We start from the raw sequence: 288,358 nt of genomic DNA on the forward strand, positions 1-288,358 counted from the left end.
ACAAACTAACTAACAAAAAAGTTGGCTATTAACAGGTTATTAACAGACAACACTTAGACAAAACCTACCCGGTGATTCGACCAAATAAGTGTAGATGTCTGGATAAGACATTTCTGGCCACTTTGTGGGGTCATTGATCACTGTGGGAGGCTAAATGAGCATACCGGCAGATTCATTAATTGTAATTTTTCAAGATAGCGTGAACGGTGGGTTTCAAAGAGGGTGTCAAAATAATTATGAGACATAGTGCTACAAAAGAAACAAAAAATAAAACATTCAGATTAATTGTTAGTTAGTCTACGCTCCATCAAAACGCAAAAAGCCACTGAGTGCAATGTAAAAATGCCGGTAGCTGCCCCTAAATTACCCAGAATGCATCGGTCATTCTCATTTGCATAAAAAAGCTGCTCTGGTCTATATTATATATTACGTTTTATTTCATTACTATTAATTAAAGTTGTCTTGTCTTGTTATGGACTTTTATGTTCAACAGTGACCTCAATAAAATAAAAAATAAAAAATCCTGTTCATTACCTTTGACCTCTACCTATCACGTGATCTGCAAAACACAACACATGATGACCTCTCTTGCTAGCTAGCAGTGGCTAACCAGGGGGAACTTATGCTAACATTTTCACATTGTGCATAGTCTTCAACGCAATGGATCAGACTAAACAAGAGGAGGATTATGGATACGACTTGTATCCGGAGAGGAACAGGGGGAAGTACAAGAAGGGATCAATTGCGGAAAGCCTTTTCACATTTAACCACAAGTGCCAGGTCATGTTGCAGTTTGCAATGGAAACGAGTGAGTAGCCCCGGAATAACCCCTTTAAATGTAATGACAGCAAAGCGTAGTAGGCTATAATGCAGTAGCTCATCCCGATTATGGCTGTGATTACAACATGGGACGACCATACCGTTTAAACGGTTGTCTGGCATCTGGTGCTGGGCTAGCAGCTAACGTTGTGTCTGTCTCCTTCAGGTCCGTACGCTAAGCTTCTCCTCAGTGCCATGAAAAGTTCAGGGTGGTGAGTAGCCTATGTGTGTGTTTCGTTTAACCCCCCCAAACACACACACACACACACACACACACACACACACACACACACACACTATAGGCTACACTGCAAAAACTCAAAATCCTACCAAGAATATTTGTCTTATATCTTGTCAAAATGTCTCATTTCTAGTCAAAACTAAACTCTTTCCACTTAAGATAAGATTAAAATGAACTTGTTTTTAGATCATTTTCATTTGTTTCAAACAAATTTTCACTTGAAAGTAGACAAATCTGCAGTGAAAGCAACTTTTTTGTGTTTGTAATAAGAGCTTGCTCCACTATCAGATTTTTCTACTTGAAATAAGTAAAAAGTGTCTAACATTTTGATTAGATTTGATCAACTTTATTAATCCCAGAGGGCAATTCTGTTAAGCAGTCCACCAAGAACAATACAAACTCATCCACATTCGTATACATACGCACAGGTGCCTGTTTGTGTTTACAATGTGAGTGGAAGCAAAATTATGTCCACCTTTGTCTCCCATATTTGGCCTTCCAGTGTGTGTAAAAAAAAATATATATTTTTTTTTTATTAATTTTTTAATGTGATGAGTCTTATTTAAGTATAATGAGGTTTGTTTTGACCAGAAATTACATTTTGACTAGAAATAAGACAAATATTCTTGGTAAGATTTTGAGTTTTTGCAGTGTACAACTACACTATAATTATGGTTATCAACATAATTATAGTTTTCATGATCATGATGAGACCAAAATCACTGCCCATGTAGTATGTTTTCTTGATGATTTAAGCCTTCACCTTGCCCTTTCAATACAGCCAAGTTTTTAAAGACCGACACTTTTCCTGTGAAGACTGTGATGGGACCGTCAGCGGTGGCTTCGATGCAGCTTCCTCTCAGGTAAGGCCGGGGCATTAAAGCAGATATCAGTGGAATGTTTTTGTTAATATAAGTCCTAAATAGTCCTATTTTCCGTCAGCAATCACTTGCATGAAGTATTTCAGCCTAAACACGAGTCTCTCCGTCACTCTGCTCTGCTGTAACCCGAGGAGAAAATTTTCCTTGTGGGATACAAGTGTTATCCAATGAGGAGAGAGAACGGCATGAAGGGCTGTGTGTGCAGCCAAGGGATGCGCGTGAATGTGGTGACGTAGCACGAGGACCAATTGATGCCTGACAAGGGCGGGGGCTGCTAACTCATGGTGCGTTCAAAGAAACTCGTACTTTGTGTTTTTCCTTCCTGTGAAGTCATACCAGTTCGATCTGGTACGAGTTCACGGGTCGGAAGTTACGAGTGGCCGTTATAGGGAACTTTCACAGACAACAGGATGGTAAAAACACGAGCTACGGGTTACCTGGAACGCTACCAAGTCGTAGTTGTGACTTGAAGCTGTAACTTACGGTTTCAAAAGCCTGCCTTGAACGCAGCATTAGCCGAAACGGCCGTGAAGCTGATATCTGCTTTAAAGCAGTAAAACTAAGATACAACAAACTAAAACTGAGCTGATAATGATTGTGACATTTCCCTTTGGTTTGTAGATTGTTTTGTGTCAGAACAACATCCACCAGCAGTCCCACATGAACAGGGTGGTCACACATGAGCTCATCCATGCCTTTGATCACTGCCGGGCTCATGTAGACTGGTTCAACAACTTCAGACACCTTGCCTGTTCTGAGGTATGTGTGCGTTCACTACTGGATTCATTTGTTTGTTTGTTAATCTTTATTGTCATAGAAGGGCAATTCAAATCCAGCCTAAAATACCCAGAGACATTAGACAAAAACAAACAATAAAAGACAAATAGTGGGCAACACCAGCCCAAAGACAGAATGGATCAATGTGTGCAAAAGTGGCAGAATATGCACAATTTTTAAGTTTCAGTGAAAAAAAAAAAAAAAAGTAGGCAAGGCAAATTTTTTTATATAGCCCATTTTTTTTTTACAAACAGTTTGTCTCAAAGGGCTTTACATGACATCATAACAACATCCTCCGCATGCTTTAAATGTATCACTGGAGCTATAAAGTAATGAGAATCAAAGTCTCAGAAGAATAAAATCCTCTCTTGCAAACCTAAAAATGTCTTTGTTTCAGGTTCGAGCAGCTAACCTCAGTGGAGACTGCTCCTTTAACAACGAAGCGTCCAGGTTCAACTTTGGCTTGAAGCAGCATCATCAGGTATGTGCTGGGCCTGGGATCAGATGTGGACAAAGTCCAGAAGTTGGCTGTGATTGTTTTTTTTTTTTCTTGTCATGGAATTGGCATAATGCTTTTACATTTTTCAAAATAAAAGAAAGTTAAAGCAGAAGTAAGTGATATATTTGTGTTGATAAAAGTCTTAAATAGTTTTATCTTCCGACAGCAATCACTTACATAGAGTGTTTGGACCGAAACACGGGTCTGTCAGTCACTCTGCTCTGCTCTGAGCCCAGGAGAAAACATTTATCGTATCCTACAGTTTTTATCCAATGAGGAGAGAGAACGGCATGCAGGGCTGTGTGTGCAGCCAAGGGACGCCGTGAATGTGGTGACGTAGGGACGAGGACTGTTATGGTGCGTTCAAGGAAACTCGTATTTTTCCGACCGTGAAGTCGTACCAGTTCGATCTGGTACGAGTTCACGGGTCAGAAGTTACGAGTGGCCGTTATAGTGACTTTCACCGGTAAAACAGGTCGGAAAAACACGAGTGGGTTGCCTGGAACGCTACAAAGTCGTAAGTTGTGACTTGAAGCTGTAATTTACGATTTCAAAAGCCTGCCTGGAACGCAGCATTAGCGAAAACGACCGGACCACTTACTTCTGCTTTAATTTCACCATTACACTGCCTTTAAACGTAGTGGAGTAAAAGTTTCCCCAAAGAACAAATGTTTTTCAGTATCTGTGCTTTGCATTAGTACATTACTCAAGTAAATGTATTCAATTCTACCTCAGATGGATAGATACATATACAGTATGTACATATATACATACTTCATTCATTCTCAAGTGAAAATTCATTATAATTCAGTTTCAGCACTGTCTCTTTGTTTCAATGCTTATCTGACCTCTGTATCCTTGGACAGGAGTGTGTCCGAGGCCGAGCGCTCCGTTCCATCCTGGCAGTGAGGAAAATTAACCGAGAGGACGCAGAGAAAATCGTTGATGAGGTCTTTGACACATGTTTCAATGATCACGCACCCTTTGGACGAATCCCGCACAGCAAGAAGGACGCCAAATTTGCAAATAGAGATTATGAAAACAGAGATCGATATTATGCAAACCTCTAGTATTTTCACATAAAACTCCCAGGGCATAGAGGGCACATGTCATTTCTACTTGGTGGACCCTCACTCTGTAAAAAGGGATTGTAAGGACTGTAAAGTATTAGTTGATTTTTGTTATTTGATTTTAAAGGATCAATGGTGCTTTTAATTAAATATTTTCTGTTTGTTGTGAAAGTCCTTTGATGATATCAAGCATGTGTTTCATGTTGACCGTCAGTCATCTCTTGTAGCACACAGTGCTTAAACACAAATGTATTTGAATTAAAGTATGATTTTGTCTGAGTTACAGTAGCTGTTTCCTTCAACCTTTGTGAATAAGAATTTAAAGAAGTCATGTCCTCTAAATGAACAAATAAAATTAGAAAAGTTTTACTACCCAAACACAAAGTTTGTTCACATCTGCTAAAATGTCACTGCTGACATCTTTATTGGACATTAGTAGTTAAAGAATCTTTTTTTTCCCTTCATGGAGATTAATAAGGGAAAAAAGAAGAAGAAAATTAGCCACATAATCCTCCTCCTTCACTTCTGCCAATCTCAAAGACAACACCCTCTGCGTTATAATCACAGTCATTGGTGTGTCAGCCTTTAGAGTGTATTATCCCACTCATCTTTATACTCTTTACTTAGAAAATCCAACAGTGTGGACCAGCAAAACAAGGCGAGTGGGTGGGACAGAAGGGCAAAGAAGATTAGCTTGAAGCTGTGGGATTCATGTAAGACAGGAAAACAAACTACAGAAATTATATTTGGATTTGTGGAAGGCCACAACAAACATAGGAAACAACATAATTACTGCTGCAATTATTCTTATATCAAATGTTAGCTGCTAAATACTTCTGAGACTCTTAACACAAACATGGTATGTGAATGTGACTTATTTCATGATCTTATTCAACTGCAGCCAGGACTTAAGGAACCCCAGGAATTGAATCTTGAACAAAAGACCATGGGGGACAAAGTTCACAGCTCCATTAGGCCTACTACTTGTGAGACTGTATTGTCCTTGCCATATATTAGATATTTGACAGAGACATATACTGTAGATAGCCTGGCCATTTTTCTCTTCATAGCCAATATCCTCATGCCCTTCCAAAGCCCTAGAGCTGCTGTGCTGTCAGTACCATCTCTATCCACTAGATGGGAGTTTGGACCTACTAATCCTCATCATCAGGAACCAATTTGAGCAGAAGGTGCTAAGTATTCTATTGATAGGTGGCCTATAATTGAATTAATTTCATGGCGTTCTGTTCCAGGTAAGTGTTGCCTTTCATGATCAGATATGGATGAAAATCAAGTTGCTGCTGAGAGGAGTGACAACTTTCATTAGGACAACTCTTGAAGCAGATAGCCCCCACTGTGATCTAATTAGGATGCTCCAGCAGCACCGAAATCCCTCCACTAATCTGCTGTAAACAACACATTAACCCTGAGAGCACTAATGAACTCATCTCATTAATTTGAATAATTCCAGATTTAGATGTAGCATATTGAGGCAATGCGGAGTGAGGAAGCAGTGCCTTTAAGAAGTTTAAGTCTGCTCTTCGTGGGGGTTGAATTGATAATGAGAGACTGCTGAATTATTTAGCTGCTTTTGAAAATACTCAGATTAAGGAACTAATTGGCCTTGAAGATGACAATACATCTGTTCACACAAACCTTTGATGAGTTTTGGGGGACAAAGTATTTCAGATTTTTGGTTTTCAAGGTCTCAGATGACATTGAAATAAATAGGAAGGACTTAGAGAAGCAGAGACCTGGGGCAAAAGTTGGATCATTGGCGGTCTTTCTCTGTCCCCTCGTCAGCTCTCCGGGGAAACAAAGAATATATAGAGGCCAGTCTCTGTTCTTTAGCCTCTGGACAACATTCACATCCAGCTCCTTGTTTTAACAGCTGACATCTTAGCACAAATGTATTACAAAAAATCACTTCATTTTCCTAAACTGCTTATCTAGTACCTAATTCCTATATATGCACACACCCTACAGTGCGTGGTGTAGGCTACTATTCTGCAGTCACAGGTCAGCCAACTGAATCAAAAAGTCTTAAACTTTACTTTGTTCTGATGGGAAAATAAATGCCTTCAGAAAATATACGAAGCATACATTCAATGGATTTAAGATTAATTCTGTGCTCGTCTTTGAGTGGCTAAATTTTTTTTTTTCTGGGGCTCTATGTATAACAGAACACATCACTCTGTACTCCTGCTGAGAACTATGAGCAGGCACAATGATCCAGTTTGCAGGTAACACACCAATGCATGTCTACCTCACACAAATGTCAAATACCCCAAACTATCTGTTGTGGATTAACTGACGACACATATGCAGTTGAGTTTTGACAGTCCAGTTCTCACCTGAAAAACCAACCAAAAGGAAGAACGCTGTAATTCTGAGAGAATTACTGAGAATTATTGAGAGGAAAAAAAGAGTGTTTAAGTAGCTACATATGCTGCTCCTGCACTTGCCATGCAACTCAAACACTATGTTCCTCACTCCTATGACTGGCATTTAGTCCAGTGACAATGCCCCCCAAAAATTGAGATCAGAACAAACAGATAGAACAAAACCTAACAATGTTTTTCCTCATCTCCAAGGTCTCCCATATATGAAATGGATTCTTAGGTTAAAATATTTTACCGCAAACATTGTTAAATTGATACATATTGTCATACACCCCAAACTTAAAAAAGAACAAAAATACAGCCTGGCCGTAAGACATATAAACTCATGTAGATTAATAACACAAGCTCTGACAGCTTTGAAACTTGACATAATTGTGGCCAGGAAGTTCCTTTACCTATTAGAAAAAACTGGATGTGAATATCTTGTTGTGTGTAACATATAGAGACCTATAAACACTTGCCTTAAATAAGCGGACATACAAAAAAAGAATATCTATGCAGAATATTCTCATTTACTTTGTAGTTGCTCGGCCAGGGATTGTCATATAAACACATATGATGGCTTGTTTGAAAGATGGAGTTGTGCTGAATCCAGTGATACCAAATATGTGGATATAGCATGCATAGTCAGCATAATACATCACCAAATGTATGAGGTGTCCCAAATGAAAGAAAGTGAAACATTAACATAATCAAGTCTCCACAGCCCATTAACAGTGGTGACAAGAATGTTGACCAGTTCAATCTTACTGCAACCTAAGCAAGTAACTTTGGGTAAGTGCTACTCTTTTTTTTATAATACATTAAAGCAGAAGTAAGCAATATATTTGTGTTAATATAAGTCTTAAATAGTTATATCTTCCGACAGCAATCACTTTCATAGAGTGTTTGGACCGAAACACGGGTCTGTCAGTCACTCTGCTCTGCTCTGAGCCGAGGAGAAAACTTTTCTCGTATCCTACAGTTTTTATCCAATGAGGAGAGAGAACGGCATGCAGGGCTGTGTGTGCAGCCAAGGGATGCGCGTGAATGTGGTGACGTAGGGACGAGGACTGTTATGGTGCGTTCAAGGCAGCCCGTAACTCGTGTTTTTCCGACCTGTGAAGTCGTACCATTTCGATCTGGTACGAGTTCACGGGTCGGAAGTTACGAGTGGCCGTTATAGTGACTTTCACAGGTAAAACAGGTCGGAAAAACACGAGTGGGTTGCCTGGAACGCTACAAAGTCGTAAGTTGTGACTTGAAGCTGTAATTTACGGTTTCAAAAGCCTGCCTGGAACGCAGCATTAGCCAAAACGACCGGATCGCTTACTTCTGCTTTAAATAATAGCATATTTCATGATGACACCTTATATAGTTCATATGGAAACAAATATCCAGTAGAATCAGTTTAAATTGAAATAGAACACCTCAAAAATAGGCCCACTTGAATTTATTTTTAGTCAAGTCATTACTGCATAATGGAAAATAATTCTGATGTTGACCCTAAGTTTTGTAAGAGCCACCCATTGCCATTTGCCATGAAGTCAAGAGTGGATGCTGAATTAGATCGACTCGAGAAGGCTGGTACGGTGAGTGGGCTGCGCCAGTGGTGCCTGTAGTGAAAAGAGACAACATAATTTGGCTGTGCCGATTATAAATTAACAGTAAATCAGGCTGCTACCACAGAGACCTATCCCTTGCCCCGAATTGAGGAGCTGATGGCGGGACTGTGTTTTCAAAGATCGATCTTGCCTCACCATATAAGGTAAAGGTACTTTATTGGTCACATATACAGCTAGTACAGTGAAATTCTTTCTCTGCATTTAACCCATCCCTGAGGAGCAGTGGGCAGCCACAGTGCAGCGCCCGGGGACCAACTCCAGATTATGAGCCAGTGCCTTTGGTCAGGGGCGCTGACTGGAGGATTAACCTAGCCGACATGTTTTTAGTGTTGGGGGAAACCGGAGCACCCGGAGGAAACCCATGCAGACACGGGGAGAACATGCAAACTCCACACAGAAAGGACCTGGGCGGCCGGGGATTCGAACCCAGGACCTTCTTGCTGTGAGGCAACAGTGCTAACCACTGTGCCACCGTGCCGCCCAGTAGGTCCTTCTAGAGGATGAGACAAAGAAAGCACTGACCATCAATACACATAGAGGGTTATTTGTGTACAATAGACTGGCTTTTGGTGTTGGTTCATCACCTTCCATTTTCCAAAGGATTATGGAAAATCTAATGAAAGATCTGGATGTTGTTGTCTATTGGGATGATTTGTTAGTTACAGGAAAAACTGAACAAGATCATCTGAAAAAGCTGCAAAAGGTGCTACAGAGACTCCAAGAGAGAGGCTTGAGAGTCAAGAAAACCAAATACGAGTTTGGTCAATGCAGATTGAATACTTAGGACATGTTTTGAACAGCCAGAGCATTCATCCATCTTCAGACAAGATAAAAGCAATCAAGGACGCACCAGCACCATCCTGTGTGAAAGAACTGAGAGCATTTTTGGGGTTAGTGAATTAATATGACGATTTATGAATAACCAAAGCACTGTACTAGCTCCACTCCATAGGCTGTTAAAGTATGACGGGGCATGGGTGTGGAAGAAACCAGAGCAGGCTTTTGAGGAGTGCAAGACGTTGCTAACAAGTGACAAGATTTTCCTGCACTATGATTCTAACCTACCCCTCACTCTGGCTTGTGACTCCTCAGCTTATGGTATAGGAGCGGTCAATCAGCATGAGATGCCAACAGGAGAAGCCCGTCCCATTGCTTATGCGTCACGGACGCTATCCCCTGCTGAGAACAAATATTCTCAGATTGAAATAGAAGGACTGGCATTGATTTTTGGAGTCAAAAAGTTCCATCAATATTTATGGGGAAGGAAATTCAAGCTTGTCACAGATATGCTTCTGCTGACTCTTTTGAAAAGTTGTGTTAAAAGAGTTGCATTCTGGTCATCAAGGAGTTGTGAAAAGCTCTGGTACGCAAATATGTATGGTGGCCTAAGATTGACAGGGATGTAGAGCAGGTCTGCAAAGCCTGTGAATCTTGCCAGATGGAACAACGGATGCCCCGGCAGGTGCCTTTACATCCTTGGGAGTTTCCAGGCCAGAGCTGGAAAATATTACACATGGACTTTGCAGGCCCCTTCTTACTGTAGGTCACACCTTCATGATTGTTGTAGATGCCTACTCCAAGTGGCTAGAAGTATTCAGAATGCCCAGCACCTCATCACAAGACTAAGGAGACTATTCGCAGCATATGGTCATCCGGAGCATGTTGTAACTGACAACGGAACGCAGTTCACGTCTGCAGAGTTCAAGAACTTCATGCATCAGAATGGAATTCTGCACTCTACAAGCGCCCCAGGCCATCCTGCTTCTAATGGTCTCGCAGAGCGATATGTGCAGACATTTAAGAGTGGAATCAAGAAGCTTTCTCAGACTACACTCGACATTGAGGACAAGATCTCTGTGTTTCCGATGCAGTATTGCTGTACCCCAAACTGCACCACTGGTCAGTCGCCTGCAGACTTGTTCCTAAACAGACATATGCAAACTCGCCTAGACCTGATGCATTCTGACACTGCAGTCACAGTTCGCAGAAAGAAGTACGCAGAAGTTCTATCATGACCAGCGGGCAGTGAGCAGATCTTTCTCTTTGGCCGACCCTGCCTATTTGCAAAATATGGCAGGGGGGAGAGAGAAGTGGATTCCTGGAGTGAAGTGGAGTCATGGTGTAACAAAAGTGTACTTTCATTTAAAAAGGGGGGTGATGTGATGTATCAGATTTTGAGTTTTGTATTCTGTGACCGTTGTGCCGTTGTTATCAGTGTACCAAGGAATGCTGGGATATGTATGTGAAGTTCCGGTTTTGCACGAGCTGAGTAAAGGTGCCATGTGCAGTACGAGTCACTGCGTCCTGTGCGTTATTTAGGGAAATACACAACACTAACACTATTATTTTCCATTATGCAGTAATGACTTGACCAAAAATAAATTCAAGTGGGTGTATATATTTAAGGTGTTCTATTTCAATTTAAACTGATTCTACTGGATATTTGTTTTCATATGAACTATATAAGGTGTCATCATGAAATATGCTATTATTTAATGTATTATAAAAAAAAAAGAGTAGCACTTACCCAAAGTTACTTGCTTAGGTTGCAGTAAGATTGAACTGGTCAACATTCTTGTCACCACTGTTAATGGGCTGTGGAGACTTGATATGTTAATGTTTCACTTTCTTTCATTTGGGACACCTCATACATTTGGTGATGTATTATGCTGACTATGCATGCTATATTCACATATTAGGTATCACTGGATTCAGCACAACTCCACCTTTCAAACAAGCCATCATATGTGTTTCTATGACAATCCCTGGCCGAGCAACTACAAAGTAAATGAGAATATCCTGCATAGATATTCTTTTTTTGTATGTCCGCTTATTTAAGGCAAGTGTTTATAGGTCTCTATATGTTACACACATCAAGATATTCACATCCAGTTTTTTCTAATAGGTCAAGGAACTTCTTGGCCACAATTATGTCAAGTTTCAAAGCTGTCAGAGCTTGTGTTATTAATCTACATGAGTTTATATGTCTTAACTCCCATACGGCCAGCCTGTATTTTTGTTCTTTTTTAAGTTTGGGGTGTATGACAATATGTATCAATTTAACAATGTTTGCAGTAAAATATTTTAACATAAGAATCCATTTCATATATGGGAGACCTTGGAGATGAGGAAAAACATTGTTAGGTTTTGTTCTACCTCCGGTAGGGGTATCTCAAAAACTAAAGCCCTTTTTGACAGTTTGTCACTAGCCTAATTATCTTGTTCCTCTTCCTCTGCATCAACTCCATGACTGACACTGGCCTCGTCAGCTAATAACAATAACAGCAACAATGATAAACTTTATAGCACTTTTGCAAAGAATTCAGTGTTAGAACACAAATACAATATAAAAATCAACAACATAAGAAAGGTGCCACACACTAGAGGTCTGCATTGGGATTGGGTCCCGCCGGGTCCCGCGGGACCCAACCCAAATCTCGCGGGAGCGGGCGGTTTGAACTTTGCTGCGGGCGGGAACGGGCGGGTAAAACAAAACACTGCGGGAGCGACAGGGTGCACAGCACACCATGGATGTATTATATTATTATATTATAGATCCATGGTGTGCAGCCCCTCCCCCCACGCTTGCACACCTAAACCGGGCTCTACAAACACTTGTGCGCATATCATGCCACGTAATGGGACTCATGATTAATAATAGCCTAGTGCACAACTGAAAATATTGTAGCGACCCCGCAGTAATGTTATGATGTTTAAGTTCTGTGATTTCTGACTGACTGTGAATGTGTATGGTACGGGGGGCCGGGGTGAGTGTGAGGAAGACAGCTGTGTGTCTGTGTGTAGGTGAGTGAGTGAGGAGGAGCAGAGGAAGAAGAGCTGTCAGATAAGTTTGTGTTATGTTGTTGTAGTTACGTCGGGTCGGACGCTACAATATCAATAGAAACGTGTGCTTAACATAGACGTGAAATAGCCGCGGAACGGAGCCAGTTTCCTTTCGGCCCCGTTAACCGATTGTGCCAGATGCGCCAGAGCGCGCACCTCTGTGCCAGGCTCGCGCTCTGCAGCGATTTGTGTTCATTCACCTTAACAGAGCGCGCGAGAGATTAATACACACAATCACACAGGCTACGCATACATACGGGCTACACAGGATACACATACCCACAGACACACAGCTGAGGGGCCGAGGGTGCTCAACCTGGTCAGTGGGTGCTCGTGCCCCGGAGTGCGGGACAGGAGAAGACACAAAATCAATGCATCTCTATTATTGTGCGGGCATAAATTCTCAGAGTTTTGCAGGTGCGGGCGGGAGTGGACATGCACATTGCGGGAGCGGGCGGGAATGTAACACACACGTTGCGGGCGCGGGCGGTAATGGTCAGAAATTCAGCGGGAGCGGGCAGGAGCGGGATGAAGAAAACAGTCCCGCGCAGGTCTCTACCACACACTGTAAATTAATTACTCACTTTAATGTATTTTTCTTGAGATGGTAAAAATGTAGAACCCCAACAGGAAAACAGCATCAGAATCAGAACTGTTTTATTGCCGAGAGCAGTAAAGGTCAGTTTACAGCACGAGGAACTTGTCTTGGTGTCAGGTGCAAACATAAAAGTATCAAAAATAGAATAGAATAAGAATTTAGAGAATTAAGAATTTAAATAAAATAAAATAAAATAGAATGAATTAAAATATTCTAGTGCAAAAGATACACATATACTAAATGGAAATATGCATACCGTATACGATAAATACACATACACTATAAAGGATAGAAATACTACTAAGTAATAAGTTATTGTGCAAAATGTTGTAGTGCAGAGTGACTGTCCATGGTTTAGGGTTATTTAGGGGGCAATGGGGCATTGTTCAATAGGCTGACTGCAGAGGGGAAGAAACAGTTCTTCTGGCGTGAGGTCCTGGTCCGGATGGACCGGATGGAGCCTTTTGCCAGAGGGGAGGGACTGGAGAGGGGTCAGCAACAATGCTGGCTGCACGTCTCCGGGCCATGTATAGCCTATTCAAATATCTTTTTAAATTTGAACACAGAATGTCTCGTGAAATGTTTTCTTTTGTGAAAAGAAAAGAGGGTGAGTTAAGTGGGATTGCCTCACAAACTCGTGCAGCAACTCGTGGAAGGAGACGCGACAAACAGAACAAACGACCATTTCCGAACACCTTTAAAGCCTGGTACACACATAAAGATTGTATAAATCTCAACCGATTTTTTTTTTTTTTTATCTTTGAGAGACCCCACACATAAAGATAAAAAATCTGTGATTGAACAGTAAAAGTCGTATTGTGTGTGGTGTGCCAAATACAACCAGTGTTGGGTAATAACACATTGTTAGTAGCCTACTGGACCTGTCGAACTCGAAACAGTAACATCTATATGTTTCAGGTACAAACTGACCTCCAGTTTGCACACTGTAAAAAATTATAAGTCTTTAACTGTTTTTTTTTTTTTTTTACCTCAGTGTAAGTTTTAAAGTTGGGGGTGGGAATTAAGATTTGAGTTTTCCTGAAGACACCATCTCCCTCCGCAGCTTCTGTGATTCACAGCCTGGTATTCTCCTTCTCAGCCATTATAGCTGTGTCCTTTACAGGCGTGGGGGGTGTGAGTTACTGCAGGCAGCCTGATTGATTGAGCTCTTTAGTTTGCCTGGAATTATGAACAGTTTGTTCTGAGTTACAGATGTTGTTGGGAAAGAGATAGTTTGGAAGAAGCAGTCTTTCTCTATCTTTTTTATGAGTTTACTCAGACAGGCAGCAGGAATTCCTGCCTTTCTCTTTTTCCCCTTTTACTGGAAGGGTGGTGGGGGCTGCAGTTAGCCTATTGTGAACATTTGTCAGGCTGCCAATTGCAGAGGTAGAGCCAGGCGATTTATGGCAACATCTGCAGGCAGGGTTGGGAGGATTACTTTAAAAATGTAATCCAGTACAATTACAAGTTACCTGTTAAAAAATGTGAGTTACTCTAAGTATCACAAAATTAAAGTAAGTAGTTTTAGTTACTTTTAGATTACTAGAGTACCAAACATGCAAATTAAGAATATCATGCAGCCAGCATGCATCAACCCACATAGATTAGATCACTCCAGCAGGAAGTCAAACACATCCACTCATCCAGTAAATTTCAAAATATAACATATTGGACAAACTCCAGATTGTAAAATGATCACTTTGTCAAAACCAGGGCCCGAGTCACAGGCTCCTGAAGCTAACAGGACCTCATGTAGGAGGTCCTCCCATTAGCAACGCCAGCCCATAGCCCTGCCCAGAGATTTATGTTGTAAATCTCTGGGCAGGGCTATGGGCTGGTGTTGCTAACGGGAGGAGTGCAGAGAGTCTTCTACTGCAATTAAAGTACTTAGGGGCTATTTGTAGATCGTACAACCCCACTTTTAAAAAAAATGCTACTATCCCTTTAACATTCTTAATAAACTTAAATCAAAATAGATCTTCAACAAAAAGGACAGCCTCCCTGCTGACACCTCCAAGGTGGCCTCCTCCTTTTCCTATAAGAGGCCATCTTGAACGGTGCCGCCTCCTTTCCTGGGCTGGGGAGAGCTGCTAACAAAAAAACACACATGGTGAGTTAACTGAACTCAAAGAAAATGTTTAATTAACAGTCTGCTAACCAAAGTGCGTGCACTCAAATCAATCAACTAACTGTCAATAAACATGATATTTGAAAAGAAACTACTGTGTGTGTCATAATTTAAAACAAAAGAAAAATAAACTACTTATACGTAACTTAATGGTGGTCACTATGTGGGACCACCACACAGTCCCTTTCTCATTGCTATATTGCACAAGAGATTTTTTATGCCATGCTGGTGGCATGTGTAACAGTTGTTAATGTTCCTTTAAGAACGTAAGCGTGGCGGCGCTGGGACGTCACTGAGCGTCGCGCCCCGTTGTTTTGTTTTCAGTTGAGAAGAAGGCTACCCGATGAGTGGACGCCATTAGCTTACTGAGCTGCCGGTTTCTCCTTTTTCTTCTTCTTAACTCAGCTAACAGTGAGTAAAGTGAGACCGCTTCTTTGTCATGTATGATAGTATGAGGTGTTCGGCTCAATAAAAGGGCAGCAGTGAAGTCCCAAGTGAACTATTTTTGTGGACATTAACGTTACCTTTTTCCTGCTCACACCACCGACTCTCACTCACGAACTGTTACACATGGGAATTTCAAAATGTCCATTTGTTGGATAATTTCTCATTATATTATCATGTTTTGTTATCCCTTAACTGCCATGTAATCTGTTGATTTAAAGTGGCCTCCACAAAAAAACATTGTCACTTGTGCTTAATGTTTTTTTTTAAGTATATTTTTGGGGCTTTTATTGCCTTTATTGATAGTGCAGTTGAGAGAGATAGACAGGAAATGGGGAGGCAGAGAGTGGGGGAATGACACGCAGGAAAGGGCCATCCGACGCGGGACTCAAACCGGGGCCGCCTGCACTGAGGCCTGAGCCTCAACATGGGGCGGCAGCTCTACCCAGTGAGCTAAACGCCACCCCACTTGTGCTTAATGTTAAGAGCAGCATTAACACACTAACCTGAGACAGCAACATCTTACTAGCAAAACACCGACTGCATCTTCACTGTGAGCTAAGCTCTACCATTGTGAGTCAGTTTCATGTTCGTCTGCTCTGCCCCTCTGAGCCCAACAGCCCCACTCTCTTCAGCACCCTGTCCACACTGGGGATGAGTTTTTCATGGAAGTCCCACAGCCGTGTGTCGTTCTTGAGTTGCTCCCGGGTTAACCCTTCCTGCAGAGGCACCCGGAAGTGCATGTTCCGACAAACATTAGGAGAAACCTCGAACTGTTGTCCAAAATTCTTGAGTACCTCATGTACGGAGGTCTGCTCCACCATCCTGGGATGCACAGAGACATAAAAAGAGTAAAAAACAAATCTTCAGTTTAGGAGTTTTATTGTAGTTAACCATCCTTGCAACCTCCCTGTCTATTTGAAATCTGTGTGGACTCTGGTAAACAGCTACTATATTATTGTTGGTTCTGAGTGAGAGTAAATTCCAGTCTGAGTAAGTCACCATACCTTGGCTGAACTATCATCTTGTGCTGGTGATACTGGTTTCTGTCCGGCTCCTGCTTGTAGATGCGCTCCAAAATATTATTTCCTGGCACCCCATTCCACTGGGGCAGGTGAAACTTATTCCCACTTGGCTCAAAGTTTATATTGGGGAATATATGGTTTTCCATGAAGAACACCGCCACCTACAGAATGTGACACAGCATTGAAAGACAATATAAATACTGACATTATCTAAAATATGATCTTTAAGTCTGAATATTACTACTATTTGTTGTATCACAATAGCGCACATTTGGTTGCTGCTGTTGGAGCATGTTCATCAGAGACGTCAGGTTGTCGTGCTGGTATGGCATTATAATCTCATCAATGTCATTCAACAGGACGTAGCGTGACCGGTCCATGGATCTGTAAATGCACTCATTAAGAGTGGCTAACTGGCCAAAGTAGTGGATGTCCCCTCCGTCCTGTGAGAAGAGCCAGCCACGAGATGGATTCATATGCTTGTCGATGGGCCAGGGAACCATCTCCACGAAGCCCTCCTGGCTGTAGCTCTGCAGGAGGCGGTCGAGATCTTTGGCACAGCTGGTGTTATAGATCACCACTCTGTCCACACCCAGCAACCTGGAGTAATGTGAGGTAAAGGTTTTTAAGATCTCAAAGCAAAATAGTTTTGATTGTTGAGTTCCAGTGTAAAGGTTTGGTTTCATTTCAAAGCTATTTATATTCCTCCAGAGAAGATCAAGCGTTGGTGCTCACATGATTGCATTCACCACCTGGGAAGTCCAATACTCCCAAGTAAGACATGGCTAAACAGCGGTGTTTCGAAGTGGAGGTGTGTGGTCGGAATGGAGAGCCGTAACCCTTAGCTAGAGTCCACACAGCCATGCTAGCAGTCCTCTGAGACACAAGGTCCTTTCTGCAAAATGCCAACACCAATGATGATGTGAGCATGCTAATGATTAGTGTTAGCTGTGTCCACTGTTAGAATGAACCATTAACATGTCAAAATATTCGACAAGTTAAAATATTGAGCTCATATTGTAGAAATTCATTGTCCTCACTGTTTCGTTTGGACTTGAAGCTTTAAGGACTAGTTTCTAGATGTCTTAATAGTCTTGGGCCCTTTTATTTATCTGACTTACTTTTACCATATCAACCCTCGCGGACCCTGAGGTCCTCCGGTGCTGGCCTTTTAGCCATTCCAAAAGATAGATCCAAAACACACGGGGAGGCGGCATTCAGTTATTATGGCCCCTGATTGTGGGGCTCAAGACCCATCTTTTTAATCAGGCTTTTAATTGATTTCTTTTATTTCTTTACTCCTTTTAATCAGGCTTTGTATTACATTTTGATTTTATATATTCATTTCATTTTATTTTATTTCACTTATTTTATTTTCTATGATTTTTATACCTTTTATCTTATCTTTTAATTTTTTTTTTTTTTTAGTCTTTAGCTTTTACTGTCTTAATAGTCTTAAGGCCCCCACAGAGTCGGGCGTAATGTGCACGTACTGTGAGCCGCGCGCACTGTCCGCGGACGTTTGAGGTTTCATAGTCGAGCGTACGGTGTCACATTTAAACAGGTCGATGAGAAGATTTCCCGCCGAGCAGTCTGTTGTGTGACGCCAAGTACGCGTCCGCGGAGTCCGTGCGGTCGTAAAAATTGAGCTTTGCGCGGATGGGTCCGGCAGACGTCTGCTTTGGGTCCACATTGAGTCTGCCTCAAGTGCGCGCGGACGTCTGCGGGGTCAAGTATGCCCGAGTATGTGGGGGCCTTTAGTCCATTAGTTTTTATCTCCAGTGTTTCCTCCTGGGGGCCTGCCAGGCTGGGAGTTGCTTTTGGTCAAACAATGGGGGTGCTGTCCCATGGATGGCTCTGGCCCGGGTGGCCAGAGGGCTTCGTACCTTGGTGTGGGCCCTCCTGTCTGCCTGGGTCGGGGTTGCCTCTGTGGCAGCGCTCCCTAGTCGTGGGCCGGGAGGCGGAGCCCTCTCATTGTGGTCGGCCCCCTAAAGGTGGTTCTCCTCTCCCCTCAGGTGCTGGTGCCTGGCCATGTCTCTACAACGTCTCACTAATGACAGCTAGTGTGTGGGTGTGTGTGTGTGTGTGTGTGTGTGGATAGTGTTCTTTGATCTTTTGATCCCAGTCTCGAATGAGAGAAGAGCTTTGTTTTGGTACGTGATATGAGACACGACCAGCGCGATGACGTGTCGTCACGTAACGCTCAACGCCTTCGCTTAAATTAGCGGGTTGACCCGGGTCTGGCGTTCCCACTGCAAGCCGATCGGAGCCGAGCCAATTGAAGGCCACCAAAAGCTGATTGTTAGCAGGTTTAAACAGTTTTTTTGGCCAGTGGGAAAGGGGTATAAGACTGACCTGTACATTTCCAGGGTTTGTGCAAACTGTAGCACATTGTTGTAGTTTCCAAACAAGGTGGAGATGCAGACTGTAAAGTTATACTCCAACTTCTCCTCCTCCTTCTTTTTGTTTCTTATCGGGAGCCAGAGCTGGTCGGATTCAGCCGTTCTCTCTGGCTGAGTATGAAGGGTAACATGTGTGGCACTACAGTTTTGTGGAATCCGACACATGACGTCTGTAGCGACAATCGGAAAACCAAAGTATTCAGAGTGTTGTGAAACAGTTGCTGGAGTTGGTGTTCTCGATGTGTAGCCTGCACAGCAGAAAAAACAGTGCAGGGGCTGGATGGAGTCTGTCCTAAACATGCTAATGATGCGTATATCAAAACCATTCACTCTCTGGTCCATGTAGGCCGACACCAGGAAGTGCTTGGTGTTGTTGAGGGGGGTGATGGTCTCCTCAGAGACGTGAAAGGGGCAATTTTTTGGAGGCCCATGTGGGGTTGGGACTGACGTCTTGGGTGTCCACACAGTGATGTAGAAGATAGTAGAGATGGCAACAGAGCCTGCGCAGAGGAACACCCCTTTTAATCGTTTTGCCTTGTCCATCCAGCCACATTTGAGATTCACAACCTGTGGAAAAATTAGAAACCACAGTTAGAGAAATTCAGTATGAAACACAATGAAAGCTACAATTAGCCTGTATTCTTACTGCAACGTAAGCCAACTCATTTGGATGTTGGTAGCCAGGATAGGCTAGTCCATGTAGTTAATCGGCTGACATTAATGTCTGTATCAAATTTTGTGGTATTTGACTACATTGAAAAATATCAACCACAACAAGAAGTGATGGACCAACCAACAATGTTTGGCCACACCATGGCAAAAGTCACTTCAGTGACTTCAATAGTAAAGGCCATCTAAGATGTATCATGTAACTGAAAATCAAACAGTCTCAAACAAAGCACTGATGAATTCCTGGCGGCAATGAATGAAACTCAATCTACAGCAAACATTGATACACAAAGGCACAGCCCACCTCCTCAGGTATTTTCACTGTTGCTGACCAGCTTTGTCACTTCCTCACTTTCTGTTATCAAGCTACAGTAGCATCAAGTCTGACCTGTAGCAGGAGCTGGGCTTAAGAACTAGCCTCTATTTTGGAATTCTGCTCAAAAATGACATGCCCATAATGATTAGAGTATTTCTCTGCAATCACAAGGTCTATTTGAATAATCCTGGTATCATAAGGGAACACTTGTAAGATTTGTTCATATGTGTAAGTCTCATATGTTACTGGGTCAGAGTAAATGAGGTTGGTAGTGGTACAGAGCATAAATCACAGATTTAATTTCCACCTAAAGAAAAAATACAATTTTAGAATGAGTAGCCCCTTGGAATGATGCAGTTGCAGCTCAAAATATGTAGTAAACCCTCATAAAACATCTGAACATTTCCTGTTCTACAGTATATGCTAATAAAGTGAAGCAGAGCAAAATTACAGAGGTTTTAGTACAGAGTAGTCAGGTGGAATTTTCAAATGTGCCATTTTGGCACATTTTGGGCACATTTGGCACCATCTATAACATTTGAAATTTCTCAGGTACCAAACTATATATTTCACTTATATGTCACCATAGGTGTTCATGACATACCTTTTTCTAATCAAATAAAACCATACAAAGGAACTGAAGTTTGACTCCAAGTGGAACAGATTTATTTATAATAGGCTAAACATAATAATAAAATAGAAGAAGAACTGTAAGTGTAAACCACTGCAACACAGGTAAAAACATACATTACTGTCCTTGCTGTTTGTATTTTTTTTTTGCAAATGAGGCAAATGTTGGTGAGAACAGCCTGCTTGGGGAATTGAAGTTTGACTCAAAAAAATAAAAATAAATCATAATAATAAATACATACGGTAATAATAATAGTAAACCCATAAACCACAGGACACGCACGCACAGACACAGGTTCAAGAATGGAACAAGGTACAAACAAATGTTTTTTTCCCTAATTAAATAGAGAGTCTCCTCTTTCCTTTGAGCTATTTGGTGTTTTCAGAGTCATAGTACAAAATATTCTCTGGGGCTTGAAATATTACTCAAAATGCCCCCAAAACGCTGGCACATGGCACTGACCATTTTATAAAAGGGCTGGCACTCAATGAGTATATATATTGCTTTACTCCTGTGCCATTTTTACTGTAGGGCAGGCTAGGACACCGTTTGTTTACTATGGTCACTTCCGTCCCTCCCACCCACCGTATTTTGGTCTGTTGTTGAAATTTGAGTCCTGTGTGTTACTACCTTAGTAACTCTAAAGTAACTTTTTTGATTTTCCTGGTTTGACCGGTTTGAACAGCCGTAGACAGCACAGACCTTAGGCATTTTCCTATTCTTTCCCTGCCGGCAAAACACTTCCTGCCCTCCATCTGCAGTTGTGATGCTCCGCGTGACGTCACCTGCAAACCACCTATAGAAGAGAAACACACATTTCAGGACCTGACTTGTATCATCAGGCTGTAGTAGAGTCATAGAAGGCTGAAAAGTCTGTTCTGTTCTTATATTCATATCTGACAGTATAGGCTACATGAGAATAGGGAAGAAGTGGCCTACATCAAGATAGAGATGAGAATAGTGGTGGTTTCTTCTCAGAGTACACCAGAATGCAGAAGTAAGTGATATATTTGTGTTAATATAAGTCTTAAATAGTTGTATCTTCCGACAGCAATCACTTACATAGAGTGTTTGGACCGAAACACGGGTCTGTCAGTCACTCTGCTCTGCTCTGAGCCGAGGAGAAAACATTTATCGTATCCTACAGTTTTTATCCAATGAGGAGAGAGAACGGCATGCAGGGCTGTGTGTGCAGCCAAGGGACGCCGTGAATGTGGTGACGTAGGGACGAGGACTGTTATGGTGCGTTCAAGGAAACTCGTATTTTTCCGACCGTGAAGTGGTACCAGTTCGATCTGGTACGAGTTCACGGGTCGGAAGTTACGAGTGGCCGTTATAGTGACTTTCACCGGTAAGACAGGTCGGAAAAACACGAGTGGGTTTTTCAAAAGCCTGCCTGGAACGCAGCATTAGCCAAAACGACCGGATCGCTTACTTCTGCTTTAATTTACATGTTAAAATGACAATTTTTTTCTGGGGGAGGGGGGTTAATTTGTCACCTGTTCCACCTCTACTCAGTTTGCAGGTATGGTGTGTGTGTGTGTGTGTGTGTGTGTGTGTGTGTGTGTGTGTGTGTGTGTGTGTGTGTGTGTGTGTGTGTGTGTGTGACAGAGAGAAAAAACTACATTAAACATTATTATTATTATTATTATTATTATTATTGTTATTATTATTATTATTATGGACAGCTCTCCTCCTTCTCCTCCACCTGACTTACGTGACAGAAACGTGTGTAATATACCAAAACATAGTATACAGTGGTGCTTAAAGCGATTAAATTAGCAGAACACAAGATGGAGGATTGAGAGAGTCTAACACAGCACAACAACAGTACTAAAGGCACAGGCAGGAAATGACATAGCATGCTCGACTTAACACATTAAGTCTCGAGGGGCATCAAGGAGGAAGGAACAGTTATACACAAACACTTGCCTTGCCAAAGTAACCTGTTGTGTGCCAGTTACTATGCTTTGATTGTTAGACAACTGTTTTTTGTTTGGCGCCTTCAGACACCAATAGGCCTATATCAAACAGAAAATTCCCAGTATGTGTAGAATATAAAATGATCACATGGATTAAACATTTCTTTCTTGGTACTTTAACATTTTATACACCAGACAATATTTTATGCACATACACTCACAATTTTGCAACTGTCTTGCAGGCAAATGTTCAGTTCACATTGGTTATTAAGCTGGTCATTTAAGATGTAAGATCATAGTATAGCCCAAATAAAGCATCACTGAACAGTACAGTCAAGCCCCAGTGCAAGGAAACCAATTCTTTTAACCCTGGGGAAACTATATTCAGGCTCAAAGTATGAATATTTCCAATATATTTGATCAGATCCGGGTGAGATCAGCTTTTTGTAAGGTCCCTGTATCACGCTAGGTCTGTGTCTACATAGATAAAATATCAATTTAGTAGCTGTGGTAGGTGCTGCTCTTATCGTAGCTCTCAGTTGGCAACACACCCTCTAACACACGCGGCAAGTTCATACTAAACTGCAGCAACACACCCTCTAACGCACGCAGCAAGTTCATACTAAACTGCAGCAACACACCCTCTAACACACGCGGCAAGTTCATACTAAACTGCAGCAACACACCCTCTAAAATACACATTAAATTAAGAGTGATGATTTTGAAGCAGCTATTTTCATATTCATACACACACCCTCTAACACACACAGCAAGTTCATACTAAACTGCAGCAACACACCCTCTAAAATACACATTAAATTAAGAGTGTTGATTTTGAAGCAGCTATTTTCATATGCACACACACACCCTCTAACACACGCGGCGAGTTCATACTAAACTGCAGCAACACACCCTATAACACATGCAATACACATAAAATTTACAGTGAAGATTTTGAAGCAGCTATTTTCATATTCCAGTGAATACATGACGTTAAGTTTTATACAGACCATGATTGTTATCATTGAAAAGGTAATAATAAAGTATGTTACTGTGATTAAATTGTAGTATTTGTTTTACATATTTACCATAATCTCATGATCAATGTAATGCGACACTTTGGTGAATTATTGTTTTCAGTATCATATTGACAAGAAACTTCAGGAAAGCACAAGCTCTGATATTCATCTCTGGATGCTTTATTATCATTTCAAGGAGGGTAACATTCAACAGTATTTTTCTTGTGGGTAATTAAAGCAAACATAGATATAGTCCTGGAAGTTTTTCCTGGATTTATTGATTATTGTGTGGTGGTGTTCATGTTACTGTACAGATCTGGTCCATTAAAATCCAGCAAAGAAGATTTGCTTTGCTGGATTTTAATGGGAGTTTCTTGTCAACTAAGATGATACTGAAAACAATAAGTGTTGCATTACATTGATCATGAGATTATGGTAAATATGTAAAAGAAATACTACAATTTAATCACAGCAACATACTTTATTATTACCTTTTCAATGATAACAATCATGGTCTGTATAACACTTGACGTCATGTATTCACTGGAATGTGAAAATAGCTGCTTCAAAATCTTCACTGTAAATTTTATGTTCACCCTAAAAAGTGTGAGGTCAAATGTGAACATAGAAAAATAAACAAACAGTTGGTCTGTTCTTGTCACAGGGTGACATGATGTGTGTGTGTCTGCCTGCCTGCCTACCTGCGGCCGGAACGCGACGAAGGACCAAGTCCAACCCGATGGTCGTCACGGCCAAGGAAGAGTGATTCTACCCGAGAGCGCTGAGCACGGCGGTGGAGCAACAGGAACTCCTGCTGCACAGAGGAAGAGGACGCCGTTTTCACACCAGGCCGACGCAGAGGACGCACGATGCAAGAGGGGGAAGTTGTGGCAGGCAGTGGAAGGGTGGGGACACGTTCCACCCTTCCTTCAGCTAAGTAGGCTACCGTTTCTGTTTCTGTTTAAAGTCAAGGAATTGTTGTTGCTTGTTTGTAGTTGCTGTGGAATTAATTTATCCAACCGTTTGGCTGTTGTTTGTTGTGTTTAATTTTCATTATTAATTATCCTCCCCCACACCAAGACTATTTGTGTCTGGCAAACCTACTCAGTTGAAGACTGATAGTCACCTTGTGCTCTCCTTTTCCTTTTAAAGCTGAGGGCCAATTTAGGAACCTATCATTGGACTGTAATAATTTTAATGAGCAGGTTGCATACAGTTTACATTTATTAGTTGCATCGCATCCAGTAATGTAATAACAGTAAACACATTTTAATTAATAAATGGCAAGTAATAATCCCAAATAATGGCAAATTTGGGATATAACAGTCCTGTGTGCAGTCCATTTCAGAATACATAAAAACATCTTAAGAACGGTCAGTATTATCAGCATGGAGCTTATTCAGGCGCAATTCCAGCCACCAAAGCACCACAGGAAAACCTGCAGATACAGATAGACAGACACACACACGCAGAGGGAGGGGGAGAAAAAGAGAGAGGAAAAAAGATATCTTACCAAACAAGTAATCATCATTAATATCTATCATTGCCTATCATTTTGTTACTAGGTCAACATACCTTTTTTTTATTAGCATGGGATCTGTGGTGCTGCTTTCTGTTGGCCATGATTCCTCTGATGTCCGGCTCCATCTCCGTCGTTGCGACACGGCGGCACCTGTCTTTCTCCTGTTGTGGAAATTTCCTTTAACTTGTGAGAGAGAAAATCATAAGTCCAGCAAAGAAGGGTTTCATATTAAGTACTTTATTTGATCTTGCAACAGGTGGACTGTCATACACACAAAAGTCTGTACAGGGACATGCACATAGAGGGGCAGGGGCTCAACATCAGAAAAGGGCAGTATGTACAATTTTTTCGGGCCTTAATATCAAAATAAATAAATAAAAATAAATTACAGTTACTATTTAGTCGGTAGAGAAAGCCTGCACGCCTTCAGGACTGCAGTCAACACGCTCGACCAATTTCAGTCATGACTTCTGAACTGGTAGGCTAAGGCTAATTGGGTGCACATTAACATGGCTTGCAGAAAAAAAAAGTGCAAGTGCAAAATAGAAGTAGACTAAGCCTACAGGCTACACACACAAAACCAAGAAATGACTACTGTGACTGCTACTGTGCATATTTCAGAACAGCAGCAATATTTACAACAGCAAAGTCACAATTACCAGTAACTCAATATCTGGAAACAAATTCAAATAGTCAGTGAAATCAAGCTGAGTGAGTGATTCCTCCTGTTGCTGTTGTTGTTACACTACATTCAGGTGATGTTGGACAGAGGACGGGGTGGGGCTTAACTCTTAACAAGCAGTGAGCTAAACAAACACAAATGAGGCTTTTCTGAAATATGACTCATATTAAGCTCGTTGAATAAGTGGAAGGTGACTTGTCAGAACCGACAAGGAAGTGGGTGGATTTATAACTCACAAGATTCGACACAAGTCGCTCCACTGTCACGTCTCATCTACTGTATGTGCGGCACACACAGAGTTATCGATGAGGCAGCAGCTTCTACTTCTCTCTCTGTCTCTCTGGACGTGCATGTGAGGGAGTGCGCACCGCGGGGCAGCCCCCCCACCCCCCGCCCCTCAGTGAGGGACGGAGCGGAGCAGCAGCGAAAACACACACACTGACGTACATACACAATACCGTGTGTATTACAAGGAAATGCGTACGGTAGATAACCGTGGCATTTTTACAGCGCGGTTGTTTACATCCTCATGCACAACAGGAATGCAAAAAAAAAAGGGCACTTTTTAATACGAGGCAAAAAGGGCAGGAGCTCAAGCACCCTTTGGGCCCTATGTGTGCACGTGCCTGGGTCTGTACGAGTGCACACTGAGATTTGGTTAAATCAGGTTACATAGGCACAAGAGCGAGAAGGAGCCATGTGTTCCTCCTTGGAGGCGGCATCATACATTGTCCAATTACATTATTGCATGGACGAAATTTTGATTTTAGAAGTGGGGGGGACATATTTTTAATAAAACCCAAACTCTTTCAGTTTCTTACAGTTTTCTAGCAGTTCTTTTAGTTTTCTACTAGGGATGCACAGATACCATAAAACAATGACTGAACAATGACTATGGCTGTGACTATGAACACTAGAACCGCCAACTGCCGTTCATTGGACGACTTTGATTTTCATTTGTGCATAACTTTATTTAAAAAATACATTGAAGTCCACCAGTCTGTGACTTTTCCTAAAATGATGTTGGGCAGCACCCCGTTTTGTTAAATACAATCAATATTACTCACACAAAAAAATATCGATCATGTTTTCTCATTTTTACCTATAACCGCCACGTTCGTTCATTGGACGACCAGAGAATTCACCGATTTGCGCCGGCATTATTGGGCTTATGCGCTCTCTCTCCCCCTCTCTCTCTGTGTGTGTGTGTGTGTGTGTGTGTGTGTGTGTGTGTGTGTGTGTGTGTGTGTGTGTGTGTGTGTGTGTGTGTGTGTGTGTGTGTGTGTGTGTGTGTGATTGTGTGTGTGTGTGTGTGTGTGTGTGTGTGTGCGTGCGTGCGTGCGTGTTAATGTGTATCTCTGTGTGTAGGCCTACACGTGCGCAGGCTGCGCAGATGCACACTCACGTCCACACTTCACACACGCACGGTGCAGAAATTATTTTCCAGACTGGACAGACTGGTTGTAGAAGAGGTGTAGCCTACATTCAGGGGGGAAATATCAATATGATATCAAAATAAAACGAAATTCGTTTTATAAAGCCAGTATTTAGGAGCAAACTAGTGTAAAAACAGAGTCGCTGTGCTCTTCATGTAAAGCGCCGACGTGAGCGCACGCGGGGGGGGGGGGGGGGTATGATGGGCAGCTCCACCTGACATATCAAACAAAGATCACTAAGGACTATGGATGTTGCCGTAAAAGAGAGAGAGAGAAAAAAAAGGTCGTTTATACGGTGGAAACCTGGCTTTACAGGCGGGGGCGGGGTTCCTACGGTATGTCCCCCCCCCCCCCCCCCCCCCCCTGCCTCGCGGAGGCTGCGGGGTGCAGCCTACTTCATGGCCCAGAGTAGCTGTTAAAAGACTACGACAAATGTAACACCTATACAGCTCTAATTAACGCTTTATTACAGTTCGTCCAATGAACTACTCATGGCGGTTATAGGTATATAGTGTGCAATGGCGGTGCTAGTGTTAATACAGTGTAACATTGTTTGTGGACGGTAAAAACAGCGGGGGACAAAAACGGCGTTTTGAAAAAGTGGGGGGGACATGTCCCCTGCGTCCCCCCCTAAAATTACGTCCGTGCATTATTGCATTCTTGCAGAATAAGTTTGCATAGTTTGCACTAAGCGCTTTTGGCATATCTTGGGTTATTATATAAAATCAATATGTAAAGGCAGGAGGCTTGTGGTTGTCTGTAACCAAGGGTTTGTTCTGGTTTTTTCACACCTCAGCGAGTTCACATCTCTTTGACATCTCACTGTGGTTTTGAATATGGAGACAACTGCTCGCTTAAGCATAATCATCATAAAATAACAGGAACCCAGTCGGACACCTGTATACTGCCTCATGCACGGACAAGTGCAACTTGCACTTTCTTCAACGTTCACCTAAGGTTCATGAACATACATCTTCAAAGTTCAATCAAGGGTCATAGGCTAAACATAAAAATTTCCATTACACTCCCGACCATCGACGGTGCTTCAACTGTTGTGACAGTGACACCAACCATAGACTGCAGCTTCACGTTGCATCGAGACTACGACACACAGCATCACATGTCGACTCCCCTTGTTGTGTCTTCACACTCTCCAAGCTTAGCAGCTCCTCAGCTATTTCAAAGTTCTCCGTGACTGAAGATGAAAATAATCAGCAGTTGCTCTGTATTGGAAATGTCCGTGCTTTCATCCAGTGCCCTCCACACGTTGTCCCAGTTGCTCTTTGAGATCGTTGGCCAGATCTTCGATTCGGTCGTGTCACTGTATCATTCTACAAACTTATCTCACGGAGCTTTGTTTTTTGTTCCGGGCATACAGTGTGGATCAAAACTAACAACTGTAATTCATTGCCGGCCGCCAGAAATCTTTCTGCGGGCCGCCATTGGCCCACGGGCCGCACTTTGAGAATCTATGTTTTTAAGTTATCTACAACCAGTGGGATTGAGGCCTGTCGCCCAGGAGCTCCTACATCACTGATCCGGAAGCAAGATGGACTGTGGACTCTTTAAATGGACTCTTAGAAGTATCTTTTAATACCACTGACTTTGTAAAAAAAAATAATTGTTTTAAAAGAGTATTCCCCTCGGTCTCTGTTGTATGTGGTGGTCGCTCCCCTAATAGAAAAAGTTGTGGTCTTGCACCCTGTCCCAGTCACTCCACTCGGTGACATTCTCTCATCAGAGGAGGTTGAACAGGAGGTGGTTTTCCAGTTTCATCATCATCACAGCTCCATACATGATGTCCTTCTTCTGTTGGCACCGGCCACTCAGTTCTCACAGTGGCTCCTTTAACATGGTGGAGAGGTGCAGCATGACTGTCTGCTTCAGTTTAAGACATTTGTGAATTTACAGCACTAAATGACAAACCCCCTATTCTGCCAGCTCTATACAGCTAGACAGATAGTTAACAGCAATGAAGAGAAACTCTAGAAGTCTCATTGAGGGAAAGAAGGACAAAAGACCAAACATAAAACCTCAGTTTTATTTCTCACGTTTATTCTCCATAGGTTTTGTTTTTGACTGAAAGGATAAGGAGAAAATAAACATTACAAAGTGTAACGTCTGTTGTCTCTTTAAGACAATAAAATTTAAAGTTATACTCTCTAAACTGCAAATGAAACAAACATCTTAAGTGTCATCAAACTCACTGCTACACACATTCATATAAATCAACAGATGTAAACGAATCTACTGATCAGTCTGAGGCGTAGCACCAAGGCCCCCTGCTGGGCAGATTAAATACTACATCTCTGTCAGGGTTGGGGGATAACAGGACCCAGATGCAGGTAGCCAGGATACAAGTTTCAGTGGCACATAAAAAAGGGTTTATTCACTCACTTGTAGCATGGGGAAACACAGGAACACAGGTAGAAAACAAGGCAGGGGATAAAGTTTATATGTCAGTAAACATAGGAACTAGACGTAAAGAAACACTCTGGAAACTGAACTCCAGTATCTTAAATAAAGACACGGCAGAACACTTACGAAATAGAGGAATATTTAAAATTTTATGATAACAGAGAGGTGTCACCGACTGTGCTTTGGGACGCATGCAAGGTAGTAATGAGAGGCAAATTAATCGCTATGACATCCTTGCTTAAAGCCCCAGTACAGAGCTTTTAACTGGATATGCAAAAGTCTCTCTGGTTTCTGCTGATGTGTCTCTGTTACCTACAACAGCAAATGAGCCCATCAGTGTGAAGATACGTTATTTCTAAGTAGTCTAATTCTATACCTCTGGAAGGCATGGTCGGGTCGGATCACTGACGAAACGATACAAATAGATACATTACGCTGCAAAAAAAAAAAAAAAGCAAGTCCCGTCTTCTTTCGGACGTTTCCTAAACAAATCTACACAAACGTCTTCATGACAGTGGGAAATGCAGTCTTCATTCCGGCAAAACACCACCGCTTTCGTCCACAGGGGCCGCCAAAATCAACACTAAATGAAAAGTCTGTACAGGGGCTTTAAGAAACGCAGGAAGGAAAAACTAGATAAACTCCATAACGAACTAGAAATATTACAACAACGGCATAAAAATTCATTAAACTCAAATATAAAAATAGAGATGAAAATGAAAAAAAAAAGAAAGATCTGTCAAGAATAGCAGAAATCAATTATAAACCTCTTATTAAGGAAATCAAGGAAGATATTAGATGGAGCCTGATACCATGTCTAAGCCTCAGTTCCCGTATTGAATCCATCAAGATGAACATCCTGTACCTTTTTCAGTCATCACCCTGAAGCACCAGAAAAACAATTTCAAGAATGGGACAGATTAATTTCTAGATACATATGGGCTGGGAAAAAACCCAGGATACGATATAAGATACTCCAGGACGAGTGCAAGTTTGCTCCAGGACTAGCTCTTCCTATTCTAAAAGACTATTACTAGGCAGCACAACTTAGGCCTTTAATAGGCTGGTGTACTCCTAGCTACAAGGCCAGATGGAAAAATATTGAACAAACAATGGGAAAAGGATTTCCAGTCACTGCGTTGATTGGGGATCCATCACTACATAAACACCTTACTGATCAAGATAATCCATGGATCACTAATTCATTAAAGCTTTTGAGTGATGTATCAAAACAGTTCAATTTAAAAAAGACATTCGAAATCTTGAAATGGTTTGCTTATGACCCACAATTTACACCTAGTCAACACGACCATAGATTCAAGGAATGGACCTCCTTAGGGCTTACAACATAGCCTACTATTCACTAATAAGTAGGCTAAAGGCAGGGTGAGATCGAAATACAGTAGAGCAGTGCACACCTTATCTCTTGTTCACTTAGTTTCATACTGTGATGAAGGCTTAACGAATGCAGCCTGGTTTCTCTGACTTGTAATCGCGAGGTGTGTGTCTGTTAGAAGGCAGTCTATAAAGTTCCCCCAAGACTTTAATGAAGAAGGAAGCAGGAGACAGTCGATCCTTTTATGGTGCTTTAATCCAATGTATAAGCAGTGCACACAGATGTGGTGTGTATTGAAGGTGTGGTTGTGCGTGTGTTTGGTTGTTTCTCTGGACGCACACTGAACCACAAACGGCAGGTCAATAGATACAAAGTAGCAAACACAACTTCTGCCGGCCACACACACGTCTCACGCCCCTAGTGGCTGGATCTGGCTAAATCACCTGCTCTGTCATGCAGCCTTCAGAACACTATAAAGAGGTGCATCAGTGTCAGTGAATCGTCGCCGGCCAGATGTTTTGCTCTCGCAGGCCGGATGTGGCCAGCGGGCCGCCTATTGGGGATCCCTGCTGTAATTCATGTATTATATAAAACTGTAGCATTAACCAGTAGGCTACGACCAGTGTAATCAGCACCAGTGCATTAACAGTCCCTTTCTCATTGCTATATTGCACAAGAGATTTTTTATGCCATGCTGGTGGCATGGGAATTTCAAAATGTCCATTTGTTGGATATTCTCATTATTACTATTATTATCATGTTTTGTTATCCCTTAACTGCCATGTAATCTGTTGATTTAAAAAAAAAACATTGTCGCTTGTGCTTAATGTTAAGAACTAATTAGCAAATATCAGCATTAACACACTAACCTGAGACAGCAACATCTTACTAGCAAAACACCGACTGCATCTTCACTGTGAGCTAAGCTCTACCATTCTGAGTCAGTTTCATGTTCATCTGCTCTGCCCCTCTGAGCCCTGCAGTCCCGCTCTCTCCAGCACCCTGTCCACTCTGGGGATGAGTTTTTCATGGAAGTCCCACAGCCGTGTGTCCTTCTTGAGTTGCTCCCGGGTTAACCCTTCCTGCAGAGGCACGCGGAAGTGCATGTTCCGACAAACATCAGGAGGAACCATAAACCCTTGTCCAAAATTCTTGAGTAACTCATGTACGGAGATCTGCTCCACCAACCTGGGACGCACAGAGACATAAAAGAGTAAAAGACAAATATTCAGTTTAGGAGTTTTATTGTAGTTAACCATCCTTGCAACCTCACTGTCTATTTGAAATCTGTGTGGACTCTGGTAAACAGCTACTATATTGTTGTGGGTTCTGAGTGAGAGTAAATTCCAGTCTGAGTAAGTCACCATACCTTGGCTGAACTATCATCTTGCAGTTCTCATCCTTTTTGTCCGGCTCCTGCCTGTAGATGCGCTCCAAAATATTATTTCCTGGCACCCTGTTCCACTGGGGCAGGTGAAACTTATTCCCACTTTGCTCAAAGTTTTTATTTGGGAATATATGGTTTTGCATGAAGAACACCGCCGCCTACAGAATGTGACACAGCATTGAAAGACAATATAAATACTGACATTATCTAAAATATGATCTTTAAGTCTGAATATTACTACTATTTGTTGTATATCCACAATAGCGCACATTTGGTTGCTGCTGTTGGAGCATGTTCATCAGAGACATCAGGTTGTTGTGCTGGTATGGCATTATAATCTCATCAATGTCGTTCAACAGGACGTAGCGTGACCGGTCCATGGATCTGTAAATGCACTCATTAAGAGTGGCTAACTGGCCAAAGTAGTGGATGTCCCCTCCGTCCTTTGAGATGTTCCAGCCACGAGATGGATTCATATGCTTGTCGATGGGCCAGGGAACCATCTCCACGAAGCCCTCCTGGCTGTAGCTCTGCAGGAGGCGGTCGAGATCTTTGGCACAGCTGGTGTTATAGATCACCACTCTGTCCACACCCAGCAACCTGGAGTAATGTGAGGTAAAGGTTTTTAAGATCTCACAGCAAAATAGTTTGGATTGTTGAGAAGGTTTGGTTTCATTTCCAAGATATTTATATTTCTCCAGAGAAGATAAAGCGTTGGTGCTCACATTATTGCATTCACCACCTGGGAAGTCCAATACTCCCAAGTAAGACACATGGCTAAATGCCTCAGTACTACTTAAAATACCAGATGTTTGGAAAATAGCATGTAGGCTATTTGGTTTTAAGTTTTTTTCCCACTGAGAACTGAAGCATCTGGAAACTGAGCTGTGAAAGCTGTCAGAAGAACCATAACAACGAGCAGACAATCGAGATGAAGCTCCTAAGGGTTAAACCAACACTAAGGAACTTTTCAACCTTCATATAATATTTTCATAACTTTTGTGATGGTACATCGACTTACAACAGGTTGAATGACACCTCTGTCATGGCCTGAGGGGGTCTGTATCGCCTTTACTGACACTAAGCAGCTTTGAGGAGCATGGCAGGAACCCGGCTCTCGCTTAAGTTTCACTTTCACTTTTGCGAGTCACAACGAGGAGGGAGCAGGCAATGCGGAACCTTCCCGTCGGATTGTGTATGTGTGTTTATTGTGAAATGATCCGATGGTAACAGAAACTTAGTTTGGACGTCTTCTGTTAATTTCCATGCACCGGGAGATCAGGATGTTTACGGCACTACGCGCTAGTGCTCATGGGAAATGGAGTCTTCCTTCAGGCAAAACACTACCGCTTTGGGCAACTGGGGCCGCCAAACTCAACCAAAACTGAAAGTTCTTTAGTACTGCTTTAAAGGGATCCTACCTAATTATATGAATTGTCATCTGGAAGGCAGGATTAATGTGTGTATGACATTTTATTTTGATACAATTAGTGGTGCTAAATTTAAAGCCAGGAATTAAGGCAAAGATGTGGTTAATCCTCTGGGAGCCATGAATGAAGAAAATTGTAAAAATGGAAATCCATAATATTCAAACCTGAGCTTAACACATTGAACCAAGAAGTGAGTCTGTCAGTGAACTATAGGTTAATAATTAGTGAGGTTATTAGTGAGCACAGTTGGTGTGGGTAAATATAACTACTACGCTGACAAATAATGCAGTCACAGCTCACTGTTTCTCAGCATTGTATGTTGCATTCAAATTTATTGAAATTTATTTTTGAATTTGAGTTTGAGTGTGACTAAGACTGACCTGTACATTTCCAGGGTTTGTGCAAACTGTAGCACATTGTTGTAGTTTCCAAACAAGGTGGAGATGCAGACTGTAAAGTTATACTCCATCTTCTCCTCCTCCTTCTTTTTGTCCTTTTTGTTTCTTATTAGGAGCCAGAGTTGGTCGGATTCAGCCGTTCTCTCTGGCTGAGTATGAAGGGTAACATGTGTGGCACTACAGTTTTGTGGAATCCGACACATGACGTCTGTAGCGACAAACGGATAACCAAAGTTGTGCGAGTTTTGTGAAACAGTTGCTGGAGTTGGTGTTCTCGATGTGTAGCCTGCACAGCAGAAAAAACAGTGAAGGGGCTGGATGGAGTCTCTCCTAAACATGCTAATGATGCGTATATCAAAACCATTCACTCTCTGGTCCATGTAGGCTGACACCAGGAAGTGCTTGGTGTTGTTGAGGGGGGTGATGGTCTCCTCAGAGACGTGAAAGGGGCAATTTTTTGGAGGCCCATGTGGGGTTGGGACTGACGTCTTGAGCGTCCACACAGTGATGTAGAAGATAGTAGAGATGGCAACAGAGCCTGCGCAGAGGAACATCCATTTGAATCGTTTTGTCTTGTCCATCCAGCCACATTTGAGATTCACAACCTGTGGAAAAATTAGAAACCACAGTTAGAGAAATTCAGTATGAAACACAATGAAAGCTACAATTAGCCCGTATTCTTACTGCAACGTAAGCCAACTCATTTGGATGTTGGCACTAGATGAGCAGCCAGGATAGGCTAGTCCATGTAGTTAATCGGCTGACATTCATGTCTGTATCACATTTTGTGGCATTTGACTACATTGAAAAATATCAACCACAACAAGAAGTGATGGACCAACCAGGTAACCAATATTTGGCCACACCATGGCAAAAGTCACTTTAGACCATTTTATAAAAGGCCTGGCACTCAATGAGTTAATACATATTGCTTTACTCCTGTGCCATTTTTACTGTAGGGCAGGCTAGGACACCGTTTGTTTACTATGGTCACTTCTGTCCCTCCCACCCACCGTTTTTTGGTCAGTTGTTGAAATTTGAGTCCTGTGTGTTACTACCTTAGTAACTCTAAAGTAACTTTTTTGATTTTCCCGGTTTGATCGGTTTGAACAGCCGTAGACAGCACAGACCTTAGGCATTTTCCTATTCTTTCCCTGCCGGCAAAACACTTCCTGCTGAAAGTCTGTTCTGTTCTTATATTCATATCTGACAGTAGGCTACATGAGAATAGGGCAGAAGTGGCCTACATCAAGATAGAGATGAGAATAGTGGTGGAACAGTATGTGTGGCCTGAAAGAGACTCATGGTGAAGCAGAGGAAACAGGGCCTTGAAAGGCTGGTCCAGGCCAAAAGCCACAGCTCCACTAGACCAGTTTCATACACTCCAGCCATAGGCTACAATGATAGGAACCGCATATCTGCTTTTTTCCCCCTCTTATCTGAAGCAAATCTTGTTTTTTCCCTTTATTTTCTTCTCAGAGTACACCAGCATGCTTAATTTACATGTTAAAATCACAATTTTTTTCTGGGGGGGGGGGGGGGGTTAATTTGTCACCTATTCCACCTCTACTCAGTTTGCAGGTATGGTGTGTGTGTGTGACAGAGAGAAAAAACTACATTAAACATTATTATTATTATTATTATTATTATTATTATTATTATTATTATTATGGACAGCTCTCCTCCCTCTCCTCCACCTGACTTACGTGACAGAAACGTGTGTAATATACCAAAACGTAGTATAAGTGGTGCTTAAAGCGATTAAATTAGCAGAACACAAGATGGAGGATTGAGAGAGTCTAACACAGCACAACAACAGTACTACAGACACAGGCAGGAAATGACATGGCCTGCTTGACTTAAAGCAGAAGGAAGTGATATATTTGTGTTAATATAAGTCTTAAATAGTTATATCTTCCGACAGCAATCACTTACATAGAGTGTTTGGACCAAAACACGGGTCTCTCAGTCCCTCTGCTCTGCTCTGAGCCGAGGAGAAAACATTTCTCGTATCCTACAGTTTTTATCCAATGAGGAGAGAGAACGGCATGCAGGGCTGTGTGTGCAGCCAAGGGACGCCGTGAATGTGGTGACGTAGGGACGAGGACTGTTATGGTGCGTTCAAGGCAGCCCGTAACTCGTGTTTTTCCGACCTGTGAATTTCTACCAGTTCGATCTGGTACGAGTTTCACGGGTCGGAAGTTACGAGTGGCCGTTATAGTGACTTTCACCGGTAAAACAGGTCGGAAAAACACGAGTGGGTTGCCTGGAACGCTACAAAGTCGTAAGTTGTGACTTGAAGCTGTAATTTACGGTTTCAAAAGCCTGCCTGGAACGCAGCATTAGCCAAAACGACCGGATCGCTTACTTCTGCTTTAACACATTAAGGGCCGGATTTACTAAAGGTTTGCGTGTATTAAAACGTGTGCAAACGTGATTGCACGCGCAACCTGATCTACTAACCGGACGCACCGAGGATTGCGTCCCTCACACGGGCAAAATAGCACGTGCAATCCATTTAGCGTGTTTGAATATGTAAATATGGGCGTTTCAGCCAGAACGTGCAAAATACTGGGAGGAGTAGATGCAAATAGATTTATTTAGCGCGTGCAATGTGATTTACCAAACCAGGAAGAGATTGCGGTGGCTGTTTTTGCGTCTTTATTCACCACGTCTGAAAACCATGTACTAACTGATACAACTTTGCCAAAACGTATGCGTTTATTGATTTGATACCTGTCAGAGCCCCGTGATCTTACATCTCTGCATTTCCTCACGTCTGGGTAATTCTGTAACAGTTTTTCAGCCGTGTTAAAGGTCTTTTACGCACTGTTACGCACCGGGCACGTCTGTCCTGCAGTGCGCTCCTCTCTTTTCCTCTCCTCTCCTCTCCTCTCCTCTCACCTGGCTGCTCAGCTCCGTCTCTCAGTCCCGGTCCCGGACTGAGACACGTCACCGCTGCCTTCACCCGTCTTTGATCCCTCTGGTCAGTGGTCAGAGTGTTTAGATCCGTGTGTGCCACCTGAGCTCTCTATTAATCCACTCGATCATGGGCGGCACACACACACACACATATTACAGGTGTGTGATTGTTGCTGCAGCTGCTGCCTGTTGGTCACTATATGACGAGTTTGGCCATGTAGCGATTTGTGTTTATTTATCTAAACAGAGCGCGAGAGAGATAAACACACATGCTGTCATTGTATGCATCGGATCAAATGTCATTCTGTCCCTTCGTCCATCCAGCTCTCTGTCCACAATCTCCATGGCGGAAACGATTACACGGGCAAAACCCTCATTTACATATTGTGGTTTGCACGTGTTTTCATTTAGCGGGTTACTCTTAGTAGATCACCTGTTTTGCGTGCACTAACCAAACTCGCAATATTATAGCGGGTGCAAACAATATAGCGCCCGCTATCTGGGATCTTAGTAAATCCGGCCCTAAGTCTCGAGGGGCGTCAAGGAGGAAGGAACAGTTATACACAAACACTTGCCTTGCCAAAGTAACCTGTTGTGTGCCAGTTACTTTGCTTTGATTGTTAGACAACTGTTTTTTGTTTGGCGCCTTCAAACACCAATAGGCCTATATCAAACAGAAAATTCCCAGTATGTGTAGAATATAAAATGATCACATGGATTAAACATTTCTTTCTTGCCATCTTTAACATTTTATACACCAGACAATATTTTATGCACATACACTCACAATTTTGCAACTGTCTTGCAGGCAAATGTTCAGTTCACAACGGTTATTAAGCTGGTCATTTAAGATGTAAGATCATAGTATAGCCCAAATAAAGCATCACTGAACAGTAACAGTCAAGCCCCAGTGCAAGGAAACCAATTCTTTTAACCCTGGGGAAACTATATTCAGGCTCAAAGTATGAATATTTCCAATATATTTGATCAGATCCGGGTGAGATCAGCTTTTTTGTAAGGTCCCCGTATCACGCTAGGTCTGTGTCTACATAAATAAAATATAAATTTAGTAGCTGTGGTAGATGCTGCTCTTAGCGTAGCTCTCAGTTGGCAACACACCCTCTAACACACGCAGCAAGTTCATACTAAACTGCAGCAACACACCCTCTAACACACGCAATACACATTAAATTAAGAGTGATGATTTTGAAGCAGTTATTTTCATATTCGCACACACACCCTCTAACACAAGCGACAAGTTCATACTAAACTGCAAGCAACACACCCTATAACATATGCAATACACATAAAATTTACAGTGAAGATTTTGAAGCAGCTATTTTCATATTCCAGTGAATACATGACGTTAAGTTTTATACAGACCATGATTGTTATCATTGAAAAGGTAATAATAAAGTATGTTACTGTGATTAAATTTTAGTATTTGTTTTACATATTTACCATAATCTCATGATCAATGTAATGCAACAATTTGGTGAATTATTGTTTTCAGTATCATATTGACAAGAAACTTCAGGAAAGCACAAGCTCTGATATTCTGGATTCTATCAGGAAGGTAACATTCAACAGTATTTTTCTTGTGGGTAATTAAAGCAAACATAGATATAGTCCTGGAAGTTTTTCCTGAATTTATTGATTATTGTGTGGTGGTGTTCATGTTACTGTACAGATCTGGTCCATTAAAATCCAGCAAAGAAGATTTGCTTTGCTGGATTTTAATGGGAGTTTCTTGTCAACTAAGATGATACTGAAAACAATAATTGCATTACATTGATCATGAGATTATGGTAAATATGTAAAAGAAATACTACAATTTAATCACAGTAACATACTTTATTATTACCTTTTCAATGATAACAATCATGGTCTGTATAACACTTGACGTCATGTATTCACTGGAATGTGAAAATAGCTGCTTCAAAATCTTCACTGTAAATTTTATGTTCACCCTAAAAAGTGTGAGGTCAAATGTGAACATAGAAAAATAAACAAACAGTTGGTCTGTTCTTGTCACAGGGTGACATGATGTGTGTGTGTCTGCCTGCCTGCCTACCTGCGGCCGGAACGCGACGAAGGACCAAGTCCAACCCGATGGTCGTCACGGCCAAGGAAGAGTGAGTCTACCCGAGAGCACTGAGCACGGCGGTGGAGCGACAGGAACTGCTGCTGCACAGAGGAAGAGGACGCCGTTTTCACACCAGGCCGACGCAGAGGGCGCACGGTGCAAGAGGGGGAAGTTGTGGCAGGCAGTGGAAGGGTGGACACGTTCCACCCTTCCTTCAGCTAAGTAGGCTACCCTTTCTGTTTCTGTTTAAAGTCAAGGAATTGTTGTTGCTTGTTTGTAGTTGCTGTGGAATTAATGTATCCAACCGTTTGGCTGTTATTTATTTATTTTGACCCGCCCTGTGTTGGCTTTTGTTTGTTGTGTTTAATTTTCATTATTAAGTATCCTCCCCCACACCAAGACTATTTGTGTCTGGCAAACCTACTCAGTTGAAGACTGATAGTCACCTTGTGCTCTCCTTTTCCTCTTAAAGCAGGGGTTCTCAGTTTTGATAGCTGAGGGCCAATTTAGGAACCTATCATTGGACTGATTGAGGGCCGTAGAAGGAAAAAAAAAACAGGAAAAAAATCCCATTTGTAATAATTTTAATGAGCAGGTTGCATACAGTTTACATTTATTAGTTGCATCGCATCCAGTAATGTAATAACAATAAACACATTTTAATTAATAAATGGCAAGTAATAATCCCAAATAATGGCAAATTTGGGATATAACAGTCCTGTGTGCAGTCCATTTCAGAATACATAAAAACATCTTAAGAACGGTCAGTATTATCAGCATGGAGCTTATTCAGGTGCAATTCCAGCCACCAAAGCACCACAGGAAAACCTGCAGATACAGATAGACAGACACACACGCAGAGGGAGGGGGAGAAAAAGAGAGAGGAAAAAGATATCTTACCAAACAAGTCATCATCATTAATATCTATCATTGCCTATCATTTTGTTACTAGGTCAACATACCTTTTTTTTTTATTGGCATGGGATTTGTGGTGCTGCTTTCTGTTGGCCATGATTCCTCTGATGTCCGGCTCCATCTCCGTCGTTGCGACACGGCGGCACCTGTCTTTCTCCTGTTGTGGAAAATTCCTTTAACTTGTGAGAGAGAAAATCATAAGTCCAGCAAAGAAGGGTTTCATATTAAGTACTTTATTTGATCTTGCAACAGGTGGACTGTCATACACACAAAAGTCTGTACAGGGACATGCACATAGAGGGGCAGGGGCTCAACATCAGAAGAGGGCAGTATGTACAATTTTTTCGGGCCTTAATATCAAAATAAATAAATAAAAATAAATTACAGTTACTATTTAGTCGGTAGAGAAAGCCTGCACGCCTTCAGGACTGCAGTCAACACGCTGGACCAATTTCAGTCATGACTTCTGAACTGGTAGGCTAATACTAATACTAAGGCTAATATGGTATTGGGTGCACATTAACATGGCTTGCAGAAAAAAAAGTGCAAGTGCAAAATAGAAGTAGGCTAAGCCTACAGGCTACACACACAAAACCAAGAAATGACTACTGTGACTGCTACTGTGCATATTTCAGAACAGCAGCAATATTTACAACAGCAAAGTCACAATTACCAGTAACTCAATATCTGGAAACAAATTCAAATAGTCAGTGAAATCAAGCTGAGTGAGTGATTCCTCCTGTTGCTGTTGTTCACTACATTCAGGTGATTTTTAGACAGAGACGGGGTGGGGCTTAACTCTTAACAAGCAGTCAGCTAAACAAACACAAATGAGCGCTTTTCTGAAATATGACTCATATTAAGCTCGTTGAATAAGTGGACGGCGACTTGCGCGGTTGTTTACATCCTCATGCACAACAGGAATGCAAAAAAAAAAAAAAAACATTAAAAAAAAGGGCACTTTTTAATACGAGGCAAAAAGGGCAGGGGCTCAAGCACCCTTTGGGCCCTACAGTATGTGTGCACGTGCCTGGGTCTGTACGAGTGCACACTGAGATTTGGTTAAATCAGGTTACATAGGCACAAGAGCGAGAAGGAGCCATGTGCTCCTCCTTGGAGGCGGCATCATACATTGTCCAATTACATTATTGCATTCTTGCAGAATAAGTTTGCATAGTTTGCACTAAGCGCTTTTGGCATATCTTGGGTTATTATATAAAATCAATATGTAAAGGCAGGAGGCTTGTGGTTGTCTGTAACCAAGGGTTTGTTCTGGTTTTTTCACACCTCAGCGAGTTCACATCTCTTTGACATCTCACTGTGGTTTTGAATATGGAGACAACTGCTCGCTTAAGCGTAATCATCATAAAATAACAGGAACCCAGTCGGACACCTGTATACTGCCTCATGCACACGGACAAGTGCAACTTGCACTTTCTTCAACGTTCACCTAAGGTTCATGAACATACATCTTCAAAGTTCAATCAAGGGTCATAGGCTAAACATAAAAATTTCCATTACACTCCCGACCATCGACGGTGCTTCAACTGTTGTGACAGTGACACCAACCATAGACGGCAGCTTCACGTTGCATCGAGACTACGACACACAGCATCACATGTCGACTCCCCTTGTTGTGTCTTCACACTCTCCAAGCTTAGCAGCTCCTCAGCTATTTCAAAGTTCTCCGTGACTGAAGATGAAAATAATCAGCAGTTGCTCTGTATTGGAAATGTCCGTGCTTTCATCCAGTGCCCTCCACACGTTGTCCCAGTTGCTCTTTGAGATCGTTGGCCAGATCTTCGATTCGGTCGTGTCACTGTATCATTCTACAAACTTATGTCACGGAGCTTTGTTTTTTGTTCAGGGCATACAGTGTGGATCAAAACTAACAACTGTAATTCATTGCCGGCCGCCAGAAATCTTTCTGCGGGCCGCCATTGGCCCACGGGCCGCACTTTGAGAACCTATGTTTTTAAGTTATCTACAACCAGTGGGATTGAGGCCTGTCGCCCAGGAGCTCCTACATCACTGATCCGGAAGCAAGATGGACTGTGGACTCTTTAAATGGACTCTTAGAAGTATCTTTTAATACCACTGACTTTGTAAAAAAAAAAAATTGTTTTAAAAGAGTATTCCCCTCGGTCTCTGTTGTATGTGGTGGTCGCTCCCCTAATAGAAAAAGTTGTGGTCTTGCACCCTGTCCCAGTCACTCCACTCGGTGACATTCTCTCATCAGAGGAGGTTGAACAGGAGGTGGTTTTCCAGTTTCATCATCATCACAGCTCCATACATGATGTCCTTCTTCTGTTGGCACCGGCCACTCAGTTCTCACAGTGGCTCCTTTAACATGGTGGAGAGGTGCAGCATGACTGTCTGCTTCAGTTTAAGACATTTGTGAATTTACAGCACTAAATGACAAACCCCCTATTCTGCCAGCTCTATACAGCTAGACAGATAGTTAACAGCAATGAAGAGAAACTCTAGAAGTCTCATTGAGGGAAAGAAGGACAAAAGACCAAACATAAAACCTCAGTTTTATTTCTCACGTTTATTCTCCATAGGTTTTGTTTTTGACTGAAAGGATAAGGAGAAAATAAACATTACAAAGTGTAACGTCTGTTGTCTCTTTAAGACAATAAAATTTAAAGTTATACTCTCTAAACTGCAAATGAAACAAACATCTTAAGTGTCATCAAACTCACTGCTACACACATTCATATAAATCAACAGATGTAAACGAATCTACTGATCAGTCTGAGGCGTAGCACCAAGGCCCCCTGCTGGGCAGATTAAATACTATATCTCTGTCAGGGTTGGGGGATAACAGGACCCAGATGCAGGTAGCCAGGATACAAGTTTCAGTGGCACATAAAAAAGGGTTTATTCACTCACTTGTAGCATGGGGAAACACAGGAACACAGGTAGCAAACAAGGCAGGGGATAAAGTTTATATGTCAGTAAACATAGGAACTAGACGTAAAGAAACACTCTGGAAACTGAACTCCAGTATCTTAAATAAAGACACGGCAGAACACTTACGAAATAGAGGAATATTTAAAATTTTATGATAACAGAGAGGTGTCACCGACTGTGCTTTGGGACGCATGCAAGGTAGTAATGAGAGGCAAATTAATCGCTATGACATCCTTGCTTAAAGCCCCAGTACAGAGCTTTTAACTGGATATGCAAAAGTCTCTCTGGTTTCTGCTGATGTGTCTCTGTTACCTACAACAGCAAATGAGCCCATCAGTGTGAAGATATGTTATTTCTAAGTAGTCTAATTCTATACCTCTGGAAGGCATGGTCGGGTCGGATCACTGACGAAACGATACAAATAGATACATTACGCTGCAAAAAAAAAAAAAAAGCAAGTCCCGTCTTCTTTCGGACGTTTCCTAAACAAATCTACACAAACGTCTTCATGACAGTGGGAAATGCAGTCTTCATTCCGGCAAAACACCACCGCTTTCGTCCACAGGGGCCGCCAAAATCAACACTAAATGAAAAGTCTGTACAGGGGCTTTAAGAAACGCAGGAAGGAAAAACTAGATAAACTCCATAACGAACTAGAAATATTAGAACAACGGCATAAAAATTCATTAAACCCAAATATAAAAATAGAGATGAAAATGAAAAAAAAAAGAAAGATCTGTCAAGAATAGCAGAAATCAATTATAAACCTCTTATTAAGGAAATCAAGGAAGATATTAGATGGAGCCTGATACCATACCATACGATATAAGATACTCCAGGACGAGTGCAAGTTTGCTCCAGGACTAGCTCTTCCTATTCTAAAAGACTATTACAAGGCAGCACAACTTAGGCCTTTAATAGGCTGGTGTACTCCTAGCTACAAGGCCAGATGGAAAAATATTGAACAAACAATGGGAAAAGGATTTCCAGTCACTGCGTTGATTGGGGATCCATCACTACATAAACACCTTACTGATTAAGATAATCCATGGATCACTAATTCATTAAAGCTTTTGAGTGATGTATCAAAACAGTTCAATTTAAAAAATTCGAAAATCTTGAAATGGTTTGCTTATGACCCACAATTTACACCTAGTCAACACGACCATAGATTCAAGGAATGGACCTCCTTAGGGCTTACAACATACTATTCACTAATAAGTAGGCTAAAGGCAGGGTGAGATCGAAATACAGTAGAGCAGTGCGCACCTTATCTGTTGTTCACTTAGTTTCATACTGTGATGAAGGCTTAACGAATGCAGCCTGGTTTCTCTGACTTGTAATCGCGAGGTGTGCGTCTGTTAGAACGCAGTCTATAAAGTTCCCCCAAGACTTTAATGAAGAAGGAAGCAGGAGACAGTCGATCCTTTTATGGTGCTTTAATCCAATGTAAGCAGTGCACACAGATGTGGTGTGTAGCCTATTGAAGGTGTGGTTGTGCGCATGTTTGGTTGTTTCTCTGGATGCACACTGAACCACAAATGGCAGGTCAATAGATACAAACTTCTGCCGGCCACACACACGTCTCACGCCCCTAGTGGCTGGATCTGGCTAAATCACCTGCTCTGTCATGCAGCCTTCAGAACACATACTATAAAGAGGTGCATCCAGGGGCGGATTGGCCATAGGGACTACCGGGAGTTTTCCCGGTGGGCCGGTCACTAATGGGCCGATAAACGGCCGTTTTTTTTTTTCGCCATGCCTCGCCTTGCCTATTGTAACTCTCCTGGCCCAGGGAGAGAGACATGCATCGGCTCGGCCCACAGTGCTCAGCTGCAGACACAGCAGAGAGGTGACGATTGGCCTAGTGGCTTGTCTACCTGGCCCAATGGCCCTATGAGAGGCTACAGAGGCCCAGGAGTCCCACCCACGCATGTTCTAGACCCCCCCCTCGTCCAATCACTTTTAATGATGAGGAGTCATGATGAGAGAGAGAGCGAGAGAGAGAGAAAAACAAAAACACCAGCGCACGAAAACGGAAAAGAAAAGTAAAAAAAACGCAAAGGCAGCGCGGGAAAATGGAGGAAAGTAACAGAAAAAGAAAAGCTCTAGCAGCACTGCTAAAAGTACAACAATTACGCAGATGTTTGCTGCAGGGGCCGCCTGGCCTGGCCAGGGCTAGAAGCACCGATGCTGCAGCTTCAGCAGCAGGTCCTTCACGTGAGTCTGAAGGGAGTGAGGCTCCCATTACCAGTGCCCTTATGGTGCAGGAGGAGGCTGAAAAAATAAGTGTTGAGGAAGACTCTCCACCACGTGAAGGAGGTAGTGATTGTTAAGCAGGTAGGCTATGTGCTTTCCAGAATGGTGTGGATAAACATTCATTAAAATACTGTAAATGGTCCAGAACGGTTGCTATGAACTTTGCTTGACATAATAAATAGCTATAGCTAATAACTCTGATGGTGTGGCGTGTTACAGCTAAATCTAGTTATCTAAAGTATTGGAAAACAATAACTATATTCATAGACTATCCTGGTTAATTGGTTAGTTGCTTTTATTAAAGTGCCCTCACTCAAATTTGGTCATGAAGGACATTGAGCTAACAACTTAACAAATATGTATGCTTTCCATATTTTTTTCAGTCAGTGTTTATGGTTTGTTGTCCTTTCAACAGTTTAACATTATACAGTTAAAATTAATAAAACACGTATTAACTACTGTTACAGTAAAACATCATTCTGCATACATATTACTCATGATGCAGTACACAAATTACAAGTATTTCTTGTCATGCTTCATTGTCTATACATTATGTTGAGCTGTACTGTCTTTCTAAGATAAAATTAGTGTTTGTCCATTTTTCAGATCATTGTACTATTGTTTTCCATACTTTAGCCAACTAGCCAAAGTTCTGATTGCATGCAGACTCATTATGTGCGTGTAATTTTGTCCAAACTTAACTTATTCCACACTATTCCTCTACTTTGTTGTATGTTGTATATCGTTTAGTAGTGGTGTTATTAAGAGCTTGTGTGTTTGTATGTACATCAACAGTGCTAGTTGGCAAAATATCCGCGTGCAGATAGTGGGCCGGTCTGGACCAAAAAGTCCAGGGCCAAATTTTTGTCCCAGTCCACCCCTGGGTGCATCAGTGTCAGTGAATCGTCGCCGGCCAGATGTTTTGGTCTCGCAGGCTGGATGTGGCCAGCGGGCCGCCTATTGGGGATCCCTGCTGTAATCAATCAATCAATCAATCAATCAATCAATCAATCAATCAATCAATCAATCAATCAATCAATCAATCAATCAATCAATCAATCAATCAATCAATTTGTTTATTTCGGGCATGTCAATTTAAATCATCATCATCACACTTCATCTTGGTTCAAATAATACATACACATGGCCGAAAGGGAAAGCGGGAGAAGCAAAAGCTTATCTAGTCCCGCCCCCATTACACACAGAATAAAAAATATATTTATCATAATCTTTTCTTTCAGATTTTTTTCCCCTTATTTTTTTTTTTTTTTTTGCATTTTGATGTAACATTCTTTTACTTGTACATGTATTAAATATAAAACTGTAGCATTAACCAGTAGGCTACGACCAGTGTAATCAGCACCAGTGCATTAACACACCCTTTCTCATTGCTATATTGCACAAGAGATTTTTTATGCCATGTTGGTGGCATGGGAATTTCAAAATGTCCATTTGTTGGATATTCTCATTATTACTATTATTATCATGTTTTGTTATCCCTTAACTGTCATGTAATCTGTTGATTTAAAAAAAAAACATTGTTGCTTGTGCTTAATGTTAAGAGCTAATTAGCAAATATCAGCATTAACACACTAACCTGAGACAGCAACATCTTACTAGCAAAACACCGACTGCATCTTCACTGTGAGCTAAACTCTACCATTGTGAGTCAGTTTCATGTTCGTCTGCTCTGCCCCTCTGAGCCCAACAGCCCCACTCTCTCCAGCACCCTGTCCACACTGGGGATGAGTTTTTCAGGGAAGTCCCACAGCCGTGTGTCCTTCTTGAGTTGCTCCCGGGTTAACCCTTCCTGCAGAGGCACGCGGAAGTGCATGTTCCGACAAACATCAGGAGGAACCATGAACTGTTGTCCAAAACTCTTGAGTATCTCATGTACGGAGATCTGCTCCACCATCCTGGGACGCACAGAGACATAAAAGAGTAAAAAACAAATCTTCAGTTTAGGAGTTTTATTGTAGTTAACCATCCTTGCAACCTCCCTGTCTATTTGAAATCTGTGTGGACTCTGGTAAACAGCTACTATATTGTTGTGGGTTCTGAGTGAGAGTAAATTCCAGTCTGAGTAAGTCACCATACCTTGGCTGAACTATCATCTTGCAGTTCTCATCCTTTTTGTCCGGCTCCTGCCTGTAGATGCGCTCCAAAATATTATTTCCTGGCACCCCATTCCACTGGGGCAGGAACTTATTCCCACTTGGCTCAAAGTTTATATTGGGGAATATATGGTTTTCCATGAAGAACACCGCCACCTACAGAATGTGACACAGCATTGAAAGACAATATAAATACTGACATTATCTAAAATATGATCTTTAAGTCTGAATATTACTACTATTTGTTGTATATCCACAATAGCGCACATTTGGTTGCTGCTGTTGGAGCATGTTCATCAGAGACATCAGGTTGTTGTGCTGGTATGGCATTATAATCTCATCAATGTCGTTCAACAGGACGTAGCGTGACCGGTCCATGGATCTGTAAATGCACTCATTAAGAGTGGCTAACTGGCCAAAGTAGTGGATGTCCCCTCCGTCCTGTGAGAAGAGCCAGCCACGAGATGGATTCATATGCTTGTCGATGGGCCAGGGAACCATCTCCACGAAGCCCTCCTGGCTGTAGCTCTGCAGGAGGCGGTCGAGATCTTTGGCACAGCTGGTGTTATAGATCACCACTCTGTCCACACCCAGCAACCTGGAGTAATGTGAGGTAAAGGCTTTTAAAGGTGTACAGAAAAGAAAATTGAATTTGAGCCCACTTTGGGTCATAAAATTAATGTGATAACTAATCTTTCAGACGTTGTAGGCCAAACTTTGGGCAAAATTCTATTTTTGAGTAAATCCGGGATGAAAGTGTGTATTTTTTTTTCCGCATTGGATAATGCAGGCGCACGGATTATACGTCAGCCTGTACACGATTCATCAGCCACTGATATTGGATCCGTAATCCGTCATTCAAACGTCTGAGACACGCACACACACACGGAGCTCGGGCTCGCCCCAAGCTTTGAATATTCCGCCCGGCGCCCGCTCGATAACGACCAATCAAATTCGTTTTCCTCACTCGGGTAAACTCGTGTTGCAGCTCGTGACAACTCGGCGCGACAAACAGGACAAACGGCCATTTCTGTACACCTTTAAAGGGATAGTTCAACATTTTTGAAAATTGGCCCATCGCCATGATCCCCCTAGTAATAGCAGTAGGTTCGTTACCTTTAATTGTTGGTCCAAGCTGCTTTTAGATCGGGGGAGAAGAATACCGAGCGGCGCAACTACACTACGGAGGCTAATGGAATTTCTTGGTTTTGCTCATCAAACTCAGCAAATACACAACCAAAAAACTCAAAAACGCTGTGGTGGACAAGTTGTGACCTGCACATTTACCACGCTATGAGATAATAGCGGAAAGTTAAGAGAAGTGAAGCAAATACTCGGAACTACTTTCTTCAGTGAACCACTGGTCGGAGGGAGACAGTGTGCGCACCTCAGCCAGTGCCGTAGTATACGGACGTATCTGCAGTAAACAGGCGCTTTTGAAATCACTCCGCCGAGCAGCCGTCTAGAGTGTAAAGTCCGACTTTGCCTCTAAAACAACTCCATCTCGCAACTTTCCGCTATTATCTCATAGCGTGGTGAATGTGCAGGTCACAACTTGTCCACCACAGCGTTTTTGAGTTTTTTGGTTGTGTATTTGCTGAGTTTGATGAGCAAAACCAAGAAATTCCATTAGCCTCCGTAGTGTAACTGCGCCGCTCGGTATTCTTCTCCCCCGATCTAAAAGCAGCTTGGACCAACAATTAAAGGTAACGAACCTACTGCTATTACTAGGGGGATCATGGCGATGGGCCAATTTTCAAAAATGTTGAACTATCCCTTTAAGATCTCAAAGCAAAATAGTTTTGATTGTTGAGAAGATTTGTTTTCATTTCTAAGATATTTATATTTCTCCAGAGAAGATAAAGCGTTGGTGCTCATAGCATTGACATTATTGCATTCACCACCTGGGAAGTCCAATACTCCCAAGTAAGACATGGCTAAATGCCTCTGCCAGATGTTTGGAAAATAGCATGTAGGTTATTTGGTTTTAAGTTTTTTTTCCCACTGAGAACTGAAGCATCTGGAAACTGAGCTGTGAAAGCTGTCAGAAGAACCATAACAACGAGCAGACAATCGAGATGAAGCTCCTAAGGGTTAACTGCAGATGATAATCTCTGTAGGTTTATCAAAGCATTAGTTACAGCCACCTTAGCTAGAGTCCACACAGCCATGCTAGCAGTCCTCTGAGACACAACGTCCTTTCTGCAAAATGCCAACATTAGCATGCTAACCCTTAGCAAAAAGTAGTATACTTGAAGTTCATTTTATGAAGTATACTTGAGTATAAGTATAAGTATAGCAAGTATACTATGGACCATGTACTTTAAGTATGCTAGAAAGTATACTAATTTAATACTTATCTGGCTAAATTGGAACATTTTTAAGTTTATAAAAGTATACTTAAAGTATACTCATTAATATACTACTAATGCACTAGGTATATACTTCTAGTCCACATTTTAGTTTATTAAAGTATACTTTGAGGTCATTTTAAGTTTACAAAAGTACACTTTTAAGTACACAAGTATACTCATTTATATACTACTAGTGTACTAGGTATATACTTCTACTCCACATTTTTAGTTTACTTAAGTATACTTTGATTATACTTTTATGAACTTAGAATATCTTGCTAGTTTACTTGTTGTTAATTGTTATACTTTAAGTATACTTCTAAGTTTGCTTAGCATATTACTTGTAGCATACTATTTATATACTTGAAAAATACTTCTTTAAGTATTCTTAAAGTTAACTCATACTGTATGTACACTAGACTTTAATGTATTTACAAAATCACAAGACAGAATGTTGAGAGCAAGTTTGATATATTTATGTAACATTTCCAGAGACCACAGATCATCTTTTACTTCAAAACAAAGACGTGATGCTTCTTCACTTCCTGTTGCGTGGGTGTGGAGATTAGGTGATCAGATAGTCTCTCCAAGATCAAGTCCTTCTTTGTCAAAAATGGTAAAGGAAAAAGTGAACATTTCCTTGTAAAAACGTAAACAATATAGTGTCTCCAACTGAGAACTAAAGTCCTTCTTTGTGAAAAAAAAAAAAAAAAAAAAAAAAACGTATAAGAAAAATACACATCTTTGGAACAAACAAAATAACTTGATAAAAACAAAAACGGTTTTATGACTTCTTTTCAGTCACTTGCTTGGCATAGTTTATATTGTTGCATTCATTTCTTACGATTCATCTCACATCTTAAATGGTGGTGTCAGGGAACTTCGCCTGGGCATGGACTGAGTGAAAAAACACACATAGAAAACAAAACATTACTTCAGTGTTATTTTTATTCACTATCCACAATAACACACATGTCAAAGAGGCATTAAGGATGGTTTATCAGGTACATTTCTGAACAGTGAAAACTGCTGTAGAGGCATTGTACATACATCACACCCCAATCGGCTAGATTGAATATCACTGAGCAAAGGTTACACATAACCGGTTACATATGGATTTATTTTAGAATGAGTTTTGTCTTAAATTAAATGCACTCACCAATTATAGCACATTTGAATGTTACTCACCAAATAATGATTAAATAAATATGGTGTTCTTTGGAAATCTACTATCTATTCATCTGTGCAGTGAATATGCATAGGCTATAGACATATTATATATAGATAATATGAGAAATCTGGGGGTGTCATCATACCATTTTGTAATCCATCATTAATGGTGTAAGTCCAGCACAAAGTTGATCAATATGCTTTATTTCTAGCTTATGTGTACAATCAAAAGATGTAGAGGTATTTACCATATCAGGGTCAGACAAGGAGAGCCGGGTGCAGAAAATGGTGGGTCTACAGATGTGTGTATGTTGACCAGGTGGATGCAGGAGTTGAGCTCTGTACTGTGAAGTGCTGGAAGCTCTGTCATGGGAATGAAAACCAGGGGGAGGGGGGCAAAAGTTTTTGTGTCATTACTGTGTTTTGAGACCATTTTAAAACATTTCATAGTCATTTGTGTTATGAAGAGCATGGCTGGAGGTAGAGCTGATTAAGGAGGAGCAGGAGGTATGAGGACTGAATCATGATCTTTCAGTAACGTTAAGGCTGTCAATAGATTTAAAAAAAATAACTAATTAATCTCACAATATTCTGTAATTAATCTAGATTAATTGCGATTAATTTATCAACGAATAAACTGCATTTGTCCTCTTATGACTTGAGCTTATAATGAAAATGTATTCATGTATAATCATAAAATTAGTGTAGAATAAAGTAATAATAATTCTAACTGCGGATGAAAACAGGAGAGGCAATACCGTTTTAAACAAGTGCATTTCTATACAAGTTTTAGGCACACCAGAAATGATAAAGAAATTAAATTTCTGTTATGAATTACAACTGACTGTCACACAATGTTATTTTTGCAGGCAACTACCTTTTTTTGGTGGAACTTCATGATCCTCTTCATCTTTCCACTTGCTGTTCGGCTTAACGTTAACGTTACTCTTCCTCTTGGGTGCTTCTTTGATGAGAACAGGCAGAGACGTTCGGAACAGGACCGTTTGAGACCGTTAACTACGTACGCGGGCGCCAATTTTAAATTGAGCTCCTCCCATTGGCAGTCAGGTAGGGGGGCGGGACATCGACCGGAAGTGCAATGCGCAACTACACACACGCAGCAGAGCTGAAAAGGGCAGGGCCCTCTGCCTGAGTTAGCTCATCAGAGCTAACATGGCGAAACGTTGTGGACCCTATAAAAGATATTTGGAGGATTACATAGCAGAGATCCCAAGGACTTCCAAGCACAGATGGAAAGTAAAAGTAAGTAACAGATTATGAATTTCAGGTAGAGTCTGTCAAATACAGTCGTAGTAGCAGATGCTAACCGCTACCGCTACCTAGCAGTTAGTTAGCACCGAGCTAGCTCACCACAACAACCCTTGATACTTGTTATCACCCTCCCTCTCCTCCCTCCACGTATCTGGGTAACTTTTTGATTCAATTTTAATAATCTTCCCTGAACTGTGCTGTCAGCTCCCCAAGTAGGCATAATCATTAGCACATGTCATATGCCACATCACTGATTTATTTTTCTTCCATAAGACTAGTCAGTTGAGGTCTAAAGCACTTTTAAGTTGTCTAAAAATAAAAATAAAGTGTACACCTACTCTGTTTATGATTTGGTGATTGAAATTGACATAAAGGGAGTTAATTCATTCAATTGTTAATTGTCTTTGTCTTTCTCTTGTTAATCTGTAGAATGCCAATCATGATGATGACACCAACACAGATCAGTAACATCACTTGAGTAATGACCAATGGAGAGGAAGAAATCAACAATTGCAGCTGTGAAGATGAACTCAGTAATGAGAACTCTTCCACAACCAGCCAGTTGGATATGGACATTCAAGAGGTACACTTGTAAAATTGTTTTGAGGTGGGGGGGATACACTAGGCCAACTTTGTTAGCGTAAGCCCCTTTTAGACAGCCTGTTAAGCACGGGCTTAATGCGCTTCTGATTCGCCTCTCTCTAGGTTATGAACCAATTGTTGTGAATTTTGTTATAAGGGTAAAAATACTTTATGCTAGACTGATATTACTGCTTAAGTTTGCTGCTACTCATTCTCATATATACATGCTTTTTCTATCTCTTTTCCTATATCTACAGGGCAGTGAAGACCAAGCAGATGGTGACAAGCCCCTGTATCCCGGTGCACCTGTTTCAAAGGAAGAAAGTTTATTGATGCTGATGTCGTATCTGCTGCGGAACAATTTAACGGGCAAAGCACTTACTCATTTACTGGAACTGTTCGACCTGATGTTTCCAGGTCTGATTCCACCCTCACATTACCTTTTTCCAAAAATAATTCGTAAGTTCATCACAGTCTGAAGTTCACTTTTATTGTGAAAAATGTTTAGCATACCTTGGCATTAGGGCAGACTGTCCCTCTCGTTGTACCCTTTGCAACACAGTATTTGATGCCAACACTACTACTACTTTCTTGTAATTCCCCTTCATGCACAGATTAATAAACAACTTCTGCAGGAACATGATGTCAATCTTACTGAAAAAAGTAGATCCTTTGATGTTTTAACCGACATACAGTCTGGTGGAGAGTATCAAAAATTGTTTGACAGTGGAGTTCTTGTTGAAGCAGATGATGCTGTGTACACAATACCATTGCCAAACCCTTATGAAAGGGACTAGAACTTGTTCAATAAAGTCAAGTCAAATGTTTCTCTGTTTTTGTGTCTGTTTTTAAGGTACATAATGATGATGCAATTGAGCACACATACTATTTACTGTAAACTTTTAAACTCTCTAACTCAGTATATGATCTTGAACATGTAAGTTTATAACAGGGGTAATACCTCAATACCTTAGTGAAAAACATTTTTATTCTGCGGCCCGCCTTAAATTAAATGTAAGCACGAGTCAATGACTTGACCTTATTCTGTCATTGGATCAAGATATACTAAGTATTAGTACTTTGAGGCAGAAAGTAAGAAGTATACTAAAGTACAAGTATAAGCTTTAGTATTAAAGTATAAGTGTAAGTCTTAGTATTAATGTACTTAGTCTTAGACTATTCTTTATACTTTCCAGTATAAGCCAAGTATACTTCACTATACTTTTCTTAAATATATAGAATATAGTATATAAAAAGTAAACTTCAAGTATACTGCCTCAGTTTTAGTATAAAATAAGTATACTTGTAGTACACTTGAATAAACTACTTTTTGCTAAGGGAACACCAATGATTAGGCTATGTTAGCATGCTCATGTTTAGTGTTGGCTGTGTACACTGTTAGAATGAACCATTAAAGCAGAAGTAAGTGATATATTTGTGTTAATATAAGTCTTAAATAGTTATATCTTCCGACAGCAATCACTTACATAGAGTGTTTGGTCTGAAACACGGGTCTGTCAGTCACTCTGCTCTGCTCTGAGCCGAGGAGAAAACATTTATCGTATCCTACAGTTTTTATCCAATGAGGAGAGAGAACGGCATGCAGGGCTGTGTGTGCAGCCAAGGGACGCCGTGAATGTGGTGACGTAGACGAGGACTGTTATGGTGCGTTCAAGGAAACTCGTATTTTTCCGACCGTGAAGTCGTACCAGTTCGATCTGGTACGAGTTCACCGGTCGGAAGTTACGAGTGGCCGTTATAGTGACTTTCACCGGTAAAACAGGTCGGAAAAACACGAGTGGGTTGCCTGGAACGCTACAAAGTCGTAAGTTGTGACTTGAAGCTGTAATTTACCATTTCAAAAGCCTGCCTGGAACGCAGCATTAGCGAAAACGACCGGACCACTTACTTCTGCTTTAACATGTCAAAATATTCGACAAGTTAAAATATTGAGCTCATAATTGTAGAAATTCAATGTCCTCACTGATGTTTGGACTTGAAGCTTTAAGGCATAGGTTCTCAAAGTGTGGCCCGTGGGCCAATGGCAGCCCACAGAAAGATTTCTGGAGGCCTGCAATGAATTACAGTTGTTAGTTTTGATCCACACTGTATGCCCGTAACAAAAAACAAAGCTCCGTGACATAAGTTTGTAGAATGATACAGTGACACGACCGAATCGAAGATCTGGCCAACGATCTCAAAGAGCAACTGGGACAACGTGTGGAGGGCACTGGATGAAAGCACGGACATTTCCAATACAGAGCAACTGCTGATTATTTTCATCTTCAGTCACGGAGAACTTAGCTGAGGAGCTGCTAAGCTTGGAGAGTGTGAAGACACAACAAGGGGAGTCGACATGTGATGCTGTGTGTCGTAGTCTCGATGCAACGCGAAGCTGCCGTCTATGGTCGGTGTCACAACAGTTGAAGCACCGTCGATGGTCGGGAGAAAGACAGGTGCTGCCGTGTCGCAACGACGGAGATGGAGCCCGGACATCAGAGGAATCATGGTCAATAGAAAGCAGCACCACAAAATGATAGGCAATGATAGATATTAATGATGATGACTTGTTTGGTAAGATATCTTTTTTCCTCTCTCTTTTTCTCCCCCTCCCTCTGCGTGTGTGTCTGTCTATCTGTATCTGCAGGTTTTCCTGTGGTGCTTTGGTGGCTGGAATTGCGCCTGAATAAGCTCCATGCTGATAATACTGACCCTTAAGATGTTTTTATATGTATTCTGAAATGGACTGTACACAGGACTTTTATATCCCAAATTTGCACATTATTTGGGATTATTATTTGCCATTTATTAATTAAAATGTGTTTATTGTTATTACATCACTGGATGCGATGCGACTAATAAATGTAAACTGTATGCAACCTGCTCATTAAAATGATTACAAATGGGATTTTTTTTCTGTTTTTTTTTTCTTCCTTCTGCGGCCCTCAGTCCAATGATAGGTTCCTAAATTGGCCCTCAGCTATCAAAACTTTGAGAACCCCTGCTTTAAGGTCTAGTTTTTATTTGTCTTAATGGTCTTGGGCCCTTTTTTTAAAATCTGACTTACTTTTACCATATCTTTTACCCTGAGGTCCTCCGGTGCTGGCCTTTTAGCCATTCCAAAAGTTAGATCCAAAACACACGGGGAGGCGGCATTCAGTTATTATGGCCCATGATTGTGGAACAGAGACAGAGCAGAGACTGTTGGTGTTTTTAAAAAGAGGCTCAAGACCCATCTTTTTAATCAAGCTTTTAATTGATTTCTTTTATTTCTTTATTCCTTTTAATCAGGCTTTGTATTAAATTTAGATTTTACATATTCATTTTATTTTATTTCATTTCACTTATTTTATTTTCTATGATTTTTATACATTTTATCTTATCTTTTACTTTTTTTAGTCTTTAGCTTTTACTGTCTTAATAATCTTAAGGCCGCGGACGTTTGAGGTTTCATAGTCGAGCGTACGGTGTCACATTTAAACAGGTCGATGAGACGTCTGCTTTGGGTCCACATGGGTCGGGGTTGCCTCGATCTGTGGCAGTGCTTCCTAGTCGTGGGCCGGGAGGCGGAGCCCTCTCAGTGTGGTCGCCCCCCTAAAGGTGGTTCTCCTCTCCCCTCAGGTGTTGGTGCCTGGCCATGTCTCTACAACGTCTCACTAATGACAGCTAGTGTGTGGGTGTGCATGCATGCTTGTGAGTGTGTATGTGCGTTGGTATGCCTCTATGTGTCTGTATGTCTCTATGTCACTGTGTGTATTTGCGGAGGGGAGGGGGGGTTGGGGTTGTTTCTTTTTGTTTTGTTCTCTTTATTTTCCTTGTTGTTATAGCCTCTGTGAGGCACTTTGTGTTGCTTTTAGCATGAAAGGTGCCATGTAAATAAATAAAATTTGAATTTGGAAATTTTTCAGCTTCCCTATGCCTGAGGTGAGACGGGTCCATAGCATTGGTCCGACCTCCCATTAGTCCGACTTCCCATTGGTCCGACCATCGGAGTAATGAGAGTTCGAACTAATGGGAGGTCCTCATTAGTTCAAACTGGACTAGTTAGCATTAGTCCAACTCTCCATTCTTACCGTTCACTATGCATTTATGTAATTATTCATATAGGCTCCACCTGTCAATAAGACACACGTGGAAGAAGAGGTGCAGATTATTGTGTTTCACCAACGAGGTGCTGCCATTACGCATGACTTTTACGCACTGCTGCACGCTCATTAGTGTCCATAATTAAAGCAGAAGTAAGCGATCCGGTCGTTTTGGCTAATGCTGCGTTCCAGGCAGGCTTTTGAAAACCGTAAATTACAGCTTCAAGTCATAACTTACGACTTTGTAGCGTTCCAGGCAACCCACTCGTGTTTTTCAGACCTGTTTTACCTGTGAAAGTCACTATAACGGCCACTCGTAACTTCCAACCCGTGAACTCGCACCAGATCGAACTGGTACGACTTCACAGGTCGAGTTACAGGCTGCCTTGAACGCACCATAACAGTCCTCGTCCCTACGTCACCACATTCACGGCATCCCTTGGCTGCACACACAGCCCTGCATGCCGTTCTCTCTCCTCATTGGATAAAAATTGTAGGATACGAGAAAAGTTTTCTCCTCGGCTCAGAGCAGAGCAGAGTGACTGACAGACCCGTGTTTCGGTCCAAACACTCTATGTAAGTGATTGCTGTCGGAAGATATAACTATTTAAGACTTATATTAACACAAATATATCGCTTACTTCTGCTTTAAACCTTGACACTCACATCAAATCAAACTTACAAACACAATTAACTGCACATCTTCTTTCATGTGTGTCTCTTTGACAGGCAGAGCCTACAGACAGGTGGATTGGGATCTCTCTCTCTCTCTCGGACGCAATCAGAAAGGAAACGGAGGCTGCGCATTGATCCTTTTTTCCTTTCTGGGATCAAACGGATCATGTGCATAATTAACTGCAAAACAAGCACTTCATATGAATGGCATATAACAGAGAGAGAGAGAGAAAGAGAAAGCTGCATGCTCGTATCAATGGAAGAGATTGTCAGAAAGTAGCGATGACAGTTAAAACTAACGGGACCACCCATTGGTTTGACCTCCTATTGGTCCAACTTGTGGTTGATTTTGTCAGAGTAACGGGAGGTCGGACCAATGGGAGGTCGGACCAATGGGCAGTTCCCGGTGAGATTTGGATATTGCAGGAGCAGCTGATCCGCTTTAGACATATTCTGTGGTATGGTCACCACACAGTGTCATGGCCCAGCAGTGATCCGTAGTTTCCTTCAACGATGTAATGCTGCCTGAGTTGTGGTGGCTCTGCCATGAAGTGAGAGGGGAGTTTTTGCACCATAGGGATATTTTTTTTTTTTTCAAAGGAGGTTAAATCGAAAGCAACTGGACTTAGTTATTTGTCTAGGTTATTTGTCTAAGTCCAGTTGCTTTCGATTTAACCTCCTTTGAAATACTATGACCTGGACAAATGAGAATATGCACCGGCTTACCATAGGGATACATTATTTTGCTTGACTGCTCAAGTTTGAGTTTGGTTTTCATTTTCAATATGCTGAATTTTTCTATTATTTTTTATTTCCATCCAGGAGGTTAGCTGAGGCTCCTGAATTGACAAGAACATCAATGCTTTCACCAGCTATCATGACTGACCCCACTGGCGGTTCCCTGCCCTCTGCATCGACTGACCACCCTGATGAGGAAACATACCTCCACAATTCCTGAATTTCATCTTTGTCAGATTTTGCTGTTCCGCGTTCGCCGTTTGGGGCCCAGAGGTGGTCCATTTTTTGTTTCTTGTGTTAGGCATGGCTGCAATCTGTCCCATTTCATGTTTGTTTTCCATGCCAGAAGCCTGAAGTTCTGAGGTTTCAATAGCTCTGGCAAGATCCAAAAGTCCTTTAAGTGTCTGGGTCTCTCAGTGCCCTTCTCCTGAGAAGTGATTATGTGCAGCTAAGTATTATCTGAGACTTTTTTTCTTTGTCCACATTATTAAATTCACAATTCTGAGCTAACTGTCTCAGTCTGGTATGAAATGCATCGACAGTTTCATCTGGGTCTTGTTTTGATTGTCGAAATATGTAGATTTCGTATTCTACATTACAACTTGGACTGAAGTATTCGGTAAGTAACTGTACTGCCTTATCAAAATCATCTGGTTGTCCTTTTTCAGGAAAAGTCTCAAAGATATCCTTCACTTGTTCTCCAGCATAGTACAGAAACATAGCCCTTTTTCTTGTTCTATCGGTTATGGCAGCTGCAGTGAGAAATGTTTCAAATCTCTTAATCCACTTTTTCCATTTTAGGGAAAGGGATGCTGGTTCTGCATTTACATCAAAGAGGGGGGGTGAGGGTAATGGGCTGCCAACTTTTGGTCCCTGGCTGGAGTGAGATTCTGAAGCTGCCTTAGCGCTTCAATAATATTATAATGTTGTTTATTCTCTCTCTGTCTGTCTGTCTCTCTCTCTCTCTCTCTCTCTCTCTCTCTCTCTCTCTCTCTCTCTCTCTCTCTCTCTCTCTCTCTCTCTCTCACACACAAACACACACACACACGTGATGTGGCCTATGTGCATACATTATTACAACACACACACACACCTGTTGCTGTGCTGTATCTCCCTCCTCTCATCTGCCTAGCTGTTTGGTTTCCCAAGTGTGCATGGAGATAGATTTGAGTTTTCAACGGGCCGCGTCGGTCCGAGAGAATATGTAGGTCAAATTAGCCTACTCGTTTTTTTTTTTTTGTTTGTTTGTTTGTTTTTTTGGCCGGGTTTGGACCCAGTATTAATGCAAGTCGATCCGCATCGGGGCCGGGACGGCTCGGATTGTTTTTTAATTTTCAGCCTTGTTAGAACTCCAGCTTGATGCCAGGCGCAGCAGGACTTCAGAGCTTCATGTCAGTGCTGCGTTGACGCTACGCACGGTGCCGCTGTTGTGAACGTCACCTCCCGCCTCTACTGCGCTGTGATGACAAGGAAAGTTTTCTCCTCGGCTTACAGCAGAGCAGAGTGACAGACAGACCCGTGTTTCGGACCAAACACTCTATATGAGTGATTGCTGTCGAATTAAGACTTATATTAACGCAAACATTCTGCTTACTTCTGCTTTAACTTTAGAGTCATTAGCTATGATGCGGTTCAGCGGCAACCTGTCAGAATAGAGATGTCGTTCGGCTGCCTTTTTTTTCTTCTTTTTTTTGTATTTCGGCTCCCCAATGACCAGCACGATTGAATTTTGACGTCAGTCACGTGACGAGCGACCAAAGCAGCTAAAAATAGTTGCCATTTTGGGAGCTGTCTTGTCTGAAGCCTACCCTCGAGCGTTTTTGACGCTTTGGAAGCTTTTGGTGTGAACGCACAGTTAGTCTCTTAAAGGGATACTACTGGAAGGCAGGATTAATGTGTGTAAGACATTTATGGAAACCCATTATATTGATACAATTATTGGTGCTAAATTTAAAGTCAGCAATTAAGGCAAGGATGTGGTTAATCCTCTGGGAGCCATGAATGAAGAAAATTGTATTTAAATGGAAATCCATAATATTCAAACCTGAGCTTAACACATTGAACCAAGAAGTCAGTCCGTCAGTGAACTATAGGTTAATAATTAGGTGAGGTTATTAGTGAGCACAGTTGGTGTGGGTAAATATAACTACTACCCTGACAAATAATGCAGTCACAGCTCACTGTTTCTCAGCATTGTATGTTGCATTCAAATTTATTTAAATTTATTTTTTAATTTGAGTGACTAAGACTGACCTGTACATTTCCAGGGTTTGTGCAAACTGTAGCACATTGTTGTAGTTTCCAAACAAGGTGGAGATGCAGACTGTAAAGTTATACTCCATCTTCTCCTCCTCCTTCTTTTTGTCCTTTTTGTTTCTTATTGGGAGCCAGAGCTGGTCGGATTCAGCCGTTCTCTCTGGCTGAGTATGAAGGGTAACATGTGTGGCACTACAGTTTTGTGGAATCCGACACATGACGTCTGTAGCAACAAACGGATAACCAAAGTTGTGCAAATGTTGTGAAACAGTTGCTGGAGTTGGTGTTCTCGATGTGTAGCCTGCACAGCAGAAAAAACAGTGCAGGGGCTGGATGGAGTCTCTCCTAAACATGCTAATGATGCGTACCGTATTTTCCGGACTATAAGTCGCGGTTTTTTTTCTAGTTTGGCTGGCCATGCGACCTATATTCAGAAGCGACTTATATATTAAAAAAGAACCCTACGCTATGACCACAAGAGGGAAGCACGGCTTTTATTTCTAAATCCCTCCTCATTCAGTAGCTCATCTTCATCTTCCTCACGTGCTGTTCTCCTCGCTGCGCTGTCTGACCTGTCTCCGTTGCGCCGTAGCGCTTCACTCCGTCAATTCAGAGTATTTTCACAGCGTATTCTGCGGTCAGTCTTTGGTCTCTGCTCCGGTCCCGACTGGGCTCCGGACACGGAGCAGAGAGCCAGGTCCGACAGTGCAAGGCTGTCCCTCTCTGAAGCAGAGGAGAGGTCGGCTTCACTCCCGTCCGTCTTCACAGAGTCCACAAAGGGTTTCTGATCACAGGATTTCCAGCGCTGCCGCCTAAACTTACATGTTAAAAAAAAAAAAAGTAGCGATATTCGCCGCTGCCGCCGCCCCCCCCTTGGGACGATCGCCTTCATTCATCTCCGCATCCTCACACACACATAGGCTACACACCACAGAGAAACGCGCATGCATAACAGCAGCGCGCGCTATAGGTGCCGGCCTTTCGTGTAAACAAAGCCTGGCCATTATATGACACCTGGCTATTAATTAAATGTTTGAAAAATAAATGCGACTTATAAACCGGTGCGACTTATATATGTTTTTTTCCTCTTCATGACGTATTTTTAGGCAGATGCGACTAATACTCAGGTGCGACATATAGTCCGGAAAATACGGTATATCAAAACCATTCACTCTCTGGTCCATGTAGGCTGACACCAGGAAGTGCTTGGTGTTGTTGAGGGGGGTGATGGTCTCCTCAGAGACATGAAAGGGGCACTTTTTTGGAGGCCCATGTGGGGTTGGGACTGACGTCTTGAGCGTCCACACAGTGATGTAGAAGATAGTAGAGATGGCAACAGAGCCTGCGCAGAGGAACATCCATTTGAATAGTTTTGCCTTGTCCATCCAGCCACATTTGAGATTCACAACCTGTGGAAAAATTAGAAACCACTTAGAGAAATTCAGTATGAAACACAATGAAAGCTACAATTAGCCTGTATTCTTACTGCAACGTAAGCCAACTCATTTGGATGTTGGCACTAGATGAGCAGCCAGGATAGGCTAGTCCATGTAGTTAATCGGCTGAATCATTTATCATTAATGTCTGTATCAAATTTTGTGGCGTTTGACTACATTGAAAAATATCAACCACAACAAGAAGTGATGGACCAACCAACAATATTTGGCCACACCATGGCAAAAGTCACTTCAGTGACCAGGCCATTTAAGATGTATCATGTAACAAATCAAACAGTCTCTGTAGAGGTTTAAATAATGTTAGCTTGATATCTTGCAGTGGCTTACTCAACAGTCTATTGCTAGCAAGAAGTTGCTTTCCACAGGCAGTGTCTGTAGCTAGCCCAGCTGTGCAGGTCAACAAAATCCACTCTGGAAACGTTTTTTGTTGTGAAGAAAAAATATAAAAAATCTCCAGGTTTATTCCACAGGATTACAAAACAAAGTGGCTGGCTAACACACTTGTAGCAACTAATTACTAAAAAGCAGGTAAGAAAACCGTTTGCTTCTCCAGCTATCAAGCTCTGACTGCCTGCTCTCAGATCAACAGGAAAATCCCACACACCTATGCGTTCTTAAAGGGGAAGTATACCTTTTACCAACATATACCAAATCACATAAAAAACATGAATACCAATATGCTTTTAACATTACGGACTTTTTCTGAAACGATGATGTCATGCCCCCCGCCGCTCTACCTGTAACCTGAGACACACACACACACACACACACACCGCTGCAGCAGCTGCACACTGACAGTCTATGGATGTAACAACAACAACGGCCGACTAACTTTGCGTCGCTCAGACGCTGCAGCTGAATCGCGCCTGTTTAATCATCACTGATCGTCATATTTACTCTGACACGACTCCCTGTCAACATTTAATCCATGTTTGAGTTTGAATACAGCGGGGGACTTCTTCTTCTATTGAATTTCAGCGGGGACTTCCCGTCTTCTTCTCTGTCTTAAGTGTTTATGTGTGGCAGGCAGCGCTACAGCGCCACACACGCTCCACACACGCCTGCAGTATGTAGGTACTACAGCGTTTTGGGTCGTTTTCAGGTGATCTGTGTGGACGCAGATATTTCTGAAAACAATGCCGTGTTTACAGAGATTTTTTTCAAAACGATTAAGAAAAGGATCGGATTCGGTGAAGCCGCGTATTCGTCTGGACGGGGCCTAAAACAGGGATTCCCAAAGTGTGGTGCGCACACCCCCTGTGGTGCGCAAGCCGCCGCTAGGGGGTGCGCGACATGAAAAGGGTAAAAGTGGTATGGTGTTATATTTTACAAATATCTTTTCCCCTGCCTATTCAAGGCAAAGGCGGCCGCCTGGGTGATTTTGGCCACTGTCTTAATTGGTTAAAACGTGTATGATATGATCATAGAGGGACGTGCAGATGTATTGTTTTTTGTGCGCACAAACCCATTACTTTTATTACAGACATGCGTCATGTGCGATCACAATACAACGACGCCGTAGCGGTGCGCTTGTCATTTTCCTGCACTTGTGTGTCAGTGTTGTGTCAGACCCTGATTCTCCCTTGGTGTCTCCACTACTGTTCCCCAAATATCTGCCCCAGTGTGCGAAATATGGGGCGGATTAACCCCTGGAAGCCTCAAAAGCAAAATTTGAAAAAAAAAAAAAAAGGCGATTGCACAGGATATGACAGCAGCCCACAGATATGACGTATATGGGAATGTTTATGGGCAACAAAGTCACTGTTAACAAAATCAACATCTGTCTGTCCCTTCAAATTAAAGTTTGTGACGTGTGTGATTGGGGCAGCTGCTGACAGATGTGCAGCTGACAGTGACAGTTTAACTAAACCTGAGCCACGTCCGACCCCCCCTCGTTCACGTCCTGACGTCTCTTGGACATGTAAATGCATAAACCGCTGTATATTCTGTGTGTGACCGGTAGGAAGTTTGTCCCTAGCCAGACACCGTAGGGAGGTCAGCCCCTCCCACTTCCTCATTCCCAAATTGCTGTCAGTATATAAACACACCAGCAAGCAGGACAGACCTCTCCTCTGCTGCTGCGGCGTCCCCATTTCTCCCCCCTCCCGGTGTGATTGTTGGATGTCTTTCTGTGGTTCTGTTGTTGTTTGATGTAAACCTCGCTTCCACATAGAGCCGTACATCTCGAACCTGTATGCCATGAGACTGCCACTGCTGTTTTGTTTACATTGATTTGTTTGTATTTATTTGTTTGATGAGTACATTTTGTTAGCCTCTATTCCTTTTTTTTCTATTTTCCCCCAAGAAATAATAATGATAAGATTGTTGCAGCAGTACATGTAAGGTTTTAATCTGTTTTCTATCTTTGTGAGCGCTGCAGGACTGGCGACGGCGTGGAGGGACTGGTGGTTCAGAGTTCTCACCCGAGCTTCACACTTGTGTGTTTGGTAATTTTGCATGCCCCTCAGTTTATATATATTTTTGTAGGTTTGGGTATACTTTTGCTGTGTGTGCCTGTGCATGTGTTGAGCACGAAGTAGGGTGAGTGCTCTGGCCCTGTAGAATTTGTCCCTCCCTCGATGGTGGCTTCGCCTAGCCATCTTGTAAAACTCCTTCTACTGACTTATGTTATTTAGAGACCATTATATTAAAGTGCTTTTTTAAATATTCCTGCTGCTCTTATCAGAAACTGCTGAATTTTTATATAATAAAAGCTGTAATCTTGGGGGAATCATTTGTCTCTGTCCGTCCTTATCGTTGTCACTTGCATCATTACTTTTAAACTTACCTGACTCAGGTTACATGTGTTTTTCCTCTCTTCAACTGCCTTGTTGCAGTTTTTGCCGGTGTCCCCCGTCGGGGGGTCCGCCCGCTATTCAGACATCCCGCTATTCCGACATGTCTCTATTAAGACATCCCGCTATTACGACATCCCTCTATCTAGACATGCCGCTATTCCGACACTTTTTGGTATTGCTATTCTGACACGTGCGCACCTGTTTCTCTCTTGCATACTCACTCGCTCACTCTCGATCCGCATATGAAAAATAAGAACAAGTGAGGAAGAATCGGCCTACAGACGTGGTTGCTGTGGCCACAAGGAGTTATTACACAGCCTAATAACTCCTTGTGGCCACAGTTTGTTGCGCCTCACCTGTCAACGTCTGTATGAACAAACTGGGCTTCTTTTAATTATTTATTTATTTACGAGAATAACGCTGCATAAGAACTTTGAAGGGGGTGCACAGCACAAAAAGTTTGGGAACCCCTGCTCTAAAACATTGATAGACTTAATATTCACAAATAAACCAGAGAGAGTTGTTAAGACTTTCAACATGATCACTGGGTTATCTGACCATTATCTAACCCTTATTGTTAGGAAACTGCATGTCTAAAAAACGTTTTAGTCCTGGGGCAAAAAAATCTAGTCAATTTAGAATACCTAAGGGGGAACAAAATAATTTTGAAAATACAATTAAAGGGATAGAATGGAATAATATTCTGTCATATTATGATGCAAACTCTGACTGTCAGGCCCTTTTGTCCACCATCAAACATGTAATGAATACTTTCATGAGGAAAATACCACCCAGCCATAGACAAAAAAACACCCTTCCATGGATAGAAGGTGATTTACTTAAAATGATGAGGGAGCCTGATGCGACATTGAAGGCAGCTATAAATTCAAAACTGACTACTGATAAATTAAAGTTTGTGGGGCTACGAAATAAGGTTACAAGAGAAATAAGGAAAGCAAAGGCCACTTTTTTTGTTAATATTATTGACCAAGCAAAGGGCAATTCCAAATTAATCTGGGAGAATATGAATAAGTTGACTGGGAAACATAGTGGGGGGGAAAAGTGTCTCGAAATTCTTGTGAAAGGTAATATTACACAAGATGGGACTCAAATTGCAGAAAGCTAAGTTTAATTCCTATTTTGTGGAGTCAGTACAGACTCTGCAACAGAGCTTCCCTACCAATCTGAGTACGTTTCCAGTGGATCACAATCAGCCTGTTTTTGAGTTGTGTGATATCACTGAAACGAAGGTGACAACAATTATAAATTCCTTGAAGAACTCAAAAGCTAAGGATGTGTATGGCCTAGACACAATGTTTTTAAAAACTTTCAATGGGTGCTTGTCTGGACCAATACTATTATTAACAGATCCTATAGTGAAGATGTATTTCCAGAAGCATGGAAGGAAGCTATAATAACCCCTATATACAAGGCAGGTATTCTCTGAAGTATCAAATTATAGACCAATTAGTAGCCTACTTCCTGTCTTGTCGAAAATAGCAGAAAAACATATAGCAGAACAACTGATAAATCACCTTAACACCAGCCCCTTTGGATTGCACCCCATGCAGTTTGGTTTTAGATCAAACCATTCAACATAGACTGCAATATGCTCTCTCTTGGAGAATATTAGATCTAAGCTTGATAAGGGGGGAGTTGTTGCAGCCGCATTTTTAGATCAAAAGAAAGCCTTCGACACTGTGCATCACGGTGTCCTTCTCACTAAGCTTTCCCGGTACAACTTCTCCCCTAATACCATCAGATACATGAAGTCTTATCTTGAAGGTAGAACTCAGAGAGTTAGGGCAAATGGTGAATTATCCTCTGTCCTTGGTTGTAGTTTTGGTGTCCCCCAAGGTTCCATATTGGGACCACTGTTGTTTAGTCTTTACATAAATGATTTTCCATCTGTATGCAATGAGTCTGACATTCAGATGTATGCAGATGATACGGTCATTTATGTTCATGCAGCAACCAAGCAGCAAGCTGCAAATAAGTTAACGGCAGCGATGACCCCGGTTGTTGAATGGCTGAATAATTCATGTCTACATCTAAATACTAAGAAAACGGTATGCATGATTTTTACTAAAAGTAATTGTATTTTAATGCTATCATTATGTCACACCTGTCATACTGTTTGATCAGCTGGGCACAAGCCTCTTGTACAACATTAAAATCTGTACAAGTAGTTAACCATCAGGCTGTGAAAGTACTGGACAAGAAGTCAAATACTTATCATCATTATCACAGCATTTCAAATTACAATCTACTGAGCTGGGACAACTTCGTTAAATTCAAAGATGCCTGTCTCGCTTATAAGATCCTGCATGGCTTGGCTCCTCCCCCCTTGGTACTTTTATTACACAGAAAACATCCACTGACAGACATACTAGGTTTGTCAGCAGAGGGGACTGTGTAGTTCCAAAAAGAAGGACTGCTTTTGGTCAGGCAGCCTTCTCGGTGAGAGCTACTCACACCTGGAATACTCTTCCAGTGCAGCTCAGGGAGTATGACACTTATCTTTCTTTTAAAAGAAATTTAAAACTATGGTTGAGAGACGGTCAAGTATGTGACCATCTGTTCTGAAACTGTAATGATGGTATTTTATTGTATGCACTGTAATATATTGTATTGTATACTGTACTTTATAAGTAGGCATAGTACTGTTTTGTGTTTGTTTATTTTTTAATGCATTTTGAATTATTGTAGTGCTCAAGTCACCTGCCCCAGAGACTACGGTTGAAAATTAGCCAACTTGGCTAAACCGGCATGTTTACAGAAATGTTTATTAATGTGCATTGTCTCTGTATATTTAAACCAATAAATTCAAATTCAAATTCAAATAATTTGATATGACCAAGACACCTAAAAACAAAAACACGGCCGTTTTCATCAATTTACAAGCAAGTGGGCAACACACATACATTGGAGTGAATGGGTTTTCTGGGCGCTTTTGCAATACCCATATCCTGCCTCTCGGGGCGCAAAACCCTTACCACGGGAGTCAATGGTGGTGTCGTTACTCTCTTTTCCAGTGCTCTATTAGGAACGAAAAGTCCTCCGGAACTGACACTTTGAAAGCTAAAGCAAAGGAAATTCCTGCACTCTGCTGGGCTGTATGAGAGGATTTAGTTAATTAGTTCTGTTTATAACCTGTGGAGGGCAGCATTACGCTGGACAGCGTACAGCCTGCCGGAACACGAGGAGAAGAAGAAGAAGATTTCAAAGCATTGATCTATTATAAGACCCATGTTTCAAAGACAGACATACACATTGGACTAAAGGCAGCGTTTTTTGCCTCCAAACACAACTTTTCACCGCAAAACAGCAAAAGTAAGACATTGTTTATGGTTCTAGCGGTATAAAAGTGTTAGTTATTTTTGCTCATCTCTGGCTGCTGGTTTACGGTTTATGGAATCAGCTGAGTCTCAGCTTTCATATGACACCGTGTTTATGTGTGTAGCAAGTACCATACCGCTAGCGGAGAAAATTATTGAATGGATGGTGCAATGGAGATTTTGATATGTGGTCATTAATTGCTTGGTGTTGGCGCTGTGTTCGGTGTTGTATGAGCTTGTAGCGGAGTTTCCTCTGATTGATTTGATGTGTAGCATGAATATGTTTATGTAAGGGATAATGTAGGCTATAGTTCGGAGGTTGTTATGGAGAAATAAACCCTGACAGGAAGTATGGAGGGGTTTCATTCTTCCTGAAGGAACAGGGAAAAATCAGAGAAATCTCAGGGTGAGCAACACAGGAGGGATCCCTCACCCAGGACAGACAGACGTGCAATAGATGTTGTTACAGACAAGAAAGCAGTTTATAACAGAGAATGTGGGAAACATGGAAATGTTATCGACAGGTGAAGAAGGAAGCTTCTGGTAGGCAAGGGAGGCAGAGAGAGAAGGCCAGCTTAATGGGAAGACTGGATGGCAGACTGGTTCATGGGAAGGGAGGGCAGGCCGGTTTAGGGGAAAGGGGGGGTAGGGGGTGATGCAGGCGGCGGTTGATGCAGGCAGCACTGCTCTGTCCACACATGAAGCTTCACTTTTCATTCAAACAAACTAATGCTACTGCCACTATTGTTAGATTTCATCAATGAGACCAACATTTATCTCCTAAAAAGAATTTAACCAGCCGGTGTTAAACCTCTAAAAACATATGGGTAAGTTAATTAAGGATCCCCTTCTCCCCCGAGGTGAAAGACTAGGCTGGCTGGCCGAGCATGTCAGGAGACGGGGTTGCTGCCTCTGTGATGGCACACACAGGCGGAGCTTCGGAGCTTCACTCCTCCGAAAAACATCGTAGTAAACGTCTAAACAGCTGTCGTTTGGATAAACCGGCCGCACATTGGGGATCTAAACAGATACTTTCTCGCATGAAAACATATTAAAACGTAATAGTCTCCTCGTCGCTCCAGAATGCGCTCTTGTTGTCGCCGCCATTTTGTTACGTAACGTATCTATGGTAACGGTTACATCAGCTGGCTGAGCAGCTTTCAGATATCGGGGTACCGTGTTTACATGCTCCAGTATCCTGGTTTCTTTCGGAGTTCTCCAGGCAGCAAAATCGGGTTTCTCAAAATCGGGATATGAGCTTATCCCGATTTCTGGAATCGGGAAATGGTGTTTACATGCACGAACACAAAAACGGGGTACTTAAAAAACCCGATTAAAATCAGGGTACTGAAGTGCATTTAAACGCAGTCATTTAGGTCTTCTGAAAGTCATGGGAAGACCAAAATTAAATTCTGTAATTTATTTTTCCTGAAATTGAATGATATTGTAGCTATGTCAGGGTCGGTCACTCTTAAAACTCATTCCTGTTACCTAAATTATCTCTAGACAGTGTTTGTTGATATCAAAAGTAAAATATTCTGTTAAATCCTAAGAATGTGCTCTGTGTGCTCAGGCTATTAGTAGGTATAGATGCTATTTGGCTGGATTTCACACAATTGCTGATTTTATGCTAAAAACTCATTGCTGTTACCCTCATTGCTGTTACTCATTCTTCAAAAATGCAATGATAAAAGCAGCAATAAATTAAATAAAGTAGCCTGAGATTGACCAGTACTCATTTTGAATGAGTAAATGTGTATATTAAAAAATTCTATACTGAAATGGAATGAAAAATGAAGTTTAATTTTTAAGAGTTACAATGAGCAAATGGCACTCTTCCCAGCTCCCACAATTTTTGCTAGATTGACACCAAACTTAATAGAGAGCATCTTCAGACTGTCCTCCACAAACAATCCACACAGATTTTTGATGTATCGAAAATTGAGCCTACAGTGCATGAAAACGTTTGACTGTAAACAGTACTGTAAACATATGCCATCCAATTCTTGTTAAATACATTTTCAATCTTCCTGAAAAAAATTTACAATATTTTGGAGTCATGGTTGATGAAGTTCAAATTTAGTGTCAAATTTATCAGAATTTTATCTCAAAATCTTAATTTTTTGAAAACATTTTGAATTCTGCTCTCATGGGAACAACTGCAGTCAATGTAAAAGTGACATTTTTAAACATCAGATGTTCTTTTATGAAGAAAAACACTTATCATTAAAAACAAATCACCAACATTTCCATGCTGTCTAGATGCAATTTATGTTTTATCAGATTTTTGTTTAGATAATACAATTTGTGACATTTTGACAAAAATTGTCAAAAACAACTGCTACGACAGATGCTGCCCGGTCGGTGATTCACTTGAGAAGCCACACACCATGTCTCACTTCAAGACAATTAGCTCAGTGAGATAGTTGCTGGTTCTTGGTGTCAAAGGTTGTGGGTTCAAGTCCCAGTAAGGGTGACGCGTGAGGACACATTAAAATCCCAGATGGCCTCAATGGTAGTGTCACAGCATGCCTTTAAATTTAAAATGGAAAAAAAAACTTGCCCAGCGCCAACCATTGACCGTATTATTAGTGTGAATGCTGAATGTTGTTTGTGTCCGCCATTTTCTTCCAGCATTCACACTATTGTTGTTTGTGTCAGCCATTTTCTTTATTATTATTAGTGTGAATCAATGAATAGTCTCACATTCATAAAAGTCTCAATCTCTCAAGTATTGCTATAGTCCAGTGGTAAGGTAGCTGCTTCCCAACTGCAAGGTCATTGGTTCAAATCCCACCATGCCAACTTTGTTAGTGTACCAGCCTCTTTGAACTTAAACTACTACCACTTGGTCGGCCTCATTTTCTAGCATTTTGCTTGTCTTTCAGCCATCATTGAATAACATCAAATTGATCACAGTGCAAAATCCCTGTTAAATAAGTCTCACTGTAGCTCAGTGTGTATGGTGTCAGCTTGGCACCACAAAGGATGTGGGTTCGTATCTCGCTTCAATAACCTTGTTGGTGCATTTTCCAACTGATCTGTCTCTTTACCTCTTTTTCTTTCTCTCTTGGTTTATGTTAACATGTTTCTTGTAAAATGTTCACAAGACTTTCAGACTTTTCACAATAAGTGTTTCAATTTAAAGGAGCATTATCGCAAATACAGCAGTAATAGCATAAAATAAGCTGAAATATGCAAAAGATGGGTCGGGGGGAGCCATAACTAAATTTACAAAAAAAAATCGCCAACAGTGTACTGTCCGTGTGGCAAATTCAGAATTTGTCTTTGTTATGATCCAAGCCGGCCCGGCGCTTGCTGCGTTCAATTGCACTCGGAACTCGCAAATCCGACCTCCGAACCGGGAAAATGCAACAGTAAATTGTAATGTAGCAGTGTTAGGGTGCTTACAGTCACTGAATCGCTCGGTAGAACACTTTGTCTCCACGTCCCGTGTCTTTCTTCAGCTGTCCTCTCAGCGTTATTAAGGAGGAGGAAGTTGCAGTTGCTGTTGTTGTCGTTGTTGTGGTTGTGCGCGACGTAGAGCTGCCGCTTCCACTAGCAAGTTTTCTTTTTCCCGCGATTGCACGTTCATTCAGCCTGGTGAGGGAGGAGGAGGGAGGAGGGAGGAGGGAGAAGGAGGGGGGGCGGGGGGGGGGGACTAAACGAGGCTGCTCTCTCTCTCTGACAGCTGCCCACTTGTTTATATCTGATAAGCTCCGCCTGGCTCCATCTAGTGGCCGAATTAAGAATTTGGATTTGCGATAATGCTCCTTTAAAAACTTTACCAAACCAACCAGAGGCAGACGAGGTGTCTGGCTGACCTGGAGCACCAGGATCGTGGAGGACAGCGACTCTGCCGCGGCCGTGACGGATGTCCGCGGCACAGTGGTCAGTGTTCTTTGATCTTTTGATCCCAGTCTCGAATGAAAGCAGAGCGGAGCAGAGCTTTGTTTTGGTACGTGATATGAGACGCGACCGGCGCGATGACGTGGCGTCACGTAACGCTCAGCGTCATCATGTAAATTAGCGGGTTGACCCGGGTCTGGCGTTCCCACTGCATGCCGTTCGGAGCCGAGCTGATTAAAGGCGATTTTAACCCGCGTCGCTTGCCGAGTCGTTCGACCCGCGTCGACCCGCCTTTCCCACTGCCACCAAAAGCCGATTGTTAGCGGGTTTAAACAGGTTTTTTGACCAGTAGTGATGTTCGATACCACACATTTTCTTTCCGATCCGATACTGAGTAAAATTCAGGCTGGTATCGGCAATACCGATCCGATACCGATACTTTGTGCAAATACACCTAATGTGCCTGGTAAATCAAAAAAAAAAAAGTAGTGTATTTCAAGTCATAGCTTCCTAAGGATACAAGACATCAGAGTAACATATGTATCTATTTATTTTAAACTCTGAAGTATATTGAGGTAGTGGCCTCGTTTACAATATAGCCAAGCTAATACAACTGAAAAAACAGAGAACTCACACAATCGTACAAAATATGTGAAAATGGTGTTTCAAACACTAAAAAAAGAACGGTAACACTTTATTTTAAGGGGTCCTTGTTCCTGATGTGACCGGGTGAGTCATCTCCCTCCTGGTCACTGCATGGCGCTGTGTCAGCCTGGCGCAGGTTAATGGGGGGACGGCACTGTTAGGTGATTAAAACAGCTGTGTTGGTCGACATTTTCCCTCTCTGCTTCTGCTGTGCGGTGCGTCCGGTGAGCTGGCCGGCGTGCTTGTTTGTGTCCTCCCGTCGTATCATTAAGGTAGGAATTCTGCTTATTTGCTGGTTTGTGTTTGCTGTTATTGGGCCTGAGGCCTCATCCTTTCGCTCCGTTGCAGTGTTGGAGCAACGGCGAGCTGGTGGAGCGACGCTGTGTGTGTGTGATTGGGACAGGTGTGTTTGGTCGCTGTTCTCCCTCTCTGCCTCTGCTGTGCGGCGCGTTCGGTGAGCGGGCTGGCGTGCATGCCCGAGTCTCCCCGTCATATCACTAAGGTAAGCATGCCGTGTTAGTTATTGTTTGGTGTTTTACTTTTATTGGCCCTGGGGCTTCATCCTCCCGCTCCGTTGCAGTGCTCGGAGCGGCGGTGAGCCGGAGGGAGCGAGCGGTTCTGGTGGGCGCGTGTTGGGTGCAGTAGAGCTCAGAGGTAGGCTGCTCTAATTGTCTGCTGTTGCAGTTTTACATCATTGCACTAGTTGTGACACTGTCTCTCTCTTGCTTTACAGCGGGGCGCTGTAACCAGCGGCCCCCACTCTCCTAGTTCTGCACACTATCCTGCGTCCTGGTGTGTTCCGGTCATCGGCCACCACGATGTTTGCTGCTGTTTTGTTTGGCTCGATTACATGGTTTTGATTAAATGATTGTTGTTGCCGACGATAGTGACCTCGGAGACATTTAACAATTTATTTCTTTTCTTTCTTGTTTTCCTTTTTCTTTTGTGGGGGGGGCGGGTTTGATAATTGTTTAATTGTTCTCTAATTTGTATTTGAATATTTTAAGAAGACTTCATTATGTTGGTTTTGTATTATAAATAATATCTAATTGTTCTTGGTGTGTGTGAGGTCAGCTAGACTGCGGCCATCTTAATTTTTCCCTCTCTCCCTGTGGACAGGTGCTGTAGTCCAGCGCGGCGGCCCAATCCCTGGTGGTGGCTTCTTCACTTCTCCATTGCGTGTGTATGCAGTGTCACGGGTGATATTATTTTTCTTGGTTTGTTTCTCCTTCCCCTTGGTTTGGTTTAAGGTCGCCGTGGCTGGCCCAGCCCTGTCCATTCCCCTTTCTTTGGCCCAGTCTTTTGTGAATGTTAAATATTTTGGCAACTATTGAAGTTTTATAGAAACAATATTGTGACAATAAATTATTATTCTTTTTATACCTGAACTCTCCCCTGTGGTGATTCGAGCCTGCGTGACCTTTTTCATTTTTATAAAAAAACAGTAACTATTTCCTGGGGCGAAACTCCCCAGGTGGCGTTGTTGGCAACCACTCACCACTACTCACCACTCCACCTCGCCACATCTTGGCATTGTCGGCAGGATCACCACATTTAAAGGGGCAGGGACGTGTTTTTTTTGTTGTGTTTTTTTTTTTTTTTTTGTGTTTGTTTGTTGTTGTTTTTTTTTGCTATTGAGATTGATTTCTTTTTCTTTTTCATTGATATTATTGTTTCTAGTTACAGAGTCAAAACAGCAGCATCCATCCCAAGAACCAGACTTCGGTATCGTGAGTATTGGTGCTATTTCACAGCCATCATGGCGGATGAGGTACAGCGACTTAGGGATTTAGTGTCACAGCTAGAGGCAGACAATGAGCAGCTACAGCGGGAGCGCACTGCTTCCCGGGACGTGCCCGGTGGAGCTGTTGCAGGTCCCTCCGGTTCAGCTAGCTATGCCCCATCTAGTGCTGCTACTGTCACGGAGCGGTTGGTTGTGGTTCCCAGAGACCGTAAATGTCCTTTGTTTAATGGGAAGACAGGTGTAGGGATAGCTGAGTGGACGGAGGAGATCGAGGCATGCATGCGGGTTCGCCACCTTTCCGCCGCCGACAAAGCCCTGTTCATTTTTGATCATTTAGATGGGGAAGCCCGAGAGGAGATCCGGTTTAGGCCCAGCACAGAGCGAGGAGATCCAGCTAAGATTTTTGCTATTCTGAGGGAACTGTATGGCTGTGCACAATCTTATGTAACGTTGCAGCAGGCCTTCTTCTCTAGGAAACAACAGGAGGGGGAGACTCTGCAGGAGTATTCCTTGGGCCTGCTGGCTTTAATGGAGCAGGTTGAGCGGTGCGCACCCGACGGGATTCCTAATGCTGGGGATCTTTTGCGTGACCAATTTGTAGAGCATGTTCTTGACAGTTCTCTCCGTCGAACGCTTAAACAGTACGTCCGTAGCAAGCCGACCGCTTCCTTGTTGGACGTACGCGCTGAGGCTATCAGATGGGAAAGGGAGGGCCAATCAAGTGGGTTTAGGGGGCGAAGCCATTCGTTACCATCAGCTTACGGTCTCCAGTATGGGGTGCAAAGCGACTCCCACCCACGTCATCCCGTTGCCCATCCCAGGTCAGAGATGAGTGATTTAATGGAACTTTTGAAGCGTCAACAGGCCCAACTTGACCAGCTCACGCAGACTGTGGCTGCTCTGCAGGCCCCACGACCACCAGGGAATTTCTTTCGAAATGGTCCTTTAATTTGTCGAAGGTGTCAACAGCCAGGCCACATCGCACGGGAGTGCCGGGGCCCAACCGTACCCCCTCGGGCACGGGCCAACTCTTTTGGTGGTGCAAACCCTCAGGTTACCAGGGCGACCTCCTCGGCTCATCAGCCGGAAAACTGACACCCTCTGAGTCGGCGGGCCTCCGCTCAGATGGGGAAGTCAAGGGCTCACAGGAAGAGTTAGTTGCTGGTTTGATGTCGTCATGTCCAAAAATTGATGTTGTGTTTAGTGGTGTTCATGTCCCTTGTTTGGTCGACACTGGGTCTATGGTGTCCACCATTACTGAGAGCTTCTTTCAACAGCAGTTCTCATCTTGGGACCAGGATCGGCTTCGGTCGTGCAATTGGCTGCAGCTGCGTGCCGCTAACGGGTTAGAAATTCCCTATGTTGGTTACTTAGAGCTTAATGTTTTATTGTGTGGAAAGGTCATTCCTCGCTGTGGGGTGTTAGTCGTCAAGGACCCCCCCGGCACTGTGTCTTCCGTCCCTAGCATCTTGGGGATGAACGTCATTCGCAATTGTTACAGAGAGCTTTTTGGAACTCATGGTTCTTCCTTGTTTGCCTCGCCACCCGTGTCGCACGCTCCAGGTCCAATCTTTGAAGCGCTGCAGCAGTACCATCAGTCTTCAGTCAGCGAGCCAAACCCGTGCACAGGCACTGTGAGGGTCGGGGGTGAGTGGACGATACGAATACCTGGTGGGGTCCTGAGGCTTGTCGCCAGCACTTGTCCCGAGCAGGCCAGCGATCAGGCTGTGCTTTTCGAACCCTTGGAATCTGGTCTGCCATGTGGCTTGCTTGCTTCTCCCTGTCTTGTTCGTGTCATCCGAGGCACTGCTTACATCCCGGTGATCAATGTGGGGACGACAGATGTTCTTCTGTACCCTCGGACTCGTCTTGGCTCCCTCTGTGGGGCCCAGGTTATCAGTCTACCTCCGGGCGTGACTGAGGTTAAGTCGATCACCGCCAGTGTTTCTGCCCAGGGAGCAACCAGTGTAGCACAGGATGAGCTAGCATCTATTGACTTGGCTACATTGTCTGATGAGGACCAGAGGGAGGTGAGATCATTATTGCAGCGGTACCGTTCTGTCTTTTCCACCCACGATGGTGACTTGGGTTGCTCAAATCTCATATCGCATAACATACCACTGCTGGATGATGCGCCAGTCCGGCAGCGTTACCGCCGCATCCCACCCTCTGAGTACGAAGAGGTGAAGTCTCATATCAACCAGCTTCTTGAGACCAAGGTCATTAGGGAAAGTTGCAGTCCTTATGCGTCGCCGATTGTTTTGGTCAGAAAGAAGGACGGGAAACTTCGACTGTGTGTAGACTATCGTTTGTTGAACACCAAGACCCGGAAGGATGCGTTCCCTCTCCCTCGCATTGAGGAAAGTTTGGATTCTCTCTGTGGTGCTCGTTGGTTTTCCACGATAGATCTGGCTAGCGGATACAACCAGGTTCCAGTTGCAGAGGAAGACAAACCCAAAACAGCATTCTGTACACCGTTTGGACTTTTTGAATTTAATCGAATGCCTTTTGGGTTATGTAATGCCCCGAGCACTTTTCAACGATTGATGCAGAGAATGTTCGGGGGTCAGCAAGGTCAGTCTTTGCTTCTTTACTTAGACGACATTATTGTCTTCTCTTCCTCCGTCAGTGAGCACTTACAACGGCTGGAGGCCGTTCTGGGCCGGCTCCAACAAGAAGGCCTGAAAGTTAAGCTGGGGAAATGTGCGTTCTTTCAGCAGCAGGTCAATTATTTGGGGCATGTTATCTCCAGCCAAGGTGTTTCCACCGACCCTGCTAAAATCGAGGCCGTGGCAAAATGGCCACGTCCACGCCAAGTGGCTGAGTTGCGCTCGTTTCTTGGCTTTGCGAGTTACTACAGGCGGTTTGTAGAGGGCTTCGCGAAATTGGCTGCCCCCCTTCACAAGCTGGTGGCGACTCTTGCCGGTACGAAGTCCAGAAGAGGGTCAGGGCAGGCCTTTAGTGATGCTTGGACGTCCCACTGCGAGGAGAGCTTTGAGGCCCTTAAGTCCAGGCTGGTTTCTGCTCCTGTGTTGAGCTATGCAGATTTCTCGCGTCCATTTATCCTGGAGATCGATGCGAGTTATAGTGGTTTGGGAGCTGTCCTTTCCCAGGAGACAGAAAATGGCGTAAGACCACTGGCTTATGCTAGTAGAGGCCTCCGGCCCACGGAGCGCAATATGAGCAATTACAGCTCGATGAAACTAGAGTTCTTGGCACTTAAGTGGGCCATGTCTGAAAAATTCCGTGACTATCTGATGGGGCACAAGTGCATCGTCTTTACAGACAACAACCCACTGAGTCATCTCAATTCGGCCAAGCTTGGGGCGACAGAGCAGCGATGGGCTTCGCAGCTTGCCATCTTTGACTTTGAAATAAAGTATCGTTCGGGTCGCAGTAATAAAAATGCAGACGCGCTCTCCCGGAAGCCCGAGGTTGTATCCAGCGCCATCGGTCAACTCTTGCCTGGTACGCCAGTCCCCAAGGTCCTTCAGGAAGTGTCACGTCCAGCTCCTGGGGCGACGGTGACCCAGTCCATCGTTTCGGCCCTCCCAGGCCAGTCCACTGTCGACATTGGTTCCTTGCAGGAGGCGGATCCGCTCCTGAAGGAGGTCTTGTCTTTCTGGAGGAGGCAAACTCGGCCTTCTGCAGCTGAACGGCGTCAGCTTTCTCCATCAGTCATGGCTGTGTTACGTCAGTGGGACCGTCTGGTCGACCATGAAGGGGTACTGCATCGTCGGATCTTCCTCCCGGAGGGTGGAGAGGGGATTCTTCAGCTCCTCCTCCCAGCAGTTCTCAAAGAGGAAACTTTGAAACAACTTCACGAACAGCATGGTCATCAGGGCGTTGAACGGACCACCGAATTGGTCAGGCGTCGTTGTTATTGGCCAGGAATGTTCCTGGACATAAAGAGATGGGTACAGGAATGTGAACGTTGTCAAGTTGCAAAAGACTCTGGCTCGGTGCCACATAGCTTTATGGGCCATTTGTTGGCCTCCCGGCCAAATGAAATTGTGGCTGTGGATTTTACACTGCTTGAGCCTTCCCGAAGTGGTTTTGAAAATGTTCTTGTCATGACTGATGTCTTTAGTAAATTTTCTGTAGCTGTCCCCACCCGGGATCAGCGGGCTTGTACCATTGCTCGTGTTTTGTTACATGAATGGTTCTACCGGTACGGGGTTCCGAGTCGCATCCACTCAGATCAAGGTCGTTGCTTTGAGAGTCTGTTGATCAAACAACTTTGCTGCTTGTATGGTGTTAATAAATCCCGCACCACTCCATACCACCCTGCCGGGAATGGGCAGTGCGAACGGTTCAACAGAACTCTCCACAATCTTCTTCGCACCCTGCCAGTTTCACAGAAACAGGACTGGGCTTCTTGTTTGCCACAGCTGCTTTTCAGTTATAACAGCACACCACATCAGGTTACTGGCGAGTCCCCCTTTTTCCTGATGTGTGGGCGGGAGCCACAGCTTCCCATCGATTTCCTTCTTGGTCGAGTTAAGGACCCGGTCCCAGGCGAGGTACAGGATTGGATCATTGAGCATCAAGCGAGACTTGAGGTAGCATTTGAGGGTGCTAAGGAGCGGCTGTTGGCTGCTGCAGGCCGCCGAAAGGAGAGGCATGACCAGAGAGTCAGAGAGGTGCCTTTTCAGGTTGGTCAGTTGGTATATGTGCGGGACCTTGGTGTCAGAGGTCGGCACAAGATTCAGGATGTCTGGAGCTCTTTGGTCTATCAAGTAGTGAAAGCTCCAGGTCAGGGTGCAGTGTACACTATCGCTCCTGTGGAGGCGTTGCATCAAGAGCGGACAGTACACCGTGACATGTTGAAGGCTGTCGTCAGGCCCGAGCCCCTTACTCCACCCCCGGAGGAGCAACCTCCCCCAGCTGTGCTGGAAGCTGACAGCGACTCTTCTGTTGATGATCTTTACTTGCTGGTTCCAGAAACCTCATTGCCCCGCACCCTAGTGGTGCCAAGCTCGGTTGGCTCCTCACGCCAACTTCGGAGAGACCACCTAGGAGGTGGGTCCAGCCCCGGCGCTGCTCCACAGCCGGGAGGTTCTGTACCAGCTCCGTCGCACCCTCCCAGGGATCCACCCTGTTCCAGTCAGCAGGCTCCACGTCGTACACCTCGTTTAACAGCTGGTCTGCATTCAAATGTCTATCATCTCCCACGCTCCATCGGTCAGGTAGATGGTGCTACCAATGAGCAGCCCGTACTTACCGCTCAGTCTGCTCACTTTAGGCCTTGGAGTTGAGGTTTCACGGTGGTTCATCGTCGGGACGCCGATGCAAGAAAGGTGGGGTAGATGTGACCGGGTGAGTCATCTCCCTCCTGGTCACTGCATGGCGCTGTGTCAGCCTGGCGCAGGTTAATGGGGGGACGGCACTGTTAGGTGATTAAAACAGCTGTGTTGGTCGACATTTTCCCTCTCTGCTTCTGCTGTGCGGTGCGTCCGGTGAGCTGGCCGGCGTGCTTGTTTGTGTCCTCCCGTCGTATCATTAAGGTAGGAATTCTGCTTATTTGCTGGTTTGTGTTTGCTGTTATTGGGCCTGAGGCCTCATCCTTTCGCTCCGTTGCAGTGTTGGAGCAACGGCGAGCTGGTGGAGCGACGCTGTGTGTGATTGGGACAGGTGTGTTTGGTCGCTGTTCTCCCTCTCTGCCTCTGCTGTGCGGCGCGTTCGGTGAGCGGGCTGGCGTGCATGCCCGAGTCTCCCCGTCATATCACTAAGGTAAGCATGCCGTGTTAGTTATTGTTTGGTGTTTTACTTTTATTGGCCCTGGGGCTTCATCCTCCCGCTCCGTTGCAGTGCTCGGAGCGGCGGTGAGCCGGAGGGAGCGAGCGGTTCTGGTGGGCGCGTGTTGGGTGCAGTAGAGCTCAGAGGTAGGCTGCTCTAATTGTCTGCTGTTGCAGTTTTACATCATTGCACTAGTTGTGACACTGTCTCTCTCTTGCTTTACAGCGGGGCGCTGTAACCAGCGGCCCCCACTCTCCTAGTTCTGCACACTATCCTGCGTCCTGGTGTGTTCCGGTCATCGGCCACCACGATGTTTGCTGCTGTTTTGTTTGGCTCGATTACATGGTTTTGATTAAATGATTGTTGTTGCCGACGATAGTGACCTCGGAGACATTTAACAATTTATTTCTTTTCTTTCTTGTTTTCCTTTTTCTTTTGTGGGGGGGGCGGGTTTGATAATTGTTTAATTGTTCTCTAATTTGTATTTGAATATTTTAAGAAGACTTCATTATGTTGGTTTTGTATTATAAATAATATCTAATTGTTCTTGGTGTGTGTGAGGTCAGCTAGACTGCGGCCATCTTAATTTTTCCCTCTCTCCCTGTGGACAGGTGCTGTAGTCCAGCGCGGCGGCCCAATCCCTGGTGGTGGCTTCTTCACTTCTCCATTGCGTGTGTATGCAGTGTCACGGGTGATATTATTTTTCTTGGTTTGTTTCTCCTTCCCCTTGGTTTGGTTTAAGGTCGCCGTGGCTGGCCCAGCCCTGTCCATTCCCCTTTCTTTGGCCCAGTCTTTTGTGAATGTTAAATATTTTGGCAACTATTGAAGTTTTATAGAAACAATATTGTGACAATAAATTATTATTCTTTTTATACCTGAACTCTCCCCTGTGGTGATTCGAGCCTGCGTGACCTTTTTCATTTTTATAAAAAAACAGTAACTATTTCCTGGGGCGAAACTCCCCAGGTGGCGTTGTTGGCAACCACTCACCACTACTCACCACTCCACCTCGCCACACTGTGTATCTACCTAATTAATTACAGTGTAATTACCTATGTAACCGTATGTAATAACATGTACTTTCATTGTAAATACATAGTGTATTTTGGTGTACTTACAGGACCTTGTTACACTTGTAATAAGAAATGCTTGTTACAATACTTTGTCAAAGTGGCCTCTCTCTTTGGGGAAGGGGTACACCTGCAAGAAAAATGGGTGAAACCACAACCCATGTTGCCTGGGCAAACTTTTCCATCAATCTTCCCTCCTGCCTCTTGAGTCTTGGAACATGTATGCTGTTTCACAACTTAGTATATGTAACAGTTGTGTTAATACACCTTTGTTACTCTTTGATACAGTGGAATAAGCACATTAAAATAAAGTGTACCTGCTGGGATACCACAGTTCTTACACATTAACTGCAATAATCAGTGTCTTCGACAGTGTACCACATGTGCTGTTACACAACATAGTCTATGTAACAGTTGTGTTAGTACACACTTGTTACTCTTTGATACAGTGAAATAAGCACATTAAAATAAAGTGTGCCTGGCATACCTCAACTCTTATAAATTAACTGCAATAATCAGTGTCTTCAGTCTTGTACCACTTGTGCTGTTACACAACTTAGTATATGTAACGATTGTGTTAGTACACACTTGTTACTCTTTGATACAGTGGAATAAGCACATTAAAATAAAGTGTACCTGCTACATACTTACATGTAACATCATGCAGAAACTTGGTACTCTAGTATTTTTACATAAACCAATAACTAGAATAGCATTTTTTCAGAAAATGAGACAATGCTGGATAACTCAATTCATATGGAACTGAAAACATCAGCAGCAATCTGTATGCATAAACCACACACTCAAAAAAATGCATTTCAGTGTTCCTTTATTGTCCTTTATTTTTATTATCCCCAAAAAACCACAAGGCTTGATCTTTTCCTGTCCTTTAATGGAGTCCTCTATTTCTCCTCCATAAAAATGAAATTATCACAGAAACACAATTTACTTACAGTACTTACAGTAGCATTGCGTGAATACACTTCAATTAGCATCCAGATTAACAAAATGAAAAGAGTTCGCATAGACTGAAAGCTAGCAAGGTATATTTACCGAAAACATAACTAATCATGTCTTAATTACAAAAATACACATTCATGTAACACTATTGACATATTATACTCACAGATAGACATTCCCCAAGGCAAAAGCGTCCAACAATATTATTTAGCAGTCTGTTTAGCCGTCTGTGCTCACTTTTACACCCGAGCATGAGAAGTGAGCATGCAACAGAAAAAACACAACATAGCTGGACTTGACGAGCCGAGCGCTCACTTCGACGCGGTTTCTCTGAACCAAAGAGAAGACCACTCACTCGGACGCGGTTTCTTTGAACCAAAGCACATTTTAACTTTTTTAACCCTCAAAGACAGTACAAAGACACTGGTTATCGCAGTTAATTTATAAGAGTTGAGGTATCCCGACCCAGGTACACTTTATTTTAATGTGCTTATTTCACTGTATCAAAGAGTAACAAGTGTGTACTAACACAACTATTACATAGACTGCAGCACCAGCATGTGGTACACTATAGAAGACACTGATTATTGCAGTTAATGTGTAAGAACTGTGGTATCCCAGCAGGTACACTTTATTTTAATGTGCTCATTCCACTGTATCAAAGAGTAACAAAAATAAGTTGTGAAACAGCATACATGTTCCAAGACTCAAGAGGCAGGAGGAAGATTGATGGAAAAGTTTGCCCAGGCAACATGGGTTGTGGTTTCACCCATTTTTCTTGCAGGTGTACCCCTTCCCCAAAGAGAGAGGCCACTTTGACAAAGTATTGTAACAAGCATTTCTTATTACAAGTGTAACAAGGACCTGTAAGTACACCAAAATACACTATGTATTTACAATGTAAGTACATGTTATTACATACGGTTATATAGGTAATTACACTGTAATTAATTAGGTAGATACACAGGAACAAGGACCCCTTAAAATAAAGTTTTACCAAAAGAACATATTGTAAAATAATAAAACCATTAAACCAAAATATTATTTATAATTTTCCCACAGATATCTGTCTGAAATAGCTGAAATAGCTCCACACATGACTCCTCTTACGATCCGCCACAGACTGAGACAGACTGACTGTTGAGTGAGTAGCGGGTTACGCAATACACACTTACCCAGGCGGAAGAAAAAGTAGAAACTGCATGTCATTTAGACAAGGTCTCAATAGTTTAGTTACTTTCCACCATGTTCCTGTTGATGATATGCATGTATGAAGTATCAAAAGTATCGATATTTTCATTTGAGAATCGATTTTTGAGCACACAGACCTGGTATCGGAAGTATCGATATTTATATTTATATCGATCCGCACATCACTATTAACCAGTGGGAAAGGGGTATAACACAAACAGTAGGCGTCAAGGAGGAAGGAAGGAACAAACACTTGCCTTGCCAAAGTAACCTGCTGTGTGCCAGTTACTATGCTGGCTACTTTAATTGTTAGAGAACTGTTTTTTGTTTGGCACCTTCAAACACCAATAGGCCTATATCAAACAGAAAATTCCCAGTATGTGTAGAATATAAAATGATCACATGGATTAAACATTTCTTTCTTGCCATCTTTCACATTTTATACACCAGACAATATGTTATGCACATACACTCACAATTTTGCAACTGTCTTGCAGGCAAATGTTCAGTTCACATCGGTTATTAAGCTGGTCATTTAGGCTAAGGCTCAAAGTATGAATATTTCCAATATATTTGATCAGGTACGGGTGAGATCAGCTTTTTTGTAAGTTCCCCGTATCACACTAGGTCTGTGTCTACATAGATAAAATATAAATTGCGTAGGTGCTGCTCTTATTGTAGCTCTCAGTTGGCAATACACCCTCTAACACACACAGCAAGTTCATACTAAACTGCAGCAACACACCCTCTAACACACGCAATACACATTAAATTAAGAGTGATGATTTTGAAGCAGCTATTTTCACATTCACACACACACCGTCTAACACACGCGGCGAGTTCATACTAAACTGCAGCAACACACCCTATAACACATGCAATACACATAAAATTTACAATGAAGATTTTGAAGCAGCTATTTTCATATTCCAGTGAATACATGACGTTAATTTTTATACAGACCATGATTGTTATCATTGAAAAGGTAATAATATTACTGTGATTAAATTGTAGTATTTCTTTTACATATTTACCATAATCTCATGATCAAAGGAGGGTAACATTCAACAGTATTTTTCTTGTGGGTAATTAAAGCAAACATAGATATAGTCCTGGAAGTTTTTCCTGAATTTATTGATTGTAGAAATACTACAATTTAATCACAGTAACATACTTCATTATTACCTTTTCAATGATAACAATCATGGTCTGTATAACACTTAAAATGATGTATTCACTGGAATGTGAAAATAGCTGCTTCAAAATCTTCACTGTAAATGTTATGTTCACCCTAAAAAGTGTGAGGTCAAATGTGAACATAGAAAAATAAACAAACAGTTGGTCTGTTCTTGTCACAGGGTGACATGATGTGTGTGTGTCTGCCTGCCTACCTGCGGCAGGAACACGATGAAGGACCAAGTCCAACCCGATGGTCGTCACGGCCAAGGAAGAGTGATTCTACCCGAGAACACTGAGCACTGCACAGAGGAAGAGGACGCCGTTTGCACACCAGGCCCACGTAGGACGCACGGTGCAGGAGGGGGAAGTTGTGGCAGGCAGTGGAAGGGAGGGGACGCGTACCCTTTCTGTCTCTGTTTAAAGCTTCCTCTGTGGGTGGCACTGGCACACCCTGGCACACCCGTGGCTACGCCAGTGGTCTGAGGTAGCAGTACAGTGACACCTCGCGGAGCAGAGGTGCGGAAGTTGTACTGGATTTACGTCTGAAACATGATTTATTATTTGAAAAAAAATCGATATAACGATATATCGAAATATTGATATTCAAAATTTGAATATCAATATCGTATCGCGATACAAAATATCGTGATATATTGCCATATCGATATTTTTGCCCACCCCTAGTTGCGACACGGCGGCACCTGTCTTTTTCCCGACCATTGACGGTGCTTCAACTGTTGTGACACCGACCATAGACGGCAGCTTCACGTTGCATCGAGACTACGACACACAGCATCACATGTCGACTCCCCTTGTTGTGTCTTCACACTCTCCAAGCTTAGCAGCTCCTCAGCTATTTCAAAGTTCTCCGTGACTGAAGATGAAAATAATCAGCAGTTGCTCTGTATTGGAAATGTCCGTGCTTTCATCCAGTGCCCTCCACACGTTGTCCCAGTTGCTCTTTGAGATCGTTGGCCAGATCTTCGATTCGGTCGTGTCACTGTATCATTCTACAAACTTATCTCACGGAGCTTTGTTTTTTGTTCTGGGCATGCAGTGTGGATCAAAACTAACAACTGTAATTCATTTGTGAGAACCTATGTTTGTTTTTTTTGTGATCAATTATTTATTTGTGTATGGACCATTTAACATAATTTCCTTTTTTGGTGTACATAAAATGCACAACATAAATAACTAAAAACAAACAAACAAACAAACAAAACAACAACAACAACAAAACAATCCCACCCCCCACCCCTCCTCTCCTCAGACCAACAATAAGTGAAGATTAGATATGCTTACTTGACCCTATTCCAACTAAACTTTTTAAATCTAGTCTCTCTTGCCTTTCAAATGATACTACCAGAATCGTCAACACTTCTCTACAGTCTGGTATTTTCCCTGCTGCTTTTAAAACAGCCATGGTGAAACCTTTACTCAAGAAACCTGATCTCGACACTGGCGATTTAGCCAATTATAGGCCTATTTCAAATCTCCCTTTTATTGGTAAATTGTTGGAGAAAATTGTTTTTAATCAACTACTTAATCATGTTAACACTAATGATTTATCGGATAAATTTCAATCTGGCTATCGCTCTAATCACAGCACAGAAACTGCTTTATTAAAAGTGGTTAATGACCTCAGAATCGCAGCTGACTCGAATAACGTTGCTGTCCTCTATGAGCTCTGCTTTGACTGTGTGTGGAGAAACATTGAAAACATTGAGATAGCGTCACTGGGGATCTGGTTGCAGTAAAATTCTGTATCTGAGATTAGGATATAAGGAAACAGACTCAAGGCTGAAATTTGCTAACACTTGGTTACTTGACGATGACACAGCTATTTGCCATCGTTTGGCTTATTTTAACCTCATTTCATCAAAAAACAACAAAGAGTTAATTTGGTTTTACCAACCATAATTTACTTTAATTTATTTTCTGAAAATCAACGTAAGTTATATATTTTTGAAGCTATCCGTCTTACAATTCTGCACATGTTACTATCTGTGCTCTCTCACTCACAGTGGCTTTCCACACAAACAGAAAGTGAGCTGAGGAAGTTGTTGCTCTGCAGAAGCAAAGATCTCAACTACCACAGAAGCCACAGTCTCAGTCTGTCACAACCTGTGTCAAACGTATTTGATCTCTCAAACACACTTAAATCCATTTTAGCATCACAGCTACGCAGGATTTTATTTTGTCTCTAAACCGATGAGCAAGGCAGTACCTTCCAGTTTTCTCACAAATTGCTAAGATAAGCAACCAGTCCTTTTGGGTATAAAAGTAAACAGCATACACACAAGTCAACCATTTATTAATATAAAATCAATCATTGTGTGTTCAGTGTGATGCTGTTTATATGGAGGAAGAATTATTTAATAGCACATTGGAGAACTTCCAAAATAAATCTTAAACGTCTAAATACAGAGAAGAGCACGTTTGCATCATGAGAAAATAAATGTTGCAGAAGGTTCTTATTGGATGAATTACAATTATAAAAAAAAGTTGCTGCATGCAGTTGTGGGAAATGGGGAAGAGCTGCAGAAAGAAAGCCATGTTGATGAGGTCCACAAGGGGAAGTAAATAAGATCTGTCAGAACTAGCAGTTGTAGCCTTGGTGTTTGTAGGCTCAGTAGCACTGTATCTGGGTGCATGCATTTTGCAAGTTGACAGGAAGTACATGGTTACACAAGTGGTTGTGATGTGGGTTCAGGCCATTGCAGTGAGGCAGGTGCACATCTCACAGCAGCATGATGTCCAGAGGAGACTTTCTTTGTTTTTTTCTTTTGGCTTGTCAGCCAAAGCATGTAACTTGGTATTTAGGAAAAGGTTGTCTTTTGGTGATGGTGTTAGATGATTCAATATCAGACAAATTAGCAGTCCAGTCAGGGGACATTTCACACGTCTGAAATCCTCCAACATTTTTGGTCAGGTCTGGGTGAGATCAACAATGCCTCCGTCACAACTTATCTGCCCTCCAGCTTATGCATATTGTGCAAATTTTGTAGCTTGTAGTGCTCACTTTTATTGTTAAAGCAGAAGTAAGCGATATATTTGTGTTAAAGCAGAAGTGAGTGATATATTTGTGTTAATATAAGTCTTAAATAGTTATATCTTCCGACAGCAATCACTTACATAGAGTGTTTGGTCTGAAACACGGGTCTCTCAGTCCCTCTGCTCTGCTCTGAGCCGAAGAGAAAACATTTATCGTATCCTACAGTTTTTATCCAATGAGGAGAGAGAACGGCATGCAGGGCTGTGTGTGCAGCCAAGGAACGCCGTGAATGTGGTGACGTAGCGACGAGGACTGTTATGGTGCGTTCAAGGAAACTCGTATTTTTCCGACCGTGAAGTCGTACCAGTTCGATCTGGTACGAGTTCACCGGTCGGAAGTTACGAGTGGCCGTTATAGTGACTTTCACCGGTAAAACAGGTCGGAAAAACACGAGTGGGTTGCCTGGAACGCTACAAAGTCGTAAGTTGTGACTTGAAGCTGTAATTTACGATTTCAAAAGCCTGCCTGGAACGCAGCATTAGCGAAAACGACCGGATCACTCACTTCTGCTTTAATATAAGTCTTAAATAGTTATATCTTCCGACAGCAATCACTTACATAGAGTGTTTGGACCGAAACACGGGTCTGTCAGTCACTCTGCTCTGCTCTGAGCCGAGGAGAAAACATTTATCGTATCCTATAAAGTTTTTATCCAATGAGGAGAGAGAACGGCATGCAGGGCTGTGTGTGCAGCCAAGGGATGCGCCTGAATGTGGTGACGTAGGGACGAGGACTGTTATGGTGCGTTCAAGGCAGCCCGTAACTTGTGTTTTTCCGACCTGTGAAGTCGTACCAGTTCGATCTGGTACGAGTTCACGGGTCAGAAGTTACGAGTGGCCGTTATAGTGACTTTCACATGTAAAACAGGTCGGAAAAACACGAGTGGGTTGCCTGGAACGCTACAAAGTTGTGACTTGAAGCTGTAATTTACGGTTTCAAAAGCCTGCCTGGAACGCAGCATTAGCCAAAACGACCGGATCACTTACTTCTGCTTTAAGCACATTGAGTCTGTGCTTGTTACATGAAATAATTTGACTTGATTTGCTTATGAACTGGTCTGACAGTCAGTATTCCCATTAAGCTGGCCTGCTCTCCCTCATTACTGTAATACTGCCACATTCCGCAAATGACTGCACATAGCCCATGACCCCCACCACCCACTACATTCATACTTCACTGTCAACTGTCCTTGTCAACTAATATATGATACTGAAAACAATAATTCACCAAAGTGTCGCATTACATTGATCATGAGATTATGGTAAATATGTAGAAGAAATACTACAATTTAATCACAGCAACATACTTAATTATCACCTTTTCAATGATAACAATCATGGTCTGTATAACACTTAAAGTCATGTATTCACTGGAATGTGAAAATAGCTGCTTCAAAATCTTCACTGTAAATTTTATGTTCACCCTAAAAAGTGTGAGGTCAAATGTGAACATAGAATAATAAACAAACAGTTAGTCTGTTCTCTCATCAGAGGAGGCTGAACAGGAGGTGGTTTTCTGGTTTCATCATCATCATCACCAGCTCCATACATGATGTCCTTCTTCTGTTGGCACCGGCCACTCAGTTCTCACAGTGGCTCCTTAGAATCACAGTAAATCACAAAAACTTAAGTTAAAACATGGTGGAGAGGTCCAGGACTTTCTGCTTCAGTTTAAGACATTTGTGTGTGAATCTACAGCAGTAAATGACAAACCCCCTATTGTGCCAGCTCTATACAGCTAGACAGATAGTTAACAACAATGAAGAGAAACTCTAGAAGTCTCATTGAGGATTTATGTTTGGTCTTTTGTTCTCCTTTCCCTCAGTTTTATTTCTCAAGTTTATTCTCCATAAGTTTTGTAAGACTGAAAGGATAAAGAGAAAATAAACATTACAAAGTGTAACGTCTGTTGTCTCTTTAAGACAATAAAATATAAAGTTACATACATTCTCTATACATATTTACACAATAAACTGCAAATGTTCAAATGAAACAAACATCTTAAAGGGATAGTTCACCCTAGAATGATATTTCGCTCATTATCTACTCACCCTCATGTTGACTAAGGGCTGGAAGAATTATCAGAGTCCACCGTCCCTTCTCTGAGTTACAGGGGGTCTTGGAGTCGCAGTGCATTTCAATGCAACGGTTGCAAAGGGACACCAGAGCTCTTCGTAAAAAAACACACACAAAAAAACATCCAAATACCTCCATGATGCTCGTATGTAATGTCCGTCTTGTGCTGAAGCCCCAAATTGCGTAATTGTCCCGAAAAAAATTAAATAAGTCTATATTTTAAGCTTGTTTGTAGCGGAAGCTTCTCGAAGCTCCTCTTCCTGGTCCGTCCAAATCTCGCGTGATTTGCGCCGGCGTCAGTGCGGTTACTGCGAATCACGCGATATTTGGACGGACCAGGAAGAGGAGCTTCGAGAAGCTTCCGCTACAAACAAGCTTAAAATATAGACTTATTTAATTTTTTTCGGGACAATTACGCAATTTGGGGCTTCAGCACAAGACGGACATTACATACGAGCATCATGGAGGTATTTGGATGTTTTTTTGTGTGTGTTTTTTTACGAAGAGCTCCGGTGTCCCTTTGCAACCGTTGCATTGAAATGCACTGCGACTCCAAGACCCCCTGTAACTCAGAGAAGGGACGGTGGACTCTGATAATTCTTCCAGCCCTTAGTCAACATGAGGGTGAGTAGATAATGAGCGAAATATCATTCTAGGGTGAACTATCCCTTTAAGTGTCATCAAACTCACTGCTACACACATTCATATAAATCAACAGATGTAAACAAATCTATACTGATCAGTCTGAGGCGTAGCGCCAAGGCCCCCTGCTGGGCAGATTAAATACTACATCTTTGTCAGGGTTGGGGGATAACAGGACCCAGATGCAGGTGGCCAGGATACAAGTTTCAGTGGCACAAAAAAGGTTTTTTTCACTCACTTGTAGCATGGGGAAACACAGGAACACAGGTAGCAAACAAGGCAGGGGATAAACGCAGAACTTCAAAATAAAACAGAAACTAAAACTAAACAGGGGAACACACAGAGGACGTGACAATCGGCAGAACAAAAAGTTTTTACTGTGAGTTTGACTCGTAAAAATAGATACAGTCAGAAACGTAATAAACTGTATTACTAAAAGTAAACATTCGTATAGAATAGTATAGAGCCTCTCCAGAATGTTCTGGATCTCCTCCAGTCAGACATGCCCTGGATAAGCTCCAGACAGACCAGACCAGATCAGATGCCAAACCCCTTCAGCTGGCTCCTAAGGAGCAGCAGCTCTGAGCTCCTCACCTACAGAGCAAACTCCTCCATCCATGAGCTGCTGCTTGTATTCATGATTTCAGTCTTTCAGTCTACACAGAGCTCATGGAACAACGTGGTCTGAGCCTTGTTCAAACCCTCCTTTTCTTTTTCCTTTTTTTAGGTTAATGTTTGTGCATTTTGTCTTTATTAGTTAGTGTAGGACAGTGGAGGTATGACAGGAAACAGGGAGAGAGAAGGGGTGGAACAGACACATATTGATCATCGTGTTTGGGAGTCCTGTACAAAGGACCAGAGGCCTCATGGGACATGCTCTTCTATACCACTCACCCACCAGAGCCAGAACAGTCATTTTGATCAGTGACATCAGCTGTCGACTCTCTCTATCACCAGGGACTCAGATATCAGCATCAAAAAAATGAAGCAACCGCAGAACTAAAAACTGCACTCCCTTGAATGACCACTACAGTCACCAGTGAGTCAGTCTTCATAGACTCCCATGTTAAAATGTCCAGCGTTTCAGCAGAAATAACCCCCCCCCCCCCGGAACTCCAAAAGCGTTACGATGACTGAAAGTTCTCCAAACCCTTCTTTGGCACGACAGTGAGTAGAAAATTGGTGAATTATCGATTTTGGGTGAAGTATCCCTTTAAGTGTAGCCTACATTTGCTACAAATGAATATGCCCAGAAGTCTCAGCTCCATCCAAGCCCCATCTCTTTGCCCATTTCTGGATTACATAAAAGTTAGTTGTGAGGCAGGTTACAGCCTAGAAAACCTCGCTATTAATCATGGCAACGTCCTGGAGTTAATTCTGCTGTTGAGCAATGACGTCTGCCTTCAACAGCATGTGAATTATTGCATAGAGAACAGTAAAAAGCAGCATGAAACAGGTGCAAAAGGCAGAGGGTGAGTGGAGGAAGTGAAACAAGCCGGCATGTTTTCAGTTCAGATAGACACCACGCAAGACATCAGCAGTAAAGAACAGTGCTTTATCATCTTAAGATAATAACTGATGTCATTCGTGAGAGACTGATTGCAGTGGTGGAGTGTGAGACAACTACAGGGCAGCATTTTGCAGAGCTCCTGAAAAAGGTGCTACTGAACTGAATCTTGATATTGATATTGGGACATGGGTAGGCAACTCCACAGATGGTGCAGCTAATGTGCAGTCCTCATCAGATTCATGGATACTCGATGACGAAACTATGAAGAACTCAGCTGTCTAATGGAAAAGCACCTAATCCGAGCCGTGCCGTGCCCGACCGACCCGACTGTGTAGTGGAAAAGAGCCATTTGACTGTCTTAACTGTCTTAACAACAGACCCTGGGTCGGTCAGGAGCACTGTAAAAAAGCTTTTGCGATCACATGATTGTGCTATCTAAAATCACAATCAATTGGAAAACGATAAATCGTTCAGCCACCACAAACCATATTTTCCTTCCTATGTGGCCATTAAGTGTAAATGCAGCCTTTGTAATATGTTTGTATGTATGACAAAGTGAATGATAAGGGTCTTTTTAAGGGATTCTCAGACAGTCCTCCCAGCAACTGAAGAAGAAACAATTATTTATTTATTTGCATGCATGGCTCCCCAGGGAGGACACTGGTTTATCGACCACCGGTGGCCCCCTTTTGGCTGAATGTAGGCATTCCACAGTCCTTTAGATGATAGAAACAGATGGTCAGAATCTACAATGTATTTATGGAGGGGTCCTGTCCAAGATGCACTTTTTACTTTTTTTTTTTCTTATGTGGGATATGATCATTCCACAGCTACAATTCCTGATAAGTCACCAATCATAACTCATAGAATTATCCACAACAAATGATTAATGTTTGATTGTTTTTGCAACTATTGACCTGGTATGTTACATTCATTGTAAATCTTTAATTATCATATTTTTTGTAGTTCCATCCAAAACAGTAGCCTACCTCTCAAATGTTCAACATTTGGTGTATTATAGCTGTTCTCAGCATCCAAGCAATATAAACTTACCTCTGATCCATACTGTACATGTGTCACTGTTTAAGTTATGAATCACTCTAAATGTGCAACTAATTCAGTCTCTAAGGGAAATTATTCTGAATGTAGCAGCTTATGGCAGCACTCTTGATTTTCTTCATCTGAAGGTGAGTTGAACAACACCAGAACCTTTGAGTATGACAGCAACAAAAACAGCATCTGTATTTGTCTTATTTTAGATTTCAAATGTTCAGCAGTGGATTCTCATGTAGTGGTTTCTGAAATAAACAATTTTACTAAAAAAAAAAAGACAAAAAAAAGACAAAAGACAATGGAGCTCCTGACCTGACATGATGCGGTTAGCCTTTGCAGCTGCGACTCTATCATTTAGATAGAACACACACTGATCTTAATTGTATATGGAGGCCAAAGTTGCAGGATTCAACACATGAGACAACCACACACAGTTGGACTACGTTTCCCAGGCACCACCGTGGCCCCTCCCCCGCATAACTCTGGTGTGCGCTCACGGTGTGTGGGGGATCCTGCAGCTCCAGTTGCCCCATCTGTTGCGCTTGGTTCAGGAAAGTTTCGGTGTTTTCCCCCCAGGAATGGACAAGTTTCGGAAGAAATATTTGATGTCCTGTCGGAGTCTCACGACCTCGAGTACCTCATTGGACCGGATATAATCATCCTCTGCAAGGATAGACCTCAAATTCTGGATTTTTTTTATTGGTTCCTCTGTGTGGATTGAAGATTAAACTGAGTCGGGATCGGTTCTGTGGTGGGACTTTGGAAAATGTGCTCCTGTCCGCAGCCTTCCAGCGCTGCAGGGTTTGTGATGGTTTTTCTGCTGGTTCTGACTGGATCTGCCGCGAACACCGGGCTGTGCCCCCCTCCCTGTGCCTGTTTCGGGGAGCTTGTGGACTGCAGTCGGCTGAGAAGGGTCCAAATTCCTGACACGATTCCAGAGTGGACAGTCCAACTGTGAGTCCAGTTAAAGAGCCTTTGTTTACCCAATTAACTTACTGCCATTAGATTGTTTTAGTGAAGTCCCCACACCTCTGCAGTGATAGTTTATTATTTTTATCATTAGATTATTTTAATGTAACTTAACACCTCAACTCTCTGTGGAGGAACAGCTCAGTTTACAGTTTCCCTCAGATGATCCACATTCCTTTCTTAGAGGAGAGCTGTAAACCACAAAGAATCTGGAGCTGAGGAAGAACACTTTGAATATGGAAGAAGACTGGAGCTTACTGGCTCTTATTCAGTTAGTTATAGTATTACAGTTGAGAGAAGCTTCAAGATGTAGTCTGTTCTTGTGCTGGTACTTGCTGTAAGAGAAATAAACTGTCAGTGGTCTGTAAACTTAAGAATCCTGCCAGGTTTCCTACAGACCTGGATATGAGCATTGTCTGTGATGTCTGGATGGTCTGGTAGTGGTTACAGTCAGTTTCCAATGACTGAAGTTGCCTCGGTCTTCGGGTTTCAGCCTCACAAAAGCCATAAAAACATAAATCAGATGCAGATAATGTCTCCACAGCTGATTCCTGGTTCCTGGAGTTTGGCCTGAGGCCTGCATGAGCTGAAACACCACACACAGTTTTAATGATACCATAACGTGTTCTAATCTACAGATGATGATTATTAAAGAAGCTTTAGTGTCCTGCATCAAGCTGCAGGGCCTGGTTTTTATTCTCGTTGTTCTTTTTTGAGGCAATCAAGTTTTATTCAGTGTCTAGTTGTAGCTGCTGAGTTCAGTTTTTGTCTGTCGAAAAAAAGTGCTGCTCTGGAAACTTAATGCTGCCAGAGAAAACAGACTCAGCCTGAGCCTCAGAGCAGGGGCTGCCATCCAAGGAAAATGACAAAAAAAAAAGTTCCACATGGGGGAAAATTCTTTTCACTCTGGCATGCTGATTTACAAGTTACTCTCAAGCACATCTTAAATCCCTTAAACTTCCTGGGCCTTTGTTTTCCAGCACCCCCCTTTTTTCTTTTTTTACTGAATTAGCAGCTCCAAATCCAGTCGTGGTCCTGATAAGGGAGAAACATTTCGGATTAGTTTCAAACTCACAGCAGAAAGAAAGAGGACAGAAATAAACGGTGTATGATGGAGAGGGATGAAGACACAATTACCAGAGAAACAGGCTAAAGATTTAATGTTTCTCAAACAAGGCATGGACATAAATTCAGCCTGGAAACATTTTTTAACAAAATGAGAAGTTTAATTCACTCTATATGGTTACTAGCTTCAGATGGGGGTTCACTGACTGCATAATAGTTTTACAAACAGACTTAAAGTTATTAATGCTTAGGGAAATCGCAGGAAATCTGAGCAGAGGTATCAGGTTTGATCACAGACAGTGCTAATGTACTGTAAGTTACTTCATGAAATTCCTGGTTAGCGTTCAACTTTTTCTTACATAGTGTTACATGTGATCAGTACTTGTACTGAAAAAGTTCTAAAAGAGATATATGGTGATCAGGTGTTATACTACTACTATACCAACTACTATAGGTAACAGTTCTAAACCAGTAAACTGCAGTTTATTGGTTCCTTCTATATTCACAAACGAATAACGATGGTGTCTGAAAACCTCTGACCTGTTGACCTCAGACCGGCCTCAGCCCATTACAACGTTTTCAAGGTGTAGGGTGGAAATATGATCCGCCGTAAACACGGTGTATTTTATTTTGAAAATTAATCAGGTACTTTGTTTTGTAGTTTGTACACAATTCCCTGTCTTGCACAAGCTGCTCCGTGCTGTATTTATGCGCCGTGCTCCAGCGTCGAGCAAAATTAGAAGCTCTGCGTATGTTGCGGAGGGCTGCTGGGTGCTGGATGCCGGAGTCGTCCCTCTTTAGTTTTTTATTCTCCTCAGACAAAACTTTTAATTTCTTTGGTTTTCTTGTTGCTTCTGTCATGATAGCGGTAATAGACGTTTGCATCGACTTCCGTCTTTTTAACGAATTAGGAAAGGGGGAAGTGGCGTATGCTGTAAAGCAGTCAGCACATTTGTAGTTTTTTATGTGGAGGGGTTCCTACCATCCACCTGGAAGCTGTTTAGTGCCAGTAAAGGCGATACAGACCCCCTCAGGCCAGGACAGAGGTGTCATTCAACTGGTTGTAAGTCGATGTACCAGCACAAAAGTTCTGAAAATATTATATGAAGGTTGAAAAGTTACTTAGTGTTGGTTTAAAATACTGTAACTGTGCTAAAAATACTTGCCCTTTTGGAAGCTGTCTTGTGTGAAGCGCCCCCCTCGAGCGTTTTTGACGCTTTGGAAGCTTTTGGTGTGAACGCACAGTAAGAGTCACTGCAGCACTGAGTGTTATCTCTGTGCTTTGTAAAGGAAGTGGAAGTGTCAGGGCTACTCAGGGACTAGATATAGATTAGATATAGATATAGAGAGTCTCCCATATGGCCAGCAACCACAACAACCAGCAGCTGTATGTTAGGGCAGGTAAGGGTTATATAAAGAACAAAAATGGCTCAGAACATTGGACTGGGGTGTATGAAAGGCGTCCCTCTTGTTTCCAAGCATTGTTAGTACATTACCAGTTGTTCAGTTTCCCCTCCTCCCACAGCTCCTTGATGGATTCCAGATGAGGGAGGTAGGGAGGGGCAGGGTGTAGAAAAAAGTGTCTGGCACCACAGTGTTGTTCGTGAGCAACACAGTCAATAACTCCAGCTCTTTATGGAGCACAAGGCTCCAATCTGCATACAACTTCCTCTGAATGTTCAAGTGATAAATTCTAAAAAAAAAAAAATAGCAAATGCTTAAAGGGTTTCTGAACTTTTAACGTCCACATGGGTAATGACCAATGAGGTCTGAGATCCTGTATCCTATATAATGTGAAATATATACATATACACATAGTATCAAAATACAGTTTTCATTCTTAGCGTTGGAACTTGTTTTGCAGTTTCGAGATTTTTTTTTTTTTTTTTTCTTTTTTAGTTCAGAGGACCACCGTCAATCTGGAGTCACATGTAATATGAGAGTGGAAACTAAAATCAGAACTAGTGTTTGTCTCCAGGTTTCTTTACCAGGCTTCATTTCAAGACTGAACTGATCTTTGATCCAGTTCATCTGCCCGTGTGGATTAGTGTGTAGTTATGTATACTGCTGAACGGTTTATAAATGACTTTTTGTTTTCTCCCTCAGGAACTTGAGCCATAACAAACTACAGGAACTTGGCCATTCTTTGTTTTCTAACTTACAACATCTGAGTGAAATGTAAGTCGATATTATTTTTTATTCAGGATCTTAGACAACAGCCTCCACCACTGTCTTACACACCCTTCTGTTATCCACAGAAAACTGAACAACAATGAACTGCAGGCCATACCTGATCTGGGTTCCTGTGCTTCAAACATCACCATACTTGTTCTGTAAGTAAACCTTTCTCTAACTAACACATTTCTAAACCCCGGGTGATCTGGACTGAGTATCTCAGTCTACTTTTCCACTGGTCAAAAAACCTGCTAAGACGTCTTGTTAACAAAGCATTTGCAGCTAGGGCTATGTTTTTTCTTCTTTGCATCAGTGTAAACACAACACCTGAGTGAACTTACCCTGCTGTAATGCGTCAGAGGACGGACAGACATACAGACCAGAAGCACTGTGATTACACTGTGGTTAAGGATGAGTTCAGCTTCAAAATGAGTTTTAAAGCATCTCACACAAGGGGGTCAGTCAGATGGCAGCAAAACTAAAGCTAGCTAAACTTGCTGGAGAGCATCTTCAGACTGTCCTCCACAAACAAACAAATTTTTGATTTATCGAAAATTGAGCCTACAGTGCTTGAAAACGTTTGACTGTTAACAGGCACCATCCAATTCTTGCTAAATACATTTTCAATCATTTACAATCTTCGTGGTTGATGAAGTTTGGCAAATATCAGAATTTTATCTCAAAAACTGAATTTTCTAGAACATTTTGAATTCTGCTCTCATGGGAACAACTGCAGTCAATGTAAGAGTGGCATTTTTAAACATAAGATTTTCTCTTATGAAGCAAAACACTTATCATTAAAAACAAATCACCAATATTTCCATGCTCTCAAGATGCAATTTAATTTCTGACATTTTGACAATTTTGAAATCTGCTTTGACACCTGCTGCCTGGCCGGTGACTCCCTGAGTCTATTCGAGAAGCCACACACCATGTCTCACTTCCGGTCAATTAGCTCAGTGAGTTAGGAGTTGGTTCTATGTGTCCCACCACTCACCACAAACACAAAATGCCAGATAAAGTTTTGAATTTGATTTAGTTTGTCTCTACTGTGAGTGCCAAACTATATGGTATAATTTTCTTTATTTATGCTGTCTACTTATTTTTTTATTTTATTTTATTTTTATGTCACATACACTGAAATAATGGTGTACTTTGATGTTGTAGAAAACAGAACAACAGCTCTTCTCTCAGCGTTACATGAGGGTTGTTCAGTTCACACATTAACACAATCCCTCTCCTCAGTGTTTGGATCCAAGCAGAGTTTAATACACTCTCAGTCCTGGCTTTCATTAAAGGCGCCACAGCAGAGAGGGAAGCTACTCAAAACTCTTTGCATTTTCCAGAAAGAAATACCAAACGTGCACACACACACACAGAGTTACGGAGCAACTTTCTCTTTAAAGAGCATATCCCTTTAAAGTAATTAGTTGCTGCTCAGTGGACTTTCTCTTGTATCAATATAACAGCTCAGTGTGTAGATGTTGGATGTGTAAGTCAGGTGCTAAGGTCTATTCCTGTTTGAGCTTTCATCATATCAGTGAAACAATAAAAAGTGTCACTGATATGAAACTTCTTATTAACAGTACTTCCTGCTCAGTGTGAAGCACTTCATCACTGCTCCTAGTTGTTACTGACTTCCACTAACAGCAGCAGAGCCTGTTACCACAGCTGTGATGACTCCGACAGCTAACTGACAAACACATTTAAAGTGCATGCATGCGTGTGTGTGTGGAGAACAGTGAAGGGCTCATCGAGTGCAGTTGTTGAGTTGAGGGGTTGCATGGCCTTGCAGTTACATACAGTAAGCCTAGGTTTTAAAGGTGCACAGAGGAAGGTATTTCTTACTGTGAGATAACTAATGGATCTAAAAGGACTGATTGGAGAGAAGTGGGTCGTGGAACATTGGAGCTCTGAAATAAACTGGAAATACTGGTTGTGTCTCCTTGGGAAGCCCTCCATCTCTCAGTATTTAGCCAGGTGAACATGAAAAAGGAGATACAGTACTGTAGGTGTGCTGGGCTTTTGTTTGGGGCATGGGGACTGTGAAGCATGAAGAGCCCGCTGCACGTCTGCACACTAGATAAGTGCCTGCAGCCTGTGTGCTTTACTGCTTTGCTGTTCTCATATTTAACCCGCTTGTTTAGTTGTTGATTAGTTTGTTTGAATGAAAAGTGAAGCTTCATGTCTGAACTGGACAGAAGAGCAGCGCTGCCTCTGGGCTCTGTGTGTACATAAATCACCACATTTAGATCAATAGATACATGTTTTATTCATTTATTAATTTACAGAGGGAAATTCAGTGTGAGGTGCTTGTTTTTCGTTCACGTGGCGCACAGCTCCGTAAAATGTTCAGTTCAGGTCAGCTTGGTAGGAAAAAAAGAAATAAATTTTTTGAGATTCAACCACTTTTAACACATGCAGGCCTGGGTTTTGTTATGATTTCTGTCCGAGGATATAAGCAAGGTGCCTTTTTTGTGCCAAATTTGTACTTGTTGTGATGTTTCTTTTTTACAAAAATAAATGGTCGGAGATATTATGGGCATTACCACTGCACTGCTCGACCGTTTATTTTTGTAAAGAAATCATCACAACAAGGAAAAAGTGTTTGTTTCTGTGGCAGGGGGAGCAAAGGCGTTCTGCGATTGGATAGTAATGTCTTTCCAGGATGTTTCATTGTGGCTACCTCAGGTGATTGATTACATGCAAAAACACAAAGTTTATACTGTTTATACTGTACACTATATGAGTTCAGTGGTGTCTCGTAAGGATTCCAGTCATGTAGGCTACCATAGATATTTGATTGTTTTTTGAGTGTTTGTTGTGGTTGAAAGAATTGCCCCCATGCGTTCAGTCCATCAGGACAACGATTTAGGGGTTAGGGTTAATTCTCCTTTAACACTTTCTTCGAATTTTATAAGTAAATCTGTAGAAATCACAGCTCGACTTTGTTTTTCATTGAACAATTTGGTGATTTTGTGAGATGATTCACAGTTCAGAATTTGACCATAGTTGTTTTAGTCATACAGTAGGCCTATATAGGATTAGACTTGGTGTTGTGTTGACTGACAGTCGTCCTGTTGACTGTTTGATTCCTCCAGCAGCTCTGTGCAGCGAGGCTCAGATGGCTGACAGACTTGTACAGTTATGTATTAATGACACCTTAGTATTAAACTGTCCTCCGAGTTTTCTCTCCAGTCAGTAAGGTGCAGTTGTAACCATGAATACTGAAAACCATCTCTGTAGTCTGGTGCATTGGAGGGAACCCCCCAACCCCCACCTCTCTCACTCAACTGTAGAGTCTCACACAAAGAGGGCACTGTACAGTCTTTATAACTGAACAGTCCCTGCTCTACAATTTAGGAGGCGTGCAGCTCAGGAAATTGCTGGGCTCTGCTGAGGCATGCTTTCACTGAGGCAGTGGTATTCATCAGTAAGTGGTGGTTTACTTTTTAAATACCTTGTTAGTAATTACCTTATGAACGGAATAACATATCTCAAGAGAAAATCTGTTTGGATGGGCCATGGAAAGCATTGATCATTGATCAGACTGACCTATTTTTAAGTGTCAACACTGACCGTTTCACACTGGGTGGTTTGAGCTCATGAGAGTTTGTTGTTTTTAATAGTCGGGCTAATTGAGAGCCCAGACTGTGTGTGTGTGGAAACATGAAGCTGAGTGGAATACACAGTGTTTCTGTCATCTGCTGTCTGTGTTTTCAGAGCAAACAACAAGATCAGCCGGATCTCTGTGGACCAGCTCAGACCCTTTCTCACTCTGGAAACACTCGACCTCAGCAACAACAACCTTGTGGACCTAAAGAGTGACTCTTTCCCCACTCTTCCCCTCAAGAACCTGTGAGTGTCTACAACACCTTCCCAGTTTAGTTGTTTGAACGGTTCACTATGAACCTGCAGGGTAATGGTGAACCATGTGTGATCATGTGACCCCACAGCAAACCAGATGCTTGTGTACAAGGCCTTGTATGGACACCACACTCCAACCCCTCTAAATGTAGCCTATTATGCCTCTGATCAGAATCAGGAAAAGGGGCAAAACCAATCTCAAGACAGTCAAAATGAGACAGTGAGTATGAGAAGGAAGAGGTGTTGGCATCAGAGGTGAAGGGTGTTTATGTCCTGCACTAGAGTCATTTGTCTTGAACTTCATTCACTTTCTCTTTATTTGAAATGTCAGACCATCATCTGCTGTAGCATACCACTAGGGATAGATAGATAGATAGATAGATAGATAGATAGATAGATAGATAGATAGATAGATAGATAGATAGATAGATAGATAGATAGATAGATAGATAGATAGATAGATAGATAGATAGATAGATAGATAGATAGATAGATAGATCTCTATTTCAGTCACTCCACAACACAATAAAAATACAGAGGCAATATAAAAATACAGTATTCATTACAAATTACCCCCTCCCTCTTGACAAAATTCAAAATATTGGGGACCACTCAAAAAAAGAGTTGACTAACTCTCTAACTAAAAACAAATTATGAATAAAAACGTACATTATCATACCATACAGACAAAACACAAAACAGTTGTTTTATAAACTGGAGCTCATGAAAGACAATCTTCTATTAAGGATGTGTATGTATAAGGGATGTAATGATACACAAAATCCACGGTCTGGTTCATATCCCTGCAGCCCTGCAGCCATAGGACCCTTCCTTCATGTACGACACTCTGTAGATGAACCACCATATTAGACGTGCTGCCACCAGCCTGTGCAACATGAGTTGCACAGTGTTTGCACATAGTCACAGCTTTTTCCACTACTTTCTTACCACTGTTGTCATCATCAGGTCACACTAAATCCAACATGTTTCCACACAGCAGACAGAGACGATGCTGCTGCTGGTGCCTCCTCTTCCTCTCGCCTGCTCATTTTTTACCACTTTGTGTTCATTTCCTTCTGTCTGGTCAGAGCTAACCCATTCTGCTTTAGTTTGATATTCCGAAAGAAATAGAAGCAGAAATGTATAAATAAATAAATAAATAATCCAATATTTCATTACCAAAATGTATTTATTTTTGCATTCATGTATTGTAGCCTACTTCATAAAAGAAAACTTTCTTTCTGTGGAATTTGGGATGAAGTAAGTTTACATTCTAAAACCTTGAATCCGTCCCAGGTTCCTCAACAATAACCGGATCTCATCTCTGGAGTTGGGCTGTTTCACCAACCTGTCACACAGTCTGCAGGTTCTCCGACTCAACCGCAACCGCCTCTCCACCATCCCCCCCAAGATCTTCCAGCTGCCCAACCTGCAGCATCTGTAAGTTCATACATACACTACATACATTGACACTTCAAACTACTGATTTAGTATCTTGCATTTTTTTTTACAGCAGAAACATCCAAATTTAATTAAAAGTTTGAAGAAAGAACATCTCCACCAAAGAGTAATGTACTCAAATGAAAAAAATATTTTTTTTTCAGGGTGTCATCTTGTACATTTTTGGACCAAACATTCAAATTGTTTCAAAACTAAAACATAAAAAAACAAAAGAGTTACAATTTAAAATCTGCATAAGAAACCTGACATTTTCACCATCAGTGTTGAATCAGGAGCTGAATTTCTCTTTCCTCCATTTCATTTTCCTTTTGTTGCTCTGATGCTGAGTATGTGGTGTGTGTTTCAGAGACCTGAGCAGGAATCGTGTCCGCAGGGTGGAGGGTCTGACCTTCCAAGGCCTGCATGCCCTCCACTCCCTCAAGATGCAGAGAAATGGACTTAGTCGCCTGATGGATGGAGCCTTCTGGGGCCTGAGCACCATGGAAGTCCTGTAAGCACCTTGACAAACCATGTGCATCAGGTTTTCTTCTATACATGTTTTAAGTCTTTATGTGTGTGTGCATGTGGGCCTGCAGGCAGCTGGACTACAACAACCTGACAGAGGTGAGTAAGGGCTGGCTTTACGGCCTGCTGACTCTGCAACAGCTCCACCTCAGCCACAACACCATCAGCAGGATCAGACCTGACGCCTGGGAGTCCTGCCAGAAGCTCAATGAACTGTGAGTCCCTTCCCACCCTCAGAGTAACGGGTATGATGGAATGACGTCACAATCTGAAATATTAGAATTTCTTTCTGTTTCCACCCACTGATGTTTGGTGGCATGGTAAATGTATGACTAAAATCCATTTATACTCTTCAATTAAATTCAGATCAATGAATTTTAATGGACACTTGTTAACAAGCTCATTGTTCTGGATACAAGCCAGTGTCATGTGTGTTTTCAGTGACACCATTTCATGTTGTTTTTTGGTCTTTCCAACAGTAACATCTCCTCCAACCACCTGTCCAGACTAGAGGAGTCCAGTTTTGTGGGCCTCAGCCTGCTGGACCAGCTCCACGTGGGGAACAACAGTGTGAGCTTCATTGCAGACGGAGCTTTCCGTGGTCTCTCCAGCCTACAGCTGCTGTAAGTTACAATTAACCAAAAAGGGATAACCACTGCATCACAGTGTGGACCTTTTAACTGGACAGACTTAAACTGGTTAAAAACACATTCAGCCAACAATGAAGATGAGAAAATCACTGCCTCACAGAGACGGATGCTTTGACCATAAATGTGCAACATGAACACACATGTAATGCGCCAGAAAGAGTGAAACAAGACCAGGTAAAAACCAAGGATATGTTTGAACAACCTGTGGTCAATCCAGGTTTTATAACATTATCTGACAAAATCATATAGAGCAAGTTAGAATAAGATGAGACAAGACAAGACAAGATATGACAAGATCAGATCAGATCTTGAGATCAAGTTTATTTTTTAGGCTTTGCCTTTGTGAAAAACAGAGTTTTGTTCCCATCTACAGAGAAAAATAACAAAATGTCAAAAAATATAAAAAAAAGCTCCTATGAAAAGGCTATCATATTTTAGTTTACTTATACTGACCCTAAAAACAATGCCCACTCAAGTGATACCGATATCTGGTTTGGCCCAAGGACTACAGTAGATATATTATTAAGGGATCTGATGAAATATCATCATACCCGTGATACTGAGTGTACAGTGGACCTGTGGTGGTAATGGTAATGGGTGTGGGAGAATGGGAGAGCTGGTAGTTGACTGTTTTGGAAACATGACAGTTGGTGTCAAATGTGACCAGGAGGGGGCACAAGTGGAGGCAATGGTGCTGTGAGATTTCAGTGCAGAGGAACTAGTCACGTTAAGTTAACAGTTAGTCATGTGGTTTTGTTGTTGGTTGTGTGTGGTGTTAGAATTGTTTGGATGCACCAATACATAACATTCTTAATGGATTTTGGTCACTTGTGCCCCTTAAACTGACAGATGGACATCCCTGAAGTTGAACTGACGGTGATGATCAAGTGTTCCTTTAATTGATGTCACCAGATCTATTTGAATGAATATTTGAATAAGTCTCTTGTTGAGTTGAGAAGTCGTTGAGAACATGTTCAAACTAAAATCCACAGGTTCATGTCAGTGAAGCAACTGATAAAGTGTGCTCTACAGTACCAATATTGACTACACATCACAGCTTCATCATGTACATGTAGCTACCCAGCACCTGAGCATGGGCTTCGACTGAGTGGGCTGTCTCTGTTTCCTTCGACAGGGATCTGCAGAATAATGAGATCTCCTGGACCATCGAAGACATGAACGGACCGTTCTCTGCTTTGGATAATCTGAAGAAACTGTGAGTTCCCATCCACTCTGGCGTTCATGGAAATCTGGCAAAGTCATACTGACCAGACATTTGCCGTTCTTTCAGGTTCCTGCAGGGAAACCAGATCCGATCTGTGACCAAGAAGTCCTTCTTTGGTCTGGACATGCTGCAGCACCTGTGAGTCGGCTTCATTTTTCTGATTGTTTCAGTGTGGGCTGTAAACTGAGCGGAGTGCTTTACGCAAGGGGCTGTTTGTTAGAGCATCAATGTCTCAATGCTCTGATGTGGAGTCCAGAAAAAACACTCTGCAATTAGTGTGAGAATGCGTGTGCGTGACTGCACCACAGCTGCGTTTGATTCTCGTTGGTACGTTTTTCTCAGACTCAGCCTCTCTTGATTAACACAGCAAACTGCTGCCATAACTTTTATTGTTCTAGAGCCAAGGACTTCTCACTCTCTTTCCACTGAAGTTCGTAGCTGCTGCTCCACATGCTGATGATGTTCTTTCTCTGAAGATTGTACTTCCCTTAATGTATTCTCTCTTTGCACTGCAGAGACCTGAGTAACAATGCCATCATGTCCATTCAGGCCAACGCCTTCTCTCAGATGGGAAACCTGCAGGAGCTGTAAGTGTTTGTGTCTTTATGTTGGTGTGGGATGAGCTACGTACATACACAGAGGGCCTGACTGACTAAATGTTTTTTGTGTGTAAAAAATGTATGCAAATTTGATATGTCCCACTAACAAACGTGAAAGCTGATCTACTAACAGTGCAAACTGAGTTTTTCCAATAAGCAAAACAACATGCGCTGTCCATTTTAGCACCTTAGTCTGAATATGCAGTATGGGGCGTTTCTGCTCAGGTGTGCAAAATACTGGGAGGAGAAAATGCAAACAGCTTGATTCAGCACAAACAGTGTGATTATTAAGGCTGGAAGTCAACTGCTGATTGTGACTGCGTCTGAATTTAGTTTGAAAAGGAACCCAGTATGACACAATGACTGCTGTTCCTGCAGCAATAAAGAGATCAGGGCACAAATAAAGAGTACAAAGAGAGAGCAGCTTTTTTTTGGAATGACAGAAGAAAAAATAATTCTGACAAATCATCTATTAGCCAAGTCATTTTGGAGCTGTTGGATGAACTGAAGGCTGATTTGGAGTCGGTCACATTAATACCTGCAGGCAAAGTTCTTGCATGTCCTCACATCTGTATCATTCCAGCTACTGCAGCTGTTTCTGTTGAAGTCTCCAAAAGCTGTTAGGAGAAAGGTATGCTCTCCTGCGTTAGTACTACAGACTGGACTCAGAATCTGTTTCGTCCCCCCACCCCCCAGGCGACTGAACACTTCCAGCCTGCTGTGTGACTGCCAGCTGAAGTGGCTTCCTGTCTGGGTGGCGGAACAAAACTTCCTGTCCGGTGTCAACGCCAGCTGCGCTCACCCACTGATGGTGAAGGGCAGGAGCGTGTTTGCCGTCAACCAGGAGGAGTTTGTGTGTGGTGAGTAATAGTAGATGGTAAATGCACTTGCACTTACATAGCGCTTTTCTAGTCTCTAGCCTGGGACCGCTCAAAGTGCTTTACGCTGTAGGTCACATTCACCCTTTCACACACACATTCATACAGTGCCAGGCACAGCGTGGCTGCAGTCGTAGCTTACCACCACCGGTGTGAATGCAGGCTACGTGCTTTGGGTATCAGGTGACGATAGAAAAAAGCACTATATAAATGTAATCCATTATTATTACAGGGCTCCAGACTAACTTTTTTTTACAGTGGCCCCTAACTTAAAATTTTAGAAGCGCAAGCAGAAAATTTAGGAACGCACACGACTTGCAAAGTACATTTTCACATTTCCTCTAATTTTCACTGTATTACTGATAAATACTTTGATAATGCATTTCCATAATACATAATAATAAACAAGTTATAGCCGACAGCTTAAATACTAAAAATATAAAGTTAATGTTTAGGCTACACTGACCAATGTAGATGCTCCCTTGGGGGATAAGGTGCCTGTAGGCCAGCTCTTGTCATTTGGCCTCCTTTTCTTTTGACCCTGACTGAGCCACATGTGCACGGACTCCTTGGCATCAAACTTGTCGAGACCCCCGCCTGGCCCAAAAAAAAAAAAAAAAATCAATCAATCAGTAATCATTTCTGTTTGGGAGCCTCTGTGCAGCGCTGTTCTGCAACATGAGTCAACCTGCTTCTTTGCCTTGTAACGATTTGAGTACCACTGCTGAGACCACGAGCATATTATGGGATGTTTATGGTTTGTGGCCAGCCTGCGAAAAAAGAAAAATGTTGTGGGCGACGTTCAGCACAGACACACACACACACACGCGGGTCGCCGGTCTGTGTGTCTCCTGCTGTTTCACACGGAGCTCTGCTGTGGAAAGACGTCGCCTCCGAGATGTAGAGAAGAGAAACACACACTTCTTTTCACACATTAGCCAATCACAGTGGTCATTAAAAAAAAATCGGCTAATTTACTGGTCGCACATGCGCAAGCAGATGAGAAATTTACTGGCACTGTCTCAAATTTTCTCTGCAATTTATTGGTTACAGTAAATAACCAGGAGGAACATCAAAGACAATTGCAGTGTTTGTTAGCGAGCTTTGGAAACAAACACTTCATTAATTTGTTATTATGTTGTATTCACTTCTGATGAAGACTAAACTACAGTCATTGTCTCCCCGTGTGAAAACTTGTTTTAATCATATATGAATTCGAATTTCCCTTTTATTTGAAATCAGATGACTTCCCGAAGCCTCAGATCACCGTCCAGCCAGAGACTCAGTCGGCCCTCAAAGGAACCAACGTGACGTTTGTCTGCTCAGCGGCCAGTTCTAGTGACTCACCCATGACCTTTGCCTGGAAGAAAGACAACGAGGTCCTGAACGACGCCGAGATCCACAACCAGGCCCACCTGAGGGCGCAGGGGGGGGCGGGAAGCGAGACGGAAGTGACGGAATATACCACCACCCTACACCTCCGTAACGTACAGTTCTTCAGTGAGGGAAAATACCAGTGCGTCATCTCCAACCATTTTGGGTCGTCCTACTCCACTAAGGCCAGACTCACTGTCAACAGTAAGTATGGGAGACATCTTGGTAACACTTTACTTGACGCCTATCTCTATAACACGTTATAACCATACTTATAATGAGTTATAATGCAGTTATAGCACTGTATAACTATAGTTATAAACACTCATAAATGATCATAATGCTTTATAACAATAATCATAACACACTATAAAGCATTTTATCTTGACTTATAAGTTCAGGTATTATAATAGGTTATAATTGTTAGTAACTGGCCGACAATGCCCACATTTATAATGCATTATAAATATATTTATAATGTGTTATAATTGGCTTATAAACGTGTATAACTATCATTATAAACACTCATAAATCACATAAGACTTTATAACAATAAGCAACACATTATAGATTATTATAACTATATTATAATACTAAGACCGTATAAGCCATTCTAAAATGCTCTATGATGTCTTGTGCTTATTGTTATAAAGCCTTATGATAATTAATGAGTGTTTATAATGATAGTTATACACGTTTATAAGCCAATTATAACACATTGTAACTATATTAATAATGCATTATTGATGTGGTCATTGTCAGTGAGTTACTAACAATTATAACCTATTATAATACTTGCTTTATAGTGTGTTATGCTTATTGTTGTAAAGCATTATGATAATTTATGAGTGTTTATAATTATAGTTATATAGTGCTATAACTGCATTATAACTCATAAGTATGGTTATAATGTGTTATAGAGATAGGCGTCAAGTAAAGTGTTACCGAAATGGTAATCTACAAGGTCCAAATATTTTCAACAAAGTCTGAGAGGGACTCTGTGTTTCCTGTCTCCAGTTCTCCCCTCCTTCACCAAGATGCCCATGGACCTGAGTGTCCGCGCTGGGGCCACAGCCAGGCTGGAGTGTGCCGCCACGGGTCATCCCTCCCCACAGATCGCCTGGCAGAAAGACGGAGGCACCGATTTCCCCGCTGCCCGGGAACGCCGCATGCATGTCATGCCAGAGGACGACGTCTTCTTCATAGTGGATGTGAAGACTGATGACATCGGTGTTTACAGTTGCACAGCTCAAAACACAGCAGGAGCCATCTCTGCTAATGCTACACTGACTGTCCTAGGTAAGAATGACAGCAGTAGAGAGGACTGGATGAAGAGTAATAAACTGTGTTGGGGGAAGCTACTTTGCAAGTGTAGCCTGTAAAACTCCATGTAGTTGGAACAAACTACTTTTCTACTCCTGGAGAAATGTAGTTTGTAAAACTATAGCTAAAAAAAAAGTAGCTTTAGCAACTACTTCTACTCATTAGACTCATTTAACTCAGCATTAAATAAATCAACATGTGGTGTAAAACAAAAGTTTTAGGCAGGTGTGGAAAAAAAGCTGAATGCTTTCAAAGATGGAAGTGTTAATTTTTTTTTCCATCAATTTACAAAATGCACTGAATAAAGAGATGAGAATCCGAAATCAAATCAATATTTGGTGTGACAACCCTTTGCCTTCAAAACAGCATCAATTCTTCTAGGTAGGTACACCTGCACACAGTTTTTGAAGGGCCTGGGCACTTTTGCACAGTACTGTATATGGAACAAAATATAATAGCCTACAAAAAATTCATATGCCAGCAGAAATATGCCTCTCAACTTATTTTTGGTCAACATACTGTAGTAAATTCACCATAGACGTGTTGGGTAATAGAAAGAGAAAATAAAAATCCTACCCCAATACCAACTTGTAAATCAGAAATGTAAATCAGTCAACAAAAAATGTCATAACAAATACAAAGAGGTCGACATATTCTCAATCGGTGTGTCTGGAACAACAATGTTTAAAACCATGACAGGAACTTCAGAGGCATTAACACTTCGGCATTAGCACTAGATGCCAGGGCAAAATCGCTTGTTGACACGACACAAGAGCAGTCTCTCAAAGTTTTTATCCGACAGCCAGTTCCGTTTGGCACTAAAAACGTAAAAAGAAACAAACAACATGATTCATGCCTTTTTTCAAAGAGAGTTCTGGAACACAATTATGGTAAAGTAAAATTGATATTATTATGTGTATTTATAGTTATTTTTTATTTAAAAAAATATATTTCATGTTATTGGATAGAATTGCAGTTTGTAAATTGAAAAGTTAGACTACAAAAAATGACCCAAAAAGTAGTTAAAAGTTACAGCAAGTATGTAGTTCAACTACATGTAGTTTAAGTGTCCCCAACGCCAGTAATAAAACTCATGTATGTCTGTGTTCTCCTCCCTGTCACAGAAACACCCTCCTTCATGCGACCCCTCATGGATCGCACTGTGACCAAAGGTGAAACGGCCGTCCTCCAGTGCATCGCCGGTGGCAGCCCCCCTCCCAGGCTCAACTGGACCAAAGACGACAGCCCCCTGCTGGTGACCGAGCGCCACTTCTTCGCGGCTGCCAACCAGCTCCTCATCATCGTAGACGTGGCCGAGGCCGACGCGGGCAAATACACCTGCGAGATGTCCAACACGCTGGGGACGGAGAGGGGCAACATCCAGCTGGCGGTCATATCCAACGCCAACTGTGATCCTGGCCTGCAGGGGGGCATGGGGGTCAGCGTGGTGGGCGGGGCGCGCTCCGACGACGATGGATGGACCACGGTGGGGATCGTGATCATAGCCGTGGTGTGCTGCGTCGTGGGCACTTCGCTGGTGTGGGTGGTCATTATTTACCACACCCGACGACGGAATGAGGACTGCAGCGTCACTAACACAGGTGAGGCCGAGTGGTGTGTTTTTGGCGACCTGTTTTAATTTTAGTTTCAGTCTAGTCTGTCAAACTGTCATTTTAGTTCTTCTTAGTTTTAGTCACGTTCACACTCTTTTTTTGTCTAGTTAATTTCAGTCGACTAAAAGTCTGAGGGGTTGACTGACAGAGATGAAAGATGGTGAAACACTGTTAAAGGAGTCATCACCTGTTTTTTTACGTATCCAGTCCCTCTTGAATAGCTTTGAATCAATTCTTAAAACTTATTAGAAAAAATAAATAAATAAATAAATCAAACATAGAGCTTGTTCTGACACTTTTTCATACCATAGACTGTAAAAAGAATGGACGTAGCACCCGTGATGTCACCCATTGGTTTTGGGGAGTCGTTTTTTGTGACTCAAATATGGCGGCCTGGACAGCGCCATGTTGGATTGGCCGGCCGAGAACCCGCCCACTGGCCTCGAAGCAGCTGTCCACGGAGCTGCTCGGACCTGTCACTCATCGTTTCCGCGCCCTAATTGGCCAGAGTTTTAACCTAATAACAGTAAAACAGTAGAGTTAAAAAAAAATTCACCCCCCTCAGAGTGTGTGCGGGGGTAGAAACTATCGGTTGAGACCAAAAAACGTTCTGACACCAGGCTTTGATCATGTTTATTGAGGATGTAAAGTCGGTGATTTTAACATGGGGGTCTATGGAGAATGCTCCCTTCTGACACCAGCCCCCAGAGGAAGCCGAGGGGATTGCAGTTTTTTGAACGCGGAAGTGAGCTTCACTTCTCAGACCGACAACTGCCCCCTTGTTTCATACGGCAACTTTCTCTCATGAGAGTAAGCGCGAGGTTTTGACTGGTCCGGATGTTCATTGTATTAATATGTAATGAGGCCCGCGTTGATTGGACGCAGGAAGGACAGAGCCGAAATACTTCAAAATAATAATAACAACGCGATTAAACATTATAACGCTATTTCGTCTCGTCTCGTTTTAGTCAACGAAAATGAAGAGACATTTTTGCAGAGTTTTTATTTTGTAAACCACATTTAGTCTTGTTTTTATTCGTCAACAATATTGCATTATATATTTTACTATAGTTATCGTCACATGACCACCGTTTACGTTGCGTCCTGTCTCTTTTTCGTCACGTGATAAAGGTTCGTTAACGGTGATATTCCGTCATAATTTTAATTAACGAAAGTAACACTAGTGATGTTTCTGTTGAGTTGGAGTTGGTAACTACTCAGCCGAGGATCAGTGATGTAACCTGTTGTCCTGTGCTACAGATGAGACCACCCTGCCGGCAGACATCCCCAGCTACCTGTCCTCTCAGGGAACTCTGGCAGACCATCAGGAAGGATACATTCCATCAGAGAGTGGAAGCAGCCATCAGTATATACCCTCGTCCTTCGGCGGCTACTACCTGCAGCCTAAAGACATGAACAGTAAGACTTCTGCTCTGTGTTTCAGTCCTGATCTTATCCTGCACCCTCACAGTTAACCCTAGATTAACACAAGTTTGTGAAGAACAGTTTTGAAGCTTAGAGTGAGCTGCTCCACTGTCAGACACTGTCTGATCCGATTGATGCTTAATTCTGAATGTATGTGTCATTGCCGAAATTGTCTTTTGAAATGCACTATTGTATTTTATTGTTATTTATTTTATGTAAAGCACCTTGGTCAACCTAGGTTGTTATAAGGTGCTCTATAAATAAACGTGACCTTGACCTTGACACATGATGCCGTTCACCATCACAGGTCTATGTCACCTGGACATTGGGAGTGACGCCGACATGGAGGTATCCATGGATCCTCTGCTCTGCCATTACCAAGGTCCAATAGACTCACTGCTGTGCCGAGACCACATGTATCCCACTGAGCCAGCAGAGGTCTTCCAGGGTCTGTATCTATATCTGTCAGGGGACTGCTCTACCTGTCATTGCTGTCTACAGTTCATCTGTCAGAGAATTAATCGTCTTTTACTCTTTAGGCTGTTCCATTGACCAAAGGCCCATCTGCTCAGACATCTACAGCGGCCCCCTGACTAACTCTAAACTGAGGGACTGCTGCCCATCCGAGCACTTCGACCTCTGCTCCTCCACGGTCCTGATGCAGTTCCCCAAAGGGACTTTTGACCACGGCTCCTCCCACCAGCAGAGTGATCACCAACTGTCTATTGAGGAGGCATCCATCAATGACTACAGCAGACCACACGAGTGCAACAGCTGCAACACCTTCATGGGTAGGTTAATTAACCAAGTTAAAGGGATAGTTCAACATTTTGGCAAATTGGCCCATTGCCATAATCGCTATAGTCATAGCAGTAGGTTCGTTACCTTTATTTGTCGGTGTAAGCTCTTTTTAGAACAGCGTAGCGGAGCGGCAGGCTGCTCAGAGCTACGCTAGGGAGGCTAATGGGATTTCTTGGTTTCCCTCATCAAACTCATCAAATACACAATCCAACAACTCCAAAATGCTGTTGTGGACAAGTTGTGACCTGCACATTCACCACGATATGAGATAATAATGGAACGTTACAAGACAGAGTTGTTTTAGAGGTAAATTCATGCAAAACCGCTGATGGGCGTTGCGTTCAGGGACAGTTTTTCAGCAAGCAGACTCTGTATTTACCTCGAAAAAGGCTCTGTCTCGTAACGTTCCATTATTATCTCATAGCGTGGTGAATGTGCAGGTCACAACTTGTCCACGACAGCATTTTTGAGTTTTTGGATTGTGTATTTGATGAGTTTGATGAGGGAAACCAAGAAATTCCCTTAGCCTCTGTACCGTAGCTCTGAGCAGCTCACGGCTCTGCTCCGCCATTCTGAAAATAGCTTAGCTTATGCCGACAAATAAAGGTAACAAACCTGCTGCTATGACTATAGCGATTATGGCTATGGGCCAATTTGCCAAAATGTTGAACTATCCCTTTAACTGGTTTTGTGAACTATCTGAGTTTTATCCGCCTTCTAGTCTGACTTATGGTCTCACTTTATCTCCATTTAGGGACATTTGAAAAAGCTCCCTGGAGGCCTCAGCAGGGCCTGTACAGAAGCTTTGGCCCACCACCAGTGACACAGAATGAAATAACTCTGCTTGAAAATCCATACACCGCCCCAGACCCGGATTGTGACCACGACGTGAATGGCCGCACAAGGAACTCGGCATCGGAGCAGAGCAGCAGTGTTTATGAGCAGCCGTCTGACAGCAGGACGGATCCTCTGCCACAGTGCAGAACAAGCACTTAGTGGAGAGACTGAGAACCAAAGACTAAAACTTCTACCTCCCTGAATGACACTTTGGCAATAACAGACTCTCTTGTCCATCAAGCGAATGTAACTGACAGATTGATGGTCCTGCAGAAAAGAGGACATGCTCTTTAAAAGGCTCCGCTTCAGTTCAATAATATAGAAAACTGCATACATTTTTTATATAAAGTATATAAGATTTATTATATTTTGTAAATTGTATATAAACAGATTCCATTATTTTTGCTTACCTTTATGTATGTTGTACAAGTACGGTGACAGTTATTCCAGCTTTGAATGAAGCATTGATTTGCACATAAACAGTAAAAACACCTGAACGTGTGCTGCTATATTCACTTCCGTGCTCTGAGGCTTCATCTTATGTGTTTGCATTGCAGGATTTGTGTTACATGTACAGCCGGTGGTGGTTCAACACTGGTCTGTACTATAGACCAAGGATAGCCAGTCTACCAGCCTACACTGCTATAGCACTGACAAGACTGACATGTCTCAAACAGCCAAATCATCTACGTGTTTTTTTTTGGAGGATCATAAAATTAAAAATCAGTTATTATGCCTATAGGCACCCACACTTTTAAAATTGGTTTGAAAGAAAGATTTGAAAATTGTCCTGTCTACCCAGCCTACTGTGGATGAACATTGTTTCTTATACAGTTACATAGTCACTCCAGTTGTGAGTGACTGAGGACCCACCTCACATCAAAGACAAAAAACAACAGGCAATGAAAATGGGTCCATTTGCTTTTATTAGTGGATTTATCCAATTTAGAAAAACCTTACCCTTATACATTTTGGTGGGAAATTTTGGTTTAAAGCTTCAGAATTACCACTAAATGGAGCTCATGGCAAGGTGTTTTTGTTCTCTGCCTCCCATTTCCTATCTCTCTCTCAGCCCTCCTGTCCATTAAAGGCAAAAAAGCCCCCAAAAAGTTGCTTAAGGAGAATATGCGGTTGAATCAAGATAAAAGCTGAACTAAAATCAATAAAAAGCAGCCTGGCATAAGCAGCTCGACTTCCCAGGTGTTTTAGGGCAAAGTGCATCAGAGCATACTTGTTCATAACATTTGAGGTGAGGGCAACGGGCCGACAGCTGATAAAATTACTCCACAGCTTTACACCTGGAGCACAGGCCAGTGAACATCAGCAGAGGAGGGTGGGTGGTGAGAGACAGTACGCTTTCCTTTGTGTGGAAGATATACAATGACCTCTAGAGGTGTAGACAGGAACAACTGTCATTGTTTTCACAGACCTCTCCAGTTCTTATCCATTTCCCCTCTTAAACCTTTGCTGTTGAAATAATAAACTCTGGTTTATTTGGAAAAGATAATCAGTCATACATTTTTCAGTCAGTGATTATGAATTCCAGGTCTTCATATCAGAATAGACAAGGCCCTTATACCTTCACCTGTCCCAGGGTGGTGAGATGTATACTTGACCGTTATCAGCACAAGTGAATACAAATATTTTCTGCATTTACCCTTTCATTTTCTCTGCATATCCTGCAGGAGTTTGTGGACTCATGTAGGCTTGCCTTGCAGAAAAAAAGGGAAATCCTGTTGCACAGCACAGCACATGTGAAAATGTGCTGTGCTGGGCTGGAGTGGGGGTGGGCATATCCCACTTTAGCTTTGCAAATTTTAGTTTTGCAAATTCTCTTCCCTGGTCATGGTAAACCAAATCTCAGAGTGATGTCACTGAATTTCTTGCATGCAACTATTTTTCCAGATGTGTCATGGCTTGCCCTAAGGGGAAACGTACTGCCTGAACACTTTGGGACTTTTGACTGTTTTGATTTATAATCACTTCCCCCCTTTAAAAAAAAAAATCCCTTGTTAGATCTTCTCTCTGTCTTTGTCCCATTTCCCTCTTTTCTAATTGTCTGCTCCGTTGTTACATCTGTGTTGAGTTTTAATTACCTTTCCTTGTCTATGAAGTGTCACTACCGATATAATACAGATTGCATCTAGTACAGCATAGTGCAGAGTTCAACTCAGACACGTGGGGAGTATTTGCAATAGAACAGCAGTCATCGCGTGAAGCATAACATTAGTAAGTCATAAACACTCAAGACCTTTAAAGAAGTGCAGAGTAATGTTCACAATTTCAGGGTTAGTTAACAGTTAACTCTGACATTTATAGAAGTATACTATTACTTTTGGCTGCTTTCCCAGGATATGGCTGTGGCTAATATTAGAAGCTCATCTCTGCACAGGTTATACTATCTGTACTGTGACAAAGTATTCTCAACTCAAATTTCCACAAACAGATAGAGTGGGGAAGAAAACAGACAGAAAAACACAATTGAAAGAGCAGTCAACTGTACACTGGCAAATATAAATAAAAAGATAAGGCAAATATGAACTTTGGGATTAGGAATTCGCAAGGATCAGCATTTATCTATCTGAATGTGAGTTTAGCGTGCGCAAAAATCTCATGCCAGGTCAGACCTGGTGTAGGCTACGCAGATTTGAAGTAGCAATAACAGGGCAGTGAATAATCTCTCTGTGAAAATAATTATTAATAATTCACAATAGGTTCATCTGGTGGGGGGGGTATTGTGAATTATTATAAGTTGTTCCTTTGAAACTAAAGTCTAAATAATTAGGATAGAATAGCCATGAGTTGTTGTTTGGTTAGAAAAACATAAATGTTTAAATACTCTATTTACATTATTTTTGAAGTGAAGTTATTGGCATGTGAGCCTGTACAGATCAATTTGGGATGCTTTTCTGCTTCCTTTGACAACTTGTACTCTTGGCCCCTGCCAGTGACAGTTTCAGGTTGCTGATATACAATCATCTTGGCCACTGTCAGGGACTGTGATTTTGATGGATTTAATTCAGTCAGCCTTATTTCATCAAAACTGATGGATACCAGTTTTGACATGTCCATCTGATCAGACTTGATCAGATGGACATGTCTCCTGTGCAATGGCAGTTGTGATAACAGCAGGCATTCTGTCCGAAGGAACACTGACATTTTCAGCTGTTACTCCTTGATGGAGGTGGATTCTGAAGATAGAGGATCCTCTGTAGTGGTTTTGAAGAATATGTCAGAAGGCTCCATGGGGGTCATGGGCAAACATGTTATTTGCTCTTCAAGGAAAATATATATTTATATTATTATGCACCGCTTATAGTGATAGTTTGAATTATTTGAAAAGCTTGAGACCAGACATAGTATCTTTATTCAAACTTATATAACACAGGTGGTCTACAGCTCCCTTGAAAGGTTCATTTGTATGAGTTATTGTGTCACTGCTGGAATCCCAACAAACCCCTCAAAACACTAAGTCACCCAATTATAGTGGTAAGCCCAGTAAACTCCTGTTTCCTGCAGGGTACAATTTGTGATTTTGCTGATGGAGTCAAGTTGGTTTGGAGAGAGCAACATTTATCTTATATAATGGCACTTTTCAGAAAAGTCAATCTGAAGACCCTTCCCACAGCATTACCTTACTTCTCCAAACTGGACGTGTGCAGGTATCACATGGACTGCAAATAATATCCTTGCACCATGCCAACTAATGTGACCTAAATTACAGATAATGAATAGTGTATGACAGTACACAACTTTAGGTTATATCCAATGACATTTTCTTAAACATACTACAAATTTGCCACCCAATGCAGTGGGTGGCAATATAGGGTTAGGGTTAGGGGACTCAAAAATCACAAAAGGCACTCTATTTTAAAACTATTAAAAGGCCTTTATTGTATGGTCATGTGTGACCTAAATATGCATTACGGTATCAAGCCTTCATTGTGCAGTCAAACAGATTCACTGGGACAAAGGGCCATTATTATATCAGTCCTCCACCAAAGGGACCTTCCACTTGGAGTAGTGGCCTGAGGGGGTGTGGGTATAAGAATGCATGAGTAGATGGCATAATTGCAGCTCTCAATGCTGCTGGGCTCTCAGGCCTGTGCTGTAAACAGTGCTTACTAGCAATGCTTAACCAGGATTCTTACAGCCAAGGCCCTGTTTGCCATATGGCTGTTTTGGCCATGTGTATCTCCATGCACTATATTTTATTTTTTATAAGCCAAGTCTTAACAACCAACTGAATCAAGCAGAATCAAGTGCAACTGGGTGTAATGGGCATCGTGCAATACAACCTGGCACTTTACTGATGTGCACTTTAGGGCCTTGTGTAATACTATGTAACTCTTATACTCTTATAGGGCATTGTGCAATACAACCTGGTACCTATGCACTTGTGCACTTTAGCACTTGTCTCTTTAACCCAGCACTTATGCACTTTATCTCCAAGAACAAAACTCTTATGGTCCCCCTACCTGTGGAATGTGTTTGTCAATATGTTCTTCATTGTCATAGTTGCCTTTTTGTCTTTTTGTGTTGTCTACATTATTATGTGTACTGTTATTGAACTGTTTTTATGTTTATGGGACTCCGGACAGAAATTAGCACCTTGCTATAATCCGGCACATTTACATGTTTTTTTTCCATTAATGTGCACTGTCCCATTCAAGTAAACAAATAAAGTAAAGTATCTCAGATATTTTTGTAACATTTAATTATCATCACATTTTCCTCTGAGATGAGATTTTTGATAATTTGAGGGTCACACAGTGAACGACTGCTTCTTCTTAAGTTGTTTGACAAAGGTTAAATGCATTATCGCATCAATCTGCAAAAAAGGCCGGCCAGATTGCCTCCGACCTCCTACAGACACCTACAGTGAAACGGAGAAAGCCCAAGACAGAACATCCACTGGCAAACTCCACCCAGCGGAGCTACTGAGACAGCAGCAGCATTGTGGTAACAGGACACAGATTCCAGGAGAAACCGCCTGGATACTTCACCTCATCATATCCATGGCAACATCCACTTCCTCCCTGGGTTCCCAGCTGCATCAGCTCATAGTAAACCAGTCTTAACCAGCTGCTTAAGAGGTGGTTGATGTCCAAATATAACATAAATATAAAATATTCTTGCAGCAAATTTCCTCCATAGTTGTAGTATTTGTACAGGCAATTAGACTGTACCATGTTCACCATCACCAAATCAGGCAGGCCATTCCTTATTATTTCTTTTAGTTTGATAATTTACGATACGATACGATAAACTTTATTGTCCCATTCAGGGAAATTTGTCTTGGACACCGTAGCTGCGCCATAAATGCCTTGATTTACTGTAGTTCAGTTACTAAATCTCATAACCAGCACCAGATCTGAACTCTGGTGCTAAGCATTAAGCACTGGACTGATGTGCTAAAGGAATTTTGGCACAAATGGCAATGTGTGGTGTGATCATAACAGTTTTATTCCTTCTATTGTCCTATTGTCCTTCTACTGTTGCAATGCTTGACAGTTAGTTAACAGTTAGTTTATTCCTCTCATATACAATACCGCTCTGTATTATTTATAAGAGCCACAATTATGCTGTAAAGATGCAACAAAGCACAAAATGCAAGCACAAATCAGACACTCATTACACCAACATGACTATGTAAAAAATAGAAAATGCTCTATCACAGAGCAAAGCTGGTTGGCTAAGGTTGCAGCTGTGCTAGCAAACAATTAAGTCACACCTAGACTTAATCAGAAAATAATAAATAGCCTAAATATATTTTATATCTTATATGGGATTATCACAATCCCTTCTCATGGACTACTATTGTACTTTTTGTTCTACTGATGTGGTTGTGTTGGTCTAATGTTCTACTGTTGGTTAGAGATTCACTTTACTCTTTATTTTATCTCATGAATCAAGTGCCATCAGTCACCTAATTACTTCAATTTTGTTTCTCAATTTCCTCCTGTTTTCAAATTTCCTATCAACACTGCTGGGTGAGGGACACCATATGCACCACCCAGCTTCACTGTGTGACCCCTTTAAATTAATCCCAGGGATTGAGTTCAAATGACCTAGATCGAGATTGTGATTCCGACAGCTTTATGCACGCAAACATTTAAGGGGCTGACTCCCAATGCATTAGATATCTATCCAGAGCAAGTCAACATTCAACTGTAAATTGTTTTCATCTCATATTGTTCAACACAATTCTGAATTCATCTGCCAGATGTTTTTATGTAGCCAAATATCTTAAATTTTAAATCATGTCTTACTGTGGTTTATTTATGACTGAGAATCAGATGCATTTTCATGTCACATAATCTGCTCCACCTTTTACCTATTTTGCATGTGTGCCGCCACACGCAGAGACACAAGCATAGACGGAAACTGAGATGTCAAAGAGACTTTACAGCAGAAACATTACATGAAACAGACATCTACTATGTCTAGACTGAATCTGAAATATGACATGATACAGATGTGAGATGATATATGGCAGGTGGAGACACTTTTTTAGTGATAATATTATGGGACAGTGACAAATAAAAATAGTATTTTTAAAAAAAATGAATAAAAATTGTTTTTAAAGCATGCATCAGATTTGTTAAAATGTAGGCTACATAGGCTACTCATGTTGGCTTTATGTCATTTGAAATGACATTTGGACTTGAAATGTCAAATGGTGTAACCACAAAAGAATAGGATATTAAATATTTTATCCGAATACAGTGGATTTTCTACCTTCTTCTGAAAACATTAAATTGAAATAATGTTTTTGCTGTATATCTATAGTTGAATTTTAATGCATTTTAGCAACACTGGGCAGGACATATCCTAAAACCACCGCTTTTCTTCTAAATAATGTAACAAATTGTGTCAGATTTGTCCAGAAGAAACATAGTGTTGCATTGCAAAAGTGAATTAGCCTACATTTATTCCACATTTGAGTCCAAATGTATTTTCCTGTATACAGTCAGACTGCACCACTTCACATTGGGTTGCCCCATGTAATTGACTTTAGGCCTTCATGCTCAACCAAAGCAAGCAGCAGTGGACCTCAACTGCTCTCCTAACTAACCTATAGGCTAGCGCTGTGGGGCCAATAGGATTATCTTATTTTATCTCAAATATTTCTAGATTTTCACTGTGAATTGTGGCACTCTTTGCCTTGATAATAAATGCAATACGAGTCACTGTCTAAAGACCATGTAAATAATGAGAGTATTGTTTTCAGCTGTTTTGTTTCCTCCTGCTGTAACAGGATAAACACGGCTTGTCATGTTTTCATGGGATCCGATGCAGAGGAGATTGAAACACACTGTAGCCTCCAGCAGCTGCCCGGGAGGAGCAGGGTGGAGCCGGGTGGAGCAGGATTGGAGCGTAACGCGGACTGGAGGAGGAGGACTGGGTCAATCCTATAGAGCCGCTCCGGTTTAAAATAGGAAGGAGGCAGGACCGCCCTTTGCAGTCTGCTTCACGTCAGCGTCTTACTTCACACAGACACAAGCGGCCACGACGGGACACACACACGGGTATCTCTCAGCACCAAGGTCACCGAGCCCCGGCAGCCTGCACGGGACACAAACGCACATTCTTACCAAAGGTAAAGTATCGTTTATCGGACTGTTTCTGGCTGATCGAGAGGATTAGCCTCGCCTCGCGTTATGGGCTACTGAAGATGAGCATGTGCGGCGATGAATGAATAACACGTCAGGAGAAAAGGCTGACAGAGGATGTTTTGGGTCTCATGAGGCGTTCAGGAACCCGTCCTGCGTGCAGTCTGCTTCTGGTATAAAGTCAGTTATAACAACATGTATAAGTCCATTTACTGTGAGCGGTCGGGTTAGCGCTTGTAGGCCCTGGGCATTAAGACTGGCTTCATCCGGTCCCTGTCCCTACATCAGCAGCATCATATGATTAAGCTGCAGCTCTGAGGAGTCACTCTGCTGTTGCATCACCCTCCCAGGTCTGTTTTCCCCGATGGAGGTCCAGGTTTTAAAGGTTTGAGTCTATTATTAGTCAGTGATGTGATGAAGTTTTTTTTTTTTTCCTGGGCAGACTTGATAAAGTTGAGGATCTGTGATTCCTGTTCAGCTACTTCCCTGTAGAAACCACTGAATGATAGGCAGTTGTCAGACCTGACAGCCTGTGAACCTTAACTGAAAATAAAGCAAAACAGGTATGAACAGGCCTGCTTAACAGGTTTACTGCCTCACAGTTTTTAAGATCAATTTAGTATCAGCCTTCCTTAGTGAAAGTTTGCTTTAGTTGGCTTTATGTCATTTGAAATTACAAAAACATTGTCACAAGTTGCAGTTTTGAAGATCAATTTAGTATCAGCCTTCTTCAGTGAAAGTTTTGAAAGTGAAAGTTTTCTATATGTCTGTAGGAATAAGCCTCACACACAGAGACTGGGGGTAGGCGTGGGGTTGGGGGGCAGAATTCTTTGTTTTCACTGTGATGCCCTCTGGTCAAACTGTTAGTGCTGGTCATGGTGACCTCCAGGCTGAAAGGTCTGGTGCGGTATGTCCTCTTCCCTCTTCTGTTTCATTGCTGTTGTTGATACTGCCCTTCTCTAGTCCCACAGTGGGGATTTCAGCAGAGGGTTAGTGGACAGTAGAAAGATACATCTTTAATTTAATATACAATTATTTACTTAAATTTAGGTTTGGTTTAATGGCCTGAACCTGACGTCGTCAGTACAATCTACAGCTGAGTGTGTATCTCCTTCTAGAAGCTCAATATCTGTGATTTTTGCCTGAAGTCCTGAAACATGCTCTAATGCAAGATGTAACAAGAATCTGTGTGTTTGACCTTCACAATGCACCCAGGGCTGTGCAGCAGAGCTGGAGCTGCGGATTGGGTGCTTGATGTGGGTGTTGGCAGCCCACATGGAAAGTGAAGTGGATCGACTTTCCAACATGCTTTGTGTTCACACAGGTGTGGGTGTGTTACGTTGGGTTAAGTGAAAAGGATTTAGTCTTCAGTGTCCTGGTTTAATGATCCACGTTTTAATGTGTGGTTTTCAGGGTTCTGAGGCGTAGTGGGAGAATCGTGGCACAACAAAGTTTTTAAATCAAGTCTCAATGTCCAGGACTCCAGTTCACAGGCTTCAAAGTCTGTCTGAGAAAGGAAAGGTGTATACAATGTTTTTGTAGACTCATGGACCCCCTGTCCAGTGGGCTTTCAGATCAGATAGTGGGTTTCAAAGAGAGTCATTGTTTCTTTGTTTTTCTATCAAGACAAAGACCAAGGTACAGAGTATTTACTGAACCACTGTGATGAGATTGGATTTGCTGTTGATAAGGGCTAAACTTCAAATGTTATTATTTCAGAGGTTACCTTATAGAGCTCGTTTTGTGCTGATATAACCTGAGGTGTCATGAGACCAGAGAGATGTGTGGGTCAAATTTCCTGTAATGGAGTTCAGTTAGAGGGCTTCACATTAATGTAGTTTTTCTACCTGTTTAAAGTTTGTCTAACAGGCGGTGTGATGAAGGAAGCTGAGTCTCACAGAGCTACGACCATCACTGTGAGCTCCAGTAAAACGTTCACTTCTCATTTGGTCTCCACTACCACTTCTGCTGTCTCCTATATGTCTCTCTTGATGTGTGTGTGTGTGTGTGTGTGAGCAGCAGAGGCGAGAGCACTCCAGAAAAACACAGTCGTTTTTTCAGGTTCATTTGGCTGACGCGCTGTGCCTTGAAAACTCGGTGTGACTGCATGCTGTGTGTAAATATTTTTCTTTCTAATTCATTGCATACGTTCGTATTCCAATGCTGATTTCTCAGTCAGCACCGTAGGTGGCTTTAGTAGCTGCAGCGTACGTCAACATCACCACAGAGGCGCTGTGTTTCTTCTGTGTCAGGTTTACATGAACATACAGCTATGGTTACATCTATATCCCATATACTGTACAGTTTGCTTTTTTCCCAGCCATAGCCATATGGCTTCAGAATAAAATCTCAGTTTTTTTCACACTACTCAATTTATCATTTTTCTATTTTTCTTTACCTTCTTGAAATATATACTGACTCAAAACAAATGTCACTTTTATTTTTATAGTGTAACAATAGCAAACTCACCTCTTGGGTTGACATAACCACTGCACTAAAGTTGTTGCTGTTCCACTGTACATGTCACCGTATCGTAAACCATATGCAGCGTGAGTAGCAGTTTTCAACTATATGGAATGATTCAGCTGTTGTTTAGCCCTTGTGTGTGAGCGGTATAGCATCTCTTGTGCATTTCATGGTGAGACACATTTCTCTCTGTTTGAGATGTTGAAATAAAACAGTCCTGCTGCAGCTTTTAGTATAAAACCGCCTTTGAACAAACTTTCATGTGACTGTGGTGTGTCTGACACTGCAAAACCAAACTAGCTCCAGACAGTTGGCAGGACGATGCCTCTTTTTCTGAACTCTTCATTACACTGGAATTCATGTTGTTCTCTGTGAGTGGTAATTAAGTTGAATCTCATCCTTAAAACTGATTTTAAAAATATTTATATATAGATAGCAGACTATTTAATTTATCATACTTATTAGTGTCACACTTCCTTATCACTGTTTTTCATTTTATACCACACAGACTAATAATGATACTCCTCTTTGTAAAACAGCCTAGATTATTGTGGTTATAGCTGAAGATAAAACTTTTCATTTTTAGTCCAGGTAAATCATTAACCCTTGACTAAACAAGTGACTAGAAATAATAGTGTTTTTTTATCAAGAAAAGAAAACACAGCTTCTCCATTTATTCTTATTTACTTACAGGGCAGTTTTGCCTGGTATATACTGTATCTGACTGCGCTATCAACAACCTCTCAGTGAACTTAAGAGTGGAACAGCCTCATGCTGAGTTTGCTGCGTTTGGCAGGTGACAGAGACAGAGCACACTATACAGGTTAGTGTGATGTATCTGTTCAATAATTTAGTGTGGCCCTGAAAGGTGTTAAAGTGTCCCATGGTGAGAAGGTTCCTGCAGCCGCTTTAATTAGTGTGTAGAAAAAGTTCTGAAATGAACCTTTTCTGTTCTTGCTGCTGTGATGAGGTGACAATATGCACGAGGACTTTCACCTTCTCTTCCAGCTTTTTTTTTTTCTTCACTCTCTCATCACACCAGACAGAGCTGGTGAAAAGTGTTGCCATAATGTCGCTGATATCATATCAATGCATCTGTCAACTGTCTGAAAAAAGGGTTAAACTAATCAACTACTATAGAGATGTGAACCACCAAGCCTTAACTTAAATGAAAGCTGATGCATGAAGCATGTGTGCAAGTTTACCTCCTCAATAAAATAAGAAGAAAATATAACAATCATCATGTGTTAAGAGCTTGTTTCCCCACCTCCACCTGAGGGGGCATTTTCAGATCTATAAATAGAGTACTAATCAGGGGTTTCCCAGGGCGTAGGTGGAGTTGCTTAGGTTGGCTGTGGGGGGTTGTGTTGAGGTAGAACTACTGTTATATATTTGTTTGTTTTTAATTCCATCATATATCATTTCATTACCATTGTCTTATATAACAATCACCATCTGAGCATTTGACAGTCTTTTCTTTTAAAATCTATAGACCATTTTTTTGTATTGTATGTCACCATGATGAGAAAAAAAAAATTAAATGTATGTGCATTGTGCAACTAGTCAATCAAATAGAAATGCATCCACTAAAATGATGTAATAGTACAAAATAATCTTGCTAACTTTCGCCATAGAAAACACTGTGCTAACGTTCAGACCCTCATGGGACCAGCTGCATGTTTTATGACCACATTTCAGTACCTGAACGCACCCTCGTGTCTGAGAGAGTGGAGGAGTGTCTGCCCGATGCAAACACAAAATGTGTAAAATTTTATTTCCTTGTAGAGCTGCACTCAGCCGCTCCTTGCCAAACACACTCTCTCTCTCAAACTCATTGACAACGGGCAGGAAATCCTGATGCTCACAGGTCATTCAGTTGTGTATACAAGTGATATTGAAGATAAATTGTAAACCATATGATCTACAATGAAAAAAAAGGCAAGGCAAGTTTATTTGTATAGCCCATTTTTTCAAATGTTTGTCTCAAGGGGCTTTACACAGCATCATGACAGCATCCTCCAGCCTTAGACCCTCACATCCACTGAGGAAGAAAACCCTTTAACAGAGAAACAACAGGAGAAACCTCAGGGTGAGCAACAGAGGAGAGATCCCCCCACCCAGGACGGGCAGATGTGTAATAGACGTATACAGACAAGAAAACACTCTACAACATGGAATATGCAAATGGAATCATAGTCAAGAGCTGATGAAGGCAGCTTCTGGTGGGCAGGGAGAGCAGGCAGCTTAATGGGAGTATTGGTGGGAAGACTGGTTCGTAAGCAGGGAGTGCAGGCTGGTTCAGAAGCAGAGGAAAGGAAAACACATAAAAATTCAGATGGATCTTGTAACTGAGAGAGCATGAAATGCAAGTTTCTGAGTATATTTTCTCATTGATCTGATGATGCACAAAATGTCATGTGATTCAGATGATAAAAGCTGAGGCTGTTCATGCTGCAGAGAGAAAGATACATTTTAAATGAGATCATCATTAGACGTGGATATATTGATCAGTGGGAGGATAATTATTAACACTAATGTGTTTTGTTTTACTTTCAGTTTATGTCACAGTCTCCACGTTATTTTGAGCTGCAGTGATCAATAAGAGTAAAATCCGATTCCTCACTGTAAAGAAACTTAGTCCGATTACAGTGAAGCTATATTTTTGATATATTATTCAAGGGGATAAACTATCAAACAGAGCTGACACATGTGAGGTCTTATACTGAACAACAAAAGAGCAAAACAATTCCATTGCGTCATTATAGGCCTACTGATCATTATCAACTGTCACATAATTGCATTACAATTTTCCTCTTTTTGTGATTGGTCAGTTGCTCAGCTGTTTACAGGTTTTGATCCAATCCTCTGAAATGAACCTGCTCAGGAGCAGGTGGGGAGTTCATCTAAAGTTTCCATAGTAATGGTAACAGGTGTAACCTTAGATCCTGCCTGACACATGATGCAGACTATAGGCTTTCCCCTCTAGACTACATGATGAACCACATGAAGGCAGTGAAGTGGACTGTGTCAGTTCAAGAACCTCACAGCTGTCCACAGCATTGATGCTGGGAGCAACACACAAGTTTGTGATGATGAGATGCGTTGTGAGGTGACACTGGTAGTGTGAGGGCAATAGACTGTAAATAAAGGTGGGCGTACTGTATAGCCTCCATGACATTTACAATAGGCTTGCGATGAAGAGTGAAGAGTGAAGGGTGGTTTTGGAGCTCAGAAGGGGCAGTTCTGCTGTTGCCATGTTTCCAGTTCCTGTCTACTCAACACCTATCCAATCCAGAAAGGGCTAATAAGAGGGGAATGTGACCTATGGTCTCAGCAGGGCCCCTGTTGTAAACAAAATCTGAGGTACATACCCTTTGACTGTGAGATTTTGCTAGTTGAAACTGTTCTGGTTTGTGTTTGAACTTGACATGGTTACTTGAGGAATGTCTTTATTGTTTAGACTTTAAAATTTGGTAAAATGAGTCAACATTACAATATAATGACATGTTTGTGTGGGTGTCATTGTCAGTAGTTGACTGCAGCTGCAGCTGCTTCTGACCTGTACAGATTTAAAATTGGGCATCAAAAAAAAAAGTTTTATGAATGTGTCTTTCTATTAAGTTGCTCTCAGGGACGACACAGCAGAACGATCCTGTGTAGGAGCTGTCCATGGTTACTTAACCAAAAGTCTCTTGAAGTATCAAACAAAGACAACTATGGACTGTGGAAGTTTGAATAGTCAAAATACAGAAGTTAGAACCGTATGTTGCGGTAAAAAAAGACATTGATTCTGTGGAAACCCGGCTTTACAGGCGGGGGCGGGGCCCCTACGGTATGCGGGGCCCCCCCGCCTCATGGGGGCTGCGGGGGTATACTTTACGGCCCAGTTAGGGATATTGTTGTAATTGTAATTCATTACTTATATAATGTAGTAATTCAGTTACTAACTCAGTTACTTTTTTGGGGAAAGTAACCACTAACTGTAACTTATTACTTTTTAAAAGTAACATGCCCAACACTGAGAGTTCAAATGACTTTTTGGCTGTGAATAGCCCGTCATTCTGTGAATGGTGTCAGTGTCAGGCGAAGGACACAACAGAGGAGATGTGTGAGGAGGACGTTGTCTTTGTCACTCTTGTGACTAAATCTTATGTCTTTATAAAGTTGATAAATCCATCAGACTTGTTCCATCCACAGCTGTTGTCTTACAGTCAGTCTCACATCCCTCCTCCATCAATTTAAGCAGCTTATGCTTTCTGAGACTCCTCAATGTATTGCTGTCGCGCTCGATCAATCAAAAACAACGTCCAGTCAGTGCTGCTGTGGACAGCCTGTAATCTGATTAGCACAGATTAGAACAAGTATATAAGACTTGGATAAGAAAGGCATAATGTCTAACTTTGATGAAAGAGCCAGTGTGAGAGTGGAGAGTGATACGCAGGATTATATGTCCATTCATCATACTGGAACCATTCATTCCAGGTTCATGATACAGTGGTTACTATGGTTAGTTAACCGCCACTAGAAATTGTTAGACTTGGCATTAGTTTATTCTAAAATAAATTCAGTGTGTTTATTTTCTAAAATATTTGTCTCATTTCTGCCCCTCATTTGTTCTTTAATTTGAAGAAGTGAATTAATAATTTTAAAATTATTTTTGTTCAAATTAACCAAATAAAAACCCAAATTTTTTCCTCCTCTCAGTATCATTTAAGGCTCATCGCAGTCCTTGCATCAAGTCTGTATAAGTGGCTGAATATTATATTATGATGCTTTGTAATATAATATACAAAGCTTCATCAGTGATTCTGACAGTGGGTCACCTGATGAAATGTAAACAGTGTCAGTAGTGAACATGACAGAGAATAATCACAAACCTCTGCAGCCCATGTGGAGGGAGCAGCATCCATCAGCTCTTCAGAAACTTTGGTTTCACTTTTGGCTACCCTCTACTTAACAATACACAAGGTTAGAGACACTCAGGAGCTGGTGGACACCAAACACAGAGGTTAAATATTTCTCAGGCAGCCTGTGCTCGCCTGTATCTGATAAATAGGCTATTTAAGTTTCTAAAGATTTTGCTGTGATGACTAAAATGATACAAGGTCAGGCCTAAAATAAAACAGATTGAATACTTTCAATCTGGAAACAGTCAAAGTCAAAACCAGCCTCAACTAAATAATCCTGTGATTTCATACATTTAAAATAATAATTTATGGTGTAGGATATTCTGGTGGCTCAGTAGGGTTTGAATTTATTCTTATTCTTGATAACTTATTGATGTTCTATTAAGATGCAGTCATAATCAAGAATTACAATTAAAGAATCATTTGGAAGCAAACATATTTGATTTATTATTTTCAAGTGAATTAGAAATAAAGTAATTTGCTTCTGTATAAGCTTCCATGTTTCTTCAACCCACATAAATATATGACAAATTAATTTATTTCAAAAAGACTGCAGTACTGTGTGATCCATTTGTTTGTTGGTGTAATAAGGAGTCATTCCTTGAAAGACTTCCTGTTGACAGGAGTGACTCAGTGTGATTCTCTACAGCACTGTCGCCTCATCTGAAGAGAGTTGGTGACTGATGTTCACCAGCCTGTCTATCGTATCAAGTCAGGCCTGCAGCCAAAAAGCTAACCGATGCTGGTTCTTGGTGGCAAACAAATTCACCACACATTTTATTGTATATAATAAGTAGGCAAAATAATAAACCCATGGTCAGAAATAAAACACATGGTGAGTGTAAATGAATGAAATGATGCTTTAGAGAAACTTATTTTGGTAGGGCAGGTTCAGGAGGAGCTGTTTTTTATTCATGGGACAATGATGTAGAGGAGACTGACCAGTGACGTGTTGGAACAGCAGAGGGGGAGGTTTGTAGGTCTGCAGGTGGTTGTGCTCAGACAGTAGTCTAGTGTGAGCCTTTAACTGCCCTGAGGAAGATGTTATCACTGATCCCCACTCCAGGAATAATAGAAGTTAACGTATGCAAACATTATGAGGAAGCTCCGTCTCACTTTATACATTTCTTGGCCGTCTCATGGCTTGATTCAGTTGGTCTGTGCATATGTGTGTGTGCATGTGTGTGGGTGGGTGTGTGCCAGTTTGCTTGTAAAAAACAGGAGTGAAGAGTGGCTCATAACTGCTGCTGTTGCTTTATCACACATAATTAGGGTGTATTTGCTTTGTACACAGCAGCAGCAGGTGATTCTAAAGCGTCTGTTGCCATCAGCCGATGCCTTGTTTCCATTACTCCCTGAGGGCTGGGGGTGGGGGAGGGGTGGGTAGGTGGCCTCAAGGTGAGCATAAGGCGGGTCAGTTCTAGTCCTGAGTGAGTGCACGCCCCCTCGAACAGCGTGTGTATGTAAGTGTGTTTGCACACGTCTCCTCCAGGATACCGAGCTCTGGTATGCCCTTCTCTGTCCTGTCACGTTGTTCATGCAAATTACATACAAAGGACGGAGCCTGTGACCTTGTTAATGTGTACTGTCAATATGAACTGCTGCTAGTTTCTTTTATCTCTATGCTGGAGTAATGACCTGCGACATTTACCTGTGAGCACCTGGTCAGTCAGCCTCATTTATACTTGGAGCCTGTGGTCACCACTAGAGATGTCACCATTATAGATTTTCTTGGTACGATTATTGTCAGAGAAATAATCACGATTGTCACGATTATAATGCGTCAATACATTTTACAACACCATGAATGTGTAAAATCAAATGTAGTCAAAAGTGAAGTGTTTGAAATATTTAAGTCATTAATTGTCCTCTATACCAAATGTAAATTACAAATGACACGCTAACATCTAAATTCCTACCAATTAAATGTTACGTTAGATAAATGGACCAGTATCTGTGCATTTACCTTTACAGTGGCGCACATCTGCCGATACGGTTCCGATATATTCTTTTTTGGAAAGTGACGGTATTTAGGAATCTTTACGATCAATTGATCGTGACATCCCTAGTCGCCACAGACTTTTGAGATCTGACTAATCAATAATCAATCACTGGACAAAATGAAGTCATGCATTGCATTCTGTAATTATGTTTCATGTTTTCCTTGCTCTGAGAGTTTACCATCCTCTCTGTCATCTGTCTGCAGTGAACAGCCAAAGTTGAGCCAGGCCAGTGATGCCGCCCCCAGCCACAGGCGCCGCCCCAGTGCCCCCACCAGACGGCGGTTGGGGATGGGCTGTGGTGTTGGGATCTTTCATCTCCATCGGCTTCTCTTATGCCTTCCCCAAGGCCATCACAGTTTTCTTCAAGGACATCCAGATCATCTTCGATGCCTCCTACAGTCAGATCGCATGGATCTCCTCCATCATGCTCGCGGTCATGTATGCTGCAGGTGAGTCCGCCACTTATTTTACGCTTATTAAAAGTTGGTAGGGTGGGATAAAATCTATTGTATGATTGATGATTTTGGACAGTGGGGCAATGAAACTGAGTTAAAACCTCATTGTAAGGAGATGTTGTGTCTGCCTTAATACTGAGGCCGATAGCACAAATAGAATGTGTCTTCATGGCCTGAATCTGAAACCAAATGGTCACAGGAAGCAGCCGTGTCACATGCTGAGCCTCCAGACCATCAAAGCCACCATGTTCAAATACAAATCACATTCCCTTGACTGTCAAAGACACATGATATAGATATGGATCATTATTATTATTACCATTATGTGGATCATTATTTACCAACAGCCCATGTCTGTTCTTTGGGTAACAGGTGGTGTGACACCGGTTTTTAGTTCAGTGTGTAATATAAACACACTCAGTGTGTGAGTGAACACTGTAAAAGCGAGTTTGAACTTTCTCCACATTAAAAATCTATTAGAGCCGAACTATTAATCAAATCTGTAAAATGAGGCATACAGACTCAGGGTCAGCTTTCAGTAGATCCTTTTCTCCATATTGCTCTGGTCACCTGCTGCATCCCTCACTTGCTCTTCAATCCTGCAGCCCTCTGCTTGGCAGTGCCATGGCTGCCATCTGTCCTCGCTGTGTGTAATCCTCCTGTCACTTGATCTGCTGCTGCTGTCACCATCTGCACACGTCACAAGGAAATTCCTCTGGGGAATTGCATTGTGTGTTGTGTTATGTTGCATTACATTATTTTACAGAGGGACAGAGAAAAAGGAGACTGACCAAAAAAACTAATGTATGCCCCTCTCCCTTTCTTTCATGAATAACATTAGTGATAACAGAAAGAAATGACATTATATTAAAAACAAAGTCACCATCACAAGTGATCCACCTTGGACTGTTTGAATGTTCCAAACTAAATGATGTGTTCTAAAATGGCTCGCCCCTTTAAAGTGCAGCTTCTACACTCAGCAAGCATTGCTTCATTACATGCAGCTGTCTGATGTGTTTTTGTGTGTGCGCAATGCACATGCATGTGTTCATGTGTGCACACATGTTGCAACCATCATAATTTAATACTAATACTACTAATGAGTTCCTATATTAATGGGAAAATACTTGTCAAATGTCAGATTATTACAATTATGGCATCATGGCTGCATTTCAATTGCCCTTCGGGGACAATAACCAGCTATTGCAGTAGCTCTCCAGTGACTGTGTAATTAATTATTATGAGCCATCATCAGCCTCAACACCTTTCTAATTCCCACTGTTACAATCTGTGTGTGTTTACACAACTCTGTCATTACTGCCTGGTAATGAGCAACAGGTTCAGAGTCAGACTGACAGAAATATAATAACCCAGTTGATCTAAATTACACGAATCACTTTTTACCACCCACCGTCGTCTGTCCCAGACTCTGTGTCTACAACCTGTCTGTAGGTTCCACAGTCAAGTGAGTGTATGAATACATTGTCCTTTAGTGCAAGTAATGACACAAAGTGGTGATCCAGACAAAGACATACATTGTCACTTTGTCCAGGGCTGTAGTTCATGACTAAATACCTGTTAAGCCAATGACACCTGTGCTCTGTCTTAGTGCTAGTATATTCTGTACTGTTTGTACAACACAGCTCAGTGATGATGTAGGGTTAGGGTTAGTTCTTATCAACTATGTGATATACTGTAATAGTGTTTTCACTCTCTCTGAACTCTAGATTGTTTCTGATTTCCTGATAGAGGTCAATGTTATCTACAACCTTGAGCATGTTCCCACCAGTAAGAAATTACAACCTTATCCTATTTACATAGTCAGGTGACACATGCTAAATTAACTGGCTAACCTGTTTTCAAACAAGACAAAACATGATTAAACCTGTAGACAGTGCATAACCTTTCATGTCCGTTAAACATCAGTTGCACCCAATCCATAACTAGCTGAGATAACACAACGCTGAGTAAGGCAATCAGCTACTGTATGCAAATCTCTTGCCGTGCATACCACCACCACCCACAGGGCGCAGGTGATCTTCAGAGGGTAGAGACAGAGGTGAGATGGAAGTGAACATGCATCAGAATAGGCCCATATAATGTTAAATAGGCCTAATATTATATAATATATTAAAGTCTAGGAGTTTGGTATGTGACCGCAGCCATGTTCACCAAGTGCCTGCTGTTCACTATGTTTTGGTCTGGAGTTATGCCCCTCCTTTGTTCCCTACAGCACATTCTGATTGTTGATTCTTTACATGCATACACTGATATGTGTGCTGTGCGTTCTGTAACCTTTGGTCCTGCAGTAAAAAACGCCTGTGAAGTAGCAACACGTGTCAGCAGCTGATTTCCTTCTGTAGATGTTAAAACACAACATTTGTGTATGTTTGCGTGACCTCAGCAGGGTTTGTATGTAGAATGTAGAAAACTATGTAGAATTCCTCTGCAATATATATGTTATTGTATTGGTATGATGCTACTTTTATCAGTGAGCTGTGGAAAAAAATCAGCTGTTATTCTCACAACACAGCACAGTGATGATTTGTTGAAAATAGAGAGAAGCCTGTGCTACTCCTTTACATTCACAGTCATAATGACAGGCAGATAAATCAACCAACTCTGTCATTGAAGCTACAGTAAAACGTATTTCATCAGATCCCTGCAGGAAAAGATGCCACCAGTGTTGTAAGAGCTCTTATGTCTCCTGTATAAGATAGACGTGTTAGTCAACAGAACTAAAATATGAACAAACCTTTTGCATGACATAAATGAAGTTTTGTTTCTCTGTTTGAAGTGTCATGGTTGGTTAACATCCTCCATTATCTTGAATCAGCCTCTATACTGCGGCTGGTATTAAATGCTTGTAGAAAAAAAAAACATTAGACACATTTCTATATGTGTCACTCCCTTTTGGGATCTAGGTGGTTATATTTAGTTTGAGGTTTTGTCCATTGTGTAATGAAGCCAATGCTGTGTCTGGCCAGGAGATGATAAGCCTGCGAGTGAAGTAATGTGCTGGGATTCAGGGGCTCATCTCAGCTGACTCGACCCCACTGAGCCCCCGAGAATACTGATCAATGCTGTGGATGCAAATGAGGGAACTTTCCTCAAGGTCAGAGAAGATTCATGCAGAGCCAATTAAATTAGACGTCTCACCGCCTGCAGTCGCCTTTTTAATTGTGCTGGGCCTGACATTGTTCAGCCTGGTAATGTTGAGCGTTAGTTAGTTAGTTAATTAGTTAGCATTTGTTCCCTTCACCATTTTGATTTATACTCACCACTTAGGGACAGGAGACAGTGTCAGAATCCTTCTTCAAACTACACTTAAAATTGTGCCCTCCACGTGAGGTACAGTAGAGCCCAACATTTTTCGTGCTCCATGTGAGGCAGTGTACAACACTGGGCTTTTTAATATCTTTTAAGGATGTACTGAATCCAGGATTTGGTTTCAGATTTCGGTCGAATTTTGGGCTTTTTGATGAGGTTTGCTTTCTGCTAAACCTTAGAATGTCAATTGAACCGAACCCTAGGCTTGCCCTACGCACGTCAATGTAATGACGCCGCCAAGGATTACGAGAACGTTTACGAACGACATCCTACCCTCCCTGAACGACAATGTTCAAAGCACTCTCAGCACAGCCAGCATCACTGTCATTTTCACAAGCTAAATATAAAGTCAGCAACCTTGATGCTAACATATAATGGAAAATATAAACCAACAAATAGCTGTTATTTTGACATTAACATGGCATAAGTAACATGTACAATAATACTTACAGGCATATTCTCTGCTCAGTGGAAATAATTTCACTTTTTGGTCTTTTTCTTTCTTGTTTTGAATGAGAAAAAATACTAGAGCCTGTAACAACAGATGGGACTACAGATGAAAATTAGCTGTTAAATAAACAAATAATTAAATACAATGCTGTATCACTGCCTGTGTGGAGGAGTACCGAGGAGTACTGAGTGAGTTGGTTAGTTCCATATACAGTAAACAAAGTTTTTTCCGACCAGCCGATGCATTGTAAATTTTTACTTTAGATCGTACTCTTGAACTGGCGTATTATTTTGAGACGGGACTTCTCTTAGGCGGCGAAAATACGCTGATTAGTGGTCCCTCATTGACAACAGTGCAGCGCGATGCACCGGTGTTTCTCAGTGAGGGAGAGCAGAGACCTTTCTACTGCATCGAGTGTACTTAATAGGAATTTGTATAGCTCATATGTCTTGTTTGATCCTCCTGACTCCACACATCTCTTAGAGCCCTTCACCCCTCTGCTCTATACTTGTGCAAATCTTGGTGTCATCTATGACTAAGACCTAATATTACCAATCTAAGCTGTTGTGGAAGGTTGCTGTTTCCACCAGTCCTTCAGAACTTGAAGGTCAACTGGACTTCTGCAATGTCCTCTAGTTGGACATCACTCTATCCACCCTGTCCTGTCCCAGTAGAGAGACAGCAGCAGACCCATAGTCAAATACTGCATAGAGCACACAATTTCATTTAGGACCTTATGCAGTTTTGCAGTTTCACCTGAGTATACCTTTCAGCTCCTCTGCTCCCTCTCTCTCTATGTACACACACACACACACACACACACACACACACACACACACACACACACACACACACACACACACACACACACACACACACACACACGAACTGTTGTAACTGACTTGTCTTGAACAATGTGATGTGACGGATAACGATGGAAGTGCTGTGTTTAAGTATATAAATAGCCTGTCACCCTAAATAGCATCAAGGCTGTGGCTGGCGTGCAGCACTAACCAGATTAAATGATTATGCTTTCACTTGCTGTGATCCTGGACTGTAAACACGTGACGTGCGTGAGTTCACTGTTTGTTTTTCTTTTTTTTTATAGGTCCTATCAGCAGCATACTCGTCAACAAATATGGCTGTAGACCCATCGTCATGATGGGGGGCTGCCTCTGCTCCACAGGCATGATCCTATCTTCCTTCTGTACCAGTGTGGTGCAGCTTTACCTCTGCATAGGAGTCATTGGTGGTAAGTCTTAGAAATCCACTTATGTCCAGTTTCAGTTCATTTGATTAGCCCCCACACCTAAACAGCAGGTTACAAATCAAACTGTCTCCAGAGGAAGAGCAACTTCTTCACTCTGTTTTCATTTCATATTTCATCATACTGTAGCCTATTTACTTATTTGCTGTGGTAAAATACACCTTGTTTAACAGGGGGCAACCCCAGTCTACTTTCATCAAAATTCAGGTCCCTGATTAAATACTGCTGTTTGCAGATGTTGTCATTTACTGTAGGCAATTAATCCTAGTAGATCATATGCAAAACATACACCAACTAAATGTGCATTTGGGAACTCTTTATTTTTAACACATTACAGTAGTTTAGTTTATTATAACAGGACAGTGTACAATACTATTAGTCAATTGTAAAACAATGAAAAGATGGTTGTACCAGATTTAGCCTCTAGGGCTAATTTCCATCTGTAGTCCCAACATAAAACTCACAATACAAATCACAATAAAATACAGATCGCAAAAAATACACATCACAGTAAAATACAGGAGGAGCACTTGAGTAGCACAGGGGCACCACACACACGGGCCGCACAAGTAGCCATGTGGACAACAGGGGGACAACATTGAAAATCTCCTGATTCAGAATGTAGGAACATAGAACAGCAAATTTGGGATGCTAGTAAATCAGGCACTGTGAGTTATGCTGTTGTGACTATTATTCACCTCTCATCTGACCTCACAGGACTTGGACTGGCCTTCAATCTGCAGCCAGCACTGACTATGATTGGCAGGTACTTCTGCAAGAAGCGTCCTATTGCCAATGGGCTGGCAATGGCAGGAAGTCCAGTGTTCCTCAGCACCCTGGCTCCTCTCAACCAGTACCTGTTTAACCAGTTTGGCTGGAGAGGCAGTTTCCTCATCCTGGGTGGTCTTCTGCTGAACTGCTGTGTGGCTGGTTCCCTCATGAGGCCTCTGGAACCTCTACCCTCTAAGGCCAAGAAGGATGAAGAGCTGGGCGCCATTACCACCACAACCAAGGAGAAACGCACCGCCTGGGAAATCGTCAACCAGTACCTGGACCTGACACTCTTTAAACACCGTGGCTTCCTCATCTATCTGTCGGGGAATGTCATCATGTTCCTGGGCTTCTTTGCACCTATTGTCTTCCTAGCAGCCTACGCCAAGGACATGGGAGTTGATGAATACTCAGCTGCTTTCCTGCTATCGATCCTGGCTTTTGTTGACATGTTTGCCAGACCATCCATGGGTCTTCTGGCCAATTCGCGCTGGGTTCGGCCCAGGATCCAGTATTTCTTCAGCTTTGCAGTGTTGTACAATGGGGTCTGCCACATCCTCTGCCCACTGGTTGAAAACTACACCGGTCTAGTGGTGTACGCAGTGTTCTTTGGCTTTGCCTTCGGCATGGTCAGCTCAGTGCTATTTGAGACACTGATGGACCTTGTTGGGCCTCAGAGGTTCTCCAGTGCTGTAGGACTCACCACCATTGTTGAGTGTTGCCCGGTCCTCATTGGTCCACCACTTGCAGGTATGGTCTTTCTGATATAAACTGTTTTATTTCACTCTCTGTCTTCTATCAATTTAACTCTAACCTACTTTCAGGGCTCTGTTTACACCTGATGCAACACAAGTACACTGCAAAAACTCAAAATCTTACCAAGAATAGGCTATTTGTCTTATTTATAGTCAAAAACAAATCTCATACTTAAAATAAGACTCGTCACATAAAAAGTAGCTTGTTTTTAGACACTTTTTACCTCGTTCAAGCATATTTTTACTTGAAATAAGTAGAAAATACTTTTTCTTTCTTATTACAAGCACAAAACACTTGCTTTCACTGGCAGATTTTTCTACGTATTTCAAGTGAAAATTTGTTTGAAACAAGTGAAAATGATCTAAAAACAAGTTAATTGTTAATTGTGATGAGTCTTATTTTAAGTGGAAAGAGTTTAGTTTTGACTAGAAATGAGACATTTTGACAAGAAATACGACAAATATTCTTGGAAAGATTTTTAGTTTTTACAGTGTATGTACGGTTTTTTATTAACCTAACTGTGTTAACCTAATAAATCCCACCGCACGGGGTGTGCTTGACCGGCGAAACAGTGTCACACTCAGCTCCGACACAATCTCTGTCTTTTCACTTGTTTATTCTTCATTAGCAACTCCACACATGCTTTTCTTTTGGCACTTAAACAGTGATCATGCCGTCAGTAGCAACTGTATCATCAGCAGTAGCAGCAGTAGCAGCTACTGTAGCAGGTAATCAACTGTAAAACACAAATATATATAAACATTACTACCTTAATGGCCATATTTATGATATTTAACACAAGTTACATTACTTTATACACATCAACTCACCAGCTCAGCTTCACCGGTCAAACCGAGTCACAGTAATGATAACCACCGAAGAAGAAACACTAGGTGTACTTCCGCCGCTAGGGGGCGCTATTAACTCCCAACAATGTAAAATAGCCGGAGACAAATAACATGTCTGAAAATAGGAAATCTCCACACACCTCCCACTTGGGCTACTTGTCTCTGACCAAGTAGGCCACAATAACTATTATTAATACAACAATGTACAGAATATGTGCAACTTCTCAATTGACAAATAAAGAAACATAACTGTCCAATAACACAGATTTGGTCTGAGTCTTGATTCAAGTGTCCACAGTTTCAAGTACTTAGGAGAGTATGTTAAGCCTCCCCTTGCTCTTCTACTGGTAGCAACACCACCAGTCTTCTGACGTCCCTGTGCAGTATTGTGGAAGGACACGGCTCCTTGTCCTTCCTAGCTTGGGACAGGCTGATAGGAAGACTATGGCAAATCCTCACCTTGACGTCTCGGACAACACCTTTATCATCTGGACGTGCCTCCTCAACACGACCCAGCCTGAATCGACCCCGGAGGGCGTTTTGGTCTGCAACCCATACCAGGTCTCCAACGGTGACGTTCCTGGCTGAGGCATGCCACTTTTGTCGTACGAACAGGTGAGGTCCTGCCAACTGGCTCCAACGTCGCCAGAACGTGTCCACCTCCACCTGGACTGCTCGCAGACGACTGAACGGGTAGGTAGGGAATTCAAAACCCTGAGTGTCACCTCTGGGCCCCGCTCGACCCAACAGCAACGAGTTCGGTGTCACAACGTCCACAGTCTCTTCCTGAACCTGTGCTCTGGCTCCGATCGGCCTCTCATTGGAAAGGTTGGCCGCTAGGTAGAGGAGGGTTTGGAACTCCAGGATGGTCAAGTCGCCCTCCTCACCAACACTGCTCAACGACCTCTTCAACACGCGGACAGCTGCCTCCGCTGCCCCGTTCCGATGCGGTGAGTCCGCTGGGCTAAACTCCCACACCCAGTCAGTTCCAGTCGCAACTGCTCTCCTTTGGACTTCCTCCTTTTCGATACCTGCCAGGAAGCTGTAGAGATCCTCCAGCGCAGGCCTGGCCCCCACGAAGTTGGTGCCCTGGTCGGACCAGAGCTTTCGGGGATGACCTCTTAGGGCGGTGAAACGCTGATAAGTCTTGAGAAAGCCTTCAGTTGATAGGTCTTCGACCAAATCCGCATGGATCGCTCTTGAGGCCATACAACTGAAGACAACGCCCCAGACCTTCTTCCTCGTGCGCCGCCTCACACCGTCCCTGACTGTGTATGGACCGAACAGGTCCAGCGTTGTGTACTCAAAAGGAGCTGCTGGCCCGGTGCGCACAGAAGGAAGATGACTCATTACTTGAGAGCATAACTTGGCTCTGCACTTCCGACAGTGAAGACACGAGTCAATTACTTTGCGAGCAACTCTAGGGCCTTGCACCACCCAGGCTCTTTTCCTCATCCGAAGGAGGGTACCGGCAACGCCTTCATGGTTGACACGGTGGGCTTCTTCAGCAAGGAGGGTGCTGATCCGCTCCTTGTAGGGGATCAGCGGGACCCCAGGTCCCTCCTTATCAACGGACTGAATCCGGCCGTGGCACAGCAAGAGGCCCGTTGCATGGTCCTTGTTCACAACCAGACGGTTGAGTGTCGTCGTGGGGAAGGTCACTCCTGTCTGGGCTGCGAGACATAAGTCCTTGAATGCCTCTTCTCGCTCCTGGACTGTGAGTACTGCCTCCCACTGTTCTCGCTCGCCGGTTCGATTCCTGCTGAGTAACCAGGAGTGAATGGCTCTGCGGATGTATCCGACAGCCCCACAGAGCTTGGTTAGCGTAGCAAACCTTGAAAGATCCATCTGTCCTACAAGAGCCGAACCCCAAAACCTCTTCGTTCTGCAGGCACTAGATGTTATTGAAGAAGACCCTGTAGCAGCACCTGACGAGGATCCCTTATCATCAACTGTAGGAGGCCACGTGATCGCCCCGTCCTCGACCACGGCGTCCACACCGGTAGGACCGTCTGAAGCAGGCAACTTCTTTGCCTGAGCCCTTGTAATGATGGCAGAGAAAGCTTTCCTTTGGAGCTTACTCACAACCTCCCTGGTACCAGAGGCCACCTCTGCAGCAGACTTCATGGGCCACTCCTCCACTGCTCTGGTCAGGAACTCGGGACCTCTCTGCCACAGGGAGTCACCATCAAGCTGCTCAGGGGAACACCCTCTCGTGACAAGATCAGCCACGTTGTACTGACCAGGGACCCACCACCAATCTGTCACAGGTCCGGCCTTTTGGATTTCACCAACACGGTTAGCGAAGAAAGTTTGGAACCCATAACTTTCCCGCTGGATGGCTCCCAACACAGTCTGGCTGTCGACCAAGTGGTACCACCTGCTCACTTCCAACCGCCCGTGCTTCAGTATGTAACCTTTCAGGCGGGCGGCAAAAACGGCTCCGCAGATCTCCGCTTTAACAGCGTCGCCCTTCTGGTCGAGGGGGGTCAATTTAGCCTTTGACTCCACGAGCCGAGTCACAACACCTCCTGAAGTCTCCCAGCGCAGGTAGAGAACCGCCCCATAAGAGTCACAGCTCCCATCGGAGAATGTAATCCCCCAGGGTTTACCCAGCCAGCCGGTAGGGGTAATACTCCTGGGGAATGTGATGGTGCTCAGCTGGGCAAACTCTTTGAAGAGCTCGACCGCCTTCCCGCGCAGCTCATCAGACAGTGGCTTGTCCCACGTATCCTTGGTCAATGTCCCGGCCTCTTGAAAGGCCCTCCTGACAAGAATGACGCCCTTCTGTTTCAGGGGCGTCGCCAGACCAAGGGGGTCGTAAAGCCCGGCCACCTGGCTCAGCAACATACGACGGGTAAGAGGATCCGGTGTCTTCTCCACTATGTCCTCCACGGTGAGGTCGAGCTCGGTGCGCATCTTTTTCTTCCTTGTGGAGAAATTGACAGCCACCATGAGGAAAAGTTTGTCCTCCCCCACGTGGTAACCCACTCCTAGGGCCTTGTTGTCCTCGTCGCGCAACTGGTTGGGCAACACGATAGTTTCAGTCTTGGTGGGAACACCGCCTTTCCTCCCACTGTGGCCAGACCGCACCCATGGCTTCAGGTAAAATCCCCCGGTTGCAAGGATGGCCTCAACCCCCTGAAGGATCTCGCTCAGTCTCCGGGGGTCATTGTGGGACACCAGAACGTCATCCACGTAGGCGTTGTCCACGATGACGTCTCTCTCATCCACTTTGTCGGCAAATTGGGGTAGATGGGCGGTCTCCCTCATGGCCACTTGGGCAATACAGCCAGCCGGCTTATCGCCCATGTTCACCCGTACCACAGCGTAATCCTCGATGTCATCAGCCGGAGAGTCCCTCCACAGGAAGCGATGGACATGCACCTCCTGATCCTCCAACCACACCGAGTTGTACATCTTGGATACATCTCCAACCGCTGCGTGCTCCCCCTCCCGGAAACGGAGCAGAACCGCGCGGATGGGATTCAAGACGTCTGGACCCTTCAGCAGGATGCTATTCAGGCTAACACCCCTGAACTCCCGGCTGCTGTCCCAGACTAGTCTTACAGGAGTGGAGACGGAGTGTGGGTTGGGTGCTGTCAGGTGGTTCACCCACCACACCGCTCCGTTCCAACTGTCCATCGCAGCCCTGGAAAGCTTGATCGCAGCCCCCCTGGCTACCATGTCGTGCACCTGCCTCGCGTAAGCCTCCTTCCACTTCGGATCCTTCTCGAGGCGCTTCTCCGATTTCAGGAAAGCCGCCTTGACAGCTTCGCGGTTGTTCGGCAGGGTAGCAGGGTTCTCTTTCCAGGGGTACCTGGCGTCCCAGTGGGGCTTGTCGCTGTGGTGGTCGCTCACTTTGAAGGTCAGACCTCCCCTGATGATCTCTAACTCGCGCTCGTCAGCGAGAGACATCTCCTTCCCCCCAGGGGCGCACTTTCCACACCGACAACCACCGCACATAGGGTCACAGGCGGCCCCAATGCTGTCCCACTGCAGCCACTTAACGATCTCAGCATTGCACGCAGCCGTGGTTCCGACTTCCACGCTGCTCTTTAGCTCGGGGTGGTAGTTATGGTGAACCTCGACTCTCCTGGACTCCGCTCTCATGGAACATGCAAAGTGAGTCGATGAGTGGCGCGCAGTCACCTCAATGTCCTCAAAAAGGTCCGGGTGCACGCCACTGACGGTCTTTCCGAGAGGGCCGTCCCACAACACCAGATCGCCGCTCCTCATCATCCGCTGGGGAGCAAGGCGACCTTCCCGAGTACTGATAAGTAACTCAACTTTCTCCGGGCGGGTCAGCTCCCCCGGTTTGACAACACCAGGGAAGAATTTCTCCAGGCGCTCCGAGTCCACTGCATGGTCCACTCTGGCGATCTCCTCTAGTCCATAGCAGAGCATCTCATGGAGGCGCCATGTTCCCCTTTTTGTGGCTACTTTTATGCTCACACAGTACCTCTTTGTCTCAACCCTAGCCTCCATACCACCCACACCATACACGACCAGTGTGATTGGCTCACCTGCCAATCCAAGCCTCTCTGCTGCTTGGTGAGTGATATAGTTCGTATCAGAGGCTAGGTCGATGAGGGCTCCGACCCAGTCTCCTCTCTTGGTCGTGACCTCAACCAACATCATGAGGACCGGGTGTTCTTTCGGTCCACTCTCGTCCACGAAATCTTTGCCAGCACATACTGTTGAGGACACCTTATTCGTGCAGGCCTTCCGAACAGCCTCCAGCTGCTCCGGAGTCAGACCTAGGCTAGCAAACAAAGCCTCTTGCTCTTCAGTCGGGCCACGGGGTTCTCTCCTCTTTTCCCCCTTGGTCTCCGCCCTAGCAGTGTCCCTTTTGGCTGGTGATTTGAGGCACAGGAAGAAGTGGTGATCAGGAGGGGTGTCACCTCTTTTACATTCATCATTGCGACACAGAAAGTTTTTATTGCAGGGACTGTCCCTCCCATGGAGATCCAGACATTTGGGGCAGGCTTTGATCTTTTTTACTTGAGCCCTGCGCTCTGCTGGATTAGCCTTCTTAAATGTCTTACAGCGGTATAGGCGTCCAGTATGTCCCTCTTCGCCACACATTCCGCAAGAATCTCGCGATGATTCCTCTCTCGCCTCGCTTGCCGTGGCCTTGGTAAATGAACGCCTTTCCTGCCTTCGATCCCCCGGTCTTTCCTTTGGCTTCTCACGGGGGCTTGGTTCACCCGCTCTGGCAGAGTTTGGTCGTCTGGTGATCTGTAACTGCTCCAGTTGCACCAGAACCGTCTTCTGATCTCTCAGGAACTGCCATAGTTTGTCGAACCGGTTACGTGGGTTGACGTTGCTGGCCGCATCACATCGGTACAGAAGCCACCTTTCCTTCATACTTTCCGGCAGCTTACTCTCCAGTGACCGGATCACCAACTGGTTTTTTATGGCGTCCTCACAACCCAAGTCTATAAGGTCCAACAGCGCTCTTTCCACCGCTTGGATCAACTGCAAAGCCTCCCTTGGTTGGTTGTTTCGCACAGCTGGTAAGTCCTGCAGCTCCAGTACGATGTCGTCCGCTATTTGCGACATGTCCCCATAACAGTCCTCCAAAACCCGGAAGACCTCCTCCGCGGAACGGCAATGAGACAGCCTGAGTTCGCGCTTTACTGCATCAGCAATACTGTCCAGCAGGTGGAAGAGCCTACACTCAGGGGAGCCTGTGGGTTCAGCTAATGCCTGAAGAGTCCCCCAGTTACTCTTCCATCTCCAATAGCTTCTCCTATCTCCAGAGAACTTCGGTAGGCTTAGCGGTGCGAGCGCAATCCTGGGCCCGATTGACCCCTGAGAGGTAGCAGACATGCTCCGTCCTGTCCCAACACTGTCCGGTAGCACAGCATGCGCTCCTCGCTGCTGTCGCGGTGTGCTAGAGAAGCCGGGGTTAAACGTTGGGTTCAAGGACCACTGTGGTGGATGTCTCTGTGGTGGCGCTTGGGGAGACCCCGACGGGGGGCCCGTGCCTTGTGCCCCATCAAGAAGGTCCACATTACCATCTAGTGCACTGCCAGTCACAGCAGCGGTTGGGTTGGTGGCTGGGCCTGCACGTGCACTTTGCACTCCATCATCCTGCGCTGTGCCGCTGTCCCCGCCACCGTCCGGAGGCGCACTCGGTTTCTCAGCGGTGGACGTTCCTCCACCGTCCACACCGTCTTGACCATCGTCTCCGACGTCTACATCCTCTTGACCGCTCGCCAGGACACCAAGGTCGCTATGCGCTGACCTTTTGCCTTGGTGCATGTAGTTAGTCAGTGCAACTACAGTCATTTTTCTCCTCTCCTTATAGTCTTTGAGGCAGACCCGCATGTCATCTACCTCCTTGTTCGGGACGTAGCGGTCCCATTCTCGCACAAACTCCTCCAGAGCTTCGACTCTGCTCTCTAATGCTGTGTGCACTAGCTCATACTGGTCATGGGTCAAGTGGCCTGAAAGGAGTGCTTCGGCTTGGCCAAACACTTCTTTGAGGTCCGCCTTTAAACTGCCAAATTGACCCGATGCACAGCGGGACCACAATGTCTTTTTTACCTTCATCTCTGTGTCTTGATACTTTGCGCGGCATTCATGCAGCCTTTTCTTCACATCAGCTACATCCATGTCGAAACCACTTGCATCCTCTTCTTCCATAACAGCAATGTAATCAAAACTGCTATTACAGATCTCTTCATAACTTCCCTTGAGCGCTTTCAGTTCAAGTTTGAGGTCATGCTCATTCAAAAGGTCCATGTTAAAGTCAATGGCATTTGCCTTCCTAGTAAAAGCCCCTTGTGCATAGGAACGCTTCTTCTTTAATTCACCACAGTCAGCCATGCTTTAATGACCCTCTCTCTTTCACTCTTTGTTTGTTTTGATGACGCACTTCCGGCCGGCCGTACCTGGACCAAGATGGCGCCGATCCACTTCCGTTAGCTTAGCCGTTAGCTTAGCGGCTAACTAGCGTGCTAACAGCTAATTCGCGGCGATCGGCTTATCCTATGCCGTCGCGCTAAACAGTCACAATGAAAGTCACTTATGCACAGTCACAGAACATACGAACTCCTCTCCTGAGGACCGGGACCGGGTCCGAAGCTCCGTCGATCGGCCGCGAAGCTCCGCCGGGTCTCGTCCGCACGCTAGCCTCCTGTAGCTTGCTGTTGTTGACACTGTCCGACCTCCGCTTCTCCGTCACGGGGTTGGCTTAGTGTTGATTACTGTACGGTTTTTTATTAACCTAACTGTGTTAACCTAATAAATCCCACCGCACGGGGTGTGCTTGACCGGCGAAACAGTGTCACACTCAGCTCCGACACAATCTCTGTCTTTTCACTTGTTTATTCTTCATTAGCAACTCCACACATGCTTTTCTTTTGGCACTTAAACAGTGATCATGCCGTCAGTAGCAACTGTATCATCAGCAGTAGCAGCGGTAGCAGCTACTGTAGCAGGTAATCAACTGTAAAACACAAATATATATAAACATTACTACCTTAATGGCCATATTTATGATATTTAACACAAGTTACATTACTTTATACACATCAACTCACCAGCTCAGCTTCACCGGTCAAACCGAGTCACAGTAATGATAACCACCGAAGAAGAAACACTAGGTGTACTTCCGCCGCTAGGGGGCGCTATTAACTCCCAACAATGTAAAATAGCCGGAGACAAATAACATGTCTGAAAATAGGAAATCTCCACACAGTGTACCTTTGCTAGTTTTAGACTAACACAGTTACCATTTATGTACTTTGTGCAGAATATTTTTTTGTTTTTTCAGGTGTTAACATTTTTTAACTTGTTTTGTCTTTCAGGGAAACTGGTCGATGTCACCAAAAACTACAAGTATATGTATTTTTGCTGTGGAAGTATTGTTATTGTGGCCAGTATTTGGCTCTTCATTGGAAATTTCATTAACTACAGACTGTTGGAGCGTGAGCGCAAACAAGCAGAAATGTACAAACGGACTGAGACAGAAGATCCAGACCACGCTCAGGATAAGAAGGAGGCTGATGGAGAAGCTCAGCCCACGGAGGACAAGAAAGAGGAGGAACCTATGCAGAGGGAAACGAACATCTAGGTCTTCCTGGGCTGCACAGCTCATGGCCACCTGCAGAGCAGCCACAAAACACAGTCAACCGCGATCAATCTCAGCTCCAAGCCAAGATGAGAATTTGGGTGTTCACCAGGCTCCCCTCCGGGCCCTCTGCAATTCTCTGAACTAACTGCCAAAGCGACAGCTGTTCTGTAAGTCGTTGGGATGAAAATGTCAGTTTGTCAAAGAGCCGTTACTCAGAAATATTAACCTGAGAGTAAAGTGTTAGATGCTATATGTATGCATGTGAAGGGGCTGCAGTAAGAAAGTATTGTGGAAATGAGTGTCATACTATCTATTTTTCATTCACATTCACCTTAAATCAGATTTAATGTAAATACAGGACCGATATCTTCAGTTAAACTCACAGGCAGCTTGTGGGATTATTGGTTCTTTAAAAACTGAAAAAATATGTCACCTGATGACAAACAGCAGCAAGTTCACAGATAATGGCAGGAGAAGCAGTTACACAATGACAATAAGCTGTTGTCGAGAATAACTTTAAGCTGTACTGAGGTTTTATCATTTCTCTCTGTCCAAAAGTTCAAATTTTCCAACATCCAACAGCATAATTCCTTCCTCCCGCTGTGTCTTCCAATATGATGTGAATGCAGCACAGGTCCACAGATTCAGAGTCTGATAGAGGTCAATAACAGAAGGTTCATTAAGAAGGTTTTTGGCTGTTTCACTAGTGTCTCTATATGGCACTGATCTCTAACAAGTAGCATGGTCTCTGTGTGTAGTTTTAGGCTCTGAGCTCAGACCACCTCACAGATGCTTATTCATTGAAAATGAACAAATCAAATGTCAGAGGTCAGACATCAAACTTTAACATGTTGGAGTCATTTGCTCCAGTTTTACTCACAAGTTCCTAAAAACCTGTCATAAGGGAGGAGCTGTGACCCGACTTGAAACAAAAAGTTCCACCTCTAACTTGATGCCGTTAACACAGTGTTGCGCTGTAGATGTTTTATCTCTATGGTGATTTGTATGGAACACAAATCCTTTGCACTGTTTCTCACATGGCAATCATGCACCCTAAAGCTCCCCACTTCAGTAGATAATGAATCGATGTGTTCACAGCTGGGGATGCTGGTGCCACATATGCTGCTGTCAATATTGTCTAGTAAAACCTGAGCCGATGTCCCACTCCAATGCTACACTTTATACTTTAACACCAGTCATACGACGCTGCGTGTTGCACTCATATACATTATGCTGCACTAAAAAAAGAAATGAGACCACTCCCCAGACACCTGCTACAGTCCAGTGTGTTAAATCATGGTTGAATGTGATTTCCTTGCTGGGCCTTAATAAGGTATTGATGACCAAAAACCATCCATAGTGGTTTTCTACACAGCCCAACGAGCAACATACAGGGAAGCATATTTCCAGTCTATTTATCTTTGCCTTAATGTGATGTAATGTACTGACAATTGTGAATACTTGATAGTATGAAGCTGATTCACTTTCTTTTTTGTGTTACACATGAAACCAGTGTAATCTGTTCCACTGTCTAACAAGTCTGTACTGTGTTGTCTCTTTAACTAACACCTGAATGAAAACTATTGGTATTAATGAATGCTAAGTCCACCTGCATTTACTGTCATAGAATGTGCATTCACATGGGTGGGACATAATGTGTTACAGTTTAACTGTATGTTGCTGTATGTGTATTTAAATAGTCTGTCCATTCCATGTTAATCTTGTGATCTGAAGCTGATATGAAATAATGTCCTAACAAAGCCTGACTCTAATAACAAATGTAAGAAAAAAGAAAAAGAAATGTTTTTCATTCAATAGTTGAGTGAACCATCTTTACACCAAGAAGTCCTCTCTGATATGAGTTAATCTAGAAAGTCCCGCAAATCAAGTCAGCGCACGGTGCAGTGTCAGGGAAAAGAGACAGAGAGAGGTACAGGTTCAGACATGCAATGTGAATAAAACTGATCGTTGAACTTCACATCAGGCAAAACCATGGTGTTCTCAGTGTGAAGCACCTTACCATAGCCTGTTTTAAAGCAGTAACATGTAGATAAACCCATGTTGTCATGGCTGTATTAGGACAGAATAAGGTGTTTATTACACACCCACTTTATCTGTCAATGTAGCTACTTAAGGTCCCAAGATGCACTTTGTTCACCAGCATTTCATGTCGGCTTTAGTATTTTGATGTGTTACCATGTTTCTCATTCCTGATGAATCACATCAGCACCTTCTAATTACTTGTCCTGCCTGCACTAATTAGTGGAAAGAGGGACTGACCTCACTGTGCATGATGACTCTCAATGAGGGAAACACACTGCTGTACAATCACTGTCTAGCAAATAATGCTGCCCTCTGCTGGTGGAAATCCACCTTCGCCAAAAGGTAAACTCAACTCACCATTCAGGACAACAACATTCAAGAGTTTCGTGCATCTGTGCTTTTTAATTGATTTGGTGGTGGTATTGTCAATATGAATTTGCTTTCTTTAAGTTGATCAAAACACAGCCCTTTAATGGATTGATAGAACTGAGAGGAATTACACTGAATGTATTGTGCTACCTTATCATTAACAGACCAAAAAGAGTTTTTTCCTTCTGTAAATGTGGAAATATGTCCAACATATGCAATGAAGCAGTTCCCAGCCAGGGTGTCAGGACCCTTAAACTTGTCAAGGATATATCTATGTAACTATGTAATGTTGTTTGTTTGTTTTTTCTTTAATTGCTGTTTTTTTTTTTTTTTTAATTAAGGGCAGTTTGTTCTCTTTGGGTTGCTTAAAGCATATTTCATCTCTGGGTTGAAGTAATTTCACTTTCTTTAAAAGTGATGGAAATCAAAATGTTGGGAATGACTACTTTGGAGGCCCCTAACATTAACCTCCACCCCCAACCCATTTTCTGCCACTGTTGAAGCAGTTGTTGTTTCCATAGTGACAACACATGACATCTAGGACATTTGGTGTTATTCTCTTTATTTGACCTTGTGATATTATACCATGAAGTCTTCAGATCTAAGCAATACAATTATATGTATTTGATACAAAACCTTTATTATAAGAAGAAAAGATAATATTATAAAATCATTGACTTTAAATATAAGTAGCTAATAGGATTCAACATGCACCAATAGCCTTATTAATTACAAAGATTGCAGTTATATTGTCTTTCTTTTCTTTTACATTTAGAACTCTATTTAGAAAGTTTTCTTTAAAAAACAAAATTAAGACCTGATTTATTGGGTCATGGCAAGCAGGTTTAAATGAACAAATTTATTTACTGTTACTAGTATTTCTATGAACACACAAAATGCATGTTCACTGGCTGAAACTTGTTTTATTGTTTAATATATAGCATGGCCGGTTGTGTTGTTGCGATGTATGAAATCAATAGAGAGAATGTACAAGAATGTAAAAGATTTATAGTGTATGGTCCTGTTGAAAACCCTTGGTAGCTGACTCTCTGAGTATAGCTAACCATCTGATTGAATTAATCATTTCAAGGTGGAGCTAAGAAAACTGAGGCAAAAAGATGGTGTTTCATAGAAATTAGGCCTAAATTAAATCATGATCTGATTTTCAACTTGTTTGTATTATGTGCAGAATTCAGACATACTTATTTTTCTAAACTGAATTTTCATGATTTTATTTTATGTTTTGACTTTTAAAAATTCAGATTTTAAGCCATAAATTGTATCCTTTGAGCCAGTGGGTTTGTTTCTGCCTCTGTGGAGTCTTTTTTAGAAGAAGACTCCAGTCTAGGATTAACTCTTCCAGCTTTGCTTAATGATGTGGTGAGAGGATAAATGTTTGTAGAGTGAATACCAGGTAATTTGCCACTAGGAGGTTGTGGGTCTGTTAAGCTAACTGTGCCTTACTGTGCTACACTGACCATTATAAAAAAAAAAAAAAGCTATTTGTGTATGAAGTAACATGATATTCAAACATTCAGTTCAGTTCATTACTGCATTCTGTCATTGGTTGTAAATAATCAGCATATGTAGCTACTAATCCAGAGTCCACTTCTGTATTTCTTTACACATGAACAAACAACCTGCAAGAATGTATAATACCACATGTAGTCTGTTTATCACTACATTGTTTAGTCTTTGGTGTGTTTACTGTATGTTTTGTTAAATGGTCTTTGTGTACAGTGTTAAGGATGCAAATATTTCTGTAAAGACTCCTGAGGACAGTGGTGTTAATGTTTGGGCCTCCTGCTGTAGCTCATTCAATATGTACCTCCAGTGGCAGAAACACTGTGTGCTTTCCATCAGGGCAACTGTGATGTATGGCATTAAACCAAGTTTGTCAATTGTGTTAGTCTTTCCGCTACCTCTGCAGCCATCAAGTCAGAATGAGGAAAAAGTACCACACGGGTATTCAAGACTGATGTTTTTGTAATTGCAATGTGAAGTACTAATTCTTATCACAGTAGACCAAATGAATAAATAATATTCAAACTAGAAATGTGACTGTTCATTATTCTATGTATTGACTGGTGTTTATTACTCCTGTATGGGTTTTCCCATAGTCCTCAGTTAAACAACAATCAGTTTGTTGGACATACAATTGGGCTCTGGGGGGTTAACTTAAGTTCAGGATCAGGGCCACGCCTCAACCACACCTCTAATCACTCGTCAAGCCTACATATAGCTGGGTACCTGGTCAACCCCTTCTTCCTCCATTTGCCTCACGGACCCCAAAACGCACATCAATTTACCCGACCCAGACGGTGATCTCTATCATAAACTAGTTTATCTCAATATAATACATCCATGGTTTATCTCCAGTCACCTACAGCCTCAGATCCCCCAGCAGAGCAACAATCTCCTACTCCCAGTGGATCCCTAGGCCCCTCGAAATAACACTTACTTTGTTATCTCGATATAACCCTTTTCTAGTGATAACTACTTATTATTTTGTTATCTCGAAATAACAAAGTCTGTTTTCTTGTGATAACTACTAAATTTGTTATCTCGAAATAACAAAGTCCAATTTCCCGTGATAACGAATTAATTTATTGTAAACCTGCTAATTTTAAAAGGACACCGGCAGTAGCGACCACTGATCTGTACTGGCACTGTTGTTATTCTGTCACCTGAGTTAAGCATCCCACTTTGAATGGTGACGTCATGGAGACAAGGGCCATCATTATTACTTCCAGTGTAATTGCTGGAGTTGTTGCTTACTCCGTTTAATAAAGTAAGGCCATGACCTTGCTCTATTATAGAGACAAAGCAACAGCTCACAATGTAAATTGTGATTGGAGATGAGATTCTAATGAATGCAAATTGACAGTTTAGACCAAATTCAGGATTTATTATTTTATATTTTTCTTTTTCTGAACAAAGTAAAAAAAAAATCTGACTGGAAGTCTGTGAAGTTGAAGATAAAAGACCTTTCATTCTTACACAAAAGCAAAACTACTGCTTCTACTCTGAAACCATCCTATAAATAACTCCCCACTGGCAGCATGTACAACAACAGCAGAGAAAGCTGGGCTAACACCGCCCTCTAGGTGCAGGCTGCTGCTGTTCCCTGTACTGTGGCACACAGTCCTGTAAAAAGGTCGGAAAATTAGACTGAGTGTACAGAATCAGGCAGCAGCCGACAGGAGGAGTAGGCCTACAGGTCTTCTTTTTACACAAAGGAGCATCTTGGGGGAAATCAGAGCTCCACGTTCCCATGTCCCTTCAAGTCCATCATCAGAAGTTAAGACCTCTAAGTCTCTTACAAAGCCATGGAAACTAAAGAGAGTGTCACAACCAAGACTTGATCAGTCTGACATTAACAAAACTAAGTATGGCAATCCAACACTGAGAGTAAGCAGCAATATTTGCAGCCGGTTTCATGTCACTTTTAATTCATACATTGGATTTATAAGACAAAGAAATTAAAATGTCAACAGACTTGTTAATCGGTAATTAGTGTAAAAAAACAACAACAACAACAAAATAATAGATATCTTAATAGAGTAAGATATGTATAGGGAGTGGAGGTTATTTTTAGTTTAATGGCACCATATCTACAGCTGGGAATTGAAATGTTCAAAAATAGAAAGAAAAAAAAAAACACTATCTGACAGTGTGTAAAGGAACCACAGTGATGTCATGACCAAGACCTTTATTAACAGTTTAAAATTATTTACTGACATTATCATGCTAACTGGCCAACCCAGATTCTATTGTTAATACCACTTTGTGACACTGGATGCTGTGAGTGCATACTATGGGCAGTGAACATGAAGAAAGCTGCTGGACCAGACAGTGTGAGACCGTTTAGACTGCAGACCAACTGGCTGGGGTCTTCTCTGAGATATTCAACCAGTCCTTATCCCTATGCACAATTCCACCCAGCCTGAAGTCCTCCACAATCATCCCCCTACAAAAGAAGACCACCATCAGCATGACAACCTGCCAGTGACACTCACACCCATCATCATGAAGGGTTTGGAGAAACTGGTTCGGCATGGTGACTGCACAGAGAGAATCTCAGACTTAAGGTTCCTGGGCACCCAAATTAAGGAGGTCCTGACCTGGACTGCAAACACCGCTGTGCTTTTGAACACCATGACTCAACAGAGACTGTATTTCCTGAGGATCCTCGGGAAAAACAACTCGGCAGAGAGACAAATTTGTGATGCTATTTTTCTTTTGTGAAGCATTTTGTAATTCATATGTTGAAAAGTAACACATAAATATTTTACTTACTTGCTCCCAATATAAATAATTACTTATCCTTCGTCTTGTGTTAGCTTTCTACTGCCAATGGTGTAATGACCCGAACACCAGGGAAGGGTTATAATACACCACGTGTGCATTATACTTTTATATCTACATTTCTATATGTATACAACCAGGCTCCCTACTCTATAAGATCAGTATGCTGTTTCTAAAGTCTTCCTGGCACTGAGCCTCAATGAGATCCACTAAGTGAGCAGCAGAGCCAACAGCCAGCTCTTCAATACACAAGCTAGCTGTGGAACAGACAGATCTGCTGATATGCCATCTATAGCCCCGGGCCTTTTCTCACTTCTAAGGGCTTCTGCTGTCAAAATGGGGCGCCTGGGAGAGCATGACACAAAAGTTAAATGAAGGTTAAATGGAAGAACTTCAAAGTGGGAGATCTCCACAGACAAATAACGGAAGGAAAGGTTAATATGTGTCTTGTTGAGACACCGGCACAGCTTGTAGCTTTTGGGTATATGACGGTTTGAGGTCCAGTTTGGGTCAAGCAGCCTCAGGGCCACCGTTTATTGGTTTCATTCAGACTTTAGCCGTGTGCAAAGTGATAAGGGGGTTTAAAGCGATGCTCTTATCCTGTAGCTCCACGTTAATGTTGTAGTTGTAAGTGTACCATGTCACTTTAAATCATTGTTTTTTTAATCTCTGAGATTAAAATGTGGCCGTAATCCTTATCCATACAACTCAGCCACCAGCAGCTATCTTAGTGTACTGTAGAATTAACAATGCACACAGGGGAGCATGTAACGCGGCTATGCCTGTCAACAGCTTTTTTTTTCCATTTGCAATGACTGTTTGATCACTTCATTTATGAGTTGCACAGCTGGACTTTGTACATTACATTACATTGTGTAACCCTTTTTGATGTGTCTTCTCAAAGCAGGTAAGGAATGTCTTGAAGCTGATTTCTTGTTAACAGCAGGTTTATTATCTGTACTCCTGTATTCATGACAAAAGGGTAGTGGGCACAGCGCATGCTCTCTTGTTTGAATCCTCCATTACACTGAGGATTACCTATTCACATAATCACAAATAAGGTCTAGCCCCCTAATACAAATAAAATAAAATACAATACAATACTTTTGCTGTGATCGTGTATAGTTGGTGTTTGATATAATAGTGAATGTGTAAATAAAAAAAAATCTATTTTAAAATGAAATGCAGGCTATTTTTTTTTTTCAGTAAGCTGTTACCTTTTTATGTTTTTATATTCAACATGGTTGGCATGGAATAAACACGAAACAATTTCACACTAACAACAGGAAACACTCATCTGCTGTCTCGAACATTCTCACACACATACCTGACAAAGATACTCTATAAAGATAGAGAGGCTGCTCCAATGATGGTAGGCCTACAGTTCCTGTCTCCTAAATGGGCGTGGTCACCCGTCCCCCCACCTCATGCTGTGAACCTGTGTGGATTTATAAAATCTGTATAGATGAAAGTGAGATATTTAGTTCTAAATAATTACTGTAATATGTTTTTATGTCTCCTAATACTTTTATACAGATTTTGTTACCTTTTGTATCCTTAATATTGTTGCTAGCCTAAGTTATTTTATTCTCCTGATTATCTTATCATATTTGTCCTATTTTTTATTCTATTCTATTGGACACAATAATTGCCTGCAAAGGATTAATAAAGTACTATTCTATTGTAATCTGCAGATGATGAAATAATGTCTGTTTCCTTTTAGAAAGAACATTTTTCATGTAATAAAACCTGAGCAGACTACAGTAAAAACAAGGACATTTTGTTTCTCTTTGTAAATACATTCATGGTGTTAAACCCTACGTGCTTTATTCTGACTGGTTTGTTAATCTCATGTGTTATGCCAGCATATAAAACTGAATTGTATGTTGTCCAGCTGAGGGGACACATGAATAACTACACGACATAAAAAATTCAGGTGAATAGTTTTTTCATGCCTTAAGAGTAACAAAAAACTCTGTTTAAAGTTGTCATAATTGATGCATTGAGGCTTTACTGTAATAACGGATAAAGTCGGAGCACTGGAATCTCCGCTGTAATATCTGATGGAGACTCCACTGTATCAGCTGATGGAGTCTCTGTGTTCTGGATTGGTTTTACTCAGTAAAACTTAAAGCTCTTGGAGCCTTTCTCCCGCTCTGGGCACTGTCACGTCTCTTTCAGCCCAGAGAAATGGAGTTTGACTCGGGCTATTCTTGCTGTGAATCCCCCGGGGGCTGTATTAAAAAGGCATTGCAGCAATGTTGACAGGAATACATTTATCGGGATTGTGTCTCCTTTCAAGAGGCAGCTGAGGGTGGAGCTGACTGCCACAAGTCACTGTGGCTGGCCGCTAGGTCATCTGATCTCCATATCACCTGCAGACTCATACAGCTCATACAGACTGACTCTCAGGACAGTACGGTGCAAACAGAGATCAGATGGAGGATGCTTTTTCCAATCATTTTTTAAAGCTCAGTTTTGGTAAATAAATGTGTGAGCAGCACTTACTGTTCATCTCACATTTCTCATCAGGTTTTGAGTAACTGTCCAGCTCTGAGGCTGTTAGAGTATGAGTGTATTGTAGAAAGTAATCAGACCTGCACAAGAGATGCTGTAGTGTGTTTAAAAGCAACGAAGATCTATGCCAAAAAAGCTCAGTAGGTTAGTGACGCTCTGTCTTTATGGTGGTGGAAACTGAAGTTGTGCTCCAAGATCGAAACCAAAAAATAAAATGCAAGCCAGAAAAACAAACTTTTGCAAAAAACACACAAAATGATGTGGCGCCAGTTAAAGCTATAGTGCATAACTTCTATCGCCCCCTAGAGGATTTCTGCGTTATTACAACAATACGGCCAGCATCTATGGCCCGGTGTAACTTGCCCCTCCCCTCCCCACCGCTACCCCTGTAGCTCTCCATGGTACCGATCACACACAGTTAACACTCACCAGACACAGCATACTGTTCAACAAAGTAACACTGGCTACAAAATGTGTAGGTTTGCTCGTCACGTTACACGGACTAACACTCGCAACACACCACATGCTGCTGGTCACGGACCACGGTTCACGGACTATAACACTCGCGACTCGCCGCACACTGCTCGTCACAGCACACAGACTCCCCGCAGCAAGTTACACACAGCAACACGGGCTACACACCTGTAACTTACTGCTCGTTAGGCTAACGATGTGGCGAACACCAGGCTGCTAACAATTACATTCATAGCTGTGTTGCCTCTAGCAGCGCTCTCCTCCCTCCTCCCTTCTCGTTGTCAGGTAATACCGAGTAAAACGTGTCGTTTCGGTCGTTTCCTGTGAGCCAGCGCGGGAATGTCGCCGTTCTACACCAAATACAAAAAGAACTGAAAAATGCCGCGAGATGTTAGAGGAGCTGAACGGCTTAATCAGCGTTGTATCATCTCCTCTTGTAGTGGCTTGGGTGAAACGGATATTTACAGACACGTAGAAGTTACGCACTATAGCTTTAAGTCTCAAATTTTAGATACCATACTTTTTGTTCACTTTCCTAAGATACTCATCTGCATGTTCCTGAATCCAACAGTGCTAAAATCCTATTTGTATGTGCTTTAAATTTGTTTTACAAACAAATGACATGAGTTCATAAGCTACAAGAAAGCTTTCATTTGTATGCAACTGTGATTAGACTTCGGTAAATATGTATTTATGAAAGCAATATCTGATTTATGCTAATAAAAAGCCAAATAAGTTCCTCACTGTACCTTTAAGGGATTTTTTTGTCACTTAAAGGTAAAGTTGAGGACTGGGTTTGCGTGATACTGATGCCTTGCAGTCCAGTGTTTTGCTTTTTGGTGTTGTGTCTGCCTGCAGCTCAAACACCATCATGGGTAGAGTGGATATGAAAGTTGTGCCTGCACCTCTTCACCATATTGAGTGCTCTTGTGTGGTTTCTTTCCAGTCATAGTGTTGGACCAAAAAAAAGTAAACTTTATCTGTCAATACTACTATCCATACATGATATACAGAGGGTTGAAATTGGGTTTCTCTCAGTCCATGGTTCCATTTAAATAAGAATAAATAGCCTAAGATGTATTTGATGCTACCTCTTGTGTGGTGATAGGTGGTGGTGCTCTGACCACAGTTCATTTGGACAGGACAAAGAGAAATCTGTTGCATTGTGGTGTTGAAAGTAAACTTGAGCAAAATCATTGTCAGTGATTTGTGTTAGTTGACAATTTGGATTTCATCATAGGCAGATGTATTATAAATGTAATTCTTGCTTATTTGTCATTTAGACTGTGAATTTCGATCATTGACAAATGGCCCTTTAGTTCTTGATTTATCCCTGCAACATGATACTCTCTAATCAGAAACCTGAAAACAAATCATTTTAGCTACCTGCTCTTTTGCTTCATCCTCAGTTGGGCCAAGTAAACTCTGCAGAGTTCAGATGGCTGTGAACACAGAGCTGCTCAAACCAAATACACACAGCCAAAATAGACTCGCTCAGCCCTGAATGATGCTCACAAATGTGTTCTGCCACATGAGTGAGATAAAAGGACGCAGTGGGAAACTAATATGAGAGATATCCCTGCTCAGATTGTTGTTATGTCTCAGTTACTTGTCATGGTCTTTGTAACCTCTGACTGGCATAATCTTTTAATATCTGAAGATGTGTGTGTGTGTGTGTGTGTGTGTGTGTGTGTGTGTGTGTGTGTGTGTGTGTGTGTGTGTGTGTGTGTGTGTGTGTGTGTGTGTGTGTGTGTGTGTGTGTGTGTGTGTGTGTGTGTGTGTGTGTGTGTGTGTGTGTGTGTATGATGGAGTTGGGGGTCGGTTCACTGAGGCAGCAGAGAGTGTTTCTGGTCACAGTCTTATCACCGGTCTCATTTATTTCACCCTGGGAAAATGAAACCGAGGGAAGGTAGCACACACAGCTGTACTGTAATGGAGAGATATCATGCAGCAAGTTCAGCTCAAAAACAAATTTCTTGAATCTACTGTTTTCTTTCATTATGCCACAAAGTGCTCCTCAAAGTATGAAGTCATTTGCATGTAAAGTGTCTTGATTTCCAAACCCTGGGTTTTATTTTGGCTGCAGGGGGAACAGACAGTATCGCTCGTCACTGCTGCTCACACTCGCAAGAATTTGCTGCCCATCCCTAAATCCACACAGTCTTTAAATGCTTCCTTCAATGTTCATGAGGGAGATGGAGGACAACGCCATGACCATAACCTTCATACATACACTATCAGATCATAATAGTACCTATTCTGGGAGGAAACCAGTGTGAAGTGAACAAATATGTAAGGCAAGGCAAGGTAAGTTTATTTATAGCCCATTTTTTTTTACAAACTGTTTGTCTCAAAGGGCTTTAACAGCATCATTACAACATCCTCACCCAGGACGGGCAGACGTGCAATAGATGTTGTATACAGACAAGAAAACAGTTTACAACATGCAACAGGCTGGGCCACATACAGGAAAGGCAGGGAGAGCAGGCCAGCTTAATGGGAGTACTGGTGGGCAGGCTGGGCCATAGGAGCAGAGGAAAGGGGGTGATGTAGGTGGCGGTTGGTTGGTGCAGGCGGATGGAGATATTGCAGTCTGCAAGTCATAAAACATGAGCACCATTCACTCCTGCCCATGTGAACATGCATCATTTGTAAAATGTATCGTTCAGTTTGATGGTCACAAAAAATGAAAAAAAAAAAGTGATGGAAGATGGGAATGTGATTACAGCTGGCCTTCGTAAGCGAACCTGCTGGATTTTTTTTTTTTTTTAAAGTATTCACTCTCTTAGTTATTTATATGAACAACACCTCCCGGTGCTTTCTCTCTCCATCGGCAGAACAGCACATTTTATCAGCAGCAGACTGTACCAGGAATCATTTACCTATATAATTACATATTGACAAAAGGCAATTTGTACTGATGCCAAGTGAATGGAATCAATATCACCCTCCATCCTTTCTGGTAAATTAAAGGTCTTTGAGGTGTGCTTTGTCTCACTTCACACACCCACATGTTACTGTCTATTTTATATTTGCTTTATGTTTAGCTCTGCTCTGTATTTCACTGCCTCATCCAATCACATTCCTCAGCCGCAGATGAAGCAATGCTCAGTTATCATTTAGATACAACAGACTTGGGGGTTTTTTCTCATGCGTAGGAGACCAGTTTTTCCACCTTAACATGTGTTCTGTCAAAGTTTCAGCTCCAGCTCACAACTTGACTTTTTTAATGATATAATGTTCCATACATGCCATTACATCCCAGTCCTGATAATACGTTTTGATTCGTGTGAGAAACAGTTACAGAAGTTCAGAGAAATAAACTGCCTCTGTCTGTGTACACTTGTCTATCCTTCCAGCAGTTTACAGTTTATACAAATAGATTTCAGATGGGTTGAAATGACTTCCTTTTATGAGGATGTCAGGTGATTGATTCCAGAGAGAAACATCATGCAGTTACAGTATGATGTGAAAACAGAACAAGGCTCCGGAAATTATGGGTGGAACAAACTCTGTGCTTGTTAAACATGATGGATGATCTCACTGTGTAAGTGCTGTGCCTTATGATGAGCTGCAGTGAATGGAAGAATACTATATTTTTGTCTTTTTTTATTCAGAGAAGGGCCAGTGCTGTCTGTTCTCCGCTGTTGTCTATTACCTACAGTGGTTTGTTTGGTCTCTAATCAATAGTTATTTGACTATTGAGACTTTTAGTTTATTTTTGTTTGTTTAATAGGTTTTAGGTTTAGAGGTACGGTTTCATCAATATTCTTAAAAGGAAAGATAACCACCCTGTAATGAGATTATCCACAACCCTCAACCTTCTTAAGTTTATCCGAGAAATAAAGACCCTGCATATAAAGTTTTATTTCGATTCCAATCTAATCCTTTTGTGATTTGGCTACAATGGATCCTGGTATTATAACCTAATTACTGTGAATGAAAAGGGTTTTCAACCCGTGACCTTTTTCTTATAAGGAGGCGATAACTCTCCTCCAGCCTTTCACCCTGTGCTGCCACATTGACATAAAAAATTTACTTTTCAGTATTTTATTTTATTTTATTTGTTTTAATTAAAGTACTTCAGTTCTTAAAATATGACTGAACAACTTGGACTTGTATTTGGAGTCATATTTGACCAGGGGGTTCTATGCTGTGACTCACTTGACGGTGCTGTGGATTTTATTCACCTGTGTAGATGTTTTCTGTCAAATATTTAGGAAGCTGTTTGGTGTTTGGTGATGAGTGGGCGGGAGCAGGAAGACTGAGGTGGGTGGGGTTAGTGTCACAGCATCAGAAGGTGGCAATGCTGCTGGGTGTTGTGGTGGTTTTGTCATCCTCCAAACTTTAAAGGGGAACTACGCAAGTCTGGTCGCTTTTCCACTGTTTGGCTAACGCTCCTCTTGTCTATGTGTATTTGTTTACAACAAAGCTGGCGAAAAATCAATACATGGAGCGGTGGATTATGTTATAGATGTTATGACGTGTGTGTTTGTGTAGTCTTAACAAAATTGTGAAAAAAAACATGCACATCAGGTAGGCCCAATTGGGATGGGTGCTGGATAAAAGAGGGAATACTAGAAGCAAAGAAAAAATCCGCACACCATAGGAGCTCCCTTTCAAGGATTTAATAGCGTGACGTTTCGAGCACCATGCTCTTTTTTACACAGCAGTTTGAAAAAGAGCATGGTGCTCGAAACGTCACGCTATTAAATCCTTGAAAGGGAGCTCCTATGTTGTGTGGATTTTTTCTTTGCTTCTTTGTGTAGTCTTAACCATCATAAACAAAAGATTGCTGTTTACAGAGCGCGTTTGTGTGGCGGTGTGCAGAGAGGAGAGCTGGGACACCGGTGCGGCGACCAAGTAACTACCCTGATGTTACAAGGTTGGTTTTCAGCCATGAGACGCCAGGTGAAGGCAGAGAGCCTCCATTCTCACTCGTAACAAGTCACAAGTCATGTAGTTAACTATCACAACTATCACAATTAGTCTGGAGCTTTTTAATTAAGGTAAAAATGTAGCATAGCCACGGGAGAAATCCTACTTGGTTCCTCTTTAATGATTAGATTTTCAAACAAGGAGTTTCCAAAGATTAATTGACTTGATTCCATAATTTCTAGCAAATTCAAAACTAAATACTAACTAAAGTAACCTAATGCCAGTATGGGTGGAGAAAGGGTGTGGTCAAAGCTGCATTTCAACTGCAGCATCACTTCTGAACTATTACAGTAGCTGCCATACTCAGGTGACTGGGATCTCAGGTGAAACACCCTGCCTACTTGCCACAGGTAATTAAGGTAATCATTAAATCTACAATATGCAAAGACATGAGTCCTGGCCCTTGGTGTATGTGGTGTGACACACGCAGGCACACACACACGCACATACAACTCGGCTGACTGATTCAGTAAGATGACAGGTCCATGCAGGAGGGAGATGGAGGCAAGGCCTTGAAGGAGTACTTGTTGTAAACAAGGGGAAAATAATCAGGTGGCGGGGGGCCTACAGCTCTCTGAGGGCCGTGCTGCAGTCACAGACCAGGAGCCAGCACAGACCTGAACCACTAGGCTACATACAGGTACATCCTGCTTAGAAATCACATGTGTAGCTGCAGTCAGCTTTGCTTAGCCTCTCACTCCTTATACACTCCTTACATAGAAGCTTTATTAACAATTGTTTCATGCAGCCATCACTGCATTCCTCAAGTTTTTTTTTTTTTTTTTTTTTTTTTTTTTTACATTTTTGCAAATATTTCAGTTCTTGTTGCCAAAAACATATTAATACTAGTATTATAGCATGTTAATATCAGTCCTGCACCCTTAAAGAACTATGGAGAATCATAATAATGTTCTTAAATCTTCTTATTGGGGATGTATTCAAACATAGACTTGGTTTAGGTGTAAGCTTCACAATTATGAATGTTGTTTGTTTTCATATTCTGGCCTAAACAATAGGCCTATAAGGCATTAAAATGTGTGAAGATATGTTAAATGTTTTCATAATATTGTTTGTTTGTGTGAATGCCATTTAAAGGGATATTTTAACATTTTGGCAAATTTGGCTATTGCCATAATCCCTATAGTTTTACGAGTAGGTTTATTACCTTTAATTGCTGGTGCATGTTGTTTTGAGATCGGCGGGACGGAGGCGCACATCGGCGGGACGGAGGCGCACAGTATTTCCATGTTTCCTTCATCAAACTAAATACACAATCCAACAACTCTTGTGGACAAGTTGTGACCTGCACATTCACCATGCTTCTTGATTCTGACTGTTAAAAGGAAAGAAAGAAAAAACAGAAGATGGAAATCTTCAGACTTCAGAATCTAAATCCTGTACAGCTTTAAAAGGTGAAGACAAAAAGGTTTTCTACTGAATGTGTGAACTCAGCTTCATGTTCGTGGTCTTCTCCTCCGAGGCCGCTGCCATTATACAAGGAAAGGCAGGTTTTCAAAGAGGGCAATTGTTCATTAAATTAGTGTGGAAATGAAACTCTGCTGGTTGTGTACTGATGAATTACAGTGCTTGTAATTTGCACTGTAATTAAAGATTTGAGCTCCCCACCACAGCATGAGCATCAATCCCATTTGTAAAGATGTGGAGCAGAATCTATGGAGCTCCCCCTCACACAGTTTACACAGATTAAAATGGAGCTGTGATCACACTCTATGACTACAGCAGCTCTACCACTAGAGAGTAGGGGTGTGCAGAGCATCCAGTATTTGTATTTGTTGAGAGGGGAAAACGTATTTGTATTTGTATTCAAGTGTCAAGTGGTAGTTTGGCTGATGGGAGCACAGTGCGCACAATCGCACATGTCACCAAAACCTCACAGGCAGGTTTCCAGAATGCAATGAATAATCACAGCAACCACTATTCAATGAAACTATCTGAAACAGCACATGAATGTATATCTATATCGATTGGTGTGATCTGTGCACACTACTCATCTTTGTTACATGGGGTTTAAATAGAGGTACTAAATGTGAGTGTCTTTATTAGTGGAAAAAGGGTGTTCATTTTTTCACTGGGCAACGGTTCTCATTGTATCAGGGCAAACCTTATTAATGATACCTCCTCCTAGACTACTTTTGCTCATTCCGTGGAGGTCTGTTTGCGTTACAATACATTCGGCCACTGTGAGCTTGGACCTCCCGCACCAAAACATAATTTTCCTCCTGGAAAAAGTTTGGCCGTCTGGCGTCACTGTCTCCTTCGTCCTTGTCGAAATATAACATTGCAAAGTTGCAGTGCGCCTCGCCCACAGCGCATTTAAAGGTGAGGAGAGGGGCTCATTTGATTGGTGAAGATCTGAGTCGGGAAAGAGGTGGGAAAGAGGGGTATTTGCGGCGGGGTGCGCGGCGTGCCAAACTTGCAAAATGCGCCTGGACACCTGCGCTGCGCTTTACTTGTGCCTGGGCCCTGTTTCAGAAAGCAGGTTTAGTGAAAACTGAGTTAGTTGACTCAGAGTTAGAGGAAACTCTGGGTTTTCAGTTTCACAAAGCCGGTTCAGCTTGACTCTGAGTCGATGCACTTATCAATTTATTTTCAGGTGTGATTGATGACTGCACGCACATCCCCATCACGTTATAATGGAGACAAACTTAAAAATATGCAAACACACATTTGGAGACTGCAGTGTAGACATTTAGCTAGGTGTTGCTTTTAATTTTTCAAAAATACTGGCAGGGTTGGGACAGCTGAAACATTGACTTTTTTGCTAAGAAGATTTAATAATAGTGATAGAAGATCTGCTGCCAGTGTATTTAAAGGAGTATTATCACAAATCCAAATCCTTAATTCGGCCACTAGATGGAGCCAGGCGGAGCTTATCAGATATAAACAAGTGGGCAGCTGTCAGAGAGAGAGAGCAGCCTCGTTTAGTCCCCCCCCCGCCCCCCCTGCTTCTCCCTCCCCCCTCCTCCTCCCTCACCAGGCTGAATGAACGTGCAATCGCGGGAAAAAGAAAACTCGCTAGTGGAAGCGGCAGCTCTACGTCGCGCACAACCACAACAACGACAACGACAGTTCTGCAACTTCCTCCTCCTTAATAACGCTGAGAGGACAGCTGAAGAAAGACACAGGGACGTGGAGACAAAGTGTTCTACCAGCGATTCAGTGACTGTGAGCACCCTAACACTGCTACATTACTTACTGTTGCATATTTGTCCGGTTCGGGGGTCGGATTTGCGAGTTCCGAGTGCATTTTAACGCAGCAAGCGCCGGGCCGGCTTGGATCATAACAAAGACAAATGCTGCATTTGCCCCACGGACACTATACTGTTGGCGATTTTTTTTGTAAATTTAGTTATGGCTCCCCCCGACCCATCTTTTGCATATTTCATCTTATTTTATGCTATTACTGCTGTATTTGCGATAATGCTCCTTTAACTGTTGGCAGATGGTCTTAGACCTTACTGTGTACATACAGAGAGAGAGAGAGATTTCACTCTGATGATCCAGTGCAATAGGGGATTTTAACCACGTCACTCTCACCCCTCACTCAGCATGTTGACAGCCCCACAAGAGAAAACACTTCATATGTTGTATGCAAATGTCAGGGAGACTTAAAGCAGATATCAGTGGAATGTTTTTGTTAATATAATTCCTAAATAGTCCTATTTTCCGTCAGCAATCACTTACATGAAGTATTTCAGCCTAAACACGAGTCTCTCCGTCACTCTGCTCTGCTGTAACCCGAGGAGAAAATTTTCCTTGTGGGATACAAGTGTTATCCAATGAGGAGAGAGAACGGCATGAAGGGCTGTGTGTGCAGCCAAGGGATGCGCGTGAATGTGGTGACGTAGCACGAGGACCAATTGATGCCTGACAAGGGCGGGGGCTGCTAACTCATGGTGCGTTCAAAGAAACTCGTACTTTGTGTTTTTCCTTCCTGTGAAGTCATACCAGTTCGATCTGGTACGAGTTCACGGGTCGGAAGTTACGAGTGGCCGTTATAGGGAACTTTCACAGACAACAGGATGGTAAAAACACGAGCTACGGGTTACCTGGAACGCTACCAAGTCGTAGTTGTGACTTGAAGCTGTAACTTACGGTTTCAAAAGCCTGCCTTGAACGCAGCATTAGCCGAAACGGCCGTGAAGCTGATATCTGCTTTAACACTGCTTCGGCTCTACCAAGGCTATGCAGATCAGGTCATAATCTGTTTCTTCTGCAGTCTTCCAACAAGGAATGTCTTGAGTGCACAGATGGGAAGGTGCTGCTGGGGCTGCAGGATAAACAGCAGGGACACTGACTGAAGGGACATCAGTAGTGGCTGATGCCCTTCTCTATGCTTCAGTGTGCTGTCTGACCTGAACACTAGCTTGGTCTAACTCACTCAGGACTCTTGTTGAGTCATGCAATGTGAGATGCTAGACACTACCAAACCTCTGAACAGGCAAGTCAGGCAACTGCTCCTCTAAACAGGAGAGGAGACAACAGAAAGACTGGGGTAATGTTTAAGATGATAATGAAGACAACGAAGATGAGGGGGTTTGAATTTGGATATATTTTCACATGAGGACGGAGGCCCAGTCGGAGTCTGAGGTCGGAAAAACTGAATACATCTTCAACCCCAGTGACTGCAGAACGCCAACAGCTCCTAATACCATCTGTGTTTGTGGCCTGATGCTTCCTGCTGCCTGTTGTAGTCACACAGATCACACACAAGACGCCGCTACACTGACACTCGTGGTCAAGATCCATCTATCATCCCCAGCCGGCAGCAAGCTCGCTTCACCCTTCCTGAAGTTCCTGTGAAGTGCTAGGAAGGAGAGACCAGCATGCCTCCTGGTCTAACTGAGAGCAGGGTGGAGATGAGAGAAGTTCTGAATTCACCATGACAACAGCTCTCCCAGTCAGGTGATGCTGCCTGCACTCTGATAAAGTAATCATCGGGTTTTCACATTACAGTCACTGGGACATGAGCTCAGTCTTGACAACTGGTAGTTCTCCACTCAAGTGAACCAAATCGTGAGCCAAGTCCTGATCAGATCAGGGCCCAAATGCTTTAATTTAACAGCTGCTGGAGATCTTTGACATGGAAGCTAATGGCTGATAATGAGTTCAGGACTGTGTGCATATTGATTTACTTTACAACCATTTCTGAAACAATGTTATATTTGTTTTTCACCTTCACTAAAGTAAACATAAAAAGATGATAAAATGATGGCGTTTTGATCGATCACAGTGGATTCCTCTATTTGATTGAATCTGTAGTGATTAACCCATTGCACACAACTCTGTCAGAACCAGCTTCTTCTTGGATGTTTCAAATTGTCTTACACTAAAAGCAAGCTGTGGTTGCTATGGTTACTGTGATTGGTCAGGTCACCAGACTCTGACCTGAAAATATTCTCTATAAACATCTTCCTGCTTGCTGTAGAGAGAACTCAGGCCCAGGGTCACATGAGTTTAGCTGCTTCACAGAGGTCACTGATGCTTCAACAAGCAAAGAAAGTACCGGTAACATTTTACAATAAGGGCCCCTTAATTAACGTTAGTTACTACATTATTAAGCATTAATGAACTGTTTACAGAAATTAACAATCATTATTATGTATAGGATTAGGAAACACATTAATTAATGTAGCCTATAAGCAGTTAATTAATGTTTACTACTCAAAGTTAGTTAATAAATTATTAAGTAATAATAAAAGTTGAATAATGTAATTAGTTATCATTATGTATGCATTACTCAGCATTAATTAACACATTAGTTTATATATTAATGTTTAATAATGTATTAACTAATGTTAATTAAGGGACCCTTATTGTAAAGTGTTACCGAAAGTAGCTCTCTGTTGACTCTGTGTTGTTAACATCTAATTAGAGGCTTCATATTGTAAAAGTACATCATGTTGACTCTGTTGCAGTGGCAACCTCACAAGCTCACATTTACACCTATGGAAAGTTTAGAGTCGCCAACTCACACACACATAGACACACCCCTGCACAAAGCTGCAAGTGTTCAAATAGAGTTGTAGAAACGGGAGAATCTGCAGCTTTGAGAACAAAAGAAGAGGCCAAGCTGGAGCGAGACGGAGAGACTCAGTGAGATTAGAGCCGTCAATTTGACCTCTCCAGTGAGGCCTCCTCGTGGGATCAACAAACAAAGTAGTAATAGAGATGAAGGAACTTTTCTAGCCTGCCACCACTCTCTGCAGCCCCTCCCCTTCCATTCTCCGTGCAGCAGGGCCAGGTTTGAATGAGATTTCAGTGGGTGGGGAGGCGGAAAAACTTTCCCTGAACTCTTGTTGGATTTGTGTCTCCTGCTTTCATCTCAGGTCACTGTCAGTGATGGGTTTATCTAGTTAAGGCAGCCCAGAGATGAAACAGGGACTATAGAGCTGGCCTGGGCCTGAGTTGCTGCTGTTTTCTCTCCACATACGTCAGAGTGAAGTTTTTTCTTTGAGGTGAACACGGGTCATTTCATCCTGAACTGCAGTACGCTCCTCTAACTAATGAAGTAACTGTGTGAAATAAAATGCACACATACAGTAGGTTTCATTATTCTATTCTTGATAACTGAAGGAGTATGAAAAGATATCATCTGGGGCAGGGGCGTAGCACCAAATTCTGGGCCCCGTACACTCGTAATGTCCGTGGGCCCCTCTCCATGCCAGTGCACGAAGCGCAGAGTTGTTTTTGAGGTAAATTTATACAAAGCCGCCAAAGCATGTTTCCATCTGGGGCAGTTTTTCGGCAAGCAATCTCTTTTCTACTATACTGGCTTTGCATTTACCTTGAAAACAACTCGTAACGTTCTGTTATTATCTCTTATTACACGGCTCTATTGAATGCTGCTCTCTGATTGGTCCAGCGCTGCGTTCTGTTATTTCTGTATAACAGACCATCGTCAAGTATAACAGACCGTTGCTAGGGACGCCGCTCTGATCAGCGCAGCACAGAAAAGAGAAACTATGCAGGATATTTACCTTGTGTTTCATTTTTACCGTCATTAAACAGCTTCGGACTATTAGTGATGTTGATAAACGACTTGTAACTTGTTATAAGGAGAGTGGAGGCTCCTTCCACATCGTGGCTGGAAACCAAACCTGCTGATCAGAGCCTCTGACCCGGTGTCACAGCTCTCCTCTCCTCTCAGTGACACCGCGACTCCGACACAAACGCACCCCGTAAACAGTAAAGTTAATCTCTTGTTTATGACAGATACGACTACACACAATACACACATCTTAACACGTGTATGGTAATCCATCGATCCACTGATTGATTATCAAAGGCTTCAAATGCACGAACGGGAGGAGGCTCGGCAAAACAGCGGAAGTGACCGGTCTTGCAGATTCGCTAAAAATGCAATTTTAAATCAATGAAAGTCGTATTTTGATCAGAATTATGTTTCAAATTAATTATTTCACTCGTAAACCGTGTAATAAGCGGGATAATGTACAGTTGGTCGGTTGTTATGGAGAAATAAACCCCTTCATGTTCCATACAACCTGTCGGGGTTTATTTCTCCATAACAACCTCCGAACTATACATTATCCCTTACAGTACATATCATATCTCTGCCAATCTAAAAATAGCTTGCACTGACAATTAAAGGTAACAAATCTACTCCTAAAACTATAGGGATTATGGCATTGGGCCAATTAAAATGTTGAAATATTCCTTTAACAGTTGCTTCCCCTAATTCTGCCTTCTTGCTTTTTCTTTCTGCATTTTCTTTTTCTGATACCTCGATTTATGTTTGTTGGTTGGCATGATGAAAGCTAGCCTCATTCAATCACTGACTTATGTCGCCGGCCGCTGTCTATGGGCGGACTAAACCATTTTACGCCTCCCAATATGTTGGGAGGACTTTGACACAGAGTTCATTCTCTCAGTTGATGTTATCAATATATTTGAAATAAATTATGACACCAATTAATTGGGGGGGGCAATTCATTCGAAATAAAAACATCACACAAAAAAATTATAATTTCAGGATTTTCATGGGCCCTCTCCCTACTCGGGGCCCTGGGTATAAGTCCCCTTTCCCCCCCACTACCACGCCCATGATATGGGGACCCACACTCTGTATCCTGTCACTGCACAGAAAGCTGGGCTGTGAACTCTTTTAGACTGTTCTTGTCCACACTACACATGTGACACCAACTCGCCTGTTTGCTTCAAAGATGAGATGCTCATCAGATAATCTGGTTTAGGTGTTTAGTGTTCAGACGAAGAGTGGGAGGAAACGATGTCTACTGATAAACTGGTGCTCATTGCAACTGAGCCTCTTTACTGTGGATGCTGCCGCTTCTCTGCAGAAGAAGCATTGCTTGGATGCTGTGACACATCTCTCTTCCTGCCTGGAAAGTTTTGGGAATGATTTCCCCTCACTCCAGTGCCTGTTGTAACACGATTAAATGAAATTAGAGAACAAAGCTGTTGATAGAATCGATGGTTTACTGAGTGGCTGTAATGAAATTTGTACTTCCAGAGAATGAATGAGCTCTGTTCCCCTTGTGGACTGTATAATTACAAAAACCCTCATTAGATTATGAAACTATAGAGCATATGGGGAGAGGATGAGATTCCTTTGATGTGCTTGTGTAATGACTGCAGCGAAGGGAGAGAGAGAAAGAGAGAGAAACTCGCCAGCCGTTGCTTCATTTAAATCTCTTGAAAGAAATCAAAGCTTTGAAAAGAGGTTTTCTGTTTTGAGCCTCCCTGCCCCCGAACCCTGCCTCCACTCCTCTGAAGAGACTAGAGTCTGGCTCTGACCCTGTAAATGGGTTTTGACAGAGCAGGGCTGGCGGAGGTTCACACTTCTGATTCACAGGGAATAGGCCCTCACTCCTCATCCAAGGGGTGAGAGAGAGTGAGTGCGAGTGTGTGTGTGCTCTGCAGTTGTAAACCTCTGGAGGAGATCGCAAACATGTCTTCATATAATTTCCCCAAAGAGAAGAATTAAAACTGAGGCATCAGCACTGAAGTAAGAAAAAAAGGGATGTCTTCTATGACTTCACTGACTCAGCTCCTCCAGATCTAGATTGACTTACAGGCCTGTTGCTCCCTTTATGACCAGGATATGGAATATTTAATAAACCTGATTCCCCAAGCAATGAGAGCAAATTCCTCACTGGAGTCCATCGCTGAAACAATTTAACCACCACCACCCTTTTTATAACACAAAATTATGGTTAAACAGACGATTTAACACTGCAGGAAAGAAAAGGGGAAAAAAAGTTTTCTGATCAGCCATCACATAACACAAGAGAATGAACTCTGACCTTATCTGAACCTTTTGCATCAGGACCAGGGGCTTTATCTTGTCAGATTGTCTGTTCAAATCAATTTGCCAGACAAAAACCTGGGAAACAAATTAGATGGTGAGTTTTCTATGAGCATCAGAACCAAAAAGTGAACAATTCGGGTGATGATTCTCTTCACTGATGTCGCTTTAGCCAACAGCTGGCTTCCAAAGACATCACTAAACATAATACACTAAGGGATGTGACGCTGTTGTGTCACCCTTATGTGAACATGTATGGGCAGGGGGGGGGGGGGGGGGGGGGGACCCAGTGCATTGCAAACAAAAAGTAGGAAATATTATGTGTGGCATATTACATACAGTACATCATCTAAATCTTTGTACATATATATTATTATGTGTAATTATATTTAATATATTCTATTATTTTGTGAGTTTGGCCTTAATTGAAAGAACATCTGACTTTGAGCTACAGTAGACCTCAACCTAAAGGAGGGAATCAACCTACCTTTTTGTCTCTCTCTCTCTCTCTCTCCTTATTATTTCAGTCACAATTGTGCCCTTCAACAACCCTGAGAGCAAATTTGATATTCCGTATCATAAATAATAACTAACAAACAATAACTAAGGTTACGCATAATCAATCCCTGTTAGTCTGCTGCAGGTGAAGCCACTTGATGTTTGCTGTTGTCTCCTGTCATTGTCTCCTATCATCACATTCTTGCCCAACACACTGTATTGATATGTGACAGTCACAGGTAACAGACAAAAACTTAAAAGACACAAATCTGTAGTTACACAATCATAGTTTAATTCTAATGTCATTAGTTACACAGACAGAGAGAATGTTACCCACTGAAGGTGATCAGACCGATGAACTAGTTGTTGGGGGGGTTGTTGTTGTTGTTGTTGTTGTAGTTGTAGTTGTTGTCCAGTCACTGACGAGATGTTGCTCTCATTTACAAAGTTGTAATAGAGAGATACGAGTCAGAATGAGGTCAGGACTGAATCCAGTTGTGTGTCTGTCAACATCTGGGTGGATGCTTAACTTTAAGTTGAGTTGAATATTTGTAATGCTATCCACGTAACTGCCTGCTGTTCACAGTGGTCGACCTGTGATGCAAAATCCCCCTTAAAGAACATGATTCTCTATAAATTAACATATGGGAAAAGTTTACCGTTGTGTTCCACTACAAGCAGTAGAATGTCAGAGTAAATCCTGTTGTCTGGTCAGGGTCATCACGTGTTTTTTTAAGAAGAAGTGCTGACTGATCAGATCTACTCCTCTCCAGAGGTCAGAGTTTTACAAAGATTCGCTGCAGTCCAGAAGAAAAGAGGCCTCTTCACAGAAAGGTCCTCTGCTTGACTCCCCTTGTTCTCCCCTGATCACCTGACAAAGGCCAGAAGCGTTGAGCCACCTGTGAAGACATCATTAGTTTTAGAGCCTGTGAAGGCCACATCTACACATGGTTAAGTACACAGCATTCTAAACTTTTATATAACACAATAACAACACCAAAAAAGATAACATGAGCAGAAAGAAACAAGTGTAACCCACAGCATTGCAGACAGAAAGTTGCCTAAAAGAGTGGACTAGTTCAAACAGTTGCTGATGATGATGTTCATCATTCAACACACTGATATATGAGGCCAGTTCCAGTTTAGTGTCAGCTGGTATCAGCTGGTTTTAGTAAAAAACAATGGTTAGGCTGGGGCTTACCAATTTTATCTTATTTCCTTCATAGCTGTGCTCAATGATATCAATAACATAATCATTGACATTATATCCAAGGTTCATAAGCTTGCATTCTTAAGGTATTAGGACATCTTTAATTTTAGCATTTACATTCTCCAAGAATTCATGGAATTTCAATCAGACAACTCTGGAATGAGAAGAAATCATTTATTGAGCGTAAGCATAACAAGCTGAAGCACAGCATGGACAGCATATTCTTGAGCATGGCTGCAGCAGGTTTGGCGTCAGGCTCTGACTCATATTCGTTCCCTCAATGATCTGCTTTGCCAGACATTACAGGGAATGAAGCGGACCCCCCACAGGGAATCAAGAGACAGAGCCCACAGGTGGATGCTGGGGAGGTGGTGGGTTTGCAAAACCCCATGGGCAGCAAGGCAGCAGCAGCAGCAGTAGTAGCGAAGGCAGAGCGGCAGCAGAGTAGCAGCAGAAGCATAGCCAGGGATGAGCAGGTAAACTGGGGATTTAAATAACCCGCCCTATTTGTGACTGATCAGCTGATCAGGATGGGCGCGGCTTGAGTTGTCTGCCTGAACTAGCTCCGCAGGCTTTGCATCATTAATGCCATTCCCCAAATATGTACTTATGATTGGCTCTTTTTTCTTTCTTCAAAAATTTTTTTTTACAAACAATTTGTCTCAAAGGGCGTTACACAGCATCAGAACAACATCATCCCCCATAGAACCTCACACCGACTGAGGAAAACCCTTATCAGGTTTATTCCCGTATGTCTGTCAACATAATTGTTGTCATTTCATGACAGGCATGATGAAGTTACATTCCAACTCAAACTTGCTCCATGTCTTCAAACTTGTCATGATGTGTTGAGCTTCCTACATGTTGAACCAATTTGTCCATGCTGTCTCCCATTTAGCACTACATAATGGTAGAGGAAGCTAGTCTTTGCGATTCTCTTAAATGGAATAGTTAAAACAGACAAGATTTAGGGCTTTTGTGTTTTGTATTCTCATCAACATTATGTCCTCATTTTCTAATCCTGAAAACCCATTGTATTCCCAGCCTTAGTTATTGTGCACAACTCAGTTATCACCCCCAGTGTGGAGGTCATGGTCAGTCAGACTCACTTGACTTGCATCTATCATCATATGCAAACCACCTGAGCAGTCTCATTTCCCATTCTAATTTGTGCTGTTTAATTAGATCAAACCAAGTATTCGGTCAATGAGACCTAATTGGATCTAATTAATCTTGCAGTGACTTCACTGCTTCATTGCTACAAATAAAGGTTTGAACTGGGGTTTCCAGCACAGTTCTATCAATATTTTTCCACAATATACAGTAGTTAGTGAGACACAACTTGACTTATTGATTAGAGTTATATCTATTTAAATATTTTCTATCACTGTGCTTCTCTTCCCCATTGTCTCTCTGATTCCTGTCAAAGCTCCACTGTTCTGTCCAAATAAAGGCCAAATGCTAGGGGAAAAAAAGAAATATTATTTATTGAACCATAAGAAAAACAGCCATTTGTATTTGATAGCAACTTCACATCATCCACAGAGGTCAAACTTCAATCTTCTGACCTGGTGATCTGTCCGGGTTAACGGTCAGAAACACCTGAGGGATCTGATAATAGACTCACAGTTCTGGCCAAACCACAAGTGGCTTGTTCTTTAGTGTTCAGGATAACTGTGTTTGTGTTCCATATTCAGGTTTTCTCTCTACTTGATGCTGTCAGACACTTTGAAGATCTGCTTTCTCCTTTCTCATAAATTGCTGTCTTGAGGCTCAGTTTTTGACTGACATGTCCTTTACTTGCCCAAAAGTACATTCCGGAAAAGACTCTCAAAGAACATAACAACCTTTATCACAATGTCCACTATCGATTCCCAGCTGTCAGCTGCCATGCAGGTTTGATGGACTGAGGTTAGCCACATTGAATGTGTAAAGCTCCATTATCAATGCTGAACCCCTGATAGGAAACAGACAGCTCTAACAAGCTGTTTTGATGAACTGGTACAGTATATGGTTGATAGATGGTATGACATGGTGCAGGCCAGAGCAGCAGCATGGCTCTGCAAGGCATCATATAAATCACCCCCAATTTTGCAAGCAAAACATTTAGAGACCATCAGGCCCTCTCTGCAGAGGGAAAACTCCATCATCGTTTCTGAGCAGCTTGCCACTCTGCTCCGCAGTTCTAAAAATAGCTTGCACCGACAATTAAAGGTAACAAACCTACTCCTAAAACTATACGGATTATGGCAATGGGCCAATTTTTCCAAAATGTTGAACTATCCCTTTAACAATGTTTAACTGATTGTTAATGCTAAAGTTACAGGTAGCTAAACCAAGTCTTCAGTAGGTATTGCTTTCATCTAACTGGTGGCTGTCAAGTGTTAATTTATCAGGCAAAGGATTCATTTGCCCTCAGAGTAACTGGCACACTGTGGTGTCCTCCTAAGCAATATGCTTCCTGTTGAAAGTCATCTGGAATGACATCTGGATTGTTAAATAAGGATCAGGGGGGAGAAACAAGCAGTTCTGCTTTTTACTTAACAATTTGTGATACATAGCACTGGGACTGGGTCACAGAGATCCCAATGTCCGGAAAATGTGGTAAGACATTGACTAACATAGACTACAGAGATTAAATACAACAGTGGCTGTTTTTTCTGCTAACATCTTTCTTTTAGGGTTGCAAGCTGGTGCTGAAGTTGTAGCTTTTAGTGTTTTCCAACAAGCTGCAGTTTCTCTGCAAGTGCTGCTTGTCTGAGTCCAGGGCATAATGATCAGTAGTAAGTGTGAGTGCACAGCCAGAGTAAGCATAGGCTAGTGAGAGGTTGACTGACAGGTAGCCCAGCAAATCTTTGCTCCCAGCCCAAATGAATATTTAAACTTTTAATGAGGTGGTGTACTATTCACCTGAGGAAAACATCTGACGACCACTCTCACTACATTATGAGCCACTATTAAAATTTCACATGTTCATTAACATCAGAGGGCTATCAGAGTGTTAGCGCAACAACAGAGAAAAGCTTAGGTGTGTGCAAGAGGAGCTGAGAAGCACTGTGGATTCCTGCTCCACATCATGTCAGGGTGCATAACAGTGAAACGCACTCTCTCTGCTCTGTGTTTCCAGATCCACCGGAGCTCCATCTCTCTGCACCAACTGCCGCCTGCATCGCCCCCTTACCCCCCTTTCCCCTGCTGTTAAACCGGCCTGCCCTCCCTTCCCATGAACCAGTCTGCCGTCCAGTCCTCCCATTAAGCTGGCCTGCTCTCCCTGCCTTCCTCCCACCAGAAGCTGCCTTCATCAAATTTTGTTAACATTTCCATGTTTTGCATATTCTATGCTATAAAACTGTTTTCTTGTCTGTACCCTACTGTATACAACATCTATTGCATGTCTGCCTGTCCTGGGTGAGGGATCCCTCCTCTTTTGCTCACCCTGAGGTATCTCCAATTTTTCCCTGTTAAAAGAGTTTCTGGGTGTTTTTCCTCAGTGGATGTGAGGGTCAAAGGGCAGAGGATGTTGTTATATACAGATAAAATTGCCTTGCCTTGCCCTGCCTTACAGTATCACACAGTGAGCAGCCTATTTTCATCATAGGATTTCTGTGTTATTAGAAATTATGATCATTCAAATAAATCTGCCAGCTCCTTGAAAATGTACAAATGCAGCATTTTAAACTTGTTTAAAAAAAACAAAAAAAAACAAAAAAATGTCACATTTTGAATTGGGAAGATGTTTCCTGTCAATATGACTGCATGTCTCATATAGAGCAGTGGAGGTCAGTATTGCATTTGTATAGTGACATCAGACTTAGACAGTGATGATCCCTGCAGGGAGAATACAAACAAGTAGAATTATACAGTAGCTGCAACTACTGCAGCAATGGTCGGGGCCGGAGTTTTGGCAAAATTAGGCAATTTGAAAGTAAAAGTTCCAAAGCTGTAGCACACAGGTTGAATTGTTATGAATTTTCAAAATTTTGAACTTTAGAGGCTTGCTGTAGTGCCACCATCTGCTAACACCCTGCTAACATTTCCATATTTCGCACATATCTGTGACATAAACTGTAAACTGTTTTCTTGTCTGTAACAACATCTATTGCACGTCTGTCCTGGGTGAGGGATCCCTCCTCTGTTGCTCACCCTGAGGTTTCTCCGATTTTTCCCTGTTAAAAGGGTTTTCCATGGAGTTTTTCCTCAGTCGATGTGAGGGTCTAAGGGCAGAGGATGTTGTTACGATGCCATGTAAAGCCCTTTGAGACAAACTGTTTGTAAAAACGGGCTATACAAATAAAATTGCCTTGCCTTGCCATCAGGACTATTGGCCTGTTTTTGCAGCTAAGGTAATCTGGCATGGGACTGGACCTTTGTGCAAAGTTTGGTGATTTTTCGCGGGATGGGAAGTAGGATTTCCTCGGAAGAAGAAGAAGAAAGAAGAAAGAAGAAGTACATGCAGGATAACAAGAGGGTCCTGGCAGCTTAGGCTGCCTGGCCCCTAAAATACTGTTTACCTGGACTCTGTAGTGAAGGGATCTGACGTTACCACAGTTGGTCTCTTTCTCCAGAGATCTGTCAGTCATCCACAGAGGACAAGAACAGAAAAGACATGGTCAGCTTTCATCAAGATCTCATAATTACCAACATCTATTTCCTGACAACACACACACCCCGGCTTGGGCCCCGGCCAGAATAAAAATAAAAATAATATAAAGGATCCCATTCTGAGGTCCCGACAAGTCCCAGAATCAATAGCCTCAGGCTCCAGGCTCTGGGCTCTGGGCTTCTGGCTCCAGGCAGGTGTGCTGTGGGCAGTTTAAATAATTAAGTACACAGAGAGAAGCAGAACTGAAGTCCATGGGTCGTCATAACACAGTGAAGAATCCAGCATTGTGTTACCATGTTAAAAGCAAGTAATTGGAGTGAGTAATTGGCCAGTTTGTCTGCTCACAGTGGCCTGAAAGTGCTAAGGAGACATCACAGCCCATTGATTACCAGCCCCTGGGGGTCCAAGAACAGGCGGCTCTTTTTAGGTAATCATGGGGCAGACGACTGTAACAGGAGCCTCGGCCTCTTGACTTTGAGGAGTCACAGTGCAAAGTGTGATTCAACAGGCGTGAATGTACAGCGACAGATTCTTAGTATCCGCAATAGTTGTTTTTTTTTATTGATTCAATGTTTCAGCCACATGGAAACAGTGTTTTTGGAGCCGAAAAACTACTTTTGGAAACAGGGCCCCCATGGGTGAATCTTAAAACGTCCGCCCAGCTTTTTCGTGTAGACAACCAAAACGGATCTTTTGTAAAATGAGGATGTCAAAGGGTTAGGGTTAGCCCCACCCCTCTAACCTGTAACATGAGCGACAGACATCACGTAAAAATAACAAAAACGGCGGGCTACTGCCTCGTCATCGGATACTGGACCTAAAAGCATCTATTAAATCATCATATTTGGACTGACATGACTCCAACTCAATATTATATGTTTGGAGATTTCCACATCTTCTTCTACCTTTTTGGTATATATTTGTGGCAGCATTACAGCGCCAGATACAGGCCTGGCATATGTACTACAGCATCTTGAGTCATTTTCAGTGGATTTGTGTGTACACAGATATTTCTTGAAAGCATGCTGTGAATATGGAAAACATTTTCTGTTTATGCAAAAAAAAAAAAAAAAAAAATTTAGGAAAGCTCAGTTTCCATGTGGACAAGGCCTTAAACTTACCTTGGTGGTTTTGATCTTGTTCCCTGTAGCACAGCTCCAGCCCTTCAGGTCAGGAAGGACTTTACACTCCTCCCCATCAAGGCATGGCAGCATCTGACACCACCACCTCTGCTCTACTATGGAGGCTAGAAACACACATGAGGAGGTCAAAATGTTACAGTTGTCGTGTTCATTCATCAAATCATGATGAAATGTGTTATAAGATAACAGAAACCATTGTTTCCCAACGCATGACCCACTTGAAAAATCTCAAAGATGCTGGCAACAGATAGGATTTGACATTTCTCATGTGAACAGAGCTTCTTTAGCTCAGCTGGTATAGCACATTTATCTCTAGTAGAATAGATCGATAGGTTCTGTAAGTGAGTATTTTTGTTATATGCTGTGACGTTCTTGGATTTTCTCACGTGCCCCAGAAACAGCATAGAAAAACAACTGTGTTGTCACACACCAGTTTTGCTACAGGGAAAACTTGGAACTTGCTACCACTCGCCAGGAGTAGGTTGTAAAATAAACGTCATTGTTTGTCATGGAGTTTTACAGATCATATACAGTGTGTCATTCATTTGAGCATTTGTTTATATTGCTAAGTGCAGCTGGGTTTTGAGTGGGTTATGTGATGAAGATGAGAGTTTTGCATCCTTGGTGGGCAAAGTGAGGTATTCTAAATGTTGGAGTTTTGTATTGTTGCTGCTTGGGTGGAGTGCAATATTAATGTCATTTCATTGTGCTTCAAATAAAATAGATGTGTGGTTTTTAAAAAAAATGCTATAAAATTGTGTGGATATTAAATAAGCTTGTCAATAATGGGAATGCTATTTGAAATGAATTAATATGAAGATATGTACTATTTTGGATATGTGCAAAACGTATACAAGGACAAGGACAAGCTGGTAAAGGAGGCTTACGAGGATTATAGGTTGGCTATATAGTTGGCTGATGAGGCGGCGTGGCTGGCAGGTAGACTGGAGCAGAGGGGGTATGAGAGGAAAAGTACTGGGATATCAAGTGAGCAATGAACCTGATTGATCTGATTCCTGGAGAAAACACTCCATGCACACATAGGGCCTCCACAAACAAACATAACGCTGCATCATTCATTGATGTAATGTTAGCAGCCTTGATGTTGCTTTCTGGAATAAGTGCACTTTGTTTCTAGGTTGTTTGTTGTTTTACATAGATGCTCCCTAAGGAGATGTTACTATTAACATCTCATCATTTACATTATCAAATGTTAGCTTCAGTATCCTGCCATTAGGAGAAGCAACATTTAAAGCTAAAAAGCAACATCAGTTGATTTTATCTATGATTTATGTCTCTGTTTTTGCAGGAGTGACTATGATGCTGTGATTTGGAGGGTGTGAGGCCAGATAGCGGTTGGCTTCCCTTGGCAGTCCTGACTAATTAGAGTTTGGCAGTGGCCTAATGGTATCATTGATCAGTTGTTTATTTTTATTTATTTTTAACTGGCATCAGGTATAATCTCCTTCAGTTGACTTTACAGTTTCAGGACAGGGAGGAGCAGTGAAGACAACTACAGAGAATACTTACAGAGTTCAAGGGTTTTTTTAAAGTGACAACTGCAGTCTGAAAAAAAGGGATGGGAAGCGTGGGTGCCCTTGGCCTCCAGGAGGCAATATATCAGTATGGACGTTGTGTGTGTGTGTGAGAGAGAGTGAGTTAGTCAGTAAATACATGATGCTACAGCTCCTCAAGTTCCCATCTCTCCTCTTTGCTTCAGCTATGGAGCAGAGGATGAGCCAGGAGAGGTTAACAAACCTGTGGCTGGAAAACGCAGGGTCTACATCATCAATTATCATCAGTTGGTGCAGGTATGTTGCAGAATATTTTGAGGTTTGTTGCCCTCTTGTTAAAGGTCACTGCTCACCTCTGGTTTGCTTGTATAGTTGTCATAAGAAGAATCCATGCACACCACACTGGATTTTGAGCTTTAAATTAGATGACCTTGTTATTTAACCTGTTTCACGACATTATCTTTCACAGCTCAAGGGCGTCATGAGTCTAAAATATAGTGTCTCCCTTCAAACACCAAGCATCATCATCATCGTCATAGATGTGTGACATTTTGACTGCTGTCTCAAGTGATGTAACATTTGCTCTTTGACTGGCAACACTCACCCAGTCTGGCCTGACCACATGAGAACTGACTGTGCTACCACCTTCAGTCTGAGGACTGTCACCATAGCTAACAGAGTCAGACGTCATCAAAAGCTATTGTGATTGATTTGTTAAAGGTGCATTCCACGAGTTTAGCTAGTGGGGTGTTGAGGCTGAGAATAGTTGAAAGATTAAAAAAAAAAAAAAGGGTCAAAAGATGTGTTTTAGATTTCCACTGAAAGCTTCTGACAAATCATTTCTTCAAATGTAGGCCTACCTATAAAGTGAAGGTAGATGTCCATGTGCTCAAAAAATTCAATAAGATATATGCAGTTCAATAATATTGTCAACAGAGAAATGTATAGAAAATAATATCACTGGGAACTGTAGAAACTTTATCTCTATGTGAGACAGATACAGTATTCTCTGGATCCACAGAATTTTACATGGATACAGGTTTTTTACATGTCTGCAGGTTCATTTATCTTCCTGTCAGGTGGAGATGTCTAACAGCGAGAGGAGTGAGGTAAATCCCTGGTTGTAGAAAAAAGAATAATTAAAAGGTTAAGTGCTGATAAGTTTTTCCTGAGATCACCCATGGAGCTTTAAACTGAGGCTGCTGGCTCACAGCTCTAATTTGCAGAAAATGTCAATAGTTAAATGTCAAGGAATAGGTCAAACATGATTGGCTTCAGAGTTCAGCCATAAACCTTTGCTTTTCAGACCAAAGTGAAGCATCCACTTTAGCCAATTCGGGGTTCTAACCTATTAGCATGCTAACAGACCCTCTGAGTCGTGGACTTTACAATTGACGGCTACACATTTATTCAAAGGTGATGAAAGAAAATGTCCAGCAGAAAGGATTCAAAATCAAGAAGTACTGCCAACGAAGCTGCCAATACTACTGAAAATAATCCTGCTGTTATCAGGGCCCAGAGAGGAGGCCTGAGAAAGGAGATGCATACACCGAGGTACAGTTAAAGTAGATAGTAGATATACCTGGCAGGCACAAATTGCATTAAAACAATCTGCCTTCATCTGTTTGTTCATTATTATTTTTTTTTTTTTTTACTTTCGGCAAAACACAGTGTTTAAAACTATGGAACCTTTTGTCAAAACTTAACACACAAAAACCAATAACATATACACAAAATACAAAATTTCAGACACCTCTTGCACAGCAAACACTTCATTCAAAACTACTGTATATAAACTTAAAAAAAAATTTTACTTTTCCATGTTAACTTTATACACAAATAGCATGAGACACTTTCCCCACACACATTGACTAATCCTCCATTATAACAACAGACCAAGTTGTGAGCACACATGGCTTTTTAAGGGGCTGGGAGATGGCTCTCTGATTGGTTTATTAGTTAAAAGTTAATGCTGAAAACACTCATATGGTCAGAAACGATAGGCTATAGTCTGGGTTTTTTGAAGTGGAGTTTTGTGCAGTCTTGCTCAGTAGTTCATTACAGACATTTAAACAGTGCACTCTCAGTTGGTAGGGCCAACTGGGAGACAAGCAGGGCTATGCACAAAGCCATGCAGAAAAAAACATGTTTTAGACACTTAATCAACAAAATTGGTTTGTTCCCATGAGTGTTTCGTTGTTTTCACATTGTAGTGCAAAAGGAAAGTGTTTTCTTTTTTCATGGGAAGATCATCTCACTGAAAGTACTCTACATGAAGTGTGCATTAACATATATTCATTTTCTCACAGAAAGAAAGAGAGAGAAAGTATTGAAATATGAAACTGCTGCAGCATACCATCTACACATGATGGGGCAGCTCTGGTGGTGCCGGCCACTTGCCCAGGAAAGCAGGAGCACTTCACTGTCTGTGACCGCTCCTCAATTTTGTTCTTGTTGCAGCAGCGATGCAGCGCCACCACCTCACAGGTGCCTGTTGGGGCACGGTGAGCTGCTGGAGAGAGGATGGAAGACATGGAGTAATCAGTTGTGGTGCAGCAGTTATCACCCCCATCAACGGCCCCATCCTGCTGCCATTGGACTATAGTGCCATAAGAGTCTGTCTCATGCTTGGTTCTTCCATCTCCACTGCTAGTGGAGGTCAGTCTAGTAGTCTATTGAGCACATTTCCAGATGAAGTTATTTCATTAAAGCTACTTGGACCTCAAATGAAGATTTTTTGAGTGCCACATATTCAGAATCAGCACAGCCCCGGTAGTTGTACATTTAAGCAATACATCACTTCAGGCCATTATACCACAGCTAAGGGGCGTCGTTAGCGTCGGGCCGAAAAACCCCTTAGCTGTGGTATAATTAGCCTGGAGTGATGTATTGCTTTTATAATACAGTTACTAATAATGAAAATATGAAATAAGAATACACAAACAATCTTCAGTCATTTTTATTTGGGCGGAAACAAAATAATTACACCGTTAGGACATGAAAAACATCAGCACCTACTTTGTTTGTTGTTGCTAGCACTTTGGTTAGTCTAACGTTAGTGGTGGATGCTAGCCGCCACATGCTACATAACCACTTTTGTGCTCACCGCGACATCCCTTCTACTCTTCATAGCCCTCGAGGCTCGACGGCCACGGCCAAATGAATGTTTGTCAAACCCTGACTATAGGCCCTGACCATGTCAAGTCTCTGGAGGTTTAAAGACTGGGGAAACCAAAAATAAATATGTGTTTTAAGTTTATAATACCATTAAAAAAGTTGTTAAGTATATAAAATTATGCATCAAAGTTGTTGATAAATGGGCAGCATTCTCTGCCTCAGGACGGTGGGGGCGTGTCCGCTGAGGGAAAGACACCACGCCCCATCACAGAAGAACTAGGCCTCTAGAAGAACGTCTCTGATACAACCTAAAAATGTACGCGTCAAAAAATATAGAAGGGAAATTGGTCAGAGTTTTGTCAGTCCTGCAGCTGCCACAGAGGTCTGATTATTTCCGTTCCTTTTTCTGAATGCATAATGTATTGACTACTCTATAGAAGGACCATTTCACCCAGTATAACAAAAAGTGTTTCTGAACATCATGATTACCAACCATAACTTTAAATCATTATCTAAATATTAATTAACTCAAATTGCATTTAGGCTCCTACACTTGTCACAGTCCTTCAGCCCCAGACTGAACACAGCTGATGGAGGATGGACACTGGTGTCCGTCTGGTAGTTACTGCTTTTTCTGGGTTAACAGAGTTCTCTCTCTTGGTAAAATGTTTTTTATTCACCACTTCATTTTTTAACGTTTGAGGTGCAGAGCCAGGAACATTTGTGATGCGTACAGGACAGGTAGTATGTTAAGTAAGACACCAAGGTCACACGTCACTACAACAGGAGAGTGAGTGTGTCTAAAAACACATCAAATATGCCTCCTCTCAGGTTCACCTCCCCTCACAAACCTATGAGCTCTGATTCTTGCTAAGTGCTTTCACATTGTGGACTCTGAAATTCAAGGCTGTAATGTGTCTGTGGGGATTACAACGTAATCTGAAGGTCAACAGCTCAACTCTTTGCACTCACTTAGGAACAATGAACCACAACGGCTCCGTGAGCAGATACATGCTGTATTAACAAAGTCACTAGCTGGGTCCATATAATGGTTCAGAAACTTGTTCCAATCAATCAGTTCCTCTTTACATAACTGGTTAATTATATTGAAAAATACAAAAGGTAATGCAGTAGATAGAGTAAAACCCAGATGAGCTTCTATTCGTCACAGACTGGTTCAGTGGACATAAAAAAGGAATTTACATGAAGATAAGAAAATAAACATCATGGTGTGGAAATCAGCAGTGCATGGATCAGTGTAATGATGATCCAAGCAGGGCTAAGAGTACACGACAGGTTGCCTCACACACTCACGTTCACACCTATAGGGACTTCAGATTCACTAATTAACATAGTTTGCAGTCTCTAGGAAGCTAAAACACAGGAGAGAACTCACAGGTTACATGGAGTTTCCTCCTCCACTCCTTAAAAATGGTGGTGAGGGTAGATTGATGACGAAAAAATGAATTTTATTTAATGAGACCCATTACCTATGCCTCGTAACGTTCCATTATTATCTCATAGCGTGGTGAATGTGCAGGTCACAACTTGTCCACCAGAGTGTTTTGAGTTGTTGGATTGTGTATTTGATGAGTTTGATGAGGGAAAGACGATGCCTCCGTAGCGTTAGCTGAGCAGCTCGTATCTCTGCCCCGCCAATCAAAGAACAGCTTGCACCGACAATTAAAGGTACAAATCTACCCCTAAAACTAAAGGGATTATGGGCAATGGGTGAATTTGCCAAAATGTTGAAATATCCCTTTAATGGCTGCAACTTGCAACACTAGCTGTGTTATGAGGAGGGAAAAAAACAAAAGAATTCTGATAAGCTCTTTCTGATTCTCACTTTTAACACCGCAAACATGAAATTTGCAATTAATGTTAGCATACCACCCCCGACACACACATAATAGAGACACACACCCTCACACCCCCCACTCGCTTTTGAAGCTTGTGCTGAAACATCCTCTGCAATAAAGACTGAGCAAAGGCAAATCCTCAAAATAAAGTGGCTTCACATCGGAGGAGAAAAGCATGTTTGATGGAGCAGACATGATCCCGTCTTCACTGGCACCCAGCAGTTATTTAAAGTGGTCAAAGCCTGTGTGTGAGTGAATCAAGTCTCCTCTATGCTGAAATAATCTACACTTGCCCTGGTTTCTAGAGGGGGGGGGGGGGGGGCTTTGTTGTCCTCTTCTCCTTTTTCCTCTTCTTCTGTATTTTCTGTAGGCCCTCTTCACATGCTCTGCTCTTCGTTTCATCCGGTGAATGATAATAGGTATGCAGCTACAGAAATAACACCCAGGGGAAATTAGGAGGATGCAGTGGCAATCACAGAAATATTGTACGCGAGTGAGATCGTTGTGATCCACTTCCTGTTGAAAACATGCATGAGGGGTTGCTTCCAATCAAAGCCATGCATATCAAAGCACTGTGTGGCCTTCTAATTGGTTGACAAAGACAGGAGAGGTATGCACGATTTTTCTATCATGCTCGCAATTGGACAAGGCACCAATTAACCTGAGGTGGAAAGCTGCCAGAGGGATGATGGTGGAGCGAAGTCGGCCTCCACCTGTGATGTTGTGAGCTGCCATAATTGATCTCCCTGGGTTTTCTAGTCATGATTCCACACAACATTAATGAGGAAACGAGTCCCCCATCTGACATGGTGTTGTGTAAGGCCTTTCAGGTGGAAGCCTCTGTCTTTCTGGTGTCTGTCCTCCAAATGTCTTCCAGGTGTCTGTCCTCCACAAGCTGAGAGTTGTAAACAAGCCTAGACATGTCCAGCTGGTTCCCACTCAGCTGACTGGACAGGTGGAAGCTGTTACTTCCTTGTTTTCTTTCCAGTTCCATATTACAGACTGAATAACCCGAGTTGTCCCAGCAGTAATATGTCATGTAGCTGAGTCAGTGTCTTTTTCATTTTATTCATTTTTATCATTTTGGGTGTGTATTGTATTTCTGGCTCCTTTTGAATGGATTGTTCCTCATAGTTGTCGATTTAATATCTGTAGCAAAGAGGGCCATGGATCAACGGAAATGTACAGTAAATACAAAAAACCAGAAATGAAATGACATGGTATAGCAGGGCATAAAAAATAAATGAAAATGTGAAAAGTTATAATGTTTTGAAAGAAAGAAAATGTGCATAGAGAGGAGGCCATATTTCAAAGTAAAATGCCATTTGGGTTAAACTGATTTGAAGTTAGCCAGTATTAGCTGCAACTGCTAATGTTAATGGTAGTGTTATGTGATGGAGTTGAATCTTCCCACCCAGAATGACAACGTAAGCAAAGATGGTGACGCTGTGAATATGGCTAATTGTCACAAAGTCAGTCTTCTTCTGTCAGACTTCTTCCTTCATTTGCATGTTTGCCTCAGAGTCAGAGAGGTAGAGAGCCGTTACTGTGTGTTCACTCTATGCCTTCTCGCTTCTCTAGAACAAATGAGCATATCCTCATTCCTGTTACACCTTGTGTTCTTCTTTCTGTGAGCAGCTACTCCGAGAGACCAGAGCTGAAGGATCAAATTAAAAGCAGGGGCGAAAAGTCAAAATAATCCAAGCCTTTCCCCTGACCTCAGTGGGAAAGGTCATGAGGTCAAGCACAGATGACTGGGAGAAGATTCAGATGGCACTGACACTTTTCAATGTAACTTTATTTTACACATGGATGATAAATCCATCTGCAAATCCTTTAGTAAGCACAGAAACACAGGGAATAGGACTGAAATGTTGAGTCAATTAGAGGACAGGACATTCTGACATGAAACAAGTTTATGCAGGAGTGTTGACTGAAATCCAGTGTTAATAGAGGCTTAAAGAGGAACTACGCAAGATGTTTACCTTTATAAAGTTTAGATTGTTAATTTATTGAACAGTTCCAGCAACGGGAACACCTGGTCAACCACTGACCAGGTGTTCCCGTTGCTGTGGAGACCTCACCTGTAGCTCCCTCTGTGGGCGTGGTCATCTCCCAGACACTGATCACCAGTACCATGACGAGTAGAGCCACTTTACTTCCTGTCTGTGTGTGTCGTTGACTCATCCTGAGAAACACAGAGGAGAAAACATGAGGGCTGAATAAATACATAAAAAATCTTTGCACGTGTGTGTGCCTGTGTGTGTGTGTGGGGGGCGCTTGGCAGAGGTTCATAAGGGACCTGACAGAGTATTGTCTTGAAATTTCCGACAAAGTCGCGGAGTTTAACTTCACTTTCATCAACTTACCAACTGAAGCTTTAATAGTGTGTACTTACTATAAAGTGTTCCCCCTTTTTTTTGTTCAAGTCATGTGATCCTGCTCTTATCACCTCATTGAATCATTTTTTGGACGTCACTGTAACTGAATTTATCTTGTTGTTTTTTCTCTTCATATGAAGAAGTTCATCCTTGGATCTGATCATGTTATTTAAGATTGACAGCTGCCTCTTTTGCTTTAATGTGCTTGTAGCCTGGGATAAGTGAACAAGCTGATGACGAGCTTCCTCGTACAGGTTTATCATGATGGACAATGCAGGGCCAGCCCCTGGGCAGGATTTCCTGTATTGTGTGCCCAATAATTTCTCCATCTCAAAAGCAGACAGTTTCATGCATCACATCGTGATATCAGACAGTGTTCATTATGCTGTCAACCTGTGACTGACAGTTCAGGGGACGCAGTATGTCTATTTTTGTAATCAGGGCCTGAGTGCACTGAATGAAACACAGCGATGTGTGTAAGGAACTTTTAAAGGGGGTCAAATGCCCCTAAGTTTAACCTGCAGGAACAAGAATCAACAGTTCGACTGGGTCTTGTATTTCCATCACTGCTAATCAGTGTTGGAGCAGATAAACACCTGCAAATACACTGCAGAGTCATATGACCTGAGTCTCAGTGGGTTTTGACATTACTTCATGTGAGATCCGGATATTTGGTCGTTTTGTGATATTTATTTCAACACCAGACACTGCCCTTATTATCCATCATCATATATCATCATCTCCCCAGCCAGTCACCATTTCCATTTCCATTTCCTTAGATTTGAAGGCTTGATGGCCAAGAACAGGAGGAGGAGGAGGAGATGCTGCTCTAACCCCAACCCTAACTTCACCATGGTTTATCTTGTCTGGATGTCTGTTTTCTCTTATCACACAGAGATACTACAGCCTCTAATCCCTCTCCTTGCTTTTCAAAACAATCTACAACTGTGAATACTGTCTGCAAATCCTCCCTGTCCTCCCTCAACCCCACCCCCACCCCCCCAGCAGAGGGGAGCATGAACAGAGTGGACCCTCTGCTGCCCCCGACAGGCCTCTGTTGGCCACAGTCCTTCCTGCCATGATACCTTTCCCTCCTGCTTAATGAAGTGTGGTGTACCAGGGGCCACACAGCTTCAACCACCTATACAGTAGCTTCGAATGTTGTCTCTGACATGCTGCGATCACGTTTCAGCTGTAGGAGCACGGCAGTAATTAAGAACGGAAAGAGCCGGGTGTCGTATAACATGAGCATACACCATTACAAGCTGACTGTATGTCTCCTGCTTCTTCTCTGACTGCCTTATTGACATATAGATAGGCTAAACGTTGTTGGGGTTCTCATATTAGATTAGTAATTACATTTATTTTGGTGAAACGAACATGATGAAGGTGGCAAGTTCTGCCTCCTGCCTTTTCTCTGAGATCTTGCCAACGAGTAAAAGTCCAAGATTTACCCGATATGTCCCATCCCTTGCTTGGCTTCTCTCTCTTTTTCTCTTTCTTTTTACCAGTGGCGCTCATAATCTAGCAGCAGCAGTGGGGTAATGAATGAATGTAAGTGAAACACTGGATCCTGACCAAAAATACACTACAATGCAGAAAGTCATTCAGAAAGTCCCGGGTTTGTTAGTGACAGAGCTCTCCTCTGAGCAGGACGGGGGAAGCTGTCAAAGAGAGGAAGGTTCACAGCTCAGAACAGAAGCTTCCAAATGAATGTAAATGATTATTACTGAATGAATACAAAATTGACAGAACTTCTGAGAACCTTCTTGTGATAGCAGAAGAACAATAAGGGGAGATTAACTGATCAGAGATGCCACTGTTTTCTCAGATGGGTTGAAAAATTCTAAAATGGGTTGACAAAATGAGTTTTTCCTCAGACTCTTAGCTAGAAATCTCCACTTGAGTAGCACCTACAGACACCAAACCCTCCAGTTTTATCCCTGTCTATATTCTGAAGATTTTCACAGAGGAGTTTGTTGATACAGTATATCATTCACAGCCTGATTTATACAACATTTTAATTTTTTTTTTTTTTTTTTTTTACGGCTGATGACAGTATTTTCTCATTTACAGATTGATAGAAAAGAAAATCCCCTCTGTAAAAACTTCTGACTCTAAAATGTCAACAAAATAAAACAAGAATTTTGAAAGTAGCTTTATCCATTGTTCAGATTTCTGTTCAGGAAATATGATTATGCAAATCGCATATTTAATTAGACATTGCCTTATTTACATACTTAAACATAAAATTTGACAAGACTTGACATAAAAAAAATATTTGTCTCAATGTAAGTGATAAACTTGGGAATTTTCATGGTGATATCTGTTAGTTTAATTTTTTAAAACCCTATTCACCTGTAGTGTCTCACTCAACAAAGACATAACTGATATTGTAATAACAAGATGTTTATCATTTTAACCATGACAGGGTCTGGTACGGGTGACACTAGGGGCATATTACAGTGGTTATGATTTCCCTTTTCCACTAACACATTACAGACTGTTTAAGCTTACACTTGTTTTCTCCCCTGGTTGTCAAACATGATGAAGCTGCATCTGCTGCTGACAAGTTTCTTTTGTTTTCTCTTTTCACGTGCGTGCATATGACTTTTTCTGACAACTCTTTCCAGGACAATTTCAACATTTCAATCCTTTTCTGTTTTTTTTGCAAAATTGCGTTCAGATGTAAGAGTAATATAATATTTAATAATGAAGACCAGCTGAACTGACCTCTTTTCTCTGCTGTCCCACTTGTGTCACATGTCTCCTGATTCGATGAACTAACATAAAAACACAACATTTCTCATTAAGCAGTGAAGGACAGTGTGACCTCCACCTATTCCTAGGAAATATTGTCCGTAAAGGAGCTGCAGCAGCAATGAATGGGCCCTCATGCTCCTGTTCCTGCACATCACATCATATACAGCTTTTTCACCAAAAATAACCTGGTGCTAGTTCGGTGCTGGTGGAACCAGTTTGCTTTTCCACTGGTAAGGAGCTAAGTCATACAGGGTGGCCGAAAAGATGTGGAAAAAAAAAAAAACGTTGCCAGTTCTCACAATTTTTTATGAGTTTTCAAGGATGATAAACTCTTCAAAGAGCAAATTCGTTATGATAATAATTTTCAGTGCAAAACAAAAGTCTTTAGCTAGTGGCTCTCACATGAAGACTCTGGAGCAGGTACATGAAGAACATGTAATAGACTCTTCAGTTTGCCTACAATGAACATATTCATAGTCCCTGACTTCTCCTGTTTAGCTTCGAATACAGCATAAAACATTACCACTATCAACATGACATGACATTTTCCTAACCCTCCTGTCCCTCCTCCAATCTGTTTTCTTCCTCCATCCTTCCTTCTTTCCACAATCCTTATTCCCATCCTTCTTTCTTTCATTCCTTTCTCCCCTTCGTCCTTACTTACTTACTCCTTCCTCTTTTGATCCAATTGACCTGATCTGTTCCCTCCCTCCATCTTTCTTTCCTTCCTTTTCCCCTTCCTTCTTTCCGCAATCCTTATTCCCTTCCTTCATTCCTTCCCTTTGTCCTTACTTTCTTCCTCTTTTGATCCAATTGACCTGATCTGTTCCCTCCCTTCTTCCTTCCTTTTTCTTCGTTCCTTGAACGAATCTGTTTCCTCCCTCCATATTTCTTCCCTTCCTTTTTCCCTCCCTTCCTTTCTTCCCTTCGTCCTTACTTCTTCCTTCCTTTTTGACCCAATCAACCCAATCTGTTCCCTCCCTCCTTCTATCTTACCTTCCTTTTTCCCTTCCTTCTTTCCTTCCATCTTTCCCTTTGTCCTTCCTTCCTTCCTTCCTTGACCCAGGAGGACAACAGGAAGGTTAAGTCAGATCATCACAAGCTGCTAATTGCTCACAAGCTGAATCAGGAGGTGTTTAACTGACCCATGTCACATCCACACCGTCTCCTCTATATGTGGAGAGAAAACTCCTCGTTGCTGGTTCAAACATCTCAGTGAAGTACCAATACAGACTGTCAGTGTCACTTTGTGGGAAAGTTTCTTCCATTTAAAGACTGTGGTATTTTCCATAAATATACTGAAGCAGCTTTAACAGTAAACTATATAATGTGCTTTGCTGTCACGCCACTAATCATTTTAAAAGTGTATGATTCAATTTTTACTTTCCCTCCAATTGTAGCAAGATCCACCACTGAAACGCACAAGGCCAGTGTGTAATCCACAGTATCACAGAGATTGCAGGGTGGGAGCTGAGAGCGTTACTAAACTGTAAAGAGCTGGACTTTCCCTCACTGTTTCTACAGCTGGATTTGCTACAGGGATTACCCCAGCACCACCGCCCCCTGTCCATCTCTATCTTGCTCTTCACTTGGACTGCGGAAGAGGCTGTCACCTTGGACGGCTGCAGGGAGCCGATTGCTCCGTCACAGAACAAACATCACTTGCTCGCCAGAACACAGATGTTCCCTTCTGACAGCTGAGAAGGGACGCTCTCAACCCTGTCACACCAGTCAGCCCCCTCTTTGTCAAACACTCTGCTACAAATCCTGCTCAGCTCACTCCATGGAGATGATGAGACAGCTGTCAGGTCTGTGTTGAGGACGATGTAGGAACACATGTCGACAATTAAAATATCCTTTCTTTAGTACATTGTCCTGACGTTTTGTTAATCAAATCATTATCTAGCAGCCTGCAGCAACACAGAGCTGTGTGCCTATCCATCCAGACTCACTCCTCAGGTCCAGTCATTTTATGAAAAAAGGTTGAACAAATTGCAACAGAAGCAAACTCAACTGATTTTGTATCCTCAACATGTCCTGAGTGAGGGGAAAAAAGCCCAGAAGAATCCCATTAGGGGAAAGTTTTGAAAAAGACCAAAATATAGCCGATTCATACGCCTATAAATTTTTTTCTCACGTGAATAGGGTCACATTTTTAACCTTTAGATATCACCATGGAAATTACTGAGTTGGTTACTTACATTAAGACAAACAAAAAATGTATTACTTATTTGTATTTGTTAACATGAGCAAACAGTGCATAATCTAATTACGTATGGCTAATTTGCATACATACAACACCAGATCTAAACATTGGGTATAAGCAGGTGAAAATGTCTTGTTCAATCTTGTTGACATATTACAGTTAGGCACACAGTATCTTAATAAGCTAGGGCGCTTAGGCTACCATGTGAAACGAGTGCTTCCCGCAGCGATGGGTTCGATTCCAGTCCACGTCCTTTGCTGCAAGTACTTCCATCTCTCCATCCCCCTTTCACAAATATCTCTCTATCTATCATTAAAGCTGAAAATGCCAAGAATATATTTTTTAATGAACTGTTCGATCAAAACAATCATCAGAAGATAAGTGTCCTTCTGCTGGAGCTCCCTGCTTTGGTCTGTGGGCCCTAACAGCTTTACAAACTGACAGTGTAGGATAAACATTGTGGATTTCAAAAAAGCACAAACCATCTGATTCCACCTGCTTTTGACCAAACCTGCAGAAAGCGAAATATGGCTTCTCCGCTCACTCTGACTGTAAACGAGATCTCTGACTCACATGTAACAGAGAAACTGAGTGAGACCCTTCCCGCTGTGGCAGTGGAAAGGCCTTGATTTCAAAGGAAGCCACGGCAGGGCAGAGACCAGGCTGTTATTCGACACTAAGGGCTGAGTGCCCTCTCAGAGTTAACCACCACCACGACCTTCCGTAACGACATCCAGATGCCATATGAGAGGCCGCTCATCAAAACCGCAACAGCCAAATTGTCTCAACCTTAGTTTTCCTTTGTTCAAAGTGTCTATACATCAGTCTCGGGATCCAGTGTGCTGTTTCAGACCATCATCCGTCACCATCAGCATTAAGGAGCATTCACACACATCACATTGCACTTGTGAGTCTTTTCATAGTGAGGATCTGATTCTGCTTATCTTTAATTGCTCTTTTATCTGAGCTTTATGAATTATCATTGAGCAGGCCTGAAACTTCTTGGTAAAAATGAGCAGGTAGGTTCATCAGAAACACATATTCAAATAATAATATACTGTATATCACTTTCCCAAAATCAGCTGTGCTGCAGAACGCAATACTTGTAAAGAGCTTTACTTGTTGAGGTCTACTGTATCTAGTTTTGACTTTTTATATTTACCTTTAATGCTTACATGGCACATACTAGATGAATATTGGTTTTCTCCTGCACAACAATTACATTCTGACTTGGTCATAGTTTGAAGTCTAATTATCTCATAGAACATGCTGGAAAATGTCTCATAAATGGTAAAGTATAAATCAATATAGAATTGTTATACATGACAGACTTTGAGCGTGGTGTAACCTATAAGGTGATATATTATTGTCACATATAGCCTACACATCCTCAGCCTATAAACATTTTTATAAATGTTGAATTACAGCAGTCAAAATGCTGTTTATACAATTTACAATAATGCATCATTTAGAATTACATTTACATCTTTGGCAGAAGCTTTTATCCAAAACAAGTTACAAGACCATTATACTAACAATCAAACTACATAAAATAAAATCCATTATGATTTGATATTTTGCTGATAGACTTAAGTTATTTCACAAACAATATTATAACAATGTTAACCCTCGTGTCTATACAGGGCCCCCCACCCCTGAAAAAAAATCCTCAAGGGTTACACCTTTCAGCATAATTAAATGTATCCAAAATGGTAGAAGGTTGCTGGATATATCTTCACACTCATACAAGACAAATAATTTGTATAAAGAGATATCATTTTAACTTATATCATCTCTGTATCAAGTACTATTATAATACAAACTGTGCTCTGATGTTCAGAAAGTCAGTTTTCTTCTTGCTCTTTGTTTCATTATGTTACTCAAAAAACGGATTGTATTCAGCAAGAGGCACAATGGAGTATCAATGTAACCATAGTAACTCACTCACACACCTGCAGCTTGGGCTCTTCGCTGACACTCTGAATAACTTGCTTTAGCCCTTTTTAAGATGAGATGATTTAAGAGAAACTGCAAACCAAACAGGAAATTTCACAGACTGAAACAAGTCATGGTTCACCCTCCTCATTAAGATTCTGTGGGATTGAGTCATAATGCCTATGAGATCAGGGGATCTGAAGAAACTCAGAGAGAGAGAGATGTCTATGACTATTGTAAACTAAAGACTGTAAAGTGACCTGTACTTTTTTATTTAGCAAAACTAATGTCAGGTTTTGATCAGGACAATAATCTGTGGAATATTACAGTATAGATCAAGGAGGTGGAAGTTAGACCAACTCTCTGTTATAGCTGGACCCACAGGATGAAAGTGAGTGGTTCCCAGTTTATTAGGTCCAGCCCATATTGGTGTGAGGTTTCAATGCTCTGAAGTAGAATAAGTTTTCTGTAGTGATATGAGTGAGTGAAAAGAGAGTTTCGCTGTCTGCTCTCTTTTGTTTTAATTCAAAGTTGAACATGTGCAGCACGGACATGACGTCTGTGCCAGAGGGAACAGCAGGTCTGTAGACATCTATAAAACTACAACAGGTCATGACTTTTATCTGTATGAAAGGAACAAGAGCAACGTGTTAAAGGGTGCAGAGGTGCTGGTAAACAGTTAGATGTTTCCCCTCATTTCCAGTTTTGATGTTAAAGCAGATATCAGCTTCACGGCCGTTTCGGCTAATGCTGCGTTCAAGGCAGGCTTTTGAAACCGTAAGTTACAGCTTCAAGTCACAACTACGACTTGGTAGCGTTCCAGGTAACCCGTAGCTCGTGTTTTTACCATCCTGTTGTCTGTGAAAGTTCCCTATAACGGCCACTCGTAACTTCCGACCCGTGAACTCGTACCAGATCGAACTGGTATGACTTCACAGGAAGGAAAAACACAAAGTACGAGTTTCTTTGAACGCACCATGAGTTAGCAGCCCCCGCCCTTGTCAGGCATCAATTGGTCCTCGTGCTACGTCACCACATTCACGCGCATCCCTTGGCTGCACACACAGCCCTTCATGCCGTTCTCTCTCCTCATTGGATAACACTTGTATCCCACAAGGAAAATTTTCTCCTCGGGTTACAGCAGAGCAGAGTGACGGAGAGACTCGTGTTTAGGCTGAAATACTTCATGTAAGTGATTGCTGACGGAAAATAGGACTATTTAGGACTTATATTAACAAAAACATTCCACTGATATCTGCTTTAATGTTCTAGGGCCTCTGTAGTGTCCTATGATCTGCATGTGTTTCAGGGGTTCTTCTGTATCAACCACCTAAACAAAAGAAAATTGTCTGCAAAACAAAAAAAAAAAAACTGATTCAACAATCAATGAGACTATAGGTTTTCTCCTAAAATCTGAGGGAGGAAAAAAACTAAACCTAGTCATGACAAAACATCAGTCAAAAAAGCTGCAATAAAAAAAAAACCGCTCCGAGCACAGCAGTCCAAATCCACATTTACAAGCTTCAGCCTTCATGTGCCCAGATGGTTTTTGAAGGACGAGGCGGACAAGTTAAACTGTCAGGGCTGCATCAAGGACTAAAGTAGGTTAAATGAGCAGCACTTTAAAGAGTGTGTCAGAATGTGGTGTCAGTGTGCCCTTGCAACTACAGAGGCTGTCCTGTAACTGGAGGGACGTGAGTTTGACAGCCCAGTGTCCTTCTCCCTGTCATTGTGTCAGCTCAGTAACTGCAGAACAACATGGAGGATGATAAATAAATGATGTATGAAAGATTATATTTGTCCCTGACAACCCAGCAGGTGTGTGGGAGTCAGCAGGAAGATCTCTGATTTCACGCTTTCATGCTGCTGTAGTTTCTAATGTGTTATATATTTGCTTTGATTAATTCAGTTGGCTGCAGTTTTTTATTGTCTGACTGCCGACTTGCTAACTCTTCAGACACACAGACAGATAATAATAGTTCAGGGCATCTGGGGCAGGATAACAGGACCGGACCAGAGTCTGAGTGACTGCTCCTGCTCCTCAGCCCCATTATCAGTTTGAGATAACAGACAAGTCAAAGACATTTTCATTTTAAATGTATCAGAATATTAAATGTAATTTCCTTTGTTTGATAACAGTGGAATAATCTGGAATCAGAGCAGGCCGGAGCTACACCTGGTCTTTATGGGAAACTATACTGATGACTGTATCATGGGTAAGTTAGGAGTCAGTTGATTCAGTCTACTGCTGCTCTGTTGAGTCTTTGTTCAACAGGAAAAGAAGGAAGAGAAAGGAGAGAAAAAAAATGTTTGTGGGCGAGAAAGTAGGCTATTGCTAAAAATCTTATGAGCCTGACCGGAGCCTGAGATCTTCCAGCAGGGCCCTTTTAGAGGAACCTAAAACTCACCTGGTCCCTGAAGAGGAGGACCGGGTCTTTGTTGCCCGGGCCCCTCAGTTGTGAAACGCCCTGCCTGGAGATCTCAGCAAACTAAATATCCTCTTTTAAATCACTTATTAAAACTCACTTTTACCATCTGGCCTTTAAAAAAAAAAAAAAAAAAGATTCTGTTTTCTTATGTGACTCTCGTAGTTTTTTTTCTACGTATTCCTGTTCTTATGTATTTTAATTATACTGTATTTATTGATAATCCCCTTGTAATCTTGTTTTGAAAGGGGCTCTATAAAATTATTATTATTATTATAAATTATAATTATAGGTCTGTGACTAGGCTTGTGCCGAACGGAGACCCGATCCTCTATCGGCGACTGAGAGGACGATCGTTGATGGGGTTTTTTTGTTTTTTTTTGTCTTTTCGTTATAAAACACACACTGCTTCAGCTTTCCTTCAAAGCATCTGTCAGGTTATGTGTTGGTAGGCCATTCCCTCACTTTTGTCGCGCATCTGCGTACCAGTTATGTTCACCCCTGTTTATAACACATTTTTACACAGAGCTGAAGGAAAATGGAACATAACACGTCTCAGGCAAGGCCTCACTGTGCACATTGTGATGTGTGCACAGTCGTCAAGTCAAGTTAAACAGACTGATGAAGTGATGAGGTGGTAGAATTAGCTGTGCAGAGAGCAGAGGAGGAAGAGGAGGACAGACCATGAGTCTCAGTCATGACACTAACTGACACAGTGTCTTTATTTTTTGATGCCTTTCTGACTCATCCCAGTTGTGACTATAAACGTGTGTTTGATAACAGCCTCAGCCTCGGTGCTTCAGTCTGTCTGATCGCAACCCCCAAAATTCCCACCTTGGATTAGTTGGAGCCAATTTTCACAGCACACTTTGATGAGAAGAAAGGGTGAGGAGTGAGGTGTCAGAGCACAGGGGAAATCTTTTTTTAAGCGTCTAATGAAACTTCTCAATGCTGCGCCGAGGACTAGAGAGAAGTTGACAGGTGATTATGATAGTCTTTAATTAGCTCCCGAGCTCTGCTGTGGCTGTTGGCCAATTATCATCACTGAACACCACGTTTCAAGCTTCCTACCTGAGCTGCATGTCACAAGGCCCAGGAAATACACATTACATGATAAAGTGTTTTATGATACAGCATGTACAGTATGCAGGACAGATGAGACCTCATCATAGGAACAAGAGTCTTCCTCAAGAGGAAGGAGGAGGAGGAACCAGGAACATGACCTGAGCTCTGAGACAGGATCAGTGTCTCAGAATGTAAAACAACAATCAACTTCAACGCATTTTTGCAAATGTAGGACATTGGTAAATAAGATTTTCGTAATTGGTCAATAAGTTAATTATTTGACAATAGCATTTAAGAAATCAGTGTCCATCACAAATTCCCATTTTAAGGTGACGTCCTCACGTCTTGTTTTGTCTCATGGATTCAGGTGATAGTGACACAGTGAATCAACCATTCCTCATATTTGACCACATTTATTCTCTTACAACTGAAGGACCAGGAACACAGTATCACAGCTGTGTAGCATGATACAGTATAGATCAGGGATGCCAACCCACCAATCATGATCTACGGGTATTTTTTTTTTTCGATCAATGCGCACTGTGCACTGCACAGCCTCCGGTTCCTTTCTGATTACGTCCGTCTGTCAGTTCGGAGTGGGGGGGGCTTCCCCAATAGCCTTTTCGGAATAGCGGGGTCTTTAGAAAAAATAGAAAACCCCGCTATTACGATGAATGGAAGTCTATTTTCAGAAAGGCGGGGCTTCGGAAAGGCGGGGTGTAACCTGTAGACACACGCCATGAATGCCCCCAATCCAACACAACGCCATAGTGGCGCACATTCAGTGTGACGCGCTTGTTTTTTGGTCTTTACAGGCAGTTAACAAGATCATGGGTCTCGAATGCGTGGCCTCTGAGAGGGCAGGGCTGCACCCGTTTTAATCCACTGTCTCTTCTCCCCTTCCCTACCTGACACCCTGGAGCTCACCTGATTTACCTGCACATTTTCCTTAGATTGCAGCCAACATTTCCACACACCCATGCACCGCATACACAACTGACTCCCCTGGCTACAGATATAAGATACACTTTGTTCTTACTGTCTTGTGTTTTCATGCAGTGCGTTTATTTGCACGGCAATCCCCCTGTCTCTAAGTTCTCCGAGCCAATCTTGACAAGACACACAGTTTCCTTTAACAATGAGCTTGAAACCATGGGAGGTCAATGGACTGATGACCATTCCGAGTTTTAAGTAAGTTTTAAGTAATTAAAGGCAATAGAAAAATGGAGGATTAAGTTTAAATTAATCCACAACTTTTCCCATTTTCCTGTAGAAAGTGCTCAAATTAAAGGACGTGGAAGTCCAGCAGAGCAGAGCAGAACTAATGGCTTGGCTGAAATGAGAAGGGACTGTGGGGATCCACAGGCTGGCTAAAATGACTGGGGCAGATTGCATGTGGATTTAAATGATTAAGTAGGGGAGACTGGGGACAGTTGCAACACTTTTTACATTTTTCTCAGTTACTCTGAGACTATCTGGACTAGGCTCACCAAACTTTTATAGATTAAACATACATTTGTCAGCTAATTAGTCATACCATTTAAAGATGGTTACATATGACACATCAATCACAATATTCATTTGAATGGAAGAATCCAGACGTTGCAACTGACCCCAAACGTGGGGACGGTTGCAACACGGATCAGGGACGGTTGCAACATATTAAATAGCTATACATTAAATTTCACTAATTAACTTTTGATTTTTGTCTCAATAAGCATAGTATTCCTAAAATATGCACTGTCTTACAATAATACTATAGTATTATTTAGTTATTAAGTAATATTTATCAGAGAACAGTTGGAGTTTTGTTTTGCGTAGAACATAGGTCTTGAGTCAATGTGCAGAGGAACAGTGGTAATAAAACTCAATAGCTCAGTGTGAGACAAGAAGAATGGAACTATGTGCAATACAAGAAACTTTTATAAACATGTACTCTACTTTTGGATGATTTATTCACTGTATGACATCAAATAAATGTACTTTTCTCTAAATTTTCAAAGGAAAATATATGTGGCTATCTGTCCCATAGAATAAGATACAACTACAAATTGCATATTTCATTATAGGAAGTTATCTGGAGAATTATTTTGAAATCTTAGTCTCTCATGGTTTAATATAATTGGCTGTTCTGTTCATCATGAGGAGAAAAAAAAGATATATTGTGCCTATTTTAAGCTAAAAATGTTTCATTTTATAAATTTGCATTTGCATAGTGCTTCCATATTCAAATGGCAGCTGTTGCAACCGTCCCCACCCTGTCAGTCATGACAAAACATCATGTACTAGCTAGACACAATGACACTGACACATGCTAACCATGTCATTTGACAGTCAACAAAACAGTGATTCAAACTAGGTAGGTTTGGATTAATTCATACAAAAGGTCAGGACAGTATGACAAAAATACAGCTCATGAAAAAAGCTACTTTCATACCCTTAAAACAACTTTGTCTCAGTACAAGCAGGAGCAGATGCTGAATATGTCTTTTCTATTATTGGTGGGTAGAGGGTCTAACTGTGAATGTGCAGTGTGACTGTCATGACTCTAGCATGTTTCTGATTGGAGAAATAAGGCTTGTTGCAACCGTCCCTTGTTGCAACTGTCCCCAGTCTCCCCTACACAGGGGCCACACTCCATCTTTGGTCACAGGAAAAGCAACGTAATACAATGAGCTTGCACACTGCAGGAGTTTTCACTGATGTGTACTGTAGTTAAAGCTTTACAAAGATAAGGCCTAATACACATGTTTTATCATATTTTCTCAGAGGTTTCTACATGTAGTTAGAACATTAGTCCAATAACAGTAACAGGTGGGCAAAGTCCACTTCTGTATTACTTGAGTCACTTAGATCCTCCTGGCCAAATATGACTCCAATACAAGTTGCTCAGTCAGATTTAGACTTAGGTGAAAGTATAGCATACTACTTGTTTTTAAAATACTTAAGTACTCAAAACTATTGTTATAATTCTCAACAATGCCTGACTATAGATGTGATGTGGTCAAAAGATGGCTGCGCACAGTGTGTATCAGCCCCTAACTCCCTCATTTGGTGCTTATTTGTATTCCTCAAACAAAAAAAGAAGTTTGGAAACATTATGTCAGTCAATCATTTCTTCCCTCTTGTGAAATGAGCAACATAATGTCTGCTTCATAATCTAATCTCCTCTAAATGGGACATAATCTGTTCATTAAAATATCTGTATTGAAAAGGACAAATTAACAAAGCAGCTTTACTCAGATCATATCTCACATTAACTCTAGTGGTGTGGGTTGGTCTGACCACACTGTCAGACATCATACTTAATATCTATCAGGTTAGAAGAACTCATTCATGGCATCTCTGCTTCGACAAAACACATGCATAATTTGTTTAACTGTTCTCCTGGCCTAAATTAATTTGGTATTCAACCTTTATTCACTCTGGCTTTTTACTCTCCTTCATGTAGTATAAGATGGATCATGGTCATAAGGACTTTGTGCATGGGCAATTAGATCTATCCAAATCACTATTCTCCATTTCCCAATCTGCCTTAATTTCTTTTCTGTCATTATTGATTTTCTTTTCTGTTATGGCTTATGGCCTTTAATTTCAGTTTGGTCTTTACTGACCTTTGTTTATGTTCTACATGCCAAATTGTAGTTAGAAGGACCTGCATGGGTTGTGTATCCTCAAGCAAATTAATTGTGAGTCATACAGATTAATTTGTATCTGGTCGACCGGCAGACCTGAACGGCATATTTCCCATTTTATTGAAGTTGGCCCATTAAATTTAATATCTGTTCTGTCTTATGACCTTTTACTTCCGTTTGGTGCATGCTAACCTTGTATTATATTCTCACAGCATTCTGAATATTCATTGTCCTAATTTTGTTTTCTGTTGAACTATATATTTCTTAACATTTTCTTTCATGACGCACATTCTATCTCATATTTGACTGGCTTTTATCTACATTTAAGTTTCACATTTAACTAGAAGAGCTTCCTTCATTCATTTATTTCAGGTATATAGCAATGTCAGTGTCACTTATGCTAATGGTACCTTATCCACAAATTATCTCATGATTAACATGAAGATTACATACTTTTATTTCTGTATGACCATTTGTTTGCACAAATTACTCTTTTCTGATCATGCTGGAGCTTTACACTGCTGACTTGTTTCCTGAGACATGCCCTGTGATTTTCAGCTTAAATATGCAAGGAGGCTGACCATCACAGGACAGGTCTGTTCTGATGACGATAAGTCATTGGTCCTGACTCCTGACATGTGTTTCTCTTCTATAACACACATTCTACATCTCGGAGGCGACGTCTTTGCACATACAGTACAGGCTTCCTTCGCCTTTCAAACGAGGCAGAGCTCAGTGGGAAACATTAGGTAACATAACATTTTAGTTGGGAGCACGCATGACGCGTCTACATTGAGTGGGTTTGAGTGCGCGCAAAAGTCGCTTTATCTGAACGGCCCCCCATGCATGATGAACACACGGTTGAACCAAGACGGTGGCCTTTGCAGACAGGAAGGGAAAACCCTGCAGTCCAGCCAGCTCCCCAAACATTTGTGCATGGTGATTTGGGTACCTGGGCGTTTCCTTATCCCAGTGCTGGGGCTCTTTGAGAGTGTTTCCATGTCCCAGCGCATTGACTTACAGGTGCACACAGCAATGGAGAAATACAGTACGTAAACTATTAGAACTCAGACGCGGGCCAGATTGGAAAGTTGGGCGGATATTTTCACTGACCCCTTGCAATTACACCATGGACCACTGGGTCCGCGGACCCCTGGTTGAGAACCATTGCTCTAAGATATCCACTTGGCTTGTGCCATAGAACCCCCACCCTACTCCTCCTCTCATTATAAGAGTGGAGGACATACAGTAGAAAGTAGAGGGGTGGGACGGCTTGCATGTCATCTGATACCGCCACGACCAGCTTCGACAGGTGCCGGCAGATAATTGGGCACCGTGCTGACTACAGCTGCCACACTGCTGTCTCCTAGAGCTCATTACTATCACTCAGAAGTTCCCCTTAAAAACCTCCACAGCCACATGACTCAACACATTTGGTAAACAGGCCAAAGAAAGCTGGTAAAATGCTGACATTAAAGCGCCCGTCATAGCGGGCTGCTGACGTGTGTGGACAGGTAAATGATTGCACTCGGCGTGTCATCAGCCTGAAGAGCAGCTGTGTGTTGAAGAGTCTTCAACACGCAGCTTCAGCCATGTGGAGTCACACATACTGTATGATGAGTATCTTCTATGAAGCAGATGTGTATCAGCTATGTAGCTGCCTTATTACCATGATGCTTGGAAAGGAGAACAGGTAATTAAACCGGTTCTCGACTGCTTTGATTGGTGGGCAGTGTTACTGCCAGACTTCAGGACATGTTACCAGGGTTCTCCATGACTCTTCTTTAAGACTGTAAGCTACAACATTGTCTCTTAAAATCTTAACCGGCCTTTTATTAGCCTATTACTATTTTATTTTTTAGACTTAGTCTGAGTCTTAATCTTATTTTTAATATTTGTTATTATTTCATATTTTTTATTTTGTAACCTTGTTGCCATGACAGCTAGTAAAATGAAAATCAGAGGGGACTGTAGGAAGTTTCATGGGGAAAAGTTGGAAAGTTATTATATGATACATTGTTATGGAAAAGGTCTATCATCTAGGATTATTAGGCATCCAGTTGGAAATGTTGTGTTGTTGTGTATTTTATTGTGTTTTTATTGCTATTTTTGGAATCAAAATCAATACAAGTAAAATAACTGTTAAAATTGTAGTTTTTAATATCATCTTCATGCTGTTTTCATATCTTTCATTTGCTTTGATGCTGATGTGTTTTTGATTATTTTTCATGGGTATGGTTTGGTAGTATTTGACTGATGTTTGTGATTTATGTTGCGTATATTCATCTGTATGTTGGCTCAAATATCCAAGGGAGCGGGAAGGATCAATAAAACCAACCAGTTACGGCTAAACCATCATCTGGCTGGGTCCACTACACACTTATCTAAAACCACAGAATCTAATAAAACTGAGGTGTACTGTTTTAATTTTAGGTTCGGTTACACTCACAAATAAGGACACTATACATGAGATCATATCAAATTCAGACTCTGATGTTGAGACTGGGCTGTTGAACCCAGAATCATAGATAAGAAAGGTAAGCAGCACAGAACTTTTAATGTGGTTTGCATTTTTTCAGAATGATTAGCATAGTTAGCATCTTGTTCGAATGGATAGTGCATGCACCATCTTTTCAGAATAGTTATTATAGGACCCTAAATGTGTTTTTGCTGTCTGCCACCTACATTGTGTCACTGGTACTGTCATTATAAATATCATTTTGACAAAAATAGAACTTTGTAACTGTGATGCTGTGCTTCTATTCTACTATTACATCAAAGATTCTTATAAAGGCTCCTAATTGCAGGTTCATCAGTCAGGCTGTTTGTTAAGCAGAAATCATCTGGAGAGGTGAGAGGTATCTCTGGTATTTGGCAGTTTCTCCACAGTTCAAAATAGAGCTCCGGTAAAAACAGAAAGCTGCTTTGATTAAGTTGACCTACTGATGAGACAATTATATAGTGGATTCCAAATGAATGAAGATATACATTTATGAGACGACACGCTAAAGGCATGATAGACGTACTGAACGTCATGGAGCAAAAACATCACAGACAATCGGCACAGACTAGATTAAAAGGGATTTTCAATGCAGGAAAGAGAGACTGTGGGGTGACAGCTTCAGTGTCTCACTCTCATACCAGAAATAAGTCTGTGAGAACAGAATTCCCGACAGTGTTGATGAGACTGAACCCAGGATCAATCAGACACAGACAAGAAATGGTCCGGTGTGTAAAGTTTACACAGTCAGTGATGATTTGGGGTGCAACGTCATCTGCTGGTGTTGGTCCACTGTGTTTTCTGAAATCCAAAGTCAACACAGCCATTTAAGGAAAGAGCAATTCATGCTTTCTTCTGCTGACAAGCTTTATGTATTAACAATATTTTTTTTAATTTGTCTGATGTAATAGGCTATTCAAATTTTTTTTGAGATACTGAATTTGGGGTTTTCATTAAATGTAAGCTACTTTTTTAATTGAACTATTGAAATAAATGAACTTTTCCATGATATTCAAATTTATTGAGATGCACCAGTATATTTATTTAGTGAGTGATAAAATCTCCATAGCTCTGTGATAACCCTGTCATGTGGTCAGCCATATTCCATGTTAGCACTCTAACTCTAACCTGTGAACAGGTGTTTATTAGCAAGCTAACATAGGTTTGGTGGGGTCAGATAGCAAAGGCTAAGTGCTTATTGAGATCATTCATATTATCTCAAGGGAAAGGTTGGAACCTTATATTACAGAGAGAAAAACCAACAGTTTCCACAGTGGAAACAAAAAACATGGTGAATGGAATTGTTGCTGGGATGGTTCCAATAAAAAACAACAGTCATGGATAATAGAAGCAAGATTAACTCTATGGGAATCGAACACTGCTCTCCTGTGTCATATTTATCCATCCACCAGCACCTCCCTCTGACCTGCACTTTGTCTCTGCTCATTACTGTACGGCACTTTTCCCTTTGCTCCTGTTATAATTGACCAACATAACCTAACTGTGGGTCTTAATAGCCTGCTGCACAGACGGCCTGTGGGCACTCCTGTTCATTCCCTTGAGGCAGACATGAATTGTGATATTGGGCTGCATAAAATAAAAGATTGAATTTAGGTGGTTTAATTTTCGCTCAGCTTGAAGGTGATGTTTCTGAACAGTCAGCTGTGAAGTCCCAACAGAGACAGTGTTCTTAAGTGTTTCTCTCTCCAGATTTTTGTAATTAGCTGTCAGCACCTCGCGCTCCACTATGTAATTGGTTCCCGTCCTGCTTTGGATTCATTAATGTTGGCTGATTTGATCTGTGTCCTTCAGAATGACTGGAGCTGATCTTGGTTTGACTGGTTGTCTTCTAGTTGATCTCCTACAGATCATGGTGGTGTTCCTCTGCCCCGCGAAGACTGACTTAAAGGTAGAGGAGGAGAACTTTTTCCGGTGCATTTCATTTCACTGTATTTCCTTGAAGTAATTCACAGGGCCGTTGTATAGGGGAGAAAGGTGATGATAATTCTAGGGGCCCAGCGCCCAGTAGGGCCCACAAAAAACCCCAGTAGTCATCTTTGAATGACTGAATTATTCTGCATATTAGACCATGACTAGTACTCATAGTAATGCTGCATTAGCATTAAGACAAAGTAGGCCAAATAAAAAATGATAATACATACACTGTAATAAATTTCAGGGTGGTTTAACTTATACATTTAAGTTCAAAAGCTGCCTTAAAAACATGAGTTAACTCAACTTTGACAAAAGCTTTATTTCAACTAAGGAAGGTAAGTTATATAAATCGCTTAATTAATGACCATTTATTGTTTGAACTTGATACTCTGAGTTGAAGTTACTTACAATGTTACATTGTACATTAAATTAAACTTACTTTCTCTTGTTAACTGAACTTATGATTATATGTTGTTTCAACTCATAAAGTTCAGTTATACTAGTTATTTAACTCATGATTTTGTACTATTCAAACTTGATGATTTTAGTTCAAACTACTTACTATATTGCATTTTAAGTTACTTTAACTCATGTTTTTAAGGCAGCTTTTGAACTTAAAGTTGCAAATTGAACAAACTAATGTTTTTAAATTACTGATTTTGTCTCGACTCACAATGGCAAGTTAACAAGTTTACTAAAGATCACACTGAATAGACTTACATTTCAAATACATTTATTTAACAGAAATAATAAACAACAATCTTGATGAATTTCTCCAGTCACAATAAAGGCTCATCTTATCAATAAACATTAGAGTGTGTGTGTGTGTGTGGTGTGCATGTGTGTGTGCGATAGGGAGTGAGTGTGAGGCAACTGAAGTGAGTGAGGGGCTTAAATGCATAGAACAATCAAGAAACAATAAAGACTCATCTTATCAATGCAGGTTAGAGTGTGTGAGAGAGTAAAGTCAGTGTGTACAGGGTTCCGTTCCATAGAACAACAATCAAAAAAACAAATCTTGCCTTAGATTAATTTCTCCTTTGTGCAATGTCTTTCCAGCTGTGGAGAACAATAGTCTCTGCAACCACGACGGCAATGTCGAAAATGTTGTGTGGAACGGGCCCTTGTTCACTCCCTTCACAGGCAATCAGCTCATCTGTATACCCTTCATCGCGCCATCCAGCATGTCAGTATGCACCTTGAAAAGAAAAGAAATAGAGTAAGACCATTTTCATAATTCAACAAACTATATGTATAGAAAAGAGAGAAGGAGTGAGACAGGAAGTAAAGGAGGAAGAGAAGGAGGGTGAAGTAGACAAGGAGGGGAAATGAAGTGGGAAGCAGGGATAGTAAAACGAAATAAAGGAGATTTGGACGGCGGCGGGGGGTGGGGGGGTGGGGGGGGTGTAGAAGGAGAGAGCTGAATTAGAAAGGAAGAGAAGGGAGAGGAGGTAGAGAATGAGAGGATGAGAGGGGAAAGGGGAGTGAGACAGTGAGTAAAGGAGGAAAAGGAGAAGAGGGAGAGAAAAAGGTAGAGAATGAGAGGAAGAAAAGAAGAGAGGAACGCAGATGATAGGAATAGAAGGAGATTAGGCGTTAGACAAAAATGCATAAATTCTTACATCACACATCCTGATGACATTGGAAGAATCTTCACCCGAGATAAAGTGTGGCAGGCCAAGAAGAGCAGCCGTCCTTCTCCCATTTGTGTCCTACAAGACAAATAAACATGCAGTAAGATTAAAATGTTAACAAAAATTGTGTCTTTAGTCATCTGCCCTTCAATTTACATCTTTTTCAAGGCCACTCCTGGTCGTTGCTCTGTAAACTGCCAATAGCCCGCACAAGTCCATCCAGTCCTGTAAAAACTTCTCCAGGAGGTCCTCCGGTACGCTGGAATTCTGTCCTAATCTGAGGAGACAGGCAAAGACAGGCCACATCCATGTTTTTTTTTGTGATCAAATGTTTATTTAAAGAATACAAGTTACAACCAAGAAACATGACTCATTAATGACAATAGAGACAGTACAAAAATTGACTGTAACTAAATCAAAAAAATAATAATAGTGATAGTGTAACCTTGCACTTCAATAAGGTGCAAGAAAAACCAAAACAATGTGCATAGGCCACATCCATGTTGAGTGATGAATGATGATAGTTTTTTTGATTGTATGTGCAAAACTGCAAAACTTACAGCTCTACTTCATCCAATTGTTGCCAATCTTCTATGGATAGCAGCACCTAAAAACACACAAAAAACAACACACACAACATACTTTTAGACCAGGGGTTCCCAACCTTTTTATCACCACGGACCGTTCACCAGTGCAGTGGACAATTTTACCAGTAATGACCGTGACCGTTAAGGCTTTTTCCACAGGCACTGCAATCACTAATCCACACAAGCTAACAGTTTTTATACTCACGGTAACAAACCTTCCCTCCCCCCTCAACAAAATTACAGACCACTGGGAGCTCTATGGCGAGAGAGAGAAAAAAAAAACTTTAATGTCGGATGCACGCGCTCACAGGCCACGACTAATTACTGACACAGCTAACGTTAGCCTTGGGAAGCCGTACAACGTTTGCTAACTACTACAGAAAATTTAAAAAGTATTATTTTCGGGAGTTTTCGCCACCATTTAACTGAATGTGACTGCTGCCTTCAAAAACATTCACCAATCCCAAACTATTCAGTTATCAGCAGGTTTCCCTCCGCATGGCACGTTTGTGACCGCAGCCTACACCTCTGCTAATGGCGCAGAAAAAAAAGAGAGAAGCTAATGACTGACGCACGTGCTTGCGGGCCACGACTAATTACTGACACAGCTAGCCTTGTGAAGCCGTTAACTCGACAAACGTTACAAACAAAGCACCAGTTTCAAAAAAAACTTTTACCGAGCACCATGAACATGCTTCTAAATAATGCCATAGCCTACAACTCTTGCTAACTACTACTTAAAGTTTAAAAAGTGTTAGTCACAAGACTATGAAAATGTTTAACCAACATGTCTCCCGCAAATGTTAGAACGCTGAAATTATCCTATCCACAGCCAATTTACATTAATATTGATTTCTTTTCTTTTTTTTTAAATAAAAGATAAATGCAACCACTTACCATAATCGAGTCGATGCTTGCCTGCTGCTCCCCGCCAACCTGCACTTGCCCGTTGAGAAATGAGATCCGAGCAGCCGGTGGCGTCCTGATCTTGCTGATAAAAAGTAGTCCTCCGCCACTTCTCTTTAACCGTCTATCTGCTTGACAACAAGTGCTCCTCTTCCTCTGTTAATTGTCAGCTGCAGCGGAGTGGAGCTCCTGAAGTATTTTAAAAAGATCTTACATGATAATTATTAATCTGTTATCAGATCAAGATGAAATTTCAAGCACTATTTTTTACGGCGGATTAATATGGCTACCTCAGCGAGGGTCACGCTCAGTTCATGAGAGATTCAGTTACTGTGGGTAAAACTCATGTTCTCAAGTTAGGTTGACTCATTGAAATTTCCATTTCATTAAACTGGCTTAAGCTCTTAAGTTGGGATACCAATAACTCATTAAATTAAGTTTAAATTCCTCAATTCATTATGTTGAGTTGATTTAAATTATAAAAACATGTCAGGATAACTTATTGGGCTGGTTACTTTTTACAGTGTACGTAGTCTAAGAAAAAAAGTGGAAAAGTCAGGGGGCAGGGGCCCACTTTAGTATTCTTTCAGGGGGCCCAGAATTCCTAGCAACGGCCCTGGTAATTCATTGTAGCTACGGAAGGCTCATGAAAAGTCATGTAGTTTACATCCTTGTATTTAATGTATTAATTTGTGGGGGAGGGTTATATGGGGTGGTGATGTTGCGAGTAGGCCATTCAAACTGTAACCTCGGAAAACCTCCCTCCTTTTCACAGTCCTGTGTTGGCAGGTGTGTGACAGTAGAGCGTTTGGGCTCTTGTTGTGGCCCTGTGTCATTCTGCAGCAGGAAGTCAACACAGCATCAGCCTGACATCGTCCTGCCTGTTGGTTTTACTGTCTGTGTGGTTGCACACCTCGGCCCCCACAACACCTCTCTGTAGATTTGTCACATCACAGGCCAGTGGCTATTAGTGCCCTTGCTGTGTTGTGTGTACTGACAGTGTAAGTGGTCAGTGTGTCAGAGGCCAGGTCCCACCAGGTGGACTATAAGATTCTAAACAGACATATAAACCATGTTTCTATCCACACGTTTTCATTCACATTAAAGGGATAGTTCAATATTTTGGCAAATTGGTCATAGTCAAAACAACTCTGTCTCGTAACGTTCCGTTATTATCTCATAGCGTAGTGAATGTCCAGGTCACAACTTGTCCACAAGAGCGTTTTTGAGTTGTTGGATTGTGCATTTGATGAGTTTGATGAGGGAAACCAAGAAATCCCATTAGCCTCCGTAGCGAAGCTCTGAGCAGCTCGCCGCTCGGCTCGGCGGTTCTAACAATAGCTTACACCGACAAATAAAGGTAACGAACCTACTGCTATGACTATAGCGATTATGGCAATGGGCCAATTTGCCAAAATGTTGAACTATCCCTTTAAGTAATAACGAATTAAATGGAAACAGTAAAATTTGATTAAACGTCTTGAATATCGATAAAAAGTTAATACCCTTTTCTCTTGATCGATACAACAGTTCTTTGCCAGATAAATGTGAGTTGCATCATGTTTAATGTCAATTCTGCTACGTATTCCACCTGTTGAAAGACACGGCGGGAGTTAACAAAGAAAGATGCAGGTGTACAGGACAGACTGGCTTCATGTGAAGTGTCTCCATCTCAGCGCTGCCATCCACAATCCACAGGTGACAGGTTCCTCAGGTGTCTGTAGAATTTAACACGCCCTGCAACTGCATCTAAAGCGGTCGCTCTCTTCTGATGACAGGCATGTTGCATTATAAACACCGGCCTACAGCCTAGAACTTGTGCAACAGCCTATTTACCAACTTAACTTGGCTGGTGTGCGTATGGCTCAGAGGTTCCGGGCAACGACTCTAGCAGCTCGTCACACTTGGCCAGCTGTCCGCAGCCCGACCTCAGATAGATTCTATTTTGCGATTTAGTACCAAATGAATGGAAACACCTTAAATTGCAAGAATTCGATACAGCAATATGATCCCAAAACAGCACATGACGTCATCACGCACAGCTTTTTAATGGATTTAAAGGTCTTAGATGGAAACTCACTTCAACCAGCATTATTCACATTCAATTTTATTCAATTTTCAGATAATTCGATCGACAAGTGGATGGAAATATAGTTATGGACAATCCTCTATTCTCCTGGCTTAACTGGTTCAGGTCATATGACATGCAAACTTGTATGAGTTCACACATGTTAAAGGCTGAACTCTGTCATGTTGAAGAGATCACTGAGGCTTGCTGTGATCTCAGTGAGCAGCAGCTCTCTCCTGAGCCCTACAGTGAGCTGCAGAAACAGCTCCGAGTCTGAAATTAATAGGATGGTCACAGCTATTTCCTGACTCTTCCTCCTCCTGGGACCCGCAGCTCTTGTTTTTCTGCGGTCCTCTCATCCTGTTACGAATGCCTGACTCTGTGTAACCCTTATCTCCACACTCTCACTACACAGCCTGATAGGGCTCTGTGTGTAAGCAATTAAAAGGGCTTATTTGCCAGATAAGTCAGACTGGAAGCCACAGGCTGCTTGTATTAGGTCTTTAGGTTACACCCCCTGGGTTAAAGAGCCCAGGGCCATGGTAAGTGAGGCGCACAGCTCCATGTGTGAGGGAATGAAACTTTCCCTGAGGGAAACACACACAACACACTCTGGAAAAATGAATATGATAAAGGTTAAAGGGATAGTTCAACATTTTGGCAAATTGGCCCATTGCCATAATCGCTATAGTCATAGCAGTAGCTTTGTTTATAATGAGATAATAACGGAACGTTACGAGACAGAGTTGTTCATGCAAAACCTCTGATGCGCGTTGCGTTCAGGGACAGTTTTTCCAGCAAGCAGACTCTGTATTTACCCTATTTACCTCGAAAACAGCTCTGTTTCATAACGTTCCATTATTATCGCGTGGTGAATGTGCAGGTCACAACTTGTCCACCAGAGCGTTTTGGAGTTGTTGGATTGTGTATTTGATGAGTTTGATGAGCGAAACCAATAAATTCCATTAGCCTCTGTAGCGTAGCTCTGAGCAGCTCACGGCTCTGCTCCGCTGTTCTAAAAATAGCTTGCACCAACAATTAAAGGTAACGAACCTACTGCTATGACTATAGCGATTATGGCAATGGGCTAATTTGCCACAATGCTGAACTATCCCTTTAAGAGCCTTTAAAGCTCTCATACAAGTGACCCTGATCCTCTCCCATACACTAACATGAGTCTAAAGATGTTATTGAATATATCTATATCTGTATCCAGACATATACTGTGCTGTAGTAAGCGGGGGCAAAAGATGCAATAAATGTCGGCCATCTAATCTACCAGATTCAATAGTTTTCTAATAAAACAGTCAGTAAGGACGGCATCCAGCGGTGAACTGTTTCAGTCTAGTATCCAGTGGATCAGCAGAGGAGCATCAGATGTGTTTAGCAAAGTCGTGTGGAGATTAGAAAAAGAGAGCGGTATGTGGACAGAGTAACGGAGAGAGGGAGAAGACACTGACCTTGGCAGTGACCTGAACAAACAGTAATGAGTTGAGAACTTCTGCCTCAGTATCGTTGTGGTTTTCAGAGTGCTGAGGGCTGGTAAACAGGATATTGAGTCCCAGATGGGTTTGGCTCACATCATGAAAGTACTGTAGGCCCAAATGAAACGGAGCTCATGATGTATGGTGGGAACGGAGGGCGGGGGCTGGTGGTGTTAAGAGACTGGACTCACCCTGCACGCCAGACACGTTTAAAAGCCACTAGGCTGCATATGGAGCAACACTCAGCTGCTGCCAGAGATGTAAAAGGTCCAGTGGGAAAAACCTGGACCAACGACGTCTCCTCTCACTCCTGTGATCAGATCTAACTGGAGGAGGACTGTTGGGTGAGAGGGAGGACATGCTTCTACAAAGACTAGGTAGAGGAGGAGGATGGTCCCTGTTACAGTCCCTGCCTTAAAGGGATATTTCAAATCCACCTATTGCCATAATCCCTATAGTTTTAGGAGTAGGTTCATTACCTTTAATTGTCGGCACAAACTGTTTTTAGATCAGCGGGGCAGAGACACGAGCTGCGCGGTATTTCCATGTTTCCCTCATCAAACTAAATACACAATCCAACAACTCCAAAACACTCTGGTGGACAAGTTGTGACCTGCACATTCACCACGCTTGTGACATAATCAGACATTCAGCAGACATTATGAACAATTTCATCATGTTGAGAATGATGCAGCATCAGACAAACATCCAGCTCAGTAATATAACAGGACACCAGAGATCAGTGTGATATTAACAGGTGAATGAGCGCAAGTAGTTTGTGTGTTGATGTGTCTTAACTTATTAGAGATGTAGAAACACTATAAAAACCATAAAACCATAAAAACACAATCACCAATCATCTCACATGGAGGCTCTGACATTGATGACAGATTTTATTTTATTTTTTTATCGACTGCTCAGTGTGTGTGTGTGTGTGTGTGTGTGTGTGTGTCATGATATTACTCCTTGTATACAACATCTATTGCCGACTAGGATGACTGGGTGAGGGATCCCTCCTCTGTTGCTCACCCTGAGGTTTCTCCATTTTTTCCCTGTTGAAAGGGTTTTCTATGGAGTTTTTCCTCAGTTGAGGGTCTAAGGGCAGAGGATGTTGTTATGATGCCATGTAAAGCCCTTTGAGACAAACTGTAAAAATGGACTATACAAATAAAATTGCATTGCCTTGCCTCCTTGCAAGCTCTTCTGGCTGTGGAAAGGTTCAATCAGCTGATATTTGTGTGTTTACCAGAGCAAATAAAACTGATTCTATTGTTGGGAGTGAGGACCATCACTCTGATTGGTTACAGGGTGAGACTGCGTCCTGTCACTGGGTCACCTGAGTGATTATTTTCAGATACAGATTTATGACCTAAACACTGATACAAATTTGTCAATTTTGAGCACTTCTATTTTTAAGCCTTCTTTCTGTCACCTTAACACAAACTGTTAGAAATCCATTAATGCAGCTCCAGAAGGATCTTGATCAAATGCTAACAGTCCCCGTTTCTATAAATATAGGCCATATCTTTAGAACAAAGTTTTTATTTTTTATTTATTTATTGTTAAAAACAGGGAATACTTTTTTTTTTTTAAGTCCAGGAGGTCCCACAGTTTATAGTGTTGAGGTTGTAAGTTAACAGCTTCAGTCATAATTTTGTGTGGCCACAGAAAAACAGCTGATATGAAATCTGGTGAGAGGACACATCAAGACACTGCAGTCAGTGGAAGGACAGAAAACTAGAGAGGACAAGACAGAGGTCAGAGGAAAGAATGGAAAAGAAGAACCTTTGTTGTTGTTGTTATATCATCTGTGTCTTATGCAGAAGCTGGTGAATTTGTTTCACTTGAAATGAAACAGAGAGAAATGTGGAGTGAAAGAGTGAGAACTGCCTCACATCAAACACCAGCACAGCCGCCAAAAAGCCAACAGTCTGAGGAGAAAGGAGAGAAAACTGTCCTATCAGGGAGAACCTAACCTCTGCAGGTCTTTCATTTGTATGGAGAGGAATAAACCCACAGCCCGTTCCCTGAGGCTAACGGCTTTCAGCTCACATTCAAAAGCTTTTTTATACAGTATTTATGAACGACGTGTCCAGGTGAGTCTTCAGGACGGTTTTATTCAAATAATGAGAAGAACCTGACGCCGTGTCTTTGTCTCTGCTATGAAACATTTTCACGTTCTAGCTGGACTTGGACACAGCTGTCAGATTGTTTGTAACATGCAGAGCTGGACAAGGTAGTATGTCGATTTTTTTTGGAGTTTGGGGACTGTCACCCATTGCACTGGTAAAAGACAGTAAAAGAACAAACTGAAATGTGAAGCGAGAAGAAGAGCAAGCATAATAATAATAATAATAATAATGAAAAAGCTGCATTGTAACTCATAGACAGAATATGTAGGTCATACTTTACAGTTGTGGACTGTCAGTACCAGAAACCTCAACTGTGCAGAATACAGGCATCCATGTTAAATATTAATCCCAGTGAACATAGAGCGGACGCAGCAGTATAGCCTACTAATTTATCTGCTCCATTTGTGTCATGTGACGTTAGCCTGATATCTGCAGATCTTCAGTCCTCTTTACTCTGAGACTTCCCCTCCTGTAACCAGAGATGACACCTCATCCAAAACCTGCACATCAGTATAAATGTGTATCAGTCTGTTCCTGTCACAGATGTGACAGCAGATAACCAAGGTACGGAAGCCCAGAGAGCTCAACACACACTTAAGAAAACACCCGTGACCAGCTTTCATTACTTTTTGAATTTTCGAATACATCAAATTACTGAAACATACAGTACATTTAAAAAATCAAGCAGAGGCTAAGAAACATTAGTTTAGCTTAGCATCAAGGCTGGATTAAGTCACAGCTGTCCAGATTTGTATAACATTAAAATGGTTCTGTTGAATTCAAGGAATCTCAAACACCTACTTTGAACTTATTTTATTGTTTTCACAGAGTGAAAGTGTGAAAAGCCCATTAACTAGACAATGTCTCATATCAGAGGCAGAGCTGTGGCAAGTTGTGGTTCAATGGAGCAGTGAGCATGTTAACTTCCTGATTAATACGTGTTGGTTGTGTAGAAATCTTTTTCTACCAGACTGGGGGGTCTGATTCATGGTTGTTATTGATATCTCCAGCCCTTCAGGAGTCATGTTATCTTGCTTTTATGAACTCTCCTCTCCAATAAGGAACAGATTAGGCTAATTCACTGCGGGTGTAGTGCATGTCACAGGTGACTGAGGACCTGCAAAAAAAAAAAGCGAACCCTCCCGTTTTTTCTGCCTTAAGAAAGGAAAATAACAAATATAGGCAGGGTTTGAGTTCCTGTATATAGGAACATATATATAATGAGGTATCTTGATCTTATATATTTATCTTCATCCCAATAAATCACAATATAAACAGTATACAGTTACTGTAAGTCATATACTTACTGTAGCATTAACAACAACCGTAAGCTACTCTGTAAATACAGTGGATAATGTCAGGTCACCTTACTATGTTTTTTCACAATGTCTTGTGATTTTTTTTAGTCTTTATCCATCTTTACAAAATAAAATAAAATAAAATATCATAATGGTTTTTCAGAGCCTCTTTGCCTTTTATTTTCACTGACACCATTTGAGAGGTGGAAGGTTGTTTGTCATTGGCCAAAACCAAGCATTGGTAATGTGTTTTACAATAAGCTCAATTATGTTCTCTGTATGATAATGTAAATTTAAATTAGCATAAAATTGATCAACTCCAATTTGCATTAATTGTGTTAATTAAATTGTAGGATTAGAAGAATGAACCGTGCACATAATTGTATGAGCCCTGGTGTGGTGATAGCCTCAGATTAGACACGGCTAAATTAGCAAACCATGGTAAGCGAGGCAGGGTTTTAGTTTCATCTGTTTAGAGCTGAGAAGTTTTCTAAAGGCAGAATGTTGTGTGGTCTGCTTACATCACTAAACAAGTGAAAGCCACTGGTTGTAATGTATACACCCATCTCTGTTCTGATTGCTCTACACTTCACTCACTGTGAGCGGAGAGCAGTTTAACCCCGTAAAGAATCTAATCTGCATTTAAACCTGGATACATACAAGTGTTCAGTTTGATTTTAAACAATTTGACAACAGGTGCTACAGAAAAAAATCTCAAATTACACAATGTGAATTTGAACAAGGCAGTTTTATCTCTTTTCCGTTCCTCCCTGGAAACACTTCTGGTGTGCTGTGAGTATTTGCAGCTCATTGTGCATGTGCATGTATTTTCTAAGGTTCTGATGGTTGATACAGGAGGATGCAAGAAAGAGAATGTATTTATAATTATCAAACATAACTTTGGAGGAAGAAAGGCAGAGGGTAGAATTAGGGGAAAGAGATCCCAGGGTACTCTTATCAGCACCAGTTTGACAGGGTTAAGGTCTTAATTTACCCCGCATCATATAACAGCCTCTGCTGTGATGGGCCGACAACTAACTGCCCATCTCCGTTTAGAGGTTTGATTTTAAATTGATGACTCAAAATCTAAAGATTATACAATTTAATGTGGAGAATGAGAGACTATGGTGTACTGAAGCCAAGAAATTGAGGTGAAAGTAAAAGGTGTGACCTGCCCTGAGGGTGTGGGATCTCACAAATGAAAGCTATTAAAATGAGTTGACAACCTGCGGCAGGCTGGGAGCACACTGTCTGTTCTGCTGCTATTCTAGGACATCACATCAGTAACATGTATTCCTAACAGTGCACAGAGAGAATGCAGTATCCTACTGTAACACAGTAAATTACACAGTATATACAAATTACGTGACGGTGTATCAGCAGTAATATGTAGAATTAGATCAGACAGAATCTGCATTAGTAGTTATATTGTGACATGTCCTGTGGTTTCTCCCGCCCGGCAGTTCATTGTGTAAAACTGTTATTAATAATATTTTGTTATTGATCTCTTTTTGTCAGGTGTCCTGTTGTTATTAGGCTGTTTTTTAAATATTATTTTATGTTTTTCTAAATCGAACAACATCCAATGTCCAACTAAAAGCGAATAGAGTTCCACAACTGGTTTCAACTCTTCGCTTTGTTTGGAACAAATCAGGGTAACACTTTATAATAGGTACACACTACATACTGAATTCATCATTTATAACACATGAATACTCATATGTAGTTTATAAACACAGTTAAAAATGTTTTACTCATCATTGATAAGCACTAGGCCTAACTGTAATAATAAACTACATAGTGTACTAATAAGTATTAACGCGTTATAAATGAATAATTCAGTATTTATTAATGCTTAATAGTGTGTACTTATGGTAAAGTGTTACCCAAATCAGTTCGATGAGGTTTTAGTATTTAAGAGTCTGTGAGTTGCATTTGATTTGACATAATACTGTAAAAGAGCAGCACAGTGTGACAGAGACGGGAGAGTCAGTGACACTGGTTTGGTTTAATAATAATTGTATTGATCGGATATGGATGGTGATGATGATGATCATCCACAGCGACCAGCCTCACACTGGCTGACTGCTCTCCCTCTCCTGCGGTACCGAGGCGGGTTAACGGCTCTTACCTGGAATAGTCCCACTCCCTTCCCGCGCTCTGAAGCCCTTTAAACCATCGGCGGGGCCGCTGCTACAATCCAGTGGCTCTGGGACCTGGACTCATTTGCGTCCTGGTCCAAATGAAAAATGATTTTCTAGTTTGTTTTTTTGTTCCAGTCACACAGATTTATTCTTCTTCCTCTTCGTCTTGCTCTAACGCGGCAGCGCAGGGATCTCATCCACCGCACAGCCGAGACCCCCCAGCATCCAGAGCGGCTCCGCGATGGTCCACAACCCAGAGGAGGCTGTCAGTCACTCCGAGGCGGGTGATAACCTGTCGGTGGCCGGCGGTGGGTGAGCGCCACCGCCGAGGATCAGAGCGCTCTCACCGTGGGTGATGGTGGCTCTCGGCATGGGCTCGGTCCTCATCGGTCAGCCTCCAGCCTCCAGCCTGCAGCCTGCGCTCCGTCGCGGCTCCTCCGATCTGACAGTTCCGCTCTGAGCGCGCCAACTTTTTATGGAGACTCCGGAGCGCACGACGCAAATCTGCCACCTCTCTGACTGCGTTACAGTAATCTGATTACTGTGGCAGTGATCTCATTAACGTCTCTGTTAACTGTTTGAGTCAATGACGGAGAGGAAACGGGTGTCTATACTGTTCTGACATGGAGATGATCCTCATTCAAGTGTCCTCTCCTTTGTAGCACAAGGCAAGCCTCATCTCGACAGTGATGAAAAACCGTTCATAAAACTGAAGACTGGAGCATTCTCATTCTGACCAAAGATAAAATAATAGTAAAAAAAAAAAAAAAAAAGGAGAAAAAAAAAGCTATAAAAGTGACTGAAATGAGTTCATACAACGGGCGGGGGGCTGGAGTGGGAGGGGTTAGTTAAAACAATATCAATTTGGCTCTCAACACCTGTTCCCACGTGTTGTCCTGTGAACCACCTTTGGAGTCTTGAAGGTGATAAACTGTCCAACTGGAAGAGAGAGACGACCACCTGCCCGGAAAGTTGTGCACTACCGCCATCGTGTGGCAAAGTCGGGAACTACAGCAGTGCAGACAGGTACAAATATTGACAGGGACCAATGTTCCAGTTTTTCTCCATTGCTAAAACACTAAACCCTATTGTCTGAACCAAATCCTCAGTGCCTTGAACCCATATGGTCACCCTTTTGTCAGAGCCTTAAGCACTTTTCACCTAGTTAGACACAACTTGCAAACATATTCTCACCCACTAAAATGATGTTGTGTAGAAACCAGTATTAAGCCAGTTCAGGAAGCCCTGGTTGCTGAAATTTCATTATGGATAGAAACAATCAGAGAGGTCAGTCCTATGTCCTGACCCAGCACATCCACATGATGCTGTAGATGAATAATTGTAAAATAGGTACTGTATGCACTTTTGTAGTTGTAATGTGATTCTAGTTTATATTTTTTATTTTTTACTACAAGTGCTAAACAGGATTTTTGTTTTGTTTTTCAAAAAACATTTTCCTATTGTGAATGTAAAGATTATTTCTATAGCTTTATGATCTGAACATTGTGTTTTCCTTTTTTCTATCCTGTGTAATGACTGTTCAGTGGTGTTTTTCATTTTGATTGACTCAGGGTCTGATCTGACAACGATGTTTGGTTTTGAGCTGTTTGATCTGTTTTGACGCAATAGTTTGGTTTTGCAGGAAGAGTCAGAGGTTTTGTGAATGTAGTTTGAAAATTGGGTTTTGTGTTTACAGTTTAGAGAAAAGGATGGAAGTTTTCAAGAAATGTGTCTTCGTAAAAACTGTACACAGGTTCTGGAGCTATGATGATGACGATTACTCTTCTTATTAATAATAATAATAATAATCATAAATTGTGATAGGCTATAATATTATGGTTCAGATGTGTTTTTTGTGCTGCAGCCTGGAGCTATATTATACCAACATGGATTAATGTGGAGTGTCCTGGGTGTGTTCATCTTCTCCAATGTGAAACAGTGCATCATCTTAAGTGTTCAGAGTGTAGTTGCAGTCACTCTGGGTTTAGTATCCTGATGGCTAGTTGTACAACTTTCACACAGTAAAAACACTCTCCAGCAGTAAAGTATGTATTACATTTGTTTCACATTTCTGTCAAAACATAACAAGTCTGCAAAAGTCAACAATGCTGTTGCTCAACAACGTTAAATGGGTTAATTATGAAAAATTAAAGCAATGTTAATTCTGTTCTTAATTTATTGTTTTTCTCTTACAAAACAGAACAAAAAGTACCTGATTGATGAGAGTACAGTTAAAGTACTGGATCAATAAGCAGAATCATTAATATGATACCCATCCCCACACACTGGTGATGTATGTGTGACCCGAGAGTGTGTCCACACTGAGGATTAGTTTGATCAAAAATGTTTATTCCATGGTGTAAACAGTCCAGTCACTCACTCACTCACACACACACACACACATACACACACGCACACACACTTTTCTTCTTCTTCTTTTTTTTTTTTTTTTTTACAAAATTCTTAGTATAATGCATGTGAGAGACAAGAATCATAAAAGTGACATAAGCACAACGTGATTGGCTTTTTCAGTTCATTAAGAAATAACAGGGAACTCCTCCTTTAGTTCTGTCCATCGGGAAATCAACACAACTGATGCTGTTTGTGTTTAAGGCCACAGAGGAGAGGTCCAGGTGTCCACGGAGGACCGACCGGAGCTCATGTCCTGCTGCAGAGTCTACATGGATTGTTCAGACTGCGTCCCAAAGGCATCAGCTGTTGTAGTAGTAGTAACAAGTTCATGGACCTTTTTTTCTCCACGGTTCCTTAGCACTCTTCTTTGATGTAGATTTGTTCATCTAGGCTTATGTCGGACTCCAGGTGCTCCAGCCGGTCCGTCTGTCCGTTCATGATCTCGTCAGGGGTTTTCATGAACCTGGAGAACGAGGCACGCACGAGGAGTCGGTTAAATGATGTTAAATCCAGCTATTAAAGCAAAAGTAATGGTTGTAAGGTGTTGTGTTGAGGCAGGTGTGTTGTACCTGAACAGAAGTCTTTGGCCCGGCTCCTTCCTGATGATGTTCAGTTTGTAGTAGTGTCTCAGTGCTCGCGACATCTTCTCATATGTCATATTTGTCCTGTTCTGTTAGAGGTTGAAGAGCAACAGTGTCAATTACAATATTATTAACAAAAAACTAAAATAATAAATATGGTGAACACAAGAGGTGCTTATCTACAAACATGTATCTACATGAGGAGATTATTGTTCCCATTTAAAGCTGCACTAATGAATGTTTGGTCATGTGGTTGGAAACTAAGTCCACAACATCCTCCATGTTATTCATATTCAGGTGTGGACTGTGACATTTACCTCTGTACTGTACTGGAGTATTATTGTTTTGGAAACTTGTGATATGATATGATATCTCATGTCATAGTATGTGTGGAATTGCTGCCTCTGCCTGAGCTGAAGCTGAACTGAGTTTGATTGTTAGGAATGACAGCGACTAGCAAAATAAGATATTTAACCCTCCTGTCCTAACCTCCTGGGTCAAGGACGGACGAAATGAAGGAAGGACAAAGTGAAAAAGGAAGGAAAGATAGAAGGAGGGAGGGAACAGACTGGGTCAAAAAGGAAGGAAGGAAGGGAGGGAGGGAGGGAAAACGGATTGTGGAAAGAAGGAAGGGAAAAAGGAAGGAAAGAAAGATGGAGGGAGGGAACATATTTGTTCAAGGAATGAAGAAGGGGGAAAGAAGGGAGGAAAGAAGGAAGGGGAAAATTATGGAAAGAAAGATGGAGGGAGGGAATAGATTCGTTCAAGGGAGGAAGAAGAAGGAAGGAAGAAGGGAGGAAAGAAGGAAGGGGAAAAGGATGGAAAGAAAGATGGAGGGAAGGAAAAGATCAGGTCAACTGGATCAAAAGAGGAAGGAAGAAGAAGTAAGGACAAAGGGAAAGAATGAACCAACGAAGGAAAGGAAAAAGGATTGTGGAATGAAGGGAGAAAGGAAGGAAAGAAGGAAGAATGGAGGAAAGGAACAGATTGGGTCAATTTGACCCAGAATGACAGCAGGAGGGTTAAAATAGATCAATCTGTGTCTGGTCTCACAGTGACTGTTTTCATAGCACAAACTGTTGTTAACCTCCAGTACACAACCTATAGATGTGCTGTGTATTAATCAAGGCATTACACTGTCTGTAGTGCTAAAGTAACAGACAGATTTATTCAAACTCCTTATCTGATTATTGAACTCTCTCTAAAGTCAATGTTGAGTATTAGAGATAGATGCCGCTTAAAGGGATATTCCAGCGTCAGTGTCTAACACACCGTGACACCGAGTAAGACCCCCCCCGCCCCCTCGAGAGATCAACTTTGCCGACCGCTAGCTTCTCTAGTTGTAGCAACATCAGTAAAGACCGCACAATAACAATACACTGCTGCCTATTCCTCCACAATGGCAAACCGCCATCAAAAAAGCCACTCATAGCCACAAATAATGCTCATAACAGCACCAAACTTCATCAACAGTACAAACAGGGTTCCACCACATACTGTAATACGAGGCATCAAACACCTGCTGGCTTTGCCTGAAAAGAGACAAAAACAAAACTCACCCACTCTCCTCCAGCCGCTTGCTAGTTGTGGGGAAGCCCTGACGAGTCGATTACCGAGTGCAGTAGAAAAGTCAGGAGTCCAGTGATGTTTAGTTCCAAAAATGCAGCACGCTTTGCTGACTGTGATAGTTTGAGCAACTCAACTCATTTAATTTCTCTGTCATAGGAACAATGATGCATTCGGTTATCGACTCGTCAGGGCTTCCCCACTACTAGCAAGTGGCTGGAGGAGAGTGGGTGAGTTCTGTTTTCGTCTCTTTTCAGGCAAAGCCAGCAGGTGTTTGATGCCTCGTATTATGGGCTGGGACACTATTTGTACTAAGTTTGGTGCTGTTCTGAGCATTATTTGTGGCTATGAGTGGCTTTTTTGACGGCAGTTTGCTGGTGGAGGAATAGATAGCAGTGTATTGTTATCATGCGGTCTTTGCTGAAGTTGCTACAACTAGAGAAGCTAGCGAAACTTGATCTCTCGAGGGGGCGCCTTACTCTGTGTCACAGTGTGTTAGACCATGGGTTAAACATACGCCGGAATATCCCTTTAATCATCTTTGATTTTCATTTTTCCATTTCCAACCCCAATGCATTGGCTTCACTTCATCACTCCCTTCACATTAACTCTACACATTAACGTCTCTGTAGGAGTACAGTACAGTATATAATGGGTCACAAACAGCTTTAGAAAGATCCTAACAGTTGCTCAATACATGCTGAATTTACAAGCCAACATATTTGCTTGTGTGTACAGCTGTCAACACTGTTGGTTATATAACGTCCTAAATATTTCATCTCATTACGCTCCTTAAGGGGAACACAGGAGGAAGTCAGGGAATACCAGTTCTCTGTCTTACCAACTGCTAACAGTCGTACTATTACTCTTGATCGCATTACATCTGATGTTAACCTCTATACCACACTGCCAGCAGAGCCTAATTAACTGACCAATACTACACTGACAGTACATCACCAAATCATCTGCATAGATGCATGTTAACGAGACAATTACTGACCATGAAAATGCTCATTAGTGCAGCTTTAAATTGTTGTAGAAATGCAGAAATCAGTACTTCCTCTTCTTTCTCCGCTCACCAAACACCTGCACACAAGTGAGTGTGTGTTTACCTTGTGGTTGCCCCAGAGCCTGGCCAGGCCATTGGGGTCCATGATGCGGAAGACTTTGTTTTCTGGATCCTCCCAGCGGATGTAGTTCTCGTACCTGCTGTCAGACAGGAGCTGGTAGACGTAGTCCCACAGCAACCTGCAGTCTGTGGAGACACAGCAACACAGTTTGTTTGTGTTGGTGGTTCATCTGGTTTTAAAGGTCCAGTGTGCAAAATGGGGGGAAAACCGTGACATCCAGCCTTCAGATTCTAGATTGCAGCGCTCATTCACTATATCATATTCATGAGTAGTATATTCAGATTTTGCCAATAAACTCTGCTAATTATTACACACTGGACCTTTAAATGAAGACATTAGCTGCTGCAGCTTCAGCCACATCAGGACTGAGTCGTACCTGCTATCCGTCCAATGGGCATCTGCTGCTCCTCAGGAGGCGACACCGGCATGATGACGTGGTTCCTGTAGAGCGCCTCCTCCTGCTGCAGCAGGTGGTGCTGCTGCTGCTGCTGCTGCTGAGCCAGAGGCATCGGGTGGTGGTGGACATGGACTTTACTTTCACGGCCATTCTCCAGCGTTCCCTGAGGCAGGGGTCCACCGCGGCTGTGCCTGAAGTCCATGCCGGCGCCCCCGCCGCCGCTCCTGCTGGGGCTGAGGAGCAGGGGGTTCATGATGGTGCTGGGCATGAGCTGGATGACGCGAGGAGGGCCCGCCTCCTGGCCCCCAGGGCTGCCCGGGCAGGCGGGCTCTCTGGGCGTGCTGCAGCGGCCGTTGGGCGCGGCCGGGGACACGGACAAGGGGTACATTTCCTCGGGCAGGTGGTGGTTGCTGTCGGGCAGCTGGGAGAAGGCCTGAAGGCAGTCCTCGCCGGCTGGACGAGGGTGGCCCTGCTGCAGAGGGGATCGCCCCGAGTTCTGATGGTGGGGGGAGCGGGAGCGGTGTCGCAGCTCGATGGTTGGTGGGTGCTGGGCGACCGGCTCCGTACCACGTGGCCCCCGTCGTACCGTTTCTGAGGATACACACCAAACAATGTGCTGTGAATCTTCAACAACCGCACATACAACATGGATATTCTATTTCTGTACGGGACAAATAATTATGAATGATAATAATGTTTTGTCATATGCACTGATGACATTTTTCTCTTCTTTTATCTGTGCTCTATATTCCTTTCACTGTTCTCCAGTGTATGGCAAGTTACTTTAAAAAAGTAACTGGTTATAGTTACTAAAAAGTAACTAAGTAGGGGAGACCGGGGTTGGTTGGCACACCCCTGTTTTCTGGCCTCCTGTTGGTCACAGACTCACAAATGTGACATCAAAATGATCATCTTTTTGAGCTGCACTTATCTAGTTTGTTAAAACATCTGAAAATGACTCTCTTTTTTGCTTAGGGCAAAATATCAGTTTTTTAGTACCAAAAGTAAAAAATTGCCCCTCGCACTTAAAGTGTTATAAAATTGCTTTGGATAAAGATATTGGAAATGTGTTACTTCCAGTTTGTAGAGATAGGAGTCAGCTTCAATTTGATATGAAACTTGAAAGTCTTTGATGAGTGACGTTCCTGGGCAACATCATATATTCACAAAAGTGGGTTTGTTTTGGTCGGGGTTGGTTGGCACACTCATGTCAGGGTTGGTTGGCACACACAAACCAACCCCAACATGCAGTATACATATATTAATGTGATTAAACATAATTTCATACAATTCAGTGCACTGAGTGCAAGAAATGGCCACATGACTTCTGCAGTGAAATGGACCACAAAGCAGTGATTCTATATAGGCCTTAATGTAAATAGTCTGCATCCACCCCACACAGCAAATCTAAAACACAGTGAGATGGAAAGAAATAAAAATACAAAGAGGTGATATGCTATATTTAAGAATAAATTATATATTCATTGAATATTTTCTCTTTAAAAAAAAAAAAAGCTCAAATCATTTACTGTTTAATGTTCTGTGTACGTGTTATCTTGTTCGTGGCCTTAAATGCCCTGTTTTAATGTTATACATGCAAATATATGCATGCATATACATGCTATGTTCTTAAATTTGAATATATTAGAATAACATTTCCAATTTATTATTATATTGGTTGCTTCATCCATTCATTTTTACATTGTGCCAACCAACCCCGTGAAGTGTGCCAACCAACCCCGTGTCGGGGCTGGTTGGCACAAGTGCGCAGTATGATTTTATTCATAAATAAATACATTTTAGAATATAACTGTGGACATTGAAATGTGTTTAGTTAAAGCTGACACCTTAACCTTTCATTTAATGCTGGTTTGAATATTCTCACATAAATGATGCCAGAGTGCTATGGCAAAGAGTGAAAAGTGTGCCAACCAACCCCGGTCTCCCCTAACTGAATTATAAAAGTAACGGCCAGGAAAAGGAACTGTTGCGTTTTTTTAAATAAAATGCCATAACCCTAACCTCCCGTTTATCTGGAACTAACCAACTCACTCAGTATTCCTCCACACAGGCAGGCTCCACGACATGTTGGTTAGTTCCAGATAAATGGCTTTTTTCCGACTAGTTGATGGACTGAAAAAAAGTGTATATAACGTACAACTTTAACAGGTGTGTTATTTTGTGCCAGGACTTCTTGAGTCAAGTAACGGCGCATTTTATTGACAGTCACTAACAGCGTTATAACAAGGGAAACAGTAACTTTTTTGACTACCCGTTACTGAAAAAAAGTTAATATTGTATTTTATAAGGCCGTTATTCCCATCACTGCTGTTCTCTGCTACTGCAACACTGTACATAACATTTCCACATCTTGGGACAAATAAAGGAATATTTTATTTTATCTTATGTCTGAGGTCCTAGAGTCAATAAAAAAAATACAGATGACAAAGTTCTCAAACATTATTTTTTCAGAGCATCCGAACAATGAAGCAGACGCCAACAGAAACCGCAGTTCCTCTAATGACCACTAGAGGGAGTGAGTCTCCATAGACTCCCATGTTAAAATGTCCAACCTGACAGCAGGTATGAACATACTCACAGCCTGGTACAAAAAGCTCTTTATTATAAGTCATTTCCTCATTCATGTTAACTTTATGTAGCTCACCTGCTACCAGTTTACTGAGGCTTCAGTTATGTATAATTGAGGGTGTAGTGAGCATGTGCCTGCCAGAGGGCAGATGTTTTTGGCACCACACACACTCACACACTCCACCTCTTTGATCTTATAAGCTGCAAGTGAAGTCAGGTACAAGAAGGCTCTGGTCATTTTAATTGATATTCTATTATTTGACATTATCAGTGGACTCTACTGGGTCACAGACAGGTGAACTTGATTGCTTAGTTTACTAATAGGCAAACTTAAAATCATTCATTTAACTAAGTCATCAGTGTGTGTGTGTGAATTCTACACAGGGCTTCTACAAAACAGGTTTCTGCTGATTCCAGTTAAGCTGTACAGATAGACAGAAACCACTTTGAGTGTTTAACATACAGGTGTGTCGATAGTAAACAGATCCAGGTTATCAGGGTGAGACTGAGCAGGGAGTTGCAATAAAAACAGACAAGGAAACACAACGTTGATAAACTGAACACCTGGATACACACGTGTGTTGTAGGCTGTGAACAGGCAGCACACATCTAATGTTGTTATTGCACTGGTTTGGGTCAAAATAGAACATTGTTGTGGAGACCGGCTCTGACCTGACAGAGATGACCACTGGGTGTCAGTAATCTCCTACAGCTAAGATCATTCTCTGCTCTGAGCTCAAGCTGGATCCAGTAGTTTGAAAATAACACAGGCGAGAGGTGTGAAAACAAGGAAGACAGAGGTAATAAATACCAGAGGACTGGCCTCGGTCAGTGTGTGTGTGTGTGTAAGCGCAGCTTGTGCGCATTGTTTCCCTGTTCAACAGGTTTTATTGTCAACATACAGGACAGCTGCTGCCACATTTTCTCGGATCAGATCAGAAACCAGTCTGACGGTGTTACAGTACTTGAACACAACAAAGTGACAAGCTCTGTGTTTATGAGGGAAGAGACAACACACACAATTTACCTCCTTCACACCTGGGTGTAATATGACCTTACTGGTTCAATATTACTACTACAGTACTGTAAATACATTTCATCAGCAAATTCTTCTTCTAGCAGAAAAACAGCTAAGCTAAAACAGTCTCGAGGCACAGAGTTAATCATCTGGATTCATTCTTCAGAGGGATTTTTTTTTTTTTAACTATGTGGGGCAGTGTTTAGCTCAGTTGGTAGAGCACCTGCCCCATGTGTTGAGGCTAAATAGTCCTCACTGCAGGCGGCCCTGGTTCGAATCCCGTGCCGTGCGGCCCTATCCTGCGTGTCATCCCCCCCTCTCTGCCTCCCATTTCCTGTCTCTCTCTCAACTGTCCTGTCCATTAAACCGCAAAAAGCCCCAAAAAATATACTTTAAAAAAACTATGTAAAATCAATCACTTAGTCTCAAAAGTGTCACACATAAAGTCAAATCACATCTCAAAACACACCTGTTCAGACTGGCCTACCCCCCTTAACATATTGTAATCTCATTGTCATTGTCAATGTTCACTGTTGCTGTATTGTTGCTATTTATTATTGTTGTTTTATTGCTTGTTTCATTGTTTTACTTTTTGTACTTTTAATTGTTTTTATTGTAAGGCGACCTTGAGAGTCCTGAAAGGCACCTATAAATAAAATGCATTATTATTATTATTACAAGCAGAGCAGGTCCACAAGCAGCGAACCAAACTCGTGCTCACGCAGCATTATAGCCGCCAGTGAACCTCCTGAGAGTGCATTTCTGTGGCACCACCATGGAGCTGCAAAGTTCCCGCTCCCCAAGTGGCAGTTGGTTCAAAGCCCTCTGAAGCCTTCAGCGGAGCCTACAGAACAATGTGATGAAGGAGAGAAGACAGTCAGACGTTGAGCGGACTAACCTTCGAGCTTCAGGTGCTGTGCGGCGCTCTCAGGCAAAGAGTGGAATGGGTTCCCGGGGAAGTACGCTGACGGGTAAAACACATGGGGCTTCCTCTGCTTTAGGATGTGCTGAAGCAGCTCATAGAGGACATCTCCTGCAGATACAAAGGTCAGAGGTCACTATACATCTCCCGGTAGCATTTCAAGTTGGAATGAGATGGTTTAAGGACAGGATCGGCTCTGACCGATTATAAGCACGTCACATTCAAAGTTATGGGTTAAAACAAAATACATTCTATGGCTTTAGTTTTATAATAATGAAAATAATCATGCATGATCCCGTTCACAGTCCACATATCTGGGGACAAAATGTGAAGCAGTGAAAGTCTGTGTGGAGACACCAGACTCAGACCTGAGCAGGAAGTTCCACGAATGTTTAACAGCTGTTTGTTTGGCCTCACCACTGACGGCTCCGATCCAACACACATTCATCCTGTCCTTTCTTAAAGCCTTCCCATAACAAGGAAATGATTCTCAAGAAGGAAGTGATGGCGCACACACACACACAGATACAGATACACCCCTCTCAGTTCTCACTTTCTGGTCCTGTGGCATTCAGCTGCAGTGTGGGGAAAATTCCTGCTTCCTGGTTCATGAGGGGTTGTTTTGATTTTCAATTTCATACATCTGTTTAAACTTCAAGCTTCATGTTTTATCAACCATCTAAAAGGCAATCTTCTTCATGAGTTAGCATTACCAGGAAACATGTTTTGTTTTGTTTTGTTTTGTTGCTGATTTGCATTTCTGATTTTTCCTTTATAATTGTGTTTGCATTATTCGTACAAGGAAATCTTACAGGTAAAAACAACCCTTAAATTAGCTTTCTTATAACACCTTTTTATTTCCCTATAAATAATTGCAGGTTTAGAGATAGGTGCTGATATAATCCAGGAACAAAGCATCAGTCTGTTGTTAGAAAGAAGCCAGCCGACAGCACTGACTGATGGGAACTGCTGTCTTATAATCACCCAAAGGAGGAAACAGTCACATCACAGGCCAGAGAATCTGCTCTGTTCCTCAAACCCATGTTTCACTGACGGTCCCGACAACACACTGCTAATACTGAAATGTGATCAGCCACCATGAACACTTTGTCTCCTTACACCTCATGACGTCTCAGGAATTAGAAAGAGAGAGAGAGGGGAAAGAAAACCTCCTCAAAATCTGAAGAGATACATGAAACAATGACTAATAAAGTCTGTGGTGAGTCACACTTTCCTCCAGACTCCCGTTTCTTTACAGGATATGAATATTTTACATCGATGTGAAATGGAAATATCCTGAGAGGAGGCTGACAACAGCTGTCAGCTGGACCACGTCTCTGTCTAACTACAGTACAGATGAATCTGTCAGAACATGGGATGCAGTGAAGGGGAGCAGGCTGGGAGCACCTCACTCTGACTGCTTGACTACACAAAAGAAAATCATTATTAAATGAATGTATACATATGTATTTAACAAATGAAACCATGGAGTGTATGTGAACTTCTGTGGCTCACTGTCAGTGAGTTGAGTTAGATTATTCTAACCTCACTATATAAAGAATGCACACAGACATCGGTGGCATGTTTGGATAAAAGAATATAAGGACAGAATTGAAATTGTTTTTATCAACTCAATCAGCTTTTTAAATGTTTATAATGAAGTTAGTAATTCTATTGTGAACAATGTAAATCATAAATAAGCAACTATAAACTTAAATTCCTGAAGATGAGACGACACTGTACACAGCAATCTGATCAACAGCTGTGAGTAAATAAGGAGCAGCTACAAATGCTGGATGACGGAAAAAAACGGTAACACTTTAGATTAGGAAACACATATTCACCATTAACTAGGTGCTTATTAATATGCATATAAGTAGCTTACCAGCTCCTTATTAGTAATTATTAAGCACGTATTAACACCTTATTCTGCATATCCTTATTCTACCTCTATTACACCATGAATTAAGATTTTTCCTGATATTAACTCCTAATTATCGCTTATTCATTGTAAATTAATGCATTGTTGTTTCTGAATAATGATGTGAATAACCAGTGGTTGCATTCATTCAATGCATTCATTTACAATGAATAAGCGATAATTAGGAGTTAATAAGCACCTAGTTAATGGTGAATATGTGTTCCCTAATCTAAAGTGTTACCAAAAAAACTAATGAAATGTAAGACGTAACAATAAAGAAAAAACGTATTAATGATTAATAAAGTGTTAACAAGCTAATAAGTAAACTTGTTATGAACCACTTATAAATCCTTTATTGTGAAGTGGTACCCCAACATTGTAACTTATTCATTAGATTGTTTATTATTGCATCAATATCAGCTTACTTATTCATGGGTTAAACTTAATTATTAATTTCTCTCAGCCTTTTGATCATTTGTTCACTTTAAATCATTTTTAATTCCCTGTAGCCTACATCTCCTGCACCTAAACAGTTTATTTCACAACTCTGACCTCACACCTCCCACTCATCTCATGACGTCCGCCCTGAACCACACAGGCTAATTTCATCCCTGTATTGTGTAAAGGTTCCAAAGACACAAACAGTCACCCAGCCTGACCAGAAATCGCCTGAAACCCCCGAGAACCTGTTGGCTCGCTGTGCTTTTATTTTCTAGAGGGCCGCCGGTGTTGCCAGGGCAACGGTTGAGGTTGGTTTTCTACTTCCTGATCAACGATCTTCTAACTTCCTTCCCCCGGCAGCCTCACTGTAACAGCTGCCCACCCCCCTTCCTCTACTGCCGCCTCACCCCGTCTCCCTCCCTCCTCAGCTCCAGCTGCCTATTGACTTTTAAAGGGCACAGTTTTGTTGTAAACACAAAAAACACACACCAGCAATGATGTTGCACTTGGTGGGGCTACAGCTATTTGAGGCTCATAATGACAGTTTGCTTTTTTTTTTTTACTCATGATTAATGATCCAAGAAGGAACCAGGCTTCATTTCCAGTCCTGATCGGCGTGTCTGTGACAGCAGGTGTCACTTTTCTCCCGAAGAAAAAGGAACTTCTATGAATATCCACTTTTTCCATGATTTGATTTGACCTAGTCAGAGAGTTCCCATGATCTAAAACTGCTCTTCCTTCCCCACTGGTTTTCCAGTCTGCTCCAGATGGACTTAGAAAAAAATAATAATCTAATGCGATCAATAAAAGTGACTCATTTCACTGAGGCCTCCAGTTTTCCAGACCTCAGCGACATGTTGAACGCCATTAAGGTGAGATACTACAGGTGAATAGGGTACACATGTCACCATGAAACCTTCCAAGTTTATCACTAACATTGAGACTAATATTTTTGTATTACAAGTCTTGTCAAATTTTATTTGCTTAAATATGTAAATGGGGCAATATTTAATGAAATATACGCTAATCTGCATACATTTCCAGAACAGGAATCTGAACAGGATGAAGCCACTTTCAAATTTTTAGTTGACATATTAGAAGTCAGAAGTTTTTACAGAGAAGATTTTGGATATCTCTTTTTATCACTCTGTAAATGAGAAAATACTGTCACCAGCCCTAAAAAAAAAAATCTAATTTCGCCATGTTTTTAGGAATAAAATGTTGTATCAATGTAAATCAGGCTGTGAATGATATATCAACAATCCTCTGTAAAAACCTTCAGAATATAGAAAGGGATCAAACTGGAAGGTTTGGTGTCTGTAAGTGCTGCTGAAGTGCAGATTTCTAGCTCAGGGTCTGAGGAGAAACTCTTTTTTAAAAACAGCCTTTAAAGACTTGTACTGTAAAATTCCATAGATTGTTATTGTCAATCGTACTTTTATGATTTGTTGCTGATACAAGGGAAATTACATTTTTTGGAGCCTACATCATTGTTAAGGAGAGACAGGGCTCTACAATGACACCTGACATGACATGGGTCAGACAGCATGTTAACTTTTGGTGAATTTAGGAGATATCTACCAACGCTAGAAGACAAAATGAAGTAAAATAACCACCTTAATGTGGATTTTCTACCATTCCTTTCCACAATTTTGAAAGAAGACATGATAAGGGAGCAAAATAGCCTAAAATCTCAAAATTGATTGATGTGTGAAAAAACAGTGTTGTGTCTCGCCTTCAGAGATTCACAAACAGGTGAGCAGGAAGACGAGGCGTACCAGAGTGGGGGGATCTGTAGCGGAAGTCCTCCTTGGTGAGCAGCAGCAGGGCTTTGCCGTTCATCTGGAAAGATGCACTTGTGATGGGCCGCAGGGCAAACTCCTTCTCAGCCCATCGCAGCCACTGGGCCACGTCCTCCCTGCTCCAAAACACCGGCTGCAAACCTGGAGAGGGGCACAGAGAAGGAGAGGAGTTAAGACCATGGAGGGTTTTAAAGAAGAAGCAAAACGGAGGTGGAAGAGAGAGAGAGAAAAAAAGAGGGCAGGGTGGTTGGGGGCGAGGAAGGAAGAAAGAAAGATGGAAAGGCAGGAAGGGGGAGGGGGGCAAAGGAGATGAAGGGGAAAGGAGGAAGAGAGAGGAGAAGGGGGGTTACAGGAAGGAAGGAGGACAGGCAGTAAAAAGGATATTGAGGAAGTGGAGATAAAAGTCAAAAGGAGGGGGGTGATTACAGGAACAGTGGCAGGGAGGGAAAAAAAGATGAAGGAGGAGGCAGATTCAGAGGGAGAGGAGGTGAGAATAAAAGATTAGAAGATGATAGGAGGAATACAGAATGATTCATGGGGGGGGGGGGGGCTGTGCTCCTGGTCCATCAGTTTATTAGTTGGGTGTATAAATGAAGGAGGATACAGTGCCGTCATGGGAACAGCAGAGTAGAACACACCAGAAACACGTTCTGACATCAAGTCAGTCAGTTCACTGCTGATGATACTGACAACCCACCAGACCTCACTCAACTTCAAACTGGATTTTCCACACGAATACAGTGTGAGTACCCCCCCCCCCCCCCTATAATAACCCTGTTCAAACATGTGTTACCCTTTTACTTTTCATTCCACTCACTGGGATTATTTGGTAAACTATATACGATATAAGAGAAAGTATAATTCTAACTTTAAACAACTTTGACTCTTATTTATCCTGGTTGAACGGATATCACAACCTCATATTCTCTCACTCTCTGTGGAACTCAATGATTTTCACAGTGACTCAAACTCGCCCTGTCTTTTTCTTGCACACACACACACACACACACACACATACAGAAAGGCAGAGAAACAGACATTCAGCAGCATACAGCTCTGATCACAACATCCATGACACCCACGCGGAGCACAGCTACTCATTTCTAACATCTCACTTATCGCTCAGACTCAAACACTTCCTCTGGGAGTCAGACAGCTGTTATCTTTGGCCGCCAATGTCACTGTCACATATGTAATAGGAGCCTTTTGCTGGCTTTCCAGCCCCAGTCCCTCTCCAACTCCCCCTGCTCATGAAACAAAGGAAGTTTTCACGGAGAGCAATCAATATAAAATGAAACCCTGTCTAGATTGTCAGCTTCCCATTCCTCCCCTTCCCCTGGATTTCTCCATGTTCAAACAGGAGCGCGAGTGCGAGGAGGCCGAGGTTATCTGGAGCACAGCTCACTGTCCGTCAAGCTCTGACCTTCAGCCTGTCAACACACATCCTCAGAAAGTGTCGGGGAACGGGATACAGGAGTTTGACCACTATAGAAACTAACGGTGCCATGACGAGGAGTCAAATGTCTTTACATTTAACTTTTTGGATTTGTGGAAAAGAGGCAGAATATGTCTCCTTTAATGAATTTAATACGGATCAAATCAGTAAAAGCTGTTTTAACTCTTCTGTTGTCCTCCTGGGTCAAACTGACCCAATCTGTTTCGAATGGTCCTTCTTTCCTCCCTTCCTCCTGCCTTCCTCCTTTCTCCACTCCTTTCCTTTCTTTGTTCCTCCCTTCCTCCATCCTTCTTTCCCTCCTTTCTCCCTACTTCCCACCATCATTTCCCTGCCTTCCTTGACCCAACCTGTTTCCTTTCTTTCTTTCCTCCCTCCTTCCTTCTTCCTTGACCCAATCTGTTCCCTTTGCCCATCCTTCTTTCCTTTCTTTCTCCCTTCCTTCTTCCCACCATCTTTTTCACTTCCTTCCTCCCTTCATTCTTCTTTGTTCCCTGATCCAATCTGTTCCCTTCCTCCATCTTTCTTTCTTTCCTTCCTTCCTTGACCCAATCTGTTCCCTTTGCCAATCCTTATTTCCTTCATTTCTCCCTTCCTTCTTCCCACCATTCTTTGCACTTCCTTCCTCCCTTCTTTCCCTTCATTCTTCTTCGTCCCCTGATCCAATCTGTTCCCTTCCTCCACCTTTCTTTCTTTCCTTCCTTCCTTCCTTCCTTGACCCAGGAGGACAACAGGAGGGTTAAATGCAGGTAAGGCACGCTACGAAAAACAGCTTTCAGGGACTGCTTGTCCAGTGTGGAGTCGAGTCGCCCCTTGGTCTGTGAAATGTCATTTTGCCATCTTGTTTTTTAGAAATGTTTTTGCTACATGTATATTTGGAGGAGAGGATGGAACAGAGAGGTCAGGTCCAGTTAACAAGGAAAACTCTTGATGATTAACTAACGCCAGCTAGTTAGCTTCGTTAGCGAGGTGCGTTTGTGATTCATCTCAACTCTGAAATGAACTGAGCGTTGGAATGGAAACTTGCCTAATGAAAACAGTCTCAAGTAAAATATACTTCTTGGGGAAACTGAACATCCAGCCCCTCGTAGGTGTCTTGTTGTAAAACCAAATCCTGAATAAAAAATTTTTGGCAACTGAAATGAACTAACTGCCCTGAACTGACCACACAGTGAAAGGCCGAACTGCAGCGCCTATGAAAAGCTCTAAGATGACTACTGCAACTCCAATACTAAACAATACAACCAAGAACAAGTTCTCGGTTATGTAATGTCATTGTTGCGTTGGTCAGTGCCATGATGCGTTGACAAGTCTCAAGGTGTCAACCAAGACCTAGTCACACCCTTAAAACCCAGGCTGCTTTATCGTTTAGGACCATAATTTGAAGAATGAACGTCATGTTGTGTTGAGGAACGCTTTAAAGTAGCGATTAAAACCGTAAAGTTGTGACGAAAAGATATAGAAAGGTAATAAACCAAATGAGAAGTAGGGTCATATTCTCACAGAAGTACATAACTTCCTTTTGTAACCAAAGCTGACAGGACTGTCAGCTGAAGTGTATCAGATAGACAGTCTGATGTCAGCAGGTCTATGTGGGCTTTTTGACCAATGGAAAAGCTGCTTTATACATAACGGACTGTTTATCAATATGGAATCAAGCTGCCGTCTGCACTGCATGCAGCAGCTGGACGTTGCCGACTTGCTAGAGCAGTGAGGCCGGGGCGGGCAGCAGTGCAGGCTGGGTCACGAGGTCATGGCTGCGGTATGCTCTCTCCAGGGCCAGAGAGAGGTGCTGCTCTGCCAAAACCCCTCCGAGATCCGGTCTGCCGGCCTCAGCCATCTGCACAGAGCCCAGAGGAGGAAGCAACAAGCGGAGCAGAAGGGAGGAGGAGCAGGAGGAAGAAGGGGGCCCAAACAAACGTGTCCCAGAACACACTTTGGCAGGAAGCAATCCAGCGTGGGCACGGTTTCAGCACAGGAAACTTCCTACGGTAAGGTTAGAGAGCAACGCTGCAAGGTTTATTAACAGACAGAGGGGAGAGGAGGAGGAGTGGAGGCAGAGGAGGAGTGAAAGCAGGGGAGAAGAGGAGGAGTGGAGGCAGAGGAGGAGAGGAGGAGTGAAAGTAGGGGAGAAGAGGAAGAGTGGAGGAAGAGGAGGAGTGGAGGAAGAGGAGGAGAGGGGGAGTGGAGGCAGAGGAGAAGAGGAGAAGAGGAGGAGTGGAGGCAGAGGAGAAAAGGAGGACTGGAGGCAGGGGAGAAGAGGAAGAGTGGAGGAAGAGGAGAAAAGGAGGAATGGAGGAAGAGGAGGAGTGGAGGCAGAGGAGAAGAGGAGTGGCGGCAGAGGAGAAAAGGAGGAGTGGAGGCAGGGGAGAAGAGGAAGAGTGGAGGCAGATGAGAAGAGGAGTGGAGGCAGAGGAGAAGAGGAGGCAAAGAAGGAGTGGAGAAGAGGAGGAGAGGAAGAGTGGAGGCAGAGAAGGAGTGGAGGCAGAGGAGGAGAGGAAGAGTGGAGGCAGATGAGAAGAGAAGGGGTGGAGGCAGAGGAGGAGAAAAAGAGTGGAGGCTGATGAGAAGAGGAGGAGTGGAGGAAGAGGAGAAGATGAGGAGTGGAGGCAGAGGAGGAGTGGAGGAAGAGGAGGTGCGGAGGCAGAGGAGAAGAGGAGGCAGATAAGGAGAGAAGGAGAGGAAGAGTGGAGGCAGATGAGAAGAGTAGGAGTGGAGGAAGAGGAGGAGAGGAGGAGGGGGGCAGAGGAGGAGAGAAAGAGTGGAGGCAGATGAAAAGAGCAGTGGAGGAAGAGGAGGAGTGGAGGCAGAGGAGAAGAGGAAGAGTGGAGGAAGAGGAGGAGTGGAGGCAGAGGAGAAGAGGAAGAGTGGAGGAAGAGGAGGAGTGGAGGCAGAGGAGGAGAGGAGAAGAGGAGGAGAGGAAAAGTGGAGGCAGAGGAGGAGGGGCGGGAAGAGGAGGAGAGGAGGCAGAAGAGGAGTGGAGGAAGAGGAGGAGAGGAGGCAGAGGAGTAAAGAAAGAGAGGAGGCAGAGGAGGAGTGGAGGAAGAGGAGGAGAGGAGGCAGAGGAGTAAAGAAAGAGTGGAGACAGTCCTGGCCTCAGTGCTGTACAAGAGCAGAATGCCTGTTAATGCAGCTCCTCCAACAACAGTTAACCCTGAACCAGCAGCCCAAAGCTCTGTTTCACTCCTCTGTCTATTTAAAGTTGTCTATGATGCTGAGCCTGATGCAGCCACAAACACTCTCCGTCCAGACGTGAGGAGGAGGAGGAGGACGGATGAAATGGAACAGAGGAGAGAGAGAAAAGAGACATTCACACTGATGATGTTCACTGACAGAGAATCTGTTGCAGATATGTTGCATGTTATAGGAGGAAAAATCAGTTCTAGTCTCCCCCGTCATCGGCCTTTGTCGTACACAGCTCAGGTTCACAGCGCTCATCAGAGAGTGTGTATGTGTGTTTACACTGAAAAAGGAAAAAAAAAAAAAAAACCTCGAGCATGACAGCAGCAGGATCCCGAGCCCTTCACTAAACCGTGGGCTCCTAATCCTCTCTGATGACACATAATTTTCACTCTGTGGTTTCTCATGCCCCCGCTCATGCTCATTAACACGCATACACACACAGAGCGCGCAAGTTGCCAAGGCAACTCATAAGTGCTTGGGATGAATGAAGGGAAGAGGGAGGATGAGATCACTGGTATCTTGTTTCATTGTTGCGGTACAGAAGCCCCAAACTTCCCCTCACAGCCAGACGAGTTCACGATGAGCTCCGTCCTCCTGTCCACACTCCGCTCCAGGCTGCGTCCCACGCTGCTCTTCTGCACGTCTCGGGCCGCAATTTCATCCACGCTGCTCTGACGTTTCTGGAGACCTTTGAGGACGATGATGACGTCCCTGACTGGGTCCGATCAGCCTCCACAACAAAGCCTGACAATGATTTACAAGTGTTACCCAGCCTGTTGCCTTTGCTAGAAGCTGTTAGTTCATTTTGCACTTTTAGCACACTACGACTGTCATGTCATGCTGGAACTTGTTGAGTGTTTTGTGCGACAACTCAACTTCCCGTTAACACCACCTGACTTCAGTGTGTGTGGCCACTCAGGCCTGATGCTTTGAATTGTTACATTTTCATCAGCTGCATCCACCACCAGTCAACTCTCATCAACCCTCTGACACCACCCATAGGAAGGGCACTGGACCTCGGCTGTCATGGTTACAAATATAAAAGATACAGACAGCGGGCACCATGGTTACCGTGATAACAGATACGGTTTGGTTAGGTTCAGGAAAAAGATGGTGATTCAGATTAAAAGTAATTACTCAACATTAGATGCTCTTTGTTGTCAGGGTTACGACCAGGACAATATTTGGCAGTCACGGATAAATGGGAACAACGTAAACTGCTTTAACCCTCCTGTTGTCCCTCTGGGTCAAACTGACCCAATCTGTTCCCTTCCTCCATCCTTCCTTCTTTCCACAATCATTTTTCCATTCCTTCCTTCTTTCCCTTCACCCATCCGGCTTCCTTCCTTGATCTAATCTGTTCCTTCCCTCCATTTTTCTTTCCTTTCTTTTCCCCTCCCTTCCGTCCTTCCTTCCTTTGTTCCCTTCGTCCTTCCTCTTTTGATCTAATTGGCCCAATCTGTTGCCTCCCTCCACCTTTCCGTCCTTCCTTTTCCCTTCCTTCCTTCCCTTCGCCCTTCCTGCCTTTTTTCCCTTCACCCTTCCTTCCTTCATTCCTTCTTTCCCTTCGTCCTTCCTGCCTGCCTTCCTTCCTTCTTTCCCTTCGTCCTTCCTTCTTTGACCCAGGGTTAAATGTGATCTACGAGACAACAAGAAGAAAACTGAATACCTGTGCTCATGCTTTTTATTTCTTTCTCTTTGTGCGTAAGACTGGAGTTTGAGTCATAGTGGGATTATAGAAAGTCTCAGATATTATTTTCTGTTAAAATCTTACGTCAAATATACACACAAGAAGTAATGCACACCGCTCAGCCATGGGTGAACACTAAAACAGAAATCCCTGGCTGCTCTCAGCTCCTCCGTTAGTCAGTCCTTCAGTCAATGTTTGTTCTCTCTCTCCAAGCAGAGGGCAGTGGATTTTGGTGTTGGTATCTGAATGAGGAAGTTTGTCTTTCTCTAGACAGAGAAGAAGGAGGAGGAGGAGGAGGAGGAGGAGGAAGGCTGGCCCTGACCTTCTAACACTCTGCCATGTAAGAGAGCAAACCTTAATCCTCACACACTCTTCTGTCAGGCTACGGCCACACTGTTTTGGCTTTTAAAGGAGACATATTCTGCCCCTTTTCCACAAATTAAAATAGTTCCCAGGTGTCTTAAAGACATGTCTGTTACAGGCTTCGGTCAAAATATTCCAAGGATCAAACATCACAGCTCTTTTCATCCTCTCAAACAGCCCTGTACAGAACGGCTGAAGTGCCTGTCCCTTTAAATGCAAATGAGCCACTGCTTGCCCCGCCCCTTCTACTGGTCCCAGGTAGGGGTGGGGTTATGCAAATTCAAAAACTAATTGCATCAATTGAAGACATCTGAGGGAACAGCTCGTAAAACCACATGGATTTCAACCTAGAGAGCCTGAAAATTACAAATTTCTTTGTCAATTCTCACATTTTGGGGCCAGAAGGCAAAACAAACACCCAGATATGTTTCAAGCCTTCAAAAAGTGGTATTTATAATATAATATGTCCCCTTTAAAACACACCTCTTTGACACCTTTCCTCCTGCTGTCCATACTCTAACAATGGAAACTTCTGTGAACGTTGCTGGACATGACCTGGACGGTCACTGCTGATTGGTTCTCACCAGCAGTGGCTTGTTGTTATCTTTGCTGCTTCAGGTAAACTGTATTTCTCTGCTGCTGCTTGTTCACAGAGTATTTCTGCAACCAGTCTTCAGCAGAGAAGAGGATCCCTGCTTCCTGTTTACTTTGGCCATGCTCATGTACTATATGTGTTTTCAGGTGCGTTCTAGTCTGAACGGGATCTTTTTTCATTTGAAAACGTCACTTTGAAATGAAAAGCACTTTGGATTTACAGGTGTGACAGGGGGAAATCCACCTCCACACACACACAAACACACACCTTTGTTTTCCAATCACATGACCCCCCCCACCCCCCACCCCCCCTCCGACTCTCATATTCCTCCAGTGCTTCCTCCTGGCAGGCCAGGTCCTGTCCCCATCCAGCAGAACTGGACTCCATCCAGTCAAAACAAACATAAAACAGATCATCAATCAACTGAAACTTTTATGGGCAGGAAGTAGCGCGACCTGTTTCTGACGGCTTGTTGCTGAGTGCCGGAGCAAGCCGGCTCTTGTAGGTTAGTTCCTGCAGCCAGCGTTAACTGCCACTCTTCCTTTTGTTCCGGAGCCAGCTTTTTGTCTTGGGTTAGGGTTAACACTCCAGCTTCAAAGACCTCTGCTGGCTTGATTCTAGTTGAAGCACACACCCTGTGAGCAGCAGATCCTGAGTCAGCGCTTCATGCAGTGCAACACTCACGGCGATCATATCTGAGGCAACAGACCTGCACCGGTCCTTCATGAAACCTCTCTTTTATGATAAAACTACGTGGACTTGCAAATATAGCTGATATTAACTCAGCCACGTGTACACCTGTCAAACAGACTGTCACATGAAGGTGCGCCAAATGAACCTTTCTTGCTTCTCTGATTTATTTTTAATTATTTCCATGTTATTTCACACATGCAAATGAAACAAGTCCAAAGATGGCTGAAGTGAAACCTCCCATCTGGAGGAGTTTCTGTTTGTTAGTGAATGTTCAATGTTGTTTCAACACTTAATTTCCCAGAACTGACAGTCAGTTAAAGGGGAACTCTACCCGTCACAGGGAAAAGCTGCTCTGAACCAGTTTAGTCAAATGGAAGACATCACCTCAATGTAAACGTCTGAAAAAGTGAAAACATTAAAGCCCAACATAAAGGCAGATGTCATCAGCTCAGGTTCTGTATACTGTCAAACAGGGATGCACATTTTGAATTTTTTTTCCTGACCAATAACCGACGCTCGTTAACCGATAAGATCGAAATGCTCTATTGAGTAGAGATGTCACGATTATAGATTTTCTTGGTACGATTTTTGTCAGAGAAATAATCATGATTATCACGATTATTCCAATTATTATATTCAATAATTTTACAACACTATGAATGTGTAAAATCAGATATAGTCAAAATATAGTTGCATTACCAATTATATAAACAAATTATTTAAAGTGTCTATTAATATAGGACCAATTATTAATCCTTCAGAGGAAATATTTGAAGTTTCTTTTAATCTTTTATTTTATTACAAATGAGGCACTAACATTTAAATTCCTACCAGTTCAGTGTTACGTTAGGTAAATTGACATTAACATAATTTAACCCAGTTACTGTGTATTTCGAGGGCTTGGAGCCAGAGGGGCGTAAGTGGCTTTTGACAAACTTTACAGGAGAGGCAAAACAAAATTTTGACCACGCTTCAATCAACTGTATTCATTAACCTTAAACCACAACATTGCAGCCACAGACATACTTATATGAATGAGTATTTATGTAATAAACTTATGGCATATTAACACAATGAACATGTTCTAAAACATTTTAAAATAAAAAAAATATGGCAAAAACGTCAGATACGCCCTTTTGGCACCAAACATTTCCAAGTCTTCTATGGACATATTGGGCGTATCTGCTGAACAATGCATTGAATTGATTGAATAATTAACACTTGAATAACACTTGAATAAGTAATTAATTTTCATTTAACTCATTCATTAATTATTTCAAAAGGGTCCTATGTTCCCCGCTGTTGCCGATCAATTGACTCTCTCTACTTATCTGGACTGTCTCTCTCTATCTGGCCTGTCTAGCCTCTACCTGGTCTTTTTACTGTATTAAACTTAACCAACTCCTTTCTTCATGGCCTAAACCCAACCAATGGGACAATTACACGTCCCACTCAAAGTCACAACTCAACTTCTCACTCCAAAATAGGCAAAAATATGCAAAGTCACAACTCCACTGCAGGTATGGGACCAAAAATGGCATGTTGCCCTGGTCTTTTTGGGGAAAAGCGGGGAACATAGAACCCTTTTTCTAAAAAAGGGTTCTATGTTCCCCAGTCACACACAAAACAGCTACATAGGACCCGGGGAACATAGGGATGCCCCCAGTAAGGCTCTCAAGGCATGATTCTGTCTTACTGTCATCACTCTTGCGAGGACATACATTCAAAAACAACTCTGACTCATCTTCAACTTCTTCAATATAGGATTCATCAGTTTGTTTCATAATATTCATCAAAATCTTTTCTGCCTCAGACAAGTTCCATGTCTGTAGTTTTCTCAGCCATTTTCAATGCTGTTTAAGGGCAACAACTACACTTACGCCCTTCTGGCTCTGAACAAACATGTGGGTCCTACATGGATTTACATGTATTTTTCAGGGCCAGAAGGGCGTAAGTCCACTTAGGCCCTTCTGGCTCCAAACATTACTCACACTTTTGTGTTAGGTCTTTATTGTTTTGTTGCTTTATTCAATACAGTTTGATCTCAGATAGGTCTTTTTGGCACCATTGGATAGAGCTCATCAAGACCTTTCTTTTGATATATAGAACTCATTTTCGCCCAAAATGCCACTTACGCCCCTCTGGCTCCAAGCCCTCGATTTACCTTTACTCTGGGGTACAAAGCAAGGTGGTTATCCAGGTGGTGATGATTAATTATGGTTCATAATGTTGCGTAACTTTGTTTACATTCTGTGTGAGTTGTGCTGATCTGCCGGCATGGTTCCGACGTAATCTTTTTTGGAAAGTGACGGTGTTTAGGAACCTTTACAATTAAAAAATTGTGGCATTTTATACCGCGATAAATTGTGAAAACAAGTAATCATGACATCCCTACTATTGAGTGTCTGTGACTAGGCACGTGCCGATCAGCAACCCGATCGATTTAGGCCAGCGATCTACAATGTTTTGTTTTTGTTGTTGTTGTACACCTATGTCAGTGTAGGCTACATTTGACATTCCTTCACAGGGACTAACTGGCACATACTGCCAGTCCTCCTGTGTAACGTTTTGCTGCAAAATATGACTGAAGGCACGAGTGGACGTTTGCTCTGGACCCAGGATCTCAAGTGTTCTACCTAAATCTCTGCTCTTTTTTTTTTTATCAAACAAACAGTCAGCCAGCAGGAGACAGGCTCAGAGATCTCACTCTGTTGCAGTTGTTGGAACCACAGACACTGAAGGTCAAGGCACCTCAAACTGCTGCTTAAACTGTGAGTGTTGTGCGCTCATGCTCTTTGCTGATGATTGTTGAATGGCTTCACGCAGAGTGGCCTACATCAGAGCTCCACTGAAGCGTTCTGCTGCAGCTATAGTTTACTGAGGCTGATAGTGATGAGTCAAAATATGACTGGACGAATCCTAAGGAAATATCTAGCTCTCATCCTCCTCCTTTTCTTCTTTTTCTTCTCCTTCTGAATTCAAACACACCAGCAAGAAAAATAAAACACTTCCTGTGTGGCAGGAAAGAGCCCATGGAAAAGACTTCATTTTGAGGATTGCGTGTTTGTGACTTTCCCTATTAAAGCTTGAAATCAACACACAATGAACACAGGCCTGTGTGTGTGTGTGTCTGTGTGTGTGTGGGTGTGTGTGTTCAGTGCAATGTGAGTTACGTGTGGTGTGCGTCGTGAACAGGAAGAGACGGGGGCTGTGCTTAGCTGTGTCGCTGGCATGGAATAGTTTCCCTTTCATTGGAGAAAAGAGAGCAAGTTAAAACACAGACACACATACACACACGCACGCACACACACACACTCACACAACAACAACAACAACATTTATTCAGGAAGCGCTGTCTGCCCACTCAGGAAATTCCTGAGGACAAGAGCTGCTTCCAGGGGCAGGAAATTTCCCCTCAAAGAGACCCAACACACACACACACACACACACACACACACACACACACACACACACACACACACACACACACACACACACACACACACACACACACACACACACACACACACACACACACAGTAAAACGGGTAGTATAGCACAAAGAGTAACAGCAACCAAAGGAAGCTGGTGGGGGGGGTTTCAGTCATGTATGTTAGCACACACACACACACACACACACACACGCGCACACACATTTACTCACACATTCATACAGTACACACCTACACTACCTTTGGCAAGCCTCGCACAAAGACACAAGATTCACTCACACTCATCCACCCACTCGTACAAGCATGCATAGTGCAAACCCAGCTGTGAGTATGCACACACACACACAATGAGGAAACCAGCCACTCTTGTTTCCATGGACATAGATTTTTTTTTTTTTTAAATCATCCACTGAGATATTTCTCTTCTCTCTGTTCTTTTCTAACTCCTGCAGGTTTGCTGTAGACTGACAGAGGAACTGTTTTGTTGGAGCGTTTGTCTGTTTTCTCAGGGACTCTCTCTGTTGCATCATGTTTTTTTTAGAACACGGGCTCTGAATTGAGCAACAATTCTGGATTGAGACTAAATTAAAACCCATCGGATCCAGTTCATTGTGAGCATCTGTGTCGAAAAACCCTCCCAGACCTTTTAAACGCTCGTCCTGCTTTATACACAAACAGATAAAGAAAAGCATCATGGGTGGTTGACAACACTCCTCCGCTCACTGTTTAAAGCTGCACATCCGTCTATGCGCAGACTAATGCTGCTGGATGATTCAGTTAATGACCCATTTAATGCAGATTTTTCTTTGAGGCTACAATGAAATTTAAAAAAATGCAATTCTTCGTTAAAAATGTGTAATTCATGAGTAAACTCTCTCGTCATCTGCTGAGAAAATCACAAAAAAAGATCTTGATCTTGTCAATGACAGGATTTGATTGCATACTATAAAATCCCATCCATGGCAAAAAACAAATAAATAAATGGAAGGATGAATGGTGACAAGAAGAAATAAAAAGTACGGAAGGTCAACTGACAGGCGGTGAATCAACAAGTGATCTCTCCTCCATCAGTAAAAAAAAAAAAAAAAAAAAAAAGAGGAAATGTTGGAAAAAGTAGCTCTGATTTTTATTTGGACAGGAACTGAAGCAGCACTGGTGTGTTCAGAGACAAATGACGCCTTGAAGTCGTGTAAACTGAACCATCACCTGAAGACAAAGCATGGGCAGTATGTGCCCAGAGAAAGGAAATACTCAGTGGTTGTCCACTACATGGACGAGCAATGCCAACAAAGAAATGCTGTCTGCTGCAAAATACATTTATTGCAGTTTTATATGGTGAGATTGGCAGTGGCCATCACCAGCTGCTGTTACACACTCTCCAAGGAGGAGTTATTGATGTGCCTGTTCGAGTCAGAGATTTTTCTGGACACATCACTTCAGTGCCTTTCAATGGTTGGCTACATTGGGTTACCTGTCCAATATTTTCCACCACTTAAATGGACTCAACCTCAACCTCGGGGGAACAGCAGGGAATATGTTCCACATCCAGAATCAAGTGGAAACCACCATTAGAAAACTGGAACTGCAGGTTGTCCTGTCAAATTATGACTAGTTTGAAAGTCTGAGACATTTTCCGAACAGGAAAAGATGAACATCCCATCACTGTGAACCATTGCTATCAAAGAGCTCCTGCAAGGTTTGAAGACCCAGCTGCGTATATATAATATTATATATTTACCTATCCATGTATCCATGTGGCGTACAGTCAGAGGGTAAAACTGTTCGCCAAACACAGTGACAAGGTCCTCGCAGACCTAACCACAAAAGACACCTTCGACAGACTTGGCTTTATGTTGCTTCGTATCCCAATCTATCAAAGATGTGAGGATTCCAATCCCTTCCCCAACAACACAGCTCTTGGAGATTGGATTTTCTGTACTTGTGGACAGTGGTGGACAGTAACAAAGTGAATTTACTTGAGTACTGTAACTAAGTACATTTTTTGAGTATCTATACATTATTTGAGTATTATTTTTGGAAGGATACTTATTACTTTCAATCCACTGCATTTGAAGGACAAATATTGTACTTTTCACTCCAATACATTTCTATTGATGCTCTGGTACCAAATGGAATAAACAGTTTCTTCTGATCCGTGTGTGTTTTTAGCCATATTGCCATATCTGCACTACATCATGCTCCTCCACCGTGGTCAAGCAAATACAGAGAAAACCAAACTTTGGTGGTTCACATGCGATAGATAGAAGTTTCAAGCAAATAATTTAGTAGTTTCACTGAAGCTATATTTTGACTAAGCTATTTTAACTTGTATGGAAGCAATATTGGATTTAGATATTGGAATATTGGAGTATCTGTACTTTCACTCAAGTCATGAAGTTGTGTACTTTGTCCACCTCTGTTTGTGGCACTTAAAACTATGGGAAAAAACTGAGCCAGATCTGTGACTGAGATCATCCATTGTGCCAGACACCAAGCATTTTTCAAATGAGTGTTTGAGCTGTGTTTTGCATAATGTGGAAATGTGATGGTTGTGGACCTTGTTGTGCAACTCAAATGTCCATTCAAACGGACAATAAAGGTTTATCTTATCCTATCTTATCTCATCTTATTTGGTGGCCTCCATGCAACATCAGCAATCTCATTGGGTGAGGCAACATACTGTAGGCCAGATTTACAGTCGCCTATAATTACACTCAGTTTGTACATTTATTGATTTGATATTGTTTTTTGTTAATCAGCTGTGTCTATGTCTCAGGGATGGAAGCCCCTGTAGCCAACATTGGATGTTTCATATTAACATAAAAAGGCATGCATACTGTTTTACTATTGGGGAGGTGGGTAAAATTGGTTTTATGTTTGTATAGGCCTACCAAGTATGAAATTGTAGTTTTTTGATTTATATATTAACTAGCCTTTAATTTCTGGTCCTGCCAATGGACAGTTCCTTGGAAATTGTAATATTGAGTATTGTAGCAGTGACTGTGGAGCTTCAGACATGTTTGCCCACTGTTATTACAAAATAAATGCAAACTTGGACAAACATTTTGTGAATATAAATATTCATGACTCTTAAATGTAGACAGTGCATGTTAATGTATTCCAAATTTACCTTGACTGAATTCCTATTGTTTTATGTGTTACACTGTGGCTGACACCCTGCTTTTTAATTCCATTATTGCACCCTCATTCATTTTTTATTCATTGCGGCATTAGTGTGGTACTAGTCTAGATTTTATTTATCCATGTAAATATACTCATTTCACATGTGTATTTATTTCACAATAGCCTGGATTAAATATCTTGTGTTTTTTACAGATGTTCATTGAAATGAATGAATGAATGAGTAGAAATAATTTTTGGAGAAGGGACACATGACTGAGATAAAGCTAATGAATAAAAATATGTTTCTCGTTTCATGATTGTACAAGAAGACAGTTTATTCCACATGTGCTTAGAAGAGTGTGTGTGGTGTGTTCAGGGTCTGTGTGACTGAAAGGGTTAAAGTCGAGTACGGCAGCATTCTTCAGTCTGAGAAGGCTGAAACTCTCCCCGATCTAATCCACTTCCTCCCAGGAAATGGAGAAGGCGGATTTCTGCCCGCAGTGCAATTTCCTCCCTCATTCTTCCCCCCTCTCTTTCTCCTCCCCCCATCCTCTTCCTACAAACCCCCCTCCTCCCACTCCCTCTGAGAGTGGGGGTTAATAGAAGGCTTGTTTTCCAGCACATGTGTGTTTAGACAGGCAGGAGAGGCGATGACAAAGACGCGTTTTTTCTGTCTGTGTGAGAGGAGAGGATTCAGAGCACGGACATTCACAAATGAAACAGTTGAGGAGGAGGACAAGAAGAAGACACTGTCCTGACCTGCACATGTGTCACAGTCACAGCTGTTTTGACATAAGAGTAAAACAAAGCAGGACTTCCACATGTCTGCGGATGTGAACTGACCCATCGGTTTACTTGACAGGAAACTCAACACGGACCTGTTGAACGTTCTTCCTTTTTCTGCAACAATGCAAAAGAGGAAGTGAGCTGAGGGAGTTTCCTGTGCGCCTCATCCACCCTCAGGCTTTGCAGACGCCCAGCTCAACGCCCCACAGGAGCACTGAACTTCACACTTAGCCAAAAAAAAAAAAAAAAGTTAAACATTGACAGACGCGTGGACAAAGCAGCAAGGTTACTCTTTGAACACGAAGCCTAGGCCAGGGGTCATCAACTATATTTGTTGAAGGGCCAGAATCTTTCTCAACAGACACCTTGGGGGCCGGATATTCAAATAGGCCGAGACTGAAATTAAATTCACCTTTTTGCCTAGTAATTTATTTGTTTATATTCTATTTTACCTGTAAGCTCATAATTGTCATTTATACATATATTTGGTGTTTGGTATGATATAAAATGAAAATCTTGACAGATGGACTTTCAGATACTCCCAAAGGCTGGAGCTTTACACTGCTGACTTGCCCTGTGATTTTCAGCCTAAATATGAAAGGAGGCTGACAATCGGTTCTGATGATACAAGTCAGTAGTCCTGAGTAGTCAGTAGTTTTTTCTCTTCTATAATACACATTCTACATCTCGGAGGCGACGTTGTTCCACACATGGACAGAGCTCAGTGGGAAACAGTAGGAGAGACACAGGCCGAGGGGGAACCGGGACAATTGCCCCTCGGGGATAATTTTTTGAATTGAATTGAATTGAACACGGGAGGGAGAAACAGGACCGTGCAGCTGTGCGTCACGGACGTGCACAAAAAAAACAACCGAGTGGCATCAAACACGCGCCGCTACCGCATCGTTTTTGGGTTCTGAGCACGCATGACACGCATCTACAATGAATGGGTTTGAGTGCGCAAAAGACGCTACATCTGAACGGCCCGTGCTCACCCGGTATAACGGCGGCAGCGGCCAAAATCACCCAGGCACTTCGGCTCTGCAGACAGGCAGGGAAAACCCTGCAGTCCAGTCGGCTCTCTAAACTTTCATGTACGGGGCTTTGGGTACCGCGGCGTTTCCTAATCCCAGTGCAGGGACTCACAGGCACACACAAACACTTTGCGCGTGTCTGCGTGTCTCCGTGTCCCAGCGCATTGACTTACAGGCGCACACAACGGGAGACCGAGAATTATTATACTTGTAAACTATTAGAACTCAGTCGCGGGCCGGATTGGAAGGTTCGGCGGGCCGGATTCGGCCCGCGGGCCGCCAGTTGATGATCACTGGCCTAGGCTATCTCTTGGCTCGGCTCCAGCCCCGCCTGCTCTGTGATTGGTTTAGCAACAGTGACCCAATGCAAGCGAACCAAGGCTCCACAGTCATCACCGGCATGTTGATCGCTCCACAATGCTTCATTTTGTTACTTTTCTAAACACATTTCAACATATTTTTCTTTACTGACTCACCGGTGGACTGCTTCTTAGCTCCTGGTCTGATTAGCAGTTAAACTAGTCGTCTATATCTGTATGTCCACCGCATCCCATCATGGTCTCAGCTGATTCCAGTGGCTCATTGTTTGAGTGTAAAAATCAAGTATAGGCTACATGAGCTCTTTTCTCTTTAATTTATTGTAGCCTATATCATTGCTGAGTCACACAAATTTCCCAGTTGTGTTTTTTACAACACATCTGCAGTGATGGCTGTTCATGCTCTCTGTTTTCCACATGAATCACGGACTCGTCAGTTTACAGCAACTGTAAGTGTGAAGACAAACTGATGTTGTCACATTGGAGTCATAAAGTCAGATATACAACACCTGTGTGAGGTTTTACACCAGCTAGTATTAGCCAACATTAGCTAATGTTAGCTAGCACTCCCTTACGGCCACTTATTCTAGCTCATGTCAGCTAACATTAACCAACATCAGTGGTCCTGGCTATAGGCTACAACAAAATGCAAATAAAACATCCTCGTCACACAAACACACTGACATGCTCACAACAGTGAGAGGTGAACCTAAAAAAAAACAATGTTGTCACGGTGATGAGGAGGTGTTCTGAATTTATTTGCTTTGTGTGTTTGCTGAAGTTGCAGTGCCTTGAGCTCTCAAAGACACAACAAAATAACATAATTGTGCATGGTTGCCAGGTCTGTGAGTCAAAAGCAGCCAAACAGCAACTCAATACAAACCAACTATACCCAACTGGGTTTAAAAACACCCAAAAAACCCAATACCACAACTCAAAATATGTCCCAAAAGTCCATATACTGCCGGTATGTTGCTTTTAAAGTCCAACAACATTGGTGTAATTGTAAATATGTAATATCTATACAAAAAAACTCACCTTAAACAATAAAGACAATTTTCCTGAAACAATTATTTTATGTCTGAATGGCCCCTATGCACACACACACACACACACACACACACACACACACACACACACACACACACACACACACACACACACACACACACACACACACACACTTTAACCAAGGCAGCGGCCAAAATCACCCAGGCGGCGAAAAACCCTGCCAACCCGTGGACATCATTTTTTACCTTAAAGTAGCCCGATTCCCCAGGAAAACCACAGACCTGGCAACCCTGATTAGGTGCTATTAGCTGCTGGTCAAACCAGATAGACAGACAGACAGACAGACACACAGACAGACACACAGACAGACACGCAGACAGTGAGAGAACAAAGGAAGGTGTGGAAGTGAAAGTGTTGATCTGTTTCTCTGTTTCAGTCAGCTCCATCATAGTCATACGGTTAGGGGCAATCAACCCCGTCTCCTGGGCTCTGATTGGCTCCCATGCTTCTCAACAGAACACTGGCATCAACTTATTGATCAATTCAACTCCATTCATAAGTCAGAAGCTATTCAGGCTGAATTTTCTTTCAATGACAGACAGTGAACATACTTACTGCATAGGCTATATTGTTTTGATCATAAAGGACGAGAGTAATTTACCCTGCGGATGCATTCAAGGAGCTTCAAGGACTCGGCTAATTCAATGGTCAGATGAAAAGCAGCGGTCTATTGACCAGGCTAATAATAAGATGATGACTAACTGATGAGTAAAAAACATGAAAAAGTAGATGGATGTATGCACCACTCTGGATCCCACACACCAGCCCCTTCTACTGTCACTGTGTCTTCTGCTCTGTGTTATCTATACCTGACTGCTGTGTAACTGCTGGGTATGCCAGTGCAGCAGGTCCATCAGTTCTGGTCCGGTGGACGCGTGCACGGTTCAGGTGTCTGACCCCGGATCTGCTTCAACGCCTCCCAGATCAGAGCCGTGGCAGGACCGGGCCGGCACTCATGCGGCGATAATGGTGTGTGTGTGTTGTCCTGATTGGATGTGATGGGTTTTAACTATTAAAGTGAGGGTGTTTATTTATTCATGTTGGCTCTCCTCACCGTGATGACACCATCCATAGCTTCCGTTTGCTCCGATAAACTCCAAGATATTGCACCTCCACAAATTCAAACGGTCATATAGCTATAGTATGTTTGATTGACAGGTGATTTTTTTTTTTTTTTTTTTTTTGGCTGAGACCCCATGAAATACCACTTCAGCCAAACATAAACATTTACAGTAAAACATCCTGCAGCGCTGACAGAAATCAATCTGTCCCGCTCAATGACCAAGTGATCAATGCATGTAGGAGTCACTGCTCCTCTGTGAGTGTGTGTGAGAGAGAGAGATTGTGTGTGTGTGTGGTTGTGGGGGACTTACGCAGGTGTGCAGGCAGCCTGGCAGGCTCGTCCTCCATTCGGGTGGCTGGCCTCGCAGCGGGAGCATGGATGGGGGAGGAAGTGGAGTTTGGCAGCGGGTTCGCGGAAGGACTGAAAGAGCGCCTCTCCTGCTATGAATAGACACAGAGACACAATGCATGGCTCACCAAGCTCCACACACACCGCACCGGCCATGAACCCAAACATCCCCACGCTGCCTCGCCTCGCCTCACCTCGCCCCTTGCACCCACAACACCCAGCAGTACCTGTCCACACTGTTTACAGTAGCCCACAGGTCTAATAAACTGATGCAGCGCCATGACAACACCACTGTATGCTCCAACATGCGTTGCTATGCAGATTAGTAAAGTTCTAAATTGTGTAATGCAAAATTTGATAGGACAAGAACTAGCACTGTTAATGAATCAAATTTTACATTTGGTTACAATTTTGGCTGCCAACGATTATGAAAACAAGATAATGGAGATAACACCCTCTATATAAACCATTCCCCATCTGCTTCCCTGTTACAGTACGTTTTGCCATACGTTTCAGGATATGTTAGTGATATAAGGAGGAGTGCATCATTCTGAGCTGTCAGGGTTAGACTGGCGCAAATTAGAGTAATATGAAACAGAACATACATATTGGTGAAAGTATAGTTAGTACTTTTTGAACATTTTTGGTACATTTTGGTCTACGGCTGCCAAATAGTCGACCAAGCACTGGTCGACAAAAAAATCATTAGTCGACCAAAATGTCACTGGTCGATTGGTCGCAGGAAAAAAACAAAACATTTGGAGCCACGTCTTGTCAAAATTAAGTCAAAATCAACATGACTGAACTGTATATGAAAGGCTATAGGGCTTTTAATTTGAAGGGCCAGATACAGGAAGTCGTGACACTCACTAGCTGTCCGTTTTTTTTTGGTTGTTTTTTTTACACGGCATGGTAGGTCTCTATTTTTTTTGTCAAAAGTCAACTATTTTCAATGTTGTTGCAGACGTTTCTGGTTTGGAGACTCCGATGTGAAAGCACATTATCACTGCTGTTGGGTTAGGGTTAGATTAACGGGTGATTACTCGACTAATCGCCATAAATGACGACCAAGAAAATCTTTGGTCGGGGGCAGCCCTATTTTGGTTATTATAGTTGTGTTACAAAATGCATCAATGATGTCTCTGAAGACATGCAGGAGACCTTACTCCTGAGCATGGTGTCATGTACTCATGATGACCATGCAGCATTAATTGGCCTCCCGGCACCTACAAGAGTGTGAGGGCCTGTTCAAGGCTGCTGATGCTGATGAGTCAATGAGCTGTCAATCTAAATGTTGAACAAAAATAATCAGGAGAATGATTTTATTTTTGCTATAAGAAAATATGAACGATGAATTGGTGTCAAAACCAGAGTATTAAATTCACTGTGACATGACAAGGTTTGATGATTTTACCACAAAGTAGGCCTATATGTAAATCAGAAATACTAACTGCGGTGGTTACAAGATCTCAAACCTGAGAATTTTTCTTTATTTCAATTAATTCATTTTTGTATAGTGCCAAATCATCATCTCACAGCCCCTCAAGGCATCACATTAATGTTACATCTGTGGGTTTTTGGATGTTTGCAGTGAGTGAGTGTTGAAGATCAGACCTCCGCTCTGAGACTTATTTACTGAACTGATGATCAGATTAACTGGTCACTGAGTGGAGATGATACATACATGAATTTCTCATTTCGGTTATAATGTTGTCATGCAAAATGTCCTGTTTCTAAATCAGCTGTGAGACTTCATACCTTACATTGGCCATCATCTTCTAGTTTGTACATGGTACGATGTGAATTTACAACTTGATGATCAGCCTTTCTTGATTCCTCTCTGAGTCTTGCAGTTTGTTGCTGTTGGTCCTGCAGTAAGTTATAAAGTCTTTATAACAGTAATAACAATAGTAATCATAATAATGGTAATGTGATGGTGAAAAGAATGGTTAGCTGCAGACAGTCATTCTCAGGACAGTCTGGCTCTGCAGTGGTACAGCTCATGCACTGAATCTAGGTCTAGGTATGAGGTTTTCCACTTTGCGGTCACTCTCTGTCAACTGGTTTCCTTTCCTGCAAATGAGGACAGAGCAGACGCCATCACCTCAGCCTTCTCCCCCCAGCCCCATAGCCCTGCTGTCACGGCCGCTCTGAGACCTGCACACACCAACTGGATGGACCAGGAATGTCCTGTGTGGAAGTCATCTCTCAGTCCTCTAATTCCTCTTCTTTCCCCCCACTTCCACATATTTATGAATATTCTGTTGTTCAGAGAGAGGAAGGAGCTTCTGCTGCAGCTCCGCACCAGCCGGGACTGAGAAGACAGCAGAGCAGAGAGAGAGAGAGAGAGAGAGAGACTGGCTGTGACAGGACCGGGCTGCAGGATGGAGGTGAGGGGGAAGTCCAGTCTGCCGGCTGTTAGGGTGGAAAACTTCTGCATGAAACTGCAACCATGCAGTGACATCAGACTCAGTAATGTGAAGACCTCACAGTCACACACTAAACACCGCTTTTTACTCAGTCGCCAGAGATTCTGCAGCGTTTCTGTCTCAGGATGATCAACGCATCTAGAATAATACTTCACTTCATTCAGCCTTCAGACAACTTCAGATGTGCAACAAACACTCACTCACTCTGTGGTGGGTGTCAAATTCAAAACAGGTGAACACAATGTTCAGTTTCTGTAAACACTGAGGATCATTCTGTTTAAATAAACTGTTGTGTACACTATTGATTGTTTGTTTTTGTCCAATCAAAGTCCATAAAATTAGGGGGGGTGGGGGAGGGGGGGGGTCTAAGTGATCTTCCTGTGTGTCCATTTGTTTCAGTAACAAATCCATCAATCAATTCCCTACCTCCTCTCCTCTGTGTCACGTCAGTGTAAACGCATGTGAATATCATTTGAATCAACAACATGTAATAATCTATCAGTAACATGATCGTTGCATGTTGGAGTGAAGTGATTATTATTTGCAGCTTTTTAAACAAAAAAGAAAAGCAGCAATTATCTTTTTTTCTGCATCAACGACTATCACAGCTGATTATCTGAGGATCCACAAACCATTTTTTGAGACTACAGCTCTCATTTTCTCTGTGTTTAATCACCAGTCGGAGTTGCAGTTTTCCTGCAGGAGGCCAGTGGAGTTCACCTCCTCCAGCTCCAGCTCCAGCTCCGCTATCAATCCCTGTTGTTTTACCTCGCTCTCTCACGCCGCCTTTCATCACTTTTGGTGGCGGTATAAATCAAACGTTTTTGCGCGTCACACGCACAGTCACGACTTCTATCACCATCATCATCATCATCCTCAAGCAGCGGCGGCACAAGTGAAACGCACGGAGCCCGCGAGCAACAGATGACGAGCAATAAAAAAAACAAAACAAAAACAAAAGTGACCCACGGCCACAACAACACGTCTGCAGCAGCAGGTGATGAGCGGCTCGGTGCTTCCCGCAGGAAGCAGCCGCGCACCGACCGCTCCAGAGGCGGCTGCAGCGGAAACAAAGAGCCGCGGTTACCTTGGTCGCAACGGAGGAGGATTCAGACATTATCTCCAGTCAACTTCTCTCCGGCTCCTTCCACTTTTCCGTTCCGCTCTCTCTCTTCTCTTCTCTTCTCTTCTCTCTCTCCGCTCAGCGTCGGCGGCTGCTCGCTGCTCGCTGCTCGGCTCGGTGGTGGTAGTAGGTAGGCTACTGTATGGGAGAAGTTGTTGTTTTTTGTTTTTTGTTTTTCCTCATGTAGGTATCCGCTTCGTTGTGTTTTATCTGTTCAGCTCCATAGCGACACTCCGACTGAAAACTTCTTTTGTCTGCTGCGACTGTTTTCCTTCACATGCCGCCGGCAGCGCGCTGGTTAATAATCCCTTCCTGGAAGAGCGAGGCAGAAGAGAGAGAGACACACACACCACGGACACCTCTCTCTCCCTCGCGCTCACACACACACACACACACACACACACACACGCGCTCTCGCTCTCTCTCTCTCTCTCTCTCTCTCTCTCTCTCTCATTGATCTGGATGTGTGTAAAACGGCGAAATGACGTGAATTCCCAGCACCGAGCCTTGCCCCCTTTTAAAGGGAAACCCAAAGCAGGAAATCGCAGCAGGTCGCGTTGCAGAAGCCCAACTAGGCTACACACACACACACACATACACAGACACACACACACCGATTCACAGGTTTTTGATGTATTTTTGGTAGCCTGAATAAGGTTACACAACAGGTAAAACCTTAGCGCATCAGCCTTTAAGATTCCAATGATAGGCTATAATATGAGTAAGCCTAGGCTAATGCAAAATTAAGACATACCCAGACTTTAGGTTAAAAACCAAATAGCATGAAAAGGTCACTGTTAAGTTTAATTTGGAATGCTGATCCACACCATAGGAACATAAAAATGTGGTCTTAAAAATAATAATAACCTAATTAAAAGTGTATAGGGGCTTGTCTTTTTCAGCTCTGAATCAGAAGAGACAATGCTCTGATATTCTCATCTGATTGCGTGGAGTGTTTTCTGAGTGATCCAAAGCAGCCTTGGCAATAGCCTATAGGTGATATTTTTAATTGAAAATGTATTACATTAATGATGCACAATTAAGTCCTGTATTTCCCATTTCCTTTCTTGTGCTCCTCTGCACCTATTCATTTTGTCATTTTTCATTCATTTTGCAACTGAAACTCAAGGCAGACATGCGTCTGTCCTGGATTGGGCCTCATTATCATGTATGCTTTGGTTACGCATCATGTCATGGTAGCCAATGAAAAAGAAAAGAAAAGCAACACAAGTCTATATTATCTAAACCCTCTTGTGATGTTTCCCCTGGTATTTTGTGACCAACAGGACTGTCTATGTTGTCTCGGCCACGGGCCACCCCTGTACAGCAGAGAAACCTAATCGTGAGACTCGGGTTCTGGGCCTAGGTGGGTATAAGGCTTGGGTTGTGGCTAAGGGCAGTGATTGCTTTGTTGTGACATTACAAAGTTACAGGCATACTGACTGCTGGTTTTAAGTTTTAATTTTTGAATACACACTGTGTGCATTTCTCTATGGACTGTACTGCAGTATGGACATTCCTATAACCTAGACCTGCTGTATAACTAAACTACACATGGAGTTCACTTTGACTCGATAGGGACTTTTTAGAAATCTACTGGAAAAACCTAGAAATATAAGGGCTATGTACAAGAAAATTAAAAGTTGTATAAAAAGTAGGCTATATAATATTAATAATATTTGTTATCAAGGTTATAATGCAATGTATTAGGTTAGACATGAATAAATAAATGCATACTTCATTGACAATATATTAAAGTTGCACCTGTAAGGTGTAGGCTATACATGAATTAACTGATTGTATGATGTCAGAGCTGTTAACAGAAACACACCCACAGTGAATTTCCTCCACTAAAACCTCAGCTCTACACATTTTAGCTTCTTTTAGCGTATTGTTTTAATTTACAACTCATTACTTTATTGTTTCTTTTGCTTCAGTCTCACTGCTCTCTTTGACTACATGCAATCCAATTGCTTGCTACTTTATTATTTGATAATAGCTCAAAAAAGCTCACTGGCATAAGTTCCCTTAACAGATGATTGACAGCACAGCTTTCACTAACACAGGTGGGTGATAAAGTGAAATTGTACAGAGTTTTGTGCACCTCAAGTCTCCAGAACAGTTTTAATACTTGTCATAGATTCTCCATGTGTGAACAAATCAATAGTGTTTGGGTGAGAGCAGTAGAGTTCACTGTCTAACATGCTGGTCTAGAGTCTCCCTTATTAGCCGGCATAAGATCTGTAAACACGGGAGGTCATAGCATCAGACCTTTGTAATTTTTGTATTAGGTGCTACGATTAAAGGACAGGAGGGGAAAAAACACAAACAGAGGGACATAGAAAACAATTCATTACAAGGATTGACAAGACAAAATAACAAATACAAGGGTTGTGATGTTAGCGGTGCTGTACATATAGGTGGAAGATGCATAATGTACAGTATGTGAGTATGTGTGTGTGTTTATAAATATGTGTGTGTCTTCTGTGTGTGCCTGAGGTTAAACTGGAATGATTGAATAAAGATAAGAAAGAAGGGTGAAAGCAAAAATAAAACAACGGGGGAGAAAGAGAGAAAAAAATAAATAATAATAATGATAAAATAAAAAACCATCCGCATCCCTTTTCCCCACCACCTTCTGATGTCTGAAACTGTTGGGCAGTGAAAATGCCCCATATACTAAACCATTGTCAACTATTGACAGGGAATCTGAATAACTTTACAGCATGAAGCAGTAATGGTGCAAGGAGACAGAAAGAATAATGGGAATATCACTTCCCACATATTCATATTCTTCAAGAAGGGGGAGGGGGGCAGGAAGCAGCAAGGCTGATAGGAAATGTGCTCCAAGGGGCCAAAGAGCAAAGACAGTTGAGTGATGCTAAAGGGGAATGAATTCATGCTGACACTGAACATAGACCTATAGGCTAAATAAACTGAACTGGTGCAGGTCTGAGGGATCACCAGCACAGCTACTGTAAACCACATTGATATCTCAAATCAAAGTAGATATGAACAGTCTTTGGCCCATGAATGTGTGTGTGTAGATTTAGTAGGGTCCAATGTTTAAAATGTAATACTCACAGATAGATTTGAATTATTTATTTTTTTAAAACGTATTGGGCCAAAACATGTTGGAACCCTATACAAATTTTATAGACCTTTTCAGAGAGTAAAGCAGCATGCTGGCTCATTAGAAAAAGCTCTGCTACACTAAATGGAATGGAGCCTTAATTCGTATCCTTGGTAACACCTGTATTTGTTATTTTGTTTTAGCCTACTCTCTGAAAAGGTATATTATATTTTAAATATAATATAGTCTAGGCCTACAAATCTACGGTGAATTTAATGTCAATTCTGTTATAGCCTATGCATTTTGATTATGTTATTGTTACTTTTCTGACAGGATTTAACCAAAACATAGGCTATTTCTTCTTTCTATTGAAATACTACTAAATTCATAGTTGTAGTCAGTTTGCATCTGGTCCTTTGAAACGTTCTGCTCTCGTCAGCAGTGGGCTACAGCAGGAAAGACGGGGTGACCATAGACTGGTGAAACTGGGTTATAAAGTCATGTACCGTAATACGGTGACGCCCCCTAGTGGAGAGCGGCGGGGCTGCAACATCAAGCACAGCTGAGGAGAGTTAAGTTTCGGTTTCCAATCTGCAGAAATGATACGGAACTTTCCTTCCTTCTTCCCGTGAGCTCAGCAGCAGTCCGCCATCGGCCGCTGTCTTCACCGGAGAGACGTGGGAAGAGTCTATAAACATGGAGGACTCCGAAATACTGAAGTTTATCTGCGCCAATCAAGGAGCGGTCAACACCGACGACATATTGTTTAACCTCTGCTCCGGCGACTCCACCAAACTGTCTCAGGTCATAGGGAACCAAGACAAGTTTGTGTCATGTGTTGTCAACGGGCAGCCCAAGGTGGTGGTCCGCAGCCGCCTGAGGCTGTGCAGGGTCCGGGACTGTGCAACACCGTGCAGGGGGCTGCACCTGTGTAAGAGCTTCCTCTTCAGCGGATCCTGTCGATACAGGTGAGCTATTATTAAAATGGAGGTGAGTCGGTGTTGGCCTCCGGCTGGCCTCAGTTCAGCTGGCAGGCCCGTGGTACAAACTAGACAGCTCTCAAATAGGCCTACTGCCATGGTTAAAAACCGAACTGTCATATTTTGTGCGTAGAACGACTGCTTGTGTTTGTTGTTATAGTGACGTGATTGTCCTCATCTGGTTTAAAACCCCTGGCAACCACGGTGCGTTTACACCCTGTCAGGAAAGTCCGACATTTACAGTCGACGTGGACAAACATGTTGTAGACAAACTTCCACAGTAGACAGCCGAAGTTCTTTGGTCTTAACACGGTTTATGTAGCTCCAAACTTGGGGTTAAGTAGGCTATAACTTGCCTTTTTAAATTTCATCCTGGCTTAAAGTGCTCTGAATGATGATGTAGGATGTAGTGTTAAATGGCCTGACGCGTCTGTTTGACCTCGATGACACCTTTGGAACAGCAAGCCACTATTCTCATAGGTATTCACAGCAACTGTTTTTTTCCCTCCATATTCCATGTTATTAACTTTTTTCTTGTCTGTAAACATCTGTCACATCTGCCCGTCCTGGTTTCTCCTGTTCTTTCTTGGGAGTTTGTGGATGTGAGGGTCTACTGTAAGGACAGAGGATGTTGTTATGGTGCTGTGTAAAGCCATTTGAGACAAACTATAAAAACTGTAAAAATGGGCTATACAAATAAAATTGCTTTGCCTTGCCAGTGACTGCAAACAGAAATGATCAGCTGACCATGAACCCGACACAGGTTGTTAGATGAGCACAGTACACCACTGAGCACTGATGACGGTGACCTTCAGCCCTTTCATTCTGTCTGCGTTGATAAGTTTTGCATGAGTCAGAGAAAGAAAAACACGTAGAGCCTAACTCAGCACCTCTTTGTGTGTGTCACTCTTCTCCTGAGCCACTGTCTATTAGAATAACTCAGCGCTGTGTTCTGTGTTGACAGGGGGAGATGCTGCTTCTCCCATGAGCTGGAGACTTTCCACAACAAAGAAATATTAGCACAGTATGGGCTGGAGAGTCTGGACAGGACGGAGCTGTGTACGTTACTGCTACAGAGTGACCACTCACTCCTGCCTCAAGTGAGTCTGACAGCAAACACAAGGCCCATTCTCATCACACAGAGGATCACCCTGAAAACAGTTAACAGTTATTCAAAAATATACTTGGTACTGAAGTAAAGTTACTCAACATTTGAATTGCCCCAGAGCATGAGAGAATCGCAAAGCATGCACATCCTCCAAAACTGTTAAAACTAGGTGCTGGAGCACAAAGAATAATTAATCAAAAATTGAGAATAGAGTCGGCACACTAGATTCAGCTCCTGAATGTTTTAATGTGAGTGTCACCACTTGTTACGTTTCGGGCCCGGGACCTACATCAGACATGAAACTGCTAAACGGTGCACCTGCTTTAATCAGTTTGACAGACCACCTGACAGGTCATGTGATGACATCAGTGTAAATATAAAGAACTGGTGGAAGAAAGGAAAAATTATAAGAACATATTGGAAATTTATATCCAAGAGCAGCCGAGCTGCACTTGTTGACTTCATGTGGATAACATCTGTGTTCATCATCAAGGAGCTCTCCACTGGGAAATAATATGTTGTCAACAGCATTTCACCATTTGCTAACATTTCTCTTGCTATCATATTTACTCCTCGTCAGATATGTCACGACTACAACAACGGTGACGGAGAGTTTGGCCGCTGCCAGGAACTAGATGGTTGCAAGAGGTTGCACATCTGTGAGGCGTCCATTACCCGTGACTGCTCCTGCTACAGGAATCATGACTTCAATGCACCGCAGCCAAAACGAATCCTGCAGGAGAGGGATGTCCCAGACAACATCGTTCACTCCCTGAAGTTTGTTTACTCAAACAAAGGGGCTATAAGGTTTACTGATAACAAGAGCGGCACGAGCAACAGAGGCAACAGGGGCAGCAGGGGCGACAGGGGCTTCAGGGGCAACAGAGGCAACATGGGCAACAGGGGAAACAGGGGAATTAGGGGAAACAGGGGCTATAGGGGGAACAGAGGCATAAGGGGAAATAGAGGAAACGGAGATCTTCACCACCTGCATCGAGCCTGTTCCACCAGCGACATCCTCGATGACCTGGAAAACTTGGATCTGTACACGGACGACACACGGAGCGAAAGAGCCGACAGTCCACAGCCACTGATGGACTTTGACGACTACTTCTCTGCTGCCACCAGTGAAGAACCATGGCTGAATAAAACCTCAGCAGCTGCCCGTGGTAGAGGAGGTTACCGCGGCAACAGAGGCACCAAAACTTGTCCCACACATGATTTAACGGATGACGACGATGGAGCAAACAGAAGACCAAGACACAGGCCTGCCAGAGGTAAACAGAGTGTGGAGAGTGGATCAAAACTGCTCATCTGAAAAGACTGTGAAACTTCACAGAGTTCCTTATATTTGTTTCCACAGATAAAACTGAGATCTGCATGTATTTCATCAAGGGACACTGTAAACATGAAGGTGAGTGTAATGACTCCACTCATCCTGAGATCCTTCAGTTGGATCAGGTGTCACTGATCTTGTTTTATGATTGATGTCTCTTCAGATAAGTGTTTCAAAGCTCACGACAAGATGCCGTACAGGTGGGAAGTCAGAGAGGGAGATCAGTGGACCAACCTGGCTGGTAACGAGGCCATAGAGAAGGACTACTGTGACCCCCAAAACACATACAGGTACCTTCAACAGACATACCATACACTTGTAATGCTGTGATTCTTAGAAGATGCTTTTCTTCTCCTGTGCTGCAGCACATCCTGCAGTTTACCTGAGTTTCATCTGTGAGGAACTTGTGTTTGAATATTTCGTTGAAGTCTTAATAAGGCCTTTGCACACCGAGTCAGTTTTTTTCGTCCGAAATTGCCACACGTCAAAAAATAAATTCAACCTCATGTTGTGTCAATCAATTCAATTCAATCATTTATTTGTCACTGCCATAAATAACAATGAAATTACGTTGGAGCATACAACCTTACATAGTGAAAAGTGCATAGTGCAAAATGTGCAATGGTGCAGAATCCCATGGGCATATCATGTACATGAAAAAGAGGACAAGAAAACACAGGGGCGCCAGAGGACATGGTCAGAGGTAGTACTATGGTGTATGTTGCAGCAATGCAAAGGCCAGTTCACAGTTATTGTAAGGTGGAGTGTGGTTACTGTCCATATGGGGGGGGGGGGGGGGGGGGGGGGGGGGCATGGAGTGTAAACAAGGATGATGTCCTTGTGTCCATGTTTACAGTCCTGAGGAGTTTAGAGTCCGAAACTTTCGTCCGTCGTTAAAGTTTTTGGAACAGGTTCGATTTAATGCGTTTTTCGCATCCGTGAAAAGCCTTTTTGACCAATCACATCAGCGTTTCGAGGCTGGAGAGGCAGAGAGAGAGGGGGGATCACTGCTGAGTGTGTGTGTGTGTGTGTGCGTGTGCCAGCCGCTGTTCAGGATCATGGAAATTGTCCGTCTTCCGTTTACTGTGTGAGCTAATAATCAATATCTATCAAACTGGACCGCTGACATCCTAAAATAAACTGTTGAACTGATCATGATATTTCCGCTGCTCATTTACAAGCAGGCAGATTGGCGTCCTCTCAGGATGGACACAATATTTACATTTCTCCACAAGTGAGAGAACCACTAAGTGCATCACTGTGTGAACGATTTTTGTCTCCCTCTCCGAAATTTGGAACACAAAATAAAAACGCATGCGAATAAAACGCAACGGACTCGGTGTGCAAGGAGCCTGTGCGTAACGTTTTTTGTCGGATGACGGATACGAAAAACGCATGCGGAAAAAAACAGACTCAGTGTGCAAAGACCTTTACATTGTGCTACAGTAGAACTGAGTGTTTTGAATGTACTCTGCTCCTGGCTAACATGAATTGTACTGTATGAGTCACTGACTGACTGTTGCTGTCTCCAGTGCCACCACCCCACCTGTGCATTTTGACACCATGACCTGTGGGTCCAACAGAGTGCGGCGTCTCTCCACCATTAACTCTTTGACTGAGCCGACCTTCATCCACACCACAGAATGGCTCTGGTTCTGGGAGGACGAGTTTGGAAAGTGGAACATGTACTCCTCAGCTGCTGTGAGTAGCTGCATATTATGTTACACGAGCATCTGCCTTTATACTGCACAGACCTTTAATGCTGGTTCATATCATCATTTTAAAGGTTGAAGTTGTTTAAAACAGTGCAGCTCTCCCTGTCAGTGGTGAGATGTGAGTGTGTTACCAGTCCTGTGATGCAGCACTGAGGTGTGTGAGCCTCCCTGGCTCTGGTCCATGTGGACTCTGACACAGTGTTACACAGCCACAACAGCTGTCACAGTCTAAAGCTCAGACATTTCAAAACCAGTCCGGGCTGCCACAACTAGTTATAATAAATCACAACGTCAATGTTGATATTTAAAAACCGACAAATCACATCCCATGCACTGATTAATTCTACGTATACTGTTATTATTTTAGATTTGGCATTTTAAGAGCTCTCCTGTCCTCTGCTTACTGGCAGAGGTGGGGCTGCAGTGTGTACACACAAACACACACTGTAAACAGCAGATTATAGAGCCGGATACCGAACCAGTTAAAGTGAAGACAGACGTTGGTCTGGTGTAGAATAAATGGAGTTGTAATGCTTAAGCTTACCACAGTTTGTCCTCCAGGTTCACTGCTCCCAGGAGAACTGGACTTGAGCTAACAGACTTCTCTGTCACTTAACTGCAACTGTATTGGTGAAACACTGGAGGTTGATCTGAATGTTTTTCCCATATCTCATATTTACAGTTTAATTGTCTGTGGTGTGATGTGAATACAGCATGGCTCCACTCTGCTGGTTGCCTGGTTCCCTCACTGTAAAACCCACACTAGAAGACTAGAAGGGGGCAGAAGGCAAGACAAACACCCAAATATATGTTAAAGAGCCTTCAAAAAGTGATATTTCCATAATATGTCCCCTTTAAGTCGCCTGTCTTAACAAACAAATATTATTTTCTCTAGGCAGTAATCGTCTCATACCAAACAGTAGTGGCCTTCTGTCCAACAAACTAATGATTCCTGCAGAACTGGCCTCTGCCTCAACAATATATGTAGTCCTGAACATGTCATAGAACTCATATGATTCACCTTTACATTTAGACAGTGTAATACAACACTGACTAACTACAACATTGGAAATGTAAATCACAATCCAAAACACAGGCAGAACTCTTTCATCCTTAAAAGGCTCAGTTGACTGCTGACTGGTGGTGCTGATGACAGATCATCTCTGTGTGTGTACAGGACGGTGGACACAAGGCAGCAGACGTGGATAGTGCTAAACTGGAGCAGAAGTTTCTAGACGACGACAAAGATGTAGTGGAGTTCACCGCTGGTTCACAGTCATACTCACTGAGTTTTCAAGGTAAACAAAGATTATTAACAGAGATTTTTGTGTTTTACGGTTATGAAAATGTCAACATGATTTTAATATTGATGCCTTATTTACCTCAGATATGATACAAACAAACAAGAATTATAGCACCAAAAGGATTGTGAGAAGACGGCCCCGGTTTGTGTCGGCAGCCGATGTCCGAGCCAAGAAAGGGAGGTACGACAACTCTAATACAACACGTTGGTCCTGTTCCTCACTCATCATCACAGTGAAACTAAATGTGATCTTTGCTCTTTGTCTTCAGACGACCTCCGCTTCAGCCGAACCTTTACGCTACACCACTCCACTGGGACAAGACTCGGATCCCTGAAACAGGATACCAGGTACTGTACTGACGTTTTTACCAAATACCAAGAAATGTCCTCAAGGTCTTGGGGAGCTGTTGTGTTCACAGGGCCAAGATCTTGTTTTTTAAGATCACTGTGTCCTTTGACCACCCAAGTCCAATCGGTTTGTCATTGAGTTGAAAGTGAACCTTTCTGCAAAATTTCCTTAGCGGCGTTCTCTCCATGTTTTTGTGGTCACCATGGCAGCTTGACCACCAAAATCTTAAATGCTTATCTCTGAGTCCCAGTGAATGATCAGGCCACATGAGAAGAAATTCCCTCAACATATGTCCATGAGAATAGGACGGATGATGCTACCACATTTCATGTACTGTATGTGATTGTTTAAATGTATTATGGAATTAGATATAAATATGTAATATATTATCAAATTAACTTATATTTAATCTCTTTTTCAATGGATTAAAGTGACATTTCATGACTTGTATCTCTGACCACTTTAATTTGCATACAGTAAAATGTTTTATTCTATAAATGAATCCCCAATTCCACATTTTAAAGGGATAGTTCAACATTTTGGCGAATTCGCCTATTGCCATAATAACTTGAGCTTTTGAAATCACTCCGCCCAGCAGCCGTGTCTGAAATGTAGTTCCGGCTATGCATTTGCCTCCAAAACAACATCGTCTCGTAATGTTACATTATTATTTCGCAGAGCTCAAAACAACATACACTGACAATTAAAGGTAATGAACCTACTCCTTTGACTCTATGGCAATGAGCGAATTTGCCAAAATATTGAACTATCCATTTAAACAACTACTTGATAACCTCTGTCATATTTGCCGATCTCTGATTAAGTAAATTCTTTTATATTGGATCAAACTTTGGTGAAATTCCAATGTGGTCCATGAGATAAACAGATTCTGGTTCTGGTACTGGTTCCTCTCCGAGTGGATTTTAACAGTGTAGAATTAGATGTCTGCAGCTTTTTCTCAGTAACTGTTTGTGTGTGTTCCTATAGCTCAGTCCTGAAGAGCTGTCCGAGCAGTGACACATCAGGTGCTAGTTTTTGGAGTGTGGATGGATGTCTTGTCTTCTGGACTCCTGCAGATTCACCATCTCCACTGTTAGACGTAGTGAACAACTTGTTGCAGTTGTAGGTCCTGTTAATCAGTAATGTTGGGTTTTCTATATAAGAACTGTAATAATATACTTAAATTATCCATAGTCATCACTGCTCATCTATTCAATTGCTTTTCTGCTTCTTTGTCTGATACTAAATCGTGTCCATTAATTAGTAGAATATCCTATTTTGCTAAAATAGAGGTGGTAGTTGGAAACACATGTCATTTGAACATATCCAATTTCTAGTAAAAGTGTAAAAAAAAAAATAATAATTTTGTGTGAATGTTGTGTAATTGTTTGTACAACTTAATCCTATCCCATACTTGTATATATCATGAATAATTTCAATGTTAATTGTTTAAGTATAATCTTATTATTCTTAATGATCACATTTATACTCTTGTCTACGCTTGCATGTGTTTTATGAGAGCTGCATTTTTACCATTTACCTGCCTGTTTATGATGATTATTTGCCATCAAATAATTATAATTAATATAATGTAATACGTAAATTCTTCAAATCAGGAGGAAAACATTAGAATTTAAAGAGGAGTATGGATTTGTAACTATTGTCTCAGGGTTTTAGTCTCATTTAAGTCTGATTCATTTGTATAATGACTGAGCTAATCATCTTCTGTGTAAAGGCATCAGGGACTGTATTCTCTAGTTTGTTCTCCATTGCATTAACAGCACAATGCTCTGCTGACCAGCACATCATAAACATAATAAACTCTTGGTCTGCTCATTATTCAGTTTATTTATTTGTAAAAGAGAGTCACAGTCAGGATCAGGGAGAATCATCACACACCATATTTAACAAATTGTTAAATGTGGTTAAGGAGATAAAAACATAATCAGTTGTTGAGTAATTCCTTGTTCTTATAAATAGATTTTCATGTAAATGACTACACAGCTTGTGTTCCTTTCAATTAAATTATCATTAATATAAAAACAGTGTGACTTTTTTGCCCCATGAATTCATTCACTAATGTAACTTAAATATCTACAAGGATAAATGAAGAGCTGGCTTTCTCAAATCCAAAATACTCCAATACCTTCATGATGGTGGTGGCCATGTTGTTTTCTTATATTTATTGTAATCTGCACCAAACACCAAACCAAATATCTTGTAAGCACAAACCTACCTGCAATAAACAATTTTTCAGACTCTGCCTTTGTGATGATGTCATCATCCTTTCCTGATGCAGCTATAGCCATTTTTGTTTTTTGTGATATCACCAGTTTTACCAGCATTACAGAATATTTGTGATTAACTGGACTGGAGTGCTGCCTGATAGTGCTGTGGAGTGAGTAGCACTTACACCTTGTGAAAAAGCAACTGTAGTGACCACGTCTTTTTGCTGTCTTTAAGCAGATGAGCAAATAATTATTTCCAGCTGGAAGCTGTGCCTGAGAATGTTTGTGAAACTAAATCTTTTCTCTTTGGTGTCTTTCTGTTTTCCAGCAAATCTCCCTCCAGAGATCCTCCGATGAATTTAAGGAGATTGAAACTATGTTCTCTAAAACCATGAGAGGCTTTGATGTCGTCAGCATCGACAGGATCCAGAACAAGGCTCTGTGGGAAGGCTTTCAGTGGTATGTACCTGATGTTCCTGTGTTCAGGCTCTTATCTGACCTATTTGCGTTTAAACTGTTTAAGCTTGGTTTCCATTGCATCTGTTCACCACTGTCTTCATGTTAAAGTGGGGAAGATTTGATCCATTGAAATAATAATTGAGTAAAAATACACAGGAGGCCTGCATGAATTAAAATCTGACAAACTAAAGTATACAAGCACTCTGTGGTGGCAAAAAATGTTGTTCCTTCACCAAAGTATTTAAAAAAGGATAACTGGACACGTCAGCTGTCTTTCTTGAGTTTTAATAAAAGGCATTCATGAATGGAGTCACACAACACAACCGAACAGGAGTACAGTCAGTGAGTGAGTGAGCTGAAGAGGTTTAGAGACACGTTATCTTATAGTAAAACAAAGCTTTGAACTGACAAAATATATGGCGCCCTGACAGCCATGCCTGGCTTTACCACCTGATAGTGAGAGTGGTTAATCCACACAGAACAGGCACTGTGTCAAAGAGTTTCTTCAGGTCCTGACCTCGGGCCTGCTCTGTGTGGATATTGCTTCCCCTGATAAGGCCACATAAATTGTCAGCACAGGAATGTTCACTCGAATAACATGTTTGTGCTCTAGTCTTAAAGCATACACTGGGTTATATCAAAATTTGCCATTACAACTCTGACTTTAAAAAAATATTAATTAAGTTAAGAAACTTCATTTTAGTGAGCCATTGTAAATAGTATTTTGTTTTAATGATGTCTGTTGTTGGTTGGGTTGGTTGTTGGGTGTGATTGGGAGGAATAGCCTCCCCAATCTGAACCCGAGAGGTGTTTTGTTATTGGACTTCTGTGCTAGCCACAGTTTGTCCATAGCGAACACCATGTTCAAGCATAAGAGTGTCCATTAGTGCACGTGGCAACGGGACACCCAATGATCGACTTTGTAGTCGTGACTCGTGTCATCTGCCCTTTGGCCGTATGTCTTGGACACTCGGGTGAAGAGAGGGGCTGAGCTGTCAACTGATCAGCACCTAGTGGTGAGCTGTATCCGCTGGAACAGGAGGAAGCTGGATAGACTGGGCAGACCCAAGCATATCGTGAGGGTCTGTTGGGAACGTCTGGCAGAACCCACTGTCAGGGAGGTCTTCAACTCCCACCTCCGGCAGAGCTTTGACCAGCTCCTGAGGGAGGCTGGAGACATGGAGTCAGAGTGGACCATGTTCTCCACTTCCATTGTGGACGCAGCCGTTCAGAGCTGTGGCCGTAAGGTCTCCGGTGCCTATCGTGGCGGCAATCCCTGAACCCGGTGGTGGACACCGGAAGTAAGCAATGCCGTCTGATGCTGAAGAAGGAGTCCTATTGATACAAGCCTCCGAAATGAGTTTCCTCCGCAGGGTGGTGGGCCGCTCCCTTAGAGATTGGGTGAGGAGCTCTGTCCCCCGAGAGGAGCTTGGAGGTGAGCCGCTGCTCCTCCACATCCAGAGGAGCAAGCTGAGGTGGCTCGGGCATCTGTATTTGATGCCTCCTGGACGCCTCCCTCGCGAGGTGTACCGGGCATGCCCCACCGGAAGGACGCCCAGAGGAAGACCCTGGACACGCTGGAGTGACTATGTCACTTGGCAGGCCTGGGAATGCCTTAAGCCTAGTGTATGCTTCTGTGTCGTGTCGACGGCGTACCAACGGCGTAGACCCGACGCCGTTGTTGAGCATTCAAAGTTCTGCGTCGAGGAACGCATTGCTTCCGGTCACAGTAAACAATGGCAACTGAAAAACAAACGCTTTTATTGCAAATGTTGAAGCGCAGGTGACGAAGAGGACATTTGCGGAGATGGTCTGTCCGACCAGTCGGGGCTGAACGGGTGAATTTACCACACTGACGTTCTGAGTGGCCCATCACAGTCCTTTCGGTAGTCAGGATTTTTTGGAGGTGCGCGTCAGGCTACAGCATAGTGTCCACGTAGGGGTCCGCGTCGACGCGTGAGATGGAAGTCTGGGTGTCCCTGCTCAGACTGCTGCCCCCGTGACTCGACCCCAGTTGAGCGGAAAAAGATGGATGGATGGATGGATGGATGGATGGATGGATGGATGGATGGATGGATGGATGGATGGATGGATGGATGGATGGATGGATGGATGTCAATTGTGCTTTGAAAGGAGTGAAAATGAGTGGATTCACTCAGGTGTTCTGTTACATCACCACTGAACAGAGCACTTGTCCTGAGCTCCAGGATTTCCAGAAGTTTGGCATGGTGTCAGAAACAGGAAACAGATGCCCTGGGGTTAGGTCTATGGTGCATCGCTATGAATGTTGCTCCCACAAACAATCGTGGGATGGCATTATCTTGTTTCTTTTTGTGAAGGAAGGTCCAGTCTGTGTTTACCATGCTGAAGGTACGGAGGCCCAAACAGGTCGATAAAATGCCAGAGCAAAAACATGAATACAAAAACAACAAAGAAGACAACAGCAACAAAACAAATACAAAGGCCATCCAGGCCACCATACAAAGGGAAGCACAGACACCCTGTAGTTTAGAACCATAAATGTCCTCTGACTTTTCTCTCCTGGTGTTGACATCATCACTCTGTCACTGATACTTCTGAGTCAGTGACTGTTGTACAGTCAAACCTCACATTGTCTATCTTTATGTTGGCTCACATGCTTGTGCTCTGTGGTTTCTTTGTTCCTGGATGAAGGCAGAAGAATCTGATGAAGACCAACAATTCTGGATGCACTCCGGCAGAAAGGAAGCTTTTCCATGGCACTGACTCAAAGCATATAGATGCCATCTGCCGCACCAACTTTGACTGGAGACGGTGTGGAGTTCATGGAACAGTTTATGGCCAAGGTAAGAGAAAAAAGGCCACACCGGTTTGATCATGTTCAGCACACACAGAATTTAAAGGGACAATTCCTGGAATCTTGTTTTGTTTTTTAAGCTTTGCAGATTTGTTGTGTTCTGTCCTTGTTTAACTGATATTTTACAGGCCAAACAAATTACTGCTGTCTGAAGAGAATGATTTGTAGTAATTAGACATTTTAGTTTGTACCCTTGACATCTTTCCACAGACAGTATCATGGGATTTTTCAAATATCGGTATGTTCTTTGTTTTAACACAGGTAGTTACTTTGCCCGGGATGCCAAATACTCCCACAGCTACACTGAGGACTCGACTGTCAAAGCCATGTTCGTTGCTCGGGTTCTGGTGGGAGATTACACTAAAGGATCCTCCAGCTACCGCATAGCTCCGTTCAAGGACGGTGGAGACGTCAACGTCTATGACAGCTGCGTGGATGATGTGGTCAACCCCTCCATCTTTGTTGTGTTCAAGGAGCACCAGATCTACCCAGAGTACCTGCTGTACTACAAGGCTATGCACCCGCTAGTTGGTTTACACAGTACTACGGCTGCAGTGGCACCAAAACCAGCCCCCACACCCAGAACAGTGTCTACCCAGCCTGCAGTACCAGTCAATCCACGCCCTACACCTTCATATCAACCCACGGCATCAGTTCCACCCAGCACACCTTCATATCAACCCACGGCATCAGTTCCACCCAGCACACCCTCATACTCAAGTACCACACCAAGTCAATTCAGAACATCCTCATACCAACCCAGCACATCAGCTCAACCCACCATATCCTCTTACCAACGTCCCACACCCACTCAACCCACCATATCCTCTTACCAACGTCCCACACCCGCTCAACCCAGTACAACTTCATACCAAACCACCTCATCTTCAAGCCCCCCCATCTTCACACCAGCTCGGTCCAGTACATCTTCATATCGAACCAGCACACCAGCTCAGTCCAGTACATCTCGCTACCAACCCAGCTCGGGCACCTCCAGCTTTCGTCGAGTTGCGACTCCTCCCCCAGCAGCAAAGAAAAGTTCTGACTGTGTCATTGCTTAGGTGTAAAGGTGGGATTCCCACTAAAATACAACTGTTTTTTTGTTTTATGTCTGAAGGAGCTCACACTGAATGCTCTAAACAATTAAGTCAAAGGAGTAAAAGCACTTACAGTATGTGTGTGCAGTGAGGAGTAGAGTGGCTCTTGTGTATCCTGTCACGGAGTCACAGAAAAGGCTTATTTAGCAACACTATGACAACATCCATACCGCTGTGTTTTCATTTTAAAATGGTATTTCCCAGTGAAATTGAGTTTTACCTTCACATGAGAATCATCCGGACTAAAACACTAAAAACACATAAAGTACATGCATGAGCAGACACATACACTGAGTATGTGCTAGCTGCTGTAAGCAATTTAGAATTTAATGGAACAACAGTTGCTGGCAAAGACAGCAGGAGGAAACGCTGCGAAAGAGATAAAGTTTTAAAAGCAAAGACATTGTTGTGTGGAAATTGTCTAAAATTATTAACCTCACTAATAAAGGTAATAAATATAGTAGAAACAGTAATATGTGACATGCAGAGTTTCACAGCTGTAAAAAGCAGCTCTTCATTAAATGTTATATATGTTGAAGAGATGTAATAATCACCATATGGAATATACATGAAGAGATGCTACTGTGTATTACCGCTTTCAATGATAAGACATCAAATCTTTCACTAAGTCAGTACGATTTTTATTTCACAGTGCTGGGGTTAGGGTTTTGCAAAATGTTTTTGAATACTATGATTCTGTAAAAAATTTAAAAAAAAATTGCCTTTGTATTGTTGAATGGTTCTTACTATTGATTTTGTGCATTGAAAATAAAGCTTATATATTCAAGTTGCCTTTCACACAGATACACTTTTATTTCCAAGTTGAACGTAGCAGCAGTGTTACTGTTGTAGCTGCGTCTCTGCGAACTGAAAACACCAGCTGTGTTGGGCCTCTTAGTGATATGAAGCAGAGCATAAAATATCACTGCGAGTGCTTCCTGTGACACCACATTAGGCCTGCAAATCACCCCTCCTCCCCTCAAGACACACACACACAGAGGGATACACTAGCATCCACCTCCTGTTGTGCGTCCCGATGAGCTGCTGTGTGAATGCTAATTCGTTGACATGTTAAGAAAGGATTTCACTGGTGTTATTACCCAGACTTCTTACGCTAGTGATGACTGATTCATATCATTGTGGACTATTATTCATGTTTCTATTCAATGCTAAACCACTGGTTTTTATCACGTACAGTCTCACATGTTTTAATACAAGACACGTGACCAATGACACCGTGTTTCCACCTTAAACTGCCGTGAAGTTATCACAGTCTCATCAACACAGATTCAGGCAGCCAGGGTTTCATACATCACAAACTGAAGGAACCAATCCTGTCAACTTTTGGGGGCAGTGGGTGGGGCTAAATAAAGTGAAAACCTTGATGACACAGACAGTGAGTTAGATTTAGCTGAATCACTTGTGCAAACAAATTAAAGGTGCTAACTGTACTGAAAAGATGCTCATTACAGTAAAATAGCCATTCTGAGAAGATGCTAACCATGCTAACTCTTCTGCTGGATCTACCAGTCCCTGGTTCTGGTCTCAGACTCCTTCTCCTCCTCCTCCTCCTCTGGCTCAAACAAGAGGCTGACTGGGTGTCTGACCATCTTGTTGCTCTCTGCTCTCTCAGTTTAAGCACTGGAACAAGCAGGTGATGGGCGGGGCGTTAAGCCTCATCTATATCTGTCAATCATGAAGTCAGAGTAAATGAGCTTCAGACCCAGTTTTTATCTGTCAAAACCATTTTGAATTCTTAACTACAGTTTTAAACATATTTGCAGAGATTTCAAGAAAAGATCAAATGGGAGAGAGATTGTAGCCTACTTCTCTCAAAGGTTAAAACCACAAATAATAATTTAAGGTTAAAGCACTGGTTCAAACTCTGGAGTGATGCACGGTATGCAGGTGATTTAGATGAGTAGGCCTATTTTTTATTGTAGCCTAACTAATTGATGTGTTGTGTGACAGGACTAACCTACTTCAAATAAATAATAATGTATTTTATTTTATTTAATCATAATGTGTCATTAGTGTAACATTGATTAGAGCAGCAGAGTGAAAAAATAAAACGGTCAAATAAGCTTTCTTTTATTTTCTTTCATTTATTTAATTTTTTTGTTAGTTTTATTAGACTTTTTTTTTATCTTAATTTGATCGATCTCACATTTTAGTCTTCTTTACTGACGAGTTGATTAATTAGCTTTTCAGCCAATGAGCTTGACGGACGGACTGCGGTAATGAAATCACTACACCCTCACATTCCCGGCATGCATTGGAGAGAGAGAGAGAGAGAGAGAGAGAGAGAGAGAGAGAGAGAGAGAGAGAGAGAGAGAGAGAGAGAGAGAGAGAGAGAGAGAGAGAGAGAGAGAGAGAGAGAGAGAGGCTTGGCTGGGAGCCTGAGGGGGATCGTGATCCTGAGCGCAGAAGAAGAAACGTCAGCATCAGAAGCAGCAGCAGCAGAAGAGGAGGACGGCTCATCACCCTGCTCTGCTCTCTGTCATCACTGACGACCACTCAGGTAAATTGCTCTCACATCTACGTCTTTATTCCCAGCGTCATCCCCGCGCGTCGCCTCCCGTGCGTGTCGGTGTCTGCTGCTGCTGCTGCTGCTGCTGCTGCTCCACCGTGCACCGCCTCTCCTCTCCTCCGCGTTTTGTCTTCTCTACTGAAATCCTCCTGATCTCGGAGCGGTTTGGTCTGTGGACGTGGAGTCTCTGTGTGTGTGATGTGAATGTAGCTACAGCAGTGGCGGTGATGATGATGATGATGATGGTGGTGGTGGTGATGTACAGGAGCCCTCTCCACGGGAGGTGGGAGGAGGGGAGCTCGGGGAGGAGGGGGGGGGGGGGGGGGGGGGGGGGGGGGGGCAGGAGTCAGCATTCTGAGGCAGATCAGAGAACAGAGCAGTCAGTGGCTTAGCTCAGTCTGACACGTCATCACCTGTTAATGACTGTATTTGTAGTGGATCTGGATCAACACTGATCTGAGTGGGATATTCTTCTTTAATGTGATGATTATTTTACAAACTCAGTTTTTAAATAGGCTACTGAAGATGCCAAACAGTTTTATATGGAATTAGCCCTGAGGACTGCATGTGCAAAAAATCATATTAGTCATTTGACTCATACTGACTGATTTTGCACCAGACCATCATGCTGAGGTCTATATACTGTAGACTGCAGCCCCTTAAATAGGCTATGCACTTGGCCATATATCATATTTCAATTGATAAAAGCATTTGCACCGTTGAGCTAATAAACTATACTGTATATGACCCCAGTCGGTAAGTTTTCAATCCACTTTTCCATCCTCCAAAAATAATAACATGTCCATGAACCAGTTCTTTAAATAACAGAATACTCTGTTTTGTACACTGAGATGACACAGATGGACAGAGGACAGCTTGTATTTCACAAAGTTCAGAGAATATCAGTCACTTCTCTCTAGTAACTGGACACACCAGTGACCAGTAAACAGACCTGTGACCCACATGAACAGAATCTGTACTGTTACGTCTCACATCTCATTAGTTACTCAGCCTTCTTAGTTTTTTCCGTCATCCAGCATTTGTAGCTGCTCCTTCCTCAGGTGTCTGTGAAGTTGTTCACAGTTAACCACCGTCAGCATCTTAATGGTCTTAATGGTTTAATTTGACAGGTCAAATAGCAGGATGGAAAATCATCATATCTATCAGATGATCAGATCCATACTCTGAGGCTCAGTCTTGTTTACCTTGACATGCTCTCAGCAGCCGTCCTCATTAACTCACAGCTGTTGATCAGATTGCTGTGTACAGTGTTTACATGTGAGAGCTGGTTGCTGGTTTCTTTAGGTAACCTTTCCTTACAACTCATACTTTGTCCCACTGTTCACATGTCTGTGGCCTGTTGTCATCTTCCTCCTCTTTCTTCATCTCACTTTGACAGCCATTCCTAGATGAGTTTAGTTACCAACATTTTTAAAGCAGAAGTAAGTGATATATTTGTGTTAATATAAGTCTTAAATAGTTGTTTCTTCCGACAGCAATCACTTACATAGAGTGTTTGGACCGAAACACGGGTCTGTCAGTCACTCTGCTCTGCAGCCGAGGAGAAAACATTTATCGTATCCTACAGTTTTTATCCAATGAGGAGAGAGAACGGCATGCAGGGCTGTGTGTGCAGCCAAGGGACGCCATGAATGTGGTGACGTAGGGACGAGGACTGTTATGGTGCGTTCAAGGAAACACGTAACTCGTGTTTTTCCGACCTCATACCGTCATACCAGTTCAATCTGGTACGAGTTCACGGGTCGGAAGTTACGAGTGGCCGTTATAGTGACTTTCACAGGTAAAACAGGTCGGAAAAACACCAGTGGGTTGCCTGGAACGCTACAAAGTCGTAAGTTGTGACTTGAAGCTGTAATTTACGGTTTCAAAAGCCTGCCTGGAACGCAGCATTAGCCAAAACGACCGGATCGCTTACTTCTGCTTTAAATAGTGAATACATCATCATTTATCAATGAGTTCCAATACGAATCATTTTACCAGTTACAAATAATATCAACTCAATAAATGATAACGATGATGAAAACTTCACATTATAAGTTGTTACTCCTTACAGTCACATTTTGTAGCCAAATCATGCATGTCATGTGTATGATGCATGTCAGCAGTCTCCTTTCCAATGGCTTCTGAGCCGTTCAGAATTTCATCTGAAGCGTCCATGTTGCAGGGCCCGAGCGGCTGGTTAACTAACATTAGTGGTTAACCAGTGTGCTGCAGCTGACTGATATGGAGGGTTGGAGGGTTGTAGGGGTTTTGTTGTAAAGTCTTGTGAGTTAAATGTGCAGCAGAGTAAGCTGTGATGTTTCATGTTATTCAGACAACAGTGTGCAACAAGTGCATAGCTACAACCCAAACCATAAAGTCCACAAGACACTTGTAATCTGTCCAGCTTTTAAACTAAGAAGTTATGAATTAAAACTAGTTTTGAGGGTTTTCAAAGTTTTATCAACATTCCCATAGACCTATAAACCATTCATGATTAACCTTGTTTTACATTACTATAAGAAGCATGTAGTCCAGTACTACCACACCATTCACAGTGGCCATACAGTAAATGAAGCCTCTCCCACTGCAGCAGTCTGAACAGTGTTGTGTCTTCTCTTGTGTGGGGGTCTCAGCTGGTCTGGAGGACTGATGGGGACTGGACCAGTGGAGCCTGAGGTCTGTCTGTGGCTCAACAGTTATTGTAGTAGCTCTTACATCATTTTGAAAGTATGGATTCTGTACAGCCGTCTGCATTCATAAATTATGCATTGTTTTGTTTTTCCATCAGAGAGCAGACTCACACAGACCAGACCAAGAGTTGCACTTAACACCAGCAACTCCAGGCTTCATTGAAATAAAAACTTGAGGTTTCCTTAAAATGTTCACTTAAGTGTTTAAGGGTTCTTGTCTCCTTGGGCCCTAGTTTGCTGGCGCAGCGCAGGTGGCGCAAGGTAGCGCAGCCGGTCTAATGCAAGTTTCGACCAGCGCAGCCTAGCGCAAAGTCAGATTGGAAGATTGGCAGATCGCGCTGCGCTGAGATAGGCGTGGCCGCGCAGCAGGGGGAGGCGTCACAGATTCAGCTTGGTGCAGTGGAAGTTTCGTCCGAAAATGTCCCGCCGAAGTTGCGCTGAAAGCTCGCCACCTCCAACCAGGTCTAGTCTCAGCGCAGCGCGGAGCGCAGCAGGTGCAGTGCAAGTTTGGCTGACTGACCTGCAGTGCACACACGTCACCAAGACCTCACAGGCAGATCTCCACAGTTCCAGACACATTTCAATGCAATAAATATCCACAATAACCACTATTTAATGCAACTAATGGAATCAACACGTGAATTTATATCTATATAGATTGTCCCGTCACATCTGACGTCAGATCAAAGCAGAGATCAAAGGCTGTGGCACGCGTAATGGAAACTCCACCTGAATTAACACAGCAGGGACGAACTGGCACTGAAAAGCAGCTGTGGATGTCCCAAAAGCAGGACTGAGGGTGAATGACTGCATGTCGCTGCCGTGTTGAGATACCACTCTGCCCTTGTGATGATCGCTTTATTTATTTATTTATTTACTTATTAATTTATTAACGCCAGCGACCGCATCAGGCAGCCGTAATGAAAAACAAAACACAAATCTTCATCTCTCTTAGTCCACCACCACTGCCTCGGTATCAGATAGTCAGTATATAGCCTACTACAGTATACTCTCTATCACAGAAAAAAAGAGAAAAAAAGAGACGGACAGAGAGAGAGAGAGAGAGAGAGAGGGAGAGAGAGAGCGTCCTTTACGCGGATTTCATCCGTTACGCATGGTGTTTGTTTATCTTTGTCTCATCATCTTGCACAGGGTTTGAATAAATGTGAGTTTCTTTATTAGTTTATTAGTTGTTGTTTCTTATACTATTGGGCAGGGGTTCTCAGTGTATCAGATCAAACCTGATTAAGGATATTTGTATTATTATTAGTAAACTCATTGTTGGTCACTCTGAGCTCGGACCTCCGGGGAAACAGCTGTTTCCTCCGGGGAGAGGTTCGGCCTCTGGCGTCGCTGTTTCCTCCGTCCATGTCAAAGTATAAAATGACAAACTTGCAGCGCGCATCACCCGCCGCGCAGTTAAAGGTGAGGAGAGGAGCTCCTTTGATTGGTGAAGATCTGACTCGGCTGTGTCAAACCCACTCCACGCCTTTCTCTCCTCCTCCTGTCTCCCTCCCGCCCTCTCTCCTCCCTCTTTGCCGTTTGCGCCGGTGGGAGGGACGAGGGGAGGGATTGCGCTGGTCTAAGTCTGACTGCGCGGCCCACCAAACTTGCGAAATGGACCTGGGCCACACCCCGTTGGCGTGGCGAAGCTGCGCTGACGTTAGACTTCACCTGGTCGACGAAACTAGGGCCCCTTATCTCAGTCCTAATCTTAAACAATGACTTGAGTCAGTTTAGCTCTTGCACTGAGGAGCTTAGCAACCAAATTCATGAGAATTAAAACCTTAAGGTGCTTTATTCCCACCATTGGATACTGTTCATATGAAAAGATTACTCAGCAGCCTTTTAGTCAGAGCCCAGATATCACTGCATCTCTGTGTTCAGTCGGTGTTTTTACATTGAAATGATCATGACATCTCTCGTCGTTTGGCTCCACCCACTGATGTGTGGTCAGACCAGTGAACAACAGCTGAGTCACTGCTGAGCTTTTGACCTCATGGTTTCCTGACGTTGATTAGAATGAATAGGAGGAACAGGTCTAATCTCTGGTCTGTGTATGTATCAATGTGGCATCTGCAGCGAGGTCAGAGTGTGGCTGCTGCTGCTGCTGCTGTGCAGACTCCTGCAGTCGCTGTAGTGGACAGGGAGACCTGTAGGAGCAGTGAGCTGCAAGGTTTCATTCATTTATTCATTCGTCAGTTCCGGAGTTGTAATCATTATGACTCTCTGGGCATTATGGCTATGTGTGGTTTTCTGTTTGAACTTGATATTTCAAAGCATGTTTTTATTTTCATGCTGCAATGTATGAAGGATGAGGGACATCATAGGGAAAGTAAGAAAGCATTTCCTTCATTGTCTCAATTTAAATGGTAGACAGCATCAAGCTGTCATTTAGTTAACCATTACAAAAAAACATAACTTTTAATTCATGAGTAGATATTGACAAAAACCTTGAAAAGGGAGTTCAAAAATGTTTAATTTATAAAATGTATACTTGTATTCCACCTTTAATTTTAATTCCATTGTCTTAACCCAGAGAGGAAGAAGCAGCTAGAATCAATATTATTGGCAGCCATGCACATGTTTAAGCCTGATCATCACTAACATGTATGGAGCTAATAACTACACTGAAGTCAAAGTTGTCATTCTGAAATTTAAGGTCTATTAATTGATTACCAGACATCAATTCTGAACTAATTAACATACAAGAAAATATCCCAATTTAAAAGTGTCTCATGGCCTCTGAACTGCACATTGAATTCAGTCACCTCATTATTCATGTGTCTGTGTAGAACTCCAACATTATTGATGTCCCCTCACTTACTGATATAAAAATTAAGTAAGCTGTAGAAACTACAATAGTTTCTGTAAAAGGCTGCAGATCTGTTTATTGTGTAGCATGTGGACATGTTGTTGTGGTACAGGTCAACTCAACTGTTTTTATTGGAGGTTAATACCGGGTAATTGACAATTTTTTGTTTGTATGAAACAGACTGATTGAGCTGCTACCAAAGCTAAAAGACAGAAAGTTCATTAAAAGTCAGATAAATAATCTCAGTGTCATTAATAAACTAAACAGAGGGCATGTACTTTGATGCAGATATAGGGCCCTAATTTCTTGGCGCAACTCAGGGTGGCGCAGCGAAGCGAGCCCTGACGCAGCTGGCGAAGTGGTATTTTCGTCCAGTGCAACAAGGTGCGCAGCGGATTCGGTAAATTGGCAGACTGCTGTGCGCTGAGATGGGAGTGGTCGCGCAGCAGGGGGAGGTGTCGACAGATTCGCCGTGGCGCAGTGACAATTTGTTGCCGATAGACCGCGCGGAGAGTGCGCCGAAAGCTCGCCAGCTCCAACCTGGTCTAATGTCAGCGCAAGGCGAAGCGCAGCCAGCGCAGTGGCAATTTGACTGCCCAGCGCGCAGTGCAGACACGTCACCAAGACCCCACAGGCAGATTTCCACACTTCCAGGCACATTTAAATGCAATTAACAATAATAATAATAATAATAATCACAATAACCCCTATTTATTGTATCTGAATCAGCACATACACCCATATCTATATAGATTGTCCCGTCACACTGATGGCAGATCAAAGGCTTGCGTAATGGAAACTCAGCCTGACTGAATTAACACAGATGAAACCACGGAGGGACTGAGACAGCCGTGGATGTCCCAAGAGCAGGTGTTGACACTACACACTGTGCCGTTGCAGATTATCAGCTATTTATTTATTTATTTATTTACTTATTGATTTATTAGGGGCCAGCGCCGCATCGTCACGCGACCATAACAAATAAAACTGAAAACAAATAAACTATCATCTCTCACAGCAAACCACAATCACGCACCTCCTGATTGTTTATGTTGTGATCTGTGCACACGTGTTTAAATATAGGTTAGATAGATAGATAGATAGACCTGGATAACATCATAACCTCCTCCCTCCCAGACTACTTTTGCTTCATCAGCCCGTGCGGTCTGTTCGCGCGACCGGACACTGCCAGCTTGGACCGGACCAGAACATCAGTTTCCTCCCGTCTCACTTGCTCTGACAGATTGAGAGCTGTTGCCCAGTAAAAAAAAAAAAACAACAACAACAACACACACACCCCTTTTCCATTCATAAAGACACTCATATTTAGTAACCTATATTTAAACACGTGTGCACAGATCACAACATTAAACAAACAGCTGTGCGTAACGGAGGCATCGCGGAGCGTCTCTGTTTTTCTTTTTTCTTTAGAATTTACCTGAGAGGGGAGATGTGAATATCTGCTCACTATGATGTGGTTTGCTGTGAGAGATGATAGTTTATTTGTTTTCAGTTTTATTTGTTATGGTCGCGTGACGATGCGGCTCAATAAATCAATAAGTAAATACATAAATATAGCAGATAATCGTGTAGTGTCAACAGTAATCCATCCTCATCTTTCATCTGTGCAGCCTTTGATCTGTCATCAGTGTGACGGGACAATCGATATAGATGTTCTGAATGTCTATGCTGCAATCTGTAGGTGCTGATTCAAATCTTCTCTTCCACGGTGAAATCAAACGTCCGCCTTGCGCGCGCGGCGGATTTAAAGGCGAGGAGAGGAGCTCATTTGATTGGTGAAGATCTGACTCGGCTGTGTCAAACCCACTCCACGCCTTCTCTCCTCCCTCTATGCCATTTGCGCCGGTGGGAGGGAAGTAGGCGGGATGCGCTCCGCTGCGCTTCGAAGGAAAATCGCAATCTGCTCCTGACCACTCCCCGTTGGCGAAGCGAAGGCGAGGCGCAGGCCTGATCCGCTCCGCCTGCACCTAGTTCACGAAAGTAGAGCCCATAGTCTCATCGGTGAAGTTAAACAATGGGAGGCAGAGACAGACAGAAACAACCAGTCTTTATCTTCAACTGATTTGATTATTCAGAGCCTGGAGACAGGATGGAAATACAAGAGAGGGCGTGAGCTTTGGACATTTCACAGATAGATAGATATGTTCTGTTTGTTGTTATGAATTCATCCTGTGAGGATCATGGATATCAAATTTCATAGAAACAATAGACTTCTATAGATCAATAGTATTGCGTGAGCTTAGAATTATAGGGTTCTATCTCCGTTTTGGGTAGTTCCGAGATATTGAGCATCAAAGTTCCAACTCGGCTTGTGTTTTGGTTGATAGAACCTTTTTATTTTATGAATAACTAATTTAAAAAATGTTGAAAATTTAAAAATAACACCACACAGGCATTAACAGACCACTAATGGATGATATTATGCAAAAAACTCAATTTTGAAAAAAATGGAGATAGAACCTTATAATTCTAAGCTCACGATTGGTCAAAGACAATTTAGGACTAAAGCACTAAGGGGAAGGTCAGGTGGGCCAGCTGACTGACAACATGACTTTTCACTGTAAAACCATCCATCCATCCATCCATCCATCCATCCATCCATCCATCCATCCATCCATCCATCCATCCATCCATCCATCCATCCATTGTCTTTAGATTCTCAACTGGTGGGCCTGTTTTGGGTGGGTTGCAAACAGCTGGTCATAAAACTAAATAAATAATATTTAAAGTACCTGTTGGACTTTTATTTTGAAAAAAAAGAATTTTTATCATTCCTACTTATTTTGACAGGCATGCGTCAGACACATGCAAGCAGTCTAGTGCAGTAACCATGGTAACCGCCATTTGATTGTTCACTCTAAGTTTGTTGATGTTTGCAGATGTTGGGTCTTTATTTTTTTGTGTAGTTATTACATTACCAGTATTCACTTTTGTACAAGCAGTTGTCACCTCAGTTTCTTATTGATGTGCTCTGAAATGCACTTTGCAAATCAATGAAAATATGTATGTGTATTGTGTTGAAAAAGATGACTGTGCACAGTTTTGGAAGACTACTTTTGATAACTTGGCCTGGTTTGAATCCTGTGAAAGTGAGTCACGACTTAATGATCACAGGAAAATGTGGGTCCCAGGGTGTGAGCAGCTCTATACCACACCCTGGATACATCACCAGTCTATCACATAGAGATGACACCTATCTGGAGGCAACCTAGTGTGCATATCTTTGGACTCGTAACAAATTACAACAGTTTAATCCACTACAATACTCCAGGGCAGGTTAAATGCCAGCTCCCACCACTCTTCACTTTTGTTTTTGTCACAGTGACCCCTCGCTGTCAGTGGTGACACCCCCCACAGCTCCGACTGTCATGAATAATAAAAGACGAAGATGTCCAGCTGTTAGTAGTGACATACTGCTTCACCAGGGAGACATCCCTTTAAGATCAACGCAGGTCACCGCTGACCCGGTGTAGTGGAAGTAGAACGGGAATGATTCAAAACAGGAGAACTGGAATATAGAGGGAGAGACGGCAGGAATGATCCTTAAACTGGAAGTTAGTCAATGGTCCTGATTTAGGGTCAAGGTGTTCAGGTTTGATTGAACATAAAAACGGATCCAGACACCAGTCCACCTTTACATCCTTAGGGCCCTATGAAATCCATTTAGTTTTTTCCCAAATTCCCTTTTTCCCATTTACATTTTTGGGAATTTGTTTTTCTTTTTACCTTTTACTCTTATTTTACTAACAAAAAGAGTGTGTTTTTAATGTTGATGACTAAAATGTACACAAATTAAATGGATATCACTTTGGATTAGGAATTGAGGTAACAAACAACACTTTTCTTCATACAGTACCTAAAGAACAAATACTGCATGATGCAATATAACGCTGCACTATTAGTACTTCAGGTACCAAGAAAATATGAATGCTTATGAGCTTTAAATTGTGTCCAGTAAAATAAATTATATTATATTAGTTTAAAAAAAATCATTTCCTTGTTTTTCACATGGCTTTTGGACGCATATGTGCCACCCTGATTGGATGAATGATGAATGAATGAATTCCACGATTCCGTCCGCGATTCCGTGATCGCTGAAATCATAGGGCCCTAGATCCTCCTACCAACTGTCACTCGCTGTGTCAGAGGTCGCAAGAGGATGGTGCTAAAAACCAAGAGATACTCCTCTCCACTCCTCAAAAAATCAGCATCACGTTGCGTTCTCTCAACGTTTGGTAACACATACTGGATATGATCATTGTTATGTGAGGTTGACAATGAAAGCACTTCTACCAGGCTCTGATGTATAATTCATACAGTAGAGCAGCTGAATTAGAGCATGTGGTGGATTCAACAGAGTGAGGATGAGGAGGGTATAGCTTCCTCACAAAGTTAAATATAGAAAAACACTGTGGATCAGCAGGGGGTCCTGGAGTGTGTGTGTGTGTGTGTGTGTGTGTATGTCTCCCCCATCATTACTGAGTAAACCCTGTGATTACGGAGCCACAGACCTGATGATAGTTAAGGTCTTCTCTAATGTGTCCTTTGTACTGCTCTCTGCTCTCATCAGTTCTGTTAGAGGCTGACTTTCCAGTCTGGAAATATTCAGCATCTAATAAGAACTGACACAGCCACATCCTTTTTGTGGCTTCTTAGACCACCACACTGCTGCGAGTTCATTTTAGAACGTCTAAAAATACACAGTTTGAAAACTCTCAGGTTTTAGTCTGGATGCCCCCTGATTGGTTCTCATCAGCCTCGACAGAAGTGAAAGCAACATGATGATAGGTTACAGGTGTGTGCTGCAGCTGTTGTTGAAGTGAATTCTGTAGTTTGACTCCAGTATACAGGATGGCTCAGACGTGTTTGTAGTAGAGTGGATTCAGCTTTTTACAGTGAGACTCACAGACCACAGAGGACGATGTGATACTGACAGATGATGAATATGCAATATGGAGCTGAGAGGGAGCAGGGGAGTGGGGGGGGGGGGGGGGGGGGGGGGTTGTCAGCTGTGTGCAGACAGTGGTTCAGGATCAGGACTGAGCTGACAACAACCAGACACACTCGCCCTCATTTATCAAACGTGCGTACACCACAAAAAAGGGTTCACTGACTGAAAAAAAAGATTTGAAACTGTAAAAAAAAATAAGATCTGAATCAGAACAGATAAAACACGCAACTGAAAGAAATGGGATCTCAAATATCAAAACACATGGAAGTGAAAAATGAAAATAAATAATTTATTCAAAAGAATTACAGTACCAGAGTGGATCATAATTATATTTAACCTGAAAAAACTTTTTGTACATTTATTTTTATTTTGAATACGTTGATGTATTTTCAGAATTCAAGATCAAAACTTGAAATTTCAGTTTCAAATTGTATTTTTTCATGTACAAAACATTTGATCCCAATATAGCTCCATACAGGAGCAGGTGATCTCCACGGCGGAGGTTTAGTAACATACATCATCCCTCAAGCACTGTAAAACTTTAAATATTATACAGCAAGTAAACATAATATGAATTCCATGACTTTGATTATTGAGTTTATTGATTTGTTGATCATGGCTGCTAAGTGCTATACATGATGCCAGCACATCAACACACAACAAACCCACAAGATCTGGTAACAAATGTATTCTCTCTTTTAGCTGTGGTTTCACTGCTGCACCACTGCAAAGGTCAATTCATTTACAAAAAAAGGTTGCCAAACCATGAATTAACAGTTAAAACTGAAATAAAACATGTATTTCTTTATTTAATAACACTATAATTGTTATGATTGAAAACAGAGAGTGTTAGACTGATATATTGTTGTGCTGGGTTGATATTACGTGAGTGGATAGAAATGAGCAGCAAAATCAGATTGCATTAATTCCATTGTGGCTGCCTGCTGTGTCATCTTCTGTTAGAGTTGGTCTTTAGTGAGGAGAGGCTGTTCTGCTGGAGGCAGATTACACTCCCTGTTTTGGTTTCACTCCTCTGACAGTGAACGTCTGCCTTGCTGAAACACCTTGGGGCAAAACACTGAATCCTGAAAAGATGACTCACTGAAGTTTTATTATTGTCAGCAGATGTGGTGTAAAAATCCAAACCAGCACTGAGCTGACTCCACAAACCAAAGCTCCGCTAGGCTCAGTGCAGACAAGGGTAGTTCAGTAAAAGTGAGAAGTTTCCAAAAACGATAAGGTACTGGAAAACCCCACTTAAAGGGATAGTTCAACATTATTGGCAAATTCACTTATTGCCATAATCCCTATAGGTTCATTACCCTTAATTGTCGCTGCAAGCTGTTTTTAGATCAGCATGAGCTGCTCAGCTAACGCAACAGAGGCGCACGGTATTTTTGCCTTTCCCTCAGTTGTGACCTGCACATTCACCACGCTATGAAATAATAATGTAACATTACGAGACGGAGTTGTTTTCGAGGCAAATGTGTCGCGAAACTACATTTCAGGCACGGCTGCTGGGCGGAGTGATTTCAAAAACGCAAGTAGTTCCGAGTATTTGCTTCATGTGTCGTAATGTTACATAATTATGCGTTAATCTTTCATAGCGTGGTGAATGTGCAGGTCACAACTTGTCCACCAGAGTGTTTTGCAGTTGTTGGATTGTCTATTTAGTTTGATGAGGGGAAGGCGAAAGTACCATGCGCCTCTGTAGCGTTAGCTGAGCAGCTCACGTCTCTGCCCTGCCGATCTAGAAACTTGTTTGCACCAACAATTAAAGGTAATGAACCTGCAGTAGCTACTGCTATGACTATAGGGATTATGGCAATAGGCAAATTTGCCAAAATGTTGGAATATCCCTTTAAGCACAGTTCTCTGTATGTAGGAATTCCTCCTCTGGGATGTTACTGGACTGAACTGCTGGTATCATCTGTGTTGACGTGACAGGGCTGTTCCACAGAACATCACTATCTCCTCATACAAGGACTTCCTGATGGTGACAGTCTGACTTCATTCTCGTGTCTAGATGAAACATTAGCTCCACACAGCCCCTTCATTACCCCCTCCTCTTCCCTCTGTCTGTAACCACAACACACTGGAACAACTCTTTCAGTTGTAAAAATGCACTTTTATCTCCTCCCAGCTCCTCTGACTACGAGAGCGTCCCAGTTTTAATTAGGTTTAAGGGCTTCCTCTCCCTCTGTTGGCATGTTTTCTGGGTTGCAGTTTGATAGTTAATCTGCGTGAATGCCTCCTCTCTGCCACCCAGTGAGCTTTCTCCCAGGAGCTCCCAGGGAAATGAGCTGTGGATCAGTCCTCCAGCTCTGCATCATCAATCGTCTGGCAGCAGTTCCTCTCCCCGCCCTACTAGGGTAACTTCATTTCTGTTCCAACAAGAGACCTAGTAGGTCTAAACCAAATGTGTGGGTGCTACGCCTGGGGTCTAACCACAGTGTTGTCTTCACCCCAAAAAAAAATCACCGAACACCAAGGACGTGCAGTCAGGGGAGGCAGGTGAGGCAGTGAATAATTAGTTAATCTAAGGTTTAATTATTATTATTTTTATTTCAGATAACTTTACCACAGGTTTAAATGTGTCAGCATCTGGTGATTTTCATAGTCTAATAAACGCGACTCAACTGACTTTACCTCCGGCCAGGCAGCGGCCGTAGAAGCCACTCGCCGTCTCGTTGTAATTCAGAGGAGAGGCACAGAGCTGCTCTGCCTCTTCTGCCCATATGGTGTGTATGTGGCTCTTGCGTCCAGCAGTTTAGCGGCTAAATCAGCTGCAGTGATGGATAACTGTACCGGCGGGGCTCAACAACTTCATGAGCTTCATTTGAGGAATAAACGGCAGTTTTTACCTGACGGGGGGAGACCGACGCCTGAGGAGCTACGGTAGCTAACAGCTAGCAGCTAGCAGGTTTTACGTACTTTCTCTCCCTCTCTCTCTCCCTCTCTTTCTTACACACACACATCTGGTTGTCTGTCATATCTGTTGTAAACCTTGTAATACGAGCTTATTGAGTGCAGTTAACATTATTGTTGCTTCGGTTTGAGTGTGGATTAATTGTTAATTTGTTGTGTAATGTGAACGGTGGTCCAATATCGTGATCCTGTTATTGATAGCTTTCATGTGACGTCACGGCCCGTATGGAACGCCCCCCTGGCGGTCAAAACAATCCACTTCCCCGCTGTCCGCGGATTAGGACAAGGCAGAAAAACACACACTGCTCCCTGCTGCTTCAAAAATACCGGTGTTATGGCCCAACTGGTGTCTGATTTAACTGGTTACCGAACCGAACAACAGCTGTGCTGCACTTCCGTCCGCAGATTTGTCACAAATTCACAAATAAAGCCGCAGTTCACATGTTACTGCAGCCAATATGCGTCTGTGAGTGAACCTGTTCCGCCAATCTACAGTCAGTCAGCGCCACACTTCTCTCACTCTGCACAACACTGCACAGTATGACAAAGCCTGTCATGTTAAAGTTACGAACTAATGGAAAACACTCTGAAAATACGCTAAACAACACCGGTCATCGTCCTCGCCGCGCCGCGGTCGGTCCCGACCCCCGTTACCGTGTCGCTGCCGCCGCGGGCGGTACTGTTGCCGGTGTCCGGTGGCGGGCGGTCCCGCCGGGTTAACATCGCCGCTGCCGCCGCCGCCGCCGGTCCCGCTGCTGTCGGACCGCCGTCATCGTTGCCGTCGGTAGCGGTGCGTAGCAAAGCTCCGGGGGGTAAAGGGGGGGGCAGCTGGTCACCGTGCAGCCCAGCTAAGGGCTCTGGTTTGTGGGTGAGAGGAGCAGGGAGCCTGGGCTCAGTGGGCTGGAGCTCAGCTGTGGAGCTCAGCGGAGCTGCGGTACCAGGACGGTGTTCCCGTACAGGAAAGTTACAGGTACATTTCTACCACTTCAATGAGTTCAGAAACATTATTTTTAGATTTTAAAAAAACTACAAAATGGGGCTTTTAATCAGAAACCAGTTGAGCCATAACACCGGAGGTATTGGTTGCAAGCGGTGGAGGATGATGGATTCTCCACCAGGTAATAAACATCGCCCAACTGGAGCTTCGGCAGGGAACTGGTCATCTT

The 288,358-nt window shown here is 42.4% G+C and overlaps 9 protein-coding genes across 17 annotated transcripts in view; 4 read left to right on the forward strand and 5 right to left on the reverse strand.

Annotated features, from left to right (window-relative positions):
- rpap3 (RNA polymerase II associated protein 3) overlaps positions 1 to 1,006 on the reverse strand; it is a 7,729-nt gene extending 6,723 nt beyond the window's left edge. Inside the window, exon 1 of the mRNA XM_083999061.1 lies at positions 921 to 1,006. The gene's annotated coding sequence lies outside the window, so the exon portion shown is untranslated. The remainder of the gene's footprint in view (positions 1 to 920) is intronic.
- On the forward strand, positions 560 to 4,570 carry atp23 (ATP23 metallopeptidase and ATP synthase assembly factor homolog). The gene is made up of 6 exons (XM_083999065.1): positions 560 to 808; positions 986 to 1,031; positions 1,842 to 1,923; positions 2,563 to 2,700; positions 3,116 to 3,199; positions 4,084 to 4,570. Exons 1-6 carry the CDS (start codon positions 661 to 663, stop codon positions 4,285 to 4,287), a joined length of 702 nt encoding a protein of 233 aa, XP_083855191.1. The 5' UTR covers positions 560 to 660; the 3' UTR covers positions 4,288 to 4,570.
- A 10,979-nt stretch (positions 4,571 to 15,549) lies between these two features.
- On the reverse strand, positions 15,550 to 84,430 carry LOC311006844 (uncharacterized protein). The gene is made up of 6 exons (XM_083999832.1): positions 84,426 to 84,430; positions 21,052 to 21,145; positions 18,687 to 19,300; positions 16,601 to 16,931; positions 16,314 to 16,492; positions 15,550 to 16,131 (listed from the first exon to the last, which is right to left on the reverse strand). Exons 2-6 carry the CDS (start codon positions 21,058 to 21,060, stop codon positions 15,891 to 15,893), a joined length of 1,374 nt encoding a protein of 457 aa, XP_083855958.1. The 5' UTR covers positions 21,061 to 21,145; positions 84,426 to 84,430; the 3' UTR covers positions 15,550 to 15,890.
- lrig3 (leucine-rich repeats and immunoglobulin-like domains 3) lies at positions 24,205 to 113,770 on the forward strand. Of its 2 annotated transcripts, none has more exons than XM_083999826.1 (19): positions 24,205 to 24,227; positions 96,689 to 96,760; positions 96,841 to 96,915; positions 100,481 to 100,615; positions 101,921 to 102,064; positions 102,432 to 102,575; positions 102,661 to 102,804; positions 103,069 to 103,212; positions 104,375 to 104,455; positions 104,531 to 104,602; positions 104,980 to 105,051; positions 105,760 to 105,923; positions 107,184 to 107,519; positions 108,333 to 108,614; positions 109,763 to 110,239; positions 111,512 to 111,670; positions 111,984 to 112,124; positions 112,216 to 112,467; positions 113,232 to 113,770. In XM_083999826.1, exons 6-19 carry the CDS (start codon positions 102,508 to 102,510, stop codon positions 113,471 to 113,473), a joined length of 2,634 nt encoding a protein of 877 aa, XP_083855952.1. In that variant the 5' UTR covers positions 24,205 to 24,227; positions 96,689 to 96,760; positions 96,841 to 96,915; positions 100,481 to 100,615; positions 101,921 to 102,064; positions 102,432 to 102,507; the 3' UTR covers positions 113,474 to 113,770. The 2 variants fall into 2 exon arrangements, with proteins under 2 accessions (XP_083855952.1, XP_083855951.1); XM_083999825.1 differs by lacking the exon at positions 24,205 to 24,227 and adding an exon at positions 93,059 to 93,502.
- Positions 30,941 to 33,953, reverse strand: LOC311006782 (glycosyltransferase family 92 protein F13G3.3). The gene is made up of 4 exons (XM_083999734.1): positions 33,882 to 33,953; positions 32,341 to 32,671; positions 32,054 to 32,229; positions 30,941 to 31,872 (listed from the first exon to the last, which is right to left on the reverse strand). The coding sequence occupies exons 1-4, from the start codon at positions 33,887 to 33,889 to the stop codon at positions 31,638 to 31,640; spliced, it is 750 nt and encodes a 249-aa protein (XP_083855860.1). The 5' UTR covers positions 33,890 to 33,953; the 3' UTR covers positions 30,941 to 31,637.
- Positions 113,771 to 130,513: 16,743 nt separating the features above from the next.
- On the forward strand, positions 130,514 to 148,117 carry LOC311006981 (monocarboxylate transporter 2). Its single transcript, XM_084000055.1, has 4 exons — positions 130,514 to 130,755; positions 135,651 to 135,794; positions 136,527 to 137,330; positions 146,005 to 148,117. The coding sequence occupies exons 1-4, from the start codon at positions 130,539 to 130,541 to the stop codon at positions 146,268 to 146,270; spliced, it is 1,431 nt and encodes a 476-aa protein (XP_083856181.1). The 5' UTR covers positions 130,514 to 130,538; the 3' UTR covers positions 146,271 to 148,117.
- Positions 148,118 to 171,542: 23,425 nt separating this feature from the next.
- Positions 171,543 to 217,372, reverse strand: LOC311006789 (chemokine-like protein TAFA-2). The gene is made up of 6 exons (XM_083999746.1): positions 217,256 to 217,372; positions 186,254 to 186,357; positions 181,550 to 181,705; positions 177,659 to 177,783; positions 176,446 to 176,503; positions 171,543 to 171,623 (listed from the first exon to the last, which is right to left on the reverse strand). Exons 2-5 carry the CDS (start codon positions 186,354 to 186,356, stop codon positions 176,474 to 176,476), a joined length of 414 nt encoding a protein of 137 aa, XP_083855872.1. The 5' UTR covers position 186,357; positions 217,256 to 217,372; the 3' UTR covers positions 171,543 to 171,623; positions 176,446 to 176,473.
- Positions 217,373 to 219,367: 1,995 nt separating this feature from the next.
- On the reverse strand, positions 219,368 to 255,160 carry etv6 (ETS variant transcription factor 6). Of its 8 annotated transcripts, none has more exons than XM_083999121.1 (9): positions 254,735 to 255,160; positions 252,977 to 253,087; positions 251,181 to 251,307; positions 232,024 to 232,188; positions 227,860 to 227,994; positions 223,334 to 223,945; positions 222,940 to 223,082; positions 220,250 to 220,350; positions 219,368 to 220,143 (listed from the first exon to the last, which is right to left on the reverse strand). In XM_083999121.1, exons 1-9 carry the CDS (start codon positions 254,762 to 254,764, stop codon positions 220,035 to 220,037), a joined length of 1,533 nt encoding a protein of 510 aa, XP_083855247.1. In that variant the 5' UTR covers positions 254,765 to 255,160; the 3' UTR covers positions 219,368 to 220,034. The 8 variants fall into 8 exon arrangements, with proteins under 8 accessions (XP_083855247.1, XP_083855246.1, XP_083855248.1 ...); XM_083999120.1 differs by having other exon boundaries at positions 251,181 to 251,310; XM_083999122.1 differs by lacking the exon at positions 254,735 to 255,160 and adding an exon at positions 254,280 to 254,296 and having other exon boundaries at positions 251,181 to 251,310.
- A 3,163-nt stretch (positions 255,161 to 258,323) lies between these two features.
- LOC311006576 (protein mono-ADP-ribosyltransferase PARP12) lies at positions 258,324 to 271,218 on the forward strand (the record flags this gene model as incomplete). The annotated part of the gene is made up of 12 exons (XM_083999423.1): positions 258,324 to 258,811; positions 259,788 to 259,923; positions 260,512 to 261,208; positions 261,295 to 261,345; positions 261,431 to 261,557; positions 262,800 to 262,968; positions 264,160 to 264,280; positions 264,370 to 264,466; positions 264,555 to 264,633; positions 267,191 to 267,321; positions 269,995 to 270,146; positions 270,419 to 271,218. The coding sequence occupies exons 1-12, from the start codon at positions 258,540 to 258,542 to the stop codon at positions 271,216 to 271,218; spliced, it is 2,832 nt and encodes a 943-aa protein (XP_083855549.1). The 5' UTR covers positions 258,324 to 258,539.
- Between the last annotated feature and the right edge of the window lie 17,140 nt (positions 271,219 to 288,358).

This window comes from Trachurus trachurus (assembly GCF_905171665.1).
Source record: "Trachurus trachurus genome assembly, chromosome: 23".
Classification (NCBI taxonomy): domain Eukaryota; kingdom Metazoa; phylum Chordata; class Actinopteri; order Carangiformes; family Carangidae; genus Trachurus; species Trachurus trachurus.

Excerpts from the sequence above, each read along its gene's own strand:
- atp23 (XM_083999065.1), top strand. The coding sequence starts at position 661 with ATGGATCAGACTAAACAAGAGGAGGATTATGGATACGACTTGTATCCG. Across the intron at positions 809-985 it reads GCAGTTTGCAATGGAAACGA|GTCCGTACGCTAAGCTTCTC; the intron begins GTGAGTAGCCCC and ends TGTCTCCTTCAG. Across the intron at positions 2,701-3,115 it reads GACACCTTGCCTGTTCTGAG|GTTCGAGCAGCTAACCTCAG; the intron begins GTATGTGTGCGT and ends TCTTTGTTTCAG.
- LOC311006789 (XM_083999746.1), bottom strand. The coding sequence starts at position 186,356 with ATGAGTCAACGACACACACAGACAGGAAGTAAAGTGGCTCTACTCGTC. Across the intron at positions 181,706-186,253 it reads GCCCACAGAGGGAGCTACAG|CAGCTCACCGTGCCCCAACA; the intron begins GTGAGGTCTCCA and ends TCCTCTCTCCAG. Across the intron at positions 177,784-181,549 it reads TGCCCCATCATGTGTAGATG|CCTCCATAGTAGAGCAGAGG; the intron begins GTATGCTGCAGC and ends GTGTGTTTCTAG.
- LOC311006782 (XM_083999734.1), bottom strand. Across the intron at positions 32,230-32,340 it reads TCCAACAGCAGCAACCAAAT|GCGGCGGTGTTCTTCATGCA; the intron begins GTGCGCTATTGT and ends CACATTCTGTAG. Across the intron at positions 31,873-32,053 it reads AAGATGATAGTTCAGCCAAG|GTTGGTGGAGCAGATCTCCG; the intron begins GTATGGTGACTT and ends TGTGCGTCCCAG.
- LOC311006981 (XM_084000055.1), top strand. The coding sequence starts at position 130,539 with ATGCCGCCCCCAGCCACAGGCGCCGCCCCAGTGCCCCCACCAGACGGC. Across the intron at positions 130,756-135,650 it reads CGCGGTCATGTATGCTGCAG|GTCCTATCAGCAGCATACTC; the intron begins GTGAGTCCGCCA and ends TTTTTTTTATAG. Across the intron at positions 137,331-146,004 it reads CATTGGTCCACCACTTGCAG|GGAAACTGGTCGATGTCACC; the intron begins GTATGGTCTTTC and ends TTTGTCTTTCAG.
- LOC311006844 (XM_083999832.1), bottom strand. Across the intron at positions 16,932-18,686 it reads CAAACCCTGGAAATGTACAG|GTTGCTGGGTGTGGACAGAG; the intron begins GTCAGTCTTATA and ends ACATTACTCCAG. Across the intron at positions 16,493-16,600 it reads TCCAACAGCAGCAACCAAAT|GTGGCGGTGTTCTTCATGGA; the intron begins GTGCGCTATTGT and ends CACATTCTGTAG.
- etv6 (XM_083999118.1), bottom strand. The coding sequence starts at position 253,682 with ATGTCACTGCATGGTTGCAGTTTCATGCAGAAGTTTTCCACCCTAACA. Across the intron at positions 220,351-222,939 it reads GGCTCTGGGGCAACCACAAG|AACAGGACAAATATGACATA; the intron begins GTAAACACACAC and ends AACCTCTAACAG. Across the intron at positions 220,144-220,249 it reads GGCCAAAGACTTCTGTTCAG|GTTCATGAAAACCCCTGACG; the intron begins GTACAACACACC and ends CTCGTTCTCCAG.
- lrig3 (XM_083999825.1), top strand. The coding sequence starts at position 93,315 with ATGTGCTCCTGTCCGCAGCCTTCCAGCGCTGCAGGGTTTGTGATGGTT. Across the intron at positions 102,065-102,431 it reads CTGCCCAACCTGCAGCATCT|AGACCTGAGCAGGAATCGTG; the intron begins GTAAGTTCATAC and ends TGTGTGTTTCAG. Across the intron at positions 107,520-108,332 it reads GGCCAGACTCACTGTCAACA|TTCTCCCCTCCTTCACCAAG; the intron begins GTAAGTATGGGA and ends TCCTGTCTCCAG.